This window comes from Lissotriton vulgaris, chromosome 4_1, assembly GCF_964263255.1.
Source record: "Lissotriton vulgaris chromosome 4_1, aLisVul1.2, whole genome shotgun sequence".
In the NCBI taxonomy this organism is placed as follows: domain Eukaryota; kingdom Metazoa; phylum Chordata; class Amphibia; order Caudata; family Salamandridae; genus Lissotriton; species Lissotriton vulgaris.
Window position 1 is genome coordinate 636,518,664 of NC_141691.1, and position 288,358 is coordinate 636,807,021.

Sequence of the window (288,358 nt, forward strand, 5' to 3'; positions counted from 1 at the left end):
ATGTAATTTTGGCCAAGAGCCAGGTTTTTTAATCTTTCCTGAAGCAGAGCTCGGACTCAGCCATGGGAAGTTTGGTTGGCAGGGTATTCCGAAGCTTCGTAGTCACTTTCGTGAACGACCTACCACCACGATGGGCTTAAGCGAACCTGAGAATGCACATATGTCGGAAGTGGTAAGATCTCAGGGATCTCTCCTGTTGGTACATGCCAAGTCTGGTTCTCAGGAAACAGGGACCCTTGCCCACCAAGGCACTAAAAGCGAAGATGAGGGGCTTACATTGAATCATTTTGGCCACAGGGAGCTAGTGTAGCTGCTTTAAATGAGGTGCAATGCGTTGACGGAGAGGGGCCCACTGAATTGCTCTGGCAACCGCATTCTGTATTCACGAGAGCACATCACTAAAGTTTACACCTTTAACTTCACCCAGTGATTACTCAAAATATGTTACTCAGAATCATAGTTGTACTGTCCCGTGAGTTAGGAATTATGGTATCCTATTGGTTCCTGACAGACTCCGCAGAATAGTGACGTAAGTGCTTAGGTGTAGGTAACAGAATTCATAATGTAGAATGTTCAGATAACGGTTACACTCTGAGGAACAAAGGTGTGTAATACTAAGCTCTGTGTGTGGTGTGATCATTTGCATGTACCCAGGCTGAAGAGGATGCTACAAGTGGCGATGAGAAAGGAGATTAAGTAAACCCTGCGACTCGAAGAACCGAAAGTGCTCTCCCAGAGAGTTTGCCATGGTCCAGCAGACTGCTTTTGCGTGCCATGTGTGCCTCTGCTGAAGTTAAAATCGACAGTTGGTGTATGTGGAGTCAAAGCGCCACTTCAGACACTGCAAGGCCTGTGAAGAAACTGTTGGCCTTACAGAACATTTATTTGTCGTCGGCTAGAAATTTGCCGGTAAAGTCGAGACAAGAGATACTACACCTCAGCCTAACACAGAGCTGTCATTTATACACTACGACAACGCTAAAGGTAGCGACAACCAGGTACAGAGACGCTCTAAAGATAGTGATAGCCGGGTGCAAGGAAACGCTAAAAGTAAAAAATTTCTCATGCAAAGAAATGCTAAAGGTAGTAAAAACCAGATACAATGCAAAGAGGTGAGAAGGGTGAAGAACCAGTGCAAGAAACAAAGCTGCTACTCACAATCAAAGAAGATATTATCTCGCAACCAGAAAGCGGGTGCGGCAACCCAAATGGAGGCACATGGCTAGTGCGTGACCAATGTGCTGATACAAGCGGGCAGCAGACCCTGCCGGCTCGAGCTGCGCTTTCAACAACAGAAAGCTCCACAAGTTATGATGGTGCCCCTACCTAAAACCACTGCTTCCCTCCGATACCAGCAAAAAGCAAAACATTGGTGACAGATGGACTGCCTGAATTGAAACCTTCGATGATTTCATTGCTGCACTGGAAGAAGCAAGTGACAAAAAGATCATTAAATATCTAAAGAATTTAGTGAGTGAAGGAGTAAAAAAGTGATAAAGAAAATGCTGCCTGGTGATGAAGTAACATATCATTAAGTCAAAGAGACGTTAAACACCAAGTTCAATCCAATGCTGAATGTCGACTATGAAAGCTACATTTACAGTCAGGAAAAGCAGAGAGCTGGTGAAATTGTGAATGAGTTTGTAGAAAGATTTGATTCGCTCATCAAATATTGCAAGTTTAACTAGTTCAATGATTAAGAGGTCATACATCTTAGAGTAAATAGATGGTTGGCTCTTCAATTCCTTCAGATGAAAAAAGCTGAAAGAGACACTAAGCTTGAAGTGAGTACTCATGGCTGCCAGAGTGAAAGAAAGAACTGACAGGCAAGCAGCTAACATGGAGGCCGGAACGGCCCAAAATAAATCAGCGCGGAGTGTAAAAAATAGGTTAAAATCCAAGGTAGAAGGCCATAAAGTAGTGTCTCCAAAGAAAAAGAAGTTGTGTTTTAGATGAGGATTTTCCTTTCCACATGAAGGTAAATGTCACACCAATAGACAGATATGAAAAGGCTGCGGAAAACAAAACCATTTTGTCACAGTTTGCAAAGCGAGGGAAATATCAAGTGCGTCACGTCGAGAAAACAAACTGGAGGAAAGATCAAGTGTGTCACATCGAGAAAACAAAATAGATGCCAGTACATTCCAGACAAACCACTCCACGCGCACCCACAAGGCCAAGCATCCACATTGGTTGAGGCAAGTACAAACTGAATGGTGTTGATTGTCATCAAATTTTGCATCTAAAAGTTTGTCACCGGCATTGTCAAGCAACAGGGAGGAAGATGGGTGTACAATGTCAATGTTGACTGCTGGACGACATGCGCATGTAGGTTAGCTTCTTGCAAGGAAGAATGCCAGTCGAAGCTAGGTGGACATGTAAAAGTGCATAATTCATTTGGACACTGTCCACTGAAAGTGAATTGGTGCCCCATACCTTTTATCATAGACAGTGGTGCATGATAAACATTATGCCAGAAGAAAAGTACAATGAACTGTCTTCAATGCCTCGTTAGACCGCGTCGAATGGCAAAGAGTATACGTGGGCTGCTTCAACACCACTGCAAAGTCAAGGTTCATACATAGCAACTGTGAAGCATAAAAAAACGAAAGTACAAGCACCAATTCATGTCTTGCCAGGGACTTCATCAAGTGCATCTTTACTCATTTTCAGTACTGCTGCTGGCATGGGGCTAACTTCTGTTAACAACGGCAATGCCTATCATGAGATAGTAATCAGTTTCCATCCTTGTTTCATAGACTAGGAAGACTTAAGACTATGGAAGTGCAACTTCACATAAATGAGGACGTTTGTTCTATTGCTCAATGACATTATTGAATTGTATTTTATTTACAAGAGGCTATTGAGAAAAAATTTGAGACACTCTTAAAGCACAACATCCTTGAGCGATCCACTGTTCCAATGCCATAGGTATCACCCATAGTGGTAGTGTTGAAGAAGGATAATGGAGGAGCTGTGAACATCTGCTTTGATATGCACCACACGAAGAAGGCATCTGAAAGAGAGCGACATCCAGGTCCGCATATTGCTGAGAATATTAAGCAGCTGAATGGAGCTTGGGTCTTTTCCCACCTTTATTTGAACAAAGGGTATCACAAGCTCGAACTGGGAGTAAATTGCAGGTATGTTACTACCTTTTTAGTCTCATACTGGTTTATTTAGATAAAAAAGGCTACGTTTTGGAGTACCATCAGCTGCAGAACTGTGTCAGAAAGTTATTTGTCGCACAATACAGCCAGTCACAATGCTTTAAATTACAGTGATGACATACTAGTATTTGGGGCCACACAAAAAGAAAATGATAACGCGCTTACAAGAGTGTGTTATATACTTGCTGCAACAGGTCTTACTTTAAATGTGGCAAAGTGTGAGTTTCATCAAACCAAACTCATGTTCTTTGGTCATATCTTTTCTGATGGGGGAATGACTCTGCATCCACTTCTCTCTCAAAAGATGTAACTATGCTGCGATCCTTCCTTGGTATGGCCAGTTACTGTTCAAGGTATATACGTGACTTTGCCCCTGTAAGTGCCCCATTGAGAGATTTAACAAAACAAAATGTTCCATTTAGATAGTCAAGTGAATTTGAGCAAAGCGTCAAGAGAATCAAGCATGCAATTGAGAACGTCCCTGAAACTGCATACTTTGATCAGAAATTACAGACAGAGGTTGTTGTTGATGCAAGCCCAGTGGGGTTGGGTGCCTTCCTTACCCAGCATACCACACATCCCGATGCTTCAAGGCACATTTTGGATTATGCTAGCCCAAGTTTATCATCGACGGAACAAGCCTATTCACAATCTGAAAAAGAAAGACTCGCTGTAGTGTTAGTTTGTGACCATTTTCAAGTGTTCCTGTATGGAAATCATTTCACAGTTGTCACCGATCACCAACCATTGATGGCAATCCTAAAGCCAAAATACCCCCTCACATTTAGAGGTGGGGTTTGCGAATGCAGGAGTACGTTTATAAGATTGTACATCATCTAGGATAAGATCAAAACCCTGCTGACTACTTCTCCCATATGCCAATACAGTATCATGGTACTACTTCTATAGCGGCTGATGTTTATGTTAACTTCATTGTGTAATCCAATACCCCAGTTGCCATATCGATGGTACAATTCATTGCTGCCATGACCACAGACAGAAATTTGAAGATATTTAAAAACATTATTACACATCAATCGTGTAGAAAACATACTTGACCTCTCATGATAACCTTGAATACCATAAAATCAAAAATGTGCAGGAAGAACTTGCAGTTTCCCCAGAAGGCATCATCTTATGAGGGTCGAGAATTGTCATAGTCGAGAGTCTGAGAAAACAAGTTATTGAACTGGTTTAGGAGGGACATCGTGGAGGCGTTCCTAGTAAACAAGCTTTACGGGTCAGAGTATGGTACCCTCGTCTTGATGAAACAGTTGAAAAAGAGTTAAAGGCATGTCATTTGTGCAACTGCTTGCCATCTAAGAGAAACCTGCATCGGTCAATTAGGATTGACCAGCATTTTTTATGTCAGTGGATCCACTTTCGACATTGAGAGCTGTAGCGTGAAGTGCAATATGCAACCTGGGACCAGCAGTCAAATGTGTATACTCAGTTCCATAGAGCCAATGTTGTTTATAGCAGCTATTGTGGCTAGCTACACTGATTTTGCTATTTTGATGAGTACTTCCAAAATAATGAGTTTGACGTGCTCTTGTTGGGGTTTAAAAAAAGAATAATATCGAAACCAGCATTAAATTACATTTCTACACATTTGCCTTTTTATTTTAGGGACCAATCAGAAATTAAAAACTCTGCATACGGAGTTAGTTGTCTTGTTGTCTGCGAGTTACCTGTGGTCTGTGCTCTACCTTTAGCTGTACTAATACCTGTGCTCTGTGCTGCACCTGTGCTTTACCTGTGGTCTGTCCTCCTGTACCTGTGCTCTGTGCTGTAACCCTGCTCTGTGCTATATCTGTGTTTTCTGAGGTCACTGCTGTGGTATGCGCTCTAGTCTATGCGCGTATACGCGATGACGCGTTACGCCATAGACTAGAGCAGATAGCGCCCGCATGCGCGGAGAAGGGAAAAGCAAAGGCGCAAACGCTAGAAGCAGCAGTTGGCGACCGGAGCGAGCAAGAGTAGACGCTCGGCGCCCTTTAGCTCGGAATCTTCTTGTATGAGTGAATAAACCTGAGTTACACTTACTACCCAGTCTCTGTGTGTACCTGTGGGGGAACTACACATTACAGTGGCGACGAGGCTGAGATCTGAACACCACCCGGTGCAGTGGACGACGGAAAGCACCCCCCACAAGCCACACTCACTAGCCAGCAAGGCAGGTCACCTGCAAGGAAGAGCAAAGGGCGTGGCAGCAGCGCAGCAGCACGGCACGGAGCCAAACACCAACCTTACAAGCCAGGTTAGTGTGGCCCAAGACTCCAGGAACCCTCAGGCAGCAACCTGGCAACCAAGGGAGACACCCCCAAGCTAGAGGAAGGGGGGAAGAGTGTACAGACTGCACAAAGTGCGAGGGATAATACCCCAGGTAGCCCAAGGGGCCAAGGCGACACGGCAGAGAGCGCAGGAGCGTCCGGTGAGCCTACCCAACGAAGGGCCCAGGAAGGAGAGCCTAGAGGTGAAGTCAAAATGGCGAATCAAGCGTCAGCCCTAATGGCACCCGTCCCGTTCCTCCCCAGACCAGGAGAACCCCAACTAAAATGGGAAGACTGGAAAGAATATTTCCTCAATTACATTGAGGCTCTCGGGGATGAAAGTGAAAGTGAATACACGCCGGAAAGGAAAAAGAGACTGTTACTCCACAACTTAGGCCCAGAAGGGGTGAGGGTGTTTAAGAACCTGGTGCCCAAGGAGAGGGGTGCAGCGGAGACGGATGTCTTTGTGAATGCACTGGACGACCTGGACAGCCATTACCGCCCAGCAGTTTGCGTCTCGATAGACCGCTATAACTTCCAACAGAGAAAACAAGAGGCGGGAGAATCCATTGATGATTATGTGGCAGCTCTTCGACGACTAGCAATCACGTGTCGGTATGGGACCTTACAGGATGAATACATTAAAGACCAAATTGTAATGCACACCACCAGCAGAGCAGTTCAAGACAAGCTATGGGCGATGAATGAGACAACCCTAAAAGAAGTTGTGGCGATGGTCAAGAAGGCGGAAATGTCGAAGAGAGGCGCAGACGCTGCGAAAAGGGAAAGTGGGCCGAAACAGATGATCAACAAGATTGATGAGGCACCACAATCCAGCAAGCCCAAAAGCGCTTATGGAGACCCGAGGAAGGATACAAGAGGGCCTGGAAAACAGATGGCCCGCTCCAGCCCGGGGACAAAATTTGCGTGCTACAGATGCGGCAGTGCAGCGCACGCGGCCCAGGACAGGCGTTGTCCCGCGTTCCGTGCTAGGTGCTCGTTCTGTGGGTTGACAGGTCACTTCGAAAAAGTCTGCCGGAAGAAAGGGACGAAGTCCACAGTCAAGTGCATCGACGCAGCCACGGCCAACGTAAGTGAGGAAGACGATCCGGAAGAGGATGATCTGGTTCTGTGCATAGAGGATCAAGTGCTGGACGTAGCCGGGAAGCGAAGAGATAAGCCCCGCACCGACATGCTCATCGGGGGCGTCAAGGTACATGTGGCCGTAGATTCAGGGTCCCCCTGGACCATCGTGCAAAGATCGATATGGGAAGAGGACTTCGCGCCAGTCATAGGGCCCGACCTAATGCCGCCGGACATCAGACCCATCTCGTATACCGAGAATTCCATCCCCCTGGTAGGGTGCAGGGACCTTGAGTTCGAATTCAGAGGACGGTCTGCCACGTGCACCCTGTATGTAGCGGAGAAGGGCCCATCGGTACTGGGATGGAGAGACGCAGGTGATCTCGGCATCATACTCAATCCTGGAGGGAAAGAACAGATTTTATTAACAGACGAATGGCCCCTCTCGAAGGAGGAAGACTGGAAGGCAGCATACCCCAAGGTCTTTGAGGGCACGGTTGGAAAACTGGACAAATTCGTGCATAAAATAGTCCTTAAGGAGGGAGCAGTACCAGTCGTGCATAAGGTCCGGAACATACCTATTTCCACGAGTGAGGCGGTGCGCCAGGAACTTCTTAGGTTGGAAGAGCAAGACATCATCGAGCCAGTGGATAGTGCGGAATGGCTATCGCCCTTGGTGGTGGTCAAGAAACCCAACGGCAAGGTCAGGCTCTGCGTGGACCTAAGGGAGCTCAACAAAAACCTCATAGTGGAGAGGTTCCCGCTCCCCAGAATAGAGGAGATGCTAGCAAGGACAAAAGGCATCACCCACTTCTCCACCATAGACCTCACGTCTGCATACTACCAGATAGAACTGCATCCGTCGAGTAGGAAGTACACGGCCTTCATAACGCCCTTTGGATGTTACCAATTCCGGAGAATGCCCTTCGGCCTAGCATCCGCTGCGGCCGTTTTCCAGAAGTTGATGCACAGGTTGTTTAAGGACATCTCGGGAGTGCAATATTTCCAAGACGACATCCTAGTGATGGGCTCCGACAAAGGTGAGCACGACAAGAAACTACATCGAGTGCTGGGAGTGCTGCAAGGCAAAGGCTTAACGGCGGAATGGAGCAAGTGTAGAATTGGGTCTCGCTCAGTGACCTACCTAGGGCACGAGATAGGAACGCATGGCATCTCGCCGAAGGAGCAAAACGTGAAGGCAATAAGGAACGCCAAAGCCCCAACAACCAAGGAGGAAGTGCGGTCATTCCTCGGAATGGCCGAGTATTACAGCAAGTTTGTAAGACATTTTGCCACCAGAACGTACAGGATGAGACAACTAATCAGAAACAATGCAAAATTCGAATGGGACGCAGAGGCCCATTCTGAATTTGAGTCCATTAAAGACTGTATCAGCCACGCCATTCCATTGCAAGGGTATGTCCCCACGGGCAAGACCATTGTGACAACAGATGCAAGCGACAAGGGCTTGGGGGCTGTCTTGGCGCAGGAAAGGGAGGATGGAGCTAAGGAAACGATCAGCTTTGCATCCCGGGCGCTATCCCCGACGGAACAAAGGTACAGCGTAATTGAAAAAGAGATGCTGGCGGTCACGTGGGCGTTAAACAAGTTTCGTCAGTTTATATGGGGCACGAGATTCAGGCTCCAAACGGATCACAAGTGTTGACGTCATCGGGCCATGACACTGCCACCCCGAGAATAGCAAAAATGACCTTGAAGTTGCTGGATTATACCTATGATGTAGAATATCTTCCAGGTACGCAGAACAAGGTAGCTGATTACCTCAGCCGGGCAGCAGCAATGGAGGAGGCGCCGGGAGAGACCCCGGACACAGAGGAGAGGGTGGCCAGCATGGAGGATCACGAAATGTCGATTAGTGCACAGGAATGGCAGGCGGCTTACGAGCTTGATGAGGAAAAGATGGATGTAAAGAAACACCTCACGTTGGGGTGGCCGGACAAGAAGAAGCTCACGGAGGGAGTGCGACGATTCTACGAAATGAGGGAAGAATTGTCCCTGAGTGACTCGGGGATATTCTTGTACAGAGGAGAGAGAGTTGTGCCCCCAGTGACACTGATACCCAGGCTGCTGAAATTGCTCCATGAGGGGCACTTAGGCATAGTGAAAACCAAGGCGTTGGTCAAGCAGATGTATTGGTGGCCAGGAATGGATGCCCACATCGAGAGACAAGTGCGGGAGTGCGGGCAGTGCCAAGGAGCGGACAAGGTGCTCCGCCCACTCAGACCAGCACTGGGGAAGTTCGACACCCCGCAAGGCCCCTGGGAAGATGTGGCCATTGACATTCTGGGGCCCGTTCTGGACAGTAGAGGTGTGAATAAGTACATATGTGTGATAATAGACAAGTATTCCAAATGGCCGGAAGTGGACATACAAGAGTCGATGGACACGGACACGATCTTGAAGTTCCTAACATTGGTGTTCCTTAGAGAGGGCATACCCAAATCCATTCTCAGCGACAATGGGCCACAATTTGTGTCGGACAAGTGGGGGAGGTACATGAAGAGGAATGGGATCGAAGTGAAACACACAGCCGTGTACCATCCAGCTTGCAACGGCCAGGTCGAAAGGTTCAACAGGGTGCTCATGGGCTCAATTCAGGCAGCCATATCGCAAGGAAAAGACTGGGAGGTGGAAGTAATGAACATGCTATGGGCATACCGGATAACGCCCTCCGTAGTGGGGTATAGTCCGTTCCAAGTGCTAAGGGGACGGCATCCCTTCACCCGGGACAACGTAGCATGGAGGGAGAAGACCATCACCAGCAAGTGGTCTCCAGCGGTGGTGCAGCACAACCTGGAGAAGGCCCAGAAGATCTATGCAGCACACTATGACAAGCGACGCAGCACGAAGGAAACGGCGCTGGAAGAAGGGGAGTGGGTTAGGATCAAACTTCCCACCCTACAAAAGAAAGGTGAAAGTAAATTCAGCCAGCCGCTACAAGTTAAGGAGGTGCGTGGTAGGGCGGCTCTCCTCAGTGACGGAAAGGTCTGGTCACAAGATCGCATGGCCAGAGTCAACAAAATATTAGTCTGGCCCAAGGCTGAGGAGGGCGAGAGATGCATGAATCACCAGGAGGCTAGACCCCTTTCTGAGCACGGCCCAGACAACCATGGAGAAGGTGCAGGTGATGACAGTGAAGCGGATATCCTAGGAGCTAGGCCTACCGATGGAGGTGGTGTACAAGCGAGTGCAGAGCAGAGAGCAGAAGTGAGAGAAGCTGGGATGTCCCAAGGAGAGACAGAAGCGGGAGAGAACGTGCCGGTAAGACACACCCGCAGCGGAAGGGCAGTTATCGTGCCCTCTCGTTATAGAGACTTTGTGATGGATGGACGCTAGCTTGGCGCCGCCCCCGTGGTGCCCCACATAGACACTTTTCACAGCTGGAGGACACTCAACCTGTTGGGGGAATGTTTAACCTTGTTTTATTAAAGGGGGGAGATATGTGGTATGCGCTCTAGTCTATGCGCGTATACGCGATGACGCGTTACGCCATAGACTAGAGCAGATAGCGCCCGCATGCGCGGAGAAGGGAAAAGCAAAGGCGCGAACGCTAGAAGCGGCAGTTGGCGACCGGAGCGAGCAAGAGTAGACGCTCGGCGCCCTTTAGCTCGGAATCTTCTTGTATGAGTGAATAAACCTGAGTTACACATACTACCCAGTCTCTGTGTGTACCTGTGGGGGAACTACACATTACAACTGCGGTGTTGCATTCACATTGACAAGGCCAATAGCTCGGGCACTGCCGAGACCTATTGGCTTTGCCAATGCTTGTTGTATTTAGACTTCTCATTTTCAGAATAGACAACTCCATCTTTTCTCCAGTCTTCGACAACATTGCTTGGAAGCCATAAGCTCGTCTGAGAAGCAGGGGGCAGAAAGGATGGATGAGTACGGATGTGTTTTGGAAAAAAAAAGTAAATAAAATGTTCAGTGTACATTTAAAACAGCACTCGTATATGGGGCGAATAAAACGGGTAACTCCCTGTCTACTTTCCATACCGATTATCCTTCATTTTCTGTACCCCCAGCCTTATTGCGCGCGATGGATAAAATACATCGTGAACACCCTCCGACAGCGGCTGCACAACTAACTGAACCAATCACAATCATAGACAAGCAATTCCCGCTGCCTATTCGGAGAGCCGGTGTAAGAGGCGGGGCCATAGGTGGGTGGATGGACGCACACGCGCGTTTCCATAAACAGCGTTCTTTTACGTTACGTATCTCGTTCTTTTCGCGCCCCCAATAATGTTTTATAGTTTTGCCCACTTGAAGTCGCCATGAGGTTCCGTTCTAAGATTGTGGACGTCAGCTGCCTGAACCATTTCACTCGTAAGTTTCGTGGGACGGGTGTGCACCATAAACAGGGGGCGGGGCAACAGTCTCAGTCAGACATAGAGAGGGGACTGTGGGGTTATCGGGTTATTTGTGTTTCCTGATCTTCAGGTGATGCATCCAACAAAGTCCGGGAAGCGCACACACAGCACAGTGACAGTGTTGTTACTTCTCCAGTTGCCAGTGCTGAAAAGTTGAGGGATTCCGGCCGGCCCAGGCAAACATACTGAATGTGTCCTGGTGTCGTTTTTCCGACACCTTGATACATTCATGCGCGCAACTGCATAGCTCTCAAAGTCGAAAATTTCACTCGCGGAATAACACTAGTTATTGGCTGACTCGTGAGAATGACTCATGCTTGTTTGCCAGCTATGTACTGAGTGCTATTTATAAGCAGATGCACACACCCAGATGTTTTCGGTACACACCCTGGCGGCGAAAAATCGTAGAGTGGCACAGTACTATAAATAATTACCGAGAGCGGAGGCCTGGGTCTGACTTGGCTTTAAGAGAACTAGCCTCACCATCAAAACACGTTGGCATATACACAGTACAACAAACCCGAAGTCAAGCTAAGACAAAGAATTCCTAAAAGTGTTTTTATAAGGCGGAAGTGTCCCACCTTAATACATTAGATTGTATCACTGTATTGAGCGCCATGTGCCCAGGGCTGGCGCTATGCATCGACTGGGTAGCTGCCCAGGGCCTCCCACATGTTCCATCAACATGGGGTTCCGCATATGTGCGACACAAGACAGCAGGTCTTGGCAGCTCACTGGTCCTCTTGTGCACCCTGGCGATACAATTGGTGAAAAAACTAGAAAACCACGGCGGACACCTCAAACCTTACCCCAAACACAGTTCAGTAAATAAGAAGTTGGTGCACTCCTTCCTCAGTACCAGCTGTTTATTGGTACTGCTGCTTCAGCATTACAAACCAACAATGGGCCTGATCATTAATAGTCACACCAAAATCTACGTGTCCAACATTAGAGGGGTAACCTAAACCTTTTATAACTCTATCCCAGACTTATTTAAATCGCTGTGTTGTGGTGTATCCTAATTAAAACGTTATACCATCATAGAGCCACCCAAGTATCAATGAAAAAATGTGTGGAACAGAGAAAAAGCACCTCACGGTAACACCACCAAGGGGACTACTGACTGGTACTCGTCAGCAGGTCCACTTATCATCATCGGTTACTTTCTCTCCGAAAGAAAAGTAATGTGTGTGTGTTATTAACAAAATCAAAATCTCAAACCCATGAAATCAAAATCACTATAAAAACCTAAATGTGAATGCAATATCAATACATGCTATTGCCATGCATGCCCCTTGGACCCAGTAAGGATATTGACAGATAATCCTCACAAATAAAAATTGGTGAAGCTAACTAGCTTAGGATAACTTTATTCTTCAGCAGACAATACATAGAAACACACAATATCAAAATGTGCTCCCAACCATTAAAGAATTGCTAGTCCAAGAGTCTTGAGATATTTTTTTAAATTGGATTCCTTTATTTAATTCCATCAAAACAGCCAACGTGTTACTTCCGCAGGGCTTTTTATGATAAATAATTATTAATTCGTGCAGTGATTTAATCCAATGAGTCAATTGTCAACAGTTATGGCCCAAATGGGAAAGTCATCCCAAATTCCAATAGCGGGGATTCTACCCCAATGTAGACACTTAAACAACTGCATAAATCAATATTTTTTTATTATTAGAATAATCTGAATGTTTTTATCATTCCACTGATTTCACTTTCTGTTACATCTTTGCATCTCTGTAATCAATAATCATGTAAGTGATATCCGTTATGTCATTTATTACTCCCGTATCAGAATTTTGTAAACTTTTTCTATACCTGCATACTTGCGAACTCTACTGATTTGGGCGGTATGCCACTGTATTTTATTTTCGGCAGCCCTGCTGCCTGCTGCTTTTATGCAACTAGGTCAGGCAGATGCCAGTTCCTGCCAGGGGTCCTGGAACAATTTTCAGAGTTGGGGTGCTGCTATCAATGTTACATTACTGAAGTCGGAGAAATTGTGAAAAATTCAAAGCGCCACACAAAGAACAAGTCTAGCAAATAAGTGATGCCCATTCAGCAGAAGAGTGATAAGGGTGTAATGTAGTATGTAGCTGGTGGTGCATTTTGGAATATATTGTTGCAAATATTTTACTAAAATATGGTGTGGTTGTGCACTGTGATATACAGATACCACATTTGCACTGCCATGCCGTTTTACTGATACAACTATGTTATGCACAAGTGATAATATGAGGAAATCCACTTTCTACAAATATTTATAATTTCCTCATTACCAAGTAATGTATCTTGATCCTTTAAAAATCTTTGTTACCATCACTCTTCAGAATTACAAAAAAGTGCTTAATTTGTGCTTTCCTAACTAGTTATACATTTTGACATTTTTGTAAAGTTCTTTTACCGGTATTTACATTTTGTTGTGTGTTAGAAAAAAACCTGGCATTCTGCAGCCTTTCCTTTCACACCTTGTACTGTAATCAAGATTGTAAGATAGGTCTCTTTTTCTTTGCAGTCAGAGAAAGAAAAGTAAACACTAATGCCAAATTAAAAGAATAAGCAGCAATTTGTCAGAAAACATAGCTTGACATTTGACCCCTGTCTTTGAATGCACAGCAAATGTGACAAGATACAAACAAAATTTAAAAGCCTCTTTAATTCTTATTCACATGCTAAACACCACAATGTCGGCCTTTAAAAATCCTAATCACCCACTTGCTATGGCAGAGTCAGATTTGATCAGGTTGAGCTATTTTTAGCGCCTACTCCTCCACTCAAGTGAACTTGGGCTGGAAGGAGCAGGTGTTCTGATCATTCAGAAAGTAAATGACCAGTAAAGACGCCTTTAGAGGTCAAAAGTCAAATGTCAGTTTGTCTTTTTACTAATTGTTTCTTATCTTATCCTGAAAAATGGTGTTTACTTTTCTTAATCTTATTACAGTTCGAGGTTTTTGTCAAGTGAGCTATCTGACAACTGACAAAGAGGGACTCAGTTGTTCCTAAAAATAGATGAAAAATAGGGTCAAGGAGGGAGGAAAAAGAGGGTAGTCCACAGCAGCTCTGGCCGAGCTACATTGGCTACCCTTAAAACAACGTGTGGCTTTCAAGTCCCTCTGCATTGTCTTTAAGGCTCTGCACGGACTTGGACCCAAACCTCTGCAAGCCCTGTTTCGGTGGTATACTCCTGCCAGAGATTTACGCTCATCCTCGGCCTGTCTGGTAAAGGTACCCAGATTCAATAAAACCAGAACAGGGGGCAGATCCTTCAGGGTTGCAGCGGCCAAGTTGTGGAACAGCCTGCCCACTGACATACGTCAGATTTCACAGCTTCTTCCATTCAGGAGACGTATCAAGACCTGGCTTTTCCCCCAATAAATGCCCGTCTGACTGTTTTCCCGGTTATCCGTCAGCAGAGTATTCTCCAGCGCCAGGAAGCCTGCAAGGTATCAGTCGCGCTTTATAAATACTCAAAATAAATAAAATAAATAATAGAGGGCTACCCTGGGCATCCCATTAGTTGGAATTAATGGCCTCACACACTCTTGCAAGTGTCATGCTTCATCATTGGCCGTTGCTCCTCGTTGGACAGGCGGTGCAATGTCCAACGGGCTCACCTCTAGGAGGGGCTCTTTATCGGAGATCTTTTTTCCAACAGCCTGTGGGTGAAGTGCAAGTGAGGGGCCAGGTGAAAAGTGGATAGTGTAGGTGGGTGCGTTAAAATATAGCACGAGGTACCGGAGATCAATTTATTCTGATGGTTCCCATGCTATATGTTAAAACCAGTGGGTAGCCTATGATCGCCAGAGTTAATGGTTCCGTATCACGATCTAGGACTACAATGAGTTCTGTGAGGTCGACATGTTTCTCGCTTGTGCAATTATGCTGCGATTCTTCAGGACCTAATATAATAATACATCTATCACAAGGCTCGACCTACTAGAGTGTCAACCTATATAATATATATTTATTTACTGTTGTACTACCTGGTTAAGACTGCTCTTGCCTAGAGGAGACAAAAGAAAGAGTTACCAAAATACAGAGACAACAGTTTCCCATTCTTGACCGTGAACACACTGTGGTTGTGTGAAGAGAAGTGACTCCGTGGTAGTGACATTCTGTGCGCAGTGACATTCTGTGCGCAGTGACCAATAAGTAACAATTTAATCACATATACCACATGTCATCTCTTATCATGATTCAAATTAAAATTAAATTAAAACTAAAGATAAAATTAAAATAGCAGCAGTTTCTTCAAGGTGTCTAATTCGTAAAGCCAGTTACACAATTACTCACCTACAGGTCAAGGAGTACAGGTGTCAACAGTACCCGGTAGGTGTGACTTCAAGGGGGAGAGCCAATAGGGGTTTAATGGCTAAAGGGGAGAGAAGGGCACCCAAATCCAGTATGTCAAAAAAATAACTCGGACTTTTAGAAAAGGGAGGGGGTGTATTGTAACCTCATGATTCACACACAATATGTGTAGGATGTGCCGGTGTAGGAACACTCGCCTATGATCTTTCATCATTCCTTAACATCAGTAATATACTATTAAACCAAGTTCTAGTGAGTTATTGTTTCAAGTTGCTTCGCTGATGATTAAACGTGGTTTTGGGGATCTTAATTGCAGTGTCCAGAGTGCCGCGTTTGGAGATTACAACCAGGTCAGCGTATATCTATCGGGTTGTTGTTACCACCGTAAAAACGCATCCGTGTGTTATCTGTAATGTTGCCCACTTCCAGTCTGTGCCTACTTGGGGAGACTTAGAGGCAGCCGTCCACGTGCGTGTGTCAGCATATTCGGGTAAACAACAATTGTAGCAAAACAAAACAAGCGTACAAGTACCCCGGTATCGAGGCAAGAAATGCAATATCAATGAGCCCCCAGCAGTAAGGAATTCACACGCGCCGTTGACTTACTTCTCGAGGCCTTGGTCAGTGCTTTTTCGCCTACCCATCGCTACCGGGATCCGGATAGTAATGGGTTCCCGGCTCTCGGAAGTATATATCTGCCGTTTAGGGCGTTACCAAAGTGTCTGGTGCGTCACATGACCGGCGGCGCTAACGTGGGCGCCATCTTAGAAGGTGCAACCCATTTCCTATCACCTATCAGCATTGGATGGGTGAATGTAAATAATATTGGTACACTTACACTGGTAACGGAAAAATCATCAGTGTCAGGGACAAACTGGATTTGAGTCAGAATACTTGTTATCGGGAGTCACCTAAGCGACTGGTATGTCGCGGGGAGAGTGACGCTCATTTGGGCGCCATCTTGGAAAGGGGAAACAGACTTATTGAGTTGATGGTGGATTAGTATGTAGACGTATATATATCCCCATCAAGCTCATTGATCAAATCTTGCAGAAGCGCTGCCTGAGTGTGTCCCTACACTTTGAGGGGCACTTTGTTGATTACAGTAGTCAAACTATCTTTTGGAGCTTATTATAGAGGTAGGAAGCAGACAGTGGGGCATGGGGATAATAAAAATTAAAATAAATCATGCCTTAGCCATTAAGGATGTAATTATGCATCACTGTAGTCATAGGCTGCTCCATTGTCAAATGACAGGCTGTAGGATGTCAGTTTTTTTTCTAACACACACCATTGAAACAGCTTGCAAATAAAATGAATAGTACTTTTCATTATTTCAAAATATATCAGGAATTACGAAATCATTTTTTTTGTAATTCAGAAGGGTGATGCAAAGGTTTAAATAGGAGTAAAACAAATTAGAACACTTTTCTTGGTGTTGTGTAAATGACAACTATTTGCCGAAAATCGATTTCCAAACATTATACACTATATAGTTTTATCAGAAAAGCCACATGTCAGTGGGAAATGTTGTGGCCACTTCAATGTAAAATCTGGTGATTGCAAGCAAGTGTTCTACCATTTCATGCTTCATGTATATTTTTTTTAAAAGTGATAGTTCGTCAACATTCCTACCACCGCCCTGATGACAATGCAATGAATAAACTAAGAGGCAAATCAGTGGTCATGTGTATCCTATATGTGGCTAGATTTGTATTATTTAGAGAGCAAACGTTTAGTCTATTACGTCAAACAAAAGTGTTTTTTGTACAGCAGACATGCTGAACTCGCATATTTAAAGGTGCTCTTGTGTTAAAGAAGAAAATAGCAGCGCAGTGAATTATAATATTTTCCCAGGATCCCAAAATTTGAAACCAGTTTATAAGGCAAGAGAATTGTACAGGTTAAGTAGATTATTTGTCACTAAAACTCTAGGTCTAGTAGCAGTTTTATGATTTTTCGAGGCCTGCCATTGCTGTTGTGGGGATGCAGTAGCACCCCTACTTCTAGTACCTATGATTCTTGTTCTCAAGCAATAAAAACATGAAATCAGCAACCAATGCAGCTCAGGATTAAATGTCCTGGAAAAGGAGTTTCTTGAAAATGTGGGACTAATTAACTTGCAGTTTCTTTTTTGTACTTCTCAGATTAGAATATTCCTCTTTTATTGCGCACAAGGGACAGCAGCGCTGTCATCCAAACTTTATTGTTTGTTTAATGCTAAATTTAGTCAACCTTTTTGCAGTCAGGATTGTCTTAGCAGCTGCATACCTGGCCTGTCTGCATGAATATCGTCTGGTCGAGAGTCACCTAGGCACCACACGTGTAAAGTTAATAACTACCTGCACAGCTGTAGGAACACCCTGTCCTGCAACAAAAACATAGTGCATGGTCTCATCCTTTCCCCATTTCTTTCTGTCTAATGCTTTTTCTCCCCATCATCTCTTTTAGTCAATTTTTTCTATATAACATTTTCCTTCTCCTATAATCGCTCCCTCCAGAACTAAGTTCAGTTCTGTCTGTCTTCTCTCGGTGCGAAGTGCAGCGGTGCGGCGTGCAGTGCCCCCAGGTCGCGGTGCGAGCAGCTGCTCGGTGGCGTCGTCAGATGACGTAGTCGGTGAGACCAGGGTCGTTGTGCGAGATGAAGGCAGTGCTTGTCACGGTGCTATCAGGTCACGGTACAAGCAGCGTTGTCGTCGTTGCTGGAGCGCTGCCGAACTGGAGTCGGTGGCACCGGCCTAGGAAGGCCAAGGCTGCGGTGCGGGATGATGGCGGTGTGTCTCGTGACTTACAAGCGGGGTCCTCGAACCACGGTGCAAGCAGCGGCGTCGATTTCGGCAGGAAGAGGCGGCATCAGGCCGGCCAGGGCGTCCTCGTGAACCAAGGAGTTGCGGAGTGCGGTGCCCACAGGTCGCGGTGCGAGCAGTGGCTCAGTGGTGGTCTCAACAGGCGTCGTTGGTGACACCAGGGTCGCGTTGCGGCGGTGTCCTCTGCGGTGCCAAAGCTTCGACGTGAGGCGATGCGGAGTGCGGTGCCCACAGGTCACGGTGCAAGCAGCGACTCAGTGGCGGTCTCAACAGGCGTCGTTGGTGACACCAGGGTTGCGGTGCCTTCTGCGGAGCCTTCAGGACACGGAGTCGGCGTTGTAGACCTCGTCGGGTTGGTGTACTTTGGGTTGCAGTAAAAAAACACATAGTCCCCAGTGCTGCGGGTTGAAGAACTTGAAGTCTTTGCTGTTCCCGAGACTTCGTGAACAGGGGGCAAGCTCTACCTCAAGCCCTTAGAGAGACTCACAAGTTAGGTTGCAGAAAGTCCAGTCCAGGCCTTTCACTGCCTAAGACAGAAGCAGCCACTGCAGGTCAGCCCAGCAAAGCAGTAGTTCCCTTTTTGCAGCTTCTCCGGCTCTTCTTCGTGGCAGTCTTCTTGATCCAGATGAGTTCTAAAGTTTAGGGGTCTTGGACCCAGTATTTATGTCCAAAAATCCTTTGATCTTTCAGGCAGAGGGTGTCTGTGCCCGGCCAGAACCAGTTGGGCCTTCTCTGGTGTGAATTCCTGGCAGGAGGTGGAGACGGCAATTGTCAGAGACAGACCAGGCCCTTTGAGGTGCAAGGAAATCTCCCCTCCCTTCCCCCATCGTAGCCCAGGTTTATTCAGCCATTTCCTGACGAACCTAAACTATCTGGAGCCCCTCCGCCCCCCAGCCTTCTGTCACCCAAAACCCAGACAGACAGTCCACATACCAGCAGAGGCACACGGGATGACTGATCAAGAAAATACCCACTTTCTAAAAGTAGTATTTTCTAACGCAGAATGTAAAAATCACCTTCCCTAAAAGTTGCATCTTTAGATTCTGAGTTCAGGCATATTACATTTTATTTTCTTACCAAATTCCCTGGGCAAGTTATGTTTATAAGATGTTATAAACAAACCTCCCATTCTGTTCTATGGGGAACTGGTAGCCTTGCAATGGGGAAAACGAACTTAGCTGTAATTCACTATTAGGACATGCCACACAAACCAGGGCATGTCCTACCTTTCACATACACTGCGCCCTGCCCACAGGGGTACCTTGGACCTACCTTAGGGGTGCCTGACATGTAAGAAAAGGGAAGGTTGGGGATTGGCAAGTGTGTGCACTGGCCAAGTCGATATGGCAGTTACAAACTGCGCGCAGACTCTGCAATGGCAGGTATGATTTACCTTTTCAGGGCTACTCACGTGGGTGGCATAATCAGTGCTGCAGGCCCACGAGTAGCATTTGATTCACAGGCCCTGGCACACTCAGTGCACTTTACAAGGGACTAACAAGTAAATCAAATATCCAATCATGGAAACACCAATCCATAGCGCAATTTACACAGAGCCCTTGCACTTTACCACTGCTCAGCAGTGTAAAAAGTGTGCAGAAACGATACGCCAGCAAAAACAGAGTGAAAACCGGGAGGTCAGAAAGCAAAAAAGTCAGGGGAAACACACCAAAAGATGCCACGTCTAACACTTGTATGTCTATCTTCTTGCTCACCACTCCCTCTTCTCTTATCCCTTCTACGTTTTCTTTCATTCCTCCGTTTCTTCCCTCATTTCATATTTCTTGAAATCCTCTTTCTGTTTCATGTTTCTCCCTCTCATCATAACCCTCAAGTTTCATATCCCCATATTACACCCTTTAAATCCCCATCTCTTCTTCCCCTCATATCCCTTTCGTCCCTTACTTCCTTTTTCTTTTCCTTCTCCCATTACTTCCTTCTTACCCTCTGCTATACTCTTCAGTCAAAAGCCTTACCTATTGAACTACAGTACTTACCTAGGGATGGGTGAAGCTAGAGTCCAACAAGCGTCTGAGAGTATTTAGATGTTTGGAAAACGTCACACTTGATGCCCCTAAGACACATTGGATGAATAACATTGTAAAGAAAAAGCAATGACAAACCTGGAGACTACATATTGATAGTGAATAGAGATGGGTAGTAATGGGCTCGTGGGTCCTCCTGTATCAGTGAGTTGCAGTAAAATAACTCAGAGTTTAGCTTAGCCATCAACCATCTGTGAAGATGCCCTCTGCATCAGTCTATCCTTGCGATCGGATGTAGGTCAGATGTCATGTGAGGACTTTTCCTGTGATGTCATGTCATGGTTAGGCTAAATGGTATGTAATTAAATTTTTTTGTGAAGTAATAATTATGCAGATGTTTGATACCTGAGAAATCCTACTTTTGGATAAAGAATGTTGCAAGTGTGTACGTGCGGTTTCACAATAAAGCTGTAACTTTTCTACCTTAGGCAGTTTGCCTGACCTCTGAAGAGTCTCTGTGATTGGTTGTATTGCTTGAGACAAGGATGCAATAGACTGCATCATAATAACAACAAAAACCTTAAATGTTAAACTATTTACGACTTCAGCTGTAGACTGTGGATAGAAAAAATGCATATTAGTTGGAGCTTATTTGTAAAGTGTTTGCTCCTTTTTCAAAAAAATCTTTATTTTGCGATTGTTAAAAAACAAAGCACACTATAATGTTACATTTTACAAACTATTGTTTCACAATTCTTCCGCCCCAGTCGTCTGCAATGACATGTGTTTGGTAATGGTTGCTCGTAGTATGGCCCCTCCTAAATGGTCTTAAGTGACTGACTTCGCTTACAGAGTCCTTTTGTTACATAGCAAGTATACCTCTAGATATTTCCTTAGTCTTAAAGATATCTCTATTGTGTGTCATGCGGCACCGTTTCTGAGAATTCCAGTAATATATCTGCCCATATCATCAAATCTTCTGCCTCCTTTTCAACTTTCCTGGATTTTCTAATATGTTTCCTCTGTTTGTGCCCATTCCATCGTACCCCTTACAGACAAACTTACATCTAGCCTCAGGGCACCCAGCCAACCAATGGCCATGCACCTCTTTACCCACAATAAAGCAAATGTAGGAACTTATGTTACATCTTTTTGTGCTCCAGTCATACAATGATGCCCCAAAAACATTGCTTTAGAGGGGGAGCTGTTTAAATCCCCATTGTTCCATGTAACGTTGCAACGACACCTGAAACCTTCAGACATATCCAGGATAAATGACAAAACAATGCTCCATCCATCCCAGACCTCAGTCACCCTGCAGACCTGATCGGATATATTTTACTTAGAATGATCGGCGACAGGTATGTGCAATGTGAAAAATTACCAAAGACCTTCATTATCATGTCACTGGCTTCCACCCAATCCTTATCAGTGATTTGATCACCTATTTCAGCTTCCCATGCATGCATAGCCTTCAGTACGGACCTGATTCTGTCTAGCTTAATGACTTTATGCAATAATGTAATCAAATGGAAACCCGCACCCAACCATAGAATAGCTTCACGGGTACTAGACGTGGAAGGTGCATTAGGGAAGTCTGTACAGATCTCTCTAGCTGTACCAGTTAACTTAGCATATTGGAGAAAATAACCAGGTCCCACTCCAACAAGTTCTGAGCCTCCTGGAAAGTAATACACGTCTATTAAAAGTATAGATCTCCTATTAACTGACATCCCTGCGCCTTCCATCCGATAACGGTCATATCCCTGCAAAGGCATTGGCATGGCTGCAGGTAACATATATTCAGATCTCTAGAAAAGGACAGATGCGTAAAACCCTGTTGGCTATTCTCTCTCAGATTCTCTGGGTCTCTTGCACAAGCTCTTACACAAAATTAAGATGTAGACTAAGTAAGTTGCTGCTCCTCATAAGTAATTCTGATCGGGTATTCTCTCCATTTGTACCTCTCAGTAGTCACTTTCCTGGTTATTGTCTTCACATAATAGCACAGGTCTATGTCAAGAAGACCCAACCCCCCTCCTGATCTAACTTCAGTATGTCCTACGGTACCCTGCTCAGCCTACCAGCCCAAACCAAGAAACACTAACAAACTATTTAATTGCCTAAATGTGTCGGGTCTCAAGAGGAATAAAGCGTTCTGAATATTATACAGACATTTTGGCTGATGTTCATCTTTGCAATCACTACCCTGCCCATGATGGAAAGGGGGAGCGTATTCCAGAACCGTATTTAAGACTAAACCATATAGTACCCTCCCCATGTTATATTTGTATTGCCTGTCAGCTGCAACCATGATCCCTAAATAGTGAAACTTCTCCACCTTATATTGTAAGCTCAAGACAGGCAGCTGTTCCTTCATGTGTTGTGTCAGTGTCCGTGAAGGAAATAGTATGGGCTTGCGCTTGATGACTCTACCTCGCCAAATCTCTCTCTCCAAGTGTTGCATCCTTCTCACCAATCGAAACCTGGGCAATCTGAGGTAAAATCATGCATCTTCCACATTCAAAGAGGCTGTGTGAATGGTGTCCCCTATTCTAACCCCCAAGTTTTTCAGGTCTTTCTGAAGCATGATAGCTCAAGGCAAAGAGCAAGGGGGACAGTGGGCACCCCTGCTGGGTATTCCGCTCAATATTCTAACTGTATGAAATAGTCCTACCAACTCTAACCCTCTTCTTGGCTGCCTGCAATATGTATAAAGTATATGTTAGCAGCTACAGAATACTGGTCCGAAGCTCCTAGAACCTCCTTCAAGTAAGCCCAACTCAGGACATCAAAAGCTTTTTCTAGGTCGATTGCGAATAGTGAAAGCTTCTCCTCACAGGATATCTAGGAATATATATATATATATATATATATATATATATATATATATATATATATATATATATATATATATATATATATATATATATATATATATATATATCCGTGCTGTGGCCAGGGATGAACCCACATTGATATTTTCAAACCAACCATCCAACCTCCTGCCGCACCGTATTGGCCAGGATCTTACACAGACCAATAGTGTCTGAGTTGATCTCTGAGTTGATCATGGTCAATATCCGATAAGATAAAGGGTTTTCTAGGCTCCCTTATGGTGGCCTGGCCATCATGTAGATGATTATTATTATTATTATTGACATTTATTGAGTGCACAGCTACCCCCAACGGGGGTGTCCCGGCGCTGAGGAATGCGGGTCCAGGGGGAGAAGAAATTTAGCAGCCCGAAAATAAGAAAGATTTTTGTTTGCCCCTGAATTGAGATTCGATGTCAATGAGACGGAGGCTAATGGGAAGGGAGTTCCATAGTTTTGATACTGCCACTGCAAAAGCTCTACCGCCCTTTCTCGCAAGGCGGAATCTGGGGGTGAGTAGAAGGCGAAGGTAGTTAGACCTGAGGTTAAGAGAGGATTGGACTGGTTTTAGTCTGTGTCTAAGGTATTTGGGGCCTTTTCCGTTAAGAGCCCTGAAAGCTAGGACCAGGGCCTTGAATTTGACGCGAGCAGTGATCGGGAGCCAATGCAATTTCCTCAAGTGGGGTGAAATAGAATGTCGATAGGGGACTTTACAGATCAGCCGGGCTGCGGCGTTCTGCACGATCTGCAGCCTATGAAGAAGATAGGCAGGGAGTCCCGCATATAGGCTGTTCGCATTGTCCAAATGCAAGGTGATTAAAGCGTGCGTCACTGTCTTCAATGATTCAGTGGGGAGAAAGGGGGAGATTTTTCTTAACATGTGGAGTTTCCCAAAACTTGCCGAGATGACTTTCTGGATCTGGGTTTTAAAGGATAATTCATTATCGAATTGGACTCCAAGATTGCGTGCCACCTTTACAGGAGAAGTTGGTGGGTTGAGTTCCGCAGGCCACCAGGTGGCGGGGACAAGGGAATCGTTTGATTAAAAAACAATACCTCAGTCTTGTCCGTATTGAGTTTTAACATGTTTAAGGTCTTCCAGGCTACATTATTGGAAAGACAAGTTCTAAATTTTTCAAAACCAAAGGGCGAGTGATCTCTGAAGGAAAAAATAAGCTGAGTATCGTCAGCGTAGGATATCACTCTCACCCCAGAAGACTCAATCACCTTTGCTAGGGGTGCAACGTAAACGTTAAAAAAAAAAAAAAAAAGAGGGCTGAGGGCAGATCCTTGGGGCACTCCACAACCAAGCGGTTTCTTGTCTTTAGACCAGAATGGTGGGCACCAAACTTGTTGTGTGCGGTCAGTTAGGAAGGAAGTTATCCAGGCTAGAGGAGTTCCACAGATCCCCATCTCTAGGAGTCTGTTCAGGAGGATGGCATGGGAGACCGTGTCGAAGGCTGCGGACAAGTCGAGGAGCACAAGCATGGCTACCTCTCCCCGGTCCACAGTCTCCCGCACGGTCTCCGCCACCTCCAGAAGTGCTGTCTTCGTACTATATCCGGTCCTAAAGCCGGATTGCGTGTCTTGTAGAAGATCATTGCTTTCAAAATAGTCAGAAAGTTGTTCTTGGACAATTTTTCCAGAATTTTGGCTGGTTTTGATAGCAATGATATCGGGCGATAGTTACTGAAAACAGCAGGGTCTGCCTCAGATTTTTTTAATAGAGGAATGAGAACGGCCTGCTTCCAAGTCTCCGGGAACTGGCCTGATGAAAGAGAGGAGTTCCTTATCGATAGAAGGGGTTGTACAATCGCAGGAGCAACTGTAGAGAAAACTTGAGCAGGCATGGGATCTAAAGGTGAACCTGATTTACATGATTGAAGTTCATTCAGTGCCGTGTCTAGGGTGATGGGTTTGAACGCACTTAGCCTTGTGTCCTTGGGCATGGGATTGATAGGGGATATGCCCCCTGTGTCAGGACTATTTGCTACATTAAAAGAGGCATAAATGAGATTAATTTTCTCGAAAAAATTAGATAGTTTATCACAGAGTTCTTGGCAGGGCTCTGTCTTATGCATGAGGGCAGCGGGGTTGGTAAAGTCTTTCACAACTTGAAAGAGTACCTTGGCTGAATTATCCGCAGATTTAATTTTACTGGCAAAGTATTCCCTCATGATACTTTGTTTGAGTTTGTGAAAATATTTTAATGCCCCTCTGTAAGCTGTTTTAGCAGCTGGATCATAGGTACGGCGCCAAAGGCGTTCTAGCCTTTTACATTTACTTTTTTCTTCCCGCAACAGCTGGGAGAACCAGGGTGCAGAGGGTTTGGTTCTGGCTGAGGAGAGGACGGTAAGGGGGGCTATGTTCTCAATGGCCGTAGTGAGGTATTGATTTAGGTTAGTAACGCCCTCATTTATGTTCGTGGAGTGTTGCCATTTGAGCTTGGCTAATGCCGGCTCAATCTCTTCCAAGGTTACTTTGAACCACTTTCTTCCTATCCTCTCTGTCCTACAGACTGGGATCAGGGTAGGTGGGAGTTTAAGATTAAAAGGAATAATAAAATGATCAGACCATGTCACCGGGAGGGGGGCAAGGGCGGAGAGGCCAGGTGAATTCGTAAAAATAAGGTCTAACGTGTGATCGGCCATATGTGTGGGGCCCACAACTTTCTGAAAAACGTTGATGACCTCCATAGTTTCTACCAGGGAACACGCCTTTGCACAGTTACTGTCATCTACATGTAGATTAAAATCCCCCAGGACAGTGAAATGTGGATGTTTTAGAGAGAGGTCAGCCAGGATCGTGAGTAAATCCATGGTGTGGGTGGGGGGAGTGCTCGGTGGGTTGTAAATTAGTACCCCTGCACCAATGAGGAGAGCGGCCTCAGAGATACTGAAGTACATGGCTTCAATGGATCCCAGGTTATCTAGTTTTCTTGAAGAAATTTTCCAATGGGATCTGAGAATAATAGCTATTCCCCCCCCCTGCCTTTGATCCAGGTCTAATTAGCCCAACGAATTGATAGTCTGGGGGGACTGCTATAGCAATATCGGGGTTCGAGGCATCTTTTATCCAAGTTTCCGTGAGGAACATCAAGTCCCAGGCGTTCGATGTAAGAGAAAGCCAGATATCGCTAGCATGTTTAGGCAGGGACCGGCAGTTGACTAGGCAGGCCTTTAATTCACGCAGGGGAGTGAGGAGGAGTCTCTCTCTGGTGTCCCTGCATGCATAAGGCGGAAGGGAACGCAAGGAAAATTGGCAGTTTGGACAGGTGTAACATTGCTAGGCTAATGCAGGGTTGTACCTTGTGTGGTTGCCCGCTATTGAAGGTCTTCGGTCTAAGAGACTTTCTCTGGACCAACTACGACGTTCTGTCAGGTCATTTTGGGCATAGTGACCGGCGCTGGGCGCGGGACGGGCGCGGACGGGCGCAGACGGGCGCAGACGGGCTTGCCTTAGGCGCGCCATCGGCGCGCCCGCTGCGCGAGCGCTGACACGTGGGATAAGTAGAGAGCGGAGCTCGAGATCAGCTCCGCCCCATGTACTGCCGGAAACGCCTTGCGCGTTCTAGTGCCCGGTCTCCACGCCCTCCACTCAAACAGCACACAGCTGCGGGGACCGAGGCGGGAGCTGAGAGGTACAAAAGTGTATATGTGCAAAATAGGCAAATTCATATGTTTTTAAAATCGCTAATCATTTTAAAACAATGCTGAAGTTAAAAGTAATGCCAAACCCTGCTCAGTACATCGAGTAAACATCAGGTAGTAAATCTCAAAGGGTGTTGGTGGGGATAGGCAGCCGCCTACTCACCGCAATCCTCAGAGTGCAGTGAACACTTCTAACTTAAATAATGAGCGGAGCTCGATATTAGCTCCGCCCCATGTACTGCCGGAAACGCCCTGCGCGTTCTAATGCCCGGTCTCCACGCCCTCCACTCAAACAGCACACAGCTGCGGGGACCGAGGCGGGAGCTGAGAGGTACAAAAGTGTTTATGTGCAAAATAGGCGAATTCATATGTTTTTAAAATCGCTAATCACTTTAAAACAATGCTGAAGTTAAAAGTAATGCCAAACGCTTCTCAGTACATCGAGTAAACATCAGGTAGTAAATCTCAAAGGGTGTTGGTGGGGACAGGCAGCCGCCTACTCACCGCAATGGCCTCTCTTACAGTGAGAGGAAGGTTGACCAACTGTTTAGCTTCCCTAAAGACTTCTTATAGTTTCTCAGTCAGTTGGGGCACAAACATCTGGTAAAATAGTGTTGGGAAGCCATCTCCCCCAGTGCTTTACTTTTAGGCAGCTTCTACTGACTTAGTGTATTCAGCCCAGGTTAGGTTAGTACGACCTCCACACTTCCGTCCCTGCATTTCTGTGAGCATGACTAGCAGAACTTGATTATTGGCTCATGTTTCGCTTAGTTATGCGTCATTTGTGGTCAGTGATGTCAAACCTTATATGACATCATGTCCTACGAGGCCATCAAATGTGCTAATTAGTTCTCCTAAGAATTTTCAAAACATAGCCTCTCTGAAGCTCAGACTCAAAATGACTTGCACTCAAGTGTATGCAGTCCTTTCTTATTGCCTAGCCAGGCCACACTGTAAAGGAGTGGACTGACCATCCAAATCTGCTGTAAGACTCGAGTGCCAGTTGCTGTACAAGACATACCTTTCCAAATGGGACAAAAGAGCACACAAAAAAATGCGAAGGGCTAAAAAATGTGGACAGTATATTGCAAACTTTCGAAAAACTCCTGTTTGTTCAGAAATCAGAATTTCCAGCACTCTGATAATTACTGCATTCCTGCAATTTCCCTCTCGTGAATTTGCCAAATCGAAACTACAGAAGTTTACAATGGTAAAAGCAGTCTGTATAGTCCCATAAAATGAGGAATTTGATACGGAAAGCACAAAAGTCTGTGGGTAATTCTCGATTGTCTTTCACCATCCAAGTCCAGAATTACCTAACAGCATGGTGATGATTTTGATAATGGACTAGAGTAGGCTGTTCAGTGCCGCGTCCCTTGTAATTGCTTGAAAAGGGAAATAATATTTGTCCTCTCACCATGTCCACTTCCACAGTTAACATGGTTTCTGTTCTAGTGGCCTATGTCCGTGGGGATTCTTCCGCTGGAAGTTGGAAATTTTGACCTGGACCAATACATGATCATCTGTGCCAGTCGGAAAGGGTCTTCCCCACCCACTTATTTTGGTGCTGATATTGTCAAGTAGGCAGGCAGCGGTGGCGAGATTCACTTCCAGCAGCTTTTGAGGCTACGCGCAGACCATTCTGGCACATTTAGGATGGGGTACCTGTTGTATCTGGTTGCACAATGAGTTATCCCAGCATTCAGTATTAGTTTGTTGCTCGGCAGCTATGTGAAATAATTTATCGAAGAATCTTATTAATCGTTTAACCTCCCCATTCCCCTGTAGCCATCTGGGGGTGATCTTCCTGTACTTTACGATTAGGTTGTGTGTCATTGAAATTTTTGTGCCTGAAATGGAGGTTTATCGTTAATTTTAATTTCATTGCCCTCCACCCCACCAACATGCAGTTATGTTTCCCATTTTTTCATGAGGTGTTGGTTGCCAGAGGACATGTAGAAGTCCAAACTTATCTTTGTCTACAGGTCACTGCACTGCTTCACCATGATGAAGGGCTCCATGGGTCTGTAAGCGTCCCTCAGCAAACGGTGCCTACCTCAGTGGTTTGAAGCATAGTCACATGCTGGTGGCTCAGAGACAGATTTAGTCAAGCTAAGTGCATGGATTAACTGCCAGCTGTATTCAGCACTGCCATACACAACTCTCCAACTTTCCATCTCTTACAGATTGTTGTTTCTCCTAATTAATTTAATCGTCCACCCCATCAGATTGACCACGACGTCAAGCGTGGTTCCTCTGCTTATGCATTGAACCCTTCTGGGTCTCCAACCATGGTAAATCAGATTCAATTTATTTCATCTGTGTCTAATCTGTAGATAGGATGATGATTTTCATCCTCCCCATGAATTGTAGCTAAATACGTGTTTGTATTCCTTTATACAGAATGGCCCCACCTTCCTTCCCCAATTTGACGTCCTGATGAAGACCCCGTAAAAGGACTCCATTTGGTCTATAGATAGGGGTCGAAACGTCGACTGTTCTCTCTTTAATTTGTCATTCCGGCACACCCCTTAATTCTCTAATAATTAGATGTGACCGTTGAAATGCAATGTTTATTTGTGCTCTTTAATTTACAGTCCTGATTTGGGACGTTTGTATTCTGATTATCCTTTGATAATCTGTGCCAATTTGTATTGTTACCTCCTTATACTGTGTCATAACCTCTCTACACTTCCTTGAGCACTACCCTTCCCTTTCCTTTCCCCCTCTTTGGGGCCCTCAATTTACATGATTTTTGTATTGCACTTGATATCCACAAACCATTGGTCATTAAATAATATATGCCAATCTGCTATTCGTTCACATAATTTCTGTTTTATTGAATTTTGAATAATTGCCGTGTATGTAACTTACAATACACATTTCTCTTCTACGGGGACCCCCCTTTATATGTATGCCATACACAACTAAGCACATGACAGACACCTCTGGTCAAGGGTTGCATCCGCGTGAAGAACATACTTGAAAGTCAAAGCAAGGCCTAAATTAGATCTTCATCCTGTCCTGCTGCCAATAAAATAATGCAAAAAACACAGTTGATGTACAGAATGCAGAACAATGTCTTACATTCACCCCAGTACAAAGATCTGGGCCTAAATCCATCGTTTTTTTGCACTCCACACCACCCTAGGTCAGACAATGGCTATATGAAAATCAGCCTTGACCCCGTGCCTCCTGGGAACAGTCCAGCCCGAACTACCAAGCCATGTCTTTCCTAGACCGGAATCAAGCATCCAAGGACCGGTTTCTGGCTATCAGCCTTCTTCAGCCTGGATAGCTTGACTCCAGTGATGTGGAGAGCCTGGGACTCACGTCTGAGCATACCCAGCCCACTCGGGGTGAAAATTGCAAAAATAACAGTTGATGGACAGAATGCAGAACACTGTCTTACATTCACCCCAGTACAAAGATCTGGGCCTAAATCCATCGTTTGTTTGCACTCCACACCACCCTAGGTCAGACAATGGCTATATGCAAATCAGCCTTGACCCTGTGCCTCATGGGAACAGTCCAGCCCGACCTACCAAGCCATGTCTTTCCTAGACCGGAATCAAGCATCCAAGGACCGGTTTCTGCTATCAGCCTTCATCAGCCTGGATAGCTTGACTCCAGTGATGTGGAGAGCCCGGGACTCACGTCTGAGCATATCCAGCCCGCTCGGGGTGAAAATTGCAAAAAACACAGTTGATGGACAGAATGCAGAACAATGTCTTACATTCACCCCAGTACAAAGATCTGGGCCTAAATCCATCGTTTATTTTTGCACTCCACACCACCCTAGGTCAGACAATGGCTGTATGCAAATCAGCCTTGACCCTGTGCCTCATGGGAACAGTCCAGCCCGAAATACCAAGCCATGTCTTTCCTAGACCGGAATCCAGCATCCAAGGACCGGTTTCTGGCTATCAGCCTTCTTCAGCCTGGATAGCTTGACTCCAGTGATGTGGAGAGCCTGGGACTCGCGTCTGAGCATACCCAGCCCACTCGGGGTGAAAATTGCAAAAAACACAGTTGATGGACAGAATGCAGAACAATGTCTTACATTCACCCCAGTACAAAGATCTGGGCCTAAATACACAGTTTTTTGCACTCCACACCACCCTAGGTCAGACAATGGTTATATGCAAATCAGCCTTGACCGTGTGCCTCATGGGAACAGTCCAGCCCGAACTACCAAGCCATGTCTTTTCTAGACCGGAATCAAGCATCCAAGGACCGGTTTCTGGCTATCAGCCTTCTTCAGCCTGGATAGCTTGACTCCAGTGATGTGGAGAGCCTGGGACTCACGTCTGAGCATACCCAGCCCACTCGGGGTGAAAATTGCAAAAAACACAGTTGATGGACAGAATGCTGAACAATGTCTTACATTCACCCCAGTACAAAGATCTGGGCCTAAATCAATCGTTTTTTTGCACTCCACACCACCCTAGGTCAGACAATGGCTATATGCAAATCAGCCTTGATCCTGTGCCTCATGGGAACAGTCCAGCCCAAACGACCAAGCCATGTCTTTCCTAGACCGGAATCAAGCATCCAAGGACCGGTTTCTGGCTATCAGCCTTCTTCAGCCTGGATAGCTTGACTCCAGTGATGTGGAGAGCCTGGGACTCACGTCTGAGCATACCCAGCCCACTCGGGGTGAAAATTGCAAAAAACACAGTTGATGGACAGAATGCAGAACAATGTCTTACATTCACCCCAGTACAAAGATCTGGGCCTAAATCCATCGTTTTTTTGCACTCCACACCACCCTAGGTCAGACAATGGCTATATGCAAATCAGCCTTGACCCTGTGCCTCATGGGAACAGTCCAGCCCGAACTACCAGCGCATAAAGTCCTCAAGGCTTGCCTCAAGGGAGGCCTTAAAGAGACATAGAAAGGAGAAACATGTCAGCCTTTTTCAAGTAAATTCTAAAAATTCAAGAAGTAATGAAGGATTCTATTTGAAAAGTTGTATTGGCAGATGAGTAATGCAGACGCAGACTATATTAAAAGGCTTCGTTTTGCCTCTACATTTGAAAGAGCTGAAAACGTGGATCGAATATTTGCATTTTGAATCAAGAAATTATGGACAAAAAAAAGAAAATATGTTTTTACTAACTTTTTTTAAGGGCCAATGATAAAATAAATAAGAAATCGTGCAAAAGAAGAGAATGTAGTATCATGTTGTCATTTAATAACAAAGGAGTGTATTTATGAATGATGAAATCCATACATATAGATTGGACTGACACTTTGGTACCTGCAATATTAATAAGTACATTTACATTCTGGAAATATTCATATGTCTATCCCTTAGACAGAATCCAATGTGGATTTGAGTTCTTTAGGTAAGGGCACCATGCAGATTGGCACAAGGTACATGCAGACATCTTTGAGTCTAGATTCGAGAAACAGACCTTTTTACCGATCTTGGGATTGATCTTAGCTATAGCTATGTGTTACTGAACTTATTGAGCTAGACGAAGCATAATCAGCCATGTAACATAACTGTTTCCTTTAAAACATTTCTCCCAGTAGTCATTCCCGGTTCATTCCTTACTCGCCTAAAAACGCAGTGAATGACTTGGCTGTTTTCATTTAGGTTTTCCCCTTCTAGTGAATGCTTCCAGTTGTGTTCTTGCATTGCTTATGTTGCTTCCTGAAGGCACCAGTGCTCTTGTCTTCTCATTTTATTGGTAATGCACCAGTTGTAGTCAAACATATTTTGAATTGTATTGTAATTGCATTTCTATAGCGCTTACTTCCCCTGACGAGGCGTCAACGCGATTTTTCAGTGAGCAGCACGCTACTCCGGAACCATAAAGGATTAGTGGTGAATTATTATAGTAAAAATATGAAAGTAATTTGAGTGGTGAATATGTCAGTTAGTTGAGAATTGAGATGGATAGCGGGGGATAGCGGGAGAAATGTTTGCATTTATATAGTGTGTGCTGTACAAAGAGCCCGCCAGATTGTTGACCTCTGGGTTGTACATGAGGTTGGAGGTGCACATTTTTAGTTGGTGGGTTCACTTTTTGAAGAAGGGCGTAAGTGAGGTGTTGTGCCCAAAGAAAACGCACACTCTGCGAGTACGCGCCAGGTAGAATGGGAGGCATTTAAGACGGTCATCCATGGGGTGGCTACTGGTAAAAAAGTAGGACTACAATCTATGGTAGATAAAGACCTGCAGGACTTAGAAGCTAAATTGGGTAGAAAGGAAACCGCCGCAGCGTTAGACACACAAAGGGAGGAATTACACGAAGCACGAATTAAGTAAGCTGAACTATTAGAACAGCTGAGGACGCTTGATTATCGTACCTATACGCATAAACTACATGGAGAAGCAGACAGGGCTGGTCCATTACTTGCACGAATAATAGGAGACACCCCATCTCCTACCCCTATACGCGAGGTGCTCACACCAGAGGGAAATACGGTAACCACACAAGATGATATAAATACGCCTTTTAGAGACTATTATGCAGCATTATATGCTGCACCTGTGGAATTGCAGGACGACGATCTGGATAGCTTCCTTGAGAACTTAGAATTCCCCCAACTTGCAGAAATACAAAAGAAGGAGCTGGTTAAGCCTATAACAAAAGCAGAAATCCCTTCAGCCATAAAAGACCTCCCACGTAATAAGACCCTGGGCCAAGATGGCCTGCCCGTTGAATTTTATATAACCTTCTCTGCACTGCTGACCCCACACCTTGAAAAATTGAACCATGCAGCGTTCGATACAGGCTTCCTGCCCCTCACCACGAGACAAGCATTGGTAACTTCACTGTTAAAACCGGGACGAAATCCCTTACCCTGTTAAACACTGATTACAAAATCCTTAGTAAAATACTAGCTGGTAGACTACTCATTTATTTGCCTAGACTGGTGCACATGGATCAATATGGTTTTGTTCCGGGTAGGAGCACTTCATTGAATAACAGATGTTTACATCAGATACTTACTCTAATACCTGAAGGGGACGCAGTGGCCCGTTGTATTTCACTTGACTTGCGTCAAGTGCTTGACACCCTACATTGGCATTATATGCATTGTGCACTTTCACTATTTGGTATACCGCAGGAATATATACGTTGGGTGAAGGTATTATACACGGAGCCAACGGCGCGGGCCCGTACTGGATCTCATATTTCTAGGCTTTATGTGGTGGCCAGGGGTACAAGACAGGGCTGTCCATTGTCACCACTATTATTTGTGTCGGCACTCAAACCACTGGCTGCACAAATACCGACAGTGGCACGGGACAGAGGCATTAAACTAGGAAACACAACACATGTACTGTCCTCATATGCAGATGACATTATATTATATCTTAAAGATCTCCGTGACCCCCCTGAAACTCTCTCAGAGGTAATTACACATTTCCAATTACTATCTGGTCTCACCATCAACGAAAACAAGTCCTATGTTTATTACTTTAAAGACACTGGCCGATGCGGTCACATTCGATTTGGGCCTTGTTCCTTTAATATAGCACCTACCATATTTAAATATTTAGGCCTTCAGATCTACAGGGAACATAAGGACATGTTAGAGGAAAATTTAGGGCGAGCAATTAAAACACTAAAAAAACTGATCAAGTTGAGGACTTCGCTACCACTCTCAGTGGCGGGCAGAATAGCAATCTCGAAGATGGTGATGCTCCCCAGATTACTGTATTACTTTACTAATTTACCAATTATATTCCTATCAAGCACTTTTTAAATACTAGACACAATGTTAAGTGATCTGGTATGGGCTAAAAGAAGAAGACGTATGGGACTTACTAAATTACAACTAAGTACTGACCAAGGGGGTTTGGGAGTTCCCGACTTCCGTGCGTATTGCTATGCTAGTTACCTCCACTGGCTCTCTTATTGGACGTCACCTACACGAGATCGATATGACACGAGCTACATGGGAAAGGAGGGCATTGCACTCATTGATATTGTCAAATAGTAGAACCCCACAATAGACACCCTCATTACTCAAGGTAGCCATATCTTATTGGAGAAAAGCGATCCACTACACCAAGGGGCAACACCCATGCACCCCTAATACACCTCTACTGAGGATTCCTACGCCAATGGGGATTCTTACTAATTGATGTATGGCCAAATGACTGGAAGAAGGTGTGAGCTCGGTGGGAATTCTTTTTTCTGATAGTGTTTACATGGATCAATATACATCTGTGAGAGAACAAGGAATTCCTAACACTATATATATATTACATGCCAGTATTAGTAGATATGTGAGAAATTCTTGGTCTCCTGAAGGCGAGGAACCCCCAACATACACACTTGTCCATATGTTGTACCTTATGGGAAACTGAGGACATCGAGTAAAATGGTTATACAGCAGTATTAGGACACAAGCCTCGGTTTCATTACAGGAACTAACAAGCATTACAATGCAATGGTCTCAGCATTATTAAAGGTAGAGTTATTGGCATTGCTCATGACATTTTTGTTTTTTAAATCATAAATAAATGGCATTGTCATTTACATTGCCAATAGCTTAATCGTTAAATAAATGGCATTGTCATTTACAATGCCAATAGCTTAATCGCTCGCAAATGCATGACCTATTGCATTTACATATATCGGAGGGTCTGAACAGAAAAGTACGCACAATGTATCCTAAAAGGGTAACCTGGGACAACCTAAACCTATGTGTATCCAAAAAGGGTCATCCCCACAGTGGTCAGAGAAAGATGCCCATCAGTCACCACACGGAACGGCCCTTCATCATCTGGGATTCCGTCAAGACCACCACTGGGATAGCCAATCAACTATCACGGTCGGGGGTCCAGATGTAGAAAGGAACTCCACTGCCGATCAGTAAGGTCTAACTGTGGTCTTGCTTCTCAAGTTCTGAGGATTTTTGTAAACATATCAAAACGGAGGGAATGATGTTGCAGTGCTCAAAGGGTGTGAAAAAATAATAAAAAAATAGGTGATAATAAAATAGGATGGGGGGTACTAATAACTTTATTCAGGTGTTACCCTCCCTTCCAATGTTAAAAAGTAGTCAGTGACAGTCACTAGTATATGGAGTGTCCGAATGTTTTATGTGGTCCACATAGAACATTCGGACAGTCCATATACAAGCAAGCACAGCGAGGGGGCAGGGGAGCAAGCACAGCGAAGGGGCAGGGAAGTAAGCACAGCGAGGGGGCAGGGAAGCAAGCACTGCAAGGGGGCAGGGAAGCAAGCACAGCGAGGGGGCAGGGGAGCAAGCACAGCCAGGGGACCAAGCACAGCCAGGGTGCAGGGAAGCAAGCACAGCGAGGGGGCAGGGGAACCAGGGGGCAGGGGAGCAAGCACAGCCAGGGGGCAGGGGAGCAAGCACAGCCAGGGGGCAGGGGAGCAAGCACAGCGAGGGTGCAGGGAAGCAAGCACAGTGAGGGGGCAGGGAAGCAAGCACAGCGAGGGGGCAGGGGAGCAAGCACAGCCAGGGGAGCAAGCACAGCAAGGGTGCATGGAAGCAAGCACAGCGAGGGTGCAGGGAAGCAAGCACAGCGAGGGTGCAGGGGAGCAAGCACAGCCAGGGGGCAGGGGAGCAAGCACAGCCAGGGGGAAGGGGAGCAAGCACACCCAGGGGGCAGGGGAGCAAGCACAGCCAGGGGGCAGAGGAGCAAGCACAGCGAGGGGGCAGGGGAGCAAGCACAGCAAGGGGGCAGGGAAGCAAGCACAGCGAGGCAGCAGGGAAGCAAGCACTGCGAGGGGCAGGGGAGCAAGCACAGCCAGGGAAGCAAGCATAGCCAGGGGGCAGGGAGGCAAGCACAGCGAGGGGGCAGGGAGGCAAGCACAGCGAGGGGGCAGGGAGGCAAGCACAGCGAGGGAGCAGGGAAGCAAGCACAGCGAGGGGGCTCCTCGACATTGGCATTCACCCTTGTATAGTGCTGGCTAGACCCGCAGGTATCGGAGCGCTTTACCGTAGGAACGAAGCAAGGGAGAAACAAACTCTGTGTGCCCAATTATAGACAACCTGGAGCACGGCGCCCTGTGCTGTTCAAAGAGATTTTAATTCTTTAAAAAATGCTTCTACCCTTGTGCTTCTACCCACAAGGGAATCACCAACTCACTCTTAGGCAGGCAACAGCATTCTGGGGGTGGTAGCGCCACTATTTCCATTACACGTGTGGAACTACATGTTCCAACATGCAGAGCGCTTTGGGCTGAAAACTAGGAGTGGCTGAAAGGTGACTTGTGGCGCCAGACACTTAGCAGCTCCGCATTAGGCAGAACAGACTTTCTATATGTCGCACAACCCGAAAGGAGGTGTCACTGTGCACTTATAAAACCACATGTTTAAGGAACGGGTCTCTAGCGTCACTAAGCACCGAAGCGGTTTCAAGGCGCTAACGGAATTGTCCCCTGTGGAGGGCGCAGACTGGGCTGGGGTGGCCAACACGTGACAGACTGCAGCCTGTCTCTCCATAGAGGGGGGGGAGCAGTTCAAAGGAAGGGGCGATAAGCCTCTTAATCGGCGACTAAAGTGGAAAGAAAACAAAGCACGCGCGCACACCTCCCTCCATCACTGACCCTCACAGCCTGTGGATGGAGGCAGAAGACGTGACATGTCAAGGAGGCAGGGGCGTGGAGGGACATGGGTGAAAGAGATGAGAGGGGGGGGCTCAGTTACCAGAGAAGGGTGCGAGGTGGATTCCTCGTCCGCCTTTTAGTAAAATCTCTATCACCTCTCCAGCTTCAGAGGAGCTCTAAATGTTGTTAGATAAGGGAACGTGGGCAGGGAGAGAAGAAGTAAATTTCCCAGGTTCACACAGTGTGCCCTAGTGGGTATACCAGACTCATAACTCTCTTATCCTGACCTCTCGCAGTTTAGCGCCTTATGCCACTGCAGCATTGTAGTGTCTCAGGCTCTGTGAGGAGGGCTGTGCTGCGGTGTACCGGGTCTCGCCCTGTATCACACTGAAGACGAGGTGCAGTCAGACACCCCCTCCTGCACTGCAGGATGTCTACAGGTGGCCTCCCTCCTTCTGGGCCTGCCCATTCCCGGGGGAGGGGGAGGTTTGATCCTTTCCTGGAATACATCTTTTTCACCTCCGCGGATTGCCAAGACCCTGCCCACAGCCCCCTCCCCCGTCTAGGGACCCAGCGGAGTACACAGGTGAACAGCAGCAGGTAGAGGGCCAGGACCTGTCTGAGGTCAGAGGGGTGAACGGAGTGTGCGCCTCTAGCTAAATGTGTGGGTATTGAATTGTAATTGCATTTATATACGCCGCTCAGCCAGGATGATTGCCTGCTATTAACATACATTATTTGGGTCCCTCGCAAATGAAAGGGGTAACACGGCCCCCCACAATCCCCGAACCCCTCCTCACAGAACCCCCACACACAGCCCTCGCCTCATGTCTACCTCACACAGCTCTTACACGGCGCCCCTCCTCTGCACCCTAGCTTTCTTTTACACTTAATTACCTCACTTATTACAGCCCGGCCCGGAGAGAGGGCGTGGAGCCGAGGAAACGCAGCAAGAAGAGAGAGCGGCCCTGGCACAAATAGGGCATGAGTAATGCTCTGCTCTGCCCGCGAGCACTGAGACTTGTACACATGCACGGTGGAGAGCGCTGGCTGCGTCGAGGCGGGGGCACGCCGCGTAGACTCCCTCAGAAACAAGCACTGACTGCGATAAGGAGACAAGTATAGTACAACGCAACAGGCCTAAAGCAAGTGTTTATAAAGTACAACGGAGCCGGTCTGTAGTTAGTATAGATGGACAGCCAAGCACGAGAGGCAGAAGAGCTCGGGTGGGTGGGGGAGGAGGAGGGGCAGGCGGTGATCTCACCGCAGCTGCTCTCTCCTCATAAACAGAGGCTCGACAAAAGGAAAGCAAGCTACCTTGTCCGGAGGGACGTTCTAACACGCGCCTAACGCTGGGCCGCACACTGATCTAAAAAGAGGAGCACAGCTAGTTAAGAAAACTTACAGACTCGGGGGTCGGGGGCGTGTTTTTTGTTGAGTAACGGATGATGTCACAGATAGAAAGAACGCAAAACACACGCCCCCGAATCCCAAAAAGACGGGGCTTAAAGGGAGTGACGCCCCTCTCCTCCAATGGCTGGCCAGCATTTACGAGGCCAGCCAATAGAGAAGAGGGGCGGGTTCAAGCCCACTAACTAAAAAACATAAAATCTCGGAGCTCCGCCCACTGCTATGCAGTGCGACGCAGTCCTCGACCTAAAAACGAAATGGTCCAAAGATATCGGACATAAATATCGGATAAGGAATGGGAGAAACACTGGAATGTCCCACTAAAATCTCAAGGAACACCAAATTCAAGCAAATTCAATACATGATAGTGCATAGGGCATACCTGACGCCACACAAGTTAAATAACATGTTTCCAGACGCGCCAGGTGACTGCCCCAGATGCCACATGCAACATGCCCTACTACTACATATGCTCTGGGCATGCCAGAAACTCATCATTCTGAGCAACAGTGTACAAAATCATTAATGAGTTAGCACCAGGGGTTGGGAAAGATACTGTTGAATACTGCATACTAGGAGCAAGTAAACTACGGAAATCGCGAGGAACTCAGGCCCGGTTTTTAAATCTATCATTATTATTAGCAAAAGGGGCAATGACAATGCGCCGGAAGTCTGTACAAGTCCCAACAGCATTATCTTAGCATGGTGAGGTAATATGATGGGGTAGAGCCGAAAGTATGGAGATAAGAAGGTAAGAAAATAGAGGGCTTCGGAAACACCAAATTTCATTTAAATGGGACATGTTGGAATAGTTATTTTCTGTTGAACAGTCTTTGCACTAAATTTAACTATGATTGACCTGCTATTGGGTATCCAGATCCCAATGAATAATAATCCCCGGAATTCCCATAGTAGATCATGTTTATAAATAATGCACACCAAAACGTACAATACAGGCAATGTACTGTGTCTTGGAAGACAATGCGGTTAAGATATAATGTAAGATTGAGTGTTGGGAAGGGTGGGAGACTTGGATAGTAGGGAGGGGGTGGTGTTGAATGTTTGACATTTAATTGCTATACATATATACCGTGCTTATTGGTGAACTGTAAACTCGAGTTGTTTATAACTACAAAACCAATAAAATATGTTTAAAAAAAAAAGTGAGGTGTGCCCAAAACAAAGGAATCAAAAACAAGGTGCTGGAAAGAATGCTTGAATTAATCTCAACCAGTGGCAGTTCGCTAGGGCTTCCCTGAACTGGAACACGTGAGTACTGGGCACACAGTGCCACTGGAACAAAGATATATCTGGCTTATGAGCCCTACAAAAACTGGTCCTGGGTTGCTTGTGATCCAATTCAGGGAGTTGGAGCTGGACTGTTCTCATCAGAGCAAGCTCAAGGTTGATTTGCGCATGGCTGGGTCCAAACTGAGGTTGCATGCTATGCAATATAACAATGGACTGGGATGCGGCCCTGGGTAATTACCAGTGGCGGAGATTAATTCAAGTATTCCATCCAACACTTTTTTGTACACCTCAGTGTCTCCAAAACAAAGGCAGATTGGGCCTATTGCCATTTCAGAGTGGTGGCAAAGCAGACACACGTGGAAGTGTTGGCAGTCTCATCTGTGTACTGTGTCTACATTGTGCAAGTGAGGGCTGTGCATGCAAAAACCCTGCTTGCCCATTCTTCTCTTGACTGTTGCTGCAGCAGTACTGCCCACAGTCCCACTGGCTTGCATCAACCACGAGTTTATTGCTTTTAGTGAGTTTGAAGTGTTTCATAGTCCATCTTGGTGAAAAGCATCTTTGATAGCTTAGAATGCTTGATTGTGTCTCCTGGAATAGGGGCAGTGCCGTTTTTTTGGCTTGGTGAGCTCACCAAGGGTCTCTGTGATGGTCACCAGATTCGGTATGAAGTGTCAAAAAACTGCATCTTCATGGTATGTTTGGTGAAGTGGCTGTTTTTCATATCCTGTCCCTTCTTTGCACTCGCATGAACAACTTGATGGGAGAAACGTAGCTAAAGAATTCAAGCGTATTCTTCATATTTTCTCATTTGCTATGATGTATACTTAGGCCATTCTCGGAGACTTGCTCGTGAACTTCTAGCGAGCATCAGTGGTGCTGAGGAATGGAAGAGGTGTGTATTAAAATGTTGTTGCTTGCATTAATGACTCCTTGTCCAGATGGTCTTGTGAATGGCTTTTTGTAACACTGCGACCGCAGAGAGGATTCTGAAGTTCAAACAATTGTCCTTCTGGAGCCCACCATGTATTTTTCAGGGTGCCTGTTATACATCTAGGACCAAGAGCTTTGATTGTATTGTCTTCATGTATGATTCAGGGTACAGAATCTCTGTTGCCCGACGCCCAGGATATTTTGTTGGGGGCCAAGACAACAAGTCTAAGAAGCTAAGTAATAACATAATTTATTAGTATGGGAAGTAGTATTACCAGACTACACTTTTAAGTACTCTTAGATGCTTTGGGGTATCGGTCCTGTAATGTCCTGAGTTCTACTAGTAAAAATACAAAGACTGCACAGTCCTAAAAAGATATTGGCATTTTATTTACCATTTTATATGTTTTGAGTTCAATTTAGAAAGGTGTATTAGAGTATGCAAAAGGCTACTACAGATGTAGTACTTTAATTAGTCCAAAATTCCTTTGTGAGCAGATTCTACAATGCTTATTTTTCCCCCAGAGCAACATAAACCAGTACAACAGCGAGCCTCCAAAGCTGCTTTGCTTAGGCCCTGCCAGCGGAGGTCACTCTCTCGCAGCAAATTTAAGTTTGCCCGGGAGTTCCTGTATTTCCCCTAGTTTTGCTTTTGCAGCCATGTTCTCCACTGCTTATTTCAACTCGGTTCCCTTTTCCTGGTACAACCGACCGATATCTTGCAATGAATCAGCTCGTTCCGAAGGAATGTCAGCTTAGATGTTGGGCCTATTGTCTAGTCTTTTGAAACCTGCACCCCCTAATGTGCCAAAGAGAGCTGTGAGAAGGATTCAAGTATGTTTTCTGCACTGTAAGGTGCCAGGTGACCCTACAAGGATGGAATAATCTTCAGGCATCCGCAACAAGTAGCTCGTGAAAAGGCATGGACGATAACAACTACCAGGCACTGGTCCTCCTCGATCTCTCCGCCGCCTTTGACACGGTGGACCACACCATCCTACTTAACCGTGTCAGGGCGGCTGGTATCGGAGGATCAGCCCTGGTCTGGCTCTCCTCCTTTCTGAGGGACCGCACTCAGGCGGTCCGTCTAGGCAACTTCACCTCCACTCCCCTTCCTGTCACCTGCGGGGTTCCCCAGGGTTCCTCTCTTTCCCCTCTTCTCTTTAACCTCTACATCTTTCCTCTTATCTTTGCTCTTCAGCAGCTGGAGGTCACCGTTTTCAACTATGCGGATGACCTCCAGCTCATCTTTGATCTGTCCTCCTCTTCTCTCTCGGTCACTAATTTCCAGTCTACTATGACATTCATCAGGGACTGGATGAACCACAACCATCTTAAACTGAACCCTGACAAAACTGAGTTGGTTCTTACTGGTGGTTCATCCAGCCCCTGGAACTCTTCCTTCTGGCCCTCTTCCCTCGGTCCCGCACCATCCCCCTCCTCCACTGTCAAAACACTGGGTGTCAAAATGAACAATCAGCTCACCCTTCACTCACACATCAGCTCCGTGGTTTCTTCCAGTTTCCTCACTCTTCGAACCATCCGCTCTGTATCCCGTTTCTTCTCCCCCCAGGCTCTGAAGACCATTATGGCCGCCCTGGTAATTTCGCGTCTGGACTACGCCAACGCCCTTTTCCATGGAATCCCAGCCTACAGCCTGCGTCGACTCCAAGTCATTCAGAACCAGGCGGCCAGACTGATATTTGGCCTTCCACGTTATCACCACACCACCCCCCTCCTGAAAAAACTCCATTGGCTCCCTGTGAAACAACGTTCCCTCTTTAAAATCGGGTGCATGGTCTTTCAGGCCCGTCAGGGCACTGCCCCTGCTTTCATCACCTCACTCATCAAACCCTACGTCCCCGCTAGAAATCTCCGGTCCTCCTCCAAGTCCCTTCTCCAGATCCCCCGCTTTTCGCGCAAAAAGTGGGGCGGGTCCAATTTCTCCACTCTGGCCCCTTCCTTCTGGAACTCCCTCCCTGACAACCTCCGTTCCGCAACTCAATATCTTCCTTTCCGCAGAGACCTAAAAACCTTCCTATTCAGCCAGGCCTTCCCCGCTTAAACTATCGCCCTGGTCTTCCTTCCCCTCAGCTAATGAACCTTCAGCGCCAAGAAACCGCAAGGTGTATGCTGCGCTCTACAAGTGTTTTAAATTAGAAATTAGTGAACTACTGGTTGATCTTCGTAAGTGACTCTCATATGAACCTACTAATTAGAGATATTTCTTTGTTAAATTACCATATGAATACAACAATTGCAAGCTATTTATTTGAGATGAAAATGTGTGTATTTTCAAAACTCATAAGCAGATGTTTGGAGAAAAATGGTTGAATTTCCAAAACATCTTTAACACTGATATTTGAGTGATAAATCATGTTTCCCAGGGGAGACTTATTACTCTTATTTTAAATGTTTGTGCCAGGGGTTTTGCAGCTAGGGCTGTTGGGGAATACCCATGATAAAACTGTTTTTTGTGTTACTACTGACGACCCTGCATGATTCACTGAAGTGATCAGTGCTGACAGTTTTGCATTGGGTGGACTCTAATTTACTCTTGTCTGATGTGGTCACTACACAACACTAATAATATTAGTAGCTCTTATTACAGAAAAGGTTGGAGACCCCTGATTTAGTTAATGCAGCTTACCCTCCTTCTGATGCCACTTGCTCAATCCCTGTTCCAAAAAATTAATTAAGGCCTCGAAGTATGAAAATGAGATATCTAATAATAGTATTGTTCTTTGAATTAGCAATTTAACAGGTGAAAGCTTTTTGGGTAGACCAGTATGAGCTGGAAAGCTGACTCAATGTGGCTGTTTGTCATTAATGAAGCAATGATAGCGTTTTTGTGTGTGTGTGTGTTTGTTTTTTTACCACATTAATACTTTTCTCAAATGTTGCATAGGTAACTGAGCACTGCTCTTGATCTATCCAGTCATTGACAGATTCCCCATTGGGATTAAGATAGATGGTGAATCAGCCTGAGCTGCTATTCAGGGAATTGGCGATTGCCCCAAAGAAGGAGCCTGAGCTGCCATGGCTCTTTCTTTGGGCCAATCACCAATATAAATATTATAATGTCTAAATGTGTTGGCTACCCAAAAGGGCCCTTAACATGACATAGCCGCTGCACCTTCTACAGTTTCTGCCTCATAACCTGTGCATGTTTCTTAACTGTTTTCAGGTTCCTGCTAGACCAGTCCACTTTCGGCCATTTTAAGATATTTGAAGCCTTCTTAAAACCTAACAATTAAGCGGTGTGCCTCTTCTGGTCTGTAATATATGTTGAGTAGTTACCTCAGGGGGAGACGAAAAGTTTCATATTCATTGGGCCAATGCGCAGTCTAATTTACTTGTCCCATTTGCACCTATATCGACCACCCATCTTCTTCCCCCAGGTAGTGCTCTGTCTGAGGGAGGATGCCTTCTCAGCCCCCATTTTAACATTCTTTGGCCGGCTGCCAGCCCCCACTTGCACTGGAGACATCCCTGAATTTACAAGCTGGACAACATTTGCAATCGCTTTTTTCAAATTTCCAGCATATCACAGAGGCACCTCCTGGGGATTCACTCCCAATATATGGTTTGAATTTTCCCCCAGGCGTGGATTTGCCCTGCTTTGCGTTTCCAGCTGGGTACCAAAAGAGCTGTCTGGTCTGGTTTACCCTTTTCCTGCCTTTTACCATTTCGTGGGTGTATCCCGCTAAATCCTGATGACCCCATTCAATCCTAAGCCACTCTGTAATTGAGCCTGAATCCCTGGTTGTACCTCAACTATGCAACACCCTGTACATCTTCTGTGCGTCATGTGTCTTATGCTCGGGTGCTGTACTCTGAGGGAGCCTCTCTAATATTATGCGTGCCATTATCCAGAAAGCTTTTAGCCAGTTTTCTCTGGTACTTTCTTTTTTAACTTTGTGCCTTTCTTTCTTATCATCCTCTTTCTTGTCATGGTTTAGCAGGCCCAATCCTGCTTGATGGATTTCCATCAGAGAAAAGTTAATCATTATTTTGCCAAATTGTCTCTTTAATTGACAGTGGTAAAATGCTAGCTTACCCATTTGATCTGCCATCATGGTGGTAATTACTCGAGGATGCCCTGAAGTAAGCACTAGGATGCAGGGTTGGTGTTGCTCCTGTGCCCATGTAACAGCAGGACCTATTGTGCCCTGCTGTTCCGTTCCCATGGACCCATGCGCACCCATCACTTGCATTTGTAGCACTGTTTGTACTTTTCAACCTACCCCTTTAATTTGTATGGCCTCACTTAAGCTTTCGCTGGCTCCTTGCACACACTTCTGCCAACCTTTTTGTGACCCTGGCAGACCCAAGCTTTGGGGCGGGTTCTGTGTTGTGTCTGAAGCCCCTGGTTTGCCATGCCTATTAACCACCCCTGATTTAGCAGCTAAAGTGGCCACTCGTCAGCACTACGTTATATGTGCTGTCCTCCAGTTGGATGTGCTGCTAGTTGCCATTTTTAGCAACTGCCATCACATTCTTCTGTCACTGTACGTCCGCCATTACCAATCCCCATGTGACCATATCCTATTGATGGTAGTTTTGGCTGATGAGTGGTGGCTGCCACTTGCATGCCTGCTTGCTGCTAAGGCCCAATGTTATCGGGTGTCTGGAGTGAAACTGCCAAGCTATTTGACCCTACCAAAAGTACTGTCTGTGCTCCAATGCTGCCTGGACGTATTATTAGTTGTAAATCATCACCTCTTGTTTACCCCATTTGCTCATGTATGCGTCCCCATATAGCATGTGGTACTGTTTATTGTAGTTTTGCTAGCAGCAGGGGTAACACAAAATTTGCTGCAAAGTCTCGCTGCCCGGCTTTCATGCTGTAACAGTTTATTACACCAGCTGCATGCGAAAGTGATTCATTGCTTCTGGATGTACAGGCCACCCAGTTTTGCCCTATGTGGACAAGCCATGCACTTGCTTACCATTTGCTGGTAACAGTTGCATGCTGATTGTGGTACTGCTCGCAGATGCCGCCCTATTGGCTTCAGACACTTGGTACACTCCTTTTGAGCGGTCAGCCTTCGTTTCTTGAGTTCCTCATGCTAGGTGCCTGTTTTCTTTTTCTGCTGTTCCTCCTTAAGTGCTGCTGGGTCCGCTGCTTGGTGGTTTGATGTTGGCTGTTGCTGCTACATCAGGCCGAGGGCCCATTGTGTGGTATTTCCCAGCACCTGCTTTAGGAACCACTCTTGACAATGAGTACCAGTGACTGCTCTGGCCAGTCCGATGACCTGATGAATGGCATCTGAACGCCGGCCGCTAAACCAGTCTGCTTGTCTGCTCTATCAATCCTCTGTTCAGGTTCCTTCTTCCTGGCTCACCTCAGCTGGCAATGGATGACTCCCACTTGGAATGCTGTACTCCACACTGCCCATAATGGGTCCTGCAAGGGGGAAGTTCTTTTTCGGGTTGAGGAGGGGTGGAGGGTGGACCTGGCTGACAGTGCTCCAACTGAGATATTAGTATACATATGCTCAGTGTGTTCTTCCACCTAGTCTTCCGCCTCGATGTATGTGACAACGTATACATTTGTTGAGGCTTCTGTAGATCGAAACCATGAATGTTGAATTAGTCTAACTTTGAGATTTTTCCTGGTCACTATCATCTTAATTACATTCACTGTTGAATGACTTGGGTCTTACTTATTACCTGTATCATACTTCACTGTATGTCATTTTGTCTGGTTATTTTGCAAACTGTGTTTTCTGTAAAAAAGAAAATAATACTAATACCTATCTTTCTAAAGATTACTTTATTAATTTATAATTCTTTCACTAAACCTTATTTTTCTTTTTGTCATACAGGTGTTGTAAACACAATTGCAAAACTGACAAAGTCTTGCACATTACGCCTTACGATTAGCAAATTGTACTTCATACTCACTGACAAAGTAGCCAATGGAGGAGTTAGCATGTGGTGCGAGTTATCCCAAGTAGGTGACTATCATTTTTTTTTACAATTCATATATCTATGTGAACCTTAATAGTCTGAAGGGTGACATGCTGAATTATTTTCGAGCAAAAGTAAAAATCAATTTAAAAAATAAAAGTTGTAATTTCCTTGCCTCTACATTCTTAGAGTCACTCTTCTGCTGCAGGGATTTAGGTAATTAGCCTTCTAATAATTTTTAGGAAATTAGAGAACATGTTGATCCTTTGCTGCAATTGATTCTGCGCAAAATGGATAATATGTAAATGTAATATGTGTTATTATAAATAATATACACTCTTTTCTAACGGGTGTATTTAACCTCCGAATCATCACTTTGTGAATACTATGCAGGTATCAGACTGGATCTGGTAACTTAAAAGCAGGGCTCTTGCACATTGGTAGGCGGCACCGTGAGGCTCCAGTCGATGTTGATCCACTCCAGGAGCTTCGAGCGGAACCTCATTTACGAGCCACCCATGTGTACTGTTGCTTTCTTTCTGAGCCTTCAGATGCCGATCCAGAGCTGTACTTCTATCTTTTCAAGACCCTTTTTGCTAACAAATTCCAATGTTCAGTGAAAGAGGTCACCTCCTAATGCAACAGTGTTCAAGCGGTGTATGGACTGTCTCAAACAGATTTCCGTGACAGACCCTCACGAAGTATGCCTATGGTGCCTGGGGTTATAGCATAATTCCAGGATGTAGGAAATACAAAGACATCAACAAAGGTAATGGGAGAGTAATAAAATAATGTAGCACCACAACATTATCATACAAGTCATAATTCCCCTTGGCCCACCAAGTCACCCCCATCCATGATCCGATATATCACAGGGCATCAGGAGAGTTCCGTTATCCTCAAAACACTGTATCAAAATCAGTACTTTCAATAAGGAGACAGAGCCCACTCAGATTGTCATTCCATTTCCCCCAAATATTTGCCCACTTCTTTGGACATCCTCTCCCTTCATAGACTGCCCTCTCTGCGAGGATTCACCAGCCCATGTCCTTTTCCCAATCAATGAATTGTGGTGCCATGTCCGCCCTCCACAACCATTCAGTGTTGTGCGTAGCCACCATAAATCCTAACGTCATCCATATCTGATCCATTCGGGAAAGGTCAGTCTCCTCCCAAACATTAAATAAGCATCACTTTGCAGTAGCCCCCATGGTACTCCCACATATCGTTTTCATGCATTGAGTCACAGCTTGATGTCTGGCCACAGTTTCTATGACACAATGCTGACGATAATCTTCCCATCTTTGTCATATTGGTGCATGCATGTTAACATTTATGTAAGATTTTTAGTAAGAACCTAGATCTCATAGCCACAGGGGTGGAGGGTGGGGGACCAAGGCCTCTGGTAGTGCTCCAGCAGCCTTGTCAGGTTATCAGGGAAATTATTAATCATGTTACGGTAAGTGAGGGAAATTGCTGGTCTGGGCATATAATCGGTCAATATTCTATCTTGAAATTGGGTTTTTGATTGGTAGGTTAAGATCCTTTTCAAACAGCAACCACAATCCCTATGGTGTTGAACAACGAAAGTCACTAAATTGACCTGTTCTTCACCCTCTGTTACTGTGGTAGCTTTGCCAAAAATGGTCAGGCAGAACCTAGAGGTAATGTATAAAGTATTTTTGAAGAACTAAAGTAATAAAGTAAAAACACTACACAAAATAAAAATCCTACACCAATTTAGAAAAATGGAGAGCATTTTAATAATTAAATAAATAAATAAAATGACATCAAAACAAATTCAATCTAATCAATAGAACTGGAATTATGAATTTTGTTTTTGTGTGAAAACTGTCTAAAAGATCAAAGCGCCAACCGCGAATATCTAGTTGCGTGACGCTGGGACAAAGTCAAAAGTTATTGTCGACCACAATGGAGCACTGTCCGGTTATGCGAGTGCTTTGGGCCCGGTCTCAGTTTAGCTTTGGACTTAGAAGAACTGTTGAAGAAAAATGTCTGAGAAGGTTAAGTTCAGTGGAGGCAAGGCAGCTGGTGGTGTCCAAGAAGGAGTCGCCGTAGTTGGGGAGCAGCTGGACGAAGCTGCAGCAAAAGTTTGTATTTTAAGACTTAGTCACTTTTTTGGAAGTTAAGAATCTCCAGCAGAACATAGCTGCAGGATGTAGCCAATGAGTGCTCCACAAGGCCGAATACCTTTCTGTGAGGTGCTGCTGAACAGGATTTGCTGTTCAGCACATGCGTTTTACTGGCTAAAGGTATGTCGAGTATAAGCAATCTCCCTTTGAAGGCAGCTGTGTAATGCGCTTAAAACGTGGGCCATATGCTTATGGGGATGTCTTTTTTTCCTCACAGAGTCAGTTTATACACGTGCCCAAAGAAAGGCAGACTATCAGAAATAGCGTATTGCCACCATTCTGAATTGTGGAAGCTAGGTTTGTTTTTCAAGATGAGCAGGACCACGCCATAAATAGAGTATTTGTTCGGTGTTATAAATGGAATTTTATTATTCACAGACAATCACGAAGAGTAGATCTACCATTCCATACTGAGAGAGACGCATGATTATTGAAAATATAGCTCAAATGACATCAAAACAAATTCAATCTAATCAATAGAACTGGAATTATGAATTTTGTTTTTGTGTGAAAACTGTGTCTAAAAGATCAAAGCGCCAACCGCGAATATCTAGTTGCGTGACGCTGGGACAAAGTCAAAAGTTATTGTCGACCACAATGGAGCACTGTCCGGTTATACGAGTGGGTTGGGCCCGGTCTCAGTTTAGCTTTGGACTTGGAAGAACTGTTAAAGAAAAATGTCTGAGAAGGTTAAATTCAGTGGAGGCAAGGCAGCCGGTGGTGTCCAAGAAGGAGTCGCCGTAGTTGGGGAGCAGCTGGACGAAGCTGCAGCAAAAGTTTGTATTTTCAGACTTAGTCACTTTTTTGGAAGTTAAGAATCTCCAGCAGAACATAGCTGCAGGATGTAGCCAATGAGTGCTCCACAAGGCCGAATACCTTTCTATGAGGTGCTGCTGAACAGGATTTGCTGTTCAGCACATGCGTTTCACTGGCTAAAGGTATGTCGAGTATACGCAATCTCCCTTTGAAGGCAGCTGTGTAATGCGCTTAAAACGTGGGCCATATGCTTATGGGGATGTCGTTTTTTCCTCACAGAGTCAGTTTACACACGTGCCCAAAGAAAGGCAGACTATCAGAAATAGCGTATTGCCACCATTCTGAATTGTGGAAGCTAGGTTTGTTTTTCAAGATGAGCAGGACCACGCCATAAATAGAGTATTTGTTCGGTGTTTTAAATGGAATTTTATTATTCACAGACAATCACGAAGAGTAGATCTACCATTCCATGCTGAGAGAGACGCATGATTATTGAAAATATAGCTCAAATGAAAAGTGTTCACGACATTGGCAGGTATGTGCATAAGTGCCAGTAAGGGGCACGGGAAGTTGTAAGAAAAGGGTTTTGGTCTAATAAGTTACAGTTTGTTTTATTTATATTATAGATGTGTCCAATGTGTTGAAAGTAAGATGCCCTGATGAAAGCCCATAGAGAACCCGTGAGGCTTTAAACGCGTCAGCAACTGCTATTAAATTAGCAGAAAGTGGATAAAGGATCAAAAAGAAATAGAATTGATTCAGGTTTAAATCAAAATTATCAGAACACTTAATGATATCCAAATTAAGCCATCGCTTGATTATATGTGGCACATTGGTTTGTTTTGATGTAGTCATGTTCATGTAAAGTTTCGTGCAAAATACTGTGTATGTCTAAAAAAATGTTGGTTTTGTACACTGTTGTCAGTATCAGGTAAATTGTTATGTATGTAAATATGTATATGAGTTTCGTGTGTTCCATATGAAGGATATAAAGTCCTTCAAAAGAAAGAGTTGTTAAAAATAGGGTGAATAAATAACCCAATCACCGAAAGAATATAGTGTGGTTGTTGTAAAAGCATCATATAAGTAATTAGGATACCAGGTTTTTTCTTCTTTTTAGCATATATAAGGCCCTACCAGGGTCCTGTCTATTGGCCTTCACCCCTTGGTGTAATCATGGGTTGTTTTTGGCTTTCTGGGAAGCTTTAGCACCACTTCCTAGGGTCCACGACTTTGTGGTTGCCCCTTGGAGTTCAGGATTCGCCTCAGGCTAGGTCCATGTGCAGGTTTCAAGGCTGTTGGAACTTGTTGTGTCTCTGAATCTCGCACAGGAGGTCCGAAAACTAGCCCTTAAAGTCACTCTGTTAGCCCTGGGATCAAGCATAAAGGCTAGCCTCAAGCAGCAGGGCAGTCTTTCTGGGGTCCTTAGCAGGTCCAGAAGTGAACTGAAAAATTGGTCTGAGAGGCCAATATTTATACCTGGCTTTTGAAGTGAGAGAAATTTCTAGACTCTCTACCCCCTCCACCCCGCCCCCCTTTGTCTCACTGTCTGGGAAGAAGTCACAACGCCCAACTGCCACTGTATTCAGAGTCATGTGACCTAGAACACAGGATCCAGGCTTCAAATGGTTAGAATAAGAAGATGGCAACTTTCTAAAAGTGTCATTTTCAGAATTGTGAGTTCAAATCAAATTTTACCATTGAAGAGAATTTTAAATTGGAATTCTGTAGAGACCAAACATGACATTTCTACCTGCTCTGAATTCTAAATGATCACTTATTAAATGTGATTAGGTAATCCAATGTTATCCCATGAGAAAGCAAGTCCTTATAGTAGTGAAAAAGTTATTAGGGAGTTTTTCACTGCCAGGACATGTAAAACTTAAAAGTACATGTCCGACTTTTTAAATACACTGCACCACGACCTATGGGCTGTTTAGGACTTACCTTGGTGGTCACATGTACGTATTAAAATATGAGGCTTAGTCCAGGGAAAAGGTGTATTTGGCCAGGTAGAATTGGCAGTTTAAAACTGCGCAGAGCTGCAATGGCAGGCTTGAGACCCATTTTAAAGAGCTACTTAAGTGTTGCAGATCCAGTAGTAGCAATTCATTTACAGGTTATGGGTACATGTTGTGCCACTTTACTAGGGACTTGTTACTAAATTATATGTGCCAATCAGCTGCAGGCCAAATTTATCATGTTTTAAGGAGTGAGTGCAAGTTCTGTAGTACTGGTTAGCAGTGGTAAAGTGTACAGAGTCCTAAGGCGAACAACAACACAATTTAGACATTAGATGGGGTGAAGGCAAAAAACAAGTTTGAGGATGACCAAGCAGAGAGTGCTAGGTAAAACAACGACCTGTGAATGCTCCCAAGATTAATCCAAAGTCCATAGAGGACTGTGAGGTTAAGCTGTATGTCACCAAACATTGTAAGACTCAACACCATGACATTCCTACGGCAGATCATTGTCCTGCTCGAATTCTTCAGGAAGTCCAAGAAGAAGCATAACAATTCCAAGCAGTAATATACACCTTCCAGCCACTCACAATCTCCAAAGATGGCACAGGAGCGTCATTGTGCCACCCGGTCTTGCTGATGATATCCATCAGCGCTGATCACACATCTTGTCATGATGTGCCCCAAATTCCCAGGTCTGTTGGTGACATTGTAGCAAGTAGGACCCTTTAGTGATGCCATGCTGCACATTTTGAGCACTTTGCCGCCAGTTCCTGTCAGTGTTCCTCGGGGCCCCAAGGACCCACAGTGGGTTCCAGTCGTATGATGAGGACACTGGTATGACACACTACAAAATGCCAGTGACCTGGGTACTTCTCTAGAAACTTTCTTTGTTTCTACTTCTGGCCTGCCACCTTAGAAAGCATCTCCTTTGCTGTTGTGTTGCAGAGAGTGGCAGAAGTACTAAGCCTACTAGTCCCTGCTATGTGTGTGAAGACTGATGTTCTAACAGAGGTGCTCCTGGCTGATCAAGTACCTATATAAACTCTAATACTATTTAATAAGGCCCTCAGGAATACCCCCCTAGCCAAAACCATATTCTAGACCAACAGTTAGTAAGCAGGTTCTTCCATGCCAATGTCTAGCACCAGTCTACCCTGATTTTTATACACAACACCCCACACCTTAGAGCCTGATGGTGCAGGCATCCAAGGGTAACCTTCCTCACCACCTGGTTGTGAGAATAGAGACTACTGGCAAGCACATCTTTTCCCCTACAAACTTTTGTGACTGAGGCTGCGGCTCACAAAGACCACGCCCAAGACACCAGGGACAACGTGCAGCTGAGTCCACCGCCCCCCCAGCAACTGAAAATGCTCTTTACTTTGACCTTTCTAGAACACAGCGCTCCGGTTGGAGGCTGTATCCGATTTTTCCTCCAGAATCAGTAAGCGACCAGACAAGTGAGTCCTCCAAATTGTATGTCGATCTACATCCCTTTATTTCTTTCCACTTTGCTACACCATAATCAAGGAAACTAATGGCAGACCATCTTCCCCTCTTACAGCAGGAAGTATGGACCATTTTGGCCAAGGAGGCCATAGAGAGGGTTCTAGCATCTGAAGTAGGAACTGGGTGTTACTCCCGCTACTTCCTGGTGCTGAAGAAAAGCAGAGTGGTTGGTTCTATTTTTAATCTCTGCCCTTTAAATGCCTTTCTGTGGAAGTACAAATTAAAGATGTCCGGGTCGTGGCTGTCCTAAACCCTGTAGACAGGATGGTGGTGTTGCACCTGTGAGATGCTTATTCCCATAGCTTACTCCTGAAGGCTCACTGGCTCTACCTGCGGTTCACAGTGGGCCAAGAGCAATTTCAGGTTGCAGTGCTCATTTTTGCCTCACCAGTGCCCCTGGCGGTGATGGTGGTCACAACACACTTTTGGAGGTTTGGGGGATACCCTTCTTACCCCACATAAGCGATCAGCTGTTGAAAACAGACCTGCCTTAGGTAGTCGTTAGCCACCTCCACACAACAACAATCACTCATACGTTTGGGGCTGGCTATCCACATCCCGAAGTTACACCAGGCTCCTCTGCAGGCTCCTCCTTTCTTCTGAGCCATTCTGAATGCAGTACAATTTTGTGCTTTCCCCCAGAGCTGAGAGTCCAGGACAACCAGCTCAGACGTCAACCTCGCTAGCGCCGAGCACCTGCACTTCCAGATCCACACCGACCCCAAGACCACACTCAGAGGCACCCTCCTCTACAGGCCACCAGGACCCCGTGCACAATTCAGTGAAGACATCACAGACTTTATCACCCCACACGCCCTCCCCTCCGAGGACTACATTCTATTGGGAGACCTCAATTTTCACCTGGAAAAGAGCAACGACCGCAACGCCACCACCCTTCTGGACAATCTCGCCAACCTCGGACTTAAACAACTTGTTAATACCCCTACTCACTACGCAGGTCACACACTCGACCCCATCTTCACCTCCAGCAAACATATCTCCTTCAGTCACACCACAGTTCTCCATTGGACGGACCACAGCTGCGTTCACTTTACCTACAAAAAGACCACAACCCACAACCTTCCTCAACCTACTCTTCGAAGAAACTGGAACAAAATCACCATCGACCAGATTACCTCATCGCTTCTTCAAAACCCCCCCGCCTACTCCTCGAACCCCAACCAAGCAGCCATTAACCTCAATCAATGGCTAACCAACAGCGCCGACATCCTAGCACCTTTGAAAAAGCGTCAAATCAAACTAGGCAACTAAAACGCATCCTGGTTCAACGATGATCTTAAGAAATCCAAGAAACTCTGTCGCTCCCTTGAGAAGGCCTGGAAAAAAGACCCAAACACCAGCACCAGGGACGCCTTCAAAAACGCCACCCGCATACACCACCAACTGATCCGGACTGCCAAGAAAGCCGCATTCAAAGACCGACTAGACAACAACGCCCACAACAGCAAGGCATTATTCAACATCGTCAAAGATGTTACCAACCCCACTGCCAACTCCAACGACATCACTCCCTCTCAAACCCTTTGCGACTCCCTAGCTTCGTTCTTCCATGACAAAATCGCAGACATCCACAACAGCTTCGGCAACCAACCCGGAGACCAACCCACACAACCTTCTGCTGTACCTTCACCCCCCTTGAACATCCTTAATGACTGGAACCCAATCTCCACGGAGGACACCATCCGACTGATGAACTCCATCCACTCAGGATCCCCCACAGACCCATGCCCTCACCACATCTTCAACAAAGCAGACTCGATCATAGCACCACACCTCCGAGACGTCATTAACTGCTCCCTCAACTCTGCCACCTTCCCGGAAAGCTGGAAACACGCCGAACTCCGCGCCCTTCTGAAAAAACCCACAGCTGACCCCACCGAACTCAAAAACTACCGCCCCATCTCGCTCCTTCCATTCCCGGCCAAAGTCATCGAGAAAGCTGTCAACAACCAGCTCGCCACCTTCCTCGAAACCAACAAATCCCTCGACTCTTCACAGTCCGGCTTCCGAGCAAAACACAGCACTGAGACCGCACTCATCGCAGCAACAGACGACATTCAAACTCTACTGGACAATGGAGACACAGTCGCCCTCATCCTCCTCGACCTCTCCGCAGCCTTCGACACAGTCTGTCACAGCACCCTGCTACAACGCCTCAGAAACATCGGAATCCAAGGAAAAGCCCTTGAATGGATCACCTCGTTCCTTGCCGGAAGAACTCAGAGAGTCCGCCTCCCACCATTCAAGTCAGAGGCCTCTGAAGTCATTTGCGGCGTGCCACAAGGATCTTCACTCAGCCCCACCCTCTTCAACGTATACATGAGCCCCCTCGCGGCCATCGCACACCAACACAACCTCAACATCATCTCCTATGCTGATGACACTCAACTGATCCTCTCACTCACCAAAGACCCCAACACCGCCAAAACCAACCTACATGAAGGAATGAAAGAAGTAGCCGAGTGGATGAAGCACAGCCGTCTGAAACTGAATTCAGACAAAACAGAAGTCCTTATCTTAGGTACCTCCCCCTCCGCCTGGGACGACTCTTGGTGGCCAGCGGCCCTTGGAAAAGCACCCATCCCGACGGACCACGCACGGAACCTGGGCGTCATCCTGGACTCCTCACTCTCTATGACCAGACAAGTCAATGCCGTTTCATCATCTTGCTTCAACATTCTTCGCATGCTCAAAAAAACATTTAGCTGGATCCCCACCGAAACTAGAAAAACGGTCACCCACGCACTGGTTACAAGCCGACTGGACTACGGAAACACCCTATACGCCGGTACCACCGCAAAACTTCAGAAAAAACTCCAACGCATCCAGAACGCAGCAGCCAGACTCATACTAGACATCCCACGTAAAGACCACATTTCTGGTCACCTGAAAGACCTGCACTGGCTCCCCGTCAATAAACGGATAACATTCCGCCTCCTAACCCACGCACACAAAGCACTTTACGAACTCAGACCCGAATGCCTCAACACACGACTCTCCTTCTACACCCCCTCCCGCCAGCTGCGCTCTTCCAACCAAGCCCTTGCTGCTGTACCTCGCATCAACAAAACCACCATGGGAGGAAGATCCTTCTCCTACCTGGCTGCTAAAACATGGAACTCACTTCCCATTCACCTTCGCCTCAATCAGAACCACCTAGCATTCAGAAAGCAACTTAAAACGTGGATATTCGACCAGTAATTCCCCACCCCTCTTCAAGCGCCTTGAGACCCTCTGGGTATGTAGCGCGCTATATAAATTCATTGACTTGACTTGACTTGACTTGACTCCTGCTGTTGCAGCCTCTGTCTTGAATCTGTGTGAATACCCTGAGTCTGCTGGGATTGTTGGCCTCTGGCAACCTGGTTGTGAAACATGCCAGATGGCATATGCTAGCTTTGCAGTGGGATCTAGTGGGCACAGCACCCTGTGAATCTGATGGATTGTGTCCATATTTCAGAGAAGACTGCAAGAGACCTGCAGTGATAGCTGCTGGATCTCAATTGGGTCTGAGGCAAACCTCGCTCCTTACCCAACCCAGGTTTGACATTGATGACAGATGCATTGCTTCTCGATTGGGGATGCCATCTGGAAGACGTGAGAATAGGTTGTCTTTGTTCTCTGGCGGAAGCTCGACTCCACATTAGTTAGCTGGAGTTCATGGCAATTTGCTTATTTGCTTGGTATTGAAGGCCTTCCTGCCCACCAGGAGAGGAAGGTTGTTGTGGGTCCTCGTGGATAACACTACAGTCATGTGGTACAGCAACAAGCATGGCAGGGTGGTTCCCTGGGTTCTGTCCCAGGAGGCTTTGTGCCTCTGGAAGTGGCTGGACTGCCAGGGAATGTCTCTGGTGGTGAACCACCTGGTAGGATCTCTAAATACCATGACGAATTAACTCAGCCTTGGACACTTAGCTGGCCATGCAGCTCAGTTACATCTGTAGGTGGCACAGGGCGTCAACGTCTTCCATCAATGGGAAAAACCCCAGCTTGATCATTAAACCACTGCCGAGAACTTGCTATGTCAGCTGTTTGCAGGTTGATGTTCCCAAGAAGGCTCCCTCGGTGACTCATTCGGCTCAGAGTCTAGTTCAGGAACCCTGTATGCTTCCTGCTCCTTCCTTCCTTACCCCGAGCTCTGAAGAAGATCTTGGATAACAGTTCCCAAATGATTCTAGTGGCACTAGATTGGGGCTGGAGAGTGTGATATTCAGAACTCCTGCGCATTAGCGTCTGGCCTCAATCAAGCTATCGCTTTGGGAGGTTCTTCCGTCACAGCAGCAGGCCAGCGTGCTTCACCCGTGCCTGCTCAATCTGCATCTCCCTGTGTGGAGATTGAGCAGTGGCGTTGACTGCATTTAACCTTCCTCCTGAGGTCGGTGATGTAATCTTGGCGACGAGGCTACTTTGTAGGACATTGGTCAATGCCAGCCATTGGGACAAATTGGTTACTTGGTGCAGCATCTGCCAAATTGATCCTCTGCATGCAAAGTTTTCTGATGTTTTGTTGTCTGTTTTATCACTGGCCCAGCAAGGGTTTATAAACACCATACATCTAAGACTCCCATGTTTCATGTATCCTATTCTTGGGTTCCTAAATAATTTTAATGGTACGGATGGGAATTTCCCAAACTTGATAACTGCATCCTTTTCTTACTCCTTGCATTCTCTCCCACACACAGTCTCTCGCAAACAGCTCAGTAAATCTATAACCCTTTTTCTGATCTAAGTAAATAACTTGATGCACAAGCTCATATGAGAAAGCCATGCTAGTACATCCTTGCCCGCAGAGTACATCTCAACCTAGTCCTTCTGGGTTTGGAGAAGAGCGAGGGGATTCTCAGCAGTTTCACAGCCGCAGGAGCTCCAGGAACTGTGGACATTTTCAGGGCCTTTGTTTTCAAGTGCTCTATCTCTATTGCTTGCGTTTTGTGTATCTCCTTTTCTACTTGCTCCTTCTCCTTTCCCCTCTCTTTCTTTTTTCTACACTTAGTTATGTGTCCAGCATATGTCTCTGAAAGTACTTTCCTCTGTAAGTTCGCTAAGTTAGCTTTCTCAACCTCCAGCTCCTGTTGCTGCGTCTTGAGTTAAATGTTCTCTCAGGTTCAGGAGGTTTCTGGACTGGATAAGGCCCGTTGGAAGGAAGCATGGAAAGGCTGTCAAACCCTCAGGGGCCACAGCTAATGATGCCCAAGGCACTTCCAAGAAGAAACTGGCAAGAGTTTTTGCCCAGGTGAGCCTGGTGCTGTTCCCCACTAGGTCACCTTCTAGGAGGAGGGGACACAGGGCCGCCTTGTTTTCAACCAGAGAAGGGGTGGGGCTCCCCAGTACACAACCTCGGCATTTGTTACTGCTAGGCTCCCCAAGTTGCTAGGGAGGGTGGGCACCACCACCCTTGCCACCCGCTCACCATGCCTTCACTCACCCTTATTCATGCTGCCTCAAAGGCCACCGCCACTTTTCTGATTGTTCCTCATAGAGAAGAAACATGGAGAGCAGCGAGGAAGACCTGCTTGCTACCATACCTCTTCTGTAGCCCCTGCTCTCATGGATCAATCAATCAATCAATCATAACACTTGTATAGCGCACTACTCACCCGGAAGGGTCTCAAGGCGCTTGGGGGAAGGGGTCCGCTACTGCTCGAACAGCCAGGTCTTGAGTTGTCTCCTGAAGGCGAGATGGTCCTGGGTCAGCCGAAGGTGGATGGGGAGGGAGTTCCATGTCTTGGCCGCCAGGTAGGAGAAGGATCTGCCTCCGGCGGTGGCTCTTCGGATGTGTGGTACGGCGGCGAAGGCGAGGCTAGTAGACCGTAGCTGGCGGGTGGGCGTGTAGAAGGTCAGGCGGTCGTTGAGGTACTTGGGGCCCAGGTCGTGGAGAGACTTGTGTGCGTGGGTGAGGAGCCTGAATGTGATCCTCTTGTTGACAGGGAGCCAGTGCAGGTCCCTCAGGTGGCCGGAGATGTGGCTGCGTCAGGGGATGTCCAGGATGAGTCGGGCGGAGGCGTTCTGGATGCGTTGGAGTCTTTTCTGTAGCTTGGCTGTGGAGGGTGTTTCCGTAGTCCAGTCTGCTGGTGACGAGGGCCTGGGTGACCGTCTTCCTGGTTTCGGTCGGGATCCATCGGAAGATCTTGCGAAGCATGCGTAGGGTGTGAAAGCATGATGAGGAGACGGCGTTGACTTGTCTGGTCATCGAGAGGGAGGAGTCCAGGATGAATCCTAGGTTGCGTGCGTGGTCTGTTGGCTTGGGAGCGGTGCCCAGGGCTGGGGGCCACCAGGAGTCGTCACAGGCGGAGGGCGATGGTCCAAGGATGAGGACTTCCGTCTTGTCTGAGTTCAGTTTCAGGCGGCTGTCCTTCATCCACTCGGCGACGTCTTTCATCCCTTCGTGCAGGCTGGTTCTGGCGGTGTCGGGGTCTCTGGTGAGGGAGAGGATCAGCTGGGTGTCGTCGGCGTAGGAGATGATGTTGAGGTTGTGTTGGCGTGCGATGGCAGCAAGAGGTCTCATGTAGACGTTGAAGAGGGTGGGGCTGAGTGATGATGCTTGCGGAACGCCACAGATGACTTCGGTGGCCTCGGATCGAAACGGGGGGAGGCGGACTCTCTGTGTTCTACCGGCGAAGAACGAGATGATCCACTTCAGTGCCTTCTCTTGGATGCCGATGTTGCTGAGGCGTTGAACTAGGGTGCGGTGGCAGACTGTGTCGAACGCTGCAGAGAGGTCCAGGAGGATGAGTGCCGCTATTTCCCCGTTGTCGAGCAGGGCTCGGATGTCGTCGGTGGCTGCGATGAGGGCGGTCTCGGTGCTGTGGTTGGCTCTGAAACCGGACTGCGAGGGGTCGAGGGATCCGTTCGTCTCGAGGAAGGCGGCAAGCTGTCTGTTGACGATCTTCTCGATGACTTTGACAGGAAAAGGGAGGAGCGAGATGGGGCGGAAGTTTTTGAGGTCGGTGGGGTCCGCTGTTGGTTTCTTCAGTAAGGCGCTGAGCTCGGCATGCTTCCAGCTCTCCGGGAAGGTGACAGTGTTGAATGAGGTGTTGATCACGTCCCGGAGTTGGGGTGCGATGGTAGAGTGGGGCGTGTTGAAGACGGGGTGGGGGCAGGGGTCGGTCAGAGATCCGGAGTGGATGGTGTTCATCGTACGGGCTGTGTCTTCGGTGGTCACCGTGGTCCAGGTGCGGAGGGTGGCGGTGGGGGGCGTTGGTTCGACGGTCGGGAGCGTGGATGGTGTGCCGAAACTGTTGTGGATGCCGGCAATCTTGCGGTGGAAGAACGAGGCGAGAGAGTCGCAGAGATCTTGTTAGGGAGTGATGTCGTTGTTGCCGCTGCTGGGGTTGGAGAACTCCTTGAAGATGGTGAAGAGTTCCTTGCTGTCGTGGGCGTTGTTGTCCAGTCGTTCCTTCAGTGATTTCTTCTTGGTGGTGTGGATGAGCTGGTGGTGCTTGCGGGTGGCGTGTTTGAGGGCGGTCATGTTGTCAGTAGTCTGGTCGAGGAGCCAGGCTTTCTCGAGGGTGCGGCAGGTCTTCTTGGAGTCCTTGAGTTCGTCGGTGAACAAGGAGGCCTTCTTGCTTCTGGGTCTGCTGGGAGGGTTCTTCAGTGGTGCGAGGTCGTCGGCGCAGGCGGTCAGCCACTGCATGAAGTTGTGGGCTGCTTCGTTGGGGTCCGTTGTGCTGGCGGGTGGGTTCTGGCTGAGGGAGGTGGTGAGCTGGTCGGCGGTGATCTTGCTCCAGCTTCTGTAAGGAACCTGTTGCGGGTGGTGGTGGGTTGTGGTTCTTCTGAAGCTGAAGTGGACGCAGCTGTGGTCGGTCCAGTGGAGTCCGGTGGAGTGGCTGAAGGTGATGTGCTTGCTGGATGAGAAGACGGGATCAAGCGTGTGGCCGACGTAGTGGGTGGGGGTGTTGACCAGTTGCTTGAGTCCGAGGTTGGCGAGGTTGTCCAGCAGGGCGGCGGTGTTGCGGTCCTTGTTGTTCTCCAGGTGGAAGTTGATGTCCCCTAGGAGGATGTAGTCGGCAGAGGGGAGGGCGTGTGGGCTGATGAAGTCCGTGATGTCTTTGCTGAATTGTGTGCGTGGTCCCGGGGGTCTGTCTGATGCCTCTGAGGGTCGTCTTTGGGTCGGTGTGAATCTGGAAGTGGAGGTGCTCGGCAGCGGCGAAGGTGTCGTTGGAGTCGGTCGTGATGCGGCTGGTGTTCTTGTGGACGATGGCGATGCCTCCTCCGGTCTGGTTGACTCGGTCCCTCCTGATGATCTTGTACCCGTCCGGGATGGCGATGGCGATGTCGGGGGCTGAGGAGACGTTCATCCAGGTATCCGTGAGGAAGGCTATGTCTGGTGATGTTGTGTCGAGGAGGTTCCAGAGTTCCACGGCGTGTCTGTGGACGGAGCGGGTGTTGAGCAGGATGCACTTGAGGTTGCTGCTGGTGCTTGGCTTGGCGGGTGCGGTGCAGGTTCGGAGGCAGGTGAACTTGCAGGTTCTGCAGGTGAAGGGTCCGTGAATGCGTTTCTGGGCGGCCCGGCAGCAGGCGGGGTTCCGGCCGGCATTGAGTGTTTCAGGGCGGCGGCGTCGTAGGTCTGTTAGGTCGTCTTGCAGCGGTGGGGGCCAGGGGTCCTGGCGCTGGGCGCGGTCCAGGCACGGACGTGCGCAGACGGGCTGGCCTTTGGCGCGCCTTCTGCGCACAATCGGCTCGCCCGCTGCGCGTCCGCACGGTGGCCATTTAAGGCTAAGTGGGAGGGAGGAGCAGCTGGGAGGTGGGAGCGGGGAGGACACGGAGAGAAAGGGGGCGTGGCCGCGGGCTCACGGCGGCGGGAAGTGGGGAGCAGGGCAACCAGGGGAACAGGCAATACGGAAAACAAGCACAGGATTAACAAGAAAACAAAGTACAGTAGGGGAAAGACAGTGAGGCAGTACAAGCAAGGCGAGCTGGGGGTGCAACACACGGAGCTTGGGAACAGTCTGAGACTCTGTTGCAGTTCCCTGGCCAGCAGTATATCAGGCGTCCTTTCCCCTCCTCACTGCTGGGCAGCTGCCATCCTGGAGTGTACCAGGGCCTACTTATTTCCCGTTGAGGGGACCAGAGCAGAGGGCTCTGATTGCCAGTTGAGGGCCTGCTGCCTACTTCTCAAACCCTCGCAAGCAATATCTTGCTCTGTGGGGCCGCTCCAGTTACAATGTTGGGCGATTCCCAGCAGACCCAGCCAAAGACCAGGATCACAGTTATGCCATGTTTTCTTGCGTGGTCACACCCCCACTCAACCATTCAGGCCTTTAAAAGCACCATACATGTAAGTCTCCCATTTTTCATGCATCCCTTTCTGGGGCTGCTTAACATTTAAATGGTATGGATGCAAGTTATAAATAAATAAAATAAATAAATAAATACCCAAACCTGATAAATGCATCCTTTATCTAACCCATTGCATCCCCTAAGGCGCACAGCTCTCTCGCAGCAGGCCCAGTAAGCATATAACCCTTCTCCTGATTTAAGTACATTAGCTTGGTTCACAAACCCCTATGATAAAGGCATGCTAGCACATCCTTGTCTCAACCAATTCCTTCTGGGTGTGGGGAAGGGAGGGGGATTCCCACGGTTATTTGCAGCTACAGAAGCAACAGGAACTGTGGACATTTTCAGGGCCTTTGTTTTCAAGTATTCTGTCTCTTGCTTGAGTTTTGTACATCTCCTTTTTCTGCTTGCTCCTTCCACTTTACCTTTCTCTTTCCTTTTCTCTCTTCGTTCTGCGTGTCCAGTTTATGTCTCTGAAAGTCTTTTGCTAAGTTTGCTTTCTCAACCATCAGTTCCTGCTGCGGCTAGAGTTACATTTCCTCGTGGGTTTAGGAGGTTGCTGGTCTGGATGAGGCCAGGTGAAAGGAAGCATGGAAAGGCTGTCAAACCCTGACGGGTCACACCTAATACTGATTCCTCCTGTATCTTGCTGGGCGACTTAATTGAACTTATGGTAGTCTCAAGCGTATAGACTCAGTTAAGTTCAGGGAGACTCATGTGACCACAAAAGTTCTCCTCTGTTGACTCCTATTGCACACAACATGGGTGTTGGCAGCTTATTCTTGTTTTCGAGGTATCTATTGATATTGAGGAAAGTAGCCTGTTGCCCCCTCTGTGTAAGTGAAGTCCAGAATTTTGAGGCAGATTGGGGACCTTTCCTATGTGTTTGTTCGAGTAAAGTTGATCACAAGCATTACATAAAGTATCTCTGCTTTACCCTTTGCAAACCCTGGAGCCACTATGTATAGTAGAGGCTCGTGACCATTGTTGCTGCATCATGGGTGTTGCATTCAGTTTTAGGACTTGCTGTCAGTATTCACAAACATTTATTTCATTGTAAAAATGGCATTTGCAAGATGGATGCTGCCCACAGAGGATAACCGCATCCTCCACTGCTTCCCCTGTTCTATCTCAAAGGAAGGTATTCCACATAGTTTCCTGATAAAGTAGCTACCTTGAAGGTGTTCCTGGGCTGATGAACTTGGGGTGATGCACTCCATTCTGGAGATAGGACAGACCCAAGACTCCTATTCACGAAGAAACGCTGACGCAGCCAAATTAAATGACCATTTGAATTTGGAAGGTGCACTGTATTTGGATCTGGATGAACCCTGTTGATGTTGGTGCATCAAGAGTTTAGCCTTGCTGGTTGCCTCCTTGCTCCAGGCTAGATCTAAGCCGGAAGGCCATGCTGAAATTCAGCTGATTTTTGGTGCTTATGCTGACTTTAGCTGCTTGGACGTTGCAGCTAGCCTAATGTGACCAGTAATGTATCCAAAGAAGTGATTGATGGAATGCTTAAATTAATCTCAACCACTAGTAATTACTCAGGACCGCATCCCAATCCATCATTATTTTGCACACTATGTCACATCAGTTTGGACCCAGCTGTATGCAAATCAGTCTTGACCCTGCTCTAGTCTGAAAAGTCCAGCCTGAACTGCTAAGCCAGGTCCTCCCTGAACTGGAACACAAGCAACCCAGGACCAGTTTTGCCGTAGCAGCTGGGTACAACTTGGTTCCAATGACTGTGTCCACAGGACGGATGTCAGGGCATACGCATTCCACTTTGGGTGACACACTAATGTATACAAAAAAGTGATAGGTGGAATGCTTTAATTAATCTCAACCACTGATAATTACTCGGGCAGCATCCGAATCTATAGTTCTTTTGCCACCATGTCACCTCAGTTTGGCCCCAACTATTCGCAAATTGGTCTTGACCCAGCTCCAATCAGAACAGTCCAGTCTGAACTGCCCAATCAGGTCCTTTCTGAACTGGAGCACAAGCATCTCAGGACCAGTTTTGGCATAGTTATGGACTCATCTGGTGGGTACAGCTTGGTTCCGGTGACGGTGTGTGCATTCCCGTCCCACTTAAAGCGACGCTCTAAGGTATACAGAAAAGTAATTGATGGAATGCTTACATTATTCTCAACAACTGGTAATTACTTGCACCGCAATCTAATCCATCATTATGTTGCACATGTTACATTTGTGGACTCTGCTGAGTCCTTTGTGTCTGCGTTTTCAGGCTGTGTATGCCTCCATTTTAACGACACATTTGAACACTTGAGACACTGTCCGCTCTCATTATAGGCCCAGAAATATTGTGTGCCATTTCCTTTGATTGTTGCTTGTTTCTGTTCTGTTTTAGATCCTCGGAGCCCTCTAAGGTAGCTAATAGTAATGTTAGTTAATAGCGCTAATGGCTTTTTAGAAAGTAACGTTGGTGATAGGGACACTATTCTCCCTTTGTTGCAGTATCTTGAATAAACATAGTTATTGTTCACAAACATTGCTTGTTTGCAAACACCGTTTAACTATGCCACATTGGGCCTTTTTTTAGGTCTCGTGTGACAGTGCGCATGTGCTGTTGCTGCAAGGGTAGTGCTTACAGAAAAGGTCCTGTAGCTCACCCATTGCTTACCGTTTGTTGACGGCATTACCACTCTTCTTTTCTTTTTCCTAACTGGCCAGCGCAAGCCTGACATCACTTTCTTTCATTCTGGAGCTCATGGACCAAGCACAGATTGATTATTTTTCGTTAGTGCCCGTCCGTTACATGTGTTATGATTCAGGTACTATTTAGACTTCTCGCTCCATCCCACCCCTCTCTATGTTGCTTGTTTCTCTCCTACTTACATGTTGCTGCTGCATTGTTGTTGCTTTTTGGTCCTGCCCGCCTGCCCGAAAAAGTTCAAAGGTGCAGCAGCGTTGGCTGGTAGCTCCAAAGTTCTTGATATTTGCTAAAGAATTTTTTTCCATCTGTTTCTCTCTTTTTTTATTTTTTATATAAGACTCCTATGACCTCAGAGGAGCAAATACTTTTATTGTGAAAAGTGCCCCCTCCCTGTCGTTGCTGTTTGATGGTCCTGGCCACCCAGCCAAGATAGCTGGTATCTCACTGACAGCTTATGAAATGCCCCTCGTCATCTTGTTAGGAGTTGGCTTGTTTTGGGTCTGTGCTTTTTGCAGAACGAGTCATTGCCAGCTTCCAGTCTCAAATTGCCACAATGTCTGTAAATCTGTCTGACTCTGAGTGCTTAATTTGAGCTGGTGGTTTCCGGTGATCGGCACCGGCACTTAATTGTCAACACTAGGGCTTGACAGTCTGCCTCAAGGTGGCACTGTCTGGCTAATTAAGAGATGACTACAGCAACAGTTAATTATGAATTCAATATACATTAAAAATTACTATACCTGCTGCCAAACTCATTCTTATAGCTTTGGGGGCATGAAATAGTCCGAATTGTCAACCTTGAAGGGATGTGATGATTAATAGTTGTGGTGTTACTATCATTGGCAGCATGGCAGGGGCAATGTGTGATGCAAGCTGCAGTGGCCTCCTGAGGAGAGCCCTGGCACCAATTTTATTTTTACAAATTAAGTACTGCTGACTTGCAACAGAGATGCCTTTCTATCAAAATGCTCAGTTCCCCCAGCATGCAGGCATGGGGGAGAACAGCAGCCCCATCAGTGTCCATCTGGTAAGCTCTGGCAGGAGGGGCAATATATGTATATATCAGTGGTGACCAGGTGTGTCTCCTGTAGTAGTGCAATCTGGACCTGATGTCTCCTAAGGTATGAGTACACCTGGTATCTACGTGATGGCGTGTGCATGCCCCTGACATTCCAGGTACAAAATTTAACCGTAGCCATCACAGTGTTCATTGCGCCCAAGCACCCCCGCCCCCCCCCCCCAGCCCGCCCCACCCACACATGTACAGCAGCCGCGAACAGTAACCATTCTTTCCCCTCGCCCTCTTCCACAGACCCAGGGATGCACGCTGTAACACTGCAGTGTCAACACTAGTCTAAAAAGGAAGAACTTTAACAGAAACATAATACCAAAAGGGCAACAACAGAACAAGTCGTTGCCCAAACGCTCTATCGAGCTTAATCAATCCGTTAGTTCAATGGGGGGATGACGAAGTTCAGCACTTGACTTGTGTGGAACAAGTTAGTTCAAATCGCCAGGAGAGCCATGGCGGCTCCCCACCACGGGCATTGGTTCAAGGGGCACCAAAAGTCAGTGGCAGTGTCCGCAGACAGGTCAGAGTTCCCAAAGTTACTGGTCTCGGGTAGTCCGCCCCGGGGGGGGGGGGGATCCCATCTGTTATTCCCTCGGGGGGGGGGGGCACTCACCTCTAGGGGTCCGTCCACCCCTCCAAATTTTTTGTTCCCGGCGGTGTGCCAGTGGAACCGCTCCGGCTCTACCCCCGGTGACACGGCGGTTCCGTGACGGGTCGGTAGGTGAGGGGCTCGGGAGTAGAGCTCAGGTCCCGGAGATGGGACTGGACGTAGCTGCCGGGGTCCCCAGAAGTGCCGATGTGGATCTCCGATTGGGTCAGCCTTGGAAGTGATCAAACAGTTCCAAAATGCCAGTTGCAGTGGCCTAGCCAGAGCTAGGCTGATGAGGGTTGCTTATACTATCTGATCCGATGTTTGGGGTGTGACATCCGGTAGGCCCTCTGTATTCGGGTCATCTGGCAGTCCGTATATGAAGTCGTCGTCTTCGCTCCCGCGTGATCTTGGGCTTGCGTTGGAAATCAGGATGGGTGATTGTGACCCGCTGATCTCAGCTGCTATTCGGATGGCCTCTTGTTGTTCAGACTGTATTTGCTCTGGAGTGGGGCCAATTTCTGCGTCCGTGGTCGGCGACCCGGCCCTCGAGGCGTGTCGTTGTCTCCGCCTGCGGGTACCTCGGTTTCGGCGTTGGTCCTTCGGCGCGGGTTCGTAGTTCGCATCTACTCCCGAATCCAGCCAGGCCGCCGCCGCCTCTGGAGTATCGAAGAAGTGGGTTTTGTCCTGTGCCACCACTCTGAGGCGTGCCGGGCACAGCAAGGAGTACTTGAGAGCCAGGCGTCTGAGCCGTTGTTTTACCTCGAGGAACGATTGACGTCGGCGTTGGACTTGTATGGTATAATCAGGGAAGAACATCACCGTGGCGTTGTCTACCTGTACGTCCGACAGTTTCCGCGTCTCGCGTAGAATGGCGTCCCGGTCACGGTAGTTCAACACCCGCATGAGCATTGGCCTCGGGTTGGAGCCCTCCGGGGGTGGACGGGATGGTACTCTGTGCGCTCTTTCCACCACAAAGTGTGGCGACAGAGTGCCTTCCGGCAGTAGCTCTCTGAGCCAGGTCTCCATATGTTCCGCCGTCTCCCTCCGTTCCCATCGTTCCGGCAGGCCCACTATGCGTACATTGTTTCTTCTGGCCCGTCCTTCTGCATCCTCCGCTCTATCCTCGAGGAACTCCACCCGGTTGAGCAAGTCACGGACGTGCTTATCCGTCTGCGCCAGCTTGGGTGTGGTCTCCGCCATTGTTTGTTCCAATGTCGTGGTGCGGTCGGACAGTTTCTTGTGGCCCGCTCGAAGGAGCGTCAGGTCCACAGCCACCTTATCGATCCTGTTCTCTAGTGATGTACGGGTTAGCTGCATGGATTCCTCTAGGCGTTCCATGGCCGCCAGCATAGTGTCCAGTTTGGAGGCGGTCTGGTCAGTCTCTGTGTTCTTCACCATCTTTCCTTTGCTCAGTGTCCCACCGGTGCCGGTCTTTGCTCTGGTCCCCCCTGACATGTGGGTGGTCGTCACAGGTAGGCAGCCGAGTGGGCAGGCTCTCGTGATGAACACTGTTGGGGCCTGTGAACGCTGGCCTCTTCTGGTCAGGCAGTCCGCTCCGCCCGTGCCGGGTGGCGTGTGGGCCGCGAGGTAGGAGGGGGGGACCACTGTACCGTAGGACTACAGGATTTGGTGCTGCGGCACCGACTGGGGAGGACGAGATAGCTGTTCTTTGTCCGGTACGAGAATCCCCAAGTGTATCGGCCGTCACTGCGAACGTCCCTAATGCAAATGACCTCTCGGCCGTGCCATGCAGTGGTTTTCCAGGTCGTGCCGTTTGGTCCCTCCGGTTGCGTCGGTCCCGCGGGCCTGGGAAGGCACGCTCTGTCGGGTGATCCTAGACGCCACCAAGCGTTGTGTGGGGGCACCGTGAAGTTCAGTACCGGGTTGGCTGAAGTGGAGAGTGCGGGCTGCTCTGGGTTCTCACCCGCGTGGGCCTGGGAGGTCCCCCTGGTGCAGGGTATATATATATATATATATATATATATATATCTCTCCAAGGTTTGCCCAGCTGGCAGAGAAGCACTCTGGAAACAGCTATGCCATGCAGACTTCACAGCCCATGAATTGCAGCCTGACGCGTTTCAAATCATCTTCCTCAGAGGCTGTTCTCATGCGTTCATTGACTCAGGTGCCACACCTTTATTTCAAATTTGCTGCCTTCTGATTGGTTGTTGCTCCCAAGAGCAATACAGCAGTCTCCCACGGAATTGTGGTACTTGTAGTGTGGCGCTAATATATATCCTGGATGGGTGCCAAAGTTCACACGATCACTAATTCATACCCTGTATGGGTTCCATGCACTAGAAGTCTCTTATTTCGGCACTGCTTCTTTCGTTGTAGACGGGACAAACTTTCCAGCCCACTGACCCGCTTTTCCTCTCGCGGTGGTGCCTCCCTTGCGGCAGGGCCTGCCGCGTGTAAATGAAAGCTCCAAGGTTTGCCCAGCTGGCAGGGAAGCACTCTGGAAACAGCTATGCCATGCAGACTTCACAGCCCATGAATTGCAGCCTGACGCGTTTCAAATCATCTTCCTCAGAGGCTGTTCTCATGCGTTCATTGGCTCAGGCCCTGCGGCGAGGGAGGCACCACCGCGAGAGGAAAAGGGGGTCAGTGGGCTGGAAAGTTTGTCCCGTCTACAACGAAGGAAGCAGCGCCGAAATAAGAGACTTCTAGTGCATGGAACCCATACAGGGTATGAATTAGTGATCGTGTGAACCTTGGCACCCATCCAGGGTATATTAGCGCCACACTACAAGTACCACAGTGGAAGTCTGACGTCCAACCCGCAGGGCAAGGGTCTGCTGCCCTTCTTAAAAGAGAAGTTATTTGGGAGTACTAAAAGTGAGTGTAAATGCCTGGTTTACTACTGAATGTTTACAAAATGACACCAATTAACTGTAGGCTTATTTAGATCCCTAATTCAAAAATGCAAGGATAAGCTAATCACCCAAAAAAAGAATCTAACCATCAAGAATGAATAGTTGTAAATACATTTATTGACATGCATATGAAGACATTCAAGGCCTCTGAAAGGCATTGAATGTTGAAAAATGTAGATTACCTAAGGGCACAGCGTTAAGATCCACCTTAGTCAATATCTATTTGTCCCTGGTGGAATCCTTTGTGAGGATATTTTCCTGTGCTAACGGCACTGTTGTATCTATCAAAGGAGGAGGATACTGCTATGGGGAAAGACGATTTTAAGAGCTGTCTGAGGCGTTTTCAGTGGATGTGGGCCAGTAATCTTCAATGTTATGCAGATAAAATAGAATTTTTCTGTTTGGCTCTTTGTCACCTATGTGGAGGGGGACTGCGGGCCAAATCCTAAAAAGATCCTCGGCTACTGCTGTTCACAATTTAGGAGTCAAGCTGTATCCACTATTGACCTTTGTGTCACAGATCACAGCAATGGTAGGATTGTGTTTTGTCTTGCTGTGTTCTCTTAAAAAGGTTTTTTTTTTGCTGCCCGCTCAGTCACACAAAATAGTTATTCTCATGCTTATTACATATCATCATGACTATGCTTATACCTTGTATATCTGCCTAGCCGGTTGCTTGATTAACTAGGGGCTGCAGGTGGTACAGAATACAGCAGCTCGGTTACTACTAAGGATCCCGTGGCAGACGTTGATTTCTCTATACTGTAAGGAGCTCCATTTTTTGCTGATCAAGAAGTGAATTTCATTAAAGGACCCGAGGCTACCATTATGCAATAACCTGCTGTCCCTGATGATTGTGTTCCGGGGACACAGGCTACTACACGCGTTTCCCCGGTATTTCTTCTTTAACCGCAAACCTCCCTCTGTGAGAATAGGAAGGTAGACGCGGGGGCTGTGAGAATAGGGAAGTAACGCAGGGGCTCTTTCCATGATCCCCCGCTAGTCTCCTCTTTCCAGTCATGCATTCTATAAAGGTGCACGGCCTATGCAAACCCTACTGGAATCGGGAGGCAAGGGAGACGCCGTGCCTACGTCGACCGGGCCGGATATTAAGGGTAATCCCAAGCGGTTACCCGCGACACCTCCAAATCTCTTCTATACGTCCTTGAAGATGCTTTATCTACGAAGGGGCATTTTTTATTAAGAATAGAAACGGGAGTACCAAAGAAAGCAACCATGTTTGTTGGGGGTTAGGCCATTATAAAAAAGCATAGCGCTACGTGTTACTATAACAACAAGGGTAGCGCAAGCCCATAAATGCCAATCAGCTGAGCTGGTAGGAAAGATTTGTTACAGATAGCCACAATTAAGATTGTTTTGGGATACTTAATAATTTGGCCCCCCCTTTAAGGCAGTTTCATTTTTTGAGACATCATGTCTGTTAATGAAGTGCTGGGAATTGTTGATACTCCCCTCAATGAAAATATGTTCATGAGATTTATTTGAGAGAGAGTTCGTCCTCCCAGAGGGAGGCAGTGGAAGTCATTCTTAAGAAAAGGAATAGGGTCTCTTCTGCTGAGGAGGACTTGCTGATTCTTTCAGAGGAGGAAAACCCTTTGCCTAGGTATGGCCCCAAAAAAGACCAAACACATGACCAATGAAGTACTTTCTGTGGGCAGCCTGAGAACTGCAAAAGACTGAGCGCAATCCTTGGGTAGCCTAAGCATTACAGATACCCAGATGTCCATAGCAGCACAACTAGTAAGAGCAGCCATATTGGCGCTATTAGCATGGGTGTCCTTCGGGGCACAAAACTACGAGTGACCACCTTGGCACAAAAGACCACAGTTTTCAAACTGATAATGAGGAATTTAGAATGGACTTTGAGGTTGAGGCTGATGAATATATTTTCGAACCTCTAGAGACCCTAGATAATGATTTCCTCAATGAGGACCTGGACCAGCCTTCTAGATCAAAGGCAATTAAGGACCCTTCGAGTGTGGAGATGTTTAATCCTACCGTATCACACATCCGAGAGGGTCGGATTGGTGGCCCATGGAGCACTTAACAACCTTTATAAAGTTCTGGATTCAAACGTCCCTTAGGAGATGCAAAATTTAAAGAGGCAAAGTTCCCCAGGCGTTTCATCAATAACAAATCTGGTATGATGTCTAATTTAGACCCAGAATTAATGACCTTTCTGTTTAAGACAGGAAGGGACCCTAGAAAGGGACTTAAGTAGTGCCAAGAAAAGTGTTGGTCAGTCTGGGTCCACTAGCTGGAATACTGGATTAGACGGAAGAGTCCTCATTTAAGGGCACCCCCCATGAAACTTCTTCTCAGTGGCTTGAGTCAACTGACTTTATGCCTCCTCAGTAATACCAATGCTGCCCTAACTGCAGAGCATAGGACAGCTATCTTAACGAGAATAAACCGTAAGTTGGGAGATCTTGCTAACAAGGAGACCCAGAGGATCTACTCTTCTGAGAGAATTTCTTTAAGACTCTCGGAAAGTATGTCTCGACAGTAGGGCACAAACGAACATGAGGCGCATGTACAACAATAGGGATTTTGGAAGGGCAGAAAGGATGAAACTGGCTGTCAATCGCAGTTATCATAGGTCCCATTACTGCGAGCCAAGCCAACATGGTTACAGAAGGAACTTCATTGCAAACTCTTTCTTTCCATCGCACACGAGGCAGCAGGGCCAGATTCCAGGGAGCTGGACATCAAGGTAAGATTTTCCCGTCCAATTGGTTCTTCCCACTCAAGGGAAGACAAAGTTTTTTTTTGCCTAAAATTGGTGAGCCAACGATTCATGGGTTTTGCAGACTGTGAAGGGTTTCAAGATTGAGTTCTGCCAGTCGCCTTACCAAAGGTATCAACCAATGGAGTTTGTCCTAGATCAAGAACAAGCAGCACTGGTAGATTCAGAGGATGGTTCAAATGTTACTCAAAGGATCTCTTTGTAAGTTGTCCAACCCAGGAAAGGGTTTTGAGTACTGTCTTCCTAGTAAAGAAAAAGGACAAGGGCTGGCGTCCAGTGATTAACTTAAAGGAACTGAACGTGTTCCTAGTTAACAAACATTTTAAAATAGAAGGACTCCGTCTTTTAAGGGACATTCTGCAAGAAAAAGATTGGCTTGTAACGTTGGACCTCAAAGACGCCTACTTCATAATTCCTGTGGACCTACATTCTCAGAAGTGTTTGCAGTTCAGTTGGAAAGGATGTAGCGAGTTTGCGAGGTCTAGCAAGAGTCATCGGCCTTCTGTCTTCCATCCAAGCGGATTCACCAGGTCCATTGTATTATAGGGTTATGCATAGGCTGAAATCCTTGTGGAAAGGTCTATGGTATGCAGACACAATTCCTCTGTCTCAAAAGGCTTCTTTGGTGATGGATCAACCTGAACAGCTGGAATGGTAAGGCAATTTTTGGGAATGTTCCGGACTATACGGTAGAGTCGAATGAAAGTTGGGGTGCAGAGCTAAGATAGATAAAAACTCGGGTGGAGTGGTCCCAGAAGGAACATAAACTGCTTAGAAATTATGGCAGGTTTGAATGCTTTGATGAGCTTCAAGTGCACTCTAAGAAACAGTGTTGTGTTGATCCGATTGGACAGTTTTACAGCAGTATCTTATATCAATCGCCTAGGGGGTGTAAGATCAAAAAAACTTACAGACCTGCCCGAGAAAATTTGGTATTTCTGTTGTAGTTAGAAAATCCTGCTAAAAGCAGAGTTTATTCCCGGTCATCATAACAAGAGAGCGTACTGAAACTCGGGGCTACAGAACTTGTGGAGTCCGTTTCAAGTGGAACTGTCAGGGCTGGTCAGGCGCCACCTAGTTCAGTCTTCTTGTCTCTCCCTCAAACCATTAAACGCTTCTTGATTCGTGTGGGCTGTCTAAAGAACTATTATCCAAAGTGCTGGGCTTTACGCTTACTGTTACATTTGTCTAGTTTGTTCCAGAATTCCAAGATGGCGGCCATCCTCAATCCATAGGTTGCCGGTCTAGTCTTTCTCTGCCCGTCTGACAGCGCACCTGTGTTCGCGGCTTCTCGCGAATTCAATTGTGCACTTCAACTGACTTCTTGAAGAGAATAGTCGCTTCTTTCTGAGCGGCGTTCTTCACCCTGTTTGTTGAGTAACTTAGGCATTAGAAAAGCATTCTTAAGACCGCGGTTGCGGTAAGTTATTTTGACAAATAATATTGAAACGTGAAGAAGATTCCTTTCATAAACTTGTTTGCCTGAGTCTTTCAAGCTGTGCAGTATTGATTTTTGTGCTTAAGAAATACAGCGCTTAGACGGAAGAGAATTTACACTGAGTAAGACTTATTTTTTTGAACATCCTGTATGAAGAAATACTAGGGTGTAGTTGTCAGCAAGCCTTTACGAGAAAAGGATTTGACAGTTGGAATTACTCGTCACAGATAGGAATTTTAAGAGACTTTGAGAAGCAAATACAATTGGTATAGAACTCAAGTGTTCAGTATGTGTGTGTATATATATATATATATATATATATATATATATAATATATCCAACAACACAGGAACCCCTTTTGAAGAAAGCCACACGAAGTACAATTTGCTCCAACTGAGTTTTAATGCAGCTTGCACACAGGGTCTCATCTGAAGCCTTCTCAAAACATAAAACGCCAAACTCGTTTCGGGACTGCTCCCTTCGCCAGCGGCGTGTTTGTGAGCAAGAGATGGAAGCGTGATGTTCGCGCACTCATTTAATTACTGTCCCTGCCCCCATGGGTGTGGCCACCACTGCGGCATCCTGGGATTTGTAGTTCGGTACTTAATGATCCCCAGTGGGTATGCTTCCATATCTAAAATAAACAAAGTTCATCCCAAGTGGGTAGGCATCACAGCGGGTCCGTGCATGCACCACTCCGGTGCGGTGTAAAATGGAACTAAATGGAGTGAAACAGAGGCAGGCTGGTGAATCTCTAGCTCTTATTGACTGTAATAAAGCGGAGCAAGTTCCTGAAAGGGGCTGTTACATCTAAGATAAAGTTTTGTTTATTTTAACAGCGCATCCACTGGGAATCATTATCTGCGCACCACAAGAACCAGAATGCTATACAGCCACGCCCACTGAGGCAGGTATTTAAATGGATGGTGCACAAGCAGCAGCGCTGTTTTTGCCTACGCCACTGATGAAAGGTAATCCTGAAACGCGTCTGGCGGCAGATGGAAGAGATGGTTGTGCCCTCCTAGGGGCTTGCTGGCATACCTTCAATAAATAACTGTGAGCTGCATTTGAACTTAGTGCGGCCTTACCTCGAATGGGAACCTGCGTTTGTTGGAATAGTAACGGCCGATCCCCGGTCGTGAGGTGTGGCCCACCGCATCACAGCGGGTCCGTGCATGCACCACTCCGGTGCGGTGTAAAATGGAACTAAATGGAGTGAAACGGAGGCAGGCTGGTGAATCTCTAGCTCTTATTGACTGTAATAAAGCGGAGCAAGTTCCCGAAAGGGGCTGTTACATCTAAGATGAAGTTTTATTTATTTTAACAGCGCATCCACTGGGAATCATTATCTCCGCACCACAAGAACCAGAATGCTATACAGCCACGCCCACTGAGGCAGGTATTCAAATGGATGGTGCACAAGCAGCAGCGCTGTTTTTTGCCTACGCCACTGATGAAAGGTAATCCTGAAACGCGTCTGGCGGCAGATGGAAGAGATGGTTGTGCCCTCCTAGGGGCTTGCCGGCATACCTTCAATAAATAACTGTGAGCTGCATTTGAACTTAGTGCGGCCTTACCTCGAATGGGAACCTGCGTTTGTTGGAATATATATATATATATATATATTCCGTTATGACACCCTCCGTGCGAGAGCACACCCAATAACAGGAAGGACCCGGCCAACTTGGGAAGAATCCTTTATTTTTAGCAAAAACCGGCAAGCACCAAGGAATATTTCTTTTTGCATTCCCAACGCGTTTCGCAGCTCCTGCTGCTTGTTCACGGGACAGCATGCATACGGGCAGATGCGAAGGCAACCAGTCCGCTATTTCGCTATTTTATCGCCATCAGCTGGGCATGATTAATCACCAGGCATTGTGGGACCAGTAGTTCCTTCGCTGCAATACGACCAAGGTTTGGCTCTGCCTCGCACATAGTATTATAAAACTCTTGACGAGCCTCCCAAAGTGCAGTCAGTTTCAATTACATGCTGCCCTGTTATTCCGTTTGACTCCGTAGTTTTTTTAAATCAACTGCCCACCTTTCTTCAACGTGGTGGTGCAAATCTCCCGACCTGGGCAGGACGGTAATATGTTCCGTTATGACACCCTCCGTGCGAGAGCACACCCAATAACAGGAAGGACCCGGCCAACTTGGGAAGAGTCCTTTATTTTTAGCAAAAACCGGCAAGCACCAAGGAATATTTCTTTTTGCATTCCCAACGCGTTTCGCAGCTCCTGCCGCTTGTTCACGGGACAGCATGCATACGGACAGATGCGAAGGCAACCAGTCCGCTATTTCGCCATTTTATCGCCATCAGCTGGGCATGATTAATCACCAGGCATTGTGGGACCAGTAGTTCCTTCGCTGCAATACGACCAAGGTTTGGCTCTGCCTCGCACACAGTATTATAAAACTCTTGACGAGCCTCCCAAAGTGCAGTCAGTTTCAATTACATGCCGCCCTGTTATTCCGTTTGACTCCGTAGTTTTTTTAAATCAACACCACCACGTTGAAGAAAGGTGGGCTGTTGATTTAAAAAAACTACGGAGTCAAACGGAATAACAGGGCGGCATGTAATTGAAACTGACTGCACTTTGGGAGGCTCGTCAAGAGTTTTATAATACTGTGTGCGAGGCAGAGCCAAACCTTGGTCGTATTGCAGCGAAGGAACTACTGGTCCCATAATGCCTGGTGATTAATCACGCCCAGCTGATGGCGATAAAATGGCGAAATAGCGGACTGGTTGCCTTCGCATCTGCCCGTATGCATGCTGTCATGTGAACAAGCGGCAGGAGCTGCGAAACGCGTTGGGAATGCAAAAAGAAATATTCCTTGGTGCTTGCCGGTTTTTGCTAAAAATAAAGGACTCTTCCCAAGTTGGCCGGGTCCTTCCTGTTATTGGGTGTGCTCTCGCACGGAGGGTGTCATAACGGAACATATTACCGGCCTGCCCAGATCGGGAGAGTTGCACCACCACGTTGAAGAAAGGTGGGCTGTTGATTTAAAAAAACTACGGAGTCAAACGGAATAACAGGACGGCATGTAATTGAAACTGACTGCACTTTGGGAGGCTCGTCAAGAGTTTTATAATACTGTGTGCGAGGCAGAGCCAAACCTTGGTCGTATTGCAGCGAAGGAACTACTGGTCCCACAATGCCTGGTGATTAATCATGCCCAGCTGATGGCGATAAAATGGCGAAATAGCGGACTGGTTGCCTTCGCATCTGCCCGTATGCATGCTGTCCCGTGAACAAGCGGCAGGAGCTGCGAAACGCGTTGGGAATGCAAAAAGAAATATTCCTTGGTGCTTGCCGGTTTTTGCTAAAAATAAAGGACTCTTCCCAAGTTGGCCGGGTCCTTCCTGTTATTGGGTGTGCTCTCGCACGGAGGGTGTCATAACGGAATATATATATATATATATATATATTATACTTACCAACTCTACGAAGTTTCCTGAAGAATAGAAACCTGAAGAACAGCCAATTCATTTTTTCTGCATCTGCAACCACTAACAAGACTAAATATATATATATATATTAGACTACAAGGTACACAAGAGGTAAAGAAAGAGAAGTCAAGGGTTTTGAGTAACTGCTAGTCTGTAGGCACCAATTAAGTACCCGTTTTCTATTTCAGCAAGCACGAAAGTCTACATAGAAGCAGCCCCTTGTAGAAGCATAATAGGAGATCAGTTAACCACAACTTTAGGACAGGTATGAAAACATGTAGTTTTTTATTGCTAAAGAATAGAACAGTTAGTGGGAATTGCTAGATTGTTCTCTTATTACAGGAAGAAGATATCAAGACTTGCAGAATTCTGTCCAGTGAAGCAAGCCGTGGTGTTTATCTCTTTTCCTCCCATTCCCCTTTTCCCCCTCTTGAGTCACCAGGATCTATATGACCTTGGTGTCTTAGCTTGGGATTAGAGGTCAAAGCATCGGCTCCTGCGGAAGCTCGAAGATTCTGGAATATCAGATACTTGACAGGATCTGTTTGCCAGCATATTGACCGTTCAGGTAGATCGATATTACAGTTGGAGGCCAGATCCCAAGGCTTTAGCAATAGTTGCTTTGCTTTAAGTTTTGAACGGAGAGAATTGTCAAGCGTTCTTTCCTTTTGCACTAATACAGAAGGTATTATTAAAGGTACAGAGGGAGCGATGCAGCATCGTTTTGATTACTCCGTTTTGGAACACTCAGGTGTGGTTTCTGGGTGTAATGGAGTTGGCAGTGGAATTTCCATGTCTTTTGGTAGGACAGGACTGGGAAGAGCATCATCTTCTCTTTAAAGGAAATATTAACCTACTTGTTTGGAGGATTTCAGGAGATCTGGCAGATACTCAGGCCTTCACACAGGTAAAAGGGGCGGAAGGATATGACCTTACTTTGACCCCCCTCTGGGTAAACCTCATCACACATAAAGAAGTAAGGACTATAGACGTGCAATTATCTTTAGAGAAGAAATGCAAAGTGTAGCAAAGTGCAATGCTTTGTAAAAACTGACCTCACCCACAATGAGTTGTGCCTTGCTTCATCATAGGGCTGCTACGACACATCTGCACAGACCAACGCTGGAGGTGGAGCAATTGGGTGGGGAAGACCATACAAACGCACAGAAAAGGAAAAGGATCCCGGAAATGATAAGTGCAGATGGAAAGTCTAAAACTAACTAGGGGATTTCCTCATAATAATTTTATTCCTAGATACCCTTGTTAGGGTTAAAAGGTATCTCCCTACCAAAGGATGGTGGTGAGGTGAGTGTACTAAGCATCCTTCACCCCTCCGTTCTGTGAAAAGCTCAACATGTTTCTGCCAGATTGCGTGTCTCTCCCGGCTTTCGTCAGGACTGTTGGAACCCTATGCTAAATCCCTTTTAATCTGCATACAAGTTGTATAAGTAATTACTCCACCTGTTACTAGTAAGAGTGGTGGGTACCGTAATCATACTCCTTTTAGGATCTGTAAGTGAAGAGAAAAATATCTACAAGTGAAGAGAGTTCTTGCATAAGTACTTAGACATGCATAAATGTGATAAATTATGTTAACACCTCTATATTTGCTACCTTGGTCTCTCTAACAATCCTTTTGGTGCGTAGCAGCTTTTATATCTGTTATTTTATAACCGTTAGTGAAGGGGCAATTCCATATATTGCTTTGTGATTTCACAAATGCAGTTTATTTCAAACATTTTGTGTGCCATTATTAAAAACAAAGTATGAGCACACCTATCAATATTATGTGGGAAAATCATGCTTGTAATTAAAACATGCAAAAACCATCGCGTAAACGCTTGGGTACTGTTGTCACAACAATTCGGCAGATCTTACGAGTTTATCTTAGTGCACCGCTAGAAATGGCACCGGAGGAGAGGGCGCCCCCCTGTAGTCATTCACTATTTGAAAAATTGTGATTATATGCAATGGATTAGATGGATGTATCTCCAACAATTGCGCGTCTCGCAGTTATTCCTCTTACACACATCATATCCTGATTTCCATATACAGAGGAAAAATAAGGCATTCCTATTTCACTTAATATTGCAGGCAAATCTGGCCCCTGTGCGGTGTGTGAGCTATGATCGTATACGCTGTTTAAAAGCAAAACGCCTTCCCTGGCCCCTCCTTTCTTGGTCAAGAGTGGTGCGCCTCTGTACAGTCGTCACTCCCGGAGCCATGTAGGTATCTGGGCGCAGCATTCATGGTGCTGCTTAAGAGGCTCTGCTTCCCGTCACGTGTGCCCTGGGCGGTGAGTGGTGGCGTCATGATGCAAAGGCGTCTGTGCGCGTCATTGATGCTGGAACACTGACCCTGTAGGACGCTGTGGACGGTGGGCGATGACTGCTGGCATCATGATGCGTATGCGACTCAGCAGGTCACTGAGGCTGGAATACTGATCCTGTACAACGCTGTATACTGAGTCTTGTCGAACAGTGACCATCACAGTGTGCAGGGCACCCGATAACCCCTTAAGATCCTTGGTAAGGATCTATCTTGGTAAGAGATTATATTTGCGTTCATTGCCAATGTGCAAAGACATGTCGGGACGTATTAATATGTTTCCATTCATGGCCTAGGCCACTGGACCATTGTGGAGCTGAGTGGCAGTCAAGCCCAAATGCCGCAAAGTAGTGTCGAGCCACGTAGCATAACAATGCACTATCCTACATGCAGCACAAAGCAAATAAGACTCTCACAGAATGACATTTTGAACCCCATTAGAATTACTCCACTAATCATGAAACAAAGAATGATGAGTATGAGAAGCTGACACCAGGTACCCCCCAGCTCAAGTCCGAGTTAATGTTGCTACCATGGCGTAATCGATCAGCTGTATTTACTTTGATCTTATCAGTGAAGGCTCCAGTTGGGTGCTTGCACACTCATGGCCGTCCCAAGGTGGTCCGAGGGATATCATCATTGAGGCCATGTTCATGACTGCGCAACCTGTAAACCCATTTTTCTCCATTATTAGGATGTCTTTCATAGATTCACATGCTTGAATATTCCCCGTCGCTGTAGTGGGAGCCCCACTGTAAATAAAATAGCAATAATATCCTAATAAAATATGTATTTGAAAACATAACACATACAAATACCCAGTAAAATAGTTGCAAATACCAGATCATAATTTCCACATAGGAATACATGGAGAGAGAGAAAAACTTTGCAACATAGCACTGTCATTATATTAGTCCAAACTACAGCCAATCAGGCGCAAGCACCCCTCTGGAACCTTCTCCTCAGAGGCTCAGACCCTCAGATTTTCTACCGCACGTCGTGTGAAGGTAGTCTCCCTTTGCTCTGCTTAGTTTTCTACTCTTCTCTGGTTTTCCAGTATTTTCTACAATGTCTTCAAGTAAAATGTCTTTGTTTAGACCTTGTTCTTTTTGTGGGAAGTTGAGACTTTATTCTGAGGACCCCCACAAGAAATGTATATACTGCTTGTTGGAACTGGACTCACCAGCTCCCCGAGGGTTGCATGGCACGAGCGGGTAGGCATCCGAAAGCTTATGTGTAAAGCGACCATACAGCACACGCAACCACTGAGACAGTAAAATGGGCACGCAATGAGTGACACCACTCCAGTTAGTTTGTATAAAAAATTAGATAACTTTTATATAGAGCAGAGGCAGGGTAATCAAAATTATAGTATCAATTACTTATTAGTTTTCCTTTCAAATACATGTATTTCAACGCTTGGCAATAAATACTTAGAGGAATAAATATTAAATATTAAGTAATAAATAACCACAGGCCTGACCTTGGCCTTGCTTCTTATCAGCACCTGTAAGGAATACATCGCAAAAGCAACCAAATGACATTGCAACATATTAGTTCTGTAGGCATATTACCCACTTTTCACCAAGCAAGGGTGAACATTTCACAGCAGCGAACATGTAAATAAATAACTGAAGGCTTCCAGTAAATGTGGTACTACATGGGAGAAAACATTTCATTAGGTATTCAATAACCCGGCACCCGTGAAGGGGAGCATCTAAGGAAGCAAGAGTTCACATTTCCCTTGACCAGGAAGAACATTTCATTAGGCCTTAGATAACAGGGCATATCATTCTTCAGGCAAGACCAAACCTTTTCATCTGACCAGGGGGAACCATGCGTAAGGCTAGGGCAAGCAATTCCTTATAGAACTATAGGCTTTCCTGAAACATGGCATTGAGTAGGAATAAGCATTTCCCTCTGCAGGAATAAACGTTTCAAGGAAACTCAGGCAACCTGTGAAAAGGTGCATTTGGCTAAGTATATAACTTGGCTATACATATCAAACATTCCCTCAAAGTTTGGGCACAGCTCATTATGCAAAGCTAACATCTTATCAGGCAAGCCAACCCTTCTTTAGGTAAAAATAACCATCTCCATATGTGAGGCAACCAGTTCATTAAAGAATAGGAAACAGGTCATGGAAAATCAGACAGGGGTTAACTCAGGGCCCAACTGTGGGCACCTACTCAACCTGGCAATAGGCTGAATTACATCGCTCTGGCAGTAGGGCAATTTTAGACATTTCCTTAGGTAACTGAGGGCATTCCTAAAGGCATTGCACTAGGTAAGATTAAACATTTAAATAGTCAGAACCAAGTATTTCAATAGGCCCCAGTAAGCCCTACATCAGGCTGAAAATGAACGTTTCATTAACCTCATTCATCGGTAACGAACATTTCCTAAGTCAGGGCTAACCAGGTCAGCAGTTTGAATAAACATTTCCATTTCAGTTGTTAAACAGGCATTCCATTTCCTCCTATTTAACTTCTCATTGCGTCAGACCTTTGCATATCAATAAACCAGGGTAGAGCATTTCATTTTACACTGGGAGGCAATGCATCAACATTTCTTTAAGGAAGAATAGCCATATCAGCAGGCATTACATTTAAAACGGCAATAACATGCCCCTAGCCAGGGGTTAACTATATCACTCTCAGGCCCAGACGTGGCTGGTAGGCCTCTTTCCCGGTTCACAGCACTGGCAGGGGCCAATTCGGGCCAACAGGGCCTAATAACAGTGTTTCGCGGGAAGGGGCGCCCTCTGGGCTTCCTGCCCACCTCCCCGGGGGTTCTTGCCTCTTCGGCTCCTCGGGGAGCCCTCGCAGAGGTTTCCAGTGAGGGGAGGGATAGCGCCTGGGGCACAGCGCTTTGTCCAGCTCAGCAAGCTGAGGTAAATTAGGCAGTTCAAATGATGCAGGACAGTAGTTCAGGCAGATATAGCGCTTCAGGGTTCTAGCGCTTCTGCAGGCAGTTGCAGTGCTTGAGCCTCAGGCCATTCAGTCAGGCTAGCAGTTCAGGAGGCTAGCGCTACGCAGAGATAGCGCTTAGCATTCACTTCAGTGGGGCACTTTCCTCAGGACAGGTAGTTCAGGGTGCTAGCGCCAGGGAATAAGAGCGCTTAGCCAGCAGACAGTTTATTTTAGTTGGAAGCAGGTCAGCAGGACCAACAGGACAGGCCACCCAACAGTGGCAAACCAGCAAAAGGGGTCCCAGGTGGCGTCAGGGAGCGCGGGAAGCGACACAGCGCCAATACCTGGTTGTCTTCTCAATAGTCCTGTGGTGATTTGGTTTCTTCTCGGCGCTTTATGTTTCTTGCGCCCTTGTAAATAGCAGCCTCTGGGTTCCTTGAAGTGGGGGGGTTGGAGTTGATGGCTGGGTTCAAATCTCCTCAGCCGGTCTCCTCAGGTGGACTCTGGGTTCCCCTTCCGCCGGGCCAGATCAGGGGGTAAGTTCAGGATTCCTCAACACTTGGAAGGCAACACCTAAGCCCTGTCACTCCCAGTATCATAAGACCCTAACTAGGCCCCACAGCCTAAAACTCCTGCGTAGGTTCTTCCCCAGGTCTGTGCTCCCTCAATCTGACAGCAAAGTTTCCCTCCCTTTCCTTATATAGTGCCAGTTGACAGTTGGCAGTGGCAGTTGGTGTCACCTCACCTGTTCCAGAAGGTTCCAGGAGGTTCTAGGAGGTTCCACCATTCTAGCGTTGGGCAGGCTGGCAGGCTAGTATAGATACATTGTCTGAGGGTTCTAGCCAGCTCCTGGCTACTAGAATGCGCCCACAAAGTCCGCGCTGCAGTAGCAGGGGTCAGTGGCAGCCATGTTAGGGGAAGGAAGCACCTGCACCTTAACATTAGTTTGACATTACACAGGGCTTTCTCCACTACACAAGGTCTATACCATTTTATCACTATGGGGGACATCCTAACTTAAGGGAATAAAAAGCGAAATATTTCTGGGGAAAGGGCCAAGTCCTATACTGCTTATACCCTGACCACGAGGTAGGCAAATGTAAGATCTGCAGGACTTTCTCCACCAAGACCTTAAAGGATAGGGAGGGTCGCCTCCTCCTCTGGTTACAAAGACTGAAGGACAAGGATTCAGCTCTTTCTGACGCAGAAAGCCTGGTGTCAGGTACTTTTAAAGCCGCCTCAAAGCGTAGCAGTGTGCAGGATTTACCTTCTCCCTTCTTGAAGAAGAAGAAACTCTCAGTCTTGAAGGCTCCTGCGGTATCCCCACCTCCTCCTGCTACGCCAACGCCCCCGAGATGTGGCTCTCAGGCGTCTACGGCTTCTTCTAAGCATGTTTCCTCCTTAAAATGTGTAAAATAGTCAACGGGAGCGTCAACGATCGTCCCGATGACGAGATCTGCCATCTCCGTTTCGTCAACGACGACTTCGGCTTCTGGTTCGTCGCCGGTGGCTGCGTCGACGGCATCTTGTCGACGAAGGTATGCCTGAGTTTTAAAACTGTCTCGTCGACGATACCCATTGCTTCGACGTCGAAGAAGAGCCTCTCGTCGTCGTCAGGATCTACGTCGACGAGAATTGTGAAGACCATCTCATCGCCGACCACTCCGTCGACGACTGTTCTGTCGACGACGGCCTCGCCGACGACGGCTTCGTCCTGTCTTCGTCTACGGCTTCGACGACGACCTCGTTGGCGGTGGTGCCTTGTGCCTTCGCATCTTTACCTTTGGTGCTAATTCCTTCATCCGGGTCAGGTGTTTCCTCCGCCTACCCGTTGCACCAGTGTGGCCAAGTGCCTCTGGAACAGCTTGACATACCCTGTGACACACAGCCACCCTCTCCCCTGTTTGCAACAGGTTCTGAGCAAGACTCTGTGTCTGAGGATGAAGAGGACGATCATTTCAGGGCAGCACGTAGCCCTTCTGAACTAGTCATCAAGTGTCAGGACTATGGGGTTGATCACGAGGACTCGTATGGTCAGCAGGAAGAACCGTCCACTCAAGTTCCGACTGCATCAATTCCTCTTTCCCTCATTTCAACTCTTCAGTATATGTTGGAATACTACAACAGGCGTTTCCCACCTTCTCGTCATGGGTCGCCTCTGCCTACGGCAACTGCGCCTGCACCTGCTCCTACCACTGTTCCACCGCCACAAACGGTACCGCCACCGGCTACGGTTACGACTTCTATACGGGTCCAAGCTACGGTGTATGAAGACGATGATGATGTTAATCTTCGTCCAGACAGAGAGGATGGTGAGCTGCGGGATGACGATACTGATGGTGATGGTGATATGCAAGACTGGGATGAATACCAGATCCAAACACCGTCCCCGCCTCCTGCGACTCCGGGAGATTTCCCTCCTGTTGACATTGCAAGCTTCTACCAACTCATGGATAGGGCGGCAATCCGCTTTAAACTTCCCATGGTTCAAAGGGAAGAAGACTGTTTTCTGTATGTCTTTAAAAGTCAACCTCTCAAGCATGTACGTACTGTCCCAATCATTGACTTCATCTGGAATGAAGGAGTCAAGTTGATGCAAACACCTAATTCCATCCCTGCACAACTGCCACAATTGGAGAAAAAGTATAAGGTGCCCCAGGGTTCACCAGCTTGCATGGTGGCGCAGCCTAAACCGGATTCTGTAGTCACTCAGGCTGCCCAGCGCCGTTCCAGAAACCCATCTTCCCCGGTTACGGCTCCTCTGGATCGCGAAGGACGTCACTTAGATGCCATCGGGCGAAAATTGTCAACTATGTCCTCTGCTACTGTCAGGGCCGCTATCGCTTTGGCCATCCTAGGGCGCTACGATCGTCAGATGTGGTCTGACATGTCCGCTTTGGTTGCCCTCATTCCGGAGTCCTCCTGGGCTGAGGCTCTTAAGATTCTCCAAGAAGGGGAAAGAGCGTCGGAGGAGATCATCGATCGCTCCGACGATCTTGCCTGCACTGGCTTCCGTCAACTTGCAGGGGCAGCTGTTCTACTGCCCAGGGTTGGCTCCGGTCTACCTCTTTCCGCCAGGAAGTCCAGGCAAAAATTCTAGACATGCCTTACGATGGTGAGTCGCTATTCGGTCAGCATGTCGATGAGGCGCTGCAGATGATGAAAAAAGACACGGAAACAGCTCGCGCCTTGGGCACTTTACAGTTCCGCAAACAGCCCTTTTGTGGTGCGCGCGGACGTGGTACCACCTCTTCTTTTCGTGAAGGATCAAATCAATACCGCTCCTATAACCAGGGAAATCAACGGTATTCCAACCAGCAACAGCAGACCTCACACCAGCAAACTTCAAAGTCCTATCGTGGAAAATCTTCCTATAGAGGTTCCACTTCAAAAAGGCAATGACTTTCTTTTCCTGTGCAAGGTTGGAGGGCGAATCTCTCTGTTCCTTTCTCAATGGTCCTCAATCACCTAGGACCGTTGGGTACTGGAGATTGTATCAAAGGGCCACGCCTTGGAGTTCGTAAAATTCCCTCCTCACACTCCTCCAACTGGTCCGCCTCCTGCGCATCTCAAATAACTTTTCCAGCAGATTCATGTCATGATACAGAAAGGTGCCATCAAAGTGGTCCCCAAGTCTCAAAGGGGGATGGGATTTTATTCCCGGTTTTTCCTCATCCTCAAAAAGACAGGTGACTCGCGTCCAATCCTCGATTTATGGACACTGAACAAATACCTGAAGTGCCAGTCCTTCCGCATGCTCACATTGATAGAGATCTTGCGTCTTCTCTGCAAGGACGACTTCATGACCACCATCGACCTCCAGGACGCCTATTTCCATGTACCAATAATTCCTCCTCACCAGAAGTACTTGCGCTTCCGGGTGGGGCGAAGAGACTGTCAATTCAGGGTGCTACCTTTCGGCCTGCGCTCTGCCCCTCGTGTCTTCACAAAGGTTTTGGCCCCAGTAGTGGCTAACCTACATCTTCAAGGTGTTAAATGTTTTCCATACCTCGACGATTGTCTCATCAAGTCGCAGTCTCAGAGCCAGCTATCTCGAGACACTCAACTCTGCCAGGACTTATTTCAATCCCTCGGCCTCTACATCAATCGCTGCAGGAATTTTCTAGGTGCCACTCTCGATACGTCGCTAGCCAAAGCGTTCATGTCTCACGAGCGACAGCTGCGGATTCTACGTCTGGTGACCCTCCTTTGTTCAAAAAAGTCAGTTTCCGTTCGTATACTGAAGTTTTTTCTGGGAATGGCGTCCTCCTCCATCTCTCTGATACCAAACTGCAGGCTCAGGAGTCGTCCTTTTCAGGAAGAATTAGACGGTCAGTGGCGCCAGGTCACGGGCTCCTTCAAAGATCTCGTTCGTGTGACCGCCCGGGTTGAGGACGGTTCTCCAGTGGTGGGCGCAGCCGTCCAACGTGGCTGCCGGGACATCATTCCTCGCCACCACTCCGGACCTCACACTGGCAATGGATGCTTCATTAGAAGGTTGGGGAGCACACCTTCAAGGGCTGTCCATCAAGAGCAAATGGTTGCAGTCCAACGCTCCTGGCACATCAACCGGTTGGAGCTGATGGCCATCTTTGTGGCTCTCAAATTGTTCCATCTTATGATCCAGGGGGAGTCGGTACTCATCCAACCGGACAATACCACCAGTATGCACTACGTGAACAAGCAGGGCGGCACCAAATTTCTTCTCCTGTCTCGACTTGCACAAGCTTTCTGGGATTGGGCGCTTCGGCACCACGTTACCCTGACAGCGGTACATCTACCGGGCATCTTGAACATCCTAGCAGATGCCCTCAGCAGATCCACATCCTCGATGCACGAGTGGGAGCTACATCATCTGACGCTGGACCTCATCTTCCGGAATTGCGGTTATCCCAGCATAGATCTCTTTGCGAGCCCGGCGAACCGGAAATGCCCGTCCTTTGCAAGTTGGCTTCCCCATCCAGAATCGTCCGGGAATGACCTTTTGATGGATTGGTGCGGTCTATTTGCCTACGCCTTTCCGCCGATTCCACTGGTTCCTCGAGTTTTGTGAAAAATGAGGAGACAGCCGTGCCACATTCTCCTGATCGCTCCCAGATTGGTTCTCGAAACTACTGCTTCTGTCGCAGTGCGATCCCATTCTTCTTCATCCTTGAGTGGACCTCCTCACGATGGAAGAGGGCCTGGTCTGTCATCCAGGTCCCCTCCTCTCTCAGATTATCAGCCTGGAACCTGAGCTCCTTGAATTTGCCCATTTTAATATCCCGCCAGCATTCAGAGACATTCTTGCCAATGCCAGAGCTCCATCTACAATAAAGACTTATAAACTCAAATGGAAGATGTTCTGTCACTGCTGCGTGGCTGCCAACATTCATCCTGTACATTCTACTCTGGCTCAGCTTCTTCCGTTCTTTCTGCGATCCAGCCTCAAATTGCCCACACACCGAAGATCAATTTAAATACTCTTTCAGCTGGTCTTGCTGCTTCTCGCCCATTGCTTCCTCCTGACATTGATGCTGCAGCCAGCGCATTTAACCTATGGGTGGAGCGTGCGACTGCCGCAACAATTAAGAGCAGCCGGGTCTGTAGGCTTCGTTCTACCCCCTCTAAACCTTGGTTTTGTCCCGCTCTCCGAGACCTTAAATCAGGCTGTAAAAAGCTGGAAAGGCTATGGAGACTAGCTTACCTGCCTGAGGCGAAAAAGGAGTTGCGGACTGCACAGAAAAAGTACTATGCAGCCATCAGATCTGCAAAAAGCAGCTACTACGCAGGGCGCATCAGCAAAGCTAACAACAATAGCAAGGAAATATTTGCGATTGTCAATAGCTTTGTATCCCCCTGTGCTTCAAAACCTCTGCTGTCCGCATCAGAGGAATGGTGCGAAGAATTATCTGAGTTCTTTGTAGAAAAAATTGCCAAAATTCAGGTGGACTTGCAAAATGTTTGTAATGGCCCTTCTTCTCCTTTAACAACTTTGCTTCCTTTAATGCCAAGCCGCACCGCCCAATTGGCCAATTTTACTCCTCAACTAGATTCGGATATCACTGCCATTGTTGCTGCCTTAAAATCCGGATCTCCCTCGGACCCATGCCCGGCCAGAGTACTTGCGGGTGTAGCGGAATCGGTGGGAAATGAGGTAACCCAAATTATTAACCTCTCGCTCCACTCAGCTACCGTCCCTGACTGCTGGAAACAAGCAAAACTGCTCCCACTATTAAAAAAAAATGGACTTGATCCGGCCACCCCGTCCAATTTTCGCCCAATATCTTTGCTGCCAGCGCTTGCAAAGGTATGCGAAAAGATTGTTTTAGTCAACTAGAGAAATTTGTGGAATCCACGGAGGCCCTACACCCAGCTCAGTCTGGCTTTAGGGCAGCCTACAGTACAGAGACGGCTTTAGTCGAAATATCGGAGGCTATTCGGGAGTGTCTTGACGGGGGTGGCAGAGCGGCTCTGATTTTATTGGACCTCTCTGCTGCCTTCGATACGGTGCCTCACTCCCTTCTACTCTCCAGACTAGCCGATATAGGTATTACTGGCTCCGCATTTGACTGGCTGACCTCATTTTTAAATAATCGCACGCAACAAGTTTGGTTGCCCCCTTTTGCTTCCACTCCTAAATTGCTTTCGACTGGTGTTCCTCAGGGGTCTATGTTAAGCCCTTTGCTTTTCAATATTTATCTTACCCCTCTGATCTACCTGGCTGAACAGTTAGGGGCAAAAATTATGGCGTACGCCGACGATACGCAATTGCTGTTTACTTGGCCCAAAGATAATTTAGATACGTCGGCGGCCCAATTATGCCTATCTTCTGTCTTCCAATGGTTAGCTAATGCCCAGCTAAAATGTAATGAAAGCAAATCCGAGATCCTGCTATATGGTTCTTTCCCCGAGGATTTCAATGATCGTCTTTGGCCTACCGACCTACCCCCTCCAAAAGCTGCCTCGGGCCCAGTGAAGAATTTGGGGGTTTGGTTCGGTAAGAACCTTAAGTTTGAAGACCATATAAATAAAATCACTGGAGTCTGTTTTTTCACTTTAAAAACTGTGCGCAGGTTTTTCCCTCTATTACCGAAAGAAGCTAAAGAGACTGTCATTCGGGCATTAGTACTCTCTCGGTTAGACTACGCTAATGGACTGTTTTCTGGCCTACCGGCTTACCTGATTCACCGCCTTCAGGTTATTCAGAACGCCGCCGCCAGACTTTTGTTCAATGTCCCAAGGCGTTCCAGTGCTCGACCTCTTCTCCGTGCTTTGCACTGGCTTCCTGTTGCCCACAGGATTTTGTTTAAAATCCTAGTGTTGGCGTATCGAGCCATACATCACACTGGGCCTGTCTACCTGAGAAATAGGTTCTCCCTGTATGTCCCCAATCGCCCTCTGCGCTCGGCCAATTTGTGCCAAATGGCTGTCCCCAAATTTAAATATTGCAGACTTGGCGGTCAATCGATTTCAGTGAGAGCAGCGAAATCCTGGAATACTTTACCTCTTCATTTAAAAACGGCACCGACTCTCTGTTCTTTTAAGAAGAGTCTAAAAACCCATCTTTTTAATATTAGAGCCTAAACTTCCCCACTCCCGGTATTCCTTGATATTTAAGCTCACCTAGTCTGCTCTGCCTTCTACGCGCCAGGATACTATTTTTTTAGTAATAGAGCGCGATATAAAAGCCTTAATAATAATAATAATAATAATAACTGGCACAGTCAGGGCTCTCTCACTTCACCTTTGAAGGTTTTCTTGGCTGCGATTTCTTGCTTCCGGCAGGAAGGATCCTCCTCTCTCTGCTCTTCCAGAATTAATTGTCAGTTCTTCAAGGGACTGTTCAGGAAGTTCCCGCCCATTAGGCGTCCTCCTCCAACCTGGCATCTTAACATTGTTTTGACACAATTAATGAAGGTGCCATTTGAACCTATCCACAAGGCGGATTTAAAGATTTTAATTTGGAAGGTGGCCCTACTCCTTGCTTTAACCTCGTCGCGGCGCGTGAGTGATGTTCACGCCTTTACAATTAAGCCTCCTTTTCTCCAATTTAAATCGGATTGTGTACTACTTCACACCAACCCGGCTTACATGCCTAAGGTGCCCACTGACTTTCTCCTCAATGAGCCTGTTTTCTTAAAGACTTTCTTTCCCAATCCTCAATCTCCAGCGGAGCAACGTTTACATTCTCTGTACGTTAAGCGATGCCTTACATTTTACATCGATAGGACGGCACCCTTTCGCAAATCTGACCAGCTGTTCGTAGCCTAAGGACGCATGTGCAAGGGGCGTCCTGTCACAAGGCCAACTATTGCATGTTGGATTGCTTCATCAGTCTCTTTCTGTCACCGGAAGGCTGGCAAGCCTCAGTCTTCAGTGAGAGCTCATTCCACCAGAGCGATGTCTTCCTCTGCTGCCCTGTTTGCTGGTGTGCCGATCCATCAAATTTGCCGAGCAGCTACGTGGTCCAGCAGGCACACTTTCACAAAACATTATTGCCTTGAAGCTATCAACGAAGCCGATACGGCAGTGGGACAAGCAGTGCATCGCAATCTTTTTAACTAAGGTGAGCCTCTGCTTCCTACCCTCCACCTATATGGTTTGTGTAATGATACTGTAGTGATTATTATTATTATTATCATTCCTCCTGGCTATGCTATTGGTGCATATTTATACCTATGCATTGCTAATTTTGCCCTTGTTGCCAGCTATTACTGCTCCCTATTCTATTCAAGCATGTGAATCTATGAAAGACACCCTAATACTGGAGAAGAACAATTTTTACTTACCTGTAAACAGGTGGTTCACCAGTATTGGTGTCTTTCATAGATTCACATGCGACCCACCCGCCTCCCCTCAGAGGCTCGCTTCTCCTCCTAGACTCTTTTGTCACTATTGTGCTACGAAAATCTGAGGGCCTGAGCCTCTGAGGAGAAGGTTCTAGAGGGGTGCTTGCGCCTGATTGGCTGTAGTTTGGACTAACATAATGACAGTGATATGTTGCAATTCTCTTTCTCCATGTATTCCTATGTGGAAATTATGATCTGGTGTTTGCAACTATTTCTAGTGGGTATTTTTATGTGTTATGTTTTCACATACATATTTTATTGGGATTTTATTGCTATTTTATTTACCGTGGGGCTCCCACTACGGCGACGGGGAATATTCAAGCATGTGAATCTATGAAAGACACCAATACTGGAGAACCACCTGTTTACAGGTAAGTAACAATTGTTCTTGTAGGAATGATACCCTGTTGAGGTCCCTTGTGTTGGGCATGATGTAGGGCTTATCTAGTACTGTCCAGTACAGATCATTCACTGTGTATTTCATTTCTGCACAATGAGTAGTGAACCGTGTCATTGTCCTTTCACACATATTACTTCGATTTTCAATTAGCCTCACTTTCACTTTCCGTGATGTCATACCCACATGTATTAGATTGCATGGACATCTGATCATATATATATTGCATTCATTGAATTACAATTTGTATGTCTGCGTTGTTTCCATAGGAAGTTAAGCCCCACGTCTACACTCTTGGTGTTTGCAGTGAGCCTAGAGACATCACAGGAGACACATCTGGTATGCCCTGTCACCGGAATTAGCTCCAATAGGGCTTGTTGCTCTTTCTGTATTACTGGACGAGGTCTTGTGCGAACTAGATGGTCCATGATGTTAGGACTCCTACTAAAGGAGAATAGTGGTTTATCCAGCTTTAAGCCATTAGAATTGGGTATTTGCCAGTTCTTAAGAATGATGCGTTTCACATATGTAGAGGCCATATTAAATGTTGTCAAGCAAATCGCGTTTTTGTTAGTAGGTCTTTCCACCTTCACCGTATCAACAAGAGGTAGTTTGTGGAACTTCAATAGTTTGTAGCACGAACCTCGCCTTTCAAAATTTATTGCACAAATTCCTGCTTATCGAACTGAAACATAGTACAGAAAGCCGGAACAGATTTGAAGCAGGCCATTTGAAATGGACGATGCACTGCATAAGGCTTTTCTAAAAGATTTCACACAGGTTGTGCTGAGGAAATCTGTGTGCCTTACATAAAGGTGAGCATTGCAACTTCCGCCCTGATCGTAGGTGTTGTCTTAAATATCTGCTAGGCAGCTCCTTCCATTTATTTCTTCATTAAAACATTTTTTGTATGAGAATGCGAGAAAAAATACTGTTTTCGGGGAAGCGTTTTCTGCTGTTGATGGCCTTTGGTCTTTGTCTTGTGCACAGAAACTTCCCTCTTTTGGAGGTTGCTGTTGAGGCATCTGGGGATCATGAGAGCTGAAGTACCATTAGAAAAAAAGGAACTAATCTTTTTATATTCTTTTATAGATGCTCATTCATCCTGTAGATTCTGCTGATTTATTTTTTCCAAATTTAGGTGAATATACCAAATGTAATTGTTTGTCATTCAGGAATCCATGTCAGGTCTGGAATTAGAGTAGTTGTGGTACCACCCAGTGACATCCTTACGTTTCAAAGTTAGATGCTTTGGGATATTTCAGAAAACTGGAAATGTTCAGGAAGATAGTGTCCTTTGAAAATCTTTACTGGAGGGTTAATTCTGTTTTTCTGTTATTTTTAGGGGAATTTCTTTGACGAGTTCCAGATGGAAGGAGTATCTGCAGAGCACAATGACATTTATTTGGAGTTGACACCTGAAAACCTAGCAAGGGCTTTAAAAACTGCACAAAATGCAAAGGCTGTGAAAATAAAGCTGACAAACAAACACTGCCCTTGTCTCACAGTAGCCGTTGAGCTGGTAAGAGTTTAAAGCAATAATAAATTGAAAACTAGCAGTTACACCTGGTTTTGCATGTTTTAGAGCAGTGTTTTAAATCTGTTTTTTTTTTTACGTTTTTCATTATTTTATCGGACACTTACAACTATGCACCATATACAACCAATCAAGAATGTACTCAAATATATGAGGGCCCGACGGAGGTGTACAGACAAGTAGCAGCCATCTGGAATAGACTGGACTGCCATGTCTGGAAAGATTATAGATAACGGCTCTACCATGAGGGTGATCGGTCCGGGCAAATGTTGACCTGGCTGCTGAAACACGAAAGACCTCCGCCACTTGGGTGTGGGATTCCTGGCACAGGAGTGACTTCTATACACCGCACCGAGTGCGAGGGTGCACACCTGGTGGGTGATCTCCTACACATTCCGAATTGAGAGGGGTACACAGCAGGGCTGCCCACTGTCACCGCTCCTGTTTGCACTAGCTATGGAGTCGTTGGCAATACATTTCTGGGCCGAACTACAAGGATGGAGTGTGCGAGTGGGCGACATGACATGTTGTGTCAATGTATGCGCGTCACCCACTGATATATGGAACAAGCCCAGAACGCTCAGTTTCCCTCCTCCTGCGGCTGATGTCTGGATTTGGAGAAGTCTCGGGGCTTCGAATCAATCGCCATAAGACGGTGGTATTCCCCCTTGAGTCCCTGGCTGGGATTGATGTACACAATCTCCCCACTGTAGACTTGCCATGGGATACCCATAGTTTCCACTACTTCGGAATGCAGGTGATACATGACCGCTACCAGCAATATGAGCTAGATATGGAAAGAGAGTTGGATGGCCTTATAGCCTACATCCATTTTTGAACTATACTGACACTGTCAGTTATGGGGAGAGGGGCTTTGAGCAAGATGCTCCTGCTGCCTTTATGCAATGCAGAATTCGTTCTGTGTACAAGCGTCTTCATTGTACTAGCATCTTAATGGGCTGCTGGTGATCCTAGTGTGGGTGGGGAAGAGGGGCAGGTTGCTAATGCGTGGCCACAGACTTCTGAATTCTACCCCTTTCATTATCATACATGTTGCCCAGGCTAGGAAGAGTGCCGTTAGACAGGTCCTAAGGCAGTCACCTTATGCTAAACTCCACCCACTCTGGTGGTTGTGCCCATTCCTACATATACATGACTCCGTGGATGTCTTGAGATAGCTCAAGGGGCATGTCATGGGTGGGATGTTTATATTTAAATGGCACCTTTATGCTCTTTGAGGAGGTTGGGACACACTTTTGAATAGCTCTGGGACAATTTCTGCAGTACGCAAGTATATGATGCACAGCCCAAGAGGTCTGGACACCCTTTCCAGAAGAACCTGTTGGGTCCCACAATTACAGATGGAATTTGATCCTGGCAAGAGGTATCCTATCTAGGCTATATCCTCCTCTCAAAAGCGACAGGCAGATGAATGTTGAATTGATGCGTGAGACATGGGATGGGGGAGTGAAGGCCCCACTCACAGATGGGGAGTGTAGGCAGGCTAGGACTCTGGTACAGGAGGTAGCAAGCAATGACAGATTCAAGCTGAAGCATTTGTACTACTTCCACATAGCTTATCAGACACCGCAGTGCCAACACAGGGTTTACCCAATGAGTCCTGCTGAGTGCACACGCTATGGCGTATGCCTGGCCGAATTTGAACATGTCACGTTGAACTGCGTGCGGAGACAGCCTTTTGGGAGGAGATACTGAAGGAAGTGCACTGAATAACAACTGTAAAAGCACAATTGACAATCTGACCCTTTATACTGGGTTTACTATCTCCAAGAAAAGTAAGAAAATGCAGTATAGATATGCTCAGCTGGGATTCGTACTGGCCAGATGACGGTGCATCGCCGTTCACTGGGCTTCGGATGCAGAGTGGTGCAGACTCGCGGTTTTGCCTGGGGCCAGAGTCTATTGGTGAGCAAATCCAGTGCTCACAGGAGACAAAGTCTTGGGTTTGGAAGGCAGGGCAGATCCTTTGGTTTCTTGAGGCTGCTGGCTACACGACACACCAGGATTTTGCTGGAGCAGGTTTATAGGGCTGGGGCCAAGTCAGTGGGCGTCGTCGTCCTCTTCTTAGTTTCAGCACGGCTTCTTCGGTCCTTCTTCTCTTCTTCTGATGTGTTCTTGTCTGAGGAGGCACGGTTCAGGGTTGCCCCTAAATACTAGATTGTAATAATGACGCCAGAGTCACGGTGAGTTGAAAGCTTTATTGTTAAAGGCTCCACAGCTGGCAGGCCCATCCATCAGCAAGTCCAGCTGTAACTGACTCTACAACTAACACTACTTGACCCTAAACATTCTCAGAACACACAGCTCCGATGACAGAGTAGAACTTCACATTGAAGAAGTAGAACTACTAGACATCATTAGCCCGGCCTCACCGATAAAAACTACGTAGCAGAATGACTTCTTAGAATGGTCAGTAGCAGAAGAAAGCCGTCTTAAAAAAGTCTGATCCGATGATAATGTGGAATGGGATTTGGAGCTCTGGGAAACGATGCTAGATAGATTGGGGGAAAATGACAATGAAACGGCCTCCAGTTTACCCCCCCCCCCTCCCCCCCCCACACTTTTTGTTGTTGTTTTTAATCCCTCCTGGGGGTCATGAAGTCTCCCTAACAAACTGCTGGTGTTACACTAATAGTTCTGAGGGACTGTGTCTGGCTGTACCCCTTCCTCCCCTCGCCTCCACTTCCCCCTTTCAGGAGGCTAGTACAATCCCTTCTGATACCTCTGCACAAACTGTACTGATGCATGGCATTACTTCAGCTGCACTGTCCGTATTTGTTTGTATTTTTGTTCTATTTATTTTCTTGTTTACAGTTAATCATGCCTTGTTATCATTGAGTTATGAATCGAAATTTGCCTAACTTACGTAACGGTAAGTTTCAATTCTATTAAGGACACGGAGGCGAGGATTATGCTATATCTTCCTTCGCTTTATTAACATAAAGACTCCACAGCAGCTTAGGAAAAGATATATAATAGTAACAAAAATGCTTTCAGACATAAAGCATAGATGGAACGTTCAACAAATCAAACAACAACTCCCGAGAGTCTCTTTGTATAACGACAGTCCATAGTCCTTCCACACTGTCCATCACCGCTATAAATCCGGTCTTCTCTTCCTCTTCCTCCTCTTTCTTCGCGCAGATCACGCTTGAACCTCATTGATCCTGTTTAGCACCCTCGTTGCCTGTCGAAAAAAAGAACAGCATCAGCGAGGTGGCCCAGGAATGCAACAATAAGGCGAGGAGCATTCACTGACTAGTACAGTACCGACAATGTAAAGGAAAACGCTTTACTTACTGCCATACAGGCGGGTAGAGACACCACTGTAGCCTGGGTGGGATAATCCTCGCCTCCGTGTCCTTAATAGAATTGAAACTTACCGTTACGTAAGTTAGGCAAATTTCGATTCTATGTCAGGACCGGAGGCTTCAGATTATGCTAGTTCAAAGCTTACTTACCACCAACTGGGCCAAATCCACCATCGGCTTAAAATAAAACCTCTTAAAGGTGGAATCCGAGGACCAATCCGCCGCTCGCATTAGGTCCTCCAAGCGAGCACCCACTGAGAATGCCTTAGAGGCCATGGCCCCCCTGGCGGAGTGTGCTCCAAAGAGAGAAGTATTGATGCCCGCTTCCTGCATGACCCACCGCACCCACCGAGCAATAGTGGGAGAGGAGACAGCTTTGTGTGGCTTTCGCAGGGCAATCAGCAATTGACGCTCGCCCGGAGGGCGCAACTCCAAGGTCATATCTTCATATGCTTTGAGGCATTGCACAACACACAACTTAGGAGTGTCAAGAAAAGCTGGATAGGAAATGGAACGCGACGACGTCTTAGTGCGTCGGCCCACGGTAAAGGTAACCCCATCCGGGGAAAAAATGCGTGCAGAGACATCCAGCGCGCGCACATCAGAGACGCGCCTGCAAGAAACCAAACATAACAACATGGCCAACTTCGCCGACAGCTCCTTAAGAGACAGATAAGAGTTGGCCGGCCCGGACAAGAACAAGTTCAGAACCAAATTGACGTCCCAAAGGACGGAGTACCTGGGCTCAGGAGGCAACGCGAGGCGAATAGCCCGCAGAAGCCGACAAACAAAAGGATGTTCCCCTACCGGGTGGCCATCGATGTTATTGTGGCCTGCCGAAATCGCCGATCGAATAGCATTGATCGTTCTATAGGCTAAGCCTTTATCGGCTAGGTGAGCCAGGAAATTCAGCACGGGAACGAGGCCTGCGACCAAGGGATCCAAATCCCTTCGAAGACACCAACGCATCCACTTAAGCCAAGCGGATCTGTAGCGCTTCGTCGTACTATCGGCCCACGCTTTGGAGAGCAAGTGCTCAGCAGACCCCGAAAGGCCTGGGAGCGACCAGCGTCTCCTGAGAGCCTCCATGCCACGAGGCGGAGAGAGCCCTGCGTGATGAGAGGATGCGGTTCCCGATCCGGATTTGTCAGGAGCAGAGGAAACAGGGGGAGTAGGATTGGAAAATCCCAGGAAAGTTCCAGAAGAACCGGAAACCACACTTGAGACCTCCAGAGCGGTGTAACCAACACCAACTCCGCTCCCTGGCGGCGTATTTGGGCCGCCGCCCGCATTATCATGGAGATCGGGGGAAACGCAAACGGCCGTTCCCGACTCCAATCCTGCAGAAAGGCGTCCGTGGCCTCCGCCAGAGGGTCCGGCCTCCAGCTGAAAAAACGCGGCAGCTGGTGGTCGAGACGGGACGCAAACAGGTCCACTGAAAAAGGACCCCAGAGAGCTTGGACCCACCGGAAGACCTTCGGATCCAGCTTCCACTGGCTGGCGTCCCTGAGGTGCCGGGAGTGCCAATCTGCCACTTGGTTGGCTTAGCCCGGTAGATATTCCGCTGTCACCGCAATGTGACGCGACAGGCAATAGTCCCAGAAGTCCTTCGCCAAATCCGCTAAAGCGCGGGACCGAGAACCCCCTAAATGGTTCACATAGCGGACCGCCGAAATGTTGTCCATCCGTAAAAGGACACAGGCCTTGACCGAGTCTTTGGTCCAACAGCGAACAGCGAAGGAGCCCGCCAGGAGCTCCAAGCAATTGATATGCAACCGTTGTTCGTCTGAAGACCAGGCGCCGCCGGTGGAAAAATCCCCGCACCGGGCGCCCCAGCCCGACCTGCTGGCGTCGGATTCTATGACCAGGTCCGGAGCCGAACCGAAGATCGCCCGACCATTCCATGCCTCCATGTGAGACAGCCACCAGGACATTTCCTCCTTCACTTCGTCTGTGAAGGGAACCCACTGATCGTAGCTCATCCCACGACGCAAGTGTTGCGCCTTCAGACGCTGGAGCGCCCTGTAATGCAGGGGCCTGGGAAAATCGCTTGGATGGAGGACGACAGGAGTCCTACCACCTTGGCGACATGGCGCAAGGAAGTGCGATCTTTTGCGATCGTCTGTCGAAGCAGGTGTCGCATTTTCGCGACTTTCCGACCCGGCAGGCTTAAGACCGCCTGCACCGAGTCTACCACGAAACCCAAGAAGGTGATCTTCTGAGTAGGAACCAAAACCGACTTGGAGCCGTTGATCACGAACCCCAGCCTCTGGAGAAGGTTTACGGCCTGCCGAAGCTGGCCCGCCAACACCTCCGGGCACTGCCCCATGAGGAGGATGTCGTCTAAGTACACCAACATTCTGACCCCCTGACTTCTGAGGAACTCCACTACCGGATGGAGAACTTTCGTGAAGCACCAGGGGGCTGATGACAGACCGAACGGCAGCGCGGTGAACTCGAACACCCTGCCGTTCCATAGAAACTGAAGAAAACGACGATGCGGGGATGGATGGGGGACGACCAAATAGGCATCCTTGAGATCCAGTCTCACCATCCAGTCCCGAGGGAGAAGTACGTCCCGAAGGAGGTGTATACCCTCCATCTTGAAATGTCGGTAGACCAACCACCCATTGAATTCCCTGAGATTGATCACAGGTCTCTTGCCCCCATCCGTCTTGTCCACCAAGAAGACGTTGCTGAGGAAACCGTGCGGGTGGCGTGTTGATAGGCGGAGGGTTCCTTTGCGGAGCAAGTCCGAGACCTCCCCGTCTATCAACCGCGCGTCGGACTCTGAAAAGACCATAGGGCGGGGGGCACCTCTTGCGTGGGCTGGTCGTAGAACTCTATGTGGAACCCACGTACCGTTTGCAAGACCCAAGCGTCGGCAGTGAGCAATTCCCACTCCCCGTAAAAGGTTGCCAGCCTCCCCCCAATCGGAACTTGATCCAAACAAAGTACACTTACCGGGGGCATTTCCTTGTCCGGCGTTCTTTCTGAACCCTCTGCCGCCGAAGCGCTGCCCTCTGGTGGGGTAGAAGTTGTTATAGTTGGCAGAGGTCTGGTATTGTCCTCTTCCGGAGCCTTGTCCCTTATTGGTGGTCTGCTGGCCACGGCCGATCGCGCGGCGCCTACCGCGACCGGCCCCTCCGGAGAAACGCTGGTGGAACACCCGTTTCATGCTGGATTGGGCCTTATCCAGCGACGTGAACGTGTTCACGAACTTGCCCAGCTCCCTGATGAAGGGTTCGCCAAAAAGGCCTCCTTGGGCCACCGCACCCGCCTCCGACGAGGCCAGGTCTCCCAACTTCGGGTCCAATTTGATTAGGAGTGAGCGCCGCCTTTCAGTAGAAAGTGCGCAGTTGGCGTTGCCCAGGAACACTATCACCCTCTGGGCCCAATTCGAAAGCACCTCAGGGGAAATGACGGTGCCATTCGCCTTCGCCTCCTCTGCCATATCGAGGATCTTTGTGGCAGGTCCAACCGCATCCAGCAGTTTATCCTGGCAGGCCCGCCAGGAGCGATCGATGCCTTTCCTGGGATCCTTCATGAACTTCGCCAGGAAGGTGGCCATCTTGGGATCCAGTTCAGGCGTCATGGCCACCTTGCCGTCCAGGGTTGGCCTAGGGCACTCCCCACGCAGGCAACCCCGCGCCTCCTTCTCCAGGGGTTTTCGCAGCCTGCCCGCCATAAACTTAGCCACCGTCTCTCCCGGCGTCCAAGCCGCGGAAAGGGGGTGGACGATCTCGTCCGGATGCAGCATGCCCGACTCATCCTTCGGCATCTCCTTGGCAGAGGACGCCGGAAGCCAAGATCGGGTCGACTCCCCGTCGTCGTCGGTGTCTGGAGAGTCGTACACATGGGAAGCGGGGGCTGTCGACACGTCTCCCGAGGCCCCAGGATCCGCTAAGGGGTTAGGGGGCACCGCTGTTGCCTTAGCCAGGAAGGCATCCCGCAGGCGTTCAAACGCGCCCCTGTCCACTCCTTGGGCCTCCGACGACGGCCCTTCCTTACAAGGCCTCTTCGGGGCGGGTGGCAACCCGCCGGACGTCCCCGGAAGATCGGGGCTCGGAGGCACGTGCGCCGATGCCAGCTTCGCGCACTCTTCCACGATGCGGGCGGAGAGGCGATCCTCCATAGGGCCTGCCACCTCCGTCACGCAGCGGTAAATGGAATTGTCCACCGCCTGGTAGAACTCGTCGTCCTGCAGGTAGGGGCAGGGCTCCTCCTCGTACTCCCCTTCCATCTCGAAGTATCGGGTAAATCCGGGGCACCCTGTAGGGCGGCAATCGAGATAAATCTCGGATGTGGGCAGGCCAACTGGCTGCGATCACGTTTCTGCGCCAACTGGACTGGCAGGTGGGCGGCACCAATCCCCCAGCGCGCCGACCCTCCTCGCCGGGACCAGGTCTCTGCACCCCTCAAGCGCGCTAAGCCACACTTCTTATCAGAAAGGTGCACAAAGTTCACCCGGAGGTGTTTCACGCGGTCGGAGCCGCAATACAGACCCCAACGGGCGTCAAGAGTAGGAATGTACAGACCCGGAGCACCAGGTGTCAGAGGGGTACGCGAGGGCTGGCTCCTGCGCAAGCAGACTCCACGGCGCGGCTCCTGCAACCGCGGAGGCGCGTCGGAGGGTCGGCGAGACGTCAGGGCGCCCCCTGGCGGCCTACTTACGCACCGCACACAAGTGGGAAAGAAAGATCGCGTAGGAACGATAGAGCGTTCCCGCGACCGGGGACTCTGTAAGGGAATAAACCATGCAATGAGTCCCCCCAACGATCGTACACACAATACAATCAAGTAGACATTGAAAGGAAAAAACATGAAAAGCACTTATCTGGCTGCGGGAGCAGCGAAGAAAGAGGAGGAAGAGGAAGAGAAGACCGGATTTATAGCGGTGATGGACAGTGTGGAAGGACTATGGACTGTCGTTATACAAAGAGACTCTCGGGAGTTGTTGTTTGATTTGTTGAACGTTCCATCTATGCTTTATGTCTGAAAGCATTTTTGTTACTATTATATATCTTTTCCTAAGCTGCTGTGGAGTCTTTATGTTAATAAAGCGAAGGAAGATATAGCATAATCTGAAGCCTCCGGTCCGGACATAGAATCTCATTGTGCCTTATACCTATTCGCTGAAAGTAGCTCATAACATGTAAAGCTACCAAAAAGTGAATAAATAAACTTTCAAACAAATGAATTCAAATTATGAAAAATAAGCAAAGTGATGAGTATGTGCTGATGGAAATTGTTGTAGGGTAAATTGTACAGATGACCACAGGTAGCCATGAGGTATTTTCCATGTAAGAGGTTTATTGGTTGTTAGTTACAGGTTCCATAAAAGTCTTGTTGAGGTCTTAAGAAGATCATATGGAAGGTCCCACCAGGAGCTGCATGGCTGCTGCTCAGCCCACTCTCTTCAGCTTTCATTTTGCACACACACGCAGGCACACTCACATTCCAATCTCTCTGTCATCAAGCATTACAACATTCTACTCAGACATCACATTCATTCTGGCTGAGCAGCTAAGAAGGAGACAAATCAAGGTACAACAGAAATCTCCAAGGAAAAGCTCCAGACAGCATGTCATTTTTCATGGAGACAGAAAGGGTATAAATGTAAGTAAAGAATGTTAGTACAATAGAGTTGATACCAAAGAGATTGCCGCCGGAAGAGCTAATGACATAAAACAGTAGGAGCCACCAGGATAAGGGGCGTCTGCCTTGGTAAACGGTGTACAGCCCTAGGCAGAAGGTAAAGCTAGATAAGGGAGGCAAGCTGAGGCAGGGACAAGCCATGAATGCTTTTACACACACACGCCCTGGCCCAAACGGATTTGTACTTCAAAGAAATACTTCAGTTAATTTTCGTAGGCTATTCAGAATCATGGAGAAAAGCCTGAGACCATGGCCCCGGGCAACATGCCCAATCCTTGATCTTAGAAGGGCATTAAATTTGCTGAGTTGGCAGTGTCTCTTTCAATTACTCAAGAGACATGGGGTGGACAGTTGCTTTATTGTTGTGATTTGCTTCTTTTACACAGGGCCCACAGTGCAAGTTAAAACGGGCAGGCTTGTGTCGGAGGCAACCAGAATCTACAGGTGCACCAAGCATGTCTGCCTGCTATCTTACCTACTTTTTACCTTGGCATTGGCGGTGCATTTATTTTGCGAAGGTCCCTCATGGAGTATTTCGCTTTGGGATAGAAGCCATGGAGTTTCCTTCTATGCGGATGATACCTTGCCCTGCCGTACATCCAGGATGCGACAGTGTATCACCAGCATTGCTCGCACCTTCAACACCTTACGGGATTATCTAGCCTCTCTGTCAATTAACAGAAATGTAGCTTGTTTCCCCTCAGGGCTAGAGTGGAAGGCGCAGGATCTCAATTTTTAGCTATGGTACACTTTCATGGCAACTCCGCAGGTTCCGATATATGAACCCAATGTGGGATCACACTACTTCACCTCCCAGCAGGTTCGCCCCTAAGCATTATGGTGCATGCATGGTACTTGCAAAGTCTTTTGAGTATTTCACCAGGTTGGTGCAGAGAAGTACTGGCCATCTCTATACACGTGTTTCTGGATTATTATCCGTCGTCAGTAGAGATTAGTCATTTCAAATATTTGGGGTTGCTGAGGAAGCTGCCAAAGTATTCTCGGGTCACAGTACCTCTCAAGGCGCGTAGGTGCCTCGAGGGAGCCTTTCAAACAGGATTCCAATGTGGGATCACACTGCTTCACCTCCCAGCAGATTTGCCCCTAAGCATTATGGTGCATGCAGTTACTCAAGCGTGTGTACTTGCAAAAGTCTTTCAGTATTTCACCAGGTTGGTGCAGATAAGTACTGGCCATCTCTATACACGTGTTTCTGGATTATTATTCGTTGTCAGTAGAGATCAGGCATTTCAAATATTTGGGGTTGCTGAGCAGGCGGAGATGGCCAGTACTTATCTGCACCAACCTGGTGAAATACTCGAAAGACTTTTACAAGTACACACGCTTGACGAACTGCATGCACCATTATGCTTAAGGGCGAACCTGCTGGGAGGTGAGGCAGTGTGATCCCACATTGGTTTCAAGTTCCGATATATCTTGGGGTAAAATTATACCATGAAGAACAAGATTTGTTCGATGGCACCCTCACTAGAATTGTAACAGCAAAAGTCACTTTTTAGAGAACTCTCCTGCTTATGGTAACCGGCAGGACTACCCTCTCCAAGATGGTTGTGCTTCTGCAGCTCTTCTATTACTATGCTAACCTCCCTCTCAAACTCCCAGCTGCATTCTTTCTCACATTAGAATCCTTGTTGGGGAACCTGATTTGGTGCAGCAGACAGCATGGATGGCTCTGTCCAAATTATTGCTCTCTAGGAACGGGGGCGTTGGGAGCTCCTAAATATGAACTTACAATGTAGCGGCACAACTGTAATGGGTATGTTGATGGTTAGCCAAGTGCCACCTAGGTGACACCCCTTCCACCCTTTACCACTGGAGCCTAGTCCCACTTCTGCTCCTTTTCCACTCTTTATAGACCTGAAATCCCCTCTCCCTGCGCTTGCTATGAGTGACCCTCTACTGTTTCCATTGTAATCCGTGCATCACAGAATCAACACTTTCCTATCCCCTGCCATACCCCCCCACCCTGCCCCCCTCTAGTGTCCTCACAAAACAGAGGCTCCTTTAACATCTGCGTGCTTGCAATACTGCTATGAGTTGGGCTTGAACTTTGGGAACTTGTTCCCGCATTGTACCTTATGCCCTTCACTGGTAGACCACCATAACCCACACAGAAGGTCGTTCCTAAGGTACCCCACGCTTACCCGCATCCTGAATACTAGTTGGAATGCTACTATGGCAGACCCAACAACCCATACAGTAATGTAATACAGCAACGTCATAGGTAACAGGAAAGGCTCATCAGTTGGTTCACTAAGGCGATTAGGGAACACACACCGGTCTCTCTCGCCAACTTCAACGGTAGATGGGAGGTGGAGCATGAACAGGCCTTTCTGGACAAGGAGTGGGACACAGTGCTGGGTTACCCAGCCAGGGCCGGCCTTGAGCATGGGTTAGCTGGGGCCAGGCCCAGGGTGCCAATCGGAGCATGTGCATTAAGGTTATGCCAACAGCAGTGCCCTTCTCATGTTGCTCCAGCCTTGTCCTTGTCCATGCCTGTTCGTTTCTGTCTGATTTTCCAATTTAAAGGTGGTTTAGTACTCCATTTCATCACACAGCGGGCAATGTTTTTAACACCCCTTTAGCCCCCTTCCTTGCTCTCCCTTCACTCGCTGACACCTGCTGGCACACATCAACAAAACCATAATTTGCGTGAGGCAGCTCAGCTATCGTGATTTGGGTGAGCTGGGACAGGTCCGGGGGTGTTTGTGTTCAGGAGTCAGTCCCTGCTCATCCAGATACTGACCAGTGAACACATAATGGGCCCTTTGCTGCCTCGTTTAATTTCTTTGCATCAGCAAGGGCGACACCTTTCTCTCTGCCCACGCCCAGGGCACTATTTTAGCAAAGGCCGACTCTGTAGTCAGCCACAATCTCCCTGAATGCAAGGCTTAAACCTAACCATTTTTTGTGTTACACAGGGCATATTTATCTCCTTTCAAAATTAATAAATTATTCTCTGTCACAGGTGCCTGCAGACCAACTGCCCCCTCCCTGATTCAGACCCGAGTCATTATCTCACTACTGGACAATACTGGTTGCACAGCTTGTGTAAACAGAGATGACTGTCCTTCCTAGATGGGAGGAATATTCTGTTGGGTCGTATCGGCGCATGAAAACACCCCACAATCACAGCTTGCTTTGTTGACCTAGCACTACTCTTAGCAAAGCATGCAGTGACACGCCGTCCCTCTTATGGTTGCCTGGGCCACAGCTGAGGGTACTGTCCTAAGAGCTGAGGATGCCAGAGTCCTCCAGAAGCTCCCTATCGCTATGCACTGGGACCACCATGCCTTGATCAAGGATGACTCTCTCCCTCCCTGGGCGTAATACCACCTGCTGTGCATTTAAACTTACCCCCTGCTGGTGCGGTGTCGGGCGGTGTCACCCCGACCTCTTACAGCGTGCCAATTAAAATGCTTCCCCACCGGTGCAGGGCTTTGTATCTCTTCCACCTCTGACTAGTGTCCACCATGTGCCTCCCCTCTCGCTCCCTTATAATTTCACGAGCGTTAATATGAGCGTGTCTAACTATGCACCACTCGCTTCCCGGCTGTGTTCGATGCTGTGAAATTGTTTTAGCCCCTACGTGATTTACTGGACGTCATCACTTGCACAGCCTGCTGTTCACATTTCATATTAGTTGTTTCTCTTTTACTCTTTTCTCTAATAGCTGTGTACTAAAGAAGCCTACGATTACTAAAAAGAGGTATTGTTATAAATCTCCTCCAATTTCTGTGTAACTGTTGGTACCGCCATTCGTTATGGCTGTACTGTCAGTTGCCACTGTAAAAGTTCTGTCTTAAAGCTCTTACCTGTATTTTAAAAATGCAATAAAGTGATGTTAAAGAAATTGTAGTGTCGGGCACTAGATGTTGCACGTCATGCCGTGACGTGACGTGCGGGCGGCCATATTGGTGGCTGCACGTGCATCTCAGTCAGAGAGGCGCGAAAGCCGACCCGAGAGTTAGATCGGCTCGGCGCTCTTTAGGGAAAGAGACGTTTCAATAGAGTAGTGATGGGAGCTGTACAGGCAGCGATCTCCAGCAACAAGGACTGGGAAAAAGAAATATGGCACATGGTGTGGGCGTACAGAATCACCCCCACTGAGACTGGGAACAGCCCCTTCCAGATACTGAGAGGTCGCGAACCATTCACTCATGACAACGCGCATGGAAGGAAAAAACTATAACGAGTGAGTGGTCCCCCGCAGTGGTTCAAGCCAACCTGGAAAGAGCACAGACCATATATGCATACCACTACAACAAACGCAGGAATGTAAAAAGTACAGGACTGGAAAAAGGCGAGTGGGTGCGAGTAAAGTTGGCAACGTTGCAGAGGAAGGGGGACAGTAAGTACAGTAAACCAATGCAGGTCAAGGAGGTGTATGACCGAGCGGCCTTGCTGAGTGATGGGAATGTGTGGTCCCAGGACCGCATGGCCAGGTGCAACAAAGACTTACGATGGCATCTAAGCGGAACAGAATGGCAAGACATGGAGGAACCCAATGTGGAGCAGGAACAACCCGCCGTAGAGTTGCAGGAGAGGAGAGGCGAACAGCACGAGGAGAGAAACCCTGACAGCAACCAAGAAACTGCAATGGAAATGCAAGTGAGGAGAACTGATGGAAGCGCGGCGGCGCTGAGAGAGGGAAGGATAAGCACAGAGACCCAGGATAGGGGGGCGCCATCCACCCCAGCAAGGGTAACCCGGAGAGGAAGAACTGTGGTGAGACCTGCTAGGTTTCAAGACTTTGATATGGACAGCGAACTGTAAGTTACTTGTTCTTTGTTTGGAAAAAAGGGAGATATGTAGTGTCGCGCACTAGATGTTGCACGTCACGCCGTGACGTGACGTGCGGGCGGCCATATTGGCGGCTGCACGCGCATCTCAGTCAGAGAGGTGCGAAAGCCGACCCGAGAGTTAGATCGGCTTGGCGCTCTTTAGGGAAAGAGTTTAAATAAATAGAGTTGAAACCACACACGGCTGCAGAGTCTTCATTAAGCAGAGAAGCTACATTACAGAAATGAATGTATTTACACTCAAGGTAAAGAAAACTGAACTGGAGGTGACAATGTAAACGTAATTGAAGAAGGGAAATCAGACGAGTTGAAATGCGTGTAAAAAAATAAGTAAATAAAGAGAAGACGTGCGAGAATTGAACTCTGGTTGAAAAGGAGAAAGAAAACAGCATCGAAGAGCAATAAGCAAAGAAGAATAGTAGCCAGAGTGAAAAATAAGAAGGCAGTCATCCTTGTTCAATGATCCGTTGCTCCGCAGATAGGTTTGCAACAAGTACCATTACACATACATTGGCATTAGGGTTCTAGTGGCATTGAATGTAATGAGCACACATTGTCCATATGTACATATATATGTGAAATATTCTGTGAGGAGGATTACAAAATAACTTTTTAAGGTTTTTAGCTCAAGTAGGTGTGATGGAAAATCAACAGAAGTGGGAAAAGGAATGGAGTGCGGCCAAGAAGCTGCAAAATGGGAATCAGTTTTGGACATATTCCGATTTAGTTAATGGTAGAACACCCATATATTAATAGCTGTGTGAGCATTATAAAATAGTGTAATAATTTACAGTAGTATATAAATAAATGCAGTGAAGGGAAGACGAATCTTCTGCATAGACGCAGACCAAAGGGCACAGGGAAATCCTTAGAGAAGAGGATAGGAAGACTATAAAATGTTAGACCAGGTGACAGAGTGGGAATAATCAGATAAATAAAAAGAACAGCATTAGAGCACCAAGCACACAATTGCTAAAGAGAGAAGACATTTTGAGGGTGGTAAAATGAACAAAGATGAATTGTGACCTCAAACAGAACAGATTTGTGGAACAGGAAGGATTGAAATTCAGACTGTAAAGGAGGATAAAGCGCATCATTCTGTGCATAGGTATCTAGATATGCTAGCTGCTAATGATGAGGCATTTGTTCGATTAGTTTAAAGACATACGTGAGCAGTGAGTTAGGGCAAAAAGATGGAGGGGTCAAGGCAAGGTTTCTTAAGTAAAGCGAATTTAACAGCATGTTTCAAGTTTTAGTGAAAGGAGTAAAAAGACACTGAAAGATTAAATAGTGCTTTAAGTTGAGGTAGAAGGGGATACATTTTGTTAAACATGAAGCATAGTATCTGAATTAGTTTTAGGATTTTCTCCATTGAGGAAAGAATAGCCAGTTCTACATCAGTAACAGCCGTAAGCAAAGAGAATTACTCATCAGAAGAAGGGGAGGAGAAAGACCAGAGAAGCAGTTTTTGTTGATGTATACAGCCGCAGGTCAACATTTGAAGTAAAGTAGGCAGAAAGGATAGACAGAATAGAGTGGTGTGAAGATGAATCATTATGTGCTGATTCAATACATGCATTGCAAGAAGAAAGTGAGGTACACGAGTTTTGAGACTTTATATAAAGGTCCAGAGTGTGCTACTCCTTTTTTTTCTCCATATTTGATGTTTTCTTTATAGGGAAGTGTTAAGCTACAGTGTTATTTAAACTATGATACTATAGCAGTCAGAGAAATTTACTCACAACTTGATAACAACAAGCATGTAATTTTTATGTATCAACAGAATACAGCCAAACACATTAACTTGTATTTTAACCTGTTATTGAGAATCGGTCCTAGCACTTAAACCTTTACATTGAACACTTTTTTGTAAAGTTAGTTGTGGGGCCATTTATGATATCTAACTCATGATGTTCGATATCCATAGTAAAGTTGAGAAAACGTTTTTATTGTCTGCCAAAGAGTGGGCCAATGCTTTGCAGAATTTTTGTTAGTGTCTTCTCATGCAGAACAAATTACTTCTCTTTGACAACATTCTCTTTTTAATGGATACTCTTATCTAACCACAAATTCCCCACCTTTATAATATCGGCAGGTTCCACACAGGGTCCAGCAGATTTTTAAGTATGGCCCCTGTGCACCCATAGGTGACGTCATGGGGCTCCACACTGATTCCACTCTGACTCCAGCGTGCCTCGTTAGTGACGGCTGGAGCTGCCTATAGGTGTCAGTTTCTTTACTGGACACAATCAGGTGTAGATCCCCAAAAACACAATTGTTTGTGGCAGTGTGCAGGTCTCTAATTTAATGAATGTGTGTGGGTGCTGCACACTTTAATCTTTGTCTAATCCGTCTGTATGATTTGTGTGCTACCTTTGATTGGTGCCTGCTAACACCTTTTCAACATATGTATAGGGCCTGGCCCCTGCTGGCTGCCAGGACTCAAAAGTGCACTACTTGCAAAGAACAATTACTCCGTTTTTAGCATTTCAGTTTGTATTTCAACCATTAGTATTCAATCCATTGCACAATCAACATTTGTCTAAACGTATTCATCATAACATAATTATAATGCAATCATAGTCAACAATAAAATAACATAAATCAAAACATATTTGATACATCAACCCAATGCATTTCGGGGCTAGACGGCCCCTTCGTCAGGGGTCTATTAAAGAGAAAGAAAAGGAAATCTTATTACTCTTGGTGCTTGTAAGTTTCACAGTTGCTATTCTTATTTAGCATCATTTAGTTGATTAAACTATTTTAGTCTTACCTCAAGCTCTGAGATAAGGTTTTTTTCTTTTAACGAGATTGGTTGCATTGCGATCTGTATAAAGACATAGTAATTTATTTTATGGTACTTTTTTATGTGGAAGGTTATATTATTCATAACGTGAGTTCTTGCGTTTACCTGATTAAAATTGATCTGAAATAAATACTAATGGTTGAAATACAAACTGAAATGCTAAAAACGGTCTCTAATTTAAGACATTTTTAGTTGGAAAAGGGTCCATTCCACAGAATGAGTAGGTGCAATGCCAGTAAGGAATATTCGGTTAGATAAAGCATCCACCAGAAAGAGTGTTACCGAACTTGTTCTTCTGATGCATACTTCTAACCACATATTCCTCATATTTAGAATACATACCAAGGCAGTTCCTCACAGGGTGTGTCTATGGAATAACTTGGACAAAAAGTCTAGAAGGAACGAACAAAAAGATGCCCTTACCATTGGACTCAACTGTGTAGGCACTAATGCTTTGTGAATGTGAGCACTGATGCCCACGTAGCAGCCTGACAAATATGCAGGACAGACCATCTGCGTGCAGGCATACTGGTGGCAGCCTTGGACCTGGTGAAGTGGGCCCTCAATTCTCCGTCTTCTTGGCTAATGCGTAGCAGATTTTGATACAGAGGACTATCCACCTAAATATGGTTGTCTTCTGCATTGCCGTGCCTTTCTTTGTTTGAGAGAACCCCACAAAAAGTAGATTTTCCTCCCAATGGTTCTCGGTATGAGCAATTTAAAAGCTGAAATCTCTTCTGGTGTCCAAGTGCAGGACGCCCTCTGTCTGCTTGCTAGCTACATGCTTGCTAAAATTAAAAGTGATTGAGTCTGTCCTTCTCTTTTAATGGGTGAGATGGGGCAAAACACATCAGAGTGATGGAGTGTTCAATGAGAAAGGAAGTCATGACCAAGACAGTACCAATTTGTCTGTAAAGGTGGTGGTGCAGGACAGCTGGACTGACCAAGCTTGAAGCTCACTCTCACAACGAGTTGCAATGTTCACGATGAGAAGACCATCTTCAGTCTCAGAAAGCATGGTGTAGAGCTGTGCAGTGGCTCAAAAGGGGCACACATAATGAAAGTAAAAACCAAATTAAAGTCCCACTGTGGAATCACAAAAGGTTTAGGTGGAAACATATGGACCATAGCTTTGAGAAATTGCATTACAACAGGTGCTTTGAGCAACGATGGTTGGTCTGAAAGGGCTGAAACATATCTTTTTACACTGCCCACTGCAAGTTCTTGCTGGCCCAAATGCAAAACAAACAGTAAACTGTCCGACTGTTTAGCATTCAACAGGCCTGTGTTACAGGTGCCGCACCAAGCCAGCAACTTTTCCCAGCGTCCAGCATAAATTTATTTTGTAGAAGGATGCCTTGTCTCCAGACTGACATCGGCTACTTCAGGAGGTTGATCCAATAAAGCCAACTGCTGCGTCTCAGACTGCGTGGAGTTCTAGATTTCGCTATCCTGGCTGCAGAACCCTGCCCAGCTGTTGCAACAGAAGATCCTGCCGAAGCGGCAGCCTGATTGGAGGACAGATGGTCATGCTCAGAAATTCTGGGCAATTCTAGGTACCTCATTCACCTGACTCAATCCAAAACCACAAGTATAACTTGGGCCAGGCCGTCTTCGACTGGTTCAGAATTAAGGGCAGGAGAGGCAGTGGCAGGAAGGCATAACGGAGCCCACGATCCACTCTAGGTGGAATGAGTCTCCCAGAGAAAGCCTTCTTGGGAAGTCCAGCTCGCAAGTCTTCACACTGCTGATTCTCTGTGGTGGCAGAGAGATCAGACCAGGGTTCTACAGATTGCCTAAAGATGCCATGTGCCACCTCTGGGGCAATGTGAAGTCAATGGAGAGCTGTAGGCTCCCACTTGCACACAGGGTCTATGCTGAACAATCATCCAGATCCAGTCTTGGAATACTCTAAAGGTGAGTAATCTGGGGTTAGAAGTCTCCACCAGAAATCTAAAGATCATATGACTACTTTTAAAAAAGCACTTAAAAATGTCCTTGAAGATTATTTTATTGTTTTTTTTTTTTCTTTCTTCATTGGAAGCCATCGTTGTCTAGCAGTAGCCGAATTGTTACACATGACATTCCTGTTGGTGTTATTCCCAGGAGGCTTTGGCATGACTTCAGAGAGCCTAGTGTGCCAGATTTTGATGTGAGTAATTTTTCCATTATGTAGTTAGCTAATAACGTGTTGCTTGGGAATTAAAAACTTGCATACTATTGTGATTGATGTTTCTTACTTTCAGACCGAATTCTGGACTGAGAAAAAACATATTTAATACCTACTCATGAGATTTTTAGATTTGGGTACAGCCAGATAGCTCTTATCTATAATACACTGATGAGGATTGGATCAGCCTTCCTGAACGAGCAGTTGCTTTGATTCAGCTCAATTCACCCATTACCTAAAGACGGTGTTCTTTCACATCCTGAATCAGGCCAGGGGAGTATTTGACTTTTCCAGTATGCTGTTGACTTTTAGATGTATTATTCCGATATGAATTCCTTTATGTTTAACTGAATTGCATGAGGTGCACTATTTTCTGGAGCAGCAGCAGCAGCCATTAGGGACTTGATGGTGAATGGAGAAGTCATCTTGGAAAGAAGGTTTTCTCCACTAAAATCAACAATTTCCAAATGATAACTGTATACGTTGCATTTTGTTTCTAAGTTTATTCTCTTTACAGACCTTTCTATATTTAAATTATTTTGCAGACAGTGCACACCCACAGTATATCTCCTTTCTCGTTTAAGTTTTTTAGGTCTCGCCTGAGCCAGCGCATGCGCTGCTCTGGCGAGACGATTAGTAAGGGCTTCAGAAATTGCAACCACAGTGGCCTACAGCTTACGATTACGCGCTGGGGTGCGCGCTTACGAGCAGAGGCTTCCACGTCCTTCTCATTAAGCGCATCGCTCCCAGTGTGCGATTACTTTCGCGGCCGGGTCACTTTGACGGCCGCGTGGCCAATGCCTGTTTCAAATGTATTCTTGCAACGGGTGATATTTTTTTAATCTTTATTTGTAAATATGCATGCAACTTTCAGATGGTGGTGTATTTACGTTTCAGTAATTACCCTTTCCATGCCCAGTGCATATGTTGGCAATAATAAATACGTGCATAAATAAAAACACTTTTCATTGGTACCACGACTGGCACTATTGGTTGTGCAAATGCTTATTTATATATTGAAGGCAACCCTTTTTTTCCTGGAAGTGTTGCCAGTTTTGCACCGACGCATGGATCCATGTCAGGACAGTGGGCACTGAGCAGCTCCTTTGTCGGGCCATCCTGGACTTTAATATTTACAGAGCAGGAGCCTGCTTCCTGTCAGGAAGCCCCCCGTCCCACACACACTTGTGCAACTGTTGCTCCAGGTGTGTACATTCCAAGAATAGGTCCTTTTCTCTTTCTGCTTCCTGCTCACCCATCTCAGCTTCCGGTTTCCATCTCCCCATCCCCCTCATTCTCTCGTGATAGGTCGAACTGAAGAGTTGATGGGAGGTCACAATCCCCAAAGTGAGTCATTATAAACCACTCCCTGCCGCCTTACCAGTTTGTGAGCTGAAGTACTTTGGTATCTCAGAAGTCACAAAAATACCAGGGTATGTCGTCAGATCTGCCAATCCTTATCGGGGGAGAATTCCTGCTCTGCCAATGTTTGGATCCTCACGACTTGGCAGGTGTGCCGCAGTTTGCATCGACGTTTCCTCTGGCAGCTGTGTTTCTGTAAAAAGACATCTTCTGATAAACAACATTACAAATAGCAATTCTGCGCACTCTCTTTTTGTTTGCATTCCCATTCCATTGTCTGTTTTTTATTCTATTCTTTTTATGAGGGACTTAAGGGAAGAAGAAATGATATTTAAAGCTCAAAATGGCAGAATATTGTTAAATTAATAAAGGAATGGGTACTAAAATATTAAGGGACTGATTCACAAATGTATTTATGAGTACATGATGTAGTTGCTCAGGATTACTACCAAGAGGTGGCCAATAGTCTGTCTTGACTCTAAGAGCAGGTCCGTCATGTGTTCAAATAGCACCCATGCCACCGCCAAATCAAATCGAAACAATCTTTAATCAGTTTACAACAAACCATCAAAGATAAACCGATTCATATAAAGGAAATAATAAATAAAATAAATCCAGTGCCACATATTAAACCATCCTTCATAAAGTGCAGCATCTTACATATCAGTACACTCTGACCCAAGATTAGGTGCACAACTCAACAAATATTGGGCACTCCTTTCTTCACCCAATTAACAACCCTTCATTAAACAAGCATTGGCATAGCCAATAGGTCTCGCCTTTGGGACCTGCTGCATAACTAAATAATTATAAGGTCCGAAATGCGAGACTGTGAAAAGGAACTGGGGCTTACCAGTGAAGCGCTGGGCGGAGAAACCCGAACACGGGAACAAACGTGGAACAGGCATACAGGACTTCCACCATGCTCTGCTATTTTCACACAGGAACGCGACTGGCAGTGTGACCCGGAAGTGGATCCGACGGCAACAGGAAGCCACAGCCTAGAACCAATGAAAAGGAGCAGAAGTCAAGGGGAGGAGATCTTCGGTGGCGCGGAAGAGGAGAGGAGACGCCGAGAAGATGCGGGACCCGATACGTCGAAAGCCCGAACGCCTGAAGACCCGGGAGAGCGGAGAGAAGACGCGGGGCCCGATAGGCTTGACACCGAAATACCAGGGAACCAGGACGGAGACAAGAGCTGGTGTGAAGACTGGTGGTGTCCGGAGGAGGCTGTGGAGCGATCGCAACTCGGAGGAGAGTTGCGACAGAGCCTGTGAGTACCCCTGTTCTGCGGGTTATGGTTAAAAGGGAGAGAAGTGGAAGATATTGTTGGGTGGGACTAGAAGCGGGAGGCAAGGGCATTGATGTCATGCTTCTGTAGTGCATGTCCCACTACGATTGTTATCGACCGCTGACTTTATACTGAACTCCTTCACTACCTGGCAAGATAACCCTAAATTGTGCCTGACACGATATTCTATCCCCAATCCCCGTTTCTCCTTCCTTTTCTTCTTGAACCTCCTAAACGCTACTATTCTTAAGTTCCCAGGACTCTTAGTTCTTCCTTCAACCCCCTCTCACAACTTAAGCCTCATAGTGAGCACAACTGTGTGACGTAGGAAGACAGGAAACTTAGTTAATACACAGAATACTCACGGTTCGCTTCTTTCTCTCATTATCCTCCTATGAGCTGTTTTGTTTTATCTAGGACCCCGATCAATATTGTGACCTTGTGCCCCTATACGGCTATAATCAATAGATATCCCTATAATGGCATAAACGATCAGAGCCATATTTCGGTAACTCGTCTCTGCAGCTCATTAAAGTATATGACACAGCAGAAGCCACTTCCTTAGATTCCTAGATAACACTCAGAGTTCTTTCAACAGATAAAACCCCCAGCAACCTGGGAAAGCCCCGCTTGCTTTGTTTTGATTAGTAATAGAACTCTAACGAGCACTGTAAGAACGACCAGTTCTTAGTGACATCTTTATTGACGTCTTACGTCCAAAAACGTACGTCAAACAAGGCACCTTTCAGGTATAAATAATACCAACATGGCCTAAGCAAACGCGATGGTGGTGGTGAATACAGGAGCAGAACAGCTGTCCCTTGCAGAGCCCAGCAGATGCGAGAAGCCCACGGAAGCTGCCCCTCCTCCTCCTTGACGCGCTGAGAGAGACGCTGTCTTTTCTCCTGCCGAGAAAATCCAGCTCCGGCGTTTCCAGCCTACCCTTGCGGGTGACTGGAATATCGAGTCCTGAGAGGAGATACCAGACCTCCAACATTCTATTCCAGAGGTACGGTGCTGACTAAACCCTTAGAGAGAATTCTTGAAGCAAACCCTTGTCAAAACCAACTTAACTTAAATTGCTACTTACTTACTCCCTCCCAAGTATTAGGCTTAGGTCGGGTACACCGGGGTAGGCGTAGTTAGAAGCACCAGTTGAGGATGTTAGCCAAATGTATATATGAATGTATATATTTTACTCACTTTAACTATCATATGGCTAAGAAACCATATCAATGCTTTTACAGTATTATTTCGCAATACTCCTTTTACTGTACGCACTTTTTATAATAACAAGTCTTGCAATTGTGGCAATTCATTTCTCTTGCATGAGAAGAAAGACTGTTCAATAAATAATACCTTTTATTGAAAACGCCAGTCTCTCTATTCTCTGCATCCAGGTGAAAGTAATTTTGCACAACTGACTGAGTGCAATAGCTGTCTATTGTTTCACACGACTCTAGAGATTGACTCTTATTCTGAGGAGCAAAGTTGTCATGTTTATGCGGTTGTTGGAAAACTGAATCCCTTCTTGTCTGAGCCAGGGAAGCTGATCACTTCCTATTCAGTCAAGAAAGTTTCCCGTGACCTCTGAGCTAGTTGGTACAAACCCAATTAAGTCTAACATAGTCAGTAGAGACCGAGAAGACCGCACTTCTACGTCTACACTGCTGTTTATGTTATTCCAATGCGCAGGGCCTATAGGGAAAATAGGAACTACACTACAGAGCCTCCGGGAAGACCACCGTGGAGATAAGGAGAAGGAAAGGAAGACCACCCTTTTGCCCGTGTCATCTCCTTCCAGCTCAACAGCAGAGTCATCCGAAGATGAGGAAACCAAGGAACCAACTAGCCATCGAACCACGACCCCTTCTGTTCTCAATAAACCACTGACTTTAAAACCACTTCTAAAGCCTCCTCGCTTGTATATCAAACCTGCCCTCCCACAAGTGGTGTCAGAAGTGGGATTGAAAGGCGAAATGGAGGCTGCTATAACAAAGATGGCCGAAAATCAAGAACACCTCGGAAAAGTTATGGAACGGTTCCTGTCAGTTGTAGAAGAGGACCGTGACAAGATCCAGAAAGTATTGGCAGGTCAAGGACAGACCCAAGGAGCCGCCTTGGACAAGCTTACTGAGGTTCTTGGACAACAAAGAGGTCCTACCACCTTGCCATCCGTGGTATTACAGCGTTATGTGGCCGGAGAGGACCCCGATTTCTTTTTTAGTAATTTCGAGCGAATGGCAACCGCTGCATCTTTGCCTGGAGATAAATGGGGGCAATACCTGTGTCCCCTCTTATCAGGTGACCTACAAGCGGTTTACCAAGCAGCCACTCTCCAAGGGACAGTTCCTTATGCTGCCATCAAGAAATGCATCCTGGAAAGGCTAGGAATAGACGATGAAACGTATCTGATAAAGTTACGACAAATGAAGGAAGGACCACAAGAGACCCCTCGTGCTCTATATTTCAGGGTGAAGGACATGGCCGATAGATGGCTAAAACCCATGACCACCACCAAAGAAGGGATCATGGCCAAGATTTATCTAGAACAGTACCTAACCTCACTTCATCCTCCGATTCAACGGTGGGTCCGACAACAGGCTAATCTTACTTTAGAAACAGCTGTAGAGATAGCCAGTGCATACAACAGAGCTCAGGACGTCGAAAAAGGTCGCGGAGACACGACTGGGAAGACAGAGGGAAGTGTTAATCACCGACCACCCCGACCCTTAGTAACCAAGAAACCTGAACCCTTGGCGTTTCTTCCCAGTGGCCCTCTACCCAATGTTCCACTTATCCGGCCACCTTCAGTGGGACCCCAATGTTATCAATGTGGAGGGATGGAACATATTGCCAGGTTCTGTCCACAAAAAGAGGAACCTATGGAGATAGGGGTTGCCCATAACTATTACTGCTCCCCCACCGAGAGTAAGTCTCCACCCTATAGGTGTACTGTGTCTGTAAATGGGCAGCCCGTCACTGCTTTGGCTGATACTGGTTGTCTGCATAGTGTCGTCAGGCCTCAAGATCTTGGAAACACTCTCGGTCCCATAGAAGGGGTAGTAGCCATCAAGTGTGCACATGAGGATATAAAACCATATTCCACTGCCCGGGTACAAATCCAACACCCCCAGGATACAGGGACCCCCTTAACCGTGGGATTAATACCTCAGCTGCCTGAACAGGTCATTTTAGGAAACGATGTTCCTAAACTGCCACAGTTATTAGAGGGATCCTCTTTATCTGAAGAGGAATGGCTAGCTACCTCCCCTTTTTCCCGAGATATCGATAGAGAATGGCCTTCTTCCAAACCCAGGAAGAGTCGCAGACAGAGAAAGGCAGAGAAAGGTAGAGACACCATGGTGATGCCAGTTATACCAGCCGAAAACCCATGGGAAACAGACAGGAATTTCCACGCTGCACAACGAGAGGACCCTGTTCTTCAGGAAGCATGGAATAAGGCCTTCGATGAGGAAGATCCACAACATGTATGTCCTTATTTCCTTACTAGAAATGGTCTATTATATAGGAAAGGTGATCCTAACCAGAAAGGGCAATTGTTAGTCCCCGAGCCATTCCGAGAGAAAGTATTATATAGTGCACACATCCATCTATGGGAGGTCACTTCGGGGTTGAGAAGACAGAGAAAGATATTTTGGAGAAGTTTTATTGGCCAGGAATATATCAGCAAGTAAAAAGGTATTGTAGGGAATACCCTATTTGTCAGAGGAACAGCCGTTATCAACCACCAAGGGTACCCCTACGACCCCTTCCTATCATTGACAAACCTTTTCATCGTGTGGGCATGGATATCATTGGACCTTTACTGCCATCCAGAAGTGGATGTAGATACGTCCTAGTATTAGTAGATTACGCCACACGATTCCCTGAGGCTATACCTCTTCGCCGACCTGACACCACCAATATCGCTAAAGCAATGATTGGTATGTTTTCGAGAGTAGGATTTCCCAAAGAGATCTTAACTGATCAAGGGACACCCTTTGTGTCCAAAATGATGAGAGATATTTGCACACAGTTAGGAATCAAACAACTCAGGACTGCAGCCTACCACCCCCAAACTGATGGCCTGGTGGAAAGATATAACGCCACCATTAAAGCTACTCTTAAAAAACTGCTGGCCCTCGAAGCTAGAAAATGGGAGGATATCCTTCCCTTAGCCTTGTTCGCCATCAGGTGTAAGGAACAGAAAAGCACAGGATATTCTCCTTTTGAATTATTGTATGGCCATAACCCTCGTACTTTACTAGATATGGCCCAGGAACAGTGGGAGAAAGAACCAGACAACACACGTACACTTCCAGAATATGTCTCCAACCTAAAAACACATTTGAGACAAATCAGGGATATAGCTAGAAACAACATGGAGAATGCTCAAACGGCACAAAAGACTCAATATGACAGAGGAGCAAAGCAGAGATCTTTTCAAGTGGGTGACCACGTACTACTTATAATAGCCTCCTCAGAACAAAAACTTTTGGGACAATGGCAGGGTCCGTATAAAGTGATACAACAAGTGACCCCAGTTACTTACCGTATTGAAATGGATCCCCACAAACATTTATCTCAGATTCATCACGTTAATTTATTAAAAAAATGGGAAGGACTGGTACCAGTATCCGTAAATAGTGTAGAACCAAAAACTCCTCTGTTCCATCAGTGTATTGTTCATGAGCTTCCTTCTAATTTGAAAAACGTCTTGAGCAAGACCTTAGAGCCCCTTATCCCTGTGTTTTCCACAGTTCCCTGGAAAACCTCTCTTATAGAACACACCATCAAAACTCCTCCAGGGAAAAAGTAAGGTTACGGCCCTATCGTATACCGGAGTCTCGTCGCCAAGTCATAAAAGAAGAAGTCAAAAGATGATGGAGATGGGTATCATAAAACCCTCTCAGAGCGAATGGAATTGTCCCATTGTTCTCGTACCGAAACCAGGTGGTTCGATCAAATTCTGTATAGATTTCAGGGAGGTTAACAAGATATCTGAGTTTGACACCTATCCCCTCCCATGGGTAGATGAAATGGTGGAAAGAATAGGAAGAGCGAAGTATATCAGCACCCTGGATTTATGTAGAGGGTATTGGCAAATACACCTAAAAAAAGAGGATAGAGAAAAAACTGCCTTCTCAACGCCCGATGGTTTATACCAATTCAAAATGCTTCCATTCGGCCTACATGGTGCACCCGCCACCTTCCAAAGGGCTATGAATACAATATTGAGACCCCATGAAAGGTATGCCGGTGCCTATATTGATGATAACGTGATTTACAGCGATATCTGGGATCAACACCTATCCCACTTATTCCAAGTCATTCAGACCCTAGGGTCTCATGGATTGAGAATAAACCTTGCCAAAAGTCACTTAGCCTCTCAAACAGTCCGATACTTAGGTTATCTATTGGGTGAAGGGGTCATAAGACCACAACAATCTAAACTGTCAGCCATCTCTCAAATCCCTTTTCCCCGAACAAAAAAAGATTTAAGGGCTTTTCTTGGACTGTTGGGATATTACAGACGCTTTATACCTGGTTTTTCCCAAATGGCTGAACCCCTGACCGATCTACTACAAAAAAAACAGTCAATCTGAGGAGATCCTGCAGGCTCCTCCCCATCACGTTTTACAGGCCTTTGAGTCCCTCAAGAAAGCTCCAACATCAGAGTCTGTCCTGATTAGCCCTGACTATTCCCGTCCCTTTATCTTACAAACGGACACCTCCGAACAGGGACCAGGAGCGGTTTTGTCACAAGACACTGAACAAGGAGAAAAACCCATTCTCTACATTAGTCGTAAACTCTTTCCTCGGGAAAAGAATTACGCCACTATTGAAAAGGAAGCCCTTGCTATTAAATGGGCCATAGAATCCCTACAATACTATTTGGAAGGGAGGGAGTTCACCCTTTTTACAGACCACACACCATTAGAATGGTTAGCTAGGAACAAGGGACATAGTGAGAGAGTGCTCAGATGGTTTCTATCCCTACAACCCTTCAGGTTTCATACTAGACACCGAAAGGGGAAAGAACAGGGAAATGCAGATTACCTTTCCAGATATCCCCAGAGTCCAATCCCGAGAAGGACAGCAAGGGAAAGGGGATGTGAGAAGGAACTGGGGCTTACCAGTGAAGCGCTGGGCGGAGAAACCCGAACACGGGAACAAACGTGGAACAGGCATACGGGACTTCCACCATGCTCTCCAATTTTCACACAGGAACGCGACTGGCAGTGTGACCCGGAAGTGGATCCGACGACAACAGGAAGCGACGGCCTAGAACCAATGAAAAGGAGCAGAAGTCAAGGGGAGGAGATCTTCGGTGGCGCGGAAGAGGAGAGGAGACGCCGAGAAGACGCAGGACCCGATACTTCGAACACCCGAACGCCTGAAGACCCGGGAGAGCGGAGAGAAGACGCGGGACCCGATAGGCTGGACGCCAAAATACCAGGGAACCAGGACGGAGACGAGAGCTGGTGTGAAGACTGGTGGTGTCCGGAGGAGGCTGTGGAGCGGCCACAACTCGGAGGAGAGTTGCGGCGGAGCCTGTGAGTACACCTGTTCTGTGGGTAATAGTTAGTAGGGAGAGAAGTGGGAGATAGTGTTGGGTGGGACTAGAAGCGGGAGGCAAGGGCATTGATGTCATGCTTCTGTAGTGCATGTCCCACTACGATTGTTATCGACCGCCTGAATTTATACTGAACTCCTTCACTACCTGGCATGATAACCCTAAATTGTGCCTGACACAATATTCTATCCCCAATCCCCGTTTCGCCTTCCTTTTCTTCTTGAACCTCCTAAACGCTACTATTCATGGGTTCCCAGGACTCTTAGTTCTACCTTCAACCCCCCCTCACAACCTTCAACCCCCCCTCACAACTTAAGCCTCATAGTGAGCACTACGGTGTGGTGCAGGAAGACAGGAAACTTAGTTAATACACAGAATACTTACGGTTATCCAGTATTTGGGTGTCTTTGATAGATTCACATGCCTGAATCATTCCCCGTCGTCGAGACGGGAGCCTCCGGTAAATAAAAAAGTAATGTCCTAAGACATACATAAAGAGAATAGGTCTAAGGGTCTCACCTTAGTAACCTATCTAGGTCCTTATGCAGGAAGGACCGAACAGAGTAGGCTCCAGGGTCCCACCTTGGTAGCCTATCCATGTCCTTTTGTGAAAAAGGACCAAAGTAAAAGGAACAACCAATCAGCTACTACCTCCCTCTAGAACCTTCCTGTGAGGAGCCTCAGTCTCTCAGATTTTCTACCGCACGTTGTGCTAGGGAGTCTCCACCTGAGTTCTCTTCAGGAATATCGAATTTTCTTCTAACTTTACAGTTTTTTCGACTTTCTTGCTATGGCTGATAGCAAGAAGAGAGCACTTTTTCGACCCTGTGCCTCCTGTGGCAAACTGAGGCTTCACGTGGACGACGAACATGAGACATGCCTTTACTGTCTCTATCCTCACCACCAGTCCGTGGACTGCAGGATTTGCCGCAAATTCTCCCACAAGACCCAGAAAGACCGGGAAGGGAGACTTCTAATTTGGCTAAACAGGCTTAAGGACAAACCGGAAGGCGACCTGATCTCTGAAGGTGAGAGCATGTCTGGCGCCTCACAGTTTTCCCTGAAGAGGCCTAGGGCTTCCTCGCCTGGCCCCTCAGCCACCCCTCCTAAGAAGTCCAAGAGGTCTTCAGAGGGCAAGCCTACCGTGTCTAGCAAGGACCTTCCTGTCCCCAGGAAGCAACCACTGCTTACTATGACGACGGCACAATCGGCGACCACCTCATCGCTAAAAACCGTCTCTACATCAACGACGACAGTATCGACGACGATGGCATCGTCGGCGTCCTCCTCGTCGACGACACTGACTCCCTCATCGTCGTCAGGAAGACCGCTTTCATCCTCCGCTCCGTCGTTGACTAGGAGCACACCGTCGACGACACGTCCGTCGACGAGAACATCGACGACGACACCGTCGACGAGGACGTCGACGACGACACCGTCGACGAAGGTCACACCGTCGACGAAGCCGTCGACGAAGGGCACTCCGTCGACGAAGGGCACTCCATCGACGACAGCGCCGACGACGAAGCAGTCGACAGCGGAAAAGCAAACAAAGACACCGTCGACGAGGGCGTCGTCGACGGACCCACCGTCGACGAAGACCAAAATTCAACCACTGACGGAGAGCTCCTTAATGAAGCCACCGTCACAGGTATCGACGGCGACTAGTGCCTGGAAGGAGTCTGAGCTACTATCACATGCGATGGACGCCCAAACATCCCATGTTACCATCAAAATCTCCAAAATACCGATTACACCGGAGATGACATCGCCTAGTAAGGTCCAGCAGCTGACGCCATCCTGCTTCTTACAGGACCAAGAACCGGAGGAGGAAATGTTTACCCAGGCCACTAGCCCCTCAGACCTGATTGTCAACTGCCAAAGTACGGACGAAGAGCAGGAGGTTGAAGAACCTGTTCCTCCAGTTGTATCTACCCAAGTTCACACTCAGGTGACCCCAATGGTGTGCTTGCCAGCCTCCTTGGTTTCAGACTTGCGCTTTCTCATTCAGGACTACAAAGAGCGGTTTCCACAAAAAGCCACTCCTGTCGTTCCGCCAACTCCACAGCCAGCTGTGCCCGTTCCTGCACAGGTGCCAAGACATAAGCCCCCTCCACTGGTTCTTCCTAGGACACAGGACCCAGCACAAGACCCCATCTCGTCCGAGGATGAGGAAAGGGAACATGAAGAAGGGGAGGTCCGAGACGACGATACGGACGTGGATGCAGACCAAGACTACGTCACTCACTCTCCAGCCTCTCCGGAGCCACAATCCTCTGAGTCCCCGCCAGCAGATATTGGAGGTTTCCATAATCTCATGGAAAGGGCAGCCAAAAGGTTCCATATGTCCATGGAAACTCAGGAAACTGACTGTTTCCTTTATGATTTTAAGGAACCAATGAAGAAAACTACAAGATCGATCCCGATCATTGATTATCTACTAAAACAGGGCAAACAGCTCATGCAGTCTCCAGCTTCCCTGCAGGTAGTTGTACCCAGACTGGACAAAAAATATAGAGCTACGTCGTCGGCTCCAGCATGCCTCACGGGTCACCCCAAGGCGGACTCTGTGGTCACCCAGGCGGCGCAGAAGAACTCGCGCAACCCTGCATCACCTTTATCAACTCCACCAGATAAAGAAGGCAGGAAGTTGGACGCAGTTGGGAAACGTTTTTCCACTACCTCTGCGACGACGGTGAAGATCGCCAATTCCATTGCCCTTCTCGGACGTTACAACCGTCAACTCTGGGCGGACATCGCGCCATACCTTGCTGACCTTCCAGAAGATCTAAAAGCGGAAGCACACTCGCTCCTCCTTGAGGGACAAACTTCGGCATCAGAACTGATCGACTGTGCCATTGACGTGGCCATGACTGGCTTCAGACAGCTGGCAGGCGCCGCTGTCCTAAGACGCCAAGGCTGGCTTAAGGCCACCTCTTTCAGGCAGGAGGTCCAAACCAAAATTCTTGATATGCCTTATGATGGCGATCATCTTTTCGGCGAGAAGATTGACGAAGCCCTCACCGCAATCAAGAAGGACACCGACACAGCCAGAGCCTTAGGCACTCTGCAATCTCGCAATCAGTCCTTTCGTACCAACAGGGGAAGAGGACAATCCTCCTATAGAGGCTCTTATCAAAATAAGTCCTCTTACTCATACTCACAGGGCAAGACGCAGTTTCAACAGCGCCAAAACCAGTCTGGACGTCAGTCCTCCTTTAACAAATCGTCCTACAGAGGAAAGGGACAGAAGAGACCCGCAGGCAATCGCCAATGACTTTACCAATTGGCTAGCCCCTCCACCATCAAATTCTTTACGGCTTGGAGGAAAACTTTCCTTTTACATTCAAAATTGGCGGCAAATAACAACGGACCGGTGGGTTCTACAATTTCTCCAATTCGGCCACTCTCTGGAATTCCTTTCAACTCCCCCACAGACACCACCCGTCAAGCGCCCTCACAGACACCTACGGCTGCTTCTCCAAGAACTAGCTTCCATGCTTCGGAAGGGCGCAATAGAAAAAGTCCCACACGCCCAGAAGGGGGAGGGATTCTATTCCCACTTCTTCCTAATCCACAAAAAGGGGAAGAAATGGAGACCGATCCTCGACTTGAGAGCTCTCAATGTGTTTTTGAAGAAACAGTCGTTCCGGATGGTCACACTACAAGAGATCCTGGGACTCCTGGAAAAAGGCGACTATATGACATCACTAGACCTACAGGACGCCTATTACTACATCCCTATCCTCAAGGGACACAGGAAGTTCCTACGGTTTGCAGTCGCAGGGGTACACTACCAATTCCGCGTCCTCCCCTTCGGCCTCAAATCTGCTCCACGGATCTTTACGAAATGCCTTTCTCCTGTCGCAGCCTTCCTTCGCCAGCAGGGACACCAGGTTTTCCCTTACCTGGACGACTGGCTGGTAAAGGCTCCGTCGAGAGAAGCCGCAGCCGCATCTTCCAGCGCCTGTCTGCATCTTTTCCGCCGCCTAGGCTTGACCCTCAACAAGGAAAAGTCATCTCTAACACCAACCCAAGTCATCACTTTTCTTGGAGCGACCCTGGACACGGAATGCACAAAAGCCTTTCCATCACAGGAGAGAAAATCGAAACTCATCTCCTTGGCCAGGTCAGTGGCATCCAAAAAGACTCTGACTGTCCGTATCTTCAAGTCGCTCCTCGGCATGATGTCGTCTTGCATCCTGCTCATCCCACACTGCCGCCTAAAAATGCGCCCCCTGCAGGAAGAACTGTCGAAACAGTGGACACAAGCTGCGGGATCTTTCGAGGACCGCATACGAGTCACCCAACCTATGATCAACAATCTACAATGGTGGAGATCAGCCAAACACCTGTTGCATGGTCTACCGTTCCTGCTTCCGGCGCAACCACATATCATCACCACGGACGCATCCTTGGAGGGCTGGGGTGCAGTCCTGCAAGAACTACAGACCAACGGAAAATGGACACCACAGGAATCCAAACTCCACATCAACATTCTGGAGCTACGGGCAGTCTTCCTGGCGCTCCAATCATTCCTCCCGCGCATCCGAAACTCACCAGTGCTAGTCTGGACGGACAACACCACGACGATGCACTACCTGAACAAACAGGGAGGGACGCGCTCTCTCTCTCTCTCTCGAGAATCTCAGAAAGTTTGGAACTGGCTTTTACAACATGGCATCACACTCAAAGCCGAATACGTTCCGGGCAAAGACAACGTCCTGGCGGACGCCCTGAGCAGGGAACAATCCCTAGCCCACGAATGGGAGTTAGACGCGGGTGCAATAGACTACATCTTCGCGAAGTGGGGAACGCCACAGATAGACCTCTTCGCCACCAGGGAGAACGCCAAATGCCCAAGCTTCGCAAGCAGGCTTCCCCAACCAGGAACACTAGGGAATGCATTTTCCATAGCTTGGCAGAACGTGTTTGCTTACGCCTTTCCGCCATTCCCACTGATACCCAGGGTAATCAGGAAAATGAAATCGGAGCCCTGCACCCTGATCCTCATCGCCCCATCCTGGCCGAGGCAGCACTGGTACACGGAGCTCCATCGTCTATCGGTCCATCCACCTCTTCGCCTACACAGTCACCCAACACTGCTCACGATGTCTCACGGGCAGGTTCTCCACCCGAACCTGGGCCCTCTGAAGTTGTCAGCCTGGCTCCTGAATACCGCAAATTCAGTCATCTGAACATACCACAAGAGTGCAAAGATGTCCTGGCCAACGCTAGAGCTGACAGCACAAAAAAGACTTATACTCTCAAATGGAAACGCTTCTGCGTATGGTGTGAGAAGGAAGGCCTACATCCTTTCCATGTCACCCCCCAACAACTCCTGCCATACCTCCTACACCTGGCGCACTCAGGACTTGCACATGCGTCCATCAAGGTCCACCTGGCAGCAATTTCAAGGTTCACTCGAACACCTAGGGGCCCTTCCCTGTGGGCGGACAGGCTCATCAAACAATTCCTAAAGGGCCTTTTTAGGTCCTTCCCTAGGCCAAAACCTGTCCCTCCAACATGGCAACTCAACGTAGTTCTTCACCAGTTGATGAAGCATCCCTTTGAACCTATCCACAAATCGGATATCAAATTCCTGTCGTGGAAGACAGCCCTCCTACTGGCGCTAACCTCGGCCAGAAGGGTAGGCGAATTGCAAGCCCTCTCCATCCAGGACCCTTTCTTACAATTCAAAGAGGACAGAGTCATCCTGCGTACCAACCCACGATTCATACCCAAAGTCCCATCGGACTTCCATTTAAATGAGCCTGTGGTTCTTAAATCGTTCTTCCCGAACCCATCTACTTCGGCTGAGAAATCATTGCACTCTTTAGACCTTCAGAGATGCCTCAAATTCTATCTGGACAGAACTAGACAATTCAGGAAATCATCCCAACTCTTTGTCGCATTCAGCAGACCTAGGAAGGGCATGCCCCTAACAAAACAAAGCATATCCAGATGGATCTCTTCAGCCATAACTCTCTGCCACGAGAAGGCAGGGCGACCTCTGGACTCACGGGCCAAAGCCCACTCCACCAGAGCCATGTCTACATCTGCGGCACTGTTTGCTGGAGTGCCACTCCTGGACATCTGTAGAGCGGCGACCTGGAAGTCCCCGCATACCTTCACCAGGCACTACTGCTTGGATGCCGAGCTGACGAAAGACGCAGCAGTGGGCAGAGCGGTGCTTCGCCACCTATTCCAGTGAGGTGAGCCCTCCTACTTCCCACCATCCTGGACTGGTATGCACATTTCTTTATTACTAGATTCTGCATAACCTTGTTTGCTGTTGCTTTTACAGTCACAAATGTTCCTTATTTGCAGGCGTAGATTTTCTGTATCATCACAGAATGTGCATATTGTATTGCTTGCTACTCTGATTCAGGCATGTGAATCTATGAAAGACACCCAAATACTGGATAAGAAATGCGTTACTTACCTGTAACTGCAGTTATCCAGTATTAGTGTCTTTCATAGATTCACATGCACCCTCCCGCCTCCCCTGGAAGGACTCACCTCTCTCCAACAGGTGTACACCTAACAAACTTGGTGCGTACGAAAATCTGAGAGACTGAGGCTCCTCACAGGAAGGTTCTAGAGGGAGGTAGTAGCTGATTGGTTGTTCCTTTTACTTTGGTCCTTTTTCACAAAAGGACATGGATAGGCTACCAAGGTGGGACCCTGGAGCCTACTCTGTTCGGTCCTTCCTGCATAAGGACCTAGATAGGTTACTAAGGTGAGACCCTTAGACCTATTCTCTTTATGTATGTCTTAGGACATTACTTTTTTATTTACCGGAGGCTCCCGTCTCGACGACGGGGAATGATTCAGGCATGTGAATCTATGAAAGACACTAATACTGGATAACTGCAGTTACAGGTAAGTAACGCATTTCTTCCCTTCTTTCTCTCATTATCTTCCTATGAGCCTCCAGTAAGACCACCGTGGAGACAAGGAGAAGGAAAGCTAAACCACCCCTTTGCCCATGTCATCTCCTTCCAGCTCAACAGCAGAGTCATCCGAAGAGGAGGAAACCAAGGAACCAACTAGCCATCCAACCCCGACCCCTCTGTTCTCAATAAACCACTTACTTTAAAACTACTTCTAAAGCCTCCTCGCTTGTATATCAAACCTGCCCTCCCACAGAGACCTATTGGCTATGTCAATGCTTGTTTTAATTACAGTGTTTCCCTGATCACCTAGAACTAGGTCACCAGCCCCTTTGCAACTTTGGTATAACCGTAATCAGAATTTCTGGTCTTCTTCACTCCTGCTTCGACAAGGTAGTGTTAATGTGTATGTACATCTGTTCTCATTTGCACTCCTCACCATCCTGCTAGGCCAGTGCGTGCATTCTGCTTGTTATCGTTGTGAATTACAACATCCTTGTGTAGCCTGTAGATGTCATTTGCACAACTGGGTTTCGTGTAGGCCTCGGTTTCACAGCTTTTCGGTTTCATTCCCACCAAGACTTGGCCACAGTATCAGACACCCACTTGTGGTACTTCTTGACGTCTTTGCTGGCCTGTACTACTTTAAAAAATATATATTTTTATTATCGCTTGGCACACCAATAGAATGTGTTACAGATACAGAAGTGTAAAACAGTCAATTAATTACGTAAGGATTACACAGTGAAAGGTCTTTCCCTGCAAAATACCCCATCTCCTGTTGCCCCTTCTACCCCTGTGGTTTAGTTTCTTATGGGACCTGTGCCCAAATATCCTCTTAACTATTCCTATTCTTGTCCCAATGGGCCCAGATCTTTTCCCATTTTTTTGGACATCCTTTGCTTTGATACATTACCTTCTCTGCCAGCTGACACCAATCCATGTTGCGGTCCCAGACCCTCACTGTTGGTGGGGCCTCTGTTCATGCCTAGGCAGTGTTTCTCTTCACAACCACCAAGCCAGCCTAAGCCAAATAACAAGGTATTTGGGCCACCACTCCTCCCCCTTTATTCCTAGTAAATGCCACCTTGCTCCTAGTGGGACTTGGAGACCCATGGTTGCTGCCATAACCTTGGTCACTCCTTCCCAGTAGCACTTGATACTTGGGCAGACCCATATGATGTGGAAGAAGAATCCAACCTCCCCGCATCCTCTGACGCAATGATCGGAGTCGCAATGGCCCCACATGTTTTGGAGTGTTCTAGAGGCATATGACCTATTCAGAATACGGATCTGAACCAAGCGGAAGCACGAACAGATGGCAATCTTCCTCCTGCATTGCAATGCCTCCGCCCAATCATCATCATCATCCTCCAGAAGCTCTACGTCTGTTTCCCACGCTTCTAATAGGGGGCCCAGAGGGTCTGGCAGATTGTTAATACGTTTCCGGTAAGTATAGGAGATGGCTTTTTCCTCCATCGGGTCTAGAAGCAATCGGTCTTCAAGGGGAGAGTACTTGGGTATCTTTTCCCCTTCTGGCAGGTGACTCCATACAGCGAGTTACAACTGTAAATACCCGCTGTCAAGCCAGACTTAAATAAGCATTTACAATGCAATGGTCTCGGCATTATTAAAGTTTGAGCTATTGGCATTGCTCATGACATTTTTTTTTAAAATCATAAATAAATGGCATTGTCATTTACATTGCCATTAGCTTAATCGTAAATAAATGGCACTGTCATTTACAATGCCAATAACTTAATCGCTCGCAAATGCATGACCTATTGCATTTACACCCACACAGAGCCACCCACACACACATACAGAGCCACCCACACAGTCATTCACATAAAGCCACCTACACAGAGCCACCCTCACACAGACAGAGCCACCCTCACACAGACAGAGCCACCCACACATAGAGCCACCTACAAAAAAAGCATTTGCAATGCAATGGGTCTCGCCTCTGGGACCTTATATGTATTTAGCTATGCAGCACATTACCCTGGGTGCTGAAACATCCACTGTTCTTTAACATGGAGGGAAAGTAAGCTCCAAACTGTGTGACACATATGGGAACACATGGATAGAAACATTGCCATTCAGCGGGAAATGGTATAGTCCAAAGCTCTGTTTTTAATATAAAATCAGGGCCTTCGGTGTTCATATCACTGAAAATACAAGATTTGAAAATAATATTATTGTCTACAGGTGCTCGTGGAAGACAATTTCTATGGATGGAAATCTAGAGAATGCTAAAGTGATTTGGGTATTTTACTGACCTCTGCTGGTCGTTTTCTAACAAGGTGTAGTCATATTTGTGTAACGAGGGTTGAATCTCCTCTGATGAACCGACCTCTGTGAGAGTGTCCATGGCGAAGTCAAAGTCCAGGTTATTCCTATCAGAGCTGTCTCTCAAAGTCTAAGGACAAGTTCGAACAAAAGTCAAAATTTTAGCAGAAACAGGCTGAATTTTAAGTACAAGAGGTCACTAATCTGACAAGGCTCACAATAAATATTCATGTATATCAAGTCAGTGAGTAAACATGTGAGACCCATCCACCCCAACAGAGTGAGAGATGAGAAGTCTTGCTGTGACACTATCAAGAGCAGTAATCGGTCACAGACCTGCCAACGCATACACTGCTGATCAGACATACTGGGGTCTATATAAAAGGTTTAAACAATGCCAGAAAAATTATAACGAAGTTACATACATAAAGTGATATAGTAAAGAATACTACTTTGTGAACAATATAAAACATGGAAAGTAACGAACTGGACAAACGAGAAAAGAATACGCTAATGTGAAGTATTGTTGTTACTTACTTTCAGCAATACACATATGGAACATGCACGCATGAGTCGGAGCTGCTTCTAAACACTGACAGCAAAACAATTGCTACTGGGAGCGATATGACAAATTTGCAAATCTCATCTGCATTTAAAAGTGTATGCTGACCCTCAGCTGCACTTTTCTTTCCAACTAATCAGTGGCATGCAGCATGTGGTTACTGTTGAGTGAGAAACAGATACAGTTGGTTACTGATGGTGTAACAGTAAATCATTTTACCAAGTTCCTCGATTTGAAATAGTCCAAGCATTTCGATCCCAGAGCTCCTCTTCCACCGAATACAAGCACTTTCTGAGCCTCTGCCATCCTGTCTCCTAGTAATCTCCGAGAGGATTTTGCAACTGTGCACTCACTAAGAGATCTCTGCATAGTACTAAGTACAGCCCTTGGTGTGCAGAACAGATGGACCGGCTGTAATATACAGTTCCTGGGAAACAAATGTAAGTAACTCTATGATTGGTCCATTCACGCAGATGGCGATTGGTCGGTGAGCGTCCTCGTCTTATTGGTCAATATATGCTCCTTTTTCATGTCAGTGGCTACGGTCACACAGTATGGTTGTTTTTGTCTCCTACCGGTGACCTTTTAGATATTTTCTTTACTCCAACTGAAAGCTTTAAAAGTAAACTGGGATGACTATTCATTCGAGCTGCGGTCTATTAACACAAATGATAACGTGTGGCTTCACGGCTAGAGCGGCTGACCTTGCAGCTAGGGAACCAGGTTAGTGTGTGACGGAGACTTAAACATCCTGGGCTTCTTAGTAAATCACTTAATATCTCCGTGCCTAAAAATTTATGTATTTGTCAGTAATGCAACTGGTGCTCATGTAAAGCGCTTCGGGTCTAGTTGCGCTATGTAAACAAGGAACACAAGGACAACAAGTCGGGCCTGGAACAGCCTTGGAAGAGACACGGGATGGCAGGAGCGTGATGCCGTGAGCGTGCACGTTGGCGTTCCCTGTGGCTCGTGCTTTCCCTGCGGCTTGTGCCAGTGGCAGAGCCTGCAGTCTTCGCCTGTTTCTGGGAAGCGCGTTCACAGACCGGAGTCTGCTTGTGCACCGGTCTGCACCACTTGGGGAGGCAACACAACGCTGCAATGCCAGGCGAGCCCTAAAAAGTTGGGGGTGATCATACAAAAATAAACTTTTCCTTACAGAAGCATATACACACTGCCATCTTTGAGTAAAAGGCTACCCATATGTTGAGAATAATGAAAGTATGCATGGGTTTGAACAGTAGCTTAAGTGAGACGTGTTTTGGAGTCATGCAGGGTCGTGGAAGGTCGGGAGCTCCAAACATGTTGCAGTTACGTTATGCAGAAACAATACAAAATGCTAAGATAGGGATATGATTGGACTTGAAGGAACTACGAAAACGAACAGGCAGAAGGCAACGTCTTTTGTGTTTTCCTCAACAGTAGCAGCAGGTTTGCATCGGTTGGCGTTCAATGGGCCACACAGAACGACTTTTTTATATAGCACAAGCATGGTCACAGGGCTTTAGAGCGCTTTACAAAAAGTCTGGTTGTAACGGTTGAAAAGAACAACCATTTAAGTAAAAACAGTGAGTAGAGTTAAAAGGTCTTTGCCCAAGCATCTATATAGTGGGAAGGCATTCAGCCTTTGTCAAAAGTGTATTTCGAAGAGGTTAACCTCGAGACAATAGACTGCTGGGCACCTTACGTTCGAGTGACTGTACAGTCACAATATTATATACTGCACACATTGTTGTAAAAACAAGAACATACGTAACAAACTTGCTGATCAGTAACTAATTTGATAAGGAGTTAGAACAATTCCTTGATTAATGACGAGAAACACGTCGAGCATCAAGACTACTACAGGCATCATATGCAAAGGAGAGTAATCGTTCAACGTGCAAGTTCTTGTGTATGTATAAAGAGACCCACTGAAATTATGCAGCAAAAGTGCAAATTATGTGGCACAACCCAGAACAAGCGAAGGCCTTTCATGTTTATAGTAACATTTGATCAATTTGAGCTAGAAACCATTTTTTGGGGAAAAAATCGACAGATTATGCAGCAGCTGATGAATTATCTTGCAAATCCACAATTATGTGAAAAACGCCACAGCGTCATTATACACGGAACCAGCCGGACTTGCTCATCATTGTTTGAAGCACCGACCCGGCTGACCGGACGAACCGTGGCCGCCCGACGAACAGAATGTGGTGTCTGTGCTGAAGTGGCTTTCATGCATGTCGCACGCGTGAGTCCCCAGACCGGCCGCTGCTCGCTCTGATTGACTGTCACGCAGATATTTATACATTCTACTGTATATTTTTAATTTAGAGCGCCGTGAAATTCACAGCTCAGTCTGCTCACTGCGACTCTGCCCTCAACGGGACTGCGGGCACTATCGTTAATGGGGTTAAACTGACGCAGAGCTGGGAAACAAAAGAGACTTGTGTTTATTGCGTATTCCCCTTGCACGTGATCCCTTTCTTATAAGGGCGACACTCCTCTTTTCAGCGCTCTTCATGTTAGGAGGCAGAGCTGGTAACGAATATGCTGTTGATATTTCCCCGGGTTCCCAGTGGCTCTGGAAGTAGAGGGGGGGGGGGGGGGGGGTGCAATACACCCAAATATTACAGGAAGAGGCCATTAAGAATGCAAAGTCCAAACCGCCTTTTCAGGTGCAGGTGTTTGTTCAAAGGCATGCAGTAAATATGAAACCACGTTCTCACATTCTGCATTAAAACAGACTGAAGCAGTGCTAAGCACGCTGTGGCCTGGAGTTTTCCTTGCTATGAGAATGCATTCAGCGTGCCTCGCATATGTGCTGCCAGTGGCTGAAAGTCACTCTTGTAATGTTGGACCAGATCACACCTGTGCTGCGCGGCAATTGGTTCTTTAATGATGGTCCTTTCAACCCCCAAGATTAGCGTTCTAGAGAACAAGCAAACCTAGAATTCGGGACAACATAAGTGCCCACACGATCTGACATATAGAACTAGTCATGCTTTCAGTTAACACCACTTTGAATTGCATTCTGGGACTTATAGTTTTACTCTCCCTCATAAACTATGTTGATTTACCCGGGCGGCCCGCATATATTACATGGGCGACCTGAGCTTTCAAGTCCTCAAAGGTTGTTGGGTAAATGCCAGACCTGGCAAGATTATCACGTGACATGGCATTACTTGGCAGCTCATTTACTCGCATGCATTACGCGGTCTCCAGCTATACCCTTCCTTTTCATCCCCAGTTAAATATATTAGACTCTTGATGCTCCAGCCCTTTAACTATGATGCAACGTTTTTGTCCCAACTACTTGTCTCCGGAATTACAGCTCAAAATATAAAAGCATGTTTTTTATACACGGTTTTCTGCATTAAATATCGATCTCTTTTGAGTACCAATATAATGATACTCAGTGTATTAAACTAAGAAAGATTCGAACTTTGTCACAGCTTTTACAACCGATTTGCTTTGCCAAAACTGTAGAGCAGCAGCAAAATTAAAATAATAATTCAAAAACATTGTTATGATGTGATATCATCAAGGATGCTAGGGCGGCCCAGTGTTATGATGTATGCCTTGCCTTTTTTTTAATTTACGATCCCAAGATGGCGAATGACTCCTGAAACAGTACATTAAAAAAAATATATATAATTTCTGATAATTTTTTTCCTTGTCTTCATTGCTTAATTTTGCTCTCAAGAAAGTGCCACTCATAGTCGTTGAATGTCACTCATAATTGCACTGAAAGTATGAAAGTGTCACACATGAGCAATCTGCAACCTTGGCAGCAATGCGGAAGTAGCATACATATAGTTAGGGGAGCAGAGAGCAGTTGCAAAGGAGAAAAAAAAATGCACTGGCGGGCTTACCTCATCGCCGATGGTTGAAGTGCGTGTGCCCTAAAAGCGCGAGAGTTGACGGCTGAGCGCGCTCGCGCCTGGTTCCTCCATCCGGCCTACGCCACAAGGTAGGGGTGTGGCTTGGAAGACAGATTTGCAGCTCCAAATCCCACAGGAGAGGCAAATACCCCTGGCTGCAGGTGCGCGAGACCAGGAAGAGACCGGAACCAGCGGCATACCGAGAGCCAGGTACGGGCTGGGCTGGGAGCTGGGTAGACGGAACGTGAGCTGGAGAGCAACACTGGAATAAAGGAGAGCACCAGTGACTCCAAAGCCGGGGAGAGGGAAGGGCCCCCTCGGGGGAGAGCCAAGAGCTGGAGAGGCTACAGGTGCACAGGGTCAGGTCCGTATAGTTAGGGCCAAATACCGGGTCTAAGGTTATGAACGGAGCAGAGAGCACGCGCACCGATCCAAGCAAAAGTGAGACAACCAGCAGGTTGTGGGACAGGAAATTTGCACGGCTCGGGGGGCAGGGCGTGCGCGCCCACGATGTGAAATCGGCGTGCGTGCCCCGCTCAGTCTCCGTTGAGAGTTAACTCGGCGACAATAGGTCTCGCTGCCGAGACCTAAAAAGGGGATTCTAGCCAAGAAACACATTCTAGTATGGTTACCCTTCTTGAATTTGAGGTTAAATATTATGAGAAGATATTCTTTACTCAAATAGAAAAATAGGCTTGATCATTAAATCTAACTCTATGCATGCAAATAGGATTCACGTCCGACAGTAACACAACTGATACTGGCATTAACAATAATGCCATATATTGTATGGCCTTTAAGGGGTGGCTCGAGTTATATTCTGTTCGAAATTATCAAGATGGGGGATTCCAGACCCGTTACTGAGCTCTTTATAGTCATTATATTGGAATAAGTGGATTCATGTTAAACTGACCGACAATGGCCATATTTCAAAGAAGATCATGACAAAAAGAGACCGTGAAACAGGATGTGTGTTGGCTCTGCGCCTTTTTAACTTGACCACACCATCTGAGACCGTTAAAGTGGATGGTAGTTGCCCAATCAAGTTCCGTTTTCAATCTCGTCAATACGCCAATGAGACCATCATTTTAGACAAGGCAGTGAGGGGCCTGCAGAGGTATCTGGTGTATTTACACACCACACCACACTACAACACAACCAATAAACTGACAAAAAAATAAAATATATCTGAAGTTTTGTTTTTTACCCAAAAAAGTGTGAAGTCAAAGATGGCATGCTGGCAAAACTCCAGTTGCGAAAAATAGAAAATATAACTATTTGGGCTTGTAGATTGGAGATCGTGGGTCAACAAGTGAACATTTTACCTACTTAAAAAGTAAAGTTGCTCTGTTGATAGGCCATTCTTTATAATAACTTGCAAGCTCCCTCTATTAAACTTTTATTGACAATTATAAATGTAAAAGTATTACCATCTCTTGATTGTGACTTGCTGGCATTTCCCGTGAAAAGGTTAGATCATATATAATGCAGTTTTTAAGCAAAACTTTGGTTAACCTAATTCGACCAGCCAAACGCAATTTAAGTTAAAGCTTAATGTGCAGCAGTAATTACTCAAGGTGTTGTCACAATTTCTAACTTGCCACTACTCACTGCGCCATACCCTTAGGGCAACCATTTTTGAAGCCCTCTTACTGTCATCTCTAATACTTTCCCTTCGGCACTACTCAAGGCTCAGGGCACTTTACAGTTACACATAGACACCAACATCATAGGTATATATCACAATGGCATTAAAAAACGGTCAAAGCACTGTTTATTGTGGACATAGAGGCAGTGAATTAAAAAAAAAAGTTCAGATTATATTTCTGGTAGCTTCACTAGTGAGAACAACACGCACATGTGTGGCCACTATATAAAAGTCATAGGAAACATTAATTATGCGATGCCTGCACTAAGTCATTACTTAATATTGGGCCCTTTACTATTGGGCAAACGAAGACAATTGCTTAGGCCTCCTTTCATTAATAAGAGTTGCTGCCAAGCCGTAGTTGCGCTGAGATTCACATTCAGCGGCAAAGATTCACAAGTGACTGCTAACCTAATTAAATTTATGAATGCAGCTCTGAACCAACTCCGTAAAGGAGATTGCAATTAAAATTCATCAATTAAACTTCGTGAAATAGAAATTTGGGTAGTTTTCCATTTGATGAGTATTTATTATTGGGTTTTGAACTGATAATTGATATTAAATGTTTTGAGCAGGTTTTATTCAGAAGGCAACACACCTTAACTTTTTATATTGATGTGTTTTATACTCTGCTTAAATAGTTATTTTCTTACTGGACTTTATATTTGAGGGTTTGTGCGTTCATTGCATGATTGTAATTAATCAATCATAAACTAAGTGAACTGAACTGCACTGCAAGCACTGTTCAGTCAGTCATCCAACTGAGGACTTGCAGTGGTCACAAAAGCAATTGAAGAAAGCCAGATAGAAGGACGCTTTGCAATATTCTATAAGCTCATCACACAATAGAAGTATTAACCACACGCACCTTTTAACTAATTTCGGAGGCCTTGATAAAGGCTACCCTCTTTATTTGTGGCCAACCAGTCTCAACTAGAACTTGATTGAATGTGGTAATATAACTTCAAACTTCAAATCTTAATGGCCTTGTTTTAAAATTAGAAACTTAACATCTACAGAAACTGAATGTGACTTTCTGTCAAATAATTTTTACATCTCATCACAAAAGGCAAAATGATGCTCCGTCTCACCACTAGTGCAGTAGGAAATACCGATTTGACTCGTGGGATGAGAGTCCTTGCTATGCATCGAGGGATCATCTGATGGATATATCAATACTATTGAGATCACTGCTGTGTCATGTTTTTGAGCACTGTATACTAAACTCTGTTAAATTGCCTAAAATAAAATAATAAATATAAACAAAAACACAAAGGCAACCGTAGTAAGATCATCTGAGAAGGTTTGCACGAAAAATGTGATTAAGATATAATGGTAAATTCTTTGGATCTTCAGATAAACTCTATGGAGGTGCTCAGGATAGGACTGGAACTACAGAGGGAGGCAATACTTTTGAACCTGCGCTCTTAGTATCTGAAGGCAGTTATACTTGACTCACCTCATTCTTCTCTGCCTTCAACTGTGTAGGACTTGGCCCTTCTGGCAGGTTCACCCCTAAACTTTTTGCTTGTTAAGGCGACTTGGTGTTAGTGATTTTTGTGCTTCTGCGCACTTTACCACTGTGTCCCAGGGTAAAGTGTGTGCGTGTTGTGAGGTTGGACGGTAGCATTAGTAGTAAAACAAAGTTTATTAGGACAATTGTCCATGAAACATTTTAAAACAATAAAATAACTTTACCTTGTAATATCAACTAAAATCCCACTGTGTCCCTCCCCCCAAGCAGCGTACCCTATTTAAACCCATACTTAAAATTCAGTTTGACAGTGAGTAAAAAACGTGCCATTCCTACTGCTACATCAAAATAATGCATTTCAAACCGCAGCACCATTGCCTCCAACCTTTGATTTTTGGTATTTTAAAAACAGACATCTTAAAAACTTAAAGCGATCAGACATATAAAAGACACAATCCATAAGTGCATGGAGCATTTTGCATTCCGGGATCATATAAAGAATTCATTACCACCCAAACCATACAGCACTATTTCCGAGTCCAAAAAAATTACATTACACACTACGCTCTACTTTAAAATGTTGTTCTGTAGTTTGGGGTCAGGTATCTGGGCTTGGTAGGGGAAACCTTGTCCTGGACAAGAGTATTAATAAGAAGCTGATTGAAGCTTCTTCCCTAGATGGGCCAGGTCCAGGGAGCGGTCAGCCTTTCTCGCCGAGTCTCTCAAAGCTAGTTTACAGGGAAAGGCGGACCAGATTTCAATTGTACCTTAATGGGAATGCATTTTTTTCAAGATCCTTTATCCTATTTCTTGCAAAACTTGCCCACCTTCTTTCATTATCACAGATTTTCCCAGCACAATTTAGACACATTTGGGACTTTGCTATCCACAGTTACCTTATTGAAAAATCTCAAAATACAGGCAGGAGATCGCCAACGAGTTCCAGGAAACCAGATTCAGTTCTCTCCTTATACCCTGAACCATTGGTTCCTGGTGGCAGCAACAGGAGTCTCCTAAGGACTGTCCCCTCCATTGGATCCCAATCAAGGACTCTGTCCATACAGCCCCAAAGGGTTTTTTTTTCCCGTCATAAGCGTTCATCAGATTGCCTCGAAAAATCCACCCGCCCCTCCTAAATGCGAGTGAGATTTTATCAGGTCAAGCTATTTTTAGAATTTACTCGTCCTTGCTGGCAGTTAAGGTGAAAGGAACAGGTGTTCTTATCTTTCAGAAAGTGAATGAGCAATATAGAGGCCTTTAAATCTTGTTTTCTCTTGACACATTTGTGGTCTGGTCAAGGATAGAGGTCAATTGTCAGTTTGTTTTTATTAATTGTTGCTTATCTGTTCCTGGAAAATGGTGTCTAATTTTCTTTCTCTTGTTATAGGTAGTGCTTTATGTCAAGTGAGTTATCTGACAATAATTGTGGAAATAAGGCTGCAAAATGACAGGGTTTTTTTCTAGCAACATTTAAACAGCTTGTAAATGAATAGTACAAGTATGTATTTGAATGAAAAATCTGCTGATTGCAAATGACAGTGTGCTGCTACTTCATGCTTTAGTTATGTATTTGATAAAAGTGACAGTTTTTAAAAATGATTTGAAAAATATTCCTTCCCCGCGCTGATGACATTGCGGTTAATGAACTGGGGCAAGTCAGCGGTCATGTGTATTCTATATGTGGCTATATCTTGTATAATATATGGATCAAAAAGTTACTCAATTAAATCAAACAAAAGAGTTTTCTGTACAGCATTCCTGCCGAACTCACGTATTTGAAGGTGTTCTCACGTGTGATTAAGAAGAAAATGGCATCTCAGTAAATTAAAATACATGCCCAGGATCACATAATGTTAAACCAGTTAATGGGTCAAGAGCATTATAATTAAGTCGAGTAGATTATTTAAGTCACTAGATCTGCAGGTCTAGAATTTCTTTTTAGTATTTTTCGTGGCCTGTGAGGCCCAAACCCCATATTTTCAATTACATTTGATTAAGCCCCCGGCTTGCAGCATGGACCTCTGCTTGACACCCCACCCAATTCGAGCATCCCATTTTAGGTTCTTATTAAAGGACATCACTAGATATTTATAAGAATTCACAACTTCCACATCCCGGGCGTTTAAGTACCATTTAAAAATTATTCACTTTTTTTCCCCAAAAATCAACACCGTGGTCTTCTCCAGATTTAATTCTGAGCGAATTCTGAACGCTATATGCTTCAAGGGAGTCCAATTTTCTTTGCAGATAAATGGGGGGTGTAGTCCTGCAGAACCAAATGGTCTGCATATAGTAGAGCGGGGATATGCTGTTTCCCTATTTTGGGGCAAAATGAACACAATAGATATATAGCTGCTGGAAGGCATGGCAGAAATAAAGTAAAGTGCAAGGGGGCTAAAACAGATCCTTGATGGTGGCCATTCTGAATTGGGAATTTTTTGTGATAATCTGCAGATTCATTGAGTTCAACCTATGCCCAGTTGTCTGTATACAATGTTTTTAGTGCGCTCGGAAGGTCTATTGGGAACTTCCAGGTATCAAGTTTCTGCCTTAGAAGTCCCCTGATTACTGTGTCAAAGGCTGTCTGGAAATCAATAAAACAGCAGCAATGCCTTAGGTTTAATTCCAGGGCCTTCCAAATGATGGCCCAGAGAGCAAAAAAGTTGTCTATCATTGAGTGACCCTCCCGAAATCCTCCTTGCTCGATCGGTATGATATTCTGCTCATATGCCCAGTCATTCAAATGTGATAGTAAGATTTTTCCGAACACCTTCACCGACATGTCCAAAAGGCTGATTAGCATGTGATGTGAGGGGTTTGTGCCATTCCCCTTTTTAGGTCGAGCCTAGAGTCAGCACGGGCTGCTCGAGGGAAGATCTTTAGTAGTTCACAAGGTGAGGGAAGCCCCACCCACAGCCCGCCCATTTTTTCATTGGCTTGTGTGTATGTCCAGCAAAACAAACAAGATGATGGACGGAATGTTGCACAATGGCAAAACATTCACCCCCAGTCACAGATGAGTTTAATCCATCTTTATTTTGCTCACCAAGCCACCCCAGTTCAGACATGGCCATAGGCTAATCAGTCTTGACCCTGTGCCTCATGGGAACAGTCCAGTCCAGCCCGAACTGCCAAGCCATGTCTTCCCTGGACCGGAATCAAGCATCCTAGGACCGGTTTCTGGCTATCAGCCGTCTTCAGCCAGGATAGCTTGACTCCAGTGGCGTAGTTAGCACGGGACCCACGTCTGGGCATACCCTTCCCACATAGGGTGAACAGCAAAACAAACAAGATGATAGACGGAATGTTGCACAATGGCAAAACATTCACCCCCAGTCACAGATCTGGGTTTAATCCATCGTTATTTTGCACACCAAGCCACCCCAGTTCAGACTTGGTCCTTCTTAAATGCTGTCTTCTGATTGATTATGAGGCTTGTTAGTCCCTCGGGGCGTGGCTTAGCACGCGATGTGAACGGACGTGCCCGGGCTGAGCTCCGAGTGAAGCTCCCCTACCACGGGCCAATTCTCCGTCATTTCTAGCTGTGGCGGACCCAGACTTGGACCGAGTGCACCCCGGAACCTGATCCACCGCCGGTGCGACTTTGGGGCGGATCAGAGCCACAGACCTTCCGACCGGCGGCGGCCTCGGCAACTACCCGCCCTGGGCCCACTTCCGGCCGGCGAACCCACTCACCGGAGGCCGGGGATCCGGCCCTACGAGGTAGGCCGCGCCGAGTGCACCTTCCCCCGAGCAACAAAGAGCGGGGAACGAGATCGCGCCACTGCGCCTGGTGCCCCCGGTGGCCCCACTGCTCAGGGGCCCCGGCATCTGGGAGCGGAGGCGACCCCCTCGTCAACCGAAGACTGTGGCACCGGCCCTCCTGCCTGACGGCGCCAGGAACACACCGCTGAGCCACGTGGTCCCCGGTGAGGGATCGCGTTCAACCGATTGGGGGGCCCCCACTGACCCTGTTGCCCCTGGGCCCCGGCGACCACCAACGGAGACAGTGAGACCGCATACCCTGGGCCCCTGTTCCCGCTTTCCACCGTGCGGCAGTCACAGACCGACATCGGACCTGGCCCGCCTTCGGGGACCCGGCCTGCACCCTGTGCAGACCACGACCACACCTGCGCAACCCCACTGACGAACGGCCCTACATCAAGGGGGCTAGACTCTACTCACGCGGGTGCGGAACCAGTGCAACCCCGCACACAACACCACTGACTCACCCCACGCTGAGAAGCACGAAGCCCTGCGCTGCACTGGGTGGTGTCCAGGGTCGCCCGGACAGGCGGAACCTCCCAGACCCGGGGGACGGGAACAGCCGGAGAAGCCACGCGGTCCGGCCTAGTGGGCCTACGCGTGGCACTACCAGGAGACGGTTCGCCATTGAGACATTCGTAGTGGCACCCGGGGACGCATAGGAGCTCCCACATCAATCACGACACCGCCTTCTCGCCCTCCCCAGGCGGTGCCACGGAGCGGGATACCGGGGGCCTTGGCGGCATAGCGGTCCCCTCGCCAGCCACACACCGCCTGGAACGAGCGGCGCAGAGTGCCTGACCCTGTGGCCGTCACACACAGGACTCAACAGTGTTGATTGCGGGGGCCTACCCACCCGGCTGCTTTGCAGCGTCGACCAGCCCCATGTCAGGGGGGACCAGAGCGAAGACCGGCACCGGTGGGACACTGAACAAGGGAAAGATGGTGAAGAACTCCGAGGCTGACCAGACTGCCTCCAAACTGGACACCATGCTGGCGGCCATGGAGTGCCTGGAGGAATCCATGCAGTTGACCCGTACATCGCTGGAGACCAAGATCGATAAGGTAGCGGTGGACTTGACACATCTCCGGGCGGATCACAAGAAACTCTCCGAACGCACCACGGTCCTGGAACAAACAATGGCGGAGGCCTTGCCCAAACTGGCACAGACGGATAAGCACATACGTGACCTCCTCAACCGGGTGGAGTTCCTTGAGGACAGAGCGGAGGATGCGGAAGGGCTGGCCAGGAGGAACAATGTGCTCATAGTAGGCCTGCCGGAACGATGGGAGCGGAGGGAGACAGCGGAACACATGGAGACCTGGCTCCGAGAACTGTTACCGGAGGGCACACTGTCACCGCATTTTGTGGTGGAGCAGGCAGACCGAGTGCCGTCCCGTCCACCCCCGGAGGGCTCCAATCCCAGACCAATGCTTATGCGGGTGCTGAACTACCGTGATCGGGACGCCATCCTACGCGAAACCCGGAAACTGTCGGACATAAAGGTGGACAACGCCAAGGTGATGTTCTTCCCCGACTACACAGTGCAAGTCCAACGACAACGTCAATCGTTCTTAGCGACTCAGGCGCCTAGCCCTCAAGTACTCGTTACTGTTCCCGGCACGCCTCCGGGTGGTGGCTCAGGACAAGACTCACTTCTTTGATACTCCTGAGGCGGCTGCGTCCTGGCTGGATTCTGGGATTGATACGGACCACGGGTCCACACCGACGGAGCAACGTAGAAACCGCGGCACCCGCAGACGGAGACACCGGCGCACCTCGCCGACCAGGTCGCCCGCCGCGGACACGGAAATAGGCCCCACGCCAGAGCAAATTCAAAGTGAACAACAAGAAGCCCTCCGGATAGCGGCGGAGCTCAGTGGATCACAGTCACCCATCCTGATCTCCAACGCCAGCCCAAGATCACGCGGGAGCGAGGACGACGAATACTTGTACGGACTGCCGGATGAACAGAATACAGAGGGCCTACCGGATGTCACACCCCAAACGGCGGACCTAATAGCATAGCAACCCTCCTCACCCTAGTCCTGGACGGACTGCAGCAGCTGGCGACGTATAGCAGGCTATACACTACAATGGTTGACCCGCTTGGAGGTCCCCACCGGCACTTCTGAAGACTCCGGTTGCCACAACCGGCTCCGTCCCCGGGGCCTGTGCCCTGCTTCCGCCCCCCCCCCCCCCTCCCTAACGAACTCTGAGCTGCCCCTGCCACCGAGAAGGGGGTCGGAGCCGTTCTCCTTGAGTAACGCCGGAAACATTGTGTTGAAGGGTTGGACGGACCCCTAGAGGTGAGTGCTCCTCGGGGGAGGGATGAGGAGATCCCCCCGGAACAAAGCGCCCTGGTCCTGTGACTTTAGACACTCTGGCCCTGACTGTGGGCGCTGCCATTGACTTCTGATGCCCTTTGGCCCACAGCCCGTGGGGGGGAGTCAGCACGGCTCTCTTGGCCTAGTGAACTATCTTGTATTGCTTAAGTAACGTACTTTGTCATCCCCCCATTGAACTCACGGATTGATTGAGCTCGTTAGAGCGTTTGGGCGGCGACTTGTTTTGTTGTTGCCCTTTTGGTATTATGGTTCTGTTAATGTTCTTTTTGAGACTAGTGTTGGCACTAAAGTGTTACAGCTTGCATTCCTGGGTCTGTGCGGGATGGCGGGTTGGAAAAAAGGTAATTGATGTCTGCTGCTGTGCATGTGTGACCGGGGCGGGCTGGGGGTTGGGGAGGGGGGAGCGGGTACTTGGGCGAGATGGACACTGTGATGACTACGGTTAAGTTTTGTACCTGGAATGTCAGGGGCATGCACACACCCTCACGTAGATATCAGGTGTACTCCTATCTTAAACGACATCAGATACAGATTGCACTGTTACAGGAGACCCACCTGGTAGCCACAGAGGTAGCCACGCTTCGCCGTAGGTGGAGGGGGCAAATATTCGCCACGACCTTCTCAGCGTTTGCACGAGGGACTCTGATCTGGGTACGGCCAGGGGTTCCATTTGCACTGACACACAGCAACGTTGACACTGAGGGGCGCTATGTCTTCATACAGGGCAGGCTGGACGGGCAGCAGATAGTTATAGCCTCCATCTACGCACCTAATGTCGAGCAGGGGAAATTCCTAACACGATTATCAGCGGTGATTGCACCTTGGCCTGACGTACCCCTATTGTTAGGTGGTGATTATAACAGTGTACTGGATGTCTCCCTTGATCGCCCGTCTCCCCCAGCGACTATCGCCCCAGCCCAGGCAGCCTCCAGGGCCCTACTTGACTGGGCGACGCAGTGGAACCTGCAGGATGCCTGGCGAGTCAGAAACCCCACCGCCCGGGTGTATTCCTACTACTCTGGGGCCCACTCGTTGCACGTCAGGCTAGATAGATATATGATGTCCCGCGACCTGATTCCTTCCGTAACAGACACTGACTACCTGGGGCGGACACACTCAGACCACAACCCACACACTCTAGTTTATGGATGGAGACGCCCGCCTGTACCCACATGGCGCCTGCAGCTGGATCTCTTACTCGATACCCCATTCCGAGAGGAGATATCTAGGAGGATAATACAGTATTTCGAGGACAATAGCGACTCGGCCTCGTCCCCGAAAATTGAGTGGGACGCCTTTAAGGCAGTGACCCGGGGGAGCTGCCTCGGCGTGCAAGCGGGCCTACGGGGGCAGGTGGAGAGAGATCTGCTACAAGCGGAAGTGGCACTACTAGACAAGGAGCGGGAGGCGGCGGAGGGCGATGACTCCCAACTGGTCTCGGCCAGGGCAGATCACGCTCTTTTTATGGAGAGGCTGAAGAACATTAATTTCGCAGCACACTCCGCACACACCCACAACACAGGTGACAAACCTGGCAGGCTCCTGTCGTGGCTGATACGACAAGACACTCAGTCCGCGTCGGTACTGTCGATCCGTACGACTCAGGGCACTGAAGTCTTCACCCAGAAGCAGATACACGAGGCGTTCACGACGCATTACAGGTCCTTATACAGCTCACGACTGAGGGCCACTAAGGTGGAGATCGCGGACTATCTGGCGACACTGCAACTTCCGACGGCCACTCACGCCCACCAGGCGGAGCTGGGAGCTGAGCTCACCAGTGAGGAACTACGGAAGGTGATTTTTTCCCTCTCTAATGGCAAGGCGCCGGGCCCAGACAGGCTCCCGGCTGAATTCTACAAGGCCTATTCCTTGGTACTAATACCAGAACTGTTAAGGGTGTATAAGGCGGCATCTGAGGATACTGAACTTCCGGCGTCCTTGAACGGGGCCAACGTGATCTCCCTGCTAAAACCGGGCAGAGAGGCGTGCGAGCTCGGCTCGTACAGACCATTAGCATTCCTCAACACCGATTACAAAATCTTAGCAGCGACGTTGGCTCGGAGACTTGCACCCCTAGTTCCCACGCTGGTGCACTCCGACCAAAACGGCTTTGTGCCCACCCGAAGCATGTCTTACAACTTACGCCGCTTCTTCAGAGTCCAACGATATGCGACTTCCACCTGGCCACGTTCGGGGTGCATAGTACTTGATCTGGAAAAGGCGTTTGACTCGGTGGAGTGGCCCTATCTCCTCCGAGTCCTCGAGAAATATGAGCTGGGCGATGCCTATGTCCAGATGGTGGGGCTCCTCTACCAAGCGCCCGAGGTACGAGTCCGGACTGGGCGATTGTTCTCTGACAGAATAAAGATTGGGAGGGGCACCAGGCAGGGATGTCCCCTCTCCCCCCTGTTATTCGCCCTTGTGATGGAGCCATTGGCAGAACTGCTCCGTGCCTCCGGCGTCACCTGGGGTATCCCACTGGCGGACGGCATACACTCGGTGTCTCTGTATGCCGACGACTTGCTGTTATATATCAGGGACCTCACCCATATACCCGCGGCAATCACGGACATCTTTCAAGTGTTCGGGGACATGTCAGGGCTCCGCGTTAACTGGGCTAAATCAGGAGTTTATGCGTTCAGTGACACAATGCCACAATGTGATGTGCGCATGATGGGAGAGACGCTCCGATGGCACACGACGGTATTCAGGTACCTGGGGTTCCTCATATATCGAGACCCCCTTGATCTCCTGGAGGGCAACCTCGTGAGAGCCATATCCTCGCTGTCAGCCCATGTCACGTTCTGGAACTCCCTCCCACTGAATGTGCCGGCCCGAGTGGCGCTGACGAAGATGATAATGCTCCCCCGGCTCCTCTATTTTTATGCTAACCTACCAGTGTATGTACCAACACGCATATTCAAGGTGTTGGAAACCCTCACCAGGCGCCTTATCTGGAATAAAGGTCGCCCCCGGGTAGCATTGAGGACCCTCTACGCGGCCTCGGAATCTGGAGGCTTGGCGGTTCCCAATCAGGAGCTATATTACCTAGCGGCCCAGCTGCAATGGGTTGCCTATTGGCTGAGTGGTAAGAACCTGATGGATACGGCCACGGAAGACACTACCCTGTCCCCCGTACAGGTTCTGACACTCTTCCACCCCCTGACGCGGGGCCGGCCCCCCAACCAGGTCCATGTGGCAGTTGCAAGGCAGTGCTTTATGCGGAGCCTCAGGCTCACCAAGAGCACGGTACCCTATGCCCAGAACCTGCCTCTGCAGGGGACCCCCTTGGGAACTGGCGCGCTGTCTTCATCCGAGCTACGCTGTTGGACTGCGGCAGACTTGGACGGCCTGGGTGACCTGTATAGCGATGGGGAGCTGTTGCCCTTCGAGACTCTGGCCATTGACACCGGTCTGCCGGCAGGCCAATTTCTAATGCATGCCAGACTTCTTCGTGCGCTGACGGAGGCATGGGGAGACCTGACCCACGAGCCGACCACACATATGCTTATTCAGTACCTACATGTGATGGGCGATGGTTCCCATATAGTGCACTGGTTGGCACAGGCACTAAACTGCCATACTCAATTCTCCTCCCAACGACTGAGGGAGAAGTGGACGGCCGACCGGGGTAGTGAATGGACGGACAAACAGTGGGCCGCGGTGTTGGGGGGCGCCGGAAACATTCCTCGCAACGTGCGATTTAAGATCAACCAATATTACATAATACACCGTGCATATTTGTCCCCAGACAAACTGAACCGCTACTTTGGACTCACCTCGTCAGCGTGCCCCAGGTGCGACCTCCTGAACTCGGACATCCTGCACGCACTCTGGAGTTGCGCTCACCTCACCTTGTACTGGTCGGCGGTCACTGACACATTGACGGCGGCCACGGGCGATACCCTCCCCAAGACGTGGGAAGCATGCCTGCTGGGACTCTACAAAAGAACTAAGCAGACCAAACTACAGGCACGTTTCTGGGACCTAGGGCTCATTACGGCTAAGCGACTCATCACGAAACGATGGAAGAATGACGCCCCCCCCGCGCCCTGCAGACTGGCGTTGCTCATTTGACAACTGGGCTTGCGCGGAGAGTGTGTCTCTATACAGGGAAGAGACGGCGGGCCTCCGTATGTACCCGATAGCCCAAGACTGGGACACTACCCTGACCGCATACCACTGGGCATGCACCCAGGCCGGTATAACGTGACCGCCTTGACACGGAGCAGTGAGGGACCAGTCATCCGCCGTCCCGTCATGACACACCCCCTCCCCCCCCTCCCCCCTAGCCACCGAGGTTATACCCGACAAGGGCTGCTTACTATCACCCCCCCCCCCCCCGCCCTGCGGCCACAGCAACCCTACATCCACAGCCGTCCCCACCCCTGCACGGTCCATATAGGGCGTAATTTACACAGCTAGGATCACTGATACATTACTGTACACGCTAATACTAGTCCAACTGTTGTTGAAGTGTTTCTCCCTCCTTTCTTTTTTTTTTTTCTTCTTTCGTTATTTCCCTGTTGTATCTCGTGGTTGACAGTGAGTTTGTTTCTGCTGTACTCACGATGATGTTCGTTTTCCCCTACCCGTTTACCCTTTACACAATGCTTATTGAACACTGCCACGATCAAGAGACTGCAACCCAGCGACCCATATGGCAATATGCGATGTGACTCCTGCCTTTGACTACATCCGTGCCGACCAGGGAGCACAACCTAGAACAATAGTTGATGGCTTTCATGACCACCTTGGTCCTTTTGCAGTGATGCATGCTACAGGCACTGCAACCCGAGACTTTTCCTGGCGCTGATAATTGCGGACTAATGCTTCTCCCCTGGCTACTGTTTATTTTCACTTATGTATGACCGACATGTCGAAACATGTTACTAGCTGGGTAATGTTTGTAGTTTTTTATGACATTGTGTGATCAATTGGCTTATTACTTGTGAAACTAAATAAAATCTGGGACCATTGGTCTTGAGAAAAAAAAAAATGAGGCTTGTTAGTCCCTCCTTAATATAGCCATATCGTCATTTGTACCCTCCCATGGCTACTGGCCCCTTTACTTCGAGTGTTACACGGTACGGTATGTGTTATTTAGACTGTGAGCACTATTTTTTTCCGTGCCTTCTCACTCCCGCCTGCTCTCCTGTTGTCCGTGTCTTCTCCTCCACCGCTCGCAAGCCTGTTGTCTGTGCCTTCTCCCCCCGCCTGCACTCCCGTCTTCCATACTTCCCACCTCCCGTTGTATGTGATGCAATGCAATAGGTCTTGCTTAAATGCGAGCCCTATTGCATTGCAAATGCTTGTTTAATATGGCTTTCACTATTGAACCCTGCCATGACGGAGAGTAGTGACCCATTGAGGCTATCGAGCAGAACTGGAGGGAAAGCACCCTTGCCCACCAGCCGCTTTTGGACTTATTTAGCAGTGCTGAGATGATATCGGGCCTCGCAGTTCTTGATAGTTTAATCCTATCATTTACCGCCCTTACTTCTTTCACAGAAAACCGGGGGTAGGGGAGGGCATCTTTTAGGCGACAGTACAATTAAAACTGTATGAGACAGGAAGGCTACCGTATAGGCTATATAGGTACGCTGCCCAGATATCCTTGGCAATCATACATGTGAAAGTCCACTATGGGGGCTACAGGATTTGTTTTCTTTCATCCAGATCTCTTGTTGATCCCCTGATTGTATAACCTTTAACATGCCATCCCACTTATTATGGTAGAAAGTGGGCTTTTCCTCTTTAATCAATTGCCTATACAGACATTTTAGCCTATCAAACTCCTGATTGAGATAACCTTCTGGTCGTATCCCAACATGTTTGGATATTTTTTTCATCCTACTTTTCATTTGCTGACAAGCGGAGTCAAACTAACCCTTCCTCTTAGCATGACAAGTTGCACGTAACCCACATTTTTAAATGTTTACACATATACAGTCCAAAACGTTGACCAAGATCTCATTAAATGAAGAGAACTTCGGGGGACCAAAAATGTTCCCTTTTTCTAACATTGGGTACTTTAAGATGTATGCTGAACACCTTGAATGTGGCGGAGCCCCTCCACCATTTGATGTGCTAGGCCTATGTCCCAGAGCAACCCCGGGGTAAAGTGCCTTTGTTTCCATTCCCTGCTCTGCCACCAGCAGGCCCTTATTATGTTTGCATAACTGTCAAAATATCTTTCAAAGCTTTGATTGACTAGCTTGATTTGAGCTATCAGCCACTAGTATCTCTGGAATACCCTGTAGTGAGTTTTTCGTAAGCCGAATTACATTCAGCAGGGATGATGAACCAGACAGCTGAATGTCAATGGACCCTCCCAGAGAGTCTTGAGTTACGTTAACCACTCGAGGTAATGAGAGCTTCTGAAGCAGTAATCCAGTTTAATTTATTTTCAGACATTGCCCTTCTGTATGAGCTCTCCTTGTTTCCAAACCAGTTGTTCATAGTTTTTCTAAGCTCTTTAACCTCATCTAATAATGGAGAATTAATGCAAATCTCCTGATCTTCTCAAGCTTAGTTTGGTAGCAAACCAACCCTTATTCAAAAATCCCTTACCTGAAGTATGGTAAAGTTGGAAGAACCCAGGTGAAATATTCATTTTGTAATTTGTTCCCATACAATACCGCAATCTGCAGGTGCCCTACTTTTCAAAGAATGGTTTTGGATAAAAACTAGAGATTCTTCTGCTCCCATCCGTTTAATAAACTTCTCAGAGATGGCGTTGGACGAAGAAATTGTTTTAACTGTTTGCAACAATGCCAAGACCTATTAGTGAGTGCCTAGTGTCGAGGAAAGTTGTTTGCCAAGAGCATGATCCCTCTCTATTCTTGTAGTAATCAAATTAAGTCAGATATCTAAAATGCTTTGCAATGGCAAAAGTATAGTCAAGTTAAAGTGTTTTTTTTGTTTTAAGAAATATGTGTACTTCATAGGACTCATTAACAAATCTCACATTCAGTAAAGGTAGGTTGAAAGACTATAAAGTCCTTAAAATATTTAGCACCGAAGCACCCATCATTGATGGGGCTCAGTCACTGTTGTTGTGACCCACATGAAACCTACATAAGCAAATAAAACCTGATATGTTAATTTATGTGCCAAATTAGGATTACTATCACCCATTAATGTGATGCACACCTTCTTCTGCCTTCCCAAAAGCATGTTAAGTTTAGAAATCAATTTTAAGACGTTTTGTATAATCTTGGAGGCAGGGTGCAAATAAACATTCATCATCAGTAGGTTGTTAAAATTCACCCGACCTTCCTTTCCATCAATAGTCTGAATATTTCAACAATCTATATCAATTATTTTAATTACACAGTCAAGAGTTTAAACTGTAGGTACATAAACCACCTTTTGCTCTTCCCTTTATTGTCTCTTTAGTGGTGCTTATACTGTGTAAACAATAACCTAAAAAAACTCAGTGGTACACAAGCCCAAGAGTCTTGTATGGAAATAATATAATTGTCAGACAAGAACGTGCAAGTGTCCTCATGTCTAAAGAGTTCATTTAGACCAGCCACATGCTGTGGTTGCAGTGTAGTTAGTTTGTTTCTCGTCTTAGGCCGTGATTGAGAGCATTTTACAGCCTAGGTCTTACAACTCCAATGTGCCTACTTCTTTGTTTTTTGTGTGCATAATGCTGGTTTATGGATGAAGTGTACGGTTGCTAAGTGTTGCACACTGGCCAATGCATAAGGCATGCTACTTCTTTAAGGAACTTAGGCCTCAAGTCACTATTTGTTTTCTTTTTAAAAACCTTGATTGGCATTTTAATATTTTGGTACATTGGTAAACTCAATACAAGTATTTCGTATTCCTTCAGAGAGCAGTAAAACTAGGCTTCTCAGAATACAATTTAAACATTGCGATTTCTAAGTATCCTGATGTAGCAATACAATGAATGTGTAAAACAGGTGAAGCTCTTACCAAGGGAGATTCTAGCTTCAGTAAGGTAATCGAGGTAAGAATAAGAGGAACGTAGTGAATAGGGATGAAACAATGTTTAAACTGGGGAAACGAGTGGGGTGGCAGGAGACTATAGCCTGTGATTAGGTGGAGCCAGCTGGTGTTGCAAGTTTGGTATGTTGGGTGGGCAGCACCTTTCATAGTAAGATGGGGTTGATAGCATGGTCAAAGTGCTAGACTGTTGCTTCAAGGAAGGTAGGTTTGGGAATGCAGCAGACTGCCTGAGGAAGGTTGGTATAACCTATAGATAGGGTGGAGACTCTTGGTCATTGTAGCTATCTAGAACTATGTGACAGAATCCTAGGCCGCCACGAGGGGATTATTCTGAAGCCCCTTAGCTTCTTCTCTTCGTAAAGCGTCACTTTCCACATTTCCCCCGTTTAAGGAGAGTTCAGGATTAGGCAACCAGTAGGGGGCTTTGAATTTCCTTTGGGAAGTAATACCTTTCTTAGCTAGGATATGGGCAGCGTTGGTGAGTCGCATGGCTGCACTGTCAATGTTAAGAGCGCTTCTAAATACCTAGCACTATCCTGTGGGATTGGTTTGACCGTGATGGAGGAACGTGTATTTATTATGTAGGTGCAAAAGAGGGCAGGACCAGGGCATGTGTGTAAAGTTTGCAGTCTCTGCAAAAAAGTGGGGGCAAGATAGAGATGGACGTGTAAAATATTTATTTACAACTGCAGGAGAGGGTTAGACTGTGCAGTTTTAAAGTATTGGATTAATATAAACTTTGCATTATGGGTTGTGGATTGGGGAAGTTCTAGCCTGCGAGCCCATTCCCTATTGTGGAAGGCTCTACTGGCATCGGCCTCTCACTTGTCGATAAGGTCGGTTAGTGCTGGAGATGCGAGAGGTAAGAGGACCTTATAAAACCAGGAAACATGATGGCAACCATGACCCATTGAATGTACAGCTTGGACAAACCGATGTATCTCTAAGGGTGGATTCCGGGTAGGCCAGAGCCCTTGATTTGCATGGTGGATGGTGTTATAGAGGATATATTGTACCTTCTGAAGGTTACATTCGTTCATAATCTCCTCGGAAGAGAACCACTGCTCCTGCTCATGAATGTGTGGTGGTAGTTATGTATACCTCAACTACGTGTATATTCCTGGAATTTATTAGACCAGTGTGATAGCCAGGGTTTATAGGGTTTTCGGCCTCGTAAGCCTAATGTCACGTAAGTAACATTACTGGGCCACATGGAGAACTCTAGACTGCGGGGCAAATGTCAAGCATTTGCCTTCATGTTGTGACCCATATGAAGTCAGACGGTGTTAAGTCCTGCAGCTTCAATGGGGGTGTCATAGAGGCTGTTTCGTCAAGGGGGAGGGAGCCATCTACTCAGCCACAGGAGCTGTGTAGCAACATAATATCATTTAAAGTGGGCAGCAAGTTTGGGATTCAGAGATTGGTGAGGGTCACCCTCTTCCTACCTTTTTGCCAGATGAGTTTGCCTAGCTGTGTGGCCAGGCCTCTGCAAAAAGTGCGGGATAGAGCTAGGGGTAGGTTTAAGAAATAATATGTCAGACTTGGGAGTACTATCTTCTTGGAGAGAGCGATGCACCCGATCGGAGCCAGGGGGGGGAGACTTTCTGAAAGATACTTGAGGAGAGAGTCATTTCAGCCCTGGTAATATTTCCCTCCAAAAGGTCCGAATCAGCAATGGTAAATCTCAGGGATTGAGAACACTATACCTTTAACATATTACTCCATGTTTTTAATTTGATCTTTAACTCGGACAGAAGTCTTTGTCTTGCCTTCAGGCACTGGTCTTACTTGATAAGACCAGTGCCTGAAGGCAAGACATACAATAATTCTGTAATCTTTACTACCTGTCCGCAACATTTTTAGAGGCGCCAGATTTTTTGCAATAATTAATATTCTAATAAATATTGCGTCATCTGACTTGGATATCCACTCCTTCAGGGATGTCGACCCTGATTCACTGGAGAAGTATCAGGAGATGCAATATTGCTGGGATCCCTCCAACAGGCCTAAGAGACCTTGAAAATTTAGGAAGATTGCCTGCTGGTGATGAATTAATATACTACCCAGAAACTTTTCTCATCCGAGGTCATCAGAGTAGACCTTCAGTGCTGACATTAACACCAAACATTTAGAATAGACTAAGTAAACTGCTTAATAAAAATATATTAAAACATCTGTGAACAGAAAGCCACTGAACAACAAAGAAAATGTTACAAACGTTACAGAGATTGACCTAAAGATGCAGGCTTTAACAGGCAAGTAAGCAAAAACCCTAATAAGTTAGATCGATTTCTGAAGATTTGTCAAGGCAAGCACTTAGTTTTGACTGGATCAGATTTATTTAAGTGCCCGAGATCAAATTTGTTGGAGGGTGTGGATGAGATATGAGTGGATCCAATTTAAGGCAATTCTGGACACTTCCTCTATTCCTTTAGCCTTTGCATGTGTAGTGTGTTAAGCACTCACTACTTGAGTAGTATCATAGTAGCTTGATGGTCTCCGTTTCAGTCCCTTGCATGGGCAGAAAATCAGACTGTTTGCATGTTGGATTGTTCCATATATTCTTGCAAGTGTCTTGTTCAATCTTTTTCCACGATTTTGCAGGGTATTGAATGTTTGAAACTGACTGGTAGTTGGTCCGTAGGAAATTATGTCTCTAAATCAATGGTTTTCAATGTTTCATTTTAGGTTAGCATTTATTTACCTGTGCTGAAGACGATGAAAAGCATTGTGGAGAGGATGAAAAACCTTAGCAATTTTGTGGTGAGTTGAAGCGTTTACCCTGTTCAGCAATACACCTGAAAGAGTTAATAGAATCTGCCTTCTTAATTTAGATTTTGACCAACATCATGTGTTCTTAAAGATCCAAAATACATATGTCCAATATTCCTCGACATTAGCCTTCCATTTCTCAGAATTTATTAGATGTTTTAGTGACACTCCCTTAGAAGGCAATATAAAATCACATAAGGATAAAACTCATGTTTCATAGAGTTGACAAATCCGGCTTATCCTTGTTTGAAATATGATTGGAACATTCTGTTAGTAATAGATGAATAGGGCGTCCATGGACAGAAACTGAGGAGGCACATATTTGTTCTGTAAGCTGTTTATCTGCTACATTTACCTAATGTGTTTGTATCGGTAGGGATAATAAATTGTTCCATATCACATGTTTGTGCAGGCAGAGTCAATGTGTACTGCTGTAGAACTGTGTAGTCCCTTTGGTTATATTCACAACAAATCTGCTCTTTTCCTACTTCACCTTCTAAGTATTTCTGCATTATGAGAGTCTTCCCGGTGGAGAACCGGGCCTTATGGGCCTGGTGGCGCAGGGCACGCCTTAAATCCCCGAGTTCACCTGCCTTGTCAGACATAGCCACGTGACACTCTGTTAGGCGTAGAAAACCAGGTTTATTAGCTGCAGCTAAGCACAGTTGTCCCAGAAGTACAGAGTAGGTTCTCAGGAGACTGCCACTTTATTCCGTGGCGCACAATCTTTTATAGCACACATATTTACAACGTATATACTCCCAATACATACAAAGCTAGCCAATAGGAAAAGTTGAAAAACAAACTATCCGGTGTCCCAAATACGCCCTTCTTTCAGACCCTCTGTGTCACCCCTCCCCACAAATTAATCAATTCTAGTCCCTACAATCCAATTTGCAGGTGGCAGAACGTACTTGTATGCCTCAAAGGATAGTTGTGTAATAAGAGAATACAAGGAGAGAATAGCGAAGGCCAATCGGATAAGATAAAGTAAGGAAAGAATAGGGGAAGCCAAATAGTCAGTCGAGACAGGGATCAATCAACCCAGACATGGATTAGTGAAGTCGGCCAGACCCTGACATCGGTTTCGTAAACAAGGGCAGGGGGTTACTTTTTAACAGAAGAGACACATAGCAGCTTGGAAAAGCAAAAACACTCAGTTCGCCGTGCTGCCTGAGTGAGGGCAACACAAAAAGGCGACGAGACACAAAATGGCAGCCGAATACGGGACGAAGTCGGAAACCAAAGAACCTCAGACCCTCCTTTTGCCATTACTCAGGCAAAAAACACAAAGGACTCCAGTCAATCTGAGTTGATGTCAATGGCCATAAGGTCATTGAGCTGTTGCTACAACATCATTTTAATGTTTTCTGTTTTCTGTGACACAGGCCTTGGGACACACATGGTGGCACACAAACCACAGATGGCAGGGCCACACTGTAAATAAAGACAACAAGAAAAAATGATGGCCAAAACCATTTCAAGGAAGGTTAATATCTTCCATCGCCATGTGGATAGTAGTCCCCAAAACCATCCTATCACAGTCCAATCTCCTGTGTTCTGGTGTATAGACTCGGAAATTACATGCAATTTAGAGATGGCTTGGTATACCGTAGGGGCATTATCGGGAATATAAATGCAGCAACTAGACCCGATCAATTTACAGACTCCTCCACGATCTGCAAGGACAATGTCTAAAACCATCCGGTTCTGCAAAGTCATAAGGCGATCCGCCTGGAGTTTAGCTGTTAGATTACTCAAGGCTCCAGAAGTTACATTTATAGTAGCCTCAACAACGCAAACTAGCTGTCTGATGTCTCTGATATTGGCCATTGGGCCCCAGAAAGGAAGTAACCCTTTAATAAAGTCACCTCCTTCTTGCCCTGCTGTGTCCTTAGAATCAATAACCCCTCTACTATGTCTTTTTCTATGATGACCTGAAGGAGCAGTATATGTCGGAGGGAGGAGAAAAGCCACATAACAAGTTCCTGAAAAGTAGGTAGGAAGCCACGTTTAGGCTCTGTCATGACAGACAAAATATGTGCCTTGTGATGGCACTAACGGTGAAGAGATCTGAGGTGAATAGATGTATGTAGGGGAACAAACACTCTTTTCCTGTTGGTTTTTAATATTTTGGCCATTTATCTGCAGACAGAAATTACCTCGATGAGGTACGGTCCAAATTGGTGGGGATCTCCTTCGTCTAGCCTTATCTGTAGTAACATAACGAGTCACATTCCAACCATCATACGCTTGTTTCTCATCAACGGGAATCTTAGTGGAGAAGTGTGGCTCACTGGTTAGAGGAGGCAGACCTGGAAGCAGAGGTCATCCCGGGACCAGGGTTCAATTCCCGGCTCGGCAGGGTCTTTAGTCCTAAAATGTCCATGGACTTGACAATTCTGGCTCCGGTGCCTACTCGATTCACGGGTTCATACTCTGCGACTCTGGGCAATAGCTTGCTTAATCTCCACAACGGCCCCTCGCGGCGGGATGCCTGGCTTTCACCTTGCGGATACCCTGCCGGGGTTATCTCACAGGGGAATACCAGGACGGGTTCCCTAAGCAAGCGCTTAGAAACCGCTGGGTGATTTGCGCTATATAAATTCCTGTACATTTACATTTACATTTACTCATTTCGGCAATTCTAGCCATGGCCACTATTCCCTTTATCAAAGAACTGTGACTAAAATCTGCTCCACCACCATATGGACTACCAGGAGGATATCGAAGTTGGTTCTGATATACATTAGAAAACATAGCCAAATAGGCCCAAGCAGAACCTTCGTAGGAAAATGGAAGGACTAAATATGGCATCCCTCTCTCTGTGTTATGGGGCATGAGCCCACAAACACAACAGTCAGTAGTATTGACTACCAGTTGATGCTGATGTAACAACTGGATAAATGAATTGTTGAAGTATTCTGTTCTCCTAATTTGCTCATGTTCTGGGAGTGTATGGAACTGATGCGGGAGGCAGTAGTAGGAAAAGACAAAGAAACAGAAGTTGGAACAGGTGCTTGCTGCATAGTGTGGACAACCCAACCCACACACGCCAATAAGATACATGAACATATTAAAATACATAAGGTTGCGCCACATGGACTAACCAACAATTTCTTATATTTACTTTCCATTTCTTCATTCTTATCGCTCTTTTCCACTTTAATATCCATTTTGTAAAGCGTTGCTCACGGCATTCTTCCTAGATCACTTAGCTGTGATTATTAGCCGTCCTATGACACTGAAAGTCCTGCAGACCTACTGTCACTACTCAGGTCACAGCCTAAGACTCCTACCGTGACCCTGCAACTTGATGGATAGTGAAAAGAAATGTCTCTCAAAAGTGTGAAAAGAAAAAGAAAAAGGGAAAAAAGTTCAATTGTCTTTAATCGATCTGGGTCTTAAGTTATACCGAGTCTAATTAGGTACCGTTTGCTCTCGAAACAAAGTCTCTGGATTTACTGTGTTCAATCGCAAATGTGATGGTACAGCTCCTTGCAACACGTCGTCGTCTTCTTTTTCAGAGTTCGTTGGATCCAGACGTGTACTACTGAAAGGTACAAACCGAGGGAATCTTTCGCTCTCACTGTCGCCTATACCCTTGCGGACCCACTGATCGAAAGGCAAAGGCAAAGGTACCCTTTTGCAGTGCACGCCATGAACCCAATTCTTCTTTCTGACGACCTTCACTGCTGTACGTGTTGCTAATAGAACTTGCGGAGGCGGCCCCCAACGAGGTTCCAAATTCTTTTTCCTCTGAAAATTCTTCAGGCAAACCCAGTCTCCGAGTTGAATGGAATGACCTGGATCTGCAGAGGCTTCCGGCAAAGCGTTTTGAACCGGTTGGTGAAGAACACGCAATTTAGTGGTGAGGTCATGTAAATAGTCAACCAACATAGGGTACGGGATGTCAGAGTACTTTTTAGGTCGAGAGACTCCCCAGACGTTAGCTGGGCGCCCAAAAACGACCTTGTATGGACTGAGTCCTAAACGAGAATGTATAGTAGTTCTCGTGGATAGAAGTGCTAAAGGTAAAGCGTCGGGCCAAGCAAGACCCGTGCTGGCTTGAATCTTTGCCAGTGTGAGCTTGAGAGTGCCATTATAGCATTCTACCAAACCTGCTGACTGAGGGTGGTTTGCCGCATGGAATTTCTGCCTAATACCAAGACCCGCACACACCTTCTGCACAATTTGGCCTACAAATTCACTTCCATTGTCACTCCAGACAATTCGCGGCAAACCAAAGCTCAGGAAAAATTCCTTCAAAAGGACTTTGCCAATAGACAAAGCAGTATTGTCCTTTAGGGGGTAGGCCTCTATCCATCTGGAAAAGGCACACACCACCACCAGAACATACTTGAGGTTATTACAACGTTCCATATGAATGTAATCAATTTGTAATACCTCAAAAGGATACGTAGGGGGAGCAAAATGACCTGTTGGAGTTGTAGTTCCCTTTCCTGGATTATGCATCAAACAAACGATACAATGTTTCACCACATTCTCCGCACATTTAGGAATTCCTTCATTCTGCCATACTGGAGCCAGAAGTTTGCATATTCCTTTTACACTGATGTGGGCTGGACCATGCGCCATAGTAACTACAGGCAGTACATAGGCGTCTGTTAACAGCCAACGCTGATGTTCTGACAATTCCGTCCAACACCCTATCGCGTCCAACATACCCGTACTTTATCTCCACTTACTCAAATCCTTTTCAGTAGCCTCTTCTTGAATCATTCTCACTCTTTCTATTGTGTCCTCACACATTCCTCCTTCTCTGACCCATCTTGCAGGGCCTGCAACACACATGTGACTCGTAGCATCTCTTACTGTTTCTTTTTGCTACCTCATCTGCAAAAGCATTCCCGCAACCCACATCATCAGTGATCTTTTTATGTGCACTACACTTCACTATCGCTATTTGGGTAGGCAAAGCAAATGATTTGAGAAGGTCAGTTACCAACTGACCATGCTGTATCTTAGTCCCATGGGAAGTAAAGAATCCTCTTTCCTTCCCCAAACGACCGAAACTATGAGCCACGACAAAGGCGTATTGGCTATCCGTGTAAACATTCACTCTCTTTCCCTTAGCCAACACACACGCTCTCGTCAGGGCAATCAGTTCAGCTGCTTGGGCTGAATTCTGTGTAGTGCGTGCTGTCTCCACTACTGTATACAAGGTGGTAACAGCATAGGCCGCAGCCGTCTCGCCATTAGGAAGCTTGAAACAAAACCCATCCACCCATAGGATCCCATCCGGGTCCACAAGTGGTGTGTCTTTTAAGTCTATTCTGCCTTTCGTTTCCTCCTCTGTTCGGAGAAAATAATCATGCTGTTCTTGAGTGTCTTTCTCTTCTGGAATGGGTAACAATGTTGCTGGATTCAAAGTATTACACCGCTTGATATGTATATGACCAGCCAAGAGCGTCAGCTCATACCCATACAAGCGGGCACTCGTAAGATGTTGTGTTTTTGTTCTGTTCAAAAGAGTATCTACTGCATGTGGTACCATAACAGCAAGAGTGTTATCTAGTACCAATCCAGCAGATTGACAAATGAAAATCGCTGCTGCTGCTGTAGCCTTGAGACAACTAGGCAATGCCTTGGCTACTGGATCCAGTGTAGCCGGAAAATAGGCACATGGCCGTTGTTTGTCTCCAAATTGTTGCATTAAAACTGACAAAGCACAACCTTCTCTTTCATGAACGTAGATTGTGAAAGGCTTACTGTAATCCGGAGTACCTAACACAGGGGCAGAACACAAGGCAGTACGTAAGTCAGAAAAACTCTTCTGACATTCGTCAGTCCAAGGAAGAGGGTGGGGTGTATCTTTCAGAGTAAGTGCCAACAGGGGTTTAGCCAACAAAGAAAAATTTGGAATCCACTGTCTACAATTAGAGGTAATGCCCCGGAAGGCACGCACCTCCCTTTGTGTGGATGGTACAGACATTTGCGCGATTGCTTGAATACGTCCTGGGGTCAATTGCCTCCCCTCCTTCGACAAGAGATGACCTACGTAGGTAACCTCTTGGCGACAATATTGCAGTTTTGAGGGTGACACCTTGTGATGCAGGTCAGACAAATGACGCAACAGTGAAACAGTCACATCCTTACAAACATCCTCTGAATCAGCAGCAACCAACAAATCGTCCACATACTGAATAAGGGTGGCACCTGGGGGCAAAGTGAAAGCATCGAGCTGAGAATTCAAAGCCTGACTATAAATGGAGGGACTCTCACAATAGCCTTGAGGTGCACGTTTGAATCGGAAACTTCGGCGTCCGAGAGAGAAGCCAAAAATATCCCTACTCTCCTCAGCAATAGTAATGCTTAAGAAAGCATTTTTTGGATCAATAACCGAGAACCATGCCGCTGAAGCGGGTATCATAGTGAGCAATGCAGCGATATCTGGAACAACAGGAAACTGGGGGACAACGATTTTGTTGACCTCCCGAAGATCGATCACAAAGCGACATACAGGAGGCTGAGAAGGATCAGTGCGTTTAAGGACAGGTAGAGCAGGACTATTGCAAACATTTCCTCTCGTTTCTTCGACCACACCCTTCTGAACCACATCATAGATAACGGCCAACAAAGCTCGTTCACCATCGTTGGAAATGTTATACTGCGGAATGCCTGGTAGTTTAACATTAGGCTTAATAGTAACCACGTAAGGTGGAATCTGGAGTAGACCAACATCATTCGGACCCGTAGCCCAGAGCGTAGCAGGAAGAGAATGCAATTCGGATGGGAGTTGGCCCTTAGACAAATACATAGGAGAAACCAACTTCTCACCTAGAGTAAGATGTACACCAGAGGGGGAACAATACAATGTTGCATGAAGACGTTTCAACAAGTCCAAACCCAACAACGCCACAACCAGTCGTTAAAATGAGCGGGGCCTCCAAATCATAAGGACCAATCGAGATAGGTAAAGGACAAGAAACCGGGTTACTAACTGGGGCGCCAGAGAATCCTACAGAAACTTTAGTTAAGCCAGACAAAGGTGCCCCAGGGAGTTTGGAGTGTATGATAGAACTTTTCATTGCACCAGTATCCAAAAGAAATGGCTCTGAACCACCCAATGCAACAACTTCAACATAAGGCCCATTCTGATCCACTGGAACTGATACGACTCCCTTGCTTTGTCCATGGCTGTTCTAACTAGTGTGAAAATCCTGAGCCTCACTTTCAATACAATAATCGTCATTGTAATATTGCGCAGACTGAGTATTCTGCTGATCAAAATAATTCATAGAATTCTGAGGGGGAAAGGAACGCTGTCCTTGGGACAACGCACCTCGCCCTCTACCTCTAGGTGCTGATTGAAAACTACCACGGCTCGCGGCCCTGGGAATCCACCATTGCGCTGCAATAAAACCGGACAGCTACACTTAAAATGACCTTCTTCTTTACAATAGGCACATTGATTAGGCGCTAGCTAAGGTCGCGGAACAAAAGGTTCAGGTTTTTGTAACAACCTCTAAAGCTGGGGAGGCTGTTGAAATGGGCGCTGAGCAGAACGAGGGGGATAAGCCTGTTGCAAAAGAACCTTCGTTTTTAATTCCTTAGTCTTCTTATCGATCTTATCCTTTTCCTCCTTATCCCTATTCTCATAATACTGAGCAGTAGCTAAGATCTGTGCAGATGAAGAAACAGCCCACAAACTTTCGGAGTCTTTCAATTTATGCGATAATTCTGGAAGTACATTAAATACAAATTTATCCACGAATAATCGCTGTCCACCCTCAGTACTCCTATCTTGACCACTGTGGTCGATGAACGTCTCCTCGAAACGAGTAAAGAAATCTGAGACACTCTTATCTTTCTTCTGCTTACACACAGCTAACTTATCCCAATTAACACCTAAAGCAGGCATCATTGTTTTCATTAAAGTGATGATTCTACCAGGCAATTGTGCAATCAAATCATCTGGCTTGGCACCACCTACTTGTGCTGCATCTGCGGCAGTTATAGCAGCCCAATTACCACCTAAAGCTTGGTCGTGATCCTCCCTACGAATCCGAGCCCATAACGCTTGTGGGACTACATTTCCCATCAGCATATCAATATCAGCCAAATTCATAATACACGCATCAACAGTCTGGGACAGCGCTTTGTAATATCCAGCAGGATTTTTACGAAGGTCCGGTAAAGACTTTTTGAGCGCCAAAACTTCAGATTGTTTCCAGGGGACATGTACCCATATACGGTGGAAATGAGCAGGGATACGAGGAGCAGCGCCTACCTGTGTAACCTCCTCTCTCCATACTGGAGGAACTTCCCTCATGGGATAATGTTTAATTTTCTGTCTAACTGCAGGATCAGGTTCAAGAATAGTCTGAGAAGAAAATAAAGAACTGAAAGCGATAAGTGTCCTAACGGCATCTTCAACTTCAGAATCCACAATAAGACCTTTATCAAATTTAGCCTGCGCATCTAACAGACCCTAAGGAGCTAAACCCAAATCTATATCCTCCCATCCTTTAACAAGATTGTCCCACATAACATTAAAAACATATCTCTGTGTGGGCGCATTCCATCGCATAAAGTTACTCAGGATATCCGGCACACTATACTGTGGACCACTCATGATCCATTTGTGAGCAAGAGAGTCCAATGCAATGCACTCGTCAGAACCTGGGATTTGACTACGGGATTGCCTTCGGGACAGAGCAGGAGTCATGGAAAAAGACCCAAAGAAGGGGGAGAGAAGGCCAGAAACAGTATCGACCAACCGTTTGCGAGCTGGGGGAGAATCTGACAGTAAAACTGGAGACAAGGTATTAAGCAAAGGAGGAGAAGGACTGATCGTCACAAGAGGAACCGAGGGTAAAGGAGACTGAGGTACAGAAGTTGGTGGCAAAGTAGGCGGAGGTGGCAATACTGGAAGAGGCAAATGTGGAAGAGCTGGATCAACTGGCTGAACAACAGGTTGCTGGACAGGTGGCAACAATGGGGGTGCATTAGCACCTGGTACATAAGGCGGAGGCAATCTCAACAAATGGGACATTAAGGGATCTTCGTCAAGATCCTTACTCTGTGGGGAAGTAGGCAACACAGGATAACATCTATCGATTTCCATACGATGCTGTCTGTCTGAGACTTCAATCGCTCGATCAATCTCATTTTCTTTAAACTGCTAAGCAGCCTGTATAATCGTCATATCTTTCGCTTTCTTATCTCTTTTAGCCTGCTTAATTTCTCTCTGTTTGGCTTCTTTACGCCAAAGGCGGAAAGAGTCAAACATCGCCATCCGGGCTTTTCTTTTGAACAAAATGGCTTCTAGATTGTCTAATATGTCAGGCTCGAAGCTGCCATTTTGTGGCCACTGCAAAATACCATCTTTCTTCGTGTATCGGATCCACGCCTCGTTAAAGGCAATGGGGCCAACACCATGTGTGGAATAGAGCTCATAAGTGGGAGTTCCAACCGGAGGAATCGGACAAGAGTCCTCTAGCCGGGAATCCCTATTACAACCAAGACAGCAAAACTTCCTAAATTTGCTAAAATTAGGCATCTTTAACCCCTTCCATGCTCATGACGAGCTCAGCTCGTCATGAGGCACAGTTGAGCTGTGCTGATGACGAGCTGAGCTCGTCATGAACAGTGGGGATCAAAGCTTTCCAGCACAGGTGAAAAATAACCACAGCAGCGATGTGGTTAATTCACTGGTCTGTTTCCAAACTTCAAGGGATTAAAGCAAATAACACAGCACATACATACTCACCCCTTGGCTTCGGCTATTGCAATGGTCGAATAACAAACCCAAAAACAAAACAAAGAAGTGGGCGCTACCCACAAATACTTAACTAAGTGTTCTCGCAAGCCAACAGAGGTCCGTCTAACGTCTCGCGATGCCAGTCATCACCAAAGGGACCAAGGCAGGGCGGCAGTCAAGGCAGCAGTCGTCAGCAGCCGTCGGAAAGGAGTAGCCGCGCTGCAAAAGACCTTCGGTCCAGTTCGACATACAGGGGTCGCTTGACGTGGTTCGCGAATCCTCCGGAATTTTCTTGCGAGGCTTATCACGACCCTCGGGCTGAACCGCTACCACTGAAGCCGCCCCACGTTGGGCGCCAGTTGGAGAACCGGGCCTTATGGGCCTGGCGGCGCAGGGCACGCCTTAAATCCTCGAGTTTACCTGCCTTGTCAGACAGAGACACGTGACACTCTGTTAGGCGTAGAAAACCAGGTGTATTAGCTGCAGCTAAGCACAGTTGTGCCAGAAGTACAGAGTAGGTTCTCAGGAGACTGCCACTTTATTCCGTGGCGCACAATCTTTTATAGCACATATATTTACAACGTATACTCCCAATACATACAAAGCTAGCCAATAGGAAAAGTTGAAAAACAAACTATCAGGTGTCCCAAAAAAACCGCTCTTTCAGACCCTTTGTGTCACCCCTCCCCACAAATTAATCAGTGCTAGTGCCTACAATCCATTTGCAAGTGGCAGGACGTACTTGTATGCCTCAAAGGATAGTTGTGTAATAAGAGAATACAAGTAGAGAATAGCGAAGGCCAATCGTATAAGATAAAGTAAGGAAAGAATAGGGGAAGCCAAATAGTCAGTCGAGACGGGGATCAATCAACCCAGACATAGATTAGTGAAGTCGGCCAGACCCTGACATCGGTTTCGTAAACAAGGGCAGGGGGTTACTTTTTAACAGAAGAGACACGTAGCAGCTGGGAAAAGCAAAAACACTCAGTTCGCCGTGCTGCCTGAGTGAGGGCAACCCAAAATAGCGACGAGACACAAAATGGCGGCCGAATACGGGACGAAGTCGGAAACCAAAGAACCTCACTGGCTTTCCACTCCAGCTTAATTTCTTTTGGACCTGCCCATGACTTGGTGATTGAGCAGAGCAATGGTTTATTCCGGGAATCAGCTGACCTGGTGTCAGAAAGCTTATCTCTAAAGCAGCTATTTTAGTCCATAATTATCTGAATAGGCTTGCATACCAGCTCAGAGCTTGCAACCCTGTGGTTTTATTTTGTCTACACTTGAGTTCGGACCCTAAGACACTCAACACCACAGATTGCAGCCAGCTGAATTAGATTGCTTTACAGTTCAAGCACGAAGCAGTCGTTTTAGAGTGGTCATTTTTCTGCTTGTGTATTGGTCACAATTATTTTAGGAAGACACTCCTTCATAACATAGTTAGAGGAACAGTATTGACGCTTAGATTGGAATCTTTATTAGCCAGACTCTCCAGTCGCCACCCACTGGTCTAGATGCTATGTGTTTTCATTGTGCATTTTGAGATCAGCCACCACAGGTCACCCAGTATATTGTAAAAGGTACATAACTGATGTTTCTAGCAGTTAAAATAATAACTCCATACAGCATTTCTAGTATTCTTCACATTTTCTAAACTTAACTTTCTTATCTGTTAGCGACTTCTAGCCGCAGATTCCTTACCTTAGAATTATCGTCAGGCGTCAGACTGGATCTGGGAATTTTTCGTGAGAAGTACCTCTGCTTGCTGTTAGGTGGCATCATTCGGCTCTGCGTGGCCTCATCAACTAAAGAAGTGACCTGCTCGGTGCCTGTACAGGTACCACCCCAGTGGGCAGACAACAATTATTTTCTTCCGAGCCAGTCAGTGCAGATCTGGAGAGAGCTATCCTCAGCCACTACTGTGGCAGGTATGTCAGCTAGGAAAGCCGGCTTCAAGCTCAGTGGCACTTGTCACTTACAGGTGTCTGTCGCACCTTGCACCCCAAGCCTGTTCCTTCAAGCTCCTTGCTGCTCGACATGCGACGCCTGGATGGTCTTGATCACAGTCGAGAGGAAGTTCCCGGAATCCGTCACACAGCCCAATATCTTCTCGTACTTGAAGTTGTCTTCTGGTAAGTTATCACAAAAAGAAGAAGAGCAAGAAGTCGAAGAGGTCTTCTACTTCACTGCGTCCGTCGAAGGCATCCGATGAGACATAGGAGCGTTGTCATTTGAGGCCTAACTCCGCAGTAGAACCTGTGCTTGGTCCAGGTCTACCCCTCTTCAAGTTTCGGGAAGGCAGAGTGACCCACGCCCAACTTTGTGAGTTCTATGAGGCAATAAACCTCACTTGGTATAAGCGCCGTGATATCCCTTGGGATGAGTGTCGCGCTCTACAAAAACCATAAATAAATATTTGGGTGGCTCGTTGGGGTGCCTTTGGGCCCTGTGGGAGGTTCTCCGCTGGCAGGTCCGCCCCCATCTCCAGTCTGGTCGCTTAGATCCATGAATAGATCTGGACAGATGCCGGGTGTACTACCTCAACCTTCCCGGGCAGCAGTTCCGATGCCGAAGATCCCGGCACCCTCCGGTGGCGTCATTCCATTCTCATCCCCGACTCCGACACAGAGCTGGGAGGGCATCATACGAAGCAATGCAGACCCGAGTCATACTTTCCAGGCCAGAGCCTCAACCTTATTCTTATGGGCTGGTACTTGAGAAGGAATGGGAGGGGTCGCTGGACCCTAAAGGATAACAGCCCCTAAACCCCAACATGGACTGATGTGAGGAATTGGCAGACACCAGTGGACTGGACACCTCTCAAGATACCGGCACCTTTTGTCCTCCGACCATGGTTATGGGCTAAGAAGTCTTTTTGGCTATGGTGTTGAAAAGGGCGGCTGAGGTCCTTGACCTTAGCCTACCCCCAGGTGCAGTCAAGACTAACGTCTTGACAGAGGTACTTCAGCTGGGAGTCACCTCCACGGAACCGCTGCTCCATTTAATGAAGCCCTTCCGGACGTCAAGCTTGGAACCTGATCCAAACCCTGCACAGGGGTTCCTGTGAACAGAACGATTGCCCACCACTACTGCCATACCCTCGGGGACCCCAGGTTCTTCCCTCAACACCTTACCACGGAGTGCATGGTATTCCAAGCCTCCACTTCCCGAGTAAATCCGGACCGATTTCCTACCACCCCTCCAGATACGGAATCCAAGAGGCTGGACACTTTAGGCAAGACATTTTTTTCTTCCACCAGCCTGGCACTGCGGTTCATGAACACTGCATGCCTTTTGGTCCATTACTCCCATGTGCTATGGGATTCGGTTGCGCAGGTGCTGCCAAGGGTCCTGGAGGTGGCCTGGGCCCTACTCTCCCAAGCTATCACAGACGGGATGGAGTCAGTGAAGATCACAATCCCCTGTGGGCTAGACACGTCCGACTCGCTTGGCAGAGCAATTACTTTGTCAATGGCCATTGTGATGCCACGGCTGGTTGAGAATTACTAGGTTTTCTGGGGTGTCCAGGCATCGCTTATGCACATGCCCTTTGGCAGCTTCCGTCTCTTCGGAGACAAGGTGGATTGTACGCTGGAGCATTTCAAGGATAGCTGAGCTACAGCCAGGTCCTTGGGCATTTTCATGGCCCCTTGCCAACCCCTGTCCACCTTACGCTCCTTTTGTATCCACGGAAGGGGCTTTAAGCAGCGTCTTTACCTTCCCAGCCACCACATTGCATTAGCTTCCCAATTCTGTGTGGCTGAGGAAGCGGTACCCACAGACCCTGTGAGTCGAGCAGGCAGAGGTCAGGTCAGAACACCCTTCCCCTAGCAGCCGCAGCCTCCATACCCTTTCAGTTTGCCCTCCAGCCATCATGGGCACCCGGTGTGAGGCAGGATAGGCCATCACCTGCCCCACTGGAGGTCAATAACGTCAGACTTCTGGGTTCTTCAGATTGTCTGAAGGAGTTAATCCCGTCCCTTTGTGACTTCCCTTCCACCCGGGCCACCCACTTGCGACAGGCTGATGGAGAACCATCTCTCCTTACTCCGCCAGGAAGTGGTGGCTCCCTTGGCGAAGAGAGCCAGAGAGTGTGCAACGCCAGAAGTAGGTCACAGTTATTATTCCCGCTAATTTCTGGGCCCCAAAAAGGATGGAGGCCTTAGTCCTATTCTAGACATGTGCCCTCTCAATTTCTTCCTCAAAAAGGAGAAATTCAAAATGCTCATGCTCGCTCAAGTCCCGTCTGACCTGGACCTGAGACACTGGATGATAGCATTGGACTTAAAAGATGCCTACTTCCACATTCCCGTTCTGCCTGCCAACAGGTGTTTCCTGCAGTTCACGATAGTCTCTGAGCACTTTTATTCACAGTGCTCCCTTTTTGTGTTACCTGCTCTCCTCAGTTGCTGACCAAGGTGATATCGGTGGCTGCAGCTCATCTGCGGAGTTCAGGGGTGCCAGTCTTCCCTTATGTCGACGACTCGCTGTTTAAAGCGGGCTTACCCCAGGCTGTTGTCTCCTACCTCCTGACTGCGACTAAACTCCTGCACTCGCTGGGGTTCCCTATCAACTTTCTGAAGTCACACCTCACTCCCTCTCAGATCCTTCCTTTCATCTGAGCTGTTCTGGATACGGTGCAGTTTTGGGCCTATCCTCCTGAACGGCGAGTCCAGGATAATCAGGCTATGATACCCCTGTTTCAGCCTCTATCCTGGATTTTTGTTAGACTGACTCTGAGGCTGCTGGGATTCATGGCTTCCTGCAACCTTGCTTGTGACACATGCCCGCTGGCATATGCGGCCTCTGCAGTGGGACCTGAAGTTCCAGTGGGCGCAGCATTAGCGGAACCTTTCCAACATGGCCCAGATCTCTGAGGGAACTGCAAAAGATCTGCAGTGGTGGTTAAAGAGCCACAATTCGGTCAGACTCCCCCCCCTTCCCCAACCAGATCTGACAATGGTGACAGATGCGTCACTACTGGCAAACGGCGGCCATCTGGGAGAGGTGTAGATCAGAGGCTTCTGGTCTCCGGTAGAATCTTGACTCCACCAGAGCTTCGGGTGATCCGGGAAAGGTTACTGCAGGTGTTCATTGACAACAATGGGGCTGTGGACCCTTTGTCAAGAGGCCCTGCATCTCTGGAACGTCTGGCATATCCCTTGTGGCTCAACACACGGCGGGCTCTCTGAACATCAGAGCAGACTAATTCAGACGAAGATGCCTAGCAGGTCACGAGTGGAGTCTCCTTGCGGAGGTAGTGCAAGGTCAGTTCCGGCGTTGGGGAAAACCTTGGTTAGATCCGTTTTCCACCGCCAAGAACGTGCAGTGTCAGTGGCTTTCGCTCAGAGACACTTCATCCCGAGTGGGGCTCAGGCCTCCTCTACACCTTTCCGCCTATACCACTCCTGCCTATAATTCTCAAGAAGATCAGGAACGACCGATCTCAAGTCATCCTTGTGGCTCTGGATTGGGCTCAGAGAGTTTGGTATCCTGAGCTGTTGACCATGGCCATCAGACTTCGAAATTGAGTGCCAATAGTTGATAGTGTCCCTCTCCCAAGACTGTATACGCCTACCGTTGGGGCAAGTTTGTAGCATGGTGTGCAGAGAAACAGGTTGACCCTCTTTCCCCTCTCTCAGTTCCTTCTCTTTATCCTTTCTCTTGCCCATCAGGGCTGTGCTTTGTCCGATTGTCAGACCACCCCTCCCTGTTCAAATCCCCTGTTGTAAATAGGTTGTTGAAAGGTTTGCAACATGTTGTCACCTTCGCCCTTCATCATGCCTCAGTGCGACAGTTTTGTCCTTGCATTACTGATGTGCGCCCCCTTTGACCACAGCACAATTGTCCTCTCAGGCTCACTGCCACCAATACGGCCTTCCTAGTGGCGACAACATCTGCCCAGAGGGTTAGTGAGCTTCAGGCTTTGATCCAAGCCTTGCCATTTGAACATCTACCCAGAAGAGCTGGTTCTTCGCACTAGAGCTTCTTTTCTGCTGAAGATGTGACCCCTTTTCATGTTGGCCAGTCCATCACCCTGCCTACCTTCTGCCTACCTTCTGTGCTGTGCCACATCTCTTTAAGGAAGACGATCGACTTCACTGAATGGACCCAAAATAAGCATTGCCCTTCTACATTGACCGCACAAAAGAGTTCCAGGTGGCCGACCAACTCGTCGTGGGGTATATCGGAGAAAAGAGGGGAAAGGCCGTGCAGAAACTGACCATCTCCCGATGGATTGTGCTCTGCATTAAGATCTGCTACGCAGTGGTCAACAAGCAACCCCCTGGGGGTTTGTGTGCTTATTCCACCAGAGCTTTGGCTGCGACCACTGCTTTAGCATACGGAGTTACGGAACTGGATATCTGCCAGACAGCAACATGGGCTTCTCTACACATGTTCACAAAGCATTATTGCGCAGACAGTCAGGTCTGCCGGGTCGGGCGCTTTACTTCATTTTTCCTGCAAGGTTTTCTAGTGTGAAACCATTTTGCAGACCCACCGCTGGGGTGTTACTGCTTGGGTATCTATTTTAAGGTAAGGATTCTACGGGCAGGGCTGTTCCCATTTCAGGGCCTTATTTTTCCACACCAGTGTTCCTTGTCACTTCATGCTCCTGGCGTGGAAAGTCGCAAAAAGAAAATGACGTCAATGCGCTGGGTGGCTTCTATATAGGCACCATGCACGCCACTTCTGACAACGCCACATGGAGTCGAACTATGCCAGCTACCTGTGCACAGGGGTAACTGATCACAAAGTATCTCCAGATCCAGTCTGACGCCTGGTGATAATTCTAAGGTAAGGAATCTGTGGCTAGATAGTCTCTACCAGATCAGGCGTTACCGAAGGTAAGTAACTTGTTCGTAAACTGTATCATCCTTCTTTTGTCATCACTCTTTCTTACAGTGTATATATTTGTCAAGTGTCTCCAATTAGCAAAGTGTGTGATGGCTAAACTCAACTGATGGAAGCATTTACTACAGTAGTTTATTACTAGATTTGTTTGCTCTGAATTCTTGGTCCCTCTTTAGAGTACTAGGTTGTTAATATGACAGTTTGCTTGACCATCATAAAGTAATCCATATACACCTTGGAGAGTAAACAAAGGGACAAGACCAACGCTTACATGTCACTCCCAAACATTTTGTAGACCGTCCCTCCCAGGAATGCCAGGTCAAAATAAGTTTACTATTGGAGGGGAGCCTTGTGGCTGTGTTACCACATGGTTCTCATTGCCCCCAATCTGCAGAATGATTGGACCCTTCTGCCTCCTATCCCAAGGGTATTTATGGTCCGCTAAGCTTCCTGTACTGTTACATACATCATGTACGCTTGGACAAGAAATAGGCTGCTCTAATCTTGCGGGTGTTTGGTCTAATGACATTGCCACCCTTATGCCACAGCTTTAGTTGCCAATGTGGACGAGGTATTCATTCTCATGGTACTACTTTGTGTGAATGAGGCCCTGCTCTCTCTTGTTCACAGATCTAGGCTCTTAAATGCAGGGTTTCCGTCTAGAAATTGCATGCTGAGTGATCCCTGGTATTGCTCAAGGATTCCAACCTGCCTCCTGGAAGTAATTTCACCACCTGCCAAGCGGGGAGCTTTCTCGCAGTTTGTAATGAGGGCTTTAAATGGCCACTCAAACACCTTTAGAAATTGAAGAGGCAACTAGACAAATAGTTTGAATGCAATACAGATCAGTCTTGTAGTACAAAGTGACCACCATCTCTTCTTCAAATCTGCGATAGAATCAAGCAATTGTGGGCTTTCTTTTTTAAACATTAGATTAGATTAGGGCTGAAGATTTTTGGGTGTTTTTTATTTTATTTATTTATTTATTTATATTAAAAAACCTTTATTTGACATTTTCAACCAGATACAGACACAAGCCTACAACCCCCAGGGCTGGCCGCTAAGCAATTGCAACACAATACTACGATCAAAACTTCAGACCCAGCCTCCCGGGGAGCATAGTCGCTACATCCACAATGCGTACTGGTTGGAAGACAGACCAAATTGGGAACAGGATACAAAAGGTTTCATTTTATAATATAAAATAGAAGGATCAGGTGCCATACAATATATCAAGTTATGAAGAGGGGGCGAGCGAAATAGCAGTGTGTCCACAGTTAATTTGTTTTCATGTAGGTCAGTGGCGTCAAAGCCGACGACACCCGGATAAACAAGCATACTATTACGGTTCGCGCCAACATTTATGCCCGCCCCGTGGCCCCGAAACATCGCGAGAGTTGAGGCACAGATGTGAAAGCAAAGATGGACGGAACAATGGACCCACTACACTGACCCGGAAAAAGAGAAAAGAAAAGGCCAAAGAAAGATAAGAAGAGAAAAAAAGGCCATAGAACAAAGAAAAAACAAAACTCCCACCCCCCACCCTGCACCCCTGCAGATGACTACGGCCTACCCCCCTAGCAGCGTGCCTGTCGCCCAAGAACCGAAACCCGAAATATAGAAGGAACAGGGAAAAAGGAAAAAGAAATTAAACCCCACCCGAAGAGGGGAAATGGAGGAGGGCTTTATTCAACGCACTCCCGGTCTCTCGCCCCCGTCGTAACCAACCCTGCCCCGGACTCCATTAATTCAATAAAACAATCCCGTTAACCATAATACCACAATGAACAACCCAGACAACAATCTCAGCCTTGGCCCCGTCGAGTAAATTCGCTGAGTCCATCAGGGGAAGAAAGCCCCGTCCTCAAAATGTCAAAAGGTACACAGAAGTTAGCAGAACAGGGGTCCACAGATGAAAAAAGAAACGCGGGTCCCAAAGTAGTCGGCTGGTACCAACGATGCCCCTCCCCATCTCCGAAGCCAGGCTTTATCCCATCCGCCATCTTGATATACCGACTGGGAAGGGGGGTCGACACAGTCCAAAACAGTTCACAGTACCAATTAAAAGGATCCGAAATAGGGACAGGATGTAAATGTTCCGACAGTTGCAAAACCGGGGGTTCCAACGGGTTAATTGAGTCACCAAGCACAGTACTTTCGGGTAGCTCCACTGCGATAGGGGCAAATACAGCTTCCAGCGCCGGGTCTAAGTACGCCACGGGGCGTTAATCGAAAGGCGAGCTGGCCTCCGGGTCTCGGGCGTCAAGTCAGGATCCGGTCTCAATCCTTCGATTCCATCCGCCAACCACAGGCTGCAGGTCTGGGCGCTAACAGTCTCCTTGAGTGCCACAAGGGCCTCCAGCACCGTCCTCAATGACGGGTCACTTTGAGGCTGCTCCGTCAGCCTCCATTTTTCCTCAGGCATGGTGGTCCCCACGGAGAGGCGCCTTCTCCGGGGGAAGATTAGGCGGAGCAGGAATGAGCCATGAGGGACAGACCGTTAGCGTGCAGTAGCGTGCAGTGAGAGTCCAACCCAAGGGGCGCCGGCGATATGAATGCCGGACGCCTGGCTTGGGACCCCCGCAACACAGCACCGCGCGTCACTCGTCACCTCACGTCCTATAGAACACCAGGCAGCAGATGGTAGCAAGGAAATCCCAAAATTTCGAATGTTCCAGAGACCGGACCCAACCGCATTCAACCATCCGTTGTTCAACTCGGACCCGGCTAGGCCAGCACTCGAGACCCCGGCTTCTCGGCTGTGTTAGGCCTCAAATCGGTCCTCGACGTTACTCCGCTCCACGATGTCAGAAAAACTCCGGGATCACATCATCAGAGTGCAAATCGGGTCACACACACGGATCTGGGGCAGGAAATCAGGATAGGTGACAGGACAGTAGAGCGTAGGACGGAGGCCAGCGGAGCCGGGAGACTATGCGGCCATCTTGGTTGGTGTCGTAGCTCCCCTCTCTTTTGGGTGGTTTTTAGAAGTATATTGTGCCATCTAGCAACTTCTAGAGCATGTTTTGATTGATGACTGCACTGGATCCTCAATTAACATGCAGGTCTTTGCCAGTTCTACTGAGATCCACCCAAGCATGAACCAGGAGAAAGACACACAACTACTTCATCTTAAGCCGTTATTTGTCTGAAGTGCAGACTGACATTTGGCCATACTTGCTTTGTGTGCACTGTTAATTCAACTTTTTGATGTGCTTTCATGTATTTGTGTTATATGGTTGTGGCTATTGTTTGTGTATTTTGCACATCACAATTTATTTTTAATAGTTTGTATATCATTTATAGAGTTTTGAGTAAAATGTCTTTACTTGGTTAGGATTTAGATGGGATGGGAAGTTACAAGACAGCAGGTGTTGCTTTTACTCCAGTGCTATGGAATCTTGGGCAGCCCAGTAACTCCTTAGATGCTCTACCGTCTTTAGTGTCCAGACCTCTGATCTAGTTGAATGAGAACGGACCTCAGGTAATACTTTTCAGATTAAAAGTACAGTTTATAAACTGTTGGTGAAAGGGGTTGGTCCCTCTTAGTTTTGGCCAACATATCTTCCTGACATGTAAAGTAAAAACTGTAGGCATTATAATACTGTTTAAACCACTTCAATGAAGATTCGTATAGACTATGTTTCAAAAAATCTTTTTCCATAATTGTCAGATGAGTATGGTGTCGCCATCTCCCTACTGCTTTACTGCAATTCGTTTTTGATGCCCTATTCAGTTTTCACATGGATTATACCAACTCATGGATGACGAAGGCCTCAAAGAAACGCATCCACCAGCTGCGTATGGCACAAAATCCGGGTGTTAGTTTAGTTGTTGGGGAACATGGCTGGCTCTCATGTAGGCGTTTGTAATAAAAAAAAGCTAGCAGAAAATAAAAATGGCCCAGAGCCCACACCACCGGCCATTGAAAACTATTAAGAGTTGCCACCACAGCAGACATCTATTACAGGATGTTCTTCAGTTTTTGTTCTTTTATCCCTTGAGGTGTATTGGCTAATTAACCAAATTTGGTGGCACAGCAGCCACCTTTTGTAGGGTGAACAGACTGAGTCCATGTCTAATGGCGTAAGCTTGGGAAAGACCACTGATCAAAGTGTGACAAGCTTTCAAGCAAAGGTAAGTATTGTCTCTTTAATGGATTGGGGAGTTAAAGAGTCTTGAAATGCAGGCAGAGACAGCAAAACCCCTTATTGCTGGTAGTTTTCAGTGACTAAATGGATAGCAGAAATTCCACAATAGGCATCTGTAGAATTTCTGCATTTCCACTCCTAGTTTGGCGATTGAGCATATATGTCAAACTGATGCACATAAATTCAGCATCAAAACTCCAAGCAAGGCTGTATGCTTCTTATGCCATTGACTAAATACAAAATGAAATTGATTTCTATTGTCCGTGTTGCACAATTGTGTCTTTGACAAAATCCCTTTCTATTTGAGGGATAAATGTTTGCAGCTGCAGAAGTCTAGAATCCCACGATCGTACTGGGTTCCTTTACCTCATGCCTTTCACAGCCCTTAGGTCAGGTTAATTCAAAATTATATTCAAGTCAAAATCACAAATATAAATCATGAAAACAGGGAAAATCAGACTAGAAAACATGTGAAAATATATTATATATTTAATTTCTTTTACAAGATAAAAACATACATTAAAAACAACATAAGTTGTATTTTACTTATTTAGATGTAACGATTTCATTCTCATTTAATGCAATGTAAACTTTTGTGCAAAAGTGGCAATCTTTATCACTAATATTATCCGACGCGCGTTTCGGCGTACTGAAAACGCCTTCTTCAGGAAACAAGCCACTTGTTTTCTAGTCTGATTTTCCCTGTTTTCATGATTTATAGTTGTGATTTTGACTTGAATATAATTCTGAATGAACCTGACCTAATTGCCTAGGAAATTTGTTTACTCCCATTTCTGCATGTATGCATAAATAATATGTCTATTTGATATTAATTAATATCCTCTAAGGGCTGTGTAGGGCAGAGTCTATCTTATTGAAAAAAAAAGCTTCTTAGACTAATGTATGCATGTGCATTTTAAACTCCTGCTGAAAATCTAGGAAAATGTTGCTTATTGAGAACTTAAAACATATCGCGTTTAATGTTAGATAGTGTTTGGTTATCACATAATATGTTTATTCCTTACTCTTGAAGTATATTTTGACAAATCAAATTGATTTTTGTAAACAGTAGTGATGAGAGTATACTTAATGATTTGTTTTTGTTGATACACAGTGTATATATTTTATTAAAATGAAATCATTTAAATGATTAAATATTTAAGCCGACCAAATTGAACCCAATTTGTTGCCACCCTCATTTGCTGATTTTCTTTACAAACCCTTGTTGCTAGTAGCGTAGCACAATCTTATTCACTTTGTATGTTCTTTTGATAGTCATTGGCTTGGTTAAGGTGTGAGATAGAGTAAAGGCAAGCAGGTTTTACACAGCCAAGGCTAGGTTTTCTCTTCAATGAGAAACTGTCATTTCCAGACATGTAGCTCTGGCGCACATTTAAATGCGGAGACTCACTTCAAAGACTGGACACTGCAGTAGGTGATGAGCAGTGGCACAATTCTAAGTAATCCAAGATACACAAAACTGTTGGAAAGATTAATTTGTTATGTTTCCATTTTAGTGAAGCTTTAAATGGAAGGAAATTAATCTGAGGTGTCTCCCTCTTAAGAAGGTGGTTTTGATTTGAAATCCCCTTTTAAGCCTTTCTCGCTTGCTTGAAATTTACTATACTACACCTAAATGGATTTTGATTTTCCTCTTTTTCTGGGGTGCACACAAATAGACATTGGTCATATTTTGCACAAAGGGGTCCTTTTTTAAAACATTAATTTAATTCCAAACTGGCCTTTTCCAGTTTGATTGCCTGATGGAACCCTTTTTAGTTTCATGCTTGCTTTTTATGTAAAGATAAATTCAATATGTGTTTGGACAAATAAATGGTATTCTAGACGGTTAATAATGAAAAACGGTGTTTTTTTACCTAGTGGTACTGAGTGGCATCAAACATACAAGGTAGACGCTTCAGTTGTCTTTGATGACTCTCAGGACCCCTAGGTGAAAAACACCACTGATATCCACTTTTTACCCATAAAAGAGAAAACATATTCTTGCCACACACTTCGATCATCCCATGGCTTTCCCTCCCACTCCCCATCTCGAACCTGTGCTCTCTGCTCTCTATTGGAGCAGAGAGCCAGCACATGCTCTTGGCGAAGGCTGTCAGAGCAACCTAGAATTCCTTTGATGTTGCAATAGTGGTAAACCGCTTTTGTTACATACTGTTGATACTTGATGTGAAGGTCTGACTTAGAATCTAGTATTTCGACTAATGACACACCTTGAGAGCCATACATTTTAAAGGATTACTGCTGTTGTTAACGTCATATTTTTTATTTTAACAGGTAATTGAAGCTACTCGAAATGGGGAAATGAATCTCAAGATTGAGACTGATTTGGTGTCTGTTACTACAAATTTTAAAGATCTTGGGAATCCACCGTGGAGTAAGTGTTGAAGTACACAGTTAAACTATCTCTGCACAATGATCATTTTGATAGGACAAGATAAGCCATGCAATCGTATTTGACACATTTGTAGATGTGCTGCTTCCTTATCTGCCCAGGGACTTGCTGTGTTCCACTCACCTGCCTCCACTGCGTCATGTGTAGTTCATATTTTCCCTCTAACTGCACATTTTCCCATCCTTGTTGACTTCTTGCCATGTTTGTATGGAGTTAGGGCTTCACGTGATCTGACTTCCCTACTTTCAAGTAACACCACGAACGTCCTTAATTCTATGAGTATTGTAAAGCATGCATAGGCCAAGGGTATTCAAAGTCTGCCTGTTACAACCTTCTTTAGGGCCAGGTAGGAAAGAATGCCATTGACACAAGGACGTTTTTCATTATGGCTGAGTTTTTTTACCTATTCAAATAATTATTTGGTAACTGGGCATTTTTCATTCCATGTTTAAGATAAGGTACTTTTTTTTCTTTTAATAAATAGAGACCTCTAGCCTCAATACTGCTCTTTCTTTCTTCGATAAATGTCTTAAGAAGAGAGCCGCACTTCAATTACGGCATTGTCTCTCATACCACACTTTATTACATTCCCATGTATCCGGTTTTAAGCTGGTCATGGCAGCTGATGGTTATGATTCATTTTGTAAACAATATGAGCATAAGGATGCTGCTGGTTCTGGCTTCCTTGTAATACTACATCTGTTTGTGGCATTCGACCTGTTTGACAAGTGCACGCTCCTGTTCACTTTTTGGGTTTTGAACTCCTTGCTTTAAAGTAGTGCCTCATGTTTGTGGTGCGCAAGGTGCCCCACGGCTTGATGTCAGACTCCACTTTTAGATCTTGTTCCGGGTTGCATCATACCTGTTCCAACTACATATGCTGATGACCAATAACTTTAGCATTTGTTATGTGATGCCCACCACCTGAGGAACTACATCAGTCATCAGAGATTGCATACCATTTGACCCTCCTATTGAAAACACAGAGACTACATTTCTTAGAATGCACAATTTTGCTTTGTAGATTCTTCATATTTGAAGTGTCTTTAGGTGTCTTACTGGATCTGAAAATTGTTTTCAGCAATAACTCTAATGGCATTCAGTAGAGCAGCTGCTAAAAAGTTGCTCTCAAATGTGACATTGTGGGTCCATAATGGCACAAACCACCGACATGGACAACACCAGTTCCCTTTTTCCACATGTCACTTGAAAGAAAATTGGTCTACTAACTGTAAATGTTTCTTCACCAGATTTTTTTCAGGATAATCTTTTCTTTTAATTACATCCCGTTTAATTCCTTAGTATGTCTCCCACTAAAATGAAAGCTTTATACTGTGCACAAGGTGCAATAAATAGGAAGCTGTCCAAACACATTCAAGAGCAAAGGAAAACACGGGGATTAGTCAGGATCAATTAAGATGATTGAGTCTTGTTTGTCTAAAGTGACCCCGTGCTAACATATTCAGACACGGAAGACTGAGCACCAAGTATACAGGTTTAGTACTTGACTATTAAAGTAGCAAGGTGATTAATCCAATGCTTACACAGGGAGTTGGTGCAGGGTTATAGATTCAGAACTCTGTAACTAACAGATTAGTGCCCAATAAATTGAATGTCCATCCAGTCCATCCAATGCTTCGTCTTTATTGGAAACATTACTTTGATCTGCACTCAACTCAATATTACACAGATGCAAGATTAACAATATAGGCAAATTAGTATCATTACGAGGAAATTGAGCAATATTTCACAGTGAGAATGGGCTCTTGCCTAAGGCTAACGAAGTCTGTCCTTGGAGTTGTCTTGTTTCTGTTGCTAATTTTGCCTTTCTCTGATATTGGGAGGCAAAGACTAGTTAAGTAGTTACCACTTCAGTCTCGGGTCGCTAGCGCTACTATCGGCCATTTACTACCTTGGTGCTTATGTGAGTGAGGCACCTCTTCTGGGACTTGTCTCCTTGTTTGTCGGCCAGTCCCACCTTCTTCTCTAACGTGAGGTATTCTCAGAGCGGTCTTATTTTATTTATAAAGTTTTGTGTAACGCGAACGCGACCCCCGAGGGTATCGGAGCGCTTTACATGATGAGAAGCTGAGTGACAATTGGTCTGGTAAACAGGAATATGCGTTAGAGCCGAACATATCATACAGTAAAATATGATAACAGGGTTTGGATTGGATTAAAGCCAGTACTAGGAAGGATAGTCAACATAAGAGTGTGGTATCTATACCTTTTCAATGTCACCGATATATTGACTTAGGGTAAAAACCCAGTAGATAAGATTTAGCTTCTTTTTTGAAGGAGTTGGTAGAGTAAGTTAGGCGAAGGTCCGGTGGTAAAGAGTTCCATATCTTGGGTGCGATAGCCGATAATGCTCTGGCACCCGCTTTCTTTTTGTGGGTTCGTTGGGGTTTCAGAAGCAAGGTGAGCGCACTTGGTGAGGATCTGCTGCCTCCTGATTTTTCTAGCATTTGGCCAGGTAACTAGGCGTATTGAAGTGTACCGCTTTATGCGTTATGCAAGCAATTTTCAGTTGGATTCTTGCTTTGTATGGTAGCTAGTTTAATGATTATAGGGGTGGTGAGATGTGCGTGTTTCTTTTAGTTCTGAGAACAAGTCATGCTGCTGCGTTGAGGGAGGCCCTTAGAGGATCTTGTTCTAGAACGGTTGATGTCTTTAAAGCCGCAGATTCAGGCAAGAGCAAAATTCCCTACCCATACAAGATGATAGTCTGCCTGTAGGAAGTGGTTCATTATGTGGTATGTGTGTGAGGCCATCCAATGTAATAAAGTCACAATCTTTAACAGGTTCAGTTAGCGTATTATCTTTAGTAAAAACCCTTAGCTCAATCCTGTGTGGCTATGGCACAGAGGAGTTGCAATTAATCAAAGGAACACATGTAAAACATTTAGTAGTACCAAAACTAAAGATAAGTAAGAAACACAACACAATAAAAATCTATTACCAAATTATAAAAATAGTGTATTTTGTATTTTTTTAAAGATTTATAAAGCGCGCAGCTACCCAACAGGGTTTCCTGGTGGTGAGCTAGACAATGTGCAAACCAAGGTTGCAGATAGTAGAACAGAGAAGATTAGACTTGGTTGTAAAGAAAGGTCTTTAGCTTCTTACGGAAGGCTAAAAGCGACTGACAGATCCTAAGTTCCAGAGGAAGGGAATTCCACAGTTTAGGTCCAAGGTAGAAAAACGAGCGGCTTTTCATACGAGTAAGCCAGACAGAAAGAGGCTGGCTAATCTCAACTGACAAGTGGGTACATAAGGTTTGTATATAAGGGAGTGCCAAGCCATGCTTCGCTCAAAACATGCAACATAAAGCCTTAAACTCGATGCACTTGTTCACCTTGAGCCAGTGGAGTTGATGAAGCAAAGACAAGACAAAGGCGTGTCGAGGCAACCAAAAAAGAAGGGGTCGGCTGCATTTTGAATATAAAAATGTAAATTGATACTTGTATAGCGCACTACTCACCCGCAAGGGTCTCAAGGCGCTTGTACGAATACCGCTGTGGAACCCATCCTGGCTTTCCCTGTGAGGCGTCCATTCCTGGGCACCCCCAAGGTGGAGGCCAGGCATCCTTAGCATTGTGGGGGCCGTTGTGGAGATTAAGCAAGCTATTGCCCAGAGTTGCAGTGTGGGACTCCATGATTGGAATAGGCACGAGGCGAGAATTATCACGTCCGTGGAATTTTGTGCCCAAGATCCGCCGAGGCGCGGAATTGAACCCTGGTCCCGGGCTAGACCTCTGCATCAGGGTCTGCCGCTCTAATCATTGAGCCACACTTCTCCACCTGAATGAGCTGTAAACGGCGGAGGGAGGCTTGATCAGCGCCCAAGTACAATACATTGCCATAATAAGTCTGTAAATCAACAGTGCCTGCATTACGGTTCTCAAGGCTGCAGGTGGAATTAACCAAAGGATTTTTTTTTTAGCCACTTGAGAAATGCAAAGCAAGTTGCAGTGACTCTAGGCCCTTGGGCTCTGAGGGAGAGGTTATTGTTAAAAGTAAAACCCAAGTTCTTAACCTTCTGGACCGGTGCAGGTAAAAGTGCCAAAGTGTCAGGCCAATGGTTAACTCCCCAGATTTTAGAATTGTTTCCCAGAATGAGGACCTCTGTTTTAGAATGGTTCAGCTTCAAAGCGTTACTGGACATCCACAAGGAAATATTACGCAGTCTGAGCTGGAGCAAAGAAGGGTCCTGCTTCTGAGCAGATCAAAGAGAAAAGATGATCTGGGTATAATCTGTGTAGGAAAAAAAGGTCAGACCCGACTTTTCTTTAATGTCCGCCAAGGGCGGACATAAATATTAAAAAGCAAAGGGCTTAAAATTGAGCCCTGCGGTACTCCTGACGTTAAGGCTATTGAATTCGATTTAGTGGTATGTGAGAAGACTTGAAAAGAGCGATCTTTTAAAAAAAGAAATCCGCCACCTCAAGGCCACACCTACAATGCCCGAGGCTTCAAGACCATCCACCGAGATGGAGTGTGAGACCGTGTCAAAAGCCATAATCAAGTCCAGTAAAATGAGAGCTGTCATACCACCGCAGTCAAGCTGTTGGCTAAGATATTTCACAGCACCAAGCAAAGCCGATTCTGTACTGTACCCCGAACGAAAACTTGAATGTGACGGATAAAATAAATTGTGCAACGCCACATGCGAGGATAGTTGGTAGTTGACGTGTCTTTCCGAGACTGTGGAGAAGGCAGAAAGGAGGGACATAGAGCGGTAATTTGACCAGCAAAGAGAATCGAGGCCAGCCTTTTTCAACAGAGGAAGCACAAGAGAGTGCTTCCAATTCAGGGGAACGTGACCTGAGCTTAAAGAGGTATTAAGCAGATTAAGAATCATGTTAAGGGCTGACTCGTCCAAAAGTCTGAGCTTGGATGGGGGAAGAGGATCAAGTGGGTGTATTTGTACCTTAAAATAGACACCAAAACAACAAAAATGTATTGAGAGAAATCGTAATTACCATTACTTTAACTTAGGCTTTTAAATGCAATATATTGTTGCACGCGGTTGGTTGCCACAGGCCAAAACGTCTGTTAGGGCTCTCTTGGATTTGTCACAGTGGGCTGGGGGCCAGTCACCGGATCACTGTTGTCTCGGGGGACAGTTTCCTGTCACTTCAGCAGTCTTGGGGTCCTCGTGGCACTTTTATCCTTTTACCATGTTCCTGCCATGAAGTGGTCCTGATGCTGGGAGCTACAGGATGCTGAAGACACTGAAGGTGCAGGAGAGGCTGCAGAAGTGGTGAGGGCTCCTTGGTATCCACAAGCATCAAGGGTCCCCTCTCGCCTTAATCTCCCACGCTGCAGGGGAGAATCCAGTGCAGGTTCAGTTGTCTCTGGTCAACTGGTCTCCCAGTTCCAGCGGTCTTTAATGGTTGCTTGTAGGTAAGTTCTTCCTTCCAATGTTAGCCAGAGTCCACTTTCATGTTGACCATGGGTCCCATGGACTTAAGGGACACATCAGGTAGGTCAGAACTCTGTCTCCCTGCAGACACTTTGGCGTTCAGTGGTGCGCAGGTGCTTCTGGGCAGCAAGGCTCTCGAGTGTAGATTTCTTCTGGCTTTTGTGCCCCTGGTGCTGAACAAGTGGTTAGCCAACAAGCCCTTTGAAACACTTCTGTCCTGGCACAAGTGGAGACCTTTCTTCCTGAATGGCCACGGCAGGGACAGTCTTCTTTGCAGTCTGTTGGGCTCAGCAGGTGCAGCCCTTCTTGGGTACAGCTATCTTTGCTGGGTCAAGGGAGCACCGGGGGGGGGCAGTCCTTCTTTCTAGGAGTAAGTGGAGCTCTTTTTCCACAAGTTGTTACAGCAGGCGCAGTCTTTTTCTATGTATCCCTTGGGCGAAGCAAGTGTTGTTTTTCCTCCTTGCAGCCTCTCTTTGCTGGGTCCATGGAGCAGGACAGTCCTTCTGTCTTCCTTCCAGTACAGTAGTGACCTCAGGTCTGTGAGTCTGGGGTGCCACCTTTATGCCATCTTCTCAATTGTGAGAGGGGAGTACTCACTAGACAATGGGACAATAGTTTCCATGAGGCGAACCTTCCTACTTTATCACTTCCTGGCGGTTTTGTCAGCAAACAATCCTAGGATGCCCCTCTCTACCTGAACCCAAGAGGGCACAAGCCAATTCTGTGAGGAGCCCTGGAAACACCACAGAGCTGTACCTAGCCTAATGAGCCACTATTCTGGAAAACCTGTTCTGCAACTGAGTTTTCTCTTCTAGAGAAGATGCCTGCTTGTCTGCCTACAGTGCCTACCCAAAGGAGCGGGCAGGTGTAGGTGTGATCACCATTGGCTTCACTGAGGCGGTAACCTCTTTGAAGCTGGGCCATCTGTGGCCAGTAGTCATCCTTGTGGAGGAGCTCACACCTCCTACCACCTGCAATGTTTTTGTTCCCTATTCCTGAAAGTGCTTCACACTTCTAGCAGAGGACCGCAAGTTGTCTCGAGTGACAGCTGCAGCGGATAGAGAGGAAAGGCTAATGGAAGGATCTGTAAGAAACAGGTTAGTGTTAGCTTCCTTACCTTAGAATATCCCCAGGCGTCAGACTGGATCCAGAAAGTTTTGCTTAGCAGTACCCCTGCGCGCCGGTAGCTGTCGGCGGCGGCTCCTCGTCCGCCGTCGGCGTTGTGATCGCCGGGATGACGTCGTCCGAGTACTTAGACGCCACCCTCGCGCGCTGGCGTCAGTTCTTCTTTTTTTCGAGTAGCGTTCCTAGGCCAGAAGTAGGACGTGGTTGCTACTCCCACTACTTTCTGGTATCCAAGAAGGGCAAAGGAGGCCTACGCCCTATCTTGGACCTCCGGAGCGTCAACGGCTTCCTCCCTCCGGAAGGAGAAGTTCAAGATGCTGACTTTAGCTCAGGTCTTATCTGCCCTAGACCCCGGAAAATGGATGGTAGCGTTGGACTTGCAGGACGTATATTTCCATATCCCCGTCCTGCCGGCCCACCGGCGTTACCTGCAGTTCACGGTAGGCCCGAGCACTTTGTTTACCATGCTGCCCTTTGGCCTTACCAGCGCCCCTCGGGTGTTCACGAAAGGGATGGTGTTGTTTGCAGCTCATCTGCGCAGATCAGAGTTCCAGTCTTCCCCTATCTCGACGACTGGTTGTTGAAGGCGGACTCGCCCCAGACAGTCGTCAGCCACCTCCAGACAACGGCCGACCTCCTGCACCTGCTGGGGTGCTCCATCAATGTGCCAAAGTCACACCTGTGCCCCTCTCAGAAGCTCCTCTTCATCAAAGCGGTTCTGGATTCGGCAAAGTTTTCGGGTTTATCCTCCCGAACAGCAGGTTCGGGATATTCAGGCTCTGATTCTGATCTTTCAGCCTTTATCCCGAGTCTCGGTCAGGTTGACGCTGCGGCTTCTGGGGCTGATGGCCTCCTGCATTCTTCTGGTGCATCACACCAGGTGGCGGATGCGGGCTCTGCAGTGGGACCTGAAGTTTCAGTGGGCCCAGCATCAGGGCAACCTGTCCGACCATGTTCGTATCTCGGAGGGCACTGCGAGACAGTTGCAGTGGTGGCTCACGGACCGCGGTTAGGTCAGCGGCAGATCCCTCTCCCTACCCCAACCGGAGCACGTAGTAGTGACAGATGCGTCCCTCCTGGGACGGGGTGGGCCACATGGGAGAGGCGGAGATCAGAGGCATCTGGTCTCTGGCGGAGTCCCGGCTCCATATCAACCTTCTGGAGCTGCTGGCGATCCGACTTGCACTGAAGGCATTCCTTCCCTCTGTCTGGGGAAGTGTAGTGCAGGTGTTCACGGACAACACCACCGCCATGTGGTACTGCAACAAACAGGGTGGAGTGGGGTCTTGGACCCTTTGCCAGGAGGCTCTGCGCCTCTGGCAGTGGCTGGAACACCAGGGCGTCACCCTGGTGGTTCAACACCTGGCAGGTTCCCTCAACGCCAGGGCGGACGTACTCAACCGCCGGTGCATGATGGATCACGAATGGTGCCTGAACTCGGACGATTCAGAAAAGGGGGTGGTGATGGACAGAGTATCTGAATTAAGCAGAACACTCGTACCCAGTCAACAGATCAGGGCTTGATCCATCACCGTTTTTTAGCTCACTGCACCATCCCAGCTCAGAACCTGGCTACATGCAAATTAGTCTGTCCCTGGCCCAGTGCATCATGGGAACAGGGCAGACCAAACTACCAAGCCAATTCTTTTACTGGGAAGGAAACAAGCTTCCGGGGACCGGTTTCTGGCATTACAGCCCTCGTCGGCCCAGCTTGCTTGAATCCTGATGGTGCAGTGAGCAAGGGACTCATGTCTGAGCATACCCTTCCACGCTTATGGTGGACAAAATGATTCAGAAAAGGGGGTGGTGATGGACAGAGTATCTAAATTAAGCATGTAGCCAGGTTCTGAGCTGGGATGGTGCAGTGAGCTAAAAAACGGTGATGGATCAAGCCCTGATCTGTTGACTGGGTAGGAGTGTTCTGCTTAATTCAGATACTCTGTCCATCACCACCCCCTTTTCTGAATCGTTTTGTCCACCACAAGCGTGGAAGGGTATGCTCAGATGTGAATCCCTTGCTCACTGCACCATCAGGATTCAAGCAAGCCGGGCCGAAGACGGCTGTAATGCCAGAAACCGGTCTCTGGAAGCTTGTTTCCTTTCCAGTAAAAGAATTGGCTTGGTAGTTTGGTCTGTCCTGTTCCCATGATGCACTGGGCCAGGGACAGATTAATTTGCATGTAGCCAGGTTCTAAGCTGGGATGGTGCAGTGAGCTAAAAAACAGTGATGGATCAAGCCCTGATCTGTTGACTGGGTAGGAGTGTTCTGCTTAATTCAGATACTCTGTCCATCACCACCCCCTTTTCTGAATCGTTTTGTCCACCACAAGCGTGGAAGGGTATGCTCAGATGTGAGTCCCTTGCTCACTGCACCATCAGGATTCAAGCAAGCTGGGCCGAAGACGGCTGTAATGCCAGAAACCGGTCCCCGGAAGCTTGTTTCCTTTCCAGTAAAAGAATTGGCTTGGTAGTTTGGTCTGCCCTGTTCCCATGATGCACTGGGTCAGGGACAGACTAATTTGCATGTAGCCAGGTTCTGAGCTGGGATGGTGCAGTGAGCTAAAAAACGGTGATGGATCAAGCCCTGATCTGTTGACTGGGTAGGAGTGTTCTGCTTAATTCAGATACTCTGTCCATCACCACCCCCTTTTCTGAATCGTTTTGTCCACCACAAGGGTGGAAGGGTATGCTCAGATGTGAGTCCCTTGCTCACTGCACCATCAGGATTCAAGCAAGCCGGGCCGAAGACGGCTGTAATGCCAGAAACCGGTCCTCGGAAGCTTGTTTCCTTTCCAGTAAAAGAATTGGCTTGGTAGTTTGGTCTGCCCTGTTCCCATGATGCACTGGGCCAGGGACAGACTAATTTGCATGTAGCCAGGTTCTGAGCTGGGATGGTGCAGTGAGCTAAAAAACGGTGATGGATCAAGCCCTGATATGTTGACTGGGTAGGAGTGTTCTGCTTAATTCAGATACTCTGTCCATCACCACCCCCTTTTCTGAATCGTTTTGTCCACCACAAGCGTGGAAGGGTATGCTCAGATGTGAGTCCCTTGCTCACTGCACCATCAGGATTCAAGCAAGCCGGGCCGAAGACGTCTGTAATGCCAGAAACCGGTCCCTGGAAGCTTGTTTCCTTTCCAGTAAAAGAATTGGCTTGGTAGTTTGGTCTGCCCTGTTCCCATGATGCACTGGGCCAGGGACAGACTAATTTGCATGTAGCCAGGTTCTGAGCTGGGATGGTGCAGTGAGCTAAACAACGGTGATGGATCAAGCCCTGATCTGTTGACTGGGTAGGAGTGTTCTGCTTAATTCAGATACTCTGTCCATCACCACCCCCTTTTCTGAATCGTTTTGTCCACCACAAGCGTGGAAGGGTATGCTCAGATGTGAGTCCCTTGCTCACTGCACCATCAGGATTCAAGCAAGCCGGGCCGAAGACGGCTGTAATGCCAGAAACCGGTCCCCGGAAGCTTGTTTCCTTTCCAGTAAAATAATTGGCTTGGTAGTTTGGTCTGCCCTGTTCCCATGATGCACTGGGCCAGGGACAGACTAATTTGCATGTAGCCAGGTTCTGAGCTGGGATGGTGCAATGAGCTAAAAAACGGTGATGGATCAAGCCCTGATCTTTTGACTGGGTAGGAGTGTTCTGCTTAATTCAGATACTCTGTCCATCACCACCCCCTTTTCTGAATCGTTTTGTCCACCACAAGCGTGGAAGGGTATGCTCAGATGTGAGTCCCTTGCTCACTGCACCATCAGGATTCAAGCAAGCCGGGCCGAAGACGGCTGTAATGCCAGAAACCGGTTCCCGGAAGCTTGTTTCCTTTCCAGTAAAAGAATTGGCTTGGTAGTTTGGTCTGCCCTGTTCCCATGATGCACTGGGCCAGGGACAGACTAATTTGCATGTAGACCGGTTCTGAGCTGGGATGGGGCAGTGAGCTAAAAAACGGTGATGGATCAAGCCCTGATCTTTTGACTGGGTAGGAGTGTTCTGCTTAATTCAGATACTCTGTCCATCACCACCCCCTTTTCTGAATTGAACTCGGACGAAGCGCAAGGTCTCTTTCGGCAGTGGGGAGAACCTTGGTTAGATCTATTCGCCACCGAAGAGAACGCGCAATGTCATCAGTTCTGCGTGTTGAATTTCCAAGGCGGCACTCGTTCAGAGACGCTTTTCATCGCGAGTGGAGCTGCGGTCTGTTGTACGTCTTTCCGCCGATACCACTTCTGCCCAGAGTGCTGAAGAAAATCAGCCCAAGTCATCTTTGTAACTCCGGACTGGGCACAAAGATACTGGCATCCCGAGCTACTTAGCATGTCAGTCGATCCCCCGATTCATCTGCCTCTTCAGGAGGACCTTCTGTTGCAGCAGCAGAGGACGATCCTCCTCCCAAACCTGTCCAGTCTTCACCCACATCAAGTTTGTGATGTGATTCTGGCAGCCAGGCGTCCCTCCACTAAATCGGTATACGCCTGCAGGTGGAACAAATTTGTGGCGTGGTGCACAGCAAAGGCTGTGGATCCACTTTCTGCCCCCCTTTCAGAGGTTCTCCTCTTACTTCTTTCTCTATCCCAGCAGGGCTCTGCATTGGGCACTATCAAAGGCTACCTCTCTGCCATTTCAGCCTTCTTGAGGCTTCCTGATCAGTCTTCTCGTTTCAAGTCCCCGGTTGTAAATTGGTTCTTGAAAGGCATTGCACACATGTTTCATCCTGTTCTTTTCGTGATGCCTCAGTGGGACTTAAACCTTGTTCTAACCTATTTGATGTGCGCTTCTTTCCAGCCACTTTACAATTGCCTTCTTCGTCTTCTGACTCTTAAGACTGCATTCCTGGTTGCCATCACCTCTGCCAGGAGAGTGAGTGAGCTCCAGGCTCTATCTTCTAAGCCTCCTTTCCTCTCTGTCCATCGGGACAAAGTTGTCTTGAGAACTCATCTTTCTTTCCTGCCCAAGGTGGTTACAGCCTTTCATATTGGTTAGTCCATCACCTTGCCCACCTTCTTTCCACCTCCGCATCCCTCGATAGAGGAAGAGAGGCTCCACCGTCTGGACCCAAAACGTGCGCTCTTGTTCTATCTAGACCGCACACGCCACTTCCGGGTGGACGACCAGCTCTTTGTTGGTTACGTGGGCACTAAGAAGGGACGGGTGGTGCACAAGCGGACCATCTCTCGGTGGGTTGTGTTGTGCATCAAGGTCTGTTACTCCTTGGCGAAAAAGGAGCCTCCTGTTGGGCTGAGGGCCCATTCCACTCGGGCCACGGCGGCTACTCCTGCCCTGGGTCGGGGAGTCCCCTTGCAGGACATTTGTCAGGCAGCTACGTGGACCTCGCTGCACACGTTTGCTAGACACTACTGCCTGGACAGCCAAGTCCGGATAGATGGCTTTTTCCGCCGTTCCGTTCTCCTGGACTTTCTGGTGTTATCTTGGTTCGCAGACCCTCCATCGGGGTTGGTATTGCTGGGGTATCTATTCTTAGGTAAGGAATCTAACACTAACCTGTTTCTTTCAGATGCACAAGTTACTTACCTTTGGTAACGATATATCTGTAAGAAACAGTAGTTAGTGTTAAATTCCTTCCCGCCCCACCCATCCTCCCCGTTCTGCGAACCGATATCTAGGGTTCAGGTAGCTCCTTTTGAGGGCCCTAGTTTCATGGCACCAGTGTCGGTCTCTGGCATGGCTCTGCGTTCCTGGAGCAGAAAGCTATGTACAAGAACTGACGTCAGCGCGCGAGGGCGGTGTCTAAGTACTCCGATGACGTCATCCCGGCGATCACGACGCCGACAAAGGATGCGGAGCCGCAGATGACGCCTACCGACGCGCAGGGTACTGCTACGCAAAATTTTCCGGATCCAGTCTGACGCCTGGGGATATTCTAAGGTAAGGAATCTAACACTAACTACTGTTTCTTACAGATATATCGTTACCGAAGGTAAGTAACTTGTGCCTTAGGCAACAAGGTGGTTACTTTCTAAAGTTAACTTTCTGTTAAAATTTACCTTAATTCTAATCTTCGCAATGAGTTAGGTTTACTGTAATGATTAATTTGATACCTTGGAGTAATATCTTTGGCAGGCCCAAGTGGAAGTTAGCACTTAGCGCAGTGGTTAGTGAAACTCATTATTAGCCATCATCGGGGTCATCGTTCTTGCTACAGTGAAAACCACCGGGTTTTTTTCAGTGTTGAGGAATGTTAATTCAAAAGGAACATGTCCTTTTTAAATCTAAGCAAAAAGAAGTCCTTTCCTAAACTACCTCGTATGCTTTGGAAACTGGGTAGTTCCTCCGAAGATGAGGTTGCAATCTGACGAGTGACTATTAGTTATCCCTAAAGTCAGCACTTCAAGGTTGTGGAGCATCTACAACAAGAAATACCTGCCCCGACCTGATGAAACAAGGCCCCAAGGAGAGGTCCTTACATAACCACACTGTCACCGGAGCAATTTTAGTGCAGGGAAGATCAGTCACACCAAGATATACAAAAATATAAAGTTTTATTGATTTTTAACAGTTATTTCAAAAAGATAAGGTACTTAACATGATACAGGTCAATGCATCAAAAACAAAGTATTTCAAAATGCTCAATCCCACACTCCTCTTTCATACTACACATTCAGTGTTCCAACACTCAACACACGGCTCCATACCTCAATCACACAATTCACCACAGTCACAAAAACAGAAAATAGAGAAACGCCACAAGATGGTCCTGAGACAGAATAGAACAGCTCATCATGGCAAAGGGGATAGGGGTAGATATCATCCAGCTTCCCCTTCACGAAAAATGCCAACGCCCGTTTCAGTGTGTGGCCCCAGCCCGAGCTACACCTTCATCAGGGCGAAAAGGGAACAAGAAATAGAGGGAGGGGACAAGAATCAAACGGGTGGAAAGATTGTAATCCGCCAGATGCCGAAAACAAGGTAAGAGGCACTGGAAAGGGAACCTCACTTGGTATCGAGGAAAGACGCTCCGCTCTGGGGAGCAGTTAAGTTCCAAAGAATTCCTAAGTTGGACACGATCCTAGGGTTTGGTATCTATCAAGACCGGCAGCACACAAACATCTGGTCTGGAGCCAGGGGCTTCCACTGGTAGAAGTTTTTGACCCCCCCGATCCGCAGTTTCGGGGATTCTCTGCAAAAAAGGATCGGCGATGAAACGCAAACGGCCAGGCTCCTCGCTGGCGTCTTGATGGCAGCGGCGCATCAAGGTTGTGGAGCATACCATCACAGTGTTGTGCATAACCACAGCAAGGGAGCGTGAACCGCTGGTCCTCGCTTCAGGCAATCTAATGCGGCTTTGCTTAGGGAGCTACATCAGGTCCCTCAGTTAGCAAGAGTTCTTGGTAGGAATGCTTCCAATTTAGAGTTCTTGTGCTGACAATCCACCTTCCTCAAAACTCTCCCAGGCCTGCCCTGTCACTAGAAATAAAAGAGATGTCACCATTTTTAGTTTAAGGCAGTCTAGTTACTTTACAAAAGTCAAGCTCCACTATGCAGGGCGTGTTACTGGCTTCCTGATTTCCTGCCCCCTTACACCACAGAGCCTCCCTTCAGGTCATCAGTCCATAAGTACTGTGGTTTCAAGCTCAAACATATGATTGTCATGTGCGCTGAGGTGAAAAATGAAAGCTAAAAACTCCACAGGCTCGCTTTGTGGAGAACTCAAGGAAGGTTGCATGTTAGCAAAATTATGCAGGGCAACTTTCCATCCCAACTGCAGATGTCCGTATCAAATTAGTAGAACAGTTACGAGAACTGCCATTGTGAAACCAAACCGGTTCAGAAGACCAAGCCGGTGACACCTACCTCGTTTCACAGTCTCACAATGACTCTGGATGCTGTAGCACCAGCTATGCCGGCCCCTTTGAAACAGTCAAAACATTACAAAGCAATCTTCGCCATTGTTCTCAACTATGGCTCTGCAAATTAGGTGTGTGACTGATCGGAGCAAAGTGGGCAAGTCCTCTAGCACCATCACAGTAAATCCTACCATAGCAATGACATTTTTTTATTACGTTGACCAAGGTATACTAATATTAATGAAACAATTGTCCCGTGGGACTCTTTTATTCGTTGGAAACTTGTATGTATATTGGTGAGAACCCTGTGTTATTGTAACTTATTTTCTAACCCGAAGTTAATTACAAAAATTTTTTTAAAAGCACAGGACACATTTAGTTTCCATCTGAATGCAGTAAGCGGTCATAGCGCAGGTGTTGCAGTGCTCCAATACTGAATATATTTACAATATACATCAACAAAGAAACGATACGATTCCCAATGGTTGTCTATTCTAATCGACAAAAATCATGAAAAGGATGCATAAATCATTATGACATCCCTTGGAGTTGATTTTCACAAGCAACTAAAAGAAAGATTTCATCGACGTTTTGCCCCCGAATGAATGTTAGGGTCTTATCATGACATAGTCATCTGACTACCAAACCTGCACATTAAAAGCACAGAATCGAAAATGTTTCCTGTGCTGAAACAAACTGGTTACCTCAGTTAATACATTTATTAATTGCCACCTAAATAGTATGTTGACTTGTTTGTCAGAAAGAACTGCCTGACTTTCATACTATCTAAAGTTAAATGGAAAAACAGTGGAGCTTATCACCCAAATTCATCACAACTCAATGCCCGCTCTCACAGCCTGTTATCTAAGATTACAACATGATTGCATCTTTAGACCAAAGACCACAAAACTAAAAACAATATTTCAGTGACTTCCTTAAACACTCAAGCAGAATAATGTTAGCAAAGTCTTTCTTGCTGCTACCTCGTATAACAAAGTTATATTGTACATGCCCCTTCAGGAAAAAATAAAAATGACTCTTTCCGTCTCCTTTTCCTTTCTTTGAATGGCATTTAGTTTGTGGTTGTGCAGGTGTTTTAGTAGTGCTTATACGTTTACACTGGTGAGGGCTATTTCCCTTTCTGTGTGGTTTTATCAGTTATTATAGGTTTAAACCTAAAACAGGACATCCTAAACATGAACCGCTGTACCACCAGTATGCATGCAAGGTGACTGTCCAAGAAGCTAAGACTGTGGAACCTCATATGATACTGCACATCGTATCGCAGACGTACCTCAAGTTAATGTCAACAACGTATGTGAAAAATTAATCTAATGAATCAGGGTGTATTTATCCTCATACATAGCAGTGGTGAAACTCAGTAGCTTAAAAGTGATAAAGTAAACACAAACCACCACTTAATCGTATGTGCTATGTCCAACATGCCACAATCAGTTTACAAGCTCACAAAACAGTGCAAAAGCTAGTAGCCCCGCAGGTCAAACCCAATAACTCTCACGGCCCGCATGTGCTGTGCCAAAGAGTGCACATTATGACTGGTAAAGATCCTGAAGGCAGCAAGAAATACCAAAAGTCACTCCAAAATATTCCAGAACGAATCTAGGGCAAATAAGGGAAAATTAAAATGGCTTATACAAGTCAACCTGAGAAAAGGATGGTGGCTAGCATATAGCTAAAAGACTGACCCCTCTTCTGTGGAGCTAATCTATCTTATCTACCCTACTGTCTTTGCAACGCTAGACAGCTAACTGTGGTCCACCATCGTTGGTTGATCGCTTCTCCTGCTGTGACTTAAGCACGAAACTAAGCCCCTGAAAGGTGTAATGTTTTTGTAATACTGCCAGATCAGAAACGAAGTAATCCTAGTAGACTTAGCAAAAGTGCCATGTAACCTTACAGGTCGTTATCATGTAAGAGCTAATGAGGCATGTACAAGTGTTGTATGAGGAATGTTTTCACTTTAGAGTCGATTTGTAGAAGTGGGCCTCCGCCAGTGCTAGGGGTTCGCCCTTCTCTGCACGCAAGTCCTCAGACAGTAAATAGAAGTTGGCACGGAAGCTGAAAGGTTAAAGGAAAGATTTATTAAACCTCATGAGGTGGAACTACATTCACACAACACCCTTTGGTAGTGTATGAAGTAGCACAAGGAGTAGAAGAACCATGGGTCTTTTATACCCACACAGGGGCTCAAAAGAGGGCGGTACAAGCACACATAGGAGAGTTACATACATAGATGGTCATACAGAAATACACAGTCAAAAGTAAAGGAGGAGCTAGCAGTTGCTGTCTCCGGTAGAAACAACCTGACAGTTACAGACTAAAAACAGATGTATGGACAGTTACAGATTCCTTTGCGCATGTGCAGAGTAGCAGAGTCTAAGTATAGCCAGTCCTTTAAATAGAGCACAAGGTTAAACAACAGTGAAGAAAGAAATAGCACATAGTGAGCACATGGCAGAAAAAATGGCTGCCGGAAAAAAGATGGCTTCAGCTAAATGCTAACCCCGATCACTGTCAATTTTCCATAGACCCTTTTCGCATTAGCGGAAGACATTTATGATCTAGGATAGTCCTTGTATACATCCTGTACTTCAATTTGCATTATATTACTAATTTACTTATTGTGGAGTGTGGGCTTCGGCGGGCCGGAATAACAAGCGGGGAGGCCAGATATAGTGCGCTATGGTTAGCTGGTTTTATTGTTTATTTAGACGGGGGTGAGCTATAGTCTCTGGGAGAGGGCCGCTGGTGTCCCTGATGATATCCATAGGACCGAAGACGTCCGATGTGGATGTAGGGTAGGTGAGTTCCCTCTGCTGGGCTGAGGTCGTCAGGCCGGCGAACAGCTTCACTCTCAGTAGCGTCGTCGTGTCCGGGTATACACTGATGGGCCTCGGAGGTTTGGGGCGAGAGGAAAACAAAAGACAGGGCCGTTAGTCTTCCGCTCTGGGTAAGCAACGTACTACCACCGACACCAGGAGGTGAAGATACGGAAGAGGTACTAGTGAGGGAGGGGAGGATGGGGAGGTGAAAGAGACCGACAATAGGGGGACGAGGGGTGAACAGGGTGCTCACGGGGTGGAAGGGGCATATATATATATATATATATATATATATATAGTGCTATAGTGCTCAGGGTGGTGCAGCTTTATACAATATTTACAACTATCTACAAGAGACACACGGAGACGGATAATGGTTTACTCACGTGGCCCGCCGCAACTCCCTGGTGAGTTGCGGCCGCTCTCCAGCCACCTCCTGAGGACTCCACCAGTCCTCAGACCACACGTCGCCGTCGGCGTCCTCCTCCTCTGCTTCAGCTCTACTCTCCGACTCCACTCTCCTCGCTCTCAGCTCCGGTTCCTTCCTTGCTGCCTCCTGCCACGAGTCCGCTGGTTGGAACGCCCTTCCTGGTGGATCGTCGGCTTTTCTACCTTCCGGGCCGTAACCGGGGCCGGGACTTCCGGGATCGTGGAGAACTGCTTCCGGTGTCCCGCTTTCCGAGTTCGGGTCCTGGCGTACCTGCAGGGGATGAGATAGAGAAGAACTCCTGGGGAAAGGAAACAAGGTGTAATCGGGGTTAGACAAGTCGGCCCCCGCGCGAGGCGGCTGCTCCGCTAAGGTAGGTGCCCTGTCCTTTCTACATCCCCTTTCCCTAGCTGTCTTTCTTGTAGGGGTAGCGGAACAAGGGAAACTGGAAAGGTTATCCGCATTCCCCTGTTTGGTCCCTTTCCTGTGTTCGGTTTTGAAACGGTATGGTTGAAGGGAAAGGAACCACCTGAGTACGCGATCATTGTGGCCTCGATTACGGGCCATCCATTCCAGAGGGGCATGGTCCATATACAGTATGAATTCTCGTCCCTCGAGGTAATAACGGAGACTGTCCACCGCCCACTTGATCGCTAGAGCCTCTTTTTCAACACAGGCATAGTTCATTTCCCTGGGATAAAGTTTTCTGCTCAGATATAATATGGGTCTTTCGTTTCCTTGTGAGTCTCTCTGGGATAGGACAGCGCCCAACCCTTGGTCTGATGCATCCGTTTGCAGAATAAATGGTTGGCTATAGTCTGGGCTTACAAGGATGGGTCTTGACACCAAGGCCTGTTTTAGGTGTCCAAAAGCCTGTCGCAAAGAGAAGGAGGGATGACGAAGTTCGTCTTCGGTTTTGGTGGCCTTCTTCAGTAGATCGGTTAGGGGAGCAGCTTTTTGTGAGAAGTTAGGGATAAATCGTCTGTAGTAACCTAGGAGCCCCAGGAAAGCCCTGAGCTCTTTCTTGGTCTGTGGGAACGGAATGGATTGAATGGCTTCTATTTTGTTGTCTTGGGGGCGAATGAGACCTTCGCCCAAGAGATAGCCCAGATACTTGACGCTTTGAGCAGCTAACGTTGTTTTGGCGGGGTTTATAGTGAAGCCGTGGCTACCCAGAGAGGATACCACCGCCCGGAGATGTCCCATGTGTTGTTCCCACGTTTCACTATGGATCACTATATCGTCCAGATACGCCCCCGCATATCTGGAGTGGGGCTGTAGCACCTGATTCATGGCCCTCTGAAATGTTGCGGGAGCCCCGTGTAGCCCAAAAGGCATCACCCGAAATTGAAACAGGCCATCAGGGGTTGAGAAGGCAGTTTTACTTTTATCGTCTTCTTTCAGGGGTATCTGCCAGTACCCCTTACATAAGTCGAGGGTACTAATGTATTTTGCTGCGCCTATCCGTTCCACCATCTCGTCAACCCGCGGGAGGGGGTAGGTATCAAAACGAGAGACTTTGTTCACTTCCCGAAAGTCTATACAGAAACGCACTGAGCCATCGGGTTTAGGAACCAGGCGATTGGGGAATTCCAACTACTGACTGACGGCTCGATGATACCCATCTGTAGCATTTGTTCTGTCTCTTGTTTTATAATGTTTCGGCGGGCTTCCGGGACACGATATGGCCGTTGTCTTACAGTTACTCCAGGCTCTGTCTTAATGGCGTGTTCCACTAGTTTAGGGTGTCCGGGAAGGGAGGAGAAGACATTCTGGACGGGGGACAGCACTCGTCTTAATTCTTGTTTCATCATGGGAGGCAGGTCCGGGTCTAAGCAACCCTCAAAGGGTAGCATAGTACCCTCATGGTCAAGGGATAGGACGGGCTGGGGGCCCTCCCATTTCTTCAGGAGGTTTATGTGGTATATTTGACGGACCCCTCGGGTAGGTTCGGTCTCTATCTCACAGGTAACAGGCGTCACCTGTCTGATGACGGAGAATGGACCCTGCCACTGACCTAAGAGCTTGTGGTCTGAAGAAGGTAGGAGTAACAGCACCAGATCCCCGATGGCAAAGGACCGTTTCTTGGCTCCTTTGTCGTACTGTTGTTTTTGGGTTGTTTGTGCGTTTTCCAGGTTTTGTCGTACAATATCTCTGATTTGGGCGAGATGGGTCTTTAGGTTGTCGACGTACTCGGGCAAGGGTCGGGTACGGTCGGGCTCTGCTTCCCATGCTTCACGAGCCATATCCAGCAATGTCCGGGGGGGCCTCCCATACAACAGTTCGTACGGTGAGTAACCGGTGCTGCTTTGGGTTTTACACCTGATGGCGAATAACGCCAGAGGTAGCATCTCTTCCCACCGCTTGCTTTCCAAACCGATTAACTTTTTAAGTGTGGCTTTCAGTGTTGCATTATAGCGTTCCACTAAACCGTCTGTTTGTGGGTGGTATGCTGAGGTTCTTATCTGCTTAATGCCTAGCTGGGAGCACACCTGACGCATTAAGGCAGACACGAAAGGAGTCCCTTGATCAGTTAAGATCTCCCGGGGAAAGCCCACCCTGGCGAAGATAGACACCAATGCTTTTGCTATGTTTTGGGTGGTGGGTTGTTTCAGGGCTACCGCCTCCGGAAAGCGCGTAGCATAGTCCACCACCACCAATGCGTATCTACAGCCGCTTCTCGAAGGCAACATTGGCCCTATAAGGTCCATCCCCACCCGACTAAAAGGGACATCAATGAGGGGCAGAGGACGGAGGGGTACCTTAGGGGGTCGGTAGCAGCTGTTCTTTTGGCATATGGGGCATTCTTTACAGTACTGTTTGACTTGGCTATATACCCCGGGCCAGTAGAATGTATCGAGAATTGCCTGTCCTGTCTTTTCTTCACCAAAATGGCCTCCCAGGAGATGGCTATGGGCCAAGAACAACACCTTGTCCCGGAATGGACCTGGGATGACTAATTGGGGGTTGTGCTGTGGTCCAGCCTTCCGGTATAACAAGCCTCTAGACCGGAAGAAGTAGGGACCTATATGTAGCGGGTCCTCGTTGTCTTTGGCCTGTCCCCAGGCGTTCTGTAGCACTGGATCTTCCTGCTGTGCTGCTCGAAATTCGCGGTCTGTCTCCCAGGGATGTAGGGCTTCTTGTATGGGATAGGCTCCAACGTACCCTCTTCTTTCCTTTTTCTTTTGATTCTTGGTTTTGATCTGTTTCCCTGAAGACTGACTTGGTGTCTGGTTTTGTGCAAACGGGGCTTCTTTCCACCATTTTTCAAGGGAACATGTAGTGTCTCGCAGAAGGAGGGGAAGTCCACTATAATCGCTTCCCAGGATTGCTTGTTCTGGTAAGTTCGGGATCAGTCCCACGTTCAGGGCAGTTCCCTGGTCGGTGCTATTACGTACAGTCACTCTTGCAGTGGGGTAGTTCTTAGTGTCGCCTTGTACGCATTTGATGGCCACGGACCCTGTGATTGGACCGACTGGATGCGGCATGTCCTGAGGGCGTAATACACTGTGCCTACACCCGGTGTCAGCTAGGGCCATCAGGGGATGGTCGTTGATCTTAACCGGACATCTAAATGGTGGGGGTGATGTTCCTGCCGTGAGGCATACATAATTCCGGGTCACACCCACTTCCATGGGTTCTTCCTTTTGCGGACAATGGCGAGCGATGTGTCCGAAGCCACCACAGTGATAGCATTGTGGTCCGGGTGGATTTGGTCGAGGCATTACTGGATAGGGCACGAAAGGGACTGGGTCCGGCTTTCTGGGGACCGGTGGTCGTGGGGAGCGGAGGTGACTACCATGTGGCCCCCGAAGGAGGTGTTCTTCTTTGATTTTCTGCACTTCTTGAGCTTTACTGTAAGCGCTGGCTATCTCAACCGCCCTGTCTAGTGTCAAGTGAGCATGCTGCCGCACCCATTTTTGGGTGGCCGGGTGAAGGGAAGCGAGGAATTGTTCGAGATTGATTTTCGCCACTATCTCTTCTTTAGTGGACGTAGCGGGTTTCAACCACCGGGTGGTTAAGTCCTGGATACGGTAGGAGAGGGCCCGCGGGGTCTCTTGTGGTCCTTCTCGGACTTGTCTCAGGCGCATCTGGTAGTAGTCCTCATCTATCCCTAAACGCTCGAGGATGCAAGCCTTGATGTCAGCATACGGGGTCTGCCCTTGTAGGTTGGCTTGTTGGTAGGCAGACTGCAGCTCACCAGTCAACAATGGTCCTAAATAATGGCCCCAGCGATTTTCAGGCCAATTTGCTGCCTGTGCCAGTCGCTCGAAGTTTGTGAAAAAGAAGTCGGGGTCTTCTCCCGTTACATATTTCTGCAGGACCACCGACAGTAGGGGCGCCACTGTTCTTTGTTGCCCCATGGCCTCCGTGAGCTTCCCAAGGGCCTGGTCTTGGGCCGTGCCTTGTCCCTTCAGAACATCGTGTAGTTGCCCACGGTCATCCTCAGCGGTTTTCATGAACCGTTCCAACATTTGTCCGAGCTGTTCCTGGCTCTCAGCCAGTTTCTTAACGGCGGCCTCCATGCCTCCGGGGAATCCCACTTCTGACACCACCTGTGGAGTGTGGGCTTCGGCGGGCCGGAATAACAAGCGGGGAGGCCAGATATAGTGCGCTATGGTTAGCTGGTTTTATTGTTTATATAGACGGGGGTGATCTATAGTCTCTGGGAGAGGGCCGCTGGTGTCCCTGATGATATCCAGAGGACCGAAGACGTCCGATGTGGATGTAGGGTAGGTGAGTTCCCTCTGCTGGGCTGAGGTCGTCAGGCCGGCGAACAGCTTCACTCTCAGTAGCGTCGTCGTGTCCGGGTATACACTGATGGGCCTCGGAGGTTTGGGGCGAGAGGAAAACAAAAGACAGGGCCGTTAGTCTTCCGCTCTGGGTAAGCAACGTACTACCACCGACACCAGGAGGTGAAGATACGGAAGAGGTACTAGTGAGGGAGGGGAGGATGGGGAGGTGAAAGAGACCGACAATAGGGGGACGAGGGGTGAACAGGGTGCTCACGGGGTGGAAGGGGCCTATATATATATATATATATATATATATATATATATATATATATATATATATATATATATATATATAGTGCTATAGTGCTCAGGGTGGTGCAGCTTTATACAATATTTACAACTATCTACAAGAGACACACGGAGACGGATAATGGTTTACTCACGTGGCCCGCCGCAACTCCCTGGTGAGTTGCGGCCGCTCTCCAGCCACCTCCTGAGGACTCCACCAGTCCTCAGACCACACGTCGCCGTCGCCGTCCTCCTCCTCTGCTTCAGCTCTACTCTCCGACTCCACTCTCCTCGCTCTCAGCTCCGGTTCCTTCCTTGCTGCCTCCTGCCACGAGTCCGCTGGTTGGAACGCCCTTCCTGGTGGATCGTCGGCTTTTCTACCTTCCGGGCCGTAACCGGGGGCGGGACTTCCGGGATCGTGGAGAACTGCTTCCGGTGTCCCACTTTCCGAGTTCGGGTCCTGGCGTACCTGCAGGGGATGAGATAGAGAAGAACTCCTGGGGAAAGGAAACAAGGTGTAATCGGGGTTAGACAAGTCGGCCCCCGCGCGAGGCGGCTGCTCCGCTAAGGTAGGTGCCCTGTCCTTTCTACACTTATCTAATATTTTCTGGGCATTCATCTGTGCAACATTACGTTTAGCGGGTATACAGGCAGTAATACAGGTGGAGCAAAGCATTGGACCACATTGTATACGTAAGCAGCATGTCAATAAAACCATAAATATTACACATAGGACAGTTAATACCTTCCAGCCCCAGGTAATAAGTAGCGACCAGAACCAACTGGCGAAAGTCCATGTGCCAGTATCTGGGTGAATTTCAGCAGCAACTTTGTGCAGTTTGGAGATCGCATCAAAAACTGAAGGGGAATGATCCGGTATATAAACACAACAGCTACTTCCGATGATGCGACATGCACCACCTCGATCAGCCAAAATTACATCGAGGACCATACGATTTTGGCGCGCCACAATCCTTGCAATTTGTAGTTCCTCTGTAATGTTCCCAAGTGCCATGGCTGTCTGGTTGGTAACAGCTTTGACAACACGAGTCGACCGTCTGATTTTCCTGCTGTTTAGAGCAGCACCGACAAAGAAGAACAGTCCCAAATTGAAATCAACATATTGCTGTAATGCAGTGTTGGTCTGGTCCACCTCATCATTACTTATTGTCCTTTTATATCTGTCTTGGAGATATCATTAAACAGTCGATAGTCTTTGTGATATGATTTTGGTGCCAAAAACACAGGAGGTAAAAAAAAGGACACTTAGCATACTCCGGACCATCCAACAGGTAGATGGTAGTATCCTTTGTTACCACAGACAAAGTAGGTGTTGTGTGAAGAAATAAAACTGCTATTATTGACACCTTCAATAGTCAAAACCAGAGTACATTCACTTCTTCCTACTGGGATTGTCCCAACACTGCTTATACACAAGTCCGCTCGGGCTCTAGCAACGGATATTACAAATGGTCCATTACCCTTTGTAGTTCGCATATTTGGGAAAACATAAGATATGGAGATATTTCCGGCTCAGTACTCTTCCCACTCCCATTTAGTTCCTTTAGCCTGTGGATTGCCATCTTCATCTGGGTAACACACTTTATTGAGATGATAATTTATTCTTCCTGCAGCCATACTAGTAATGTTAACATTTTGAGTAGCGATTAGAAGGGCAAACCAGGCTTGAAAAGAACCATTATGGGAGAAGGGAAGAGGAATGAAAGGTGTTCCTCCCTTTTTCTGGTGAGCAGGTATCATCCCACACAGCCAACAGTCAGTAGTGTTTGTAGCATTGTGAGTGTGGTGTAACATCTGGATGAACGTGTTGTTCAGATAAGATTGTCTATACTTCTGCTCATGATATGAAAGAGTAAAGTAATGGTGTTCAGCTGGTACTGGAGTAGTGGCAATCAGCAGTTGTCAAGCAGAAGCCACTTCCTCTACAACCCAAGTTATCACTGCCATAGCAACCACAGTGACAACAAATCCTGCAATGCATATTGCTTTCTCATTACAAATCTTCACAGCAGTTGATTTCTCCACAGACATGATCACTTTGTCGCTGAAATAATCGTTGGAGCTCTAAAGTCCAGGTCAGCCGTTGATTTCTTCACTGAGGGTCAAGATGGGTGTCACTATGTAGGACTGATCCCCCCCCCCCCCCCCCTTGCCACATCAGCTCCCTTTCACAAACCCAGGACGGTAGCTCATCCAGTCTTTTTCAACAATGAAGGTTCTTTCCGGGGTCTCAGTTGGTATTGGGATACACCAGGGATCGTGTGGTCCGGGAAGATTTCCTCAGGTTTGTCAGGTGATATGGCTTGGCCTCTCTCCGTATCCAGGATGTCTCGATGGTCGGTCAAGGAAGCAGGTTCCACCAAGGTAGACAGCACTTTCTTACAGTGGGTGGAGTGCACCCAGTTCCTCCTGTTCATCACTGGAACCGCAGTTCTCGTTGAAAGGAGCACCTGCTCTGGACCGCGCCACCTTGGCTCCAAGCTGCTCGAACTCTGGAATGATCGGATCATCACCTGGTCTCCAGGCCGGAGTTCATGGCCTTCACCTGTAGACCTATCAGGAAGAGCTTCTCAAACCTGTTGATAGAAATCAAACTGTCAGTTAACTGTGTTAGGTAGTCACTCATCAATACACATGGTATATCATGTATGGGACGTGGTTTGGGAATTCCCCAAATCTTCAAAGGCCTTCCGTATACCACCTCATATGGTGTAAGACCAGATCGCAAATGTAGCACTGATCTAATGGGCAACAGTGCTAAGGGAAGTGCATCAGGCCATTTCAAAGACATGGAAGCCTGTATTTTAGCCAGTTTCAATTTAAGTGTGGTGTTATACCTTCCCACTAGCCCTTCTGATTGTGGATGGAAAACAGCATGAAATTTCTGCTTGATCCCTGATCCCTTCAGGACATACTCGACAACTTGCCCAATAAAATGGGATCCGTTATCACTCCACAAAAGTTTACAAACACCAAATCTAGGGAAGAATTTCTTCAAAAGTACCTTTGCTGTAGTGATAGCTGTATTGTCCTTCGTAGGGTGTTCCTCTATCCATTTACTGAAGGCACATACCACTACCAAAACATACTTTAAGTTGTTACAGCGCTCAAGCTGGATGTAATCCTTTTTTCAAAACTTCAAAAGATGCGGTTGGTGTAGCAAACCCTCCTGTAGGAGTTTGTGTCCCTTTACCAGGATTATGCTGAAGACAAATCAGACAAGACTGCACCATCTTTTTAGCTGTACCAGCAATTTCTGGATGCCTCCTAACTTGCGTGAGCAATATTGTTATTGAGGAGGCTCCAACATGTGACGGCCCATGTGCCATATGAATCATAGGTTGTAAATAGGCAGTAGGCAATCTCCACTTGCTCATCTTTTTATTCCTCCAACAGCACTCATCGTCCAATGGTCCCTCCTTAGACCATTGCTCAATTTCTTCTGCAGAAGCAGATATCTGCATATCGATCACTTTCTGTCTGGTATCATGCCAGCGTTCAGCCTGTGACTTCACTACGTACATAGACGTGGTGCTAAGCTGCATGGCAGTTTCACTGGTTGTGTGGTCTGCAAAAGCATTGCCTTGTCCTATCTTATCAGTTACTTTCTTGTGTGCGTTACATTTAACAATTGCTATTCTCTTCGGGTATGTTAAAGCAGTCAAGAGGTTATGAACTAATTCTCCATGCATTATTTGCATCCTCTGGGATGTAAGAAAGCCCCTCTCCTTCCAGAGTAGCCCAAAATCATGAGCCACTCCGAAAGCATAGCGGCTATCTGTATAAATGTCAGTCAGTCAGTCAGTAAGGGTGGGCGTAAAATCCGTTTCGCGGGCAAATTTTTACGGATTTTCTGCGATTTCGCGATCCGCGCATCTCGCGAAATCGCGGTAAAATCCGCGAATCAGCGGGGACGAATTTTCAGCCAAGCAAGGGTTACAGCAGCAGGTGCAAAAGTTGAACCTAATTTCTTTGTAACCTTTTACAAAAGGGTTACAAACAAATTAACTTCAACTTGGACACCTGCTGCTAATTGCTTCCTGGCGCCTCGTTGCCTACTTGCAACTATTCTCTGACCCTGCTCTGACCCTTAAAGCAGGGTCAGAGAATAGTTACAAGTAGGCAACGAGGCACCTGTCCAAGGAATTAAACCTCATCAGGAAGCACTTACAGATATAAAAAACAGGAAGAAGGGAGAGGATGGCAAATATACCCATTTTGAGTTGTCAGGAGGGGTTAAACTAAAAGAGACCTTTACAGCACAATTTTCATATGCATTTTGCTAAAAATAAAAAGCTGTATGTTCTGTAGGGGCAACTCAGGAATCTGGCCCTTCAGAGATCCGGCCTCTCTTTCTTTCTCTCGTTCTCTCTCTCCCTCTCTCTTTCCCTCTTTCTCTCTCTTTCTATCGATTGATCTATCTATCTCTCTCTCCAACTCCCATAAACGACTGCATGGGTAACTTCGCTATGCAAGCGGCTCGCGCAGATGCAAAAAGCCCCGCGAACACGCAAAAAACCCCGCGAACACGCAAAAAAACAAAAATCTGCAAATTCGCACAAATTCGCAAATTTTGCGGATCGCGAATTCGCAAATTCGCGGATCGCGAATTCGCAAAATTCGCCCATGCTTATCAGTCAGTCAAAATATCTTTATTCGATGTAGTTAAAAATCATACAAAGAAATGAAAACATTTCATACAGTTTAAAATATATACAATACAGCTATTTACAAATCATTTACAGTAACAAGCAAATCAGAGCGTACGTGGGATTAATATAAGAAAAAAGACAAACATTTTTTAGTTCATTTAGTTATACACCAGGATCTCACAACTTAATTAACACAGTTTTACGGAGGGCCATTGATCTGATAAATATGTTTTTTGGTTCTAGCTGCAGCCACCAAGAATTTAGCCATACAAAAAGTAGTACGTATGTTGGTCAATGATTGTAAGTAGAGCAGGGCTGGTCTCACTTGTGTGAAGCCAGCCTCCTTTAAAGTGGAGAAGTGTGGCTCAATGGTTAGAGCGGCAGACCTTGATGCAGAGTGCTGGCCAGGGACCAGGGTTCGATTCCCGCCTCGGCTGGATCGGGCTTAAATTCCTCTGACTGGATATTCTCGCCTCAGTGCCGAATCTAAGCATGGGCCCCACGCTGCAACTCTGGGCAATAGCTTGCTTAGTCTCCACAACGGCCCCCAATACACAAGGGATGCCTGGTTTCACCATGGGATGCCCAGGAGTAGACACCTCACAAGGAAAAGCCAGGAGGGGTTCCCTTGTGGTAGGAGCGCCGGGATGCTTACGGGTTACTGTTCGCGCTATACAATTACAACACATACAAATACAACACATTTAAAACTGGTACCAGGTATTTTTTTCTTGGCTCTAAATAAAACCCACAAAACATAACAAAGTGCATGGTGTCTTGGGTGGAAAATGATCACAACTACAGGGGGGGGCTAGTTCAGGTTTTTCCCATGTTTTAAAATTGCCCAAATAAAAATGTAACAAATTAAACCTGAACTTAATTAGAAGGAACCTGTGAAATGGGGTCGTGACGAAACCAAGATAAGGTGCTAATGCAAATGAGTTTACAAGTAAATAGTGTCTCCTCACTGCTGGTTTCGCTAATTCCTTTTCCTTCACGACATGCTCTTGCCCTCCCCATGAATTACTTTTTAACAATGTCAATATCTTGAATCTTGATATCCTGGGGTGAGGTAAAGAGCTCTGGTCGTCCCAGATCAGAGAATGCCTTCATCAGATAGGCCAACCATGGAATCCTTTTAAAGTGGTCTAAAGACAAAACATCAGCCATGATCTTATGGTTGAGTGGCAGATCTTCATTAAGCCAGGTCTTCAACCAAAAGATCAAGGGTGCCATGTTCAGCCCATCAGTGAGGAAGTCTAAGCCCACCTCCATATGTATGGAATAAGTCGGTGTAGACTGAGGAACAGACAGGAGGGTCCGTATAAATCTGTTCTCCGCTTTCTGAATTGGTTCCAGGTTACATAGCCCCAGAGGGGTGAACCATATGAGGCCAGGGCGACTGGTTTACTTTTATAGATTTTCAAAAGCGCTTCCATGGGCCTAGCGCCTAACCTGCCCGCAAAACCCATAAGGGCAGCCGATGACCTAATCACCGCCAACCTCTTTGCCCTCACCTGAGGTCCCCAGGATCCTTTCTGATCGAAGAGAACCCCCAGGTAAGGATAAGTGGAGACTCTGGCAACAACCTCGCCCTTACACTCAAAGAGTTTTCCTCTTGCTACTTTGCCGACCCACAACCATAGTATGCAACTTATTTGTATTAATTTTTAAGTCTAACGGGTCCATGAATGTACCAAAAGCGTTTAGTAGGCGTTGAAGGCAGACGCCAGTGCGTGCGATCAGCACGGCGTCGTCCGCGTACAGAAGCGCGGGGATCTTAACTGCTCCTGTACGCGGAACATCACCCTCAACCTCCTCCAGATAGGCACCCAGTCCGTTGATGTAGATAGTAAAAAGCAGGGCGGCTAATATACAGCCCTGCCTAACCTCCCGCATGGACTTAAAGAGGGACGTACACCTTCCTTCGTTGGTGACCCGCACCGCAGCAAAGAGCTCCTGGTGTAGAGACGCCATGAATTTAACCAATGCCTCATCGATCCCCATCTTCAGCAGGGTCATCCATAACTTAGAACTGTTCTCCAGGTCGAAGGCCGAGGAGAGGTCCATAAATGCTAAAAACAAGGACCCCTCCTTGGCCACCGTGTAGTTTGAAATCAACAGATGTAAGTTAGAGCACTGCTCGATCGTACCTTTCTTCTCTCTAAACCCATACTGGATCTCAGCCAACCCTCCACAGCTCTCTACTTTATCCCTCAGTTTGGACAAAAGGACTCTGCCTAGGATCTTTACTGCAGAGTCCAAGAGGGATATGGGCCTATAACACCCGGGATTATCCCGCTGGCCCTTCTTAAAAATAGGGACGATAGTAGAGATGGCCCAAGAGGAGGGTGTGGAGTTGCCATTAACGGCAGAGAAGACATTGGCCAATACCCCCGCCCATAGCTTGGGGGAATGTATGAAGAAATCAGCCGGCACCCCGTCAGGGCCCGGAGCCTTGTGCTTAGTTGTAGCCAAAATAGCTTTCTCCACCTCTAAGCTATGAAAATAAATAGGAGTGGCGTCCAAAGTCACCAAGGGCCCAACTTGACCTACCAGATCGTTATCCCCATACACCTTTTTGAAATTGTCCAGCCATTTATCGTCAGGGATGACGCAGTCCATAGCCTCATTATTTTGGTCAGAGAAGAATGGCTGTTTGATTATTTCCCAGAATTTCCGGCTATCCTTCAGGACAGCCACGGAGAGGAGGCTCTCCCAAGCTTCCCGTTTAATATTCTCTTGTCTGGTTTTTATAGCTAATTTGTAATTTTTCCTCAATCTGACAATGTCATCCCTTATCCTAGGTGTTTTTTTCAAGGCTGACATCAGAGACCTATGTGCATGTGAGCAGGAGGCGTCAAACCAACGCTGCTTGATTGGCACTCCCTTCTTGGGTTTAGCTAAAAGATCCTGCGACACCTGCCCACAGATCATCTCAAAGGCCCCTATGATTTCACAGTCCTGGGCGTGTGGATTTTGGCACACCTCCACCTGAGCCTCAATTTTCGGGAGAACTTCCGCATAGAAGTTCTCCGGGACCACCTTAGCCCATTTGACTCTTCTGCCCTGGTCAGAGATGCGCAAGGTGCGCTCCGACCTAGCTGGCCCCGGGATTGGCCCCATATAATCTCCCCAGGCTACCTCGAGTAAAACAGGATTGTGGTCGCTATAATGAGAGGGCACTGTACAGTAAGACATAACCCTGTTTAGGATACCTGGTGTAACAAAAAAATAGTCAATTATAGATCCAGGGTTGGTGCCCGTAAAGGTAACTGTTCTTGGACCCCCTCCGGTTCATATAGGTTAAAATTTGCCAAAAAGTCTTCTAGCTCCTCCCCTCGTGTGGTGTGCTCAAAATGGGGACCTTCGGCACCTTCACCCCCTTCCTTGTTACTTGTACCGCACACTAGCGCGCAGGGGTGAATATTAAAATCACCCAACAATATATACTCTGCATCGAAATGTGTATTCTGACTGACTAACGTTAAAACAGCATCTAAGCTAGCAACATTGCTATCGCTATTGTCCCTGTTCCCTGAATTATAAAAATTGATATATAAGGTCCTCCTAGTGGGACTGATTTCCCTTTCTACAATAAGGATGTTAGACGAGGCAGTACTAATCTGTCTTAGGGAACCCTTCAATTCTAGGGAAAATAAAGTTAAAAGACCCCCCTTGGCTCTGCCAGCACAGCTAGGGGTAGCCGCTTTGGCAAAGCTGGTGAACCCGCCCATCCAGAAATTAGCAGATGTTTTCTAAGTTTCCTGAAGGGCGATAACTTTATGCCCGAAATGAAACTCATCCACCCCTTGTCGTTACGTTTAGAATTGAGTCCCGCCACATTCCAGCTTAATAGCTTACATGCGTCAATCATTCTGCTCCCTACCTCTTCTGTCGCGCAAGTGGAGTCACCAGGTAGCCAGTCTGTGTCCTCCAAACCTGACAGGGGAGCGAAGCGGTTGGCGATAACCAAAGTAGGACCCTCCTGGGCGTTCTGGTGGACATGGAGTTGGCTGGCCAATGGGGTATTAGGGCACCTCAGGGGTCGTGGGGGTGCATGGGAGTTAAGCCTGCCCTCGCCTAGGAGTACACGCCCTCCCCCCCTACTAGTACCAGGGCCTCTGAGATGCAACATGCGCCATGGTGGAGGGTAGAAAAAGCCCAGCGGGACAGGTCTTAGATGGTCCGTTAAGGATATGTCAGAGCCATCCCAAAAAAGTCTATCCGCCAGATCAGCCCTACTAAAGTTAACAGCCATGCAGTCTCCTTGTGTGGATTTCTGATGTTTGCCAATCCAACCCACCCTCCTTGTAAATATGATCTCATCAGCGATATTCGTACCACAACATTTGTCCGCGCACCACTTTTTCGATTTAGCCATGAGTTCCATAGAGGATTCAACCTCCCCTTCCCTTAGAGGAGGCACCCCAATAAAAACAGCTACCAAGGGGAACTCTTCACGTGGTAAGTTGAGTTTATATTTACTGCAAGAGGGTCTCACGGGGTTGGGGATGCGTAATGGAGGTTGCGTGCATGGCAGCCTGTAATGACCGGATTTTCTGCTTAGATGGGATCAGCCCCTAGGGGCCCCTCTAACCCAGCCAGAACGTAACCACATCCCTCCTCAGGACCATCTATCCAGGCACCTGGGTACCTACCTGAGGATGGGGAACTCGCAATATACAAGCTCATATTATCAGAAACACCACTAAATCTATAGGGATACTAAGAATACTCACTGATTACTAAGGATATCCATTCCCTACACCACACTCATACCTTATAGTCTCGCGGCCACTCAGACCCAGACTAATCTACCCTGGGGCAGATATGACACACAATCTGGCGTGTCTACACACATGGGTCTGCAGCCCCAGTGCTCTCATTTTCCAAACGGTCCACAATCTGGCAGACCTCCACGCTGGTAATCCCCCCCAACGCTCTCATTTACACACGGTCCGCAATCTGGCAGACCTCCACGCTGGTAATCCCCCCCCAACGCTCTCATTAACGCCACTTACCAATGACGACCACTTTCCTATGGACACCTATGGTTTTCTCTCTATATGTTTGGAAGTCTCTCTCACTATTCACTAAGGGCTTGCTACTACAATATTAGTATGGGATGGCCGAATTACTTAGTGTCAACAATTCCCTAGCTCAAGGGCTCCCTGTTCTCCCTATTTATTCAGACTACCTCACCTATTAGAAGGAAGATTTCTCTCTGACTCTGGTGGGATCAGGGCTCTCTCTGTCTCTCCCTCCGTCACCACATCACCACGCCTCTGGTTCAATTGCTCCAGCTGACAGCCTTCTTTGATGCTCTCTGCACTGCTCTCTCTCCTCATCTTCAGCAATCATCTGCCTTCTTTCTCCATTCCAGAACTGCACTCTATTCTGCAGCTCCAGCAGACATCCTGTTCTCTCCTCTGCAAGAACCACTCTGCTCTGACTCCAAGCTGAGCTGACCTCCAAGCTGAGCTGCACACAAGCTGGACTGAACACTCCTCCTCTCCTGTAGCTCGCTAATATGGAAGCTTGTCCTTTCATGGAAAGTTACGGCCAGTAACCTGCCGCCCACCAAATTCTTGTACCTCCCATACCAAGGACACGTTCCCAGCTGGCCAGCCTGAAGTTGTGTCTTCGGAGTGGAGAAAAATACATTCCTTCAATAAGGGCCAGCCTGAGCTGGTTCTCTCCAAGCGAACAACAGCTTTAACTATAAACGTTACCTTTTCTCTGCAAGCCTCTCAGCCCCATCAACATGGAGTCTGTCTAGTTCTGGGCCTGTACGCCTGAGAAGGATGAAATAACCCTTAGCTCTGTCAGAGTACCTACATAAACCATACCAATGTGTAATACAAAATCAGGACCACAGGATCCAACCTCTACTATAAGCAAGTATGTCAAAGCCAATAGGCAATAGACAGATTAGAGTCAAGAATAAGGGATCTATCATCATATTAAGCAGCTATCCTCTTCTAGGTCTGGAAAAAAGGCTTAAAATGGCCAACATAAGCTAGGAATACATATCCTAGATGTGAGCAAGATTAAAGTCTATACTACTGCTAAATAGAGCCAAAAACCCTGGCAAGACACAGCCCCTCCATAATTGGAGGCAATGATTCCAAGGCTGGGGGTAGTATGTCAATAGCCCCTCCGCTATTCTGGGATTGTAGAACCATGCATGGTACCTCTACCGACTCCACCCTCCCAACCTCCATCCTCTGAACCTCACCATCGGGGCACTTCGCGTTTACATGGGGGACCATGTTGGGTGGGGGATTATTAATATGTCTGTCAATTAGTGCGCATTTCCTAAGCAAACCTTCTAGGCAAGTGTTCAAAGGGTCCACAATGTCTTTTGCTATCCCAACAAGTAGTGGTTCAATCCTGGAAACAAAAAGTCCTCCAGTTTATTACCCAAAAAGTCATTAGTTGTGTTTAGTGGGCATGCGCTGGCAACGTTGTTATCCAGTAGTCCCTTAGTTAAGGGTGTAGTGGTCTGCTGTCTCCCATCAAGCTGACTGGTTGGGAGGATTGGACTAGAATCCTCAACTGCGGGGCATGTGGGCGGGACGGTGGCAATAGTCACAATGGGATAAAGTGGTGCCGGGGGAGTACATATCGCGGGTGAATTGCCCAGCACTGTAGGTGAAGGTGCGACTGTGGTTAATGAGGGAGTAGCTGTCAAGCCCAGTTCAAGTTCAGCATTGGCAATTTCCTTTGTTAGTTCTCCCGCCACTGATGTTAGGTACGTCATTATAGAGTTAGAGTGTCTTGGAACCTTCGCTTTCTTCCCACCCTCCTCCATAGTTATTGCCTTCTTTCGCTTACCCATTATCGGTGACAGATGTTAATGGGGTGGCCCAGCCCGGTCTCCTTCGGCCCCGGACGGCCACAGACGGCCTGCCCTCTGCCCGGGCTCCGCTCGCCCCCAGACAGCAGCAATGACCCCCGCTCGCACCTCCGGCCAGAAGCTGCAGGTCTCAGGAGGTGGCGTCCCGGTCCCGGTCTGGCAGGGATGCTGGGAGGTGTAGTTTGACCAGACTCCTCCCCACTCGGCGGCCGGTAGCACTCGGCGGCGGGGGAGAGCGGTGAAAATCGGTGGCCCCAGGAAGCTGCAGGTACGCTGCGAGTAATGCCCCCAGACAGCAGCAAATGTTCACAGACAAGTCAGTACTAAGTTCACTCGCTCGTGTCAAATCTATTAGCTCAGCTGCCTGAGCCGACTTCTGTGGAATATCAGCTGTCTCAACTACCATCTGAAGTGTTGTAATTGCATATGCAGCTGACGTTGTACCATCTGGTAACTTCAAACAAGACCCATCAACCCATAGTTCCCCATCAACACTTGAAAGGGGCGTGTCTTGCAAATCGACACAACCCTTTGTCTGTTCCTCAGTAAGGAATATACAATCATGAGACTCCTGTGGCTGAAACTGAGTCACTGTGTATGGCAACAAAGTAGCTGGATTCAAGGTTGAACACCTTTTTAAAGTGATATATGAGGGGCCAAGAGTGTTAATTCATATCCTGTCAATCGAGCACTAGTTAAGTGCTGCGTTTTGGTTTGGTTCAGAAGGGTGTCAACTGCATGGGGTACTAGCACCAATAGTCTGTGTGACAAAACTATCCCTTCACTCTGACGTATAGACACAGCTACTGCTGCAACAGAGCGGAAACACCCAGGCAATCATGGCCAAATGGATCGAGAGCAGCTGAAAAATATGCACAAGGACGCTGCTTATCACTGTGTGTCTGTACTAACACTGAAAGTGCTCAACCATCTCTTTTGTGTACATAGAGTGTAAAAGACTTGGTGTAATCCGGAGTGCCTAATACTGGTGCAGAACAAAGGGCTTGTTGCAATTGTTGGAAAGCATTCTGGCATTCAGTCGTCGATGGAAGGGGCATTGGAGTATCTTTAGTCAAAAGAGCCAACAGGGGTTTAACAATATGTAAAAACCCTAATATCCATTGCCTACAAAAAGAAGTAAGGCCAATGAATGCACGGACATCTTTCTGAGTACGGGGCACTGGTGTGTCTAAAATAGCTTGAATGCGATCTGGTGTGAGTGCACGTCCCTCCTTAGACAGAAGGTGACCTAAATAAGTCACCTTCGGTCTCCAATACTGCAATTTCTTTTGTGAGACTTTATGATGGTGTGATGCAAGAAATAAAAGCAAAGACAGTGTACCTTCTTCACACTGTTCAGGCGTATCAGCTGCAAGCAAGATGTCATCAACATATTGTATAAGAGCCACGCCCGTGGGCAAGGGGAAAGAATCAAGCTGTCTTTTCAATGCTTGGCTGTAAATACTAGGCCCCTTCTGTGTATTCCTGGGGAACTCTACAGAATCTGTACGATCGATTATTCAAAGTGAAACCGAACAAATATCGGCTGTCAGGATGAATAGGAAATGAAAAGAAAGCGTTCTTTAAAATCGACTACGGAAAAGGTGGTTGCTGTTGGAGGAACCATGGTAAGGAGTGTTGTAATATCAGAAACCAGGTATTGAGGTACTACAATTTTGTTAACCTCTCGTAAATCAATGATGAACCTGTAAATATTAGTATCAGTGTCTTTCTTCAAGATAAGCAGAATAGGACTATTGCAAACATTTTAAGGGACTTCTTCCACAACTCCCACTTCATTCAGATCATGAACAATGCGTACAAGTGCTTCTTCACCTTCTCGAGAAATTTTGTATTGAGGCAATCAGGGCAACAAAGCACCCTCCTTGACACTAATATGCACTAGTGGAATAACCATTTGCCTACATCAGTGTCCGAAGTGGCCCACAAAGTACTAGGGAGTGAAGCCAATGCAATATATTCTCTAATAAGATAGGTTTTCTCAATCACTGGATAGTTATCATTCAAAATAACACGCACACCTTCTGGGGAACAACGTATCGTAGCTCTAAATACTTGAGCATATCGAGACCTACAATATTGTCCGGTGTGTTTGGGGAAAGTGGAAATGGACATGGAACAGTGAACTTATCAACATGGAATGCAAGTGGTTGTGACAGTGGGCTAAGGAAAGGTGTCCCATTGAAACCTATTGATGTAATGGTTAAGCCAGACATGGGAGCCTTTGGAATCAATTGTTTAGACAAGGTGCTACGAGTAGCTCCAGTATCAACCAGAAACCGATCAGTAGAACCCAAAACATGTGCTAGGACATAGGGACCCTTCTGATCTACTTGGACTTTAACTGATTCCTTACCCCATCCTACGCAGTCCTATGCATAAGCGGAATCCTGCAAATCCGAATTCAAATGGTCAGATATGTGATATTGGTTACGCCTATCAAAGAATTCGGAGGATGCCCAACAGTTTCAAATCTAGCACGATCATCCATACCTCCCCTATGTCCTGGATTCCCCGGGCAGCCTCTCATTTGTCCCCGACCACGCTAATACTGCGAGGAACGCAATTGAGGACACTCATAAGCCCAATGTCCGGTCTCCCTACAATAAGCACACTGATCAGCAGCTGAAGGGACTTGGGAAGAAGAAGATGCACCAGGACGATACGTTGTACGTCCGCCTCGACCACTATTTCCATAAGAGGGACCATAAACCTGAGCTATCCTAACCTTTGTTTTCAATTTCTTATTTTTCATATCCTCATTTCCTTTAGCCTCTAATTCCTGTGGTTAGTAATACTGAGCCATAGTTAGAAGAGAGACTGGAGAGGACGTAGTCCATGAACTCTCGCTGGCCTTTAGGCGACTAGCTATTCCTGGCAACAGGTTCGAGACAAATTTGTCTACAAACAGATGCCTGCCCATGTCATCTGTCAATGACTGGCCACTAAAGTCGTGAATGCGTCCTCAAAACGTGTAAAAAATCAGAAACCAATTTGTCTGCCTTTTGCTTGCAGGATGCTAATATAGTCCAATCTATCTTTTTAGGAGGAATGAGAGTTTCAATTTAACTATAATAGCTAGTGGAAGATCTAAAATCTCTTGATGTGGTTTCTGCGCAGGTTCTCTTTCCATATCAATCCTTTCTAGCTCCTTCTAAACATCCCCAAAAGTTGTACGGTCTTCAACTCTACGAATAGTTCTCCGCATATCAGGGAGTAAAATAATCCCAAAGAACATATCAATGTCAGCTAAGGTCATGATACAAGAACTAATAGCTCGTTCAACTTCTTCGTAAAAAGCAGCCTGATTTTTGCGAGGCTCAGGCAAAGCTGCTTTAAGAGCCATAACATCTGCTCTACTCCATGGAGTATAAACCCAATTATAAATAAAATTACCCTTCGCATCGACAGAATCTTTTTCATCCCCGTCCCCGTACCCTTAGGAGGAATATACAAAGGAGCGGTTTCCCGCATAGGTTTCATATGAATCACATCACTCTTATCTGTCAATGAACTTTTGGACTGTTGAACTGTTTGTGCAGCTGCAGCAGCAGCCTTTTTCTCCTCACGCACACAAACTGTATCGGTTTGCAACTTAACCACGCGTCTGATCAAGTCCGCCACTTGAGAGACAGGAAAAAGACCATCCCTTAATTGCTTACAATTATTTGAAATATTGATAGGCTCTAAGTCTGTGGAATGCTTTTGAAATCATTTAAATACGTCCTTGGCAAACGTTTCTACAAACTAGAGCTGTTTCCTTTCCTGCCATTGTTTTACCTCAGCTACAAGATCTGAAGCAGAATTGTTATCACGGGCGACTTTACGAGTAATGGATCTAAGGGCAGCTGAATGATCAGCAGTCAGCATAGAGCGAGTATTTCGCATAGGATCTGATTCTAACTTATCCTGGTCCGAAAGAGAAGCATCATCATCAGAACCAACTTCAGGGGCAGAGGGAAAAGAATAAGGAGGCGGGGAGCGGTCTAACAAAATGGAATCATCTTGGAGTTTATTAAGGAGAGGATAAAGGGGGCGACGAACAGGGTATTGGCCATTTACCTGTAAATGACTCTCCCTATCCTCCCTTTCTTTTATTTCCTGCATTTCTTCATTTTTAAGTTCCAACGTTTTCGTGTAAATAGTTTTGCGTTGTTCTTTTTCTACCAAAGCTTGTTCCCTTCTCACTCTTTCCCGCGCTTCTTTCTCCCACATTCGTACACAATCAAACATGTCTTGTCTACTTTTACGTTTAAACACACATTGTTCCACATACTGTATTTATTTAAGATCAAATGACCCATGTAAAGGCCATCGTAACTCAGGATCCTAATGCTGTACATTATAGAAGAAATACAGTTTTTAATGTACATGCCTCTATTAGGTGTCCCCTCTGGGGGAGCCAACTGATTCTTTTCAATACTTATTTCAGCATTAGCACAGCAGCAACACATCCTTCGAAGTGTGCTTAAAACAGGCATGTTCAAGAATATTGTAAGATATACAATACTACATAGCAATGGCACTTAAAAACAAAAAAAATGTTCTGTTATATATAATTTACAAATCAGAGAAAAATCTCCATATTACCTGCCTATATAAATTGCAATATATATCCCTATATTCAAGTTTTTGGCCAAATTCTATCCATCACGTATTATCACTGGTTATCACGTTGTATCACTTTATCTCACGTTATCGCACTTTGTATCTGACGTTATAGCACTTTATCTGACGTTATAGCACTTTATCTCACATTATAACACCTTGTTTATCTCACTTTACATCACGTTTATCTCACTTTATATCACGTTTTTGCAGCCGGCACATTTCCCTTACTATCTCACGAATGACCTTACCAAGCATAGAGCTCCAGATTCCAACTGCCAAGTTCTGAATCGACCAAATGGTCTCTGCATGGTGAACACCAGAAAAGATCTCAGTCAAGGACCAGCACCACCGGAGGGTCAGATCAGGAAGAGAGGAAAAAACGTGGTGGTTGCCAAGACGCGGGTCACCTCGGGCACAGATCGTCCACAGCGAGATTCCACTCCATCGGGCATCCTAGTCGCCGATGAGCCCCGCTTAGTTGGGCGCCAATTTGTAGAAGTGGGCCTCAGCCAGGCCTACCAGTGCTAGGGGTTCACCCTTCTCTGCACGCAAGGCCTCAGCCAAGTAAATAGAAGTTGGCACAGAAGCTGAAAGGTTAAAGGAAAGATTTATTAAACCTCATGAGGTTGAACTACATTTTCACAACACCCTTCGGTAGTGTATGAAGTAGCACAAGGAGTAGAAGAACCATGGGTCTTTTATACCCACACAGGGGCTCAAAAGAGGGCGGTACAAGCACACATAGGAGAGTTACATACACAGATGGTCATACAGAAATGCACAGTCAACAGTAAAGGAGGAGCTAGCAGTTGCTGACTCCGGTAGAAACAACCTGACAGTTACAGACTAAAAACAGATGTATGGACAGTTACAGATTCCTCTGCGCATGTGCAGAATAGCAGAGTCTAAGTATAGCCAGCTCTTTAAACAGAGCACAATGGTAAACAACTGTGAAGAAGGAAACAGCACATGGCAGAATAAATGGCTGCCGGAAACCAAATGGCTTCAGCTAAATGCTAAACCCGATCGCTGTCAATTTTCCAGTTTCATTCAAGCTGTCATCAGTATCAATAGTTTTACCACTGAAATGATTTCCATTGTTAGACACCTTCAGAAGGCAAAATATATCACATATCTGTACTTAGGCAATTCGCTCCTGAAGGCATCATGCCCATATTTGTCAATTGTACATTTGCAGTGGTTGAGCAACCAACTACTCACCCTAGAACTATGAATAATTTTGAACTCTTTCCACCTCCGAGTACTTTGTGTTGTACACTAGGAAAGCAACTAATGTCCTTAAGCTATTGGATCTAATAGCATTTTGTGCTTGTTTGGTGCTTCCAGTGAGACTGTAGTCCCTGTTTGCGAGAGTAATTGAACAAATTTGTAGCAGGTGCGTTGGATAGCATTATGGTATTCTGAAAACTACATGCTGTTTTGAAAAAGTGGCTCAGAGTGAAAAATCTATATTTAGAGCCTGTGTTTCATCCCTGGATTATGCAGATGTGTTATGGTTGGGTCACCCTGGTTGAGTAACAAATCGAAACGATTATCCCATATTCAACATATGATCCCTAAAGAAGATATGACTCATAGTGTTGGTATACCGCCTACACCTACATACTAGATTTTTTTTATAACATCTCCGACTATTGTTCCCCGTAGGGTGTGCTCTGTCAGCCAAGACCTTTCAGAACTAGTTGGGTGTCTAGTCTCTTGCAGATACTTTTTCCGCAAGGGAAATGGTTTAGTGGATTGTTTACAGGAGTGGGAGCCCAGCCACTAAGTTGCCGGTATCCAATCAAAATATGTCCCTCAGAAATTTTGAAATCCCATCAATTCACCACACAAACAACAAGAAGCCCTCCTAATGAAGTTAATTGTGCATTCCAGCATTCCTGATTTTAAGTACTTGCTTACCAGGGCCCAGACTCTGGTGTCTGGTAAAGCACTGTTCATTTGAGTAACACAGCCAGATAAGGACAAAACTAGTTATGAATCCATATCAAAAGGACAGATTTAGTAGGCAAAGGTATCTCCCACCACACCCTAGCACCCAGACTCCATGACGCCGACATCCATGGCAAGGCCCTCAACTGGATACCCTCCTTACTCACCAGCAGAACTCAGCGGGTCAGACTCCCTCCCTATCTCTTGGAACTGACAGAAACCAACTGTGGAGTGCCCCAGGGCTCCTCCTTCAGCCCCACCCTCCTCAACATGTTTATGGCCCCTCTCACAACCATAGTCCGTAACCACGGGCTCAACATTGTCTCCTACGCGGACGACACCCAGCTGATCCTCTCCCTTACCAACGAACCCAACATTACCAAACACAACTTCCAAGAAGGAATGAAAGCCATCGCCATTTGGATGAAGAACAACTGCCTGAAACTCAACTCAGAGAAAACAGAAGTCCTGATCCTTGGCTCCACCCCCTCCGCATGGGATGACTCCTGGTGGCCCCCACCCTCGGAAATCCCCCGCACCCCGATGGACCACGCACAAAGCCTCGGTGTCAAACTAGACTCCTCGCTTGCAATGAACCCCCAGCTCAACGCTGTATCCTCGACCTCCTGCAGCACCCTCCACATGCTTCGAAAGACTTTCAGATGGACGCCATCCGAATCCAGAAAAGCTGTCACTCACGCTGTTATCAGCAGCAGACTGGACTACGGCAATGCCCTCTATTCAGAAATCAACAAGAAACTCTTTCGCAAACTCCAGACTGTCCAGAACACTGCAGCCAGACTGATCCCTGACATCCCCCGTCGCAGTCACATCACCCAACACCTCCGCGATCTCCACTGGCACCCAGTCGAAAGAAGAATAACCTTCAAACTCCTCAACCATGCATACAAGGCCCTTCACAACACCGGACCCACATACCTGAACAACTGCCCCTCTTTCCACGCACCCAAAAGACTCCTCAGATCAGATCACTGGCCACTGTCCCACGTATCTACAAGACCAGAACGGGAGGAAAGTCCTTCTCCTACTTCGCAGACAAAGCCTGGAATAACCTCACCCTCCGGCAAGCATCCACATTGCCCAAGTTCAGGAAGAACCTCAAGACCTGGCTCTTCGGACCATCACGGGTGAGTAGTTGCACTTTGTCAACCCTGATTGATTGATTGATTGATAAATATCTAAACCTTTAGAACCCTTTAGCTTGGAATCACTCATTGGGGGTTGAGATTTTCTGGTGTCAGTCGCCCACTGGACTGGCGGTACCCACTTAGCTTAATGGCTTCATTAGTTCCTGCATAGAACTGAACTTTGGTTTACTTGCTCAAACACAGCTGAATTAATGAATATATGTGGGCTGTTGCATGCTAGAAAGATTGTTTTAATGATTCCAGAATCAGGACTGTCTCTTTCACCCCACATAATAGGACCCCTCAATAGAGGTGTCAAGGCAGGGTGTTTTCTGGGGCTAGGTGCTGGCATTATGAAATCCTTATAGGGATGCACTGGGGATAGTGCAGTCTGAAAAAGCTTGTGAAGACAGTCGACCATACAGCTTCAGAACTCTGTGGTCGTGATGTTCGATCTTGCTTCTTCTGGACAGTTTGGCTGTGGGATGTTTGTGGCTCCTCTGTGACCTCAATCCATTGATATTTTTTCTTCACATATTGTCTAGTTAGCTGGGCCGTGTGCAGGCCTTCCTGGGATCAGAAAAAAATCATAATCCACTTCTGAATGTGCACACTCTGAAAACACCTATACACAATTTTAAATACATTGAAACAATTCACGAAACCATGAAATTAAGTTTCACAAATTGCTACAGGCTCATAACTGTCCTGCCTATATTCCATTCTAACTTGGAAAATTTAAAAACTGCAGAGAATATTAAGAATAGTGAATAAAATCGAATCCACCCCCCTCTCTATAACCTTCATTGTTTGTCCATAGAGCCTACATCATGATTGCATCAATAAAGGTGTAAACAAAAAGAACATACCTCAACAAAATTGACAGCTTAAATCTGCTTGACTGAATCCTACGTTAAAAGGATGTCTATTCTTCACCGCACTTCCCAAATGTCGGGATCTTTCTATTCAACCACCTATCAATGGAAAATATATATAATGAAGTATGGCATCAAATAATAATTAGATCTCTCTAGAAGGGTGCTAACTCTTCGCTATTCAAATCTACAATTTGTTACTAAATTGCATGAAGTCCTGTATATCAAAGTGGGGAGTACCAGTACCGGCTCACCACTCATATTTAAACAGCTATATTGAACCTAATTGATCCAAAAATAAAAGGAAAAAATAATTGTGCTCACCTAACATAAAAACGTCCTGTTACAATCTATCTTTCAGCACCCAAATTAAATCTTCATCAAAAACGCCAAATTCTGCAAAATAAAAGGTAGCCAACTGAGTACCTAGTCTCTAATTAAAAAACACTATTCACCTCTATCCCCATCTCGAAGTCTCACCTTGCCAAGTGTATTACATTCCGTCGAATATCCCGGACCGGCAACAGTAGGTCGTGATAATTCCACTGTGTCCTTAATGGACAAAACGTGTAGGCTGTTTTAAGTTGTGATTATTCATGGACAAGGAAGCATTGACTTGGATGGAATGTTTCTTGTGAATTACATTAGATTGGACATTTTTTCTGTTGGAAATTCTTTTGATTTTGAAAAAGATTTTGAATAATAAGGATCATGGACTACAGTACTGGACTGAGGATTTTATTGTGATTTTGACGCTCCTTCTTCTCATCTTCATATTCACGGAACGTTGTGGCCTTGACGGTAGACCATTGGAAGAAGATCGCCGGAATTATTACGTCTTAGGTTGAATTGTGTTGAATTTCTCCCGGTACATACCTGACATAACCCTTACCGCTGATTTTTGATTCCTTCCTGGGATCAGGTTGGCTCCTCCTTGCAGGCCACGGCCAGTGCCTTTTACAGGCAGGTAAGCTCTCTTTTTCTTCTTCAGTCACAGCAGCAAGACTTCACATAGGCTTCCCAACAAGGATTCTGGTCATTGTCTGGTGTCCTTTTATACATTGTGTGCAGGCCTTGTTGATGTTCAAGAGGCCCACCAATTGGAGGTCAAGGAGAGCAGTGCTTCCTCTTGTGGCCAAGGAATGAATCCAAGAAAACTAGAGTTTTTCCTTTATTTGAAAGTTGAACATTCCTCCAATGCAGAAGTGCATCTTTCTGTTATCCAATTTTCCCTGGCTGTGGTGAACAGTCACAGGTCTGATCAGTTTAAACTGATCCCATGGTCGGTAGTGGCAATAGCAACCTTCTTTCAAAATGAGGGAGTATATTTAGGTGCCCCTGGAGTAATAAGAGCACTGAGCTGATGAACAGAAAAGTAAAAAGATGGAGCACACCCAGTCAAGTAACATTATTGACAGGTTCAATAGAGAAAACAGGGTAACCAGATAAAAGCTTAAAGTGCAGGATAACACACCATCAAGCCATACAGAAAACTATAATCCCACTTAATGCAGTGGACTGCTTACCAGCAGGTGGTAGAGGGGGTAGAACATCCTCTACTTTGATCTTAAGACTTCCATCACAGGAGGTAAGCGATACACGCATCAGTAAGGGAAAGAGGGAATATAGTACATAAGAAGAAAGAGAAATATAAACAACTGCAAACAGACGATGATGACTAGTGCTGTACACATAATTTTATTACAGGGTCAGCCCAGCTGTTGTAAGCAGCGAAAGCCTGCATAACCCTGAAGTATGGCCTTGGGAACTGAAGCAACGGATAGGAGTTCTCTTATATTCAAAATCCCATTTAGTAGCCCTTTACTATAAGTCATGGAACAAAGTTTCACTTACAATGTTGTTAACGAGAAGTCCACTTTGTTCAGGAATGGGGGAAGATAGTTTGCACTCAAAGTGTACTTTGAGAATAAAGTTGATTTCAAATAAAGCATATTACAGCATTGCGTGATCCTTGGAAGCGTTCCTCCAAGTCACCATAGTGGAAGAGCTGTGTGTGTGTGTTGAAGTGCTTTTGATAGACTTGTGTATCGAATAAGACTGAAGACTTAATATTTGTGGTAATGGAATGGCATGCCTGCTAATTGTAAGCGAGGTGGCAGGAAGGACATAAAACCATGCTTAGACGTTTATCCAACTAACAATGCATTTGTTATAGGTTCTGATCACAATTATAAATGTGAGTTAAGAGTGGTTTTCTTTGTTGTTTTAGTTTCCGATGACACCTCTCAAGCTTCCACGCAGGATCGTGATCCTGAGACAATGGCTGAGGCACGCGTGGACATCAGGAAGCTTTTACAATTCCTTGCAGGACAGCAAGTGAACCCTACCAAGGCAATATGTAGTAAGTGATTTCTATTTAGACTGCAGCAATGTTATTTACTTCAAGTGTATTGGCCAAAATGTGTGAGCAGTTGATAACGAGACTGCACCACAGCATACCTTAAAAGGGGCTATAACACAATTTCAAATGGTTTAATTGAAAGCTTTAAAACAACTTAATTCTTTCAAATTTACATTTATTGTGTACAAGGCAAATAGTATGTGGGTGGGAGAGTGGCATGGAGGTATATAACATACAAAGGAAGTTTTTGGTCTTGGTTCTCATAATATTAGAAGTAGGTAGTTTTAGACAAACACAGGAGAAGCAAATGCTTTCACTAGATTAAGTGCAATGCAGAATGTCTGAAATATCTAATGCACATCTTTTAGGCTATTTTGGTACCAAATGTAGTGTTCTGAAAAGCAGTCACTTGCAATCATTCTGAAAATATATTTCCCTTATCACACAAGCAACTGGACTAAGTGAACAACAACTGATGCAAATACTGCATCCTGTTCTATGAGGACCCAGCAGTGAAGAGTAGATCCCTGAAATCTTCAAAGGTGACCACCCCCAAGTTCCATATTCCCATCAGAAGACACAAAGTTAATGTTTTTTATGCCAGACTTCAGTTGTGATGTTGGCTAAAAGACCCTTTCTCTTCACTTTGTGACTTGGGTGCCTGTGTCCCTTATTGACATAGGGTTATATGTATTTAGGTTTGGAATGACAGGTACTCTAAGGTTAAAGCAAAACCAAAGGGGATGATGGATGGAGTGGTGAACATTGCAAGCACTCACCCCCAGTCAACTGATCTGGGTTTAATCCATCATCATTCTTTAGCTCACTCCGCCACCCCAGTTCAGACATGGCCATATGCAAATCAGTCTGACCCTGTGCCTCATGGGAACAGTCCAGCCCAAATTGCCAAGCCATGTCTTCCCTGGACCGGAAACTCTAAGGTTGTCAGCAGCTTTTGATTTCTGGTATTCCTCAATGTTTGAGCATTCCACCCAAAACTGTGCTCGTTGATTTCAGTAATAACATAACCTCGATGATGGATAACAGGATTGGTGATTTTTCATGCAGGTTCAAGAAGTCTGTGTTTAAATAAACCTGTGCCTCTTTGCTCACCGTTTAACTCAGGGTTTCAGTGCTTGCAGGGCTCAGCTTTTTACTGAGCCCTGCAAGCACTGATAAACTTTCACTGACTAAAAGTCAGGAATGAGTAGTCAAGCAGAGGAATACTCTATGTTGCAAATTGGTAGGTTGACAAAGTCTATGACATTTCGTATGTTTTAAAAAAATATATATTCTGCTGCTGGGTGAATCTGTCGCTGCTAAGAAAGCTTCAAGAGAGTGGTTGCAGAGGACCCATTTAATGCTTCAAATGTTCTTGGTCTTATGCCTTACTTACCAAGCAGTTAAGATCAATATATAGAAAAGAGTGAAATTGGATCTTTATTGTAAGATGTTTTCAATGTACCAAAGTAGTCAGTAAAATCTGGTTGGGAAAAACACCCATCCAGTTTAACAATTGAAGTTCTTTAGTTTTGGTTGACCTTTTTCGAATGAGAGCAGTAGGGTTGAGTGAATCTCCCCCCCCCCTTTTTTTTTAAATGTGCTTGCGAGGACAAATTGTTGGGTTACAATCAAACACCTATTTGCTGCAGAGACAGGAGAAATCTGTTTACTTTCCAGCTCGGGCATTATCTGTGTTTCTCCTTAGAAGAACGAGATCCAGTATAAGTCACAAAAATGCCCAAGTTGCCCACAAACCTGACAGTTCTTGTGGTGTGTACCTTCTCAATAGACCTAATTTTGCTGGTGAGAGCCACTAAGACTATCTGAAAGTGCCTGAACGATCGTTTCTCAGTCTCTATGGCCTTTTTTCTATTTTGTTGTAAGAAGAAAGGAATATTGCAGAATTTCTTAGGTCTTTGCTTGTGCATGCAGCCGGAACAAAAAAGGTATTCACCCAACAGAAGATAGAAGTGGTGTCTGGAAACTCCAAACAGGCTGGGTGTAAAAATTCCCCCTGAGTTCCATCAGAAACTAAAGTGAGACTGCTCAACTTCTTTGGAGATTTCGTAGATGGGGAAAAGTAGAGCATTTCAGAGTGCAATTTCCTATACATTGCCTAAAAAGTCTCAAATGCTGCAGCCGGTCTGTATCTAGCAAGTCTGACCCACCCCAGGTGAGTTGCAGGGTTGAACTTAACAAAAACATTCCAAAAGCATTTTAAAATGTTGGTGAAATGTATTTTTCAACTGAATTACCTTACAAATTGGATACAATTCTGTGGGTTTAAGAAGTAGGTCAAATTACATGGGTATGCATTTTGACATTGCTTCCTATATTCCGAATGTATAAAACATCCTTCTCTCTGTTCTTTTTTCAAGATATTGTTAACAAAAGGATCGTCCACTTCATTTTGCTACATGAAGATGTTTCCTTACAATATTTCATCCCTGCTGTTGCTTGAATATGTTAATCTTGTGACAATGGACTATCTACAGAAGAAAAGTGTTTAAATTGCACACAATACTTGAATTCCACCCTGTGCGAGTTGTTCTGGCTCCAGTGCAGAAAGGTTGGCCAATACTAAATGAAAGCTGCAACATTGAAAATACAAAATGTTTTCCTACATTCAGTTGCCGGAATACACCTCCTCAACATATATTTTTGACAGCAGTATTACAATAAATAATTAAAAAACTTGTCAAACAGAAAGTTACACTACTACATTTTGTGTAGTTCTAAAGCTGTAATAGAAGGCTGAGTCCTAGTGTTTTTTTTCAGAAGTGTCTTTATTAGGTCCTTTTGGATAAATTTCCCAAGAAATATTTCTACTGTTGGAAAACAGAATATCCTAAGCAGGTTGAACAGTTACATTTTGTTTTACTATTACAGCATAGTGTGAAACGGTAATGATTTGAACAATTATTGTAACATGTTAAACTGCCTCTCTAAAGTGTCACTTAATTATGAACAGACATAGTTTATATGGGACAAGTGGATCTGGAACTAATACTGTACAAATACAAATTGCAAGATTTTTTGAGATTGTTATTCCACATGAGAGGACAATAAAAGGGAGGTTGCCCATATTCTGGTTTCAAAAGATGTTGGCTGTGTTCTCAAGAAAAAAGGATGTTTTAGAGGGTAGGTTGTTATAACACATTGTAGTGTGTGTGTTTCCATTGTGTGCTGTTTATTAAAGTCTCCGACTGGTATATCTTGCGCTAGACAAGCTTAAGGGCTTCATGTATATTTTCTTCCCAAGAAGCTATCTTTCCAATGATCAACAGTACCATTGAAATATTACACTTTAATTTAGAGATCCATGGCTCCAATTCAAAATATCCTTTCATCTGCCTTCTACTCAATCCCATCCTCATTTTTTTTAATTGGTTTTGCAATATGAAACAATATCAACAGTTGGTCCAGGACCCAAGCCGGCACCAGAACCAAACACATTGGAGTTGCAGATGAGTATGTTGCCACACATTCAAAACCTGATAGCCAGTAATATAGTTAAAATATTGATCACAACATATAACCATGAGGTGCTATCCATTTGATTGAGTCCTCCTATACAGGTTGTCCAAGATGGGGGCAGGCCACCTGTTCATATCCCTCAGCACTCCATGACCCACTCACCCATGACGTCGGAGTCCAGGAGAAGGCACTGGAGTGGATCATCTCCTTCCTCGCCGGAAGAACACAGAGAGTCCGCCTCCCCCCGTTCAGATCTGTAGCCAACGAAGTCATCTGCGGCGTCCCTCAAGGCTCCTCACTCAGTCCAACCCTCTTCAACATCTACATGAGCCCCTTCGCAGACATCGCACGCCAGCACAACCTCAACATCATCTCCTACGCCGACGACACCCAGCTGATCCTCTCCCTTACCAACGACCCCGCCACCGCCAGAGCCAACCTTCACGAAGGGATGAAAGAGGTAGCCGAATGGATGAAGAACAGCCGCCTGAAACTGAACTCGGACAAGACGGAAGTCCTCATCCTGGGATCCTCACCCTCCGCCTGGGACGACTCCTGGTGGCCCCCCGCCCTAGGCAGCGCACCCAAACCAACAGACCACGCACGCAACCTGGGCTTCATCCTGGACTCCTCCCTCTCCATGACCAGACAAGTCAACACCGTCTCCTCAAGACCTGGTTGTTCGAGCAGTAGCTGAAACCCCCCCCCCCCCCCCCCCCTCGATATGCAATGTGCGTGGGAAGGCAGCAGCCCGATCATGCAACCCACTCACACCGTGGGCAGGGCCAGACAGTCCACAGCAGAGTGAAGTGCCTCAATGTCCCCAGCAGGGCATGCCTCAGAGCACACCAACACAGCTTCATCAGGCCCCTATGTGAACAACAGAGAAGCTTGTAAAAGCAGGTGTGCATTGGGCAGTTAATGAGGGGGAAAGTCGTCCTTCGCTTCCATGTTCCTAATGTTTAGATCCCAGTTCATTCCCCCAAATCCCGCACCCACCACGTCTATGAGCCTCTGTGAGGACATGTGATTCAGACAGAGCCCTCTATAAGAGAGTGTGTAGCCAACACAGTACATCAGGAGCCACATATGATTCCCATGACCTAGAATTCTGTTGCTTTAACAATATAAACGCCAGGTCAACAAATCTATGCTGGTATGTTTCCCCCTTGACTCTAGGGCAAATGCCCAACAAACAGGATTTCTGTGCGGCCGAAACCACGCCATCAGCCATCCTGGAGGTAGTCTCAACAATCTCCCCCCAGGTCCCCTCCATCACCGGGCACTCCCACACCACGTGAAGGAAGCCCGCATCCGGTGGCCCACACCTGGGGCACACGGAGTGGTCAATTGGGTACATACAGGCAATGTGTTGTGTGAGATATGTTTGGTGTAGGTAGTTAAACTGCATAAAACAGAAACGTGGGTTCCGTAAGACCCCTTTAACCTACTGCAGTGCTTGGAACCTTTGTGGCTGTAGATACACATGTTGTGCATACTCCTGCCATCTAGTGTTGGGTCTGGATGTGTGAAAGCTGTTTTTCTTTGAAGGAGTCTTTCGAGTCACAAGGTAGAGTGACTCCTCCTTTTGGTGATAATGCGCACTGGTCATAGGGGAGCCTAGCCTTCTCCTTACTCTCTGCGAACATGGACCGCACAAAGGGGGCTAATTTGTCAGCACTCAATTTATAAAGTTCTATAGGAATTCTGTTCGGGCCCGTAGCTTTCCCGGAATGAACCTCTCTAATGGCCTGTGCCACCTCTTCTTTAGTGAATGGGGAGTCTAAGTATTCACGATTGTCGTCTGATAGATTTGGCATCCGGATATCCTTGATCATTTCTACATTTGTCCTCCTCCGAGTACTTCCCGGCAGTAGTGTATACCCCCCTATAATATTTCGAGAACTCGTCAGTCACTGCTTGCGGATCCCTTATCATACTGGAGTTTTCCCCCCTGTAGCTCCGGCACCAGCCTTGACGCCAACTCCCCCCTTTTCAAGCCATGCTATTAATTTACCCGCCTTGTCTCCATGTTCATAGATCCGGCTCTCTGTCTCATCACTTTGTGCTCTGGCCTTGTCTCCAGCAAGGCCCCTATATTCATCCTGGCACATCTTTAACCAGTGCACATCGTCTGGGGCAGCTGCCCGAGACACCTTCTCCAGCCTCACCACTTCCGCCTCTATCCTATCCATTTCGGCCCATCGCATCTTCTTTTTCCCGGCAACCAGAGACACTACCTCCCTACGAATCACAGTTTTAAAAGCTTCCCATAGAGTCTGCGCCGAGTCCACTGTACCACTATTTTCTAGTAAATACCTTTCCGTAATTTTAGTGATTTCTTTCTTTGTGGCCGGGTCTTTCAGGAGCCATGCATTAATCGGGGTAACTCTACCTACATCTGCTTGACCAATCTCCACCCGGAGCCAGATCGGGGAGTGATTGGAGATTCCTCTCCCCAGGTGTCATACCTCACACATCGCGGTGGCCTGGGCCGCTGGTAACAGCATGTAATCTATTCTGGACAGGCTGTGATGCGAGACGGACACATGGGTATAGTGTACCTCATTTGGATTCCTTATCCTCCACCCGTCAACAAGCCCCGTCGTTTCTAAGAAGTCAGGGAGCCATCTCTGCGCAGGTCTCCATGTTCGCGCCGGGTGTCTATCTAGTTCCCCATCTACCTCTGCATTGAAGTCCCCTCCCATCACCAGGAAACCCAGCGGCAAAGAGAGAAAAATAGTGCCCAGGTCACAGAAGGTGTCTGCTTGAAGACCAGGTGGAACATACTCAGTTTGGGCCTCCCCCTGGGGCCAATACAATATCAATTCCGAGTCACCTCCGATGTACCTCCCAGCGGAATGGAAGGCCTCCAAAATGTGGTCACGCGGAATGGTGCGACGGGGGCTCACCTCCACCCATCAAGTCGCCAGTCAGCGTCTGTGTCCCCCTGGTGAGATATAATAATAGATCGGCCGATCCGTCTGGCTGGGTCCTCCTGTGCGCCAAATCAGGTCCCCCAACAGGCAATAATGTGGGGGGAGCAGGCCAGGGCACCACACAGGTGTAGTGGTGAGGGCCCCTATGAAGTCTACCTCCTCAGGGCAAGATCTTATTTTGGCGCAGCAGCGCCGCTCCTCACCTCGCAGGGCGCCCTCCTGACGGTTGAGGAAAGAGAGGGATTGGGGGGAGTCCCACCGCGGCTCCGGCGGTTCCGCAGCACTGACAGCGACGGTGGGTCTTTTTTCCAGTGTATTCTTATAGGGGGTGGCAACTACTCAACTCTCCAGCCGCCCGCGAGACTGTCAGCGTCCATGCGACGCCCGCACTCTCTCGGCAGGTGTCGCTCAGCGAGTGTGCCATTGTTCCCCATGTGGGCGGTGGGGACGTCTCTCTGGCCGCCAGACACCGCGGCGATAGTGCTGATTACTCCGGGGCCCATCCAACATGCTTTAGTGCTGGTCCCTCTCTGCTTCATAGTGTAGGCGGCGGGGCCATCCCTCCAGACGCCGCGGCAAGAGCGTTGGTGACTCCGAGGCCCGGCCAACAGTCCTCAGTACCGGCCACTCTTCACAGATGCGCTCTCTGCTCAGCGTGTTGGACGGCTGGGTCGTCCACCGGGCAAACAGACGCTGCTGTGCAATTTTTAGTGGCTCCAGGGCCCAGCCGGTAATCCTCAGTGCCGGCCCCGGTGTTTGTCAGCTTTGCGTCCGGGTTCGTGGAAAATCGAGCACCAGGCTTCGGAGGATCACCAGGCCCCAAATTACAGGCGAAATATCTCCGGCCCCCGATGGCTCAGCGGGGCCGGAGTCGGTTTGACAGCCGTCGCTCCTCCTCGACTATACAGCGGCAGGCTCGGGGATCAGGATGGTTTTCAGGATGTCGGGCTTGGGGACAGGTCCGGCAGAGCCGAGCACTCACACGGCCATCTTGGACCGGTGCGTGGCTCCTCCTCTGGTCCAAATATTTTAACCCTCGTCCTCAGCCTTGGGGCGAGTAGCTCTGAGACATCTTGATCTTTTAGCCTCCTGCATCCTCCTTTGCTGACTATACCCGATGGCATATGTGGGCTCTGCAGCATAATTTGAAGTACCAGTGGGACAAATACTGAGAAAACCTATGTGATGCCATTCAGATTTCAAACAAGACTGTATACGATCAGCAATGGTGGCTAACTGTAGCAATGAAGAATACACCAGTAATTTCTTGTGATTTGGTTCTTTATTTAAACCCCCAGCACAGGAGAGTAAATTGTACAGCTGACAGGAAACAGAGCTTCTCTCATAACAGCTCACAGAGAAACCCCATACACATATAAACAATTCTGGAACTTATTCAAGGTTCCACACATTACACAAATCTTAAAGCGATATACTACACAATCCCCCTTCTTAAAAGAACAATTAAAAAAAACACAAAAAAAACTAAGTACAATCAAACAATTCCAAACTTTTAGTTTTTTTACAATTCTTCCACTTGAAGTTTTAACAATAGATTCATTAGGAACAATTCTAGATGCATCCGATGACACTTGTAAATTTTCCTTAACCTGAGAACTACTCCCAGATATAGAATTACTGTCATGAACTATAGGATTGTCACTTCCAAAATCAATTTCAGATGGTGAATTATTACTGGAGTTATCACAATCCTGTGATTCTTCTACTGTAATATCCCACCACCATGATGTAGAATTTTTGCACACCTTATTTTCTTTTACATCACCATGGGACACAGGTGCAAGACGACTAAAATGCCATACTTCGCCATTTTGTTATAAAGCTGTGTTGTTCATAAATTTAATAACCATTCTGGGTTCACTGTTTTTGCTCTCACCTTTTGTGGTCTTCCTGGCACTCTTTCCACGAACCCATTGACCTTTGCATAAGCTGGCCTCTTTAGCTCCATGTTTAGAGTCATAATAGATTTTATTCTTTGTTTGTGAATCCTTAATGCTCTCTCTAACTTTAGATAAATCACAATTAGTAATACCACTTTTATTCATCCAACCTGGATTGATCTTTGAATGTGGTATTCTACCTCTCATTAATGAAAAGGGCTTTGATTTGTTGAGCCATGAATAGTACTTCTATAAGCCCAAAGTAATTTCTTTAATTCAACATCCCATGATAGATTACCTTTATTTGCCAACTGCAATACTCCCTTAATACTGCGGTTGGCTCTCTCCACAATACCATTTCCGCTGGGATGGTAAAGAGCAGTAAATCTCTGTTGTATACCAGAAGCCAATAAATTGTTTTTCATTTCCATGGGTTTAAATTGCACGCCATTGTCTGACAAAATATATTTAGGAAAACCTTCTCTTAAGAAAATTTCATCTAGAAAAGTAATGACAGTTTTGGTATTAATCACATTTACCACACTGATTTCCAACCATATTGAAAATGTGACATTCAAAACTAGAATATACTTCTGTACCCCATCTCGCCAAGTGACTGGGCCCATGAAACCAATGGCTACAACTTCCCAAGGAAATTTGGGACAATCAGGAGAGGCCAATGGTGGATTCAAAGTTTTGAATGTTTTTTCAGAGACCTCACATTGCACACATGACCTCACACACCTCTCAACTTCCACATCCATCTTTGGCCACCAATAGAGTTCTTTGATACGAAGTTTTGTGCGAGTGAACCCTGAATGTCCTTCATGGCAGAGATCAATGATTTTTCTCCTTAAGTCTTTAGGTGGGATGATCCTATCACCTCGTACAACTAATGTATTGGACATACTAAGTTCATCCCGAACTTCCCAAAATCCTCTTAAATCATCATCGATGATGTTTTTGTCCATGCCATTCCAACCCTTGACAATAAATTGTTTCAGAACAAGTAAAATCTGGTTATTGTTTTCTGCTTCAAGCCATTCTTCTTTGGTAACACTACTTTGAGTTTTATCAACAGAAACATGTGCAACAGAAAAATCATTCCACTGATTTTTATCTAGCTCAATCAGCGGTAAAGACATACGACTCAAAAAATCAGCAGTGAAATTTCTTGTGCCTGGCACATACTGGACGTCATACATAAAGTCTTGCAGTCTCATGGACAACCTTGCAATCCTAGCTGTAGCATTAGTGAGACCATCCGTTGTTAGTAATTTCGTCAAAGGTTTGTGGTCACAACGAACAATAAACTTCCTTCCCCACAAAAACTTCCTAAAATGCTCTAAAGCCCATCCTACGGCGAGAGTTTCTCTTTCAACCACTGAATAACGTTCTTCTGTGGGAGAAAGGGAACGAGAAGCAAACGCTATGATAACTTCTTTTTTGTTCTCATTAATTTGGGTAAGAACACTACCCAATCCCTTGCTACTGGCATCAGTTGTCACTATGGTGTCTGCATTGGGATCGAAACCTTGTAAACTAGGAGCTTGTTTGATAGCCTTTTTTATTTCTTCAAAAGATTTCTGGCAAAGTACACACCAATTAAATTGTACTTTGTTCTTTAGTAGAGATCTCATAATATGGGTTTTTTCTGAAAATGTATCCACATATTTTGCATAAAACTCTGCGAGTCCTAAAAATGACCTAAGATCTTCTTTAGATTTTGGTGCAGGAGCATCTCGGATTGCACTCACTAAACTAGACTTTGGCCTTATGCCAAATGAACTAACCTCATGCCCTAGGTAAGTAACACTTTTCCGCAGACTTACACTTTGAAGTTCTGCTGTAACGCCTTTATTCAGCAAAATACTCATTACCTTTCTCATACGCTCGTCATGTATCTTCTTGTTTGGTCCCATTATAAGGATATTATCCTGAAAAAATATTACACCTTGCATATCACCAAATAACTCATGCATAAGCCTCTGAAAAACGGCCGCAGCGGACGCCAGCCCAAATGGCATGCGGCAAAATTGAAAACACCCAAAAGGAGTGCAAAAGGCAGTGAGGTGTTTACTCATGGGGTGCAAGGAAATTTGGTGATACGCACAAGATAAATCAACAGTCAAAAACCATTTAGCACCTTTGGTCAAAGTAAGCATCTCGTCAATCCTGGGAAGTGGAAAGCGATCAATTATTATATTATCATTCAAATACCTTCAAGCTATGCACATGCGGATTTTGCCATTGGAGCGTCTAGCGATAACGATCGGAAAAATCCAATCAGACGCTTCAACAGGTTAAATTATTCCAGCATCTAACAATTTGTTAATTTCTTTCTTTACCTCATCACGCACAATAAGTGGAATGTGACGTACTTTATGTACTTTTGAAATAGCATTCAGTTTAACTCTGATTTTGTGTGAAAAACCTTTGAGATTCCCAATACTTACATTGAAAACTCCCGGAAATTCTTTTAAAATCCAATTCTTTGTGTTTTCAGATTCACACATAACTAACACTTGTTCAGGGCTATTAGGATTAAGAAGTATATCAAGCGAGCGTTGATCCTTCCAGCCCAAAACAGGTGGCCCATCTTTAGCTACGTAAAGTTACCCACAGACCTTCTACTATCATCACCAGTAATGTTTAGAACTACATGTCTAGCTCTGTTGCTTGAAGTATCCAAATCCTCATCACAATTACTCTCATCATCATCTGATAAGTCAGAGTCATTATTAGTTACACAAGTTACTCTTGTTTTCTTTTGAAATTTCCTTCTACACTGTTTAGTAAAATGACCAATCAGGCAACAGGCTGCGCATTTTGAAGACTTAACATGGCATTTATCAAACCTAGCCGTGTGTGATCTACTGGCACATCTGTAACAAGCAAAGAATTGAGTAGAGTTATCTTCTCTCTTGAAATTGGAATTTTGGTGTGGTTTCCAATTTTGATATTGTTTGGACTGTCTGACATTAGAATTCTTGTCTTTCCTTGTGTCGCTGATCTTATTAGGAGTCACTGGATCATTGGAAGTGGAGACTGCTTTAGCACATCTATCTGAAAGTTATGCATTTTTAACTAATTTAATTATGTCTTTGAGACATGCATCTCCTTCTTCCACAACTTGTCTTGGACATTTTTATTTTTATTGCACATAACCACTTGGTCCCTAATCATATCGTCATGTAAAGATCCAAACTTGCACTTGATGGCCAAATTCTTTAAAGCAGAGACATAATCCTCAATGGTCTCATTTGTGTTTTGTTTACGCTTGTAGAAGGTACGTCTAGAAACTGCTACATTTATAATTGGGGAATAATGGTCATCCAGATCAAAATCTCCACTCCTTTCAGACTTTTGCAGCTGTAAATAAACTCTGAGCCCTTCAGGTCCTAAACAGTGCATTAAAATTCTTTTTTTTCTTTCTGGAGACATGTTACTGCCATTATCTTCTAGAGTGGAAATATAATTTAGGAAATATTCTTTCCAATCCAACCATTTGATATTTGGTTCGCCTGGATTAACAAAAAATTCTTTTGGATCACTCAAAGTAATGCTCATGTTACTCTGTGAAGTAGAAGCTGTCATGTTACTCTGTGTAGTAGACGGTGTTCTTGATTCTCCATTCATTTTTTATGTGAATTAAAACAATAATAATAGGAAACAAATAATAACATTTGCAATCTTACTGTATAAGAACAATGAATTACAAGTCTGGGAAAGCACAGGTTAAATCCTCAGATTCCTGTAGTTCGCGCTAAATAAAGAAGAAGAAAGAAAAAAATTTAAATATGGCAGACACGTTGCATGACCTTTGCGTGAACTTTGCGCTGCGTAAATGACATCAATGCGCTGAGTTTCCAGTAAAGAAAGCAATGCGTAGGAGCATTCACACACGCACCGGTTGTCGGAAGACAAGCATCCTGAAACAATGGTAACCAGCTCGTGCTCAGAGTCCGTAGGCAGCTCACGCTTCAGACTTCAAAGGTAAACACAGATGCCCACGCACTAACTGGCTAGCGCTTAAGATCCAAATTAAGCTCGTGCTTGAAGCTTCGTAGATTTCAAAGATAAACACAGCTGGCTCACGCTTGAAGGCTGGCGCTTGAAACTTTGTTGATAAACAAAGCTGCTACAATCTGATTACTGACATCATGAGTGAATAAACATGCAGAATCAATGTAAGAAGTATTAGTTTAATTTTAACTGCTAGTAAGCAAAGTAATCTCGCAATTATAAAGTCTCAGCATAAAAAGTCAGAATGAAGAAAACTCACGAATAGAAGAATGTCTGGAGGCTTCTTTTCATCCGTGAAATGGTAGGCTGAATGAGCCAGTGCGGCACAAATGAAGATGAAGGTCCTTGAATTTTCCCTGAGGATTGTAATTCGTTCTTTGGACTATTTTCAATACAAAGTCCTTAATTCTTCCTTAGAAGCTTGTACTGAGGGATCCCATCCTCGTCGCCAAATGGTGTAGCAATGAAGAATACACTGGTAATTTCTTGTGATTTGGTTCTTTATTTAAACCCCCGGCACAGGAGAATAAATTGTACAGCTGACAGGAAACAGAGCTTCTCTCATAACAGCTCCCAGAGAATCCCCATACACATATAAACAATTCTGGAACCTACTCAAGGTTCCACACATTATACAAATCTTAAAGCAATATACTACACTAACCTACTGCAGTTAGACCAGCAACATGCCCCTGTCACTTCTCCCAGATCTGATTGTGGTGACAGACCCGCCAGTGCTGCACTGAGGAGATCCTTTGGGGGAGGTGGAAATTAGGAATCTGGTGTCTGATGGAAGTCCGACTCTATATTAACTTGCTGGAGCTACAAGCCATTTGCTTGGCCTTGAAGGCCTTCCTAACATCTATTAGAGGGAGGTTGGTAAAGGTTCTCACGGACAACCCCACTGCCTTGTGATACTGCACAAGGCAGAGTGAGGTTCTGGGCCCTGTACCAGGAAGCTCTGCACATCTGGTGTTGTTTGGATTGTAAGATGTAAGATGTAGACGTATTTGTAAAGCGCACTGATACCCCGGCAAGCAGTGTGTCCTGGCGCTGTACTCATACCGCTGGGGAACCCGTCCTGGCTTTTCCCCGTGAAATGTCCACTCCTGGGCATCCCCGGGGTGCAACCAGGCATCCCCAGCGCTGTAAGGGGGCCGTTGTGGAGGCTAAGCAAGCTATTGCCCAGAGTTGCAGCGTGGGACTCATGCTCAGAGTAGGCACCGAGGCGAGAAATCATGTCCGAGGAATTATGAGCCCAAGATCAGCCGAGGCGGGATTTGAACCCTGGTCCCGACCAGACCTCTATACCAGGGACTGCCGCTCTAAGCAGTGAGCCACACTCCTCCACATAGGATAGCTTTTTGACTACCAGACAAAGTCCTCGAATGGCAGGCTGACGATCTCAGCAGACAGCTTCTGGCAGACTACGAATGGTGACTGCATCCTGAGGTATTAGTTGAGGTAAGGAGTAGCTACAAGGGATTTTGTTTATCTATAACTTTTGATCAACTTGTGAGTTAGTTAACAGAGATCTAACCCCAATGTATCCATAGGATAACAGCAAAACTCTTCATTAGTGGAAACAATAAATGATAAGCAGAACGAGGGAAAAAGCACACAGAAAGGTAGTTTTATCTGAAAAAGTATTATATTGAATAAATCAACAAATAAATATACGGAGATATGGTGAACAAATTTGTATCAGCAAAAAATGTTAGGGACAGATGTATACAAAAATCAACAGATCCGTTCATAACAGCTCATCAGCTCCTTAAATCATGAAAGGTAACCAAGTCAAACAATGTACGATGGTTAACTCTTGGTGCAGATGGATTGCTTTTGGAGATGATGAAAAGGTCGACGTTTCGGTCTTGGTTGCAGATGTCTATAAGACCATCATCAGGACTGTAATGTTATTGCAATGAGTGCCCCCTAAGTAAGAACAATATATTGCAATTACTTAATATGCCAACTGAATTGAATAACCACATGGACAAATAAAATACTTAAAAATTGGATAGAGAAACCGTGTGCTACACATCCTAGCGATGTGACTTAAAATATTTACATTTACATTTAATTAGTGAAATAAAATTCAATGAAGGCTATTCTTTCTGAAGTCATTGTTACTTTGACAGAACATAAAATTTCAACAAGTTTATGAACTTGAAAACTTACAACCTTATCATTAGTTTGTGACATTTGATACGGAACATACATAGTGAACAGTGCTTTTGGGTATCTAAACATACATAGTGAACAGTGCTTATAAATAGCTAATAGCAAATCAGTCAGGTGTGAGTGTCACCAGCATTCGTGTAACTCACCAAGGAAACATAAATCAACTTACTATGCACTAAAGCGAAAGTTGCTCAAATAAATGAGTCACTAGATGTGGGTCGCTACAACGCTCTTATCTGAAAAAGAGAGCGGCTCGTTACCCTGGTGTTGTTATTAAAAACTAGAGACTAGCGTAATTAATAGAGGGCTAATCATACCTGTTGTGTTTGATTACACAGATCCAGTGTTTAAAAGTTGGAACCGGCAAAGTTGACCGCTCAGATCTCTATAAAAAAGAGGGAATACATTGTATAGGTTATGACCTGCCCAAGGAGTCAAAACTAATGCTATGATCAAAAGACTAGAAATCGCTTATGCAAGCAAAAGCGGTAACAGGTGAGACTGAATGGTAAAGTTAATTGCTCGCAGGGGAAACAATGCCAATACACGTGACCTGGGTGCACTGCTTAGTGAAAGAAGAGGCAACCTGATCGCTTCTAACTGCTAATGGTCTGACGGCTAGGCAGCAATGTATGAAGGCTCGCACCAAACCTCAGCGGTTTCAATATCAGGCCGGCAAGTTTATTCAACAAAAACGGCTGTGTACACAGTATTAGGGGGCCTTTCCTCACCCTGCATACCAGTGAACATATTACTAAACTCCTATTAAATGTAAGAAGTCTGGTGCACTTTAAACAAACGAGCAGAATGCATGTGGCTTATAGTACTGTTCCGAAGCCTACGCTATCGATGTTTTCGCTTGGTCAATAAACCGCAGGGCTTCACTTACGTTATTCAAAAGAGCTTCTTCGAAACAGCGTGTTCCGTGTTCAGGCTAGGAAACATCGGTCCGCAGCAGATAGGAGATTGTTTCACATGTTTGGATTTTAAAGGCCGCGACCCGAAAGCTGATCCTGGTCGGGCTAGGGACTGGAAATAGAGACTAAGCCTGTGGTTTGTCAAAAAGGCAGACCTCGAAAGAGTCGGCCATCTTAGAATGTCTGAATCATCAAGTGTACAAGTGCATTGAAAACGCTTGGTGACAGTCACACCCATCAGTTAATAAAACGCGATCAGCCAGCCACATATCAAAAAAAGGTGACAGTGAATCGCATAGATAACTTTATATTCATATAACATTATAATTCGGGAATTAAATCTAGCGAGCACGATTGCTGCAAAGTTCCACTATAATTTTGGAGTGCAAGCTTGGAAAATATCACATTTGACTGAAAATACATTCAAATTAAGCAACTAGACACAAACATAATGTGAGGAAAAAAGGGGTCAATCCTTTTATATGCAAAATCGAAACAATGATGTAGGATTCATTGTCGTCTAGGATTATATTACGAGGACAGTGAAAGTAGAAAATCGCGTTTTGTATTCAAATACACCAACAAATACCAACATTTCACAGCTAAAAACAGAGAAAAACAGTAAAGAGAATGTATCTCTGTAGAAAGAGTCTGCAGTTGGAGCAAAATGTTATTGCTTTATTGTAATGAAAAACAATTGTCAGATCTAAATAATTCATGGGAAAAGGGTCATTCAAAGAAAAATGAGTAGCCTTCAACTATGGTATAACTCCAGAATTTGTGAGGTGTAGATACGCCTCCTTGTGGGCATAGATACTCGAGCTGATGTCACATTTGACCTTAAGTCAAACAGATAGGGCCTTGGGGGAGGAGCTACATCAGCAAACAAGATGGCTGCTTAGGCTCCCGGCTCCGCCGACCTCCGTAACCCGCCACGATATCCTGTACATTATCCTGACTTTACGCCTAGTCTCTGTGTGCATGAACTGTTCCGCACTCAGATGGTGAAATCCGGAAACTTTTATCGGCTTGTTTGACGAAGTTCCATCGAGTTGAAGTTTGCGGCCTACTCCAACGGTGAAGCCGGGGCCTGGTGTACTTTCACAGCCGGGCTGTAGTGCAACAACATCGGCCAGGAGAATCAGGCTGGGTCCGGTCGACCGGAGTGAAATCTTTGTTTAAGCCCGAATTTGGCGGCGATCGTTTTTATTGCTCAGCATCGATGGAGGAGTGATACTGCTTGCTGCTGGCTGCGGGTGGGGGCCCTCGTCCCGCGGACCCGGTTTGCGCCCGCCGGGGTTTGGTGGTTCGGGGTCTCTGGCCTGCGGCCTTAACCGGGTAGACCGTGGTTGCGAACAAAGACGGGTCACCCTTCGCATTTGCACGTTCGTGGTCCTGTTTGTCCCCCCCTGCCACCCCCCCGAGGATGCCAGATTCGCCTGGGGAGGTGATTGTGATTGATGTCGGGCATGAGAATATGGATCGAACGGTGCATGAGCCATCGCTGAGGTCAATATTGGCAGAACTTTGGGCATTTCGCTCACATGTGGATACTTTGTTGAGCAAATTGGACACACGCCTATCTGAGATGCTCCTGGTGAAACCGGAACCAGCCTTACTGTTGGAACAGAAATCTGCAGCCATTCAAACCGCGGCCATTTTGACTCAGTGCGAGAACCCCGTGAGGAAACCAGTATTGGAACCATCGGATGGTGCCCTGGGAGACGGTGTTCCCGAGGATTTCATGGTATTGCTGAACCTTCCACCGCTACCGGCTTTGGAGATATCATCAGGCGTTCCCCTCCCGTAGACTTTTGTTTGTGACTTTCCATTCATTTTGTGGTCATCTCCTCCTTTCCTGGTGACGCCACGACTCCTGTGCAAGATACATTGGGACTGTTCATCTAGGAGGGAGAGTTCTTCTGCGTCTACAGTTCCTGTGGACTCACTGCCTGCCAGTAGCCATGGTCTGCTTTCTGATGACTCTCTTCTCCTTTATTGCTTCTTTGTGTGCCTTTGGGTCTCGCTGGGGGGGGGTTTGTGTTCTTGTTCGGAAGGGCCAAGGTTAAGATCGAATGGGTCGGGAAGGGTTGGAGTGACTTTCACAAGTGTTGGACCTGCAACTGTTTGCTCTAAGAGGCTGGGCGGTGTCTCACGGTACCCTCTAATTTCTTCTATATTGTTGTCATAAGTTTGACTTTTAGTGATAGGGGGTGGCTGCTTCAGGCGAGGGGGTCTAAAGGGGCTGGGAGCCCACATGGATATGCCCTCCTCCGTTCTTTTTCCTACCTTTGGGGTTTTAGTTATCTGAAAGAGACACGTTAGTGATAGATTCCTTACCTTAGAATATCCCCAGGCGTCAGACTGGATCCGGAAACTTTTGCGTAGCAGTACCCTTGCGCGTCGGTAGGCGTCGTCTGCGGCTCCGCGTCTGTCGTCGGCGTCGTGGGCGCCGTGATGACGTCGTCGGAGTACTTAGACGCCGCCTCCGTGTGCTGACGTCAGTTCTTCTTTTTTGGAAAGAGCAGTTCCCTAGTCACTTTTTGACTAAGTTTTGGTGATCTTTTGATCCATTTCGAAGTCTGTACGACTCCGACGGGGCCTGTAGGGATGCCCGGATTCAAGCATTGCGACGAGTGTGACCGTACCATGTCGGTCACGGATCCCCACCGCCTGTGCCTGACGTGTTTTAGCGTCGACCATGACGACGAGGCCTGCCCCGACTGTCGGGCCCTTTCGAGGAAGGCCAGGCGGGAGCGGTCCCGCAGGCGACTCGAACTTCGGCAGTCGGCCCCGCACCGTGTGAGGTCCCGGTCCCACAGGAGGTCGAGGGACAGGTCGCGGGGACGGAGCCGTCACAGCTCCGGGAGTCGGCACCACTCTTCCGGGTCCAAGTCGTCAGGTTAGAAGCATAAGAAGTCGAAGAGAAATCATCACTCTTCTGACTCCCCCCGACGCTCGCGCGATGCGGCCGGGGGTTCGGGTGACACCGCCCAAGTTGCTCCTCGGGAGTCGCGGGCGCCACGTCCGGCCTCATACCCCCCGGTCCCTGGGCTGAACGCGATGCCGGAAGAGATTGAGCGTTTCCTCATGGCCATGAGGTCCCTTTCTCCTCAGACGGGTTCCGCAGCGCCTTCGGGCCCAGTGAACCCGTCTGGGGTCCCTAGTGGGTCGGGGGCTTCGACCCCGACGCCGTCGGGTGCTTCGGCCCCGACGCCGCCGACGCCTTCAGGCCCGGCGCCGCAGGGTCCCACGATCCCGACACCACCGGTGCCCTCGGGCCCGGCGCCGCAGAGTACAGCGGTCCCGGCCTTCCTCGGGCGATGGATCGTCACTGGTGGACCTTACGACCCCCCCGGTGTCGGTCCGTGTGGTGTCCCCTCTGGCGCCGTCCTCGGGCGGTGCCGTCCCCGATGCCTCCTTTCATTCGGTTCCGACGTCGGGACCACGCCTATCGGCGCCAACCCCGACGCCGTTTGGAGATTTCAGCTTCTACGAGCCGACCTCATACCATTACGACCCTGAATCTCAGGAGATGAGGGATGAGGAGGATTGGGAGGGGTCTGAGGACCCTCTGGCCAGGGAGTGCCAGTCTAACATGGACTGGGCAGGAGACCTTGGGGAGGCCAGTGGCCTGGACACCTCTCCAGACACTGGATTTGTCTTTCCTCCTACCGTGGCTTCGGAGGAGGGAGCTATTTATGGTGTGGTGTTGACGAGGGCTGCCAAGGCCTTGGGCCTTGAGCTCCCCGTCGCGGCCGTCAGGACTAACCTCCTCACTGAGGTCCTTAAGCCGCAGTCATGCTCCATGGAGCCTCTGCTGCCGTTTAATGAGGCCTTGACGGACGTTCTTTTGGGGACTTGGTCCAGGCCCGCTACGGGTTCGCCTGTAGATAGGAACGTGGCCAGACGCCACCGCCCGGCTCCGGGCGACACATGTTTTCTGTCCTCCCACCCCAACCCCGAGAGTCTGGTCATCCAGGCCTCTAACTCCCAGACCGCCTTCCCGACGGCCCCGCCGGACAGGGAGTCGAAGAGGTACGAGAACTATGGTAAGAAGATCTTCTCGTCCCTTAGTTTGGGACTGCGGTCGTCCAACACCGCATGCCTCTTGGGCCGCTACACCCACTCTCTGTGGGAGACGGTGGCGGAAGTGCTGCCAGAGTGCCCGTTGGAGGTACGGGCCAAACTCGGCCAAGCCCTTGTGGAGGGCTGGGACGCAGCCAAGTATTCAATCAGGTGTGGACTGGATACTACTGACTCGCTGGGCAGAGCGATGGCTACGACGGTGGCGGTACGACGCCACGCCTGGCTGAGATCCGCCAATTTTTCGGCAGACGTCCAAAACACCCTCATCGACATGCCATTCGATGGCCGTCGCCTCTTTGGCGACAAGGCAGACCACGTGCTTGAGCGCTTTAAGGACTCCAGGGTTACGGCCAAGTCCTTGGGTCTCTCTGCCCCGTGCCAGCAAATGGGTGCCTTTCGCTCCTTTCATGGGCAAGAAAGGGGCGTCCCCACACGTGCCGCCAGCCACTCGCCGCAAACTGCCGTCCAGCGCGGCGGCGGCCGTGGAAACCGCCGTGGAGGCGGTCGGGGGAACAAGCGGAGTCAGTCCACACCTGCCCCCGCGTCATCCACCTCTAAACCCTCCTAGTCCGTGCTTTTCGGCCCATGTGACGCCAGTGGGAGGCAGGGTTCGCCATCACCACTCTCACTGGCGCACTGTCACTTTGGACAGGTGGGTGCTGCAGATCGTCCGAAGGGGCTACTCCCTCCCCTTCGAGACGACCCCTCAAGCCATGCCACCGCAACATCACCACGTATCGGGGGATCATTTGCGGCTCCTGCAGGAGGAAGTTTCGTCCCTCTTGGCCAAGGGGGCCATCGAGCGCGTTCCTGGGCCAGAAGTAGGACGTGGTAGCTACTCCCACTACTTCCTGGTACCCAAGAAGGGCAAAGGGGGCCTACGCCCTGTTTTGGATCTGAGGAACGTCAACGGCTTCCTCCGGAAGGAGAAGTTCAAAATGCTGACAGTGGCTCAGGTCTTGGCTGCCCTAGACCCAGGAGACTGGATGGTAGCGTTGGACTTGCAGGACGCATATTTCCACATCCCCGTCCTGCCGGCCCACCGGCGTTACCTGCGGTTCACGGTAGGCCTCGAGCACTTTCAGTTTACCGTGCTCCCCTTCGGCCTTACCAGCGCCCCACAGGTGTTCACGAAGGTGATGGCGGTGGTCGCAGCTCATCTGCGCAGGTTAGGGGTGTCAGTCTTCCCCTACCTAGACAACTGGTTGTTGAAGGCGGGCTCGCCCCATGCAGTCGTCAGCCACCTCCAGACTACGGCGGATCTCCTGCACCAGCTGGGATTTTCCATCAATGTGCCAAAGTCACACCTGTGCCCCTCTCAGAAGCTCCTTTTCATCGGAGCGGTTCTCGACTCGGCGCAGTTTCGGGTTTACCCGCCCGAACAGCGGGTTCGGGATATACAGGCTCTGATTCCGATCTTCGGGCCTTTATCCCGAGTTTCGGTCAGGTTGACGTTGCGACTTCTGGGGATGATGGCCTCCTGCATCCTTCTGGTGCATCACGCATGGTGGCGGATGCGGGCTCTGCAGTGGGACCTGAAGTTTCAGTGGGCCCAGCACCGGGGCAACCTGTCCGACCATGTCCTGATCTCGGAGGGCACTGCAAGACAGCTGCAGTGGTGGCTCACGGACCGCGATTGGATCAACGGCAGATCCCTCTCCCTTCCCCAAGCGGAGCACGTGGTTGTGACGGACTCCCCAGCCCTCCAGGGCTGGGGAGGCCACTTGGGAGAGGCGGAGATCAGAGGACTCTGGTCTCCGGCGGAGTCCCGGCTCCATATCAATCTGTTGGAGCTGCGGGCGATTCGTCTGGCACTGCAGGCATTCCTCCCGTCTGTCCGAGGGAGTGCAGTGCAGGTGCTCACGGAGAACACCACCGCCATGTGGTACTGCAACAAACAGGGCGGAGTGGGGTCGTGGACCCTTTGCCAGGAGGCTCTGCGTCTCTAGCAATGGCTGGAACATCAGGGCGTGACTCTGGTGGTTCAACACCTGGCAGGTTCTCTGAACGCCAGGGCGGACGAACTCAGCCGTCGGTGCTCGATGGATCACGAATGGCGTCTGAACTCGGACGTGGTGCAAGGCCTCTTTCTGTGATGGGGAGAGCCTTGGTGTGGGAGCGCGGGTCTAATATACAGGCGAGGAGGCTGAATAAATTTTCGAACAGGTAACGGTTTATTTTGAACAAGGGTAGGATCAGGCAAAACAGATGTTCGGGCGTCACGGTAGTCTTCCTCTTGAGAGTCCTCTTCGGATCCTGGCAATGGTCCTGGTTCGTCGTCTTCGGAATCGAATGGTGTTCCCCGGAGGCTCATAAAAAGAGGAATGATAGGGCGTCGTCAGAACACTAGTTTACCCTATAACATGGAATCTAACCCGTCACCGCACCACAGTTGTGCTTGGGAAAAAGGGTTGTGATTTTAAACTAAGAAAGGGTGGGACATATGGACTCATGGATAAATAAAGCAAAAAGGATAGTGAGGTTCCCTCACTTAAGAGAAATAGTTTCCCTTGTGATTGGTTTCTAAGACAGTTGCCTGTGTAACTGCAATCGCAATCAGATGACAAAGTATCAACGGGCAGGATTTTACCTATGAGACTAACTTGAGTTTGCTTAGGCACATGAAAACACCTTTACCCATTAGCAATAAAAGAATCACTAAAACATCGTATGTAACAGGTATAACGAACGTTTCAAAGATGAAAGCGGTATTCTGTGCAGAATAGTAAAACGTATGCACTAACTGCCACCCGCCACTCTTACAGAAACCACCCGTTACCCTCACGTGTAATAAGTGAAAACCCTTAACTCACCGACTCCTGCCGCAAACTCTCCTGAGTCCGCGGCCGCTCTTCAGCATCCTCCGGTGGAATCCACCACTCTTCAGTCCAGGGTTCGTCTGCTTCCTCGTCCTGGGTTTCTCTCTCCTTGGTCTTCTCTTCGCAGTCCTCACGGCTCCGGTATGGAGTTTCTCCTCGCGTCCTCTCACCCGGCGTCCTCTTCCGGTCTTCTTCCTCTCCCCCAAACCCTCCGTGCTCCTTTTTCATTGGTTTTCGTAGACCGTTTCCGGGGTTACCGTCATTCACTTCCGGGCTACGTTTTCCAGCTCTCTGTAATGAGAGGAAAAGACGGGATGGATCCGGATTGGGTGTTATCGATTGTGGAGTCCGTTGGATATTATCGACCCACGGGATTACATCGGTGAGCATTTCCTCACATTTGGTTAGATCTATTCACCACCGAAGAGAACGGGCAATGTCATCAGTTCTGCGCGTTGGAATTTCCAAGGCGGCCCTCGCTCGGAGACGCTTTTCGTCGCGAGTGGAGCTGCGGTCTGTTGTACGCCTTTCCGCCTATACCTCTTCTGCCCAGAGTGCTGAAGAAGATCAAGCACGACTGGGCACAAGTCATCCTTGTAGCTCCGGACTGGGCACGAAAGTACTGGTATCCCGAGCTACTCAGTATGTCAGTCGATCCCCCGGTTCGTCTGCCTCTTCAGGAGGACCTTCTGTCGCAGCAGCAGGGGACGGTCCTCCACCCGAACCTGTCCAGTCTCCACCTCCATGCTTGGAGATTGAGCGGCGACAGTTGAGGCCATTTGACTTGCCTCCTGAAGGGATATATGACGTTACAACGCGTCCTATTACAACGCATACCGTTACAACGCATCTTTTACAACGCGAATACTGTTACAACGCATGTTTTTACAACGAGTTCTATAACAACGCAAAATAGTACTTTATTAGCAAAAATACCATTACAACGCAACATATAACAACGTATACATTACAACGCAAAAATAAATATATATATATATATATATTTTTTTTTTTTGTACAATAAAACCTGGCACGGGATGCAGGGAAAATAGGGGTTTTGGGTGGGGAAGTGTATTAAATTTTGAAGAAAAAAACTACCATATTATAACGAAAACTAAGTATTTTTTTATAAATAAATACTCGAGTATAAAAATTAATACTCGAGTACTTAAATTAATACTCTGACTGCTAAAAATTATCTCATTTTACCACATTACATTTCAAAATAAAAAAAATAACTGAAACATCAATTATTTGCACGATATTTATCCTTAAGGATATTGGAACAGATATAGTATGATTAATAGACGCCATTTTAAGAAGGTATTGAATTGACTAGTCCTACTATTATTTCAATGAATTAATACCACAACACTTTATCCAAAATGGATGCCAAAACAGCAGAATTAACGCGAACAAAATTACTTGTAATTAATTTTTAAAATATATGTTTACAGAGAAATATATCGAAAATTAAAAACCATTTCTAACGCATATTTTTAATAATAAAATTGAGTCAGTAAGCGAAACTTATAAATAGGAGGCAGACACCATTTTGGAACTAGTTGATCCTCAACTACCCGAGAGAGCAGACGAGAAATCTGAACCTCTGACCTTTTCACCTTTTGAGACCCGTTTTACTAACAGAGCGAAATAATAAAACGATTTACAAGTGAGTAACCTTAATAGAAAACGATAACAAAATGAGAACATTTTATTTAAAGTGAATGTCGAATAAATTAATAATAAATATCATTATTATTTAAACATTTAACTGGTATTTCGAAAATATTACTGAGATTTATTAAACAAAAACGTGAAAGAAACACATATTAAGAAAGAACGCTAAATATATATTTTAACATACAACTATTTCTGATGACTAGAAAAATAAAACGCAATAACATTTAATTGCGTTAACATAAAGTTAAAATGTGTTTAATGTATTACTCATAGAAATCACTTCATAGCCGCAGAAAACGTGTGACCAGGAAAATTATTCTATTAGAGACTACGAACTGTTTTTTTCAACTTATAAAAAGGTACATATTCAGTATTTTTTGAACAACTTTATAATGCATTAGTCGAAATAAGTCGCATTATAAATACATGTTGTAAATTATTTTGACAGAGAAATCACTTCAAAAATAAATTCCACTTCATAACTGCCAGAATAAAGTGACTCGACATCTTTTGAAAAAGGTAATAAAAATTATTTTATGGCAGAGTAAATACAGGAATTTTTAATAAAAACATGTAGACTAGAAACAGAGTAATTAATATTATTTTTTTTATGTTTAAGATACAAAAACCGAGGCTTGATAGGAGTTAAGAAAAATCATCCATCTGTGGAAAAATAAAACATCTAACCTTTGTTTCAAAAGGTAAAACCGAAATTAAATAATAAATATATGTTATATATATAAAATGGGGTGAGTCTGTGACGTTTATGAACATTTGGTCCATCATGTATTGTGTTTAGAAAGTCTACAAGTATAAATTACTACTCAATCTTATGGTAAATGCTGCAGGGGGTAAAATTGTCAATAGTCTTGTATTATATATTAGTGTTCATAAACGAGGTAAGTGCAGGAAAAAAAGAAAAATTTTATAATAATGTAAAGGTTTAAATTAATAAACAAACTCCAAATAAAAACTATAAGGGTAAAAATGTTGAAAACCGAAATATATAAATTACTATTCCAACTCCGGGTAAGTGCTGCAGTACAGAAAGTGCTGCTTAGCCTAAAACTAAAACATTATATTCCTCATCCAAATAAGTGCTGCAGTATAAAAGTGCAAGATAAAATAGAGGTATTAATTAGTTTTCAAAATCCGAGTAAGTGCTGCAGTAGGGAAAGTGCAGGATAGTATAGAGATAAAAATTACTATTCCAACTCCAGATAAGTACTGCAGTAGGGAAAGTGCAGAATAGAACAGAGGTATATTTTTCGATTCTATCATCTTTTAAACATTTTCTAAATATCACTGAACATCAATAAAACTAATAATAAATAGAAAACATGTAAACAATGTACTTTTAAGAGTCCTAATTAATCAGAAAGCATAAGTCACATTTTTTTTACCATTTATTATTTCCAGTGTACTAGCCACCAAAACGAATATCCTGAAAAACAACAGCTGAAGGAAAGAACCAGATCAAATACACGTTTCAAGTGAAAAAAACTCCAATTTTAAAAGTAAGTGAAATCCATCGTAAATAATACATATAACAATATAAAATGCATTTAAATTGCAAGCAACAGAAGATATATTGCTGAAGTATATAAACGAATAGAATATAAGTAAAAAATACTATTCCTATTCTAAGAAAGTGCTGCATTAGGGAAAGTGCTGGATAGTATAGAGGTATAAAGTGCTATTGAAACTCCAAGTAAGTGCTGCAGTTGGCGAAAGTGCTGGATAGTCTAGAGATGTAAATTACTATTCCAACTCCGGGTAAGTGCTGCAGTAGGGAAAGTGCTGGATAGTCTAGAGGTGTAAATTACTATTCCAACTTCGGGTAAGTGCTGCAGTAGGGAAAGTGCTGGATAGTCTAGAGGTGTAAATTACTATTCCACTTCGGGTAGGTGCTGCAGTAGAGAAAGTGCTGGACAGTCTAGAGGTGTAAATTACTATTCCAACTCCAGGTAAGTGCTGCAGTAGGGAAAGTGCTGGATAGTCTAGAGGTGTAAATTACTATTCCAACTCCGAGTAAGTGCTGAAGTAGGGAAAGTGCTGGATAGTCTAGAGGTATAAATTACTATTCCAACTCCGGGTAAGTGCTGCAGTAGGGAAAGTGTAGGATAGTATCGAGGTATAAATTACTATTCCAACTCCGGGTAAGTGCTGCAGTAGTGAAAGTGCTGGATAGTCTAGAGGTGTAAATTACTATTCCAACTCCGGGTAAGTGCTGCAGTAGGGAAAGTGCTGGATAGTCTAGAGGTGTAAATTACTATTCCAACTCCGGGTAAGTGCTGCAGTAGGGAAAGTGCTGGATAGTCTATAGGTGTAAATTACTATTCCAACTCCGGGTAAGTTCTGCAGTAGGGAAAGTGCTGGATAGTCTAGAGGTGTAAATTACTATTCCAACTCCGAGTAAGTGCTGAAGTAGGGAAAGTGCTGGATAGTCTAGAGGTATAAATTGGTATTCCAACTCCAGGTAAGTGCTGCAGTAGGGAAAGTGCAGGATAGTATAGAGGTATAAATTACTATTCCAACTCCGGGTAAGTGCTGCAGTAGGGAAAGTGCAGGATAGTATCGAGGTATAAATTACTATTCCAACTCCAGCGAAGTGCTGCAGTAGGGAAAGTGCTGGATAGTCTAGAGGTGTAAATTACTATTCCAACTCCGGGTAAGTGCTGCAGTAGGGAAAGTGCTGGATAGTCTAGAGGTGTAAATTACTATTCCAACTCCGGGTAAGTGCTGCAGAAGGGAAAGTGCTGGATAGTCTAGAGGTGTAAATTACTATTCCAACTCTGGGTAAGTGCTGCAGTAGGGAAAGTGCTGGACAGTCTAGAGGTGTAAATTACTATTCCAACTCCAGGTAAGTGCTGCAGTAGGGAAAGTGCTGGATAGTCTAGAGGTGTAAATTACTATTCCAACTCCGAGTAAGGTCTGCAGTAGGGAAAGTGCTGGATAGTCTAGAGGTATAAATTACTATTCCAACTCCGAGTAAGTGCTGCAGTAGAGAAAGTGCTGGATAGTATAGAGGTATGAATTACTATTCCAACTCCGGGTAAGTGCTGCAGTAGGGAAAGTGTAGGATAGTATCGAGGTATAAATTACTATTCCAACTCCGGGTAAGTGCTGCAGTAGGGAAAGTGCTGGATAGTCTAGAGGTGTAAATTACTATTCCAACTCCGGGTAAGTGCTGCAGTAGGAAAAGTGCTGGATAGTCTAGAGGTGTAAATTACTATTCCAACTCCGGGTAAGTGCTGCAGTAGGGAACGTGCTGGATAGTCTAGAGGTGTAAATTACTATTCCAACTCCGGGTAAGTGCTGCAGTAGGGAAAGTGCTAGATAGTCTAGAGATATAAATTACTATTCCAACTCCGGGTAAGTGCTGCAGTAGGGAAAGTGCAGGATAGTATAGAGGTATAAATTACTATTCCAACTCCGAGTAAGTGCTGCAGTAGGGAAAGAGCAGGATAGTATAGTGGTATGAATTACTATTCCAACTCCGGGTAAGTGCTGCAATAGGGAAAGTGCTGAATAGTCTACAGTAATTGCCGGATAGTCTAGAGGAATAAATTACTATTCCAACTCAGGGTAAGTGGTGCAGTTAAGAAAATGCTAGATAGATTACAGGTATAATTTTCAAATCAAACGTCTTTTAAAAATTATGTAACTCTATAATTGAACATTAATTAAATGTATATTAAATTGAAAATCATGTAAACATTGTACTTATAAATAGTCGCTTTCTTCAGAAATCATAAGTCACAATTTTTTTACCATATATTTTTTCCAGAGTACAACCCACCAAAAGCAATATCTTCAAAACCAACAGCTGAAGGAAAACACTAGATCAAAAACACATTTCAACTGAAAAAAGCTCCAATTTGAAAAGTACGTGAAATTCCAAATAAATTATACACATAAGAATAGAGCATGAGTGAAAATTGTTAATATAAATTACTAAGTAAAAGAAAGTAGCTACACAGAAAAAACACAATTAAAAGCTACAGAAGGTATAAAGCTAGACAATGTAAACGTATAAGTTTATATATTAGTTCTGCATAACTGCTACAATCAAAAAAGTGCTGGATAGTAAAGAGGTTTTAAATTCTATTTCAAATCTGAGTAAGTGCAGCAGTAGAGAAAGTGCTAGATAGTATAGAGGTTTAAATTACTATTCCAACTCCGGGTAAGTGCTGCAGTAGGGAAAGTGCTGGATAGTAAAGAGGTTTTAAATTCTATTTCAAATCTGAGTAAATGCAGCAGTAGAGAAAGTGCTGGATAGTCTAGAGGTGTAAATTACTATTCCAACTCCGGGTAAGTGCTGCTGTAGGGAAAGTGCTGGATAGTCTAGAAGTGTAAATTGCTATTCCAACTCCAGGTAAGTGCTGTAGTAGGGAAAGTGCTGGATAGTCTAGAGTAATTGCCGGATAGTCTAGAGGAATACATTACTATTCCAACTCAAGGTGAGTGGTGCAGTAGAGAAAATGCTAGATAGAATACAGGTATAATTTTCAAATCAAACGTCTTTTAAAAATTATGTTACTCTATAATTGAACATCAATTAAATGTATATTAAATTGAAAATCATGTAAACATTGTACTTTTAAATAGTCGCTTTCTTCAGAAATCATAAGTCACAATTTTTTATCCATATATTTTTTCCAGAGTACAACCCACCAAAAGCAATATCTTCAAAACCAACAGCTGAAGCAAAAAACTAGATCAAAAACACATTTCAACTGAAAAAAGCTCCAATTTGAAAAGTAAGTGAAATTCCAAATACATTATACACATAAGAATAGAGCATGAGTGAAAATAATGCAATTAATATAAATTACTAAGTAAAAGAAAGTAGCTACACTGAAAAAACACAATTAAAAGCTACAGAAGGTATAAAGCTAGACAATGTAAACGTATAAGTTTATATAATAGTTCTGCATAACTGCTGCAATAAAATAGGTGCTAGATAGTAAAGAGGTTTTAAATTCTATTCCAAATCTGAGTAAGTGCATCAGTAGAGAAAGTGCTGGATAGTCTAGAGGTGTAAATTACTATTCCAACTCCAGGTAAGTGCTGCAGTAGGGAAAGTGCTGGATAGTCTAGAGGTATAAATTACTATTCCAACTCCGGGTAAGTGCTGCAGTAGGGAAAGTGCAGGATAGTATTGAGGTATAAATTACTATTCCAACTCCGGCGAAGTGCTGCAGTAGGGTAAGTGCTGAATAGTCTAGATGTGTAAATTACTCTTCCAACTCCAGGCAAGTGCAGCAGTAGGGAAAGTGCTGGATAGTCTAGAGGTGTAAATTACTATTCCAACTCCGGATAAGTGCTGCAGTAGGGAAAGTGCTGGATAGTCTAGAGGTGTAAATTACTATTCCAACTTCGGGTAAGTGCTGCAGTAGGGAAAGTGCTGGATAGTCTAGAGGTGTAAATTACTATTCCAACTCCGGGTAAGTGCTGCAGTAGGGAAAGTGCAGGATAGTATAGAGGTGTAAATTACTATTCCAACTCCGGGTAAGTGCTGCAGTAGGGAAAGTGCAGGATAGTATAGAGGTATAAATTACTATTCCAACTCCGGGTAAGTGCTGCAGTAGGGAAATAGCTGGATAGTCTAGAGGTGTAAATTACTATTCCAACTCCAGGTAAGTGCTGCAGTAGGGAAAGTGCTGGATAGTCTAGAGGTGTAAATTACTATTCCAACTCCGGGTAAGTGCTGCAGTAGGGAAAGTGCTGGATAGTCTAAAGGTATAAATTACTATTCCAACTCCGAGTAAGTGCTGAAGTAGGGAAAGTGCAGGATAGTATAGAGGTATAAATTACTATTCCAACTCCGGGTAAGTGCTGCAGTAGGGAAATAGCTGGATAGTCTAGAGGTATGAATTACTATTCCAACTCCGGGTAAGTGCTGCAGTAGGGAAAGTGAAGGATAGTATAGAGGTATAAATTACTATTCCAACTCCGGATAAGTGCTGCAGTAGGGAAAGTGCAGGATAGTATAGAGGTATAAATTACTATTCCAACTCCGAGTAAGTGCTGCAGTAGAGAAAGTGCTGGATAGTATAGAGGTATAAATTACTATTCCAACTCCGGGTAAGTGCTGCAGTAGGGAAAGTGCAGGATAGTATCGAGGTATAAATTACTATTCCAACTCCGGCGAAGTGCTGCAGTAGGGAAAGTGCTGAATAGTCTAGATGTGTAAATTACTATTCCAACTCCAGGCAAGTGCTGCCGTAGGGAAAGTGCTGGATAGTGTAGAGGTGTAAATTACTATTCCAACTCCGGATAAGTGCTGCAGTTGGGAAAGTGCTGGATAGTCTAGAGGTGTAAATTACTATTCCAACTTCGGGTAAGTGCTGCAGTAGGGAAAGTGCTGGATAGTCTAGAGGTGTAAATTACTATTCCAACTTCGGGTAAGTGCTGCAGTAGGGAAAGTGCTGGATAGTCTAGAGGTGTAAATTACTATTCCAACTCCGGTTAAGTGCTGCAGTAGGGAAAGTGCTGGATAGTCTAAAGGTATAAATTATTATTCCAACTCCGGGTAAGTGAGTGCAGGATAGTATAGAGGTATAAATTACTATTCCAACTCCGGGTAAATGCTGCAGTATGGAAAGTGCTGGATAGTCTAGAGGTGTAAATTACTATTCCAACTCCAAGTAAGTGCTGCAGTAGGGAAAGTGCTGGATAGTCTAGAAGTGTAAATTACTATTCCAACTCCAGGTAAGTGCTGCAGTTGCGAAAGTGCTGGATAGTCTACAGGTGTAAATTAGTATTCCAACTCCAGGTAAGTGCTGCCGTAGGGAAAGTGCAGGATAATATAGAGGTATAAAATACTATTCCAACTCAAAGTAAGTGCTACATTAGGGAAAGTGCTGGATAGTTCAGTACTAAAAATACCAGCAATTGTATGAATATATTGTGCAGTAATGTAACACAAATGGCATATACTAAACATAACATATTTGTAAATGCTACAAAAATTACAATTATGAAATGATTTTCAAAAAATTAATATAATTTATTTTTCTTTTCAGACAATGTCTACACATCCTACCGCTAACTATATCAAGTCCAGGAAAGGAAATCGACTCCTTAATCATGCAGGTTACATTTATTGTAAGGAAAGGATAAGTTTTCCACGGAATCATTAGAGATGCGTGCAATACTTTACAACCCGTTGCAGCGGCAGAGCGGTTACGGTCGATGACATCTTTGTAAGAACAACCGACCATAACCACTCTGCCTCTGCAATGGAAGTTGATGTAAGAGAAACAGTAAATGAGATGAAAGTTATTGCAAGTACCTCCAATGATTCCACTGGATCAATTTTGAGAGAGGTTGCTCAGCATGTCCCTACCCATGTTGCTAGTAATATGCCTACCATTCATAATTTGCGTAGAATTATACAACGTCAAAAGCAGGCAAGTAATACTCAAATTAGTACTCCACATAGCGTTTCTGATATCAATATTCCACACGAACTTACTATTTCTTTTGCTAATGAACCTTTCCTTCTGCATGATAATGAAAACCCTCTAAAGCGTATCCTAATTTTTAGTACTCCCCGCAACCTTTTAAAGCTTGAAAGTAGTGAAATTTGGATGATGGATGGAACGTTTAAAAGCACGCCCCATCCATTCACCCAAATTTATACTATACACGCAAAAATAAACAATAGTGTAATACCCCTAGTGTATAGTTTGCTGCCTGATAAGACTTCTGCAACTTACACAGAATTTTTTATCTGTGATTAAATCTAAAACTAACCAAAGCCCTAGGAAAATAATAATGGATTTTGAATTGAGCATGATCAATGTGATCAACAAAATGTACACGGATACCCAAATTCAGGGGTGTTTTTTCCATTTTTCCCAGGCATTCTGGCGTAAATTACAGAAAACACCCTTGTTTACAGAATACTCAACAGACAGCAAACTTCAAGTCGAATTAAAAAAACTAACAGCTCTTTGTTTTGTCCCTCCCGAAAGTGTAGATGAGTACTACACTGCCATTACAGAATCAGAATATTATTTAACAAACGAAGATAAATTGGCACCAATTCTAAATTATATGGAAGACACATGGATTGGACACCTAGGCAGATCGGGTCGCAGGAGGAAGCCACGTTTCCATGTGGAGTGGTGGAACTGTTATTCGACTTGCCTACAGGGAGAGGCTAAAACAAATAATGCCATTGAGGGATGGCATAACTCCTTCAATCATGTAATTGGAAAACCCCACCCGAATTTCTATTCATTTCTTGAAACTTTGAAGAAGGAGCAAAGTTTTCAAGAAATGAGATTATCACAAACTCTCACAGGTAGTCTAAACTCAAGGATTACTCAAAGAACTAAGTAAATGTCTGAACGACTATTGGGACTTATACAACAGTTTTCGTTGTGTGTGGCTCTAGATTACCTTGAGAATCTTGCTAACATCCTTTCTTTTTAAACACATATTGACATTACTTACCTGCTTTGCTCTAAATTTACTCCCTTTCTAATTTTAATTGGCAAAAAATATTTTTTTTTTTTAAATTTCTAAATTATATGTTGTCACCAATCTTTTTAATAATTTATTTTTTTCAAAAGTAGATTTTTTTTAAACAATTTCATAATCATCCCCTTATAACCAATAATATTTTTTTTCCTTTTCAAAATAAAAATATTTGTTTATTTTGAAAATATTATTAGCAAACAAAATGTTTTGCATTAATGCTAATCTTTTCCACATTACTTTGCAAATGTTGTAAATGCATTTTACATAGCTTATACTCTTCTTTGCAGTCTACACCGTACAAATGTTGATAAAACTATTTCTTAAAGCAGTAACTTGATATTCCTATGATATTACCGATATAGACAAATTATTTAACCTTATTTTTTCAAATAATAGTTTACAACAATCTTCAATGTTTTTGAACAAAACCTCATTATTTTTGTACCATTCTAGCCTTTTTTTTAACCAAAATAAAGTTAAGCTTCACCAAATTTTTCTGCAAAGAATGAAAAACAATTCGACCTTTCATATGTACAATCTTATTTAAGAATAAATTATCAATGCATAAAAATCAACAGAACAAAAAATTAGCAAAATGTGTTTTTTTTTCAAAAATGTAGTAACTCAAAAATAATCCATAAATATATACTTCAGCTTTTTTTTCTAAAAAGAGTGATAAACAATTCGGCCTTTCATAATAATTTTTTTTCCAAATTATACAACACTTCCAAACAAAACTAAATTATCCTTTTCCACAAATCACGAAAACACCATGGGATATATCACTGTTTACTATCGATTTATGTTTTATCAACAATTACGTGAAACTAACTTTCTCAAACATCGTTTTGCAAAACTTTTTCTTCGAATGAAAATGCATTTTAATACATTGCATACCAAAAGATTTCATTTTTTTTATACATACAGTGTAAATCACTTAGTCTGCATTAAATACAACTAATTCTTCTTAAATTAAAGTTTCCGATCTTCCCCCACCCTCCGACCCAACATAGGCATATTCTAGAAATACGGGTATCGACATGTCTTCTTATTTACATTTTTTACAATTCGAGCAACCTCAACTTATCCTATCCTTACAATAAATGTTAATCTTTTTATCTGTAAAATTATTATTTAAGGTTTAAGTTGTTTCCTACCTGGACGTAGATCAGCTTCCAGCTGCTTCCTGCTCCGATACTCCACAAAATGGCCGATGACGCTCACGTAAACGTCATGACGTCAAAATGTGCTGCAACAATAAAGAAAGGACTAATGTACATTTAGATATAATACATATATAGTAATAAAGTTATTTTTTATATATATTTTTCTATTATGTATATAAATGTACAAAAATATGCATTCAATTAATAAAAATTGGATGTTTTTTACAAAATAATTTGTCAATAGAGAAATAAAAACTCAACTGATTTAAGTACTGATTTCTAGTTATTTTTTAATAATAAATTTTTTAATTTCGAAGCAAATTTCATTTAAATTAACTACTTTCATTACTTACCTGTTTACTTCTTAATTTTCCCTTATTTTCCGAATCTTTCCTGTGCTTTCCTTTTCTATTATTCCGGACCGCTATACACATATCATGAAATCATGAAAATAAATAAAGGACAAATGTATACATTGAAAACAATATAAAACCGTGGGAACCATAATTTTGAAAAGTGTAAAACAAATATATTCTCAATGTAATAATTTTTAAAATATAAACTAAATATTTTAAAATTAATATTTTTTTATCCTTTAAATTCAAATAATATATACTGATTTTTTATAAATATAAAATAGTTGTAAAGTACCATATTTTATAAATAAATATTTTTACAAAACAAATCAATATATTACATCAAACTTATAACAAAATTTCCATTTATTTTTAATTACATATATATTATACTTATTTTTCTACATTTAATAAATATATATAATAGAGTTGTAAAGTAACCAAAAATACTATTAATAATAATTTAATATATTAATAATACAGATATAAAATATGAAAATAATACAATATATATTATTACTATAGTAGCCTTTTTTATTTACTTAAATACTCTTTTAAAAAACTAATATTAAATTAATGTTTGGAATTTTTTTAAATTATTTTAAATATAGTCCCTTATGAATTAAATAAATTAATAATCTTTTAAAATACATTTAAAATAGTATCCAAAATAATACTCAAATTAATAAATTAATAAATTAATACTTCAAAAAAAAATAGGAAATTGTAATAGAAAAATATAGTCATATTTAGTACTAAAAAATTAATACTATTATACCCTTTTTCTAAATTATGTTTTATTAATTAAGTCCCCTTTTTTAAAAAAAATATATAAATTAAAAATATATAAATTAATTCAATAGTACCCAAATTAATACTCTAATAAATAAAGAAATTAATACTACAAATTTAAAATATAACATTGTTATATTAAAAAATAGTATTATTTAATATTAAAAAAAATTGAAATAATTAATAAATATATATTAATTCTATAGTACCCAAAATAATACTCTAATTAATAAATTATTTATTTAAAACTTAAAAATACCATATTAAATAGTAATAGTAAAGAATAGTAATATATATTAATAAAACATTAATACTATAATACCCTTTTTTTAAAAAAAAATTATATTACATATAATTATATCAATAAAATCCAAATATATCATCAAAAAATGCGTTGTAAAAGTACTTGCGTTGTAAAAGTACTAGCGTTGTAACAGTATGAGTTATAAAAGTATGCGTTGTAACAGTATTTGCGTTGTAAAAGATCCGTTGTAATGGTATTGCGTTGTAAAAAATGCGTTGTAACAGTTGTATACCCTCCTGAAGTTTGCAACATCATTCTGGCAGCCAGGCATCCCTCCACAAAGTCGGTATACGCCTGCAGGTGGAACAGATTTGTGGCATGGTGCACAGCAAAGGCTGTGGATCCCCTCAATGCCCCTCTCTCTGAGGTTCTCCTCTTTCTTCTCTCTCTTGCCCAGCAGGGCTCTGCTCTGGGCACTGTCAAGGGCTATCTTTCGGCTCTTTCAGCCTTTCTGAGGCTGCCTGACCAACCTTCTTTGTTCAAGTCCCCTATCGTTAATCGATTCCTGAAGGGCATCACTCATACCTTTCCTCCTGTTCCCTTCGTGATGCCTCAGTGGGACTTGAACCTGGTTCTAACGTTTCTGATGTGCGCTCCCTTTGAGCCACTTCACAACTGTCCTCTTCGCCTTCTTTCTTTGAAGACTGCCTTCCTGGTAGCCATCACCTCTGCCAGGAGAGTGAGTGAGCTCCAGGCTCTGTCTTGTAAGCCTCCTTTCCTTTCAGTCCATCCGGACAAGGTTGTATTGAGGACAAGGCCCTCCTTCCTTCCAAAGGTAGTCACGGCCTTCCACATTGGGCAATCCATCAGGTTGCCCACCTTCTTTCCGCCTCCGCACCCCTCGAGAGAGGAGGAGAGGCTCCACCGTCTGGACCCAAAACGTGCGCTCTCATTTTATCTGAACCGCACACAACAGTTCCGGGTGGATGATCAACTCTTTGTTGGGTATGCGGGCGTTAAGAAAGGGAAAGCGGTGCACAAGCGGACCATCTCCCGGTGGATTATCTTGTGCATCCAGGCGTGTTACTCCTTGGCTAAGAAGGAGCCCCCTGTTGGGCTGCGGGCTCATTCCACTCGAGCCACGGCCACTACAACAGTCTTGGGCCGAGGTGTGCCCTTGCAGGACATTTGCCAGGCAGCTACGTGGGCCTCGCTGCACACGTTTGCTAGACACTATTGCCTGGACAGTCAAGTCCGGAGGGACGGCCACTTTGGCCGTTCCGTCCTCCAGGACTTTCTGGCGTGATTATTGGTTCGCAGACCCACCACCACGGGGATGGTATTGCTGGGGTATCTATTCTAAGGTAAGGAATCTATCACTAACGTGTCTCTTTCAGATGCACAAGTTACTACTTGTGTAACGATATATCTGTAAGAGACATTAGTTAGTGATAGATTCCTTACCGACCCACCCATCCTCCCCGTTCTGCGAACCAATATTTAGGGTTAAGGTCATCCCCTTTCAGGGCCCTAGTTTCTTGGCACCAGTGTTGGTTTTTGTGGTTTTACCAAAGTATTTGAGACCACAAGGGCATTGAATACAATACACCACGTTGGACGTGTTGCAATTGGAAAACCCTTTAAGGGTAATGGACTTGCCATTGAGTGAAAAACATTTCAAATTGCTAGTAGTTAGGCATGCTGTACAGTGATTACATTTGTAAAGACCTATGACTGGACTGAGTTGGCGCATGTTGTCAATCACGTTGGTGTCTTTGGTTCTGTAAGCATGCACCAATCTGTCTCTTAGGTTTGTGCCTCTTATAAAGGTTAATATAGGCTTCTCTACAAGTTCTGGTAAACTAGATAGTAATGACCAGTGCTTGGAAATCAATTTCTTGATTGAGTTGGTTGCCGTCCCGAATGTCGTGACACAGACCAGTTTGGGCAAAGATGTCTTAGTTTTCACCTGTAGGAGTGCCTCCCGGTCATTATACCATGCACGTTTAAGGGAACGTTTGAGTAGTTTATTAGGGTAGCCACAAGCATGTAATTTCACTTTGAGTTGTTGTGCTTCAGTGAAATAATCTACCCGTCTTGAACAATTCCTCCGTAAACTGAGGAATTGACCAAAGGGCAAACCATCCCTAAGGGCCTGTGGATGATGTCTATTATATTTCAGGAGCGCAGTTGGTTTTGTAAATAATGTAGTGTATAGTGTGTTATCTACACTGACTTTTATGGAGATGTCGAGAAAATCCATACTGTATTGATTCTGCACAAGTGTGAACTGTAGATTATTATTTTTTGTATTGATCCATTGATGAAATTCCATGAGGGTCTCACATGTACCCCGCCAAATGAAGAAAATATCATCAATATAACGCAGCCAGCATCGCAAGCTGGCTGCGAAAGGATTGCCGATATCATAATGAATTGATCTTCAAAATTAGACACGTAGATGTTAGCTATGTCTGGCACAAAAATTGCGCCCATTGCCACCCCTTTCTGCTGCTGGTAAAAAGCTTTATCACAAATTAAAACGTTTTCGCAGAGGGGAATACGGATACAATCTACAATGAAACTTGTAGGGACCGCATGGGGTCTAGGTCTGCTCTCCAGCAGGTTGTTAAGAATCAAAAGGACATCGGTTTGTGGAATATTCATGTAAAGACTCTCGATGTCCATTGACACCAAGAGTTTGTAACTACTATCAAAAGGAAATTTATCAACCACATTGATCACAGCTGTGGTGTCCCTGATGTAATGCTCGGCCTCTGTGGCGAAAGGGCGAATGAAAAGGTCTGCATATTGAGCCAGGTTCTTAAGGATGGAATTGCACCCTGACACAATGGGACGACCAGGTGGACACGTGAGGCTCTTATGCACTTTCGGCAGTATGTAAATTGCCGGGACTGTTGGTGACTTGTTTATGAGGAAAGCAACTTCTCTCTCACTGAGCTAACCCCCATCAAAACCAGCTTTGGACAGTTCTAGGATTTTTTTCTCCAATTTAGAAGTGAGGTTACTTGGCAATTTGCAATAATTTGTTTCCACAGATAATTGCTTCCGAAGTTCGGTGTTGTATGCTGTCTCGTCCCACAAAACAATCCCACCGCCTTTATCGGTGGGTTTGATTATTGTTTCTGGGAGTGATTGCAGGTGAATCAGAGCCAGTTGTTGTTCTTTAGACATATTGTGATTAACATACCTTGGTTTTCTAAAAAGATTGTCAATCTCTGTGATGACGACATTCTCAAATGTAATTATTTCTTTAGCCACAATACCATTGGATGGAAAAAAGGTTGAGTTGTGATGTAAACCTGTGGTATCTGAATGGGACAGAGGGGGTTTATCGCAAAAAAGTTCTTAAGGCGAATTGATCTAAAAAATATTATATAATACTAGCTTGGTTAGAAAGAGCTCACTTTTATTAGTGGGCACAAATGAAAGCCCTTCGGTGAGTACCGAAATTTCTGTCTCTGTCAGTAGGTGTCTCGATAAGTTGAAGCTAGGGATGGTTGCGTTCTCGTCTACCCATTCGTAGTATTGGTTTCTCGTGCCGCGGAAGCACGGTGTATAATGATTCCGCGACCATCCCCTGCGAGATGGCTTCTGCCTCAACGGTTGGCCCTGACCTCTCCGGTCCTGGGCTAAAAAGCCTGTCGTGAGGTAGACGGTTGTTGTTCTTGCTCTAATCTATATTGGTTGTCAAATCCTCTCTCACTGTCAGTGTCTGAATCAGTAGCTGAGAAGGTTATCCTCTTCTCTTGGCCACAATAAGGACCCTGTTGGGGGCCCTGCGGTTGGTAAAAATCCTTGACTAGATAGGGATATGTTTTCTCCTTGTTATATCGTTTAATATTTAAATGGAGTTTGTTAGTTTTTTTATGAGAATTAAAATCCTTAAAATCTTTAATTGTAAGGGCTATCTTTTCAAGGAGTGCCTTTGCATTCACAGTATTAGTATCAGACTTGATTTTAAGTTCTAATGTCTCTATTTCTTTTAACAGAGATTTTATATGTCTGAGTGCGGCTTCAATGCTGAGCACCATCCATGTGCGAGAGCACTTGTTGGAAGCAAAGCTGAAATGTAATTTGAATACTTCGTTTTCAATAAATATTATTGGGATGTTTTTAATTTGAAGACCTGTGGGAATTATATTTGCATTCAGGCAATCTGTTAGAAATTTAGCATGCAATTCTGTACGAACCAGTTTTTTACGCAGTCTTTCAAGCTGATTAAGATCAGACTCGCATGGAAGATGTGTTATTGGTTCTCGGGTTCCTAACAGAGAGGGGCCCGATGAGATTTTAAGGACGTATTAGTCAGTGTATGACAGAGTCTCGGCTTCAGACATGTAGGAAGCATCCTAAGGTAGTACAGGGTATCTTGCGGCAGTGAAGAAAAACCCGGCTAAATCTTTTCACTACCATAGATAACATGCACTGTCAATAGTTTTGTGTGTTGGAGTATACGCAAGAACACTCCCAAGGAGATAAATTCTAGTTGGAATGGGAATTAGGACTCCGGCATGCCTTCTCGCCTCTACTGTTCTAGCCCTGGACTCTGAAAAAGATCAAGAACAACCAAGCCCTAGTCATTCTAGTGGCTTTGGATTGATCCAGGAGTGTGTGAAGCCTGGGGCGCCTGAGCATGAGCACCTGCTCTCTGATCAGCCTACCACTTTGGCAGTATCTCCTATCTCAGCATCAGGGAAAAGGTCCTCCACTGAATCTACGCAATCTACACCACCGTCCGTGGAAACTGAGCAGTTGGTTGTATTTGATCTGCCTCCGGATGTGAAGGATCCCATCATCGACGCTAAACACCCTTCTACAAAGTCCATTTGCACCAGTCACTGGGACCGATATTTGGGCTTGTGTTGTATCAATACAATTGGCCCTTTAGTAGCCAAGCTGTTAGATGTTCTTTTGTTTGTTTTGTCTTTGGTCCACCAACGCCTTGCGGTGGGCACTATTAAATGTTATTTGTCTTTTCGGCCTTTCTACGTTTGCCAGACCAGCCATCCTTGTTTAAATTGCCTGTTGTGATTAAAGTATTTAACACACTTCCTTTCTTCAAAACTGTTTGCGATGCCACAGTGTGATCTTAACTTCATCTTAACAATTCGCAAGTGCACACCCTTTGAGCAGATGCATATTTGCTCATGTGTCTCCTGGCTTTAAAAACATCTTCCTCATTGTGATTACATCAGCTTGTTGTGTGAGTACACCCCCCATACACCTCCATTTTCACAAACAAGTTGGTGTTGAGGACTCAGGCGGCATTGTTGTCTAAAGTTATGTCTCCTTTTCACATTGCTCACTCCATCACCCTGCCTGCGTTCTTTACGTCCCTCATCCTTCGAAAGAGGATGAGAGCTCATTTGGTTAGATTCTAAAAGGGAATGCATTTTGTACATTTATTGTACCAAGGAACATTGTTTGTATGATCAGCTGTTTGTGTGGTTCTCCGGGTTGAAGAAAGGGAAGACTTTGCAGAATAGGCCTCTGTTAAGGTGGATATTCCTTCGCACTAAGATTTGCTACGCATTGGCCATGAAGCAGCCTGCAGAAGGTCTGAGAGTCCATTCCACCGTAGCTAAAGTTGCTACCACTGTGTTGGCCCTGGCAGCCTATCTCCTTGACATCTGTGCATACAATCATGAAGCACTATTGCTTTGAGAGCCAAGTCTGAAGGGAAGGGCATTTCACCTGCTTGGTCCTGCAATACTTCATGATCTGAGTCTACTCCACAGACCCTTTACTTGAGGGAAGTACTGCTTTGTTATTTATATTATTTATACTGAGGTGAGGAATCTACAGTTCATCAGAAGAACAAGCTAATTGCCTTCAGTAATGCTCTTTATGTTGTATACTCAATCTAACTACAGATTCCTCTGCCCCCCCTCCCAATTCTGTAGAGTGGCCTCTTTTTCCAATCTAAAATGGCCCAAGTAGGAATCTACACTGACATTAGCATGCAAGGATGGTGCTTATATTCGCTCCAACTCTGTCACTTCTGGCGTGGTGTGGAGTCAACATGGAGCTGTACCAGCGCTGCACAGAACTTTTGCTAGCTAAAGCTTTCTAGATACAGTCTGGGGCCTGGGAAGTATTCTATGGTGTGGGACATGTGGTTTGATAGAGTATTCACCATAAAGAGTGTACACACGCTACAAACATAAAATATTTCTTACCCTGTAACCATCTGTTTGTTGCCTGTAGTGCTGTTGATTCACATGCGCTGTCCCAGCTCCTTGGATGCGAGCTATGATGTTTTACAGTCCTTACATACAATGCAGAGTTCTTGTATTCTCTCTGGCAGTATTCACCCGCTAGACAGAAAATAAACAGAGGTGGAATCTTTGTGGTGGTGCATTGTGGGATGAAGAAGGAGATTAAGGAGGAGACTTCAAAGAAAAACAACTTGCAAACGTCTGTGCCCAACACTAGATGTCAGGAGTATGCATAGCATGTGTATCTGCAGCACTACAGGGTAAAAAACAGATGCTTAGAAGTAACATTTTCCTTCTGTGACTGTTCCAATAACATATTTTTTGCACGTTTTTAAAGCCCTCAGAACAGTAATCCGATTTGCAGATGTAATGGTACTCTGAATGGGTCTTTTTCATGAAATCGATTTGTGTTGCCAGAGACCATTGATTCGAAACGCTTGTAAATCAGGTGTGAAAGAACAAGGAGGAAATAGATGCAACAGGCAGTCCAATGGCTTGTTGAACTCTGTGGAAGTACAAAAATATTCCCTGAATTATTCTAGGAAGACTTTTCACGAAACAAGTTTTTCAGCTGTCTACCTATATACCTGTTCCTAGCATGTGGATCAAAAGTGAATTACGTTGGCCACAGACCTAATGAGAGAGTTGAAGTCTTCGCTCAGTAGCAAATCATCAAACCTTTGAACTCCTTCTGGGATTTTATGACTGACATCAGAAGATCCTCAGGAGAGGCCATTATGAGTAACTGCTAGCTCCAGGGAACCAGGCATTCAAGATGAGTTATCATAGATAGAGGTGGAATATGCTTCTTCCCCTATTGATGGATAGAAGGTCCTCTTTTCTGAGGGAAGTCTTGCAGGAGGTTTGCGAATTAGACCTATTAGGGATGGGCTGGATCCACCAGGTTTACCAAGCTCGTCCGGTTGTCCTCAACTTTATTAAGGACTATTTGAACCTGTAGAGTTGAGGGAAATGCTGTTCAGAACCTTGTAGACCAGTAAAGAACTGGATCATGACCAACTCCTGTGCATCCAGGAGGCAAAGATTCTACTTTTCATGTTCAGGTAGGTCGGTAATGTGTTAGTGTCTGCCCTCCATGCATATGCCTTCTTGGGTGTTTAAGGTGCATGCATGAAACATGACTACACCTCAAATGCAATAGAAAATGGGGAACATGAAGAAAGGGCCATTCCAACAGGACCTATTGGTAGCAGTAAAAGCTGGGCTTGGGCATTTCTTTTTCATGAAGTTGCTGATGTCAATAGCATGGCCCTCATGGATCAGATCACTGCAAGAAAGGCCTTTAAGATATGAAAGAGCATATTTATCCCCAGCAAGTGTATGCGGAGGAATGCAATAAATCTGTCATAAGAAGTTATCTGATCAAGAAATACTGACATGGCGACCAAAGTGATTCCACCCTCTCCCCACCCATAGGTTAAGAAAAGGTGTCCACAACATCAGAACTTACATCAGTGATATTCAACAGTGGACAGGATGGGGCGGAGAACCCTGCAACTGATCTACATTATTTGGCAAGAAAAGCTTCATAGATTGCCTATGCAACTTGGAAACAGGCAATTACCTGAGTCAGTACTTTAGTAAAGAATTGCTGGGCTGAATAAAGGCCAAATGAGATTCATTGTATTTAAACTTGTAATGTGGATCAGCTATGGTAACTGGAGAAAATGTGTCCTTGGTTGATTGACATTGGAAAACCTGAGTCCCATCTTCTCTAAAACACTGGCACAAAGGTTAAGCAGGGTTATTGAGCTTTTAGTTAGCACTTCACAGCACAGGATTATTCCAGGAAAAGGGACCACTCAGCACACAAGACAAATGATCACTATATTAGATGCTGCAGGGGTTGCAGGGGACCCTGTCGCGGCTGTATTCCTGGATGCGGAGAAGGCCTTCGACAGGGTCTCCTTGAACTATCTGTGGAAAGTTCTGGAGTGGTTTGGCATCGGCCGGGGTTATATTAAAGCAATTCAGGCCCTATATCTAGATCCGACTGCGAGAGTAAGGATTAATAAGGGCTACACCGAGACAGTACAGATAAGGCGCAGGACAAGGCAGGGCTGTCCAGCATCGCCCATCTTGTTCGCCCTGTACATTGACCCTATTCTGCGTAGGCTAGAGAGGAATAATATTATCTTTCCAGTCAAGCTGCATGGAAAGGATTATAAAATGTTCGCGTACGCGGACGATGTAGCCATTATCACATCAAACCCAGAGAGGGCTATACCGGAGATAGAACAGGATGCAACAAACTTTGGGGCAGTCTCAGGATATCTGATAAACAAGGGGAAGACTCAGATCGTACAAAACAGATTCATAATACATCATGATACTAGAGTGGTTGAGGAAGCCACATATTTAGGGATAAAGGTTACCGCTGATTTAGACAGATTGGTAGAGCTTAATATGGGACCCCTACTAGTAAAAGTTAAGGAAAATGCTGAAAGGATTCACAATTTACATCTGACTCTGATGGGTCGTATAAATGTGATTAAGATGATTACATTCCCAAAGTTTTTGTATATGTTTAGAGCTATTCCACTGTTCTTTGACCACTCATGATTTAACAAACTAGAAGGAATACTTAACAGATTTATCTGGGCGCAGGGAAAGACTAGGAGAGCCTATCGATACCTCACATTACCTAGGGGAAAGGGGGGATGGGGGACCCCAGACTTCAGGCTCTACTATTGGGCTGCAGCCTTGCAGTATTTTCAGGGGCTGATAGGGAGCGGGGGAACCGAGCAAGGGGATGACAGACCTGGCTTCACTAATGTATATACTGCACTGTTGGGTGATGTGGCCGAGGACGTTTTTTTAACACAATTAATTTTAGCTACTTTAAACATACTAGGTTCAAGACATTAAGAGCGGCATATAACATCTGGAAAGCGGTTTCAAAAAAAGTGGGCTTAGGCAGATATAATAGCTATACACGGCTGTACACGAATCACTCATTACCAGGGGATATCTTTAGGGATACAGTCATGAGGGACTGGTATAACAAGGGGATCAGGAAGGTTGAGAACCTTATGGATCATCAGGGGGGTATCTTACAGTTTTATGATCTTCAAACAAAATTTAAGTTAACAGGCAGTAGTTTCTTTAAGTACCTGCAGGTAAGAAGCTACCTTTTAAATAAACAGGGGGGCGCACTAGGTTTCGGCCAATGTCGTATAATGGATTACATAGAGCGCTGCACTCACTGCACAATTCGGCAGCTTTACCTAGAACTCTATGCATACAAAAGTGATGATAGGGTAAAATATGCTACAAAGTGGGCAGAGAAAGTGGGGTCACAGCCGGAGGGATTACAGCTGTCTTTAGATTTGGGACGTACGGTTCTGTGTTCAGCAACTCTAAAGTCGCAGCACTATAAGACTCTGTATTCACTTTACCACACTCCTGCCAGAATTGCACAATGGGGTGGCAACTCGGGAACAACCTGTCCGCGCTGTGACTCAAGTAATGCAGACATCGTCCATATGTTCTCCCAATGCCCACAACTGTATTCTTTAAAGGTTGCCATCGAGAATTTTATTGAGGGTTCACTGGGATTTAAGGCCAAACTCTCAGATGAATTAATAATGTTGGGGGTGCTGGCAGGGGTAGAGGGGATTCCCACGGAGTTTCTGTTTATGATAACCGCAGTTTATCGAATTTGTATAGCAAGGTCATGGCTTGATAGGGTACCGCCAACTTTTCAAATCTGGGTTGCCAGGCTACTCTCTACCTATAATTTGGAAAAAGCAATATATGACAGAAAGGGACGAAGATCTAGAACATTGGGCGGGAAGATATGGCAACCTATAGCTAATTGGAAAAATTCAATGATCAATGGAGATCTGACTGCTGTTGGTTCTGGAGACACTCCTCCCACTACTGTTTAAAAATTTAAATATTTGGGTTCTATGATTGCTATTCATGGTGCACTGTATTGTTTGGAAATATTTGTGTCATGGTAGAATTTGTTATAACTTGTATGAGTGTGCTGTAACACTCACTGGAATCTTTGGCAAAATTCAAACTTTTTAATAAAAATGTTTTTTTTAAAAAAAAGGAAAACCTGAGTCCTGTAGAGCCACACAATATAAAGCTTATGCTAAATTGTTGCCAAATGTTCGACAAGATTGAACACTTGCAGCTTCTGGATGGAGAGGAACTAGTTCAGATAGTATAAATGCAATATGCTACAAAGTCTGACGTTTTCCTTTTTTTAATTAGAAAGTAGTGGTGGCTCTGCCCTTATTCAGAGAACTCAATAAAGCCCATGGACTATGAACTCTTCACCAGTTCCTGCAGAATTATATATATTACACCAATTAAAATAGGAATAGGACCAATGGTGATGGCTACCGAGTTGTACAGTACCCTCAGTTCTAGAACATAAATTGCACTTTCCTACTTGTGTTTTTAGTAATCTTCTTGCTTTCTTTTGGCTAATAAAATATTATCTTGCTGTTCTCCCGCTCACAATGCATACACTTTCATTCATATTGTTCAGTTTTATATTTTGTACCTAATGCTTCCGCCCATCACATAGCCTGAGGACTTCATTCCAAGAATTTGTGAAAATGTATAAGTAAATGCTCATTTTACAGTAAGAGTTATAACATTATTTGTATACTTAATTTGGAATATGAAAAAAATAAAACTGAATTTCTTTTACAAATGAATAGAGGAAATTTGAAAAAATAATTGAAGATATTAATAACCAAATAGAAAGCTGCATTAATGAGATAGAACAGAGGAAAATGGTTGCAATGAAAAGATATAGGAGATGCTTACCTCAGAAATACAAATGGATTAAAGACAACACAGAAATAAAGAGACACTGGGATAGAGCACTGAAAAAGAACAAGCTGAGAATGCTAACTGGTGGGGACCAGTCTGATATGGAGGAGTTAGAGAGATGTACCTGAATAGTGAAAGTAAACAGGGAATTCCACTGGCGCTATGTTTTTATTTTTGTGCTATAAGATTTTTACCTAACATGTTGTTTCTATTTGTTTTACGGAAACATTTCATTTTTAATCTGAAAGAAACACATAGCAATAGATTCCTTACCTTAGAATTACCCCCAGGCGTCTGACTGGATCCGGAAAGTTTTCGTCGGCAGTGCCCCTGCGCGTTGGTAGGCATCGTCGTGCAGCTTCGCGTGTGTCGTCATCGCTGGAGCTACTTAGACGCGCTCACGCGCGCTGAAGTCAGTTCTTTCCAGCAAGCGCATATCCGGGCAAGTACCCCCTGTCACTTTTTGACTGAGTTTTTCGAGGCTGTTTTGTCTCCATTCTTTCAAGTTGATCGACTCCTGGTGTCCGGCTTCAAGAACTGCAGAGACTGTCACCGCATGATGTCGGTGACAGACCCGCACCGTGTGTGTCTCTACTGCCTGGGGCGCGACTCCAAGCCGTGCCCCGAGTGCTGGGTTATGGCGCCGAAGACTTTGCGGGAGTGGTCCCGAAAGTTGCTAGAAGTGAGGCAGTTAGCTCCACGCCGCTCAAGGTCCCGGTTCCGAGGTATGTCGAGGGACTGGTCGTGGAGCCGTCACCATCGTTCGTCTGGATCTAAGTCTTCGCACCTGGTGTCAGGTAAGTCGAAGCATTCCCAAAAGAAGTCAAAGAAGCATTATCGCTCCTCTACTTACCCTCGCCCGTCGCGGTTGAGGGTGCAGGTGGTGCCACATCCGTGGCTCCGGCGGGGCCTGCGACATAGCCGCCGGCCTACCCGCCGTTCCCAGGTCCGTCGGCGACGCCTGCTCAGGTGCAGGAATTTCTTGCAAGAATTTCTTCCGGCCATGGCCTGACTCTTTAGGCCATCTGGCCACGCCGGTGCGCCTTTGGGCCCTGCGGGTCCTGTTCTTCCATTACCGCCGCCTTCGGCCCATGCGCCGCAGGACCCCCTTGGATCCGGGCTTGGATAACAGATCCACCACTGTCGAACCCTCCTCCGGCACCACCTCCGACGTCATCTGGTGGTACTCCCAACGGCGACCCCGGTTTCAGCCCACACACGGCGCCGGAATGGCATCCCTCAACGCCGATTCTGATGCCGATGGGGCCTTTTTTACCCTATGTCTGTCCTTCTTCTTTTTTTTTTTTTTTTTTTTTTTTTGAAAACCTTTATTTATAAATGCACAATACACAGCGTCTGCCTACAACCCCGCGGGGCCGGCCGCTATGACATAAACGGATGGTGGAAAAGGAAATTTGGAGACAGTACGTTGTTAAAGCAATCTCTCGAGTCTACATTGTTAAATGGAACATAGCACCATATCAAATAGGATGAAAAAAAGGTTTAATTTTATGATTTTGTCGAAAAGAACAACCACACACAAACACATGGTATCATACTGGCAAGGGTCGCAGGAGGGGGGAAAGGGGGGGAAAGAACACTAATAAATAAAGGAACGCATATGGCGAGGGGGGGGCGAGCACAAGGGAGAAAGCAAAGGCTATACTGGAAATTGGAAACGGAACGTCAATCATTGAGAAGAGGGGAGAGGAACCTCATAGTCAAGTGGGGGGGAGCAAATGTCTCCGCGGTACGAATTCCACTGGGCCCAGACCCTGGACCATTTCTTGGGACGCCCCCGTGCCTCATATAGAGTTTTTTCTCGGAACATGCACCAGTCCATGTTCTCTTTCCAGGCACTGAGCAATGGTAATCTAGGGGAGCCCCAGAGCTGCGCTATATCTCTCTTAGCGACCATGTTGCCCAACGTAACCCAAAGTGTCTGGGCAGCATTGCAATCCGAAGGTTCCCACACATTGAGCAGGCAACGTCGTGCTTCGGGAAGGAGGGGGATCCCGGTGACACGACCCATAACATCATGTACTCTAGACCAAAAGGCCGCAATCATCGGGCATTCCCACAGAACATGAAGGAAGGTACCATCCATACCACATCCACGCCTGCACCGTCCATCCGAAACCAAACCCATTCGTACCAGACGCATTCCGGTCAGATACACACGGTGGAGGATCTTCAGCTGGACAAAACGAAGCCGAGCCGGGATAGCCACCTCCTTAGGGGAGGATACAGCTGACTGCCAGTCCTCGTCGTCGAGTTCGAGCCCGTCAGCCGTCCAGGAAGCACGAAGTTTCTCAAGTTGGTCAGCCCTGTTATTGACAAGCTTTTTATATATTAAGGAAATAGTGCTATCGGGGACATGGCCGTCTAAAACACGATCCTCCAAAGGGGAGGACTGCGGGATATCGGTACCAGAGGGAAAGACGGAGGACAAGGCATGTCGAACCTGCATATACCGGAAGTGCTCCCTATCATCTAGCCGGTATTCCAGTTTCAATACCTCGAAGGATTTCACAGCGCCCCGTGCCCACAGATCCCCCACCTTACTGATCCCAATCATGTCCCATTTCTCAAATCCTTTCGTCTTCCACAGATTACCCAACCGATCCGAGTCATACAGTGGCGTCATACGCGTCAGCTTACCACCCCAGCCCGTGGCCACAGTAGCATCTCTCCATGCCCGCACTGCACACTTCGTCGGGCCTGTAAGGAGTCGAAAGGGTGACTTTGAGTACAGAGCCCTATTAAAGTTGCCACCGGGCAGTAATAGTTTATCCAAAGCAAAGGCGGGGGCAGGTTCCGATGAGTACGTCGCATGGTTGATAGCGCTCAGGTGCGAGGCCCAGTAATAGCGTCTAATATCCGGCAACGCAATACCACCGTCGTACCATGAGAGGGTGAGCTTGGACAGGGCAATACGGGCACGACCATCCCAAATCAGTTGTCGCTGTAAACTCTCAACCTCACGGAAGTAGCGAGCAGGGACAGGATCGAAAAAATTCTGCAGGGCGTAAAGAAATCGGGGGAGCGACATCATTTTGAAGAGTGCCGCTCGGCCCAATGGGGATAGGGGCAATTCACGCCACCGTCGCACGTCCTGCTTGAGTCTGCGGAGCGGAGCATACAAGTTCCGCTCATAGCGGACCGAAGAGACCGTAGAGACATAGATCCCCAAATATTTGAAGCCGTCAGTCGCTACCAATATGGGGAACCTGCGAGGCAGAGGTGGCAACGCCCCGGCTATAACGTAAACACAGGACTTGGTCCAGTTGATGACTAATCCCGAGTTCTTACCAAAGGACGTAAGAACATCGAAGAGGACGTTAAGCGACTTTTGAGGGGAAGTAAGATAGAGAAGGATGTCATCAGCGTACAAGGAGACACGATCCTCAAGATCTGGAGACCATCGGATCCCCTTAATAGAGGGTTCCCACGGAAGCCACGCAGCAAGGGGCTCAAGCGCCAATGCGAATAGAAGCGGGGAGAGCGGACAGCCCTGACGAGTGCCACGGCCTAATGGGAAGGGGTCAGAGCATCTACCATTTACCACTACTTGAGCCAATGGTTGTTCGTAAAGGAGCCTGACCCATGCGATGAAGTTAGGACCAAAGCCAAACTTAGCGAGAGCCGCCCAAAGGTAGGGCCATTCGATAGTGTCGAAGACCATAGTGGCGTCCAAGGAGGCGACCACTGCCGGCTCGGCGAGAGTTTGAGCCCTCGCGAGAACACTGTGGAGCCTACGCAGGTTAAGGGCCGTGTTCCTATGCGGGATGAAACCGGATTGATCCGGATGGATCAAGTCGCATATCACCTTCAGCAACCGATTGGCCAGAACCTTGGCCAGGATTTTGGGTTCCGCGTTCAGCAGAGAGATGGGGCGGTAGGAGGTGCAGCGGTCACGAGGCTTGCCATCCTTATAAATGACCACTATGGTAGCTAGGCGCTGCTCGAGGGGGAGGCTTCCAGCCTCAACCGCCTCGAGAAACATGTTGCGCAGATGGGCGGCCATTTTGTCCGGACAAAGTTTGTAAAGTTCGATGGGCAACCCATTTGGGCCCATCGCCTTTCCCGAGCGTAACGATCGGATAGCAAGGGCAATCTCATCGACGGTAAAGGGGGCCTCCAGGACAAGACCATCTTCCTCCGAAACAGTAGGCAGGGCTATATCTCGCAGTAGCAGCCTGGAATCAGCCTCATCCCAATCACTAACCGGCGTATAAACCTTCCGGAAGTGATCCACAAAGCAATCGACAATTTCACCAGGGTCGGAGACACTCTCACCGGATTCGCGAACAATGACAGGCACAACACGACTCGCTCGTTCAGCCTTATCCAGCCATGCCAGGAGCTTGCTAGCTTTGTCACCCACATCATACAGTCGGCCTAGTTGATTCGCTCGCATCAACTTAGCAGCATCAGTGACACAAGCCTTGTAGTCAGCTTGTTTTAGTTCCAAAGTGTGCAACAATGCAGGCGTGTCATCCCCACCCAGCTCACTTTCAAGCGCAGTGATCTCAGTTTCAAGGGCCAGAACAGCCTCCCTCTTTACCCTACGCTCAGCAGCAATGAGTGATAGAGCGGAACCCCTGATAACCGTCTTGAAGGCCTCCCAAAGAACAGAGGGGGAGGTGACCGAGCCCACATTCTCATCAAAGTAACAATCAATTGCCTTCACCAAATCTGAGCGGAGCCGGGGGCTTCGGAAATGCCAGGAAGGGACCGGGGGGATCCTGTTACCAAGTGGACCACCCACCGAAATCTTAATCATCAAGGGGGAATGGTCAGAGATACCCCGGGGAAGATGTCGTACCTCCCGGACAGTGGACAGAGTGGAGGCTAACATAAAAAAATAATCTATACGAGAGAGGCTGCCATGCACACCAGAGTGAAAAGTATACTGCAGGAGTGAAGGGTGTAGTGAGCGCCAAACATCCACCAGGCCAAAAGTATCAGCCATCTCATTGAGCCACATCTGGGATGGCAGCAGGACTCTAGGGGGAAGCCAATCACAGTCACCAGACATAACAGAGTTGAAGTCCCCGCCCATGATTAACAATCCATCAGGAAGGCCAAGAAGAGTCCTGCCAAGATCGGCATAGGTGGTAGCCTGCAGTCCCGGGGGGATATAAACAGCAACCAGCACAATTTGTTTGCCCTCCCACCTCCCAGAGACAGCAGCATACCGCCCGCGGTCGTCAAGTATAACTTCGTCAATAGCAAGAGCTAGGGAGGAGTTCACCATGATACCCACTCCCCGGGACCCAGAGGTGAAACCAGCATGTGCGACCAGGCGGTAACCCCGGCGGTCGAGGGCCTTACAAGCATTACCGATTAAGTGGGTTTCCTGAAGGAACACAACATCAGGGGCATGGCGCCTCAAAAATTGTAACACAATACCCCGCTTTATCCTGTCACCCAACCCGTTGACGTTCCAAGAAAGAACCCGCATTTCACCCCCCCCCCATCGCGGCAAAGGCAATCCACCCCAACCCCCCTCCACAACCCCAAGTTCGGAATAATTGCAATCAGTGAAATACCATGAAAAATGAAACACAACAAACAAAACGAAACACAACCAAGTCCCCAGGAACCAGCCCCCAAACAGAAACCCGTTACAATACCCCCCTCCCTGCACCCCTGCTGACTAAAAAGCCACCCCCAACTGCAGTGTGCCTGTCGCCCCATCTGATCTACACAAAGACCCCCCGAGGAGGAAGGGAGAAATCACCCGTTCCCGCACCGCCACGGGCATAAACATAGAACATACAGTTAAGTTACTCTGTACAGTATGTAGTCTCAATTCGGACCTCCGGGGGCCCATATTACTCCTGGGCCGTTGCACCACCTTCCGCACCGCCAGGGCCACCGCTCTCAGAGTCATCTGTCGGCAACAAGTCTAACCAGTCGGCAGCACGCTCCGGCTGATCAAAAAAGTAGGCACGTTCTCTGAACTCAATCCGCAGTCGGGCAGGAAACAACATGGCATACTTCAGTCCCCGGTCCCTCAGGTGACGCTTCACTCCGAGAAACCCAGACCGTTGTCGTTGCACTTGGGGAGTGAAATCAGGATAGATGGAGATAGAGTTATTGTCATATTTCAACGGGCCGTGTTTACGGGCGGCCTGCAGGATAGCGTCTCTGTCTCGATAGTGAAATAGCCTTGCAATGATAGGCCTCGGCGGGCCTCCTGGTTTCACTTGTCCTCCTGGGAAACGATAGGCGCGCTCTACGGCAAAGAACTTACTGAGTGCAACCGGAGCAAGTTTAGCAACGATAAGTTCTTCGACCAATAAGTCGATCGAGGCAGCACCATCACTTTCCGGCACTCCAACTAGGCGTATGTTGTTCCGCCTGGCCCTGTTGTCGTAGTCCTCCATACGTTTAAGCAGCAGATCATGCGAGGAACGCAGATTCCCAATCTCAGATTGCGCCTCCGCCATGTCAGTCACCAGGCTCGACGCCTTCAGGTCTAGTGCCTTCACTCTCTCGTTCGTTTTGGCTAGATCGGCTCGAATAAGAGTAACATCCACAGCCACCGTGTCTATCTTGGACACAATGGCTTCGTATTGCTGACTCATATCGGCCTTAAGTCCAGAGATGGCAGCCAATAGGTCTTGGAGCGATACTTCAGAGGAAGACGACATGTCCGTTTGAGGTCCTTCAGCGCCCATGCTGGTGACACCGGGGGAGCCTCTCGGCTGGGTGTAGCGTTCGATCATATTGGACTGGATCGACCCCCCCCCGGGTTACAGTCTTCCTGCGCTTTTCGACCTCGGGTTTTGTCGCCAAGTTGCAGTCGGTGACGGCCGAGAACCCAAAGGGGGCAGTGGGACGGAGAAGAGTCCAGAAACTCCGAAGTGTAGTCCGAAGAGGGAATACCGCAGGCCTCCTTGCCAGCCCAAGGATGGAAAGTGTGCACTGTGAGGGCAGCAGGCGAAGACAGAGTAGGAGAAGACAGAGACAATGAGGCCGGAAACCGAAAGTGAAAGTGGTACACCACCGGTGGGCCAGATGCCAGGCAGCCGTTGTTGTTGCATTACAGCTCGGCCATAGTAGGCAGCCGAGACCCCGGTTGCGTCCGTGGGCAGGCCAGAGAGTTGAAGACGACAGAAAAATGGTCCCCGAGGTCCGATTTCGACCAAAAAAGGATCGTCAGCATCAGTGAGAGTAGCACTTCAAAAGCCCGTCGAAGTGATCAGGATAATTGCAGGATAGATAAAGAAGGGCGGCGCGGGTCTCGGGAGCTCTCTGCTCACGCGACCATCTTGGATGCCCGCGTAGCTCCTCCCCTGTCCTTCTTATTTTTAGCCTGTTTCACAGACTTAGGAGGACTGGGAGGGGTCTGAGGACCCTCTCACACAACAGTGTGGTTATAATCCAGACTGGGAGATGCCAGTGGTCTTGACACCTCACCTGACCTTGGCATGCTGTCTCCTCCGTCCGTGGCTACGCAGAAGGGAGCAAGTTACACTGTGGTGTTGCGTAGGGCGGCCGAGGCCCTTCACCTCAAACTCCCTACAGTGGCCGTCAGGACTAACCACCTGACGGAAGGGCTTCAGCCGGCGGCTACCTCTGCGGAGCCACTGCTGTTTTTCAATTAGGCGCTTTCTGACATTCTTTTGGGCACCTGGTCCAGGCCCAACACAGGAGCTCCTGTGGACAGGAACATGGCCCGACGCCATCGCCCGGCTCAGGGCGACCCCCTCTTTCTCTTCCAACACCCCGCTCCTGAGAGCTTGGTTGTCCATGCCTCTGCTTCCCAGAGCGTGTTCCCGTTCGCCCCTCCGGATAGGAAATCCAAGAAGCTGGAGCAGCTTGGCAAAAAGCTGTTTTCATCTGCCAGCTTAGAGCAGCGGTCGGTGAACACTGCATGCCTCTTTGGCCGTTATTCCCACTCTGTGTAGGACATGGTTGCACGGGTACTGCCTAAGTATCCATAGAAGGCCCAGACAGTACTCTCCCAAGCTATTGCAGCTCTGAGGGATGCAGCTAAGTTTACCATCCGTTGTGGGCTTCATACTGCCGACTCGCTGGGCAGGGCGATTTCCACGATGGTGGTGCTTCTGCGCCAAGCCTGGCTGAGGCCAACTAGCTTCTCAGAGGATGTCCTAAACACTCTGATGGACATGCCCTTTGATGGCATTTGCCTCTTTGGCAATAAGGCAGACTCCCGGGTTACGGCCAAGTCCTTGGGCCTGTCGGCCACTAGGCCTCCTCCGCCTTCTGCTTCTCGCTTTGTCGCAGGGATTCCGTGCTCAGACAGAACTGTGCATAGAGGCTTGGAACTTCAGTGAATTAGGGTGTGCCAAAACTCACCTTAGTACCCACAAATCCCCTACCAGACTAGCAATCAGTGTCTCATTGGTCATCATAAACTCCCAATGCTTAGACAAACCAGAACATGAACTTAGTACACCTCAGGTAACGTGGAACACATGAATACTCTTTCGTTATACAATCATTTCAATCCAGAACAAGGAGTAAAAGAGGACACGTGCATATTTGAAATGTTTATTCACTAATGTCGTGCTCTCAAGCGCAGTATCTTAGCTAATACAAGCAAACATATTATAAGAAACAAAGTAATCAGCATAGTCACTAGTCCATAGAACACAAACGGTGCAAGCATAGTATTATGCTAAAATGAATACGGTTTAACAAAACCTAATTCTCACCCTCCCTAGCTAGTATATTATATTATATCTAAGAAGGTCTCTTGTGGGTTTTAGCAGAGCGGCCCCATACCTCAAGATCCTAGTGGTAAGGGATCACATCATCAGCAACCAGCTCTCTGCATGCGAAGCACCATCAAGTGTGTGTTATGCTCTTGTGCAAAGCAATAAAAAACGCGCCTAAAGCCAGAACTTGGCTGCAGCTGCATGTATGTTATGTCTAGGGACGTGCGAAGATCAGTGCTCATAACAACTACTGTGTTGAGATATCCTTGAAGGTTTCAGCACTCACTGTACAGACAGAGCTCGCCAAGCAAGGCTGATATCGGTGTAACAACATATTATTCTCGTATGAACCGAAAACATTTTACTAGGCTCAAAGCTAAAGCAGCAGATGTGTGCAATGTGCAAAAAGCAGCAGAAAGGAAAAATGGTGTTTAAACTCACAAAAAGCTCATGCTAACTTAACACAGAAATCAGGCTACATCTATCCATATATCACCCTCCCTTGATCCGAGCACGTATCAGATAAGATAAGATAAGATAAGAAAAGGGACTCAATTGTTGAAAGCAGAGTTCAATAAAAAGCTCCGTTCTAAATCGAGTAGGTGAGGAAAAATTTTGTCCGCATAAAAATCCAAAATCTCACCAGCACGACATTGTAATGTCCACTGTTATTAAAGCCAATAGGTCTGTAGTTTTTTTTAAAATGTCCATAAGAATTTGGAAAACGTTTGAGAGAAGAAAAAAGCAAGAAATCAATGGCTTCAATAGGAGTAAGCCTTAAACTGAGTAGGCGAAATAAGCAGCAACCGCTTCCAAAAGGAAGTCACTGTTATCATCCGAAAACAAGTCAGCCATCCAATTTAATAGAGAGAAAGAACATACATGCTCTTCAATTACCGGAGCCTCTAGTACCATCAGATGACAACTCGGTGGGTTCTCAATGAAGTTGTGTGGCAAGAAATCTTGCGCCGCTGCAAATATATTCCAACGACCCAGAACTCCATGCATCGCTGCAAAGGCCATAATCCCTCCGTCAGAACAAAGCAATTCATGAGCAACTAAGGGACTCATGAGATGATCATAATCCACTTCAGGAGACACCAAATTGCAGAGACACAAATCCAGGGCCCACATGAAATCACAGCTCAGGCAATGAAATACAGGCTGGACACAGATGAAATAGGAAAATCGAAACGATAATCCATATGATGCACTCAAAGTGGCAAGTGGCAGCACACCATAGTATTCAAGCATCCTGTTGCGAAACAGTGCTAACTGCTCCCGCTCATTTGCGAAGACAGAACGGACATCCATTTTGCAATAAACAAAATAGTAACAAAAAACCAGCATCCAGTGCCAGCAAAACAGGAAGTCCACCAAATAGACCAGAGAATATCGAATGAAGGAAAGCTGGAATGACTCCAAATATTTTCTGGAAAGAAGTCACTAAGCCACCGCTTACTACTTTAAAAAAAATGAGCCTGCTCCGAAGTGGAGGATGCGTTAAAGATTGTGTGAATCAGCTCACCAAAATGTAAAGGAAGGTCAGTATTTAATAAGGCATGCACTTCTGTGCGGGTGTTAGCTACGTGAAGGACAAATGTTTCGCGAGCAGATGTCAGGGCAACTTCTTTTTGTGACAATAAGGCTCTCATTCTGCTCATCTTATTGAACTCTGACTTCAAGGCCGGAATTCTCGGCCAGATGGAAACATCCAGGTTCCCATGCGGGAGTGGATAAAGCACATTCTTACAGCAAACGACACGCTCACTCACTGTTACAACATAAGCTATGCCTTTCAATAAACCACAACAATCCTCATTGTTTAAAAGTAAATAACTCCTGTTAACTAATAAGGTAAAAGTCGGGACTATAGCAGGCACCAGTGCACCTTTTCAATCACATGCTAAATTAGGGCGGTTCTGGTTACATGAACCATGCAATTGGATGTGCCTACACATCAACGAGTGATCTGGTGTTTCTGTACACTCATCTCCATTCAGATATACCTCTTTTCCGTCCCTAAGGCATCTATAAGTAAAAGGGAGCGACCAGGCTTCATGTAAGTAGGAGGTACCGAGCCGCTCGTATCTGCCTATGGCAAAATACTTCATGCAATTTGAAAACTGGAAAAGCGCGAATGGTAAAGTAATCAATCCGTGGATTAGCCATGTTGCAGCCGTGGCCTCTGCCACTGAAAAGGGTAAAGACTCTTAAGCGTTCAATGTGTAACATTGAAAAAGAAGCATCTCTCATGGAAAGCAAACGTTGTTTTTCAGTCAAATTAAAAGGTGCAAACAGAGATGTGACATTAACACAGGTCCAAGGCACTTTACCATTTTTCAGCGTCTGTAAGGTCCACGCAAACTGCATAACAGAACACAATTGATTTTGACCATGGTACAAAACAGACACTTCATCATGTACAATTTCAACAACAGATAAAACAATATTATCTAATGTATAAATTCGGGAGGAAAGGGTATTAATGCAGTTGTCCACAACTGCGAGCACTTTTTCTAAATTGGCTTGGTCAATAGCCCTAAGGCGGATAGCCGCTTCAATCTGTGATGTTTTTCAGAGTTCATTATAAATGGCATAGATCCATCTTTTAGATCGACTGTTCGCCGGGCCCTTTATGAAATCATTCAAGTCAACCTCGTCGGCCAGTTTAGTTAAATGCAATTTAACTGACTCCAATGTAGAGTGCTTGAGCCAATTCTGACATAATTTGCCTACAGAATAAGTGGTAACAGAATGGTCACTCTCAAAACGGGGATCTACTCTGACTTGTGTAAAACCCTCAGACAGGCCCAAAAAACGATGCTGGCACGAGTCTGCACTTCGGTGCCACATTAACCAACCCTTTGGGATCCAAACTGGAAATGTTAAATGATGAATTCAGCAAATGGGCTTGCAATTCTTTAATTGAAAATTTAGTCGAATTTTCCCAACCTGAATATTCCTCCAAATTTGGGAAGGAAGGAGAATTCAATTTTTCAGAAGTAGCCAATCCAAAGCATGTTGTCTGTGAGATAGTAGAATTTAAAAATAACATATGATTTGGGATGAGACATGCACAGTGCAAAGCCTCAGTGCCTTGTACCTGCCAACTTTTAGAACCCCCAAACTGATTTAAGGTCAATAGTTTCCTTCCACAACTCGTAGCCACCAACAGCCAGTTGGTCTAGAAAGGACTTCGAATACAGTAACTTAGTATCGGTAAGTCTAACTTTGGAATTGGATTTGTCTGTCATTTTAAAATAAAATGACGCGGGATTGGACTGATTAAAATCAGTAAAATATGTATACTTTTTCAAAAATGTGTCTGAGCTGCTCCTCAAAGGAGCTGGGCAATGTTCCCACTGGGTATAATTCACAGTACCCCTCCTAGAATTAGTTTTGTGCAAGTAGTGATTGCCAAAATGTTGGTAACAAAACAAATCACCATAACTAGCAGATTCTAAATATAAATCTTCAGCATCAAAGGGAGCATAATATTTCAAATCAGCAAACAAAGCCTCTACGGCCCGAACTTCCCAATAATCAGAACATATATTTTGTTGAATCACATCCCCCATATTAACTCGATGTACAATAGGAACATTAACAACTTCAGTTGGGCCATGGATTTGAAATGTAACTGCATCCCAGACTATTCCATCCAGGACAGGCCACGCGGTGATGTTAACAAAGGCCAAGTCTCTCTTCAACCTGTGTGCTGAATGTGATGAAGAGTGGGGAGCTAAAGTTCCATTCAGATGTTCAATGCATGTTCTCTCCTCGACATAATGTCCATTGACAAATCGGAAAAAATAAAACACAAAACCAATTGACATAAAAATATAAAGAGCAAAAAGCCCCAGCCAAATGTAAGTCCAAGGGGGTATCAAAAAATGTTTTTTAAACAAAGTCGCATAGGCTCTCAGCCTTGTGGGCTTCTCTGATGTACGTGAAACAGTGTCAAATGAAGATCTGGATTCTGTGGCTAAACGAGTTTGCAAATCAGGCATCGATAAGACAGTTGGGTAGATGTAATCTGTATCATCAAGGTGAGCACCAGGCAAAGCACTCAATAAAGGACTGGAAACTGCAGGCATCTCGGGGACCACCTCCGGTGCACAATCCGAAGCAGTGGCCAAAACAGAATTTCTCACCATCGAAGGACATGAGACTGCCGGTGTCATGCTAAGAAGAATCGGCCACTCTGTGTATTTTCACATTGTCAATGGAGATATACCTGTTTTCTTTATGACCTGGAAGTGGTGGTAAAATGACTGTTCTTGTGCCCTTCGCTCCAAGCACGGAAACCGGAGCACGGTATGAGGGACCAAATTCCTTTTTGTTATCGATCTTCTCCCGAACTAGTTCTCCAACTTGGGGTAGCCAGCCAACTACCGGGATCTGCAAGGAATCATCCGAGGTGGAGGGCAAGTGTTCCTTTGCGAGACTGTCTCTGGTCTCTTGTAGAGTCTGTAAAACATTGCAATGTTAATCTACGTCAAAGGAGACAGCCGAACGGACCACATCTAGACGGTCAAGGTCCGGGACATACATCTTGATACCAAAGAGCATTTCGTATGGGGTCCGCCCACCCAGAGACCTTCTAGGGAGATTATTAAGGGCACGCTGCACGTTATTAAGATGGGCCAACCAGTTTCTGCCAGTGCCTATAACTCGAGCTGTCAGTGATTGCTTTAAGTCACGGTTAATTCGTTCCACAACACTATTACCCTTGGGCTGGTATGGAGACGAAAACTTGACTTGGACCCCCATCGAAGCCATGGCATCCCTATAAGCCTTAGAGGTGAAAGCAGGACCCTGATCCGAATGGAAGGTACCACAGGCAAAAATCCCTACAAAGACACGCAAATCCCTGATGACAGTCCGTGAATCAGCGCTGCGATGAGGCCAGACCCAAACAAAGCGTGTGCATGAATCAACTGCTACCAAGATGTACTTGTACGCAGTATCAGAAGAAAAAGGACCGCAGTGATCTAAATAAACACAACCAAACGGTTTATTAGAAATGAACAACTGTGTTTGGGGTGGTCGCGTAGCAGTTGAAGGCTTAATCTACTGCCAAATGTCACATTGAAGGACATAGTCACGCGTCTGTACAGTCCCCGCCACCAAAAACGTTGTTGTAACTGAGACACAGTAGCAGAAACGCCCGCATGCGCAGACGCAACCCCTTCATGGGCCGCTGTGATCAGTAAACGCCTGCGATCAGAGTTTGGAATCAACCTCTCCCCAACTTCCGGAATTTTCACATAAGGAACCTTATCGGGACTTAAGTGGTATGTGTACTTCAAAGGGAACCTCAAAGGATATTTATCTCCCTTTTCAGTGGCAGCAACAGCCGCCAAGATATCATTATCAATCTTATTTTGGACCGTGTGACTGCTGCAACCAAATATGTCGATACCGCTGATTTCGCTGCGTGGACTCCCATGCGCTGGTGAACGAGAGTATGAATTACAAACACGAGTGGCAACTGCTCTTTAAGCTCAGCCACTCGTACCCAGATCATTTTATGTTTTATTGTGCTACCCTTGGAATCACGAAAATCATTCTGAATCCAAAAGAGCAAGTTTTCATTGTAAGACTGGACACAGTAGTAAGAATCACTTACAATTAGTGTTGTCACACTAGGATCAGCGTACTCCAATGCAAGCATCAGAGCACGGAGCTCTGCTAATTGTGTGGTGCAGTCCCCTAGAGTCTGCGTGTGCATGACTCTTGGCTTGAACTCATCGTTCACCATGGCACCTACCACAATGGTGCATGCGGAAACGTAGGCGTGTTTAGAACCATGCGCAACCTGCGCCGAACCATCAGTGTATATGATGCAATGGAAATCCTCCAAAGGCCGCATAGCCAAAGGTGCAGGATGAGCAAACTCCTATCGCAAAAACGTCTGCGACTGTAAGGAGGCGTAAAAAATGAACGTGACATCCGGAGACATCAATGACGCAGCCCATTGTATCCACCGAGGGTGCAAAGCTTTAGAATTCGATACACTGGCTTTCGTAACTGCCTCCAAAGCAGGACACGGGGTAACTACCAACATGCATTTTCCCTGTGACAGAGTGCGTTCCTTAAGAATCGCCATCTGCACAGCCATCAAAACTTTCTCCACAGTGGAAAATCGCATTTCAGCCGAAGTGTACAAATGTGACTTGTAAGCAATTGGTACTGTTTCTCCCTCATTAAAAGTGAGGTAAGTGAAACCCACCGTCCCAGGGATGATTCTTATCACCAGGTTGATGTGATTATCACGAGTTAATAAGTATTTAGAAGCGAGCAGATCAGCCTGCAAAGATTGCAGTATAGCCGAGTGCTCAGGCAGCCAGTTTGATTTCGTAAAATTTGGTTGTATCAAAGCTTACAAAGGCTTGATACGCTGGGCATATTCAGGTAAGTAAGTCCGCCCGAAATTTAAAAAGTACAGCAAAGACTGTAATTTTTTCAGAGTTGTCGGAGAGCGCAATTGTGCGCATTTCTCCAAGAAGTGAGGAGCCAATCCTCGACCTTCATTATTGAGCTCGTAGCCCAGGAACAACACTGTGTACTCCGCAATGTGCGATTTTGCAAAGTTGAATTTGTAACCGAAGTCCGCAAAGCTACAAATTAAGCGGTCAACGCGACACAGATGCTCCCACAGTTCGTCATCCGTGAGATAAATGTCATCCACATATGAACAAGCATCTGGGTTAACTGTAGTGTAGTTCCTATTTTCCCTATAGGCCCTGCGCATTGGAATAACATAAACAATAGTATGGACGTAGAAGTGCGGTCTTCCAGGTCTCTACTGACTATGCTAAACTTAATTGGGTTTGTTACCAACTAGCTCAGAGGTCACTGGAAACTTTCTTGACTGAATAGGAAGTGATCAGCTTCCCTGTACAGACAAGAAGGGATTCCGTTTTCCAACAACCACATAAACATGACAACTTTGCTCCTTAGAATAAGAGTCAATCTCTAGAGTCGTGTGAAACAATAGACAGTTATTTTACTCAGTCAGTTGTGCAGATTACTTTCACCAAGATGCAGAGAATAGAGAGACGGGCGTTTTCAATAAAAGGTATTATTTATTGAACAGTCTTTCTTCTCATGCAAGAGAAATGAATTGCCACAATTGCAAGACTAGTTATTATAAAAAGTGCATACAGTAAAATGAGGATTGCGAAATAATACTGTAAAAGCATTGATATGGTTTCTTAGCCATACAATGGTTAAAATGAATAAAATATATACATTCATATATACATTTAGCTAACGTACTCAACTGGTGTTTCTAACTACGCCTACCCCAGTGTACCTGACCTAAGCCTAATACGTGGGAGGGAGTAAGTAAGTAGCAGTTTTAGTTAAGTTGGTTTTGCCAAGGTTTGCTTCAAGAATTCTCTCTAAGGGTTTAGTCAACACCATACCTCTGAAATAGAATGTTGGAGGTCTTGTATCTCCTTCCAGGACGCGATATCCCAGTCACTCGCAAGAGTGGGCTGGAAACGCCGGAGCTGGATTTTCTCGGCAAGAGAAAAGACAGCGTCTCTCAGCGTGTCAAGGAGGAGGAGGGGCAGCGTCCGTGGGCAGCTTGCATCTGCTGGGCTCTGCAGGGGACAGCTGATCTGCTTCTGTGTTCACCACACCATCGCTATCATCGATGTCGTTGAGGCAGTGTTTGCTTAAGGCAACGTTGGTAATATTTGTACCTGAAAGGTGCCTTGTTTGGCGTACATTTTTGGACATAAGACGTCAATAAAGATGTCACTAGGAAGTGATCGTCTCTCAGTGCTCATTAGAGTTCTATTACTAATCAAAACATAGGAAGCGGGGCTTTCCCATGTTGCTGAGTTTTATCTTGTTGAAGAACTCGGAGTGTAATCTAGGAATCTTAGATAGTGGCTTTTGGTGTGTCATTTGCTCTAATGAGCTGCAGAGGAAGAGATTCTGAAATGTGGCTCTGATCGTGTTAGGCCAGAGACGAGTTTCTGAAATATCACTCTGGATCGTTTATGCCATTATAGGGGTATAAATGGATTATAGCCGTATAGGGACATAAGGTCCCAGTATTGATCGGGGTCCTAGATTAGAACGCAACAGCCACTCCACGAATTTATGTCCATCAAATTACTAAAAACTATAGCAATAAGATGCATGTGTAACATTACCCACCCCAAAATACATATTCGCATTTGAAATGGCGTATTTGAAATACATGGAATTATTTGTACTGTACGTCTTTAAGCATAGAAATCATTCAAAATTATAGCATATGTAATCAATGAACGATTTTGCGAAAAAATTACACATGAAATATCTCTTTATACAGAAAAGAAGGGCGAGATAATTTCATCACATAGAAATGCAATTACTGTAACATGTGCTAGAGGCTGGTGTAAAGTTATTATGTCTCTAGAATTACCTAAAAATAGAAGTTCTGTTCTTTATGAATAGGTCTACTTTAAGCAAAGAATTTTTGTGCCAGAAAAAGATAAATATATTGAAAAAATGTTCAATTAAAAAATATATATATTTTCATGGTGAACGGGGGAATAGAGTTCCAACGCTTTTCAGTAGTTTTTGTTGATCAAAACTGAAGGCCGAATTCAGAGTTCATGGGAATGCTGTGTGTCGGAATGCTTTTCTAAAATTATTGTTTCTGTTCAGGGGAGAACATCATCTCAGACAGGCTCTCAAAAAATTGGTCTACAAAATCAGGTGACAGTTCGACCAAGTTCGATAGTGCTGTAACTTGGCAGGTGTGAGAGGGATTGCTATCATCAAAGTCTGGATCAGCAATGCTCACAGAAGGTCGTACCTGGGTGATGTTGCTTTTATTTCTCGCTCCACTGTCACCACCTGGTCGTAGCACAGGAGTCTCAACGAATGCCGTCATCAGGATTGGTAGCCGCTGGGGACAACACAATGCGTGAGCCGTTATAGGACTTAGCAAAGTATCGATATCCATTGGTACTGCTGATGGAAGTGCAAGACAGATGTCCAACACGCACTCATCTCCGCATAGCATACATCGAAGCACAGGTAAGATGCAGGTCTGCCATATAGGTCTGAATGAAAGAAACCAGGTCATGTTCAGATCTCTCAGCCTGGCCAATCCAAGGACTCTAGTTATTCGGTCCCGGTAGCGTATTGCTAGGATTGTTTCTTCCATCCTTGTCGGAGTCATATCTGAGTTTTGGCTTGCCATATCGGAGCAGGAGGGTCAAAAATAAAATGCCTGCTACAAGTCCCAAAAGTAGGGGTATGCCGCCAAAGACTGAATGGACAAAATTAGGAATGATTCCTAGAATTGCTTTGAACGGTGTTAACAGTCCCGTAAAAATGGTCTTAAATACGCCTGGGATGCCCATGGCACTAGACATGTTAAGAATTTGGCTAAGCATTTCTGTGAAATGCACGGGGCAATTTGTTGATAAAAGGTCATGAATCTCTGATGTTGTCCTTGCAACTTGGAGATCATACGTCTCTTTTGATGACGTGATGGGCACTGTTGTCTGCAAAAGCACAGACTTTATTCTGCTTAAAGTATCAATTCGTATAGAAGAGACATTCAAACGAGGCCATATGGGAGTCTCTGAGTCTCCAGGGCCGTTTGGAAACAATGCTTGCATACAGCATTTGACCATGGAAGTTACACTTACGAGATATGCTTTCCCTGGCAAAAGGCCACAACAGCTGTGATCCGTTATTAGAATGTAACTCCCGTTCGAGAGTTGCTGAAAGAAAGGCTCTATCTGCGTTGCAGGTGTGACATGTTGGTGGCATGAAAGGTTCTTTGAATTTCCTTCACAGGCTCCGTGTAAATTAATACCTTGGCACAAAAGTATACCGCTTAGTGAATGTTTACAGTTTTCACCACTAAGAAATACATTTTTGTTGCTGTCACTATAGCATGTGTGTGTGTATGGTAATTTCCATGTTGACTTAATGTGTCCTTTACCCAATCGTTCATACTGGCCAGTAGGTATGTATTCAAGGCATTTTTTAAATCGGAAAGTTGTTTTTGGAATTTTGATAATCCCGTGTATTATCCATTCAATGACAGGACTTTCTGACATTTTCAAAGGTAATCTCTCAAGTTTTTCGATGCTCAGGATTTTATAGTCTGCTCTTTTCTGTGCCAAGCTGATTTGTTTATCAGTAAGGTTAAAGATGGAAAACAATGACGTTGTGTTGATTAAACGCCAAGGCACATAGCCTGAACGAAGATTTTGCAGCGTCCAGCCTAAATGTACAATAGAACGCAATTGTGACTGGCCATGCTGTAACATTAGCAAGTCTTTGTCTATTATATCTATGGCAGATGATACAATACTGTCCAGTGAATATATTCTGGAGGACAGAGTCATTAACCCA

At 46.2% G+C, this 288,358-nt stretch overlaps 1 protein-coding gene across 2 annotated transcripts; it reads left to right on the forward strand.

The window, feature by feature from the left end:
• Nucleotides 1-10,694: 10,694 nt before the first annotated feature.
• On the forward strand, nt 10,695-226,216 carry HUS1 (HUS1 checkpoint clamp component). Of its 2 annotated transcripts, XM_086964900.1 has the most exons (8): nt 10,695-10,879; nt 46,541-46,668; nt 93,003-93,179; nt 111,861-111,968; nt 154,740-154,814; nt 177,855-177,954; nt 222,996-223,127; nt 225,509-226,216. In XM_086964900.1, exons 1-8 carry the CDS (start codon nt 10,828-10,830, stop codon nt 225,589-225,591), a joined length of 855 nt encoding a protein of 284 aa, XP_086821026.1. In that variant the 5' UTR covers nt 10,695-10,827; the 3' UTR covers nt 225,592-226,216. The 2 variants fall into 2 exon arrangements, with proteins under 2 accessions (XP_086821026.1, XP_086821027.1); XM_086964901.1 differs by lacking the exon at nt 111,861-111,968.
• The last annotated feature ends 62,142 nt before the right edge of the window (nt 226,217-288,358 follow it).

Bases quoted from the DNA above. Each gene is read 5' to 3' on its own strand.
- HUS1 (XM_086964900.1), top strand. From the start codon at position 10,828: ATGAGGTTCCGTTCTAAGATTGTGGACGTCAGCTGCCTGAACCATTTC. The intron at 111,969-154,739 runs GTGAGTAATTTT...GTTTCATTTTAG, and splicing joins CTAGTGTGCCAGATTTTGAT to GTTAGCATTTATTTACCTGT. The intron at 177,955-222,995 runs GTAAGTGTTGAA...TTGTTGTTTTAG, and splicing joins TCTTGGGAATCCACCGTGGA to TTTCCGATGACACCTCTCAA.